This window comes from Caloenas nicobarica, chromosome 1 (assembly GCF_036013445.1).
Source record: "Caloenas nicobarica isolate bCalNic1 chromosome 1, bCalNic1.hap1, whole genome shotgun sequence".
In the NCBI taxonomy this organism is placed as follows: Eukaryota; Metazoa; Chordata; class Aves; order Columbiformes; family Columbidae; genus Caloenas; species Caloenas nicobarica.
Genome location: NC_088245.1, coordinates 40,447,604 through 40,735,961, shown reverse-complemented (window position 1 = coordinate 40,735,961; position 288,358 = coordinate 40,447,604). Strand labels below are relative to the sequence as shown.

The following is a 288,358-nucleotide window of genomic DNA, read 5'->3' as shown; positions in this document are numbered from 1 at the left end:
AGCCTTCAAGTCCACAAATCTCAGCAGCAAGTATTACACAAATCTTTAAAATTGGGCAGTAGCTAGGATCTGCTGCTTTTAACTCTCTTTCAACCTTTGCTGAGCTGCTGTTCTTTAAATGGCTGCTACCGCTCATTTATTGCTCTTCTCAACATGATCACTTATTGTTATTAATTTATTTGTTTCTTCCAGCTTGACTGGTGAAAGAGAATAGCCATGTCATGATGATGCAGCACTAACTCTGGGAAACAGCCCTGGAGATGTCATGGCTGTGTCACAATGGACGGAATGGAACACGGAACAGAGGAGTCACTGGCACAGCAGCCCAGGATGGGTATAAAGAAGGCCATGCCAGGCCAGTCTGGTAGACGAGGAGGAAGAGGTGAGCGTGGGCTGAGAGGGGAGGGCAGAGAAGGAAGGGCAGGGACAGTAGGAGCTACCTGTGGTGGTGGTGGCATGGGGCTGGAGGGAGAGGGTGAATTAACTTTTCTTGCTTCTCCAGACACCATAAAGCATGTGACCAAACCATGGCACGCTGCTGTCCTCTTCCTCCTTGGCCGTTAAGCCGGAGACCTGTCCACATGCTACAGTATAGATAAGATAGCTCCTATGTATACTCTGTTATGGCCTCATGGGGAGCTGAAAGGACCTACAGCCCTGGACAAAGGCAGCTCCACACTCTTTCTACCTGGTTGGCCGAGGGCTGGGCCACACACAAGCTCCTGGCAACATCCTGGGCACTGTAGCAGCCATGTCATAGCAGGCAGAGCACTAGTGGTAACCCAAATCACCGTGGAGTTCATGACATGGTGGGCCAGGGCAGGTATAAGATACCTTCTGGATGTCCAGGGATGGACAGTGGGATGGACAGCCGTGGTGTAAGGCTGGGAGAGCCCTGGGCAGGGAGGCAGGGGTTGCCCATGGTAATGATGGGTGGCTTTCCTTTTGCTGATTCGCCTGTTACAGCCTCAGCCTTGGTCAGGGACACAATGAGATTGTGGTACACTGCTGTCCTTCCGTCCTTGGCCACTAGGCCAGAGAGCTGTCAACGTGCTACAGGACAGATAAGATAGCTCCTACCTACACTCTGTCATGGTCTCACAGAGAGCTCTCTGTGAGCACAGAAGGTCCTCACAGCCCTGGGCAAAGGGACATCTGCACCCTTTCTACCTGGTTGGCTGAGGGCTGGGTCCCACATGAGCTTGTGGCCCAAATCACTGTGGGGCTGGTGACATGATGGGCCCACAACAGGTGTCTCCTGGCTGTCAGGGGGAGACAGGACAGACAGTTTTGCTATGAAGCTGGGAGAGCCCTGGGCAGGGAGACAGGGGCTGCCCATGGCAAGGGCAGGTGGCTTTTGCAGTTGTTGATTCACCTGTCTGTTACAGCCTCAGTCTTGGTCAGGGACACAATGAGAGCATGGTATGCTCCTGTCATCCCCCTCCTCTGCCCTCAAGCTGGAGAGTGACATGACTTCCTACAAGGACATCTACCTAAGGACTACAGAAATACATATAGTCCCTGTCTCTGCCCTTCATTGTCCCACAAGGAGCTGGATGGTGCCTACAGCTATTGAGAAAGGGAGCTTCACACCACCCACCTTCTGTATCTTAAACTTATCCCAAAATAAATTTTCTGATTCATGCACCCATTGTCTGGTTTTTCCTCTCTTTTTAGGGAAATCTTCTGGGGCTTTTCCTTTTGCACAAGGATTGCATAAGGCTCAATTTCTTAGGAAGCTGGGCTAAAAAAAACTTCATAGCATATTAAGAGTCATATCTAAGATTAGTCTGCAAGTGTGGATATGCAAACCAGTTTGCTGCCGTTTTTAAGTAATGTAGCAAATGTGTATAATAAAGGAAAGAGCAGGTCCTTCAGCAACATAAATGAGCCCAACTGCCTCCCTATGAGCTTGTGAGAATCCCTTTCACATCTAGACTTCAAGCCTCTGATGGGCTCTCTAGGATGCAAGAATTAACAAATCTTAGGTTTAGTATCAGAAGAAAGAGACCCTGAGCACAGCAGAAAAGATGAGGGACTCTGATTTATAGACACTGGCAGTAACACCCTATAATAATTAATTTCACTGATAGGGCTGACATCAGTTTCTCCATAACAGAAAAGTGGAAGGAAAAGGTCCAAGTGAAACAGCAGAAAATGCTCTCATTACGAGACTACAATACACAGACTGAAAACTTTTTTGCTACCATCCTGATAGGACTGCTACTGTCACTAGAGCAGCTGAACCACTCTACTCTAGCAAAATAAGCTTTCTTACAACATGTGCAAGTGCAATGTACTATGGAGTTGCATGTGAGAACCTGTGCTTTTAAGGTTAAGAAACATACTGCATGGCAGCCAGCTGACCTACAGTTACAGCTGAAGATGTAAAACTGACCCACAGCTAACCTACAACACAGAAGGAGTGCTAGTCAAATGGACCATGTCTTTTAAAATGATAAACTGAGCAGGAGCAGCAGCATGGGGACAGATTTGTTCTACTTCCATGTATAAGAAGCAAACCAGTTCAATACAGCACAATGAGCCCCTGCTGGCAGGGAAACACAACTCAGAGCAACTCCTGATGCCTCAATACACTGTGCGGTAGGGACTAAAGCAAACTCTTGGTATGTGGAAGCAAACCCAGCTCAGAATTGCTCCCAGCAGTGAGATGGAAATGTGGGCTGTGCTGGACAAACCAGGGGAGTACTGGGGCCCTGATGTGGGCAGTAAGGCTGCGGCAAAGCCAGTGCTGCTGTGCCTTCGGTGCCACCAAACCCATGGTATCAAAGCTCACACAAGCAGCAACACACAGCCGCAAACACAGCTGAGCATGGATAATCATCAAAAAAAGAGGGATAAACAGTGCATCTGTAGGGTTGCTAGGCCATAAAGAGAGGATAGGAAGAGGCAGAAGCAAAACCTTCCCAGGCACAGTGGTGATAATTGTATCAGCATACGGAGAGAATCTCACACATGTGGGACCAGATTTTTAACCCCCACCAAATGAAGTAGCTTTGTTAAGATCAGCACAGTGTGGCTACACACGCCATGAGGATTTCCCTGTTGACATAAATCAGCCTTTAGAAAAACAGGCTCCTGCTTAGTTTGCTGAGTCCTGCACAAAATATACTGACTTTTTTTAAGCAGAGCCTTCCCTGTTCCTCTGCGGATCTGTGTGGTCCTATGACCACTGAAGAGCACACAAGCAATTACTGCTACAGTGGAAAAGATGTAAAAGAGAAACTAAAAGTTACTACAACACAAAAATCCATATCCTAAACCTGTCTATTAAAGACAAACCACAAACTGTTAATTGAACCACCTTGCCTATAGTTAGATTACATCACACCAAATTTTCACCCCTGCAAGCATGAGTGCCAGTTCTATATTTTGGAGTTTTATAAGATAAAAGCAGAGGAAGGAAAATAGCTCTGCGGTGCTCAACAAATATATGCAAATAACCACAGCAGGAAACTATCATTAACGAAGTCCAGTTAGAAAGGTATCTCCCAGATTACTCAGAGTTACTTCTCTTCCCATTTTATTTTTTTAGAAATCTAACCATCTTTTTTCAAAACTTCACACAGACAAGACTTTTGCCTGAGACAGCAGCTCCTCCCTCACTTAAGACCAATATGTCCGGTCTGGTGAGATGAAATGCTGTCAAGGAATATGAAGTCCAAATCTCCATGAGGTAAGTCATTCAGTATAGGAGTAGGTGTCTGAGATTACTGTCAAAATTACATCATCCAGACCAAAGGTTCCCCTGCTTCACTGTTCTCTGTTCAGCAATAGGAAAACGTACATACTGTCTTGGGAAAGACTACAAGAAGCAGGATAAGTTCTGGGTGATCTTTTCCTGCAACAACCTCTAGCTTCAAGTCCTGCAATAGCTTAAAGTAACTGACATAAAGGGTGTGTGTAAAGCATCATGTTCATAGCCACAAATGTATTTATCTGCTGAATTTGTTCAGGTTTTGAACTTCCTTTGGCTCTTGGCCCTCTCAAAATCCTGTGGTGCTGAGTATCACAATTACCTGCTGTGGGGAAAGGTGTTGCTTTCAGTTTGTATTAAAGCTAATTTATTATAGCTTATAAATTCACTGGGTGCCCTTTAGTTCTTGTGTTGCAAGAAATAACAAGTAGTCATTTCCTATTCAACTTTCTCTGCTCCACACATCTTTAATAATCTGCATAATATCTCCTGCTTTTTCTCCAAGCTAATAAAAGCATTTAGTACTTCCTCCTGTATAAAGCACTCTATACCTTAAATCACACTTGCTCTCTGTCTCTGAAATCTTTCTAGTTCTTTGCAACAGTCAAGGTTGAAAAAGCATCAGGAATTTATACAGTTTTACAATGATGCTTCCCATCTTATTCTATTATTTTCTCAGTAACTCTTAACATTCCCTTTGCCTTTTTCATCTCTGTGCAACACTGAGCTGATGTTTTCATAGATCTATACAAGACAATTGTAAGATGTCTTTTGGAAGCACTAATAGCTAATTTAGAATGCATCACGGAATGGCAAAGAACACTGAGAAGATGAAGATACTTAGGGTCTTGAAAGGAGGAGGATTGTGACAATTCTTGCAGTTTCAGCTAGAAGCATTTCTTGTGAGTCACCTTCCTACATAGTCATAGTTGCTGTAATGTGGACATTTCCTGCACTGAGTACCTTGAAAATGCCTCTGCTTTCTTGCTGGAACCTTCATAAGGAAATGGCTTGGGAATCTCTCTTGATCAGGGCCAGCCCTCAAGTTTTTCTCAAATGAATCTAGCTTTCTCATTCACCTTTGTGTTTTGTGTAAATGCTGGCACCCTGGTAACTCTAACTGAAGATGCCCTCCATGCTGAACTGGAATACTAGACCAGAAGAGATGGCTATTTTGCCACATATGCTGAAATAGCATTTGTAGGCTCATAGTTATTTTAGTAGTAGTGGGCATCTTAGAACAGACATGTGTGCTACCTAGATTTAGGGGGAACACAGGTATGTGCAGAAACATGAGCTTTGACTTATGTGTTTTCACACCTGAAGAGGATGAAATAAGCCATAGTAGACAAATAGGAAGGCTTCAGGCAGGGGAATAGAAATAATACAAGGAAAGTTTTGAACAAGAGGGAAGTGTAAACATTGACCAGGCAACTCCAAAAAGAGACTTTCATCAGACACGTACAAGTTTAAGCAAAACTAACTACAGTATTCAACTCCAACTGTTCAATTGCTGCCAAAAGCATCTGTCTAAATGAAGGCAAAGGTAGTTAATGGACTGCAGTGCTCTCTACAGCTCTTGACAAATATTTCCCTCCTTGACAAGATCCTGGAAAGGGGAGCTGACTTGCAGGAAGATGTCCTTCTGAACATGGGAGACAGCATTGCTATTGATCTTCGTTGTTTTCTTTTGTAGCTGGCTTTGCAGGTTTACTTTTGCATACTTAAAAACCTTTAAGAATAATTTTGCTGGCTACTAAGAATTCATCAGTTCAGAAGGAAGTGTCAGAAGTTTTAGATTTAAGATCTAGAGAGTTAAGCAACTACAAACATTCAGCAAAAGAAAAATTTAGACACTGAGCGAAGTATCAATTAAAAATGTATACTGTCCATCACTTTGTTACTACAACAGTTCTTTTGATTGGTATAGCTACAACTGCTCTGCACTAAGACAGATATTAAATACAATGCTATTCAGATCCCAAACATTATTCATCTACTTCCTTTAGCTGTTCATAAAAGTTGCAGTCTCCTTCAGCTGTTTCTCTTCCAGCTGATCTTGGTACAATCAAGGCATGGCTATTGGAACGTCTATCAAGTGGAGCCTGGTTCTCATTTAGAAACAAAAAAGCAAGCCATTGTCTCAACTTGGAATTGAACCTAAACAAATAGTTTGAGGCACTCAAGAATGGTCTGTCAGTTTTTCCAGTCATTTCTCATTTCAAAGTTCTCTATTTTCTTTTCAATGTGAAAAAACCCACACAAATGCTGAAAGGATTTTCCACCCCCCAGTAATTCATGGATGCTTACATGAATTAAACTACCAAGACTTTAAAGTTGTGCCAGCTCTGAGCAGTGTAGAAGGATCTGGAGTTCTGTGATATGTTTGCTCTTTGTTTTGAGAAAAAGGAACAAACATGTATGTGGGCTGGGGTTTTTTCTGCCTGCTTTTCTTATTGTTGTTATAATTGTCTTAAAGAAAGATAAACAAAGACAAGAGAAGTATGAATGTCAGGGTCCTTCCTGAAGAGCTTTGTGTTCAAACTTTCATCCTGTGCATCATCAGGCAACTGCCTTCAACTCCTCCATGTCTGTGTCTGTTAACCCACCCACATTGCAAACCTATAAGATCATGCACATTTATGTCACTCACAGTTACTGCTTCTAGTCATATGTCAATCACGGTTACTTGCTGTCTACCCTGGGTGGCTGTCAATCTGTTATCAGGGCAGAATCACTTCAACCTGCTCTAAGAATGTCTGCCTTTCACCATGACTATAGCACAGAAATATCCTCTGCTAATAACAGGTGTTAGCAGTAGATGCAATTAAACTTGTCCTGACATACTCAAGTGTTATTCAGCATAGTTTTAACTATTTCTTCTCATCATCCCCCTTTAAAAAAGTTACTTTTAATCTAATATAGAAAAAAAAGCCTTAGTTCCCTGTTTTACAGCTTTCAGCAGCACGCTGATAAACCCAACCTATTTAAACAACTGGTGTCTGCTGTAGTTTGTGAGCCTTTTCTGTAAAGGGAGATAAGCATCTCAAATATTACATGCTTGGATACTAGTTTTGTGTGTTATCAGTCAGTATGCAAGCAGAGAAGCCTGTTATCAGTTTCTTATTTCCGCTTAAAAAAAGTCAAACCAACCTCAAAGGGAAATCAACTAGAATTTTACCTTATGAAAATAGACACGAATTGACTGACTTCATTGGGCAAAACCAACTAATTGCACATGAAGACCTGCTCTGCCATTTGGACATAGTGAAGAGATATAAGACCTCTTTCTACATGACCTTGGATATATTTCACTGACCCATGCCCAAGTTTCCATACCTAGGAAGGCATATCAGATATGCATTTCCTAATAAGGGCTATGTCTAAACAGGCTAAATTCCCTCTCTTAGGTACTTGGGATGTTCTGAGTGTGGTTACACAGTGCCTTCTCTCTGTTCCAGATGTGTCTAGCCTTTTTATAGCCCATTACACAATAGTGCCGTGCAGCTCATTTAATTTAATCCTTAAGTGCTTTCACACAAAGGATATGATAAAATACAAAGTATTAGAAGCACTATCAACAGAAGTAAAACTGTCAAATGGATAAAAGACAGCCCTTCTTAAAGCATATTTTTTCAATAACTGCTATGGAAATGCAGTACAAAGACTTTATTTTTCTTTTTTTAGAGCAAAGTTTGGTCTAAGCCTGAAAGTTGCCCTTTAGTAGACCAGGTCTACTAAAGAGATTCTCTGCTTTGTTTTAAAGGTGATCAGAAAAGCCTGTAAGTGCTCATTGAAGGATTCTGTGTTCTTGCTGTAACGACACAAAGGAGGAACAGCTCTAGTTACAGTAGAAGCGCTGGTGATATTACTACCTGCAGCAGGGGAAACATTCTACTGTCCTCTAGCCCCTGTTGCAGAGGAGAGAAACATTCAATTATTTTTGTTGTTAGATATCTGCCTCTAATCACCTGAATTCATCGTGGTTACATATGCAATCATTGGCTGTCTTAAGCATTTAAAAAATATTGTCACTTGGGCCAACAGCTTCATTACACACCGATACCGGTCAAATAGGTTGCAATTTGTAACCACCTGGCCATTTTTCCTCCTCCTCCAGCTTAAAATGAATGAAAAAAATCATCATAATAATGATCAGAGTGGCTCATATATGAACATTCACTCTTACATTTATAATTTCTGTTTTTCTTTTTTATCATGACTTGATAGCGTTCAGTGAAGATGAACAGATCTCCTCCACTACCTCTTTATCATCATCTTGTTTTGCCAGGAGCTCTGCAGATGAATGGCCACCAGTGATTAAGAATGCTGTCAGTGATGCCTGGAGCAAAAGTATGATGTTTAAAGTGTGCGCAGCTTGCACAGGGCATATATCTTGGTTAATACAGGATCTTCAACTTCCTGAAGTATATCAAAATAAGCCTGTTTTGAAAGTTATTGCTTAATGAAGTATTAGTACAGAAAGCAAAACTGGTCGTACGCCATATACTACGATATCTATTTAAAAGTACAGTCCAGTCCACCAGGAAGAAATGGTAGAAACGAATATTTCAGAAGAGGATTAGTTTTATTCAGGCGCCTATTCACAAGTGCAGATGTTAGCTCCTTGTTCTTGAAATTTCTACCCCATGGTGTTAAAGTCCCACATCGTCCCTGTTGCATACGGATTATTAGCCTCTTTACTTGTTCATAGGCATCCTTTATCTCTACATCTTCCAGCTTCTCATGTTCAGAAGCATATCTTTACAAAACAGAGAACAAAACAGTGGAGTACTAAGCTCAGGCCCTGAAGACATTCAGTACAGCAAGACAGGCATTTTCAAAAGATACTGAAGAGTGGTTTAGGAAGGATGCATAGCAGGAGAAGTTTTTTGGAAGCAGACAGGTGTAGGGAGAGACGAAGATAGGGCAGAAAAATAGAGACAAGGATCAGAGCCCATTGACATGAAAAGGGATTTCAGGCCAGGAAGCCTGAAGAGAAAATTCTTAGGTTTATTGAGAAAAAAGTTATTGTTAATATTTTTAAGATCCATTTTGCATACTTCTAGTGTAATAGAAACAGTCACTGAGACTGAATTTTCTGTATATGGATTTCTAACAGCTGACATGAGCTTAAAATATCTTTTTATGTAGGAGCAGTTCAGCTTCCCCCCAATATGTTCTGTACTTTCCTTCCTTCTATTTCACTGGGACTAAAATCAGCTTCTTTGAGGACAGTCCACCTCTTCCTCCTGCTGCCTCTTCTCCTGCCTCTCCAGTGAGATTCCTCTATAACGTCACTGTTGATGTCATGAGCAGAGGTGTAAGACAGTAAATGTAAGGCTTAGGGTGAAAGAAGAATCTATAGTGGGAACATGTCAACTATCAAGAAACCAAGAGACTATTTTAATGGGAATGCTTGTCTCCTTAGAGATGAAAAATGAGGAGGAGTCAGATGAAGGAAATCTCACTAATAAGAAAGTGAATTGGGTTTAAAATTTTGTGTATTCAGTGAGATTTCAGTAATTCTCTGCATTCACAATGAAGACATAAAATTGGAGACATGAAACTGAAAACTTAGTCTAGCTGTAAAATTGGTTTTAGGTGGCATATAGGAAACGTATACAGAAGAAAGAATCCTGTTGAATTTTATTCCTTGTATTTGACTATAAAAACATAGGAGAATGCGTTACTATTAATTGTGCATATAAAGCAGGCCATAAATTTCTTTCTAAAAAGCCTGTGAAAAAAACAGGAGGTGGTGTTAATGTAATGACAATAAGGTTCACTTTTACTCCCGTTAATGCAATAGGTCACCACAAAAGCTGCTGCAATAAAAACCAATTAAAGAGCCAAAAGAATGGAAAAAGCTTGACTCTACATAAGACTGCATTCCCCTTGTATTTGTCCTGAAGAGGGAAATAGTAATTATATTGTACTAGAAAGCCTCAAATAAATTTGAGAGACTTATACTTCTATGAATATAGGGTCTGTCCCACAAACCTTGGAGTAATGGACACATACATTTTAACATGCCCTTAGCAAACATCTATCTTCAAGTGCAGTGAATCTAATGCAGGAAATTACCACTGTTTTCTGTATTGCTGCTTATCTCAGTTATTGTCTATTTGGCTGTACACATTCTTTTTCTTACTACATGTATGAAAAGCATAGAATATAATCTAGCCAGAGGAAGGAATTCAGCAGAAATAATCTAACAAAATAATAAAAAAGCAAAGCAGGAACAGCATCTACATTAATTATACTTCTCCTCATATCTCTCATACATCCCAAATTCTATTTGCTGCAATCACTTGGTATTAACTGAACAACCTATCATCAATCTCATATATTGCCAGTTATATTATCAGAATTTAGAAAGCAAACAGCTCTGTATCTAACTGCTAGATACACATTCACTCCGTAATAATCTCGATTAAAGCTAGACATTATCTTCTAAACAGTTTGTTACCACTTTTTGGAGGAGATTATGACCTGCACATTTGAACCTTGTAAAACAAAACACATGAATACTTTTCATGTGCTTCAATGCAAAGCCAGCTCATTAGCTTAAGTAGATGGTTGTGTTTGGAGGCAACTTAGCTGACTTATGAATATCCACACTTGGAATTGGAAAAGGTATTTCTGTGTTCCTGGCTGTATGGAGATTTATATATATATATATACACACACTTTTTTTTTTAATGTAAAAGCTAACATTGCAGCAGGTTATTGTAAATTAGGCTATTGATCTTGACTTTCTATCTGATTTTCAGCAAACCCTTTTTTCTATAGATTTTGTTCATGATTACCATTACATTAGGAGAGCAAGGACTGTAGGAAAAAGGCCAGTGATGAGGAAATACATTTTTTAAAATAATTACTTGTACTGTGGCAGCACCTAGAGACTCCTATGAGGTCTTAATTTTGCTGTGAGCTGCGATTTAAAAAACAGTCTTTGAAGAGCTTAGTTTTGTTTTGTGAGAAGGCATCAGGCAAATCATGAGTGGGGGAAGGGAGCTAATGACACAATTTTGATTAGCTTAATAAGCAGGAGAATTGTCTGCCTGCCTGAACTGTATTTGTCTAAGTTGCAGCTTACTGGCAAGTACTTAATTTCATTTCTAGGAAAAAGAACACTATAAACTACAAGACTACTTTTTTCAGGCAGATTTTTCCTGCTGACAAAATGGTGGAAGACTAACAGTGGTCTCAGTTAAGGTCATTCTAGCTTTGCAAAAGCAGCCCCCAATGCTAGTCTAATTCACGCAGTCTAGTAAATGCCATGTGTATTTCCTTCTTACAAACTCAATTTCAGAGCTGCTCAGAACCTCAGCTATATCCCTTAAGAACAGAGAAAAGGTATACTTCAATTTTTAATAAGCAGCAGCAACCTGAAATTGGTGCAAGCTTAGCTCTAGATAAAGCTACGGCAGTTAAACCACAGTTAAAACCCCAAAGAGAGAGTGACTGAGAATCAGGAGCACATCCAAAAAACCTGCAGCATTTAATTGACTCTCATGGTGCACTGTAAGCAAGGTATGACTGCAGTCATATGAAACTTAAGAAATCTTCATTTTGTTTTCTCAGTCTTCTTTTTCTTTGAAAACAGAACTAATTTTGTTGTTCATATTTCTCATGTTAAAGGCTTGGCTACCTGCAGTGCATTGCAGTAAAATTCAAAGCTAGACTCCTCAACAAAACAGAAGATGGGTTATAACCAACACTATCATATTTCCCTGTGGTAACTTTTGAAACAGATTTAAGAGCTTACTCTTGCCTTTCTCTGGTGCTTGGTGCAGCTAAAAAGCACTCCAGAATGCAGGTTTCCTGACCTTAATACTAGAACAGCCATAGCAGAGCACTTGAATTTAACTTCCTTTTATACTGCCCTGCAAAAAAATAGACCATGGCCACCAGAGTCAGCCCACAGGCACGGCACGGAGATGGTATTTTTGACTGATTATATCTAAAGAGAAGACTTCTCTGTAATTTTTTTTTTTTTCAGAATCTTCAGTGATTGCTCTGTAAAAATAGCCCTCAGTTTGCCAGAAGGCATTTCTTTGAAGGGAGGATAAAGTTAAAGCATGGGCCTTGGAACAGAGTTGCTATGAGAAGCCATTCTCTCAGCTGCATTTATAGATGCAATTTTTTCGTGTACCAGTACACTGAAGAAGCAATTCTGTGATTGAGTATCGGATTTCTACCCATGGCATGTCAGAGCAAGTTAGACCTGCAGCCTTTCCTGTAATATTCTGCTCAGACTTAGCAGAGATGAATTGCGGTAGTCAGACCACTGGCCTGGTCTTCCACACTTTCTCCAAGAATAGACAAGTTTGATTCTTAAGTGCTGTTCTCTTCAAGGTAGGCAGTAAGATTTTTTCCGAGATGTTTAGAGCAACTTGACTTCTCTCTGGCTTAAATCAGATTTGGCTACGGAAACTTGTAGTCTAAATAAACCTGCTGTCCTACCATTCTCCTTGACCCCATTATGCTCTGGTTTTCTGTCATTTTAAAAGTTGTTAGGGATTTGTTAAAAGTTTTGGCTTTATTGGGACAATCTGTGAGACCCGCTTATGTAATTTTTACTTAATTCATTTTCCCAGCTCATGAGACATTAAGGATGCTGAAGTCTCTTAAAATGGTATCAAGTTCATTGTCTCTTATCTAAGAGGTACCAAAGCTTCTCACAGCTTTAGGAGCAAGAAAAAAGTTTGAGACACTCAGGCCCCAACTAGCACGCTGTACTGCAGTAATGCAGCAATAACAGAACCGCATAAAGCAAAATTATATTACTTTTAGCTTTCCTATGTTCCCTCACTGGCATCCAGCCCATTTTTAAGCTATGTCAGAACAATTTCTATGGGTTACTTTTCCTTGATGTCAGAGGAGCAACTGAGCAATTAATTATTTTTTATTTCATTTTGGAAATGGAAAAAGGCAAGTAACAAACCCTTCAACTACATTGCAGGCAGTTTTTGCAAGTAAAATAGTCAAATCTATTTCTGTTTAGATAAAATAGAATATATTTCTTCTGAGGTACAGCTATGAAAACAGAAAATAAGTGATATTAAACATTAACTGCTTGACAGTGTAAGTGCAGTGAGCTGCTCTGCAACTTGCACTATGAAGCATTTAGAATAATTTCCAGGTACCTTTGAAAGACAGAACTAAGAATGGCTTGTCTAAACAGCCAAATGCTTGCGTCCTCAGTGTCAGGGCCAAAGATGCATTTTCAGATCACATCCACAGCGCTGTGCTCCTCTGAGAAAGTCTCTCCTCAAATAACCCTTTTGGTAACCAGTTTGTCTCTTTTTTTTGTAAAGAAAAAAAAATCTAAAATGACTGTTGGGAAATATTTCGCAGGCAAAGACTGAGCCAAGCCTTCAGTTTTGTGTTAACAGATCTGGTAAATGTACAGATCTGGTCTGCAGAAAGCATTCATTTGGCCTGCTGACTTCCTGGGAGTGCTTGGGTGTCTGCATCAGAACATGATGCAGGGAACCCTGAACTGCTGCCAGGTCAGGGCAAGTTCGCTGAGCCCAATATTGCACCGTGCAGATGAGCTAGTTAGGAGCCCGATGCAGCACCATCACATCCACAGAAAGGTGTCTCGGGGCACTGAGGGAGCTCTGCCTCTTCCAGATCTGAGCTGGCTCATGCGGCATGGGATGCAAGGAAGAAACTAGAACAGTAACTAAAGCCCAAATGCAAGTACCAGTGAGATTTGTCTCTATAGTCTCTGTCCCTGCATTAATGATTTTTTGCTACATAAATGGCAGGCCATCAAAACAGGCCTGGCTCCTAAAATGTATTTGATGCTATAGATCATGCCAAGTCACCACTTCCTAAAGATCTTGAAGTCATAGAGGTTTTAAGTCATTGAACAGGGATAAAATCTGTTCTCCCCTCTTTCCTTGCCCCCCAAAGTAGCTGTGCATTAGAGTTGTGTGATCAATTTTCCTCAGTTGTTTCAGCACGCAGAACAAAAGTTCTTTCCTTTGTCTGATCCAAACCAGGTTTTTTCAATTAAAAAATTATTCAATCCAAACCAAAGTATTTTTAACTTGTCTAAGACATCTTTGACCAAAAATGAAGCAAAGGAAGTAAATGACTATGAACGTTACCAAACACATGTAAAGCGGCAGCTTGCCAAAAAATGTGAATTGCAGTAATTTTTAATCTATTGTCAAATTGTGCCTGTTTTTTTAAGAGAATACTTTAACTATCTGCTTAAAGAAGATTGCGATGTAACTCTTTTATCACTATGAACACTGCTCACTTTGAATTAAATGCTTCAGTGTACAAGACTGCAGCACAGTTATCCCACTTCCCGGCAATTCATCCCCTGTCTTTGGCTCAATTAATATTTCAATTGTCCCATGCAAAGCAGAAAAGCTACAACAGGAAGTTTCCAAAATGTGTTTGTGTGCCAATCTCACAGAGCCTCTCCCCTGCATCCAGGATTTCCTTGTGGGTCTGTTAGGTAGGACGAGTAGGTTTAGATCTTGGGTGAAAAGGGATTTTTCATTTCTTGGATGATCCTGGGTGAAAATGGAAGAAACTAATTCCTTCAAATTCCCTCCCCAGCAAATTCTAAGTTAATTCTCAAATTGTTTTGAAAAGACTAAATTACTGAACAAGAAGTCACGAAACCTTTATCTCTGTACCAAGTAGACAAGAAATGTCACCAAAGAGGAAGAGCATCCAGGAACTAACATTTGTTGTGTAATACTGTTGGTAAGATTAATTTCATTACCTGTGGGAAAAACAGTAATTTATGCCAGCAGACACCCAGCTGTGTGTTCAAATAATATGAGCATCATAAAGAGTAAATTTTATTCCTGGTCACGAATAGGTAGGTTGTGACAGGCTTCTCTTGCCCATCACAATACCAGCCATACTTTGTGGTTGGTTTCAGCTAGGGCTCATCTCTCAGACAAAAAAAATATGACCCTTTCTTACTCCTACAGATCATGGTCAATGACTTCTGTTTTATCTGAACATACAGACATTCTGGGTTTTTTAGCACCTGTGGTATGTACACCATCCATCTCCAATGTTAACCACACTATTACAAAGACTATGTTTCTGTTTGGTTCAAAGAGGTGCAAACAAACTGATTTGTCACTTATTACCTCAGAACTGGAGCCTCTTTATTATGTTTTCTTCCGCCCATTAGATAGCCTTGCACAGTCAGGTCACTGATTCGGGCCTACAATTCAGGCAGAAAGCTACTTAGTTCGGCAGTCTAGAGAGCCTTGTCTTCCCTCCTTTTTATGAGTAAAGACAAACTGACAATGACTTTGACCTTTTAGTTAACACAAAACACGTTGCTAAAGACCTTAAGCTATATTACAGTGCAAGGAGTTTACATTTTTGTTTGTTGACATCAGGGCAGGTGACTCTGGACTCTTCAGGAGTTTCCTCTGCTGAAGCCCCACCAGTGTCGGTACCTGCCACAACCACAAAGGCTGTTTGAGGGTGGCACCTGCCCTCAGGGCCCATGTGGGGAGCAATGCTGAAGCAGTAGGTGATGGCAATATAGCGGTTAGAGGGAAGGAGGCAACACTGGTGAGGTCCTTGCCCAGAGAAGGGAGGGTCCTGCATGGGCAAGATGGCAGACTGCTATTTACAAGCACTTTCACACTCCCTGCTTGCGACAAACCAACAAACCTATGTTTGTCACAAGCTGTGGATGTACTTGAAAATAGCATCTGAGGTTTCACGTGCAGCGGGAGGCCGACAGTGACTGCCCCGAAGCCCGCTGCAAGCACTCAGTGAGTCTCTGATAGCTCCCGTTCTGTTCACACTCCCGTTCGCTGCACAGCTCGCAGAGCAGCAAGTCTACCCAGCTCCTCCTGAAGCCTCCAGCTTAAGGGAAGACCTTTTCTAATGAGAGGAGCAAAAGATGCTTCTGTGGCAGGAGCTCTTGCATCCCTTTGAAACAGCTTCGTGTTATCCCTCAGTTATTTGCTTCTTGTTCCCGCAAGAGAATATTGCTTGCAGGACCATGCCTAAATATCTCTAGATCATTATATTTTTTTTTCCTGATACTACGAAATACACTTCTCTCCAGCTTTGTTGTATACTCCACATTCTTTTAACAAGGGTATGCTCACTGCTACAAACACTTTTTTCTTTTTTTTCTTTCACTGCCTATGGTTATTTTCAAATGCCTCGTTTTGCTGGCTTGCCTGCCTGCCTGTAACTGCAAACAAAGACACTTCAATCTGATAGCCCACTAATCTTCCACTGCAGTGGTGTCCACTGAGTCCCAGAGAGAAAACAGTACTTCTCACATCTTTTGTTTATGCTGAGTACAATTTGCCAAAATTAAACTCCTGCCAAACCGTGGAATTTGTAAGAACCATGGTTGTTCTTCTAAATGCAAGGGATTGTCCTGGCTTATTTTGGGGTTTTTTACAACATAAATAGCTTTGTATGTGGAATTTTTTGTGTGTGGACTCTGCTTTTTACATTCTCTCTGATATCTTTTCTTACAGCATATTGAATTTTCTAGAAAAGGGATGCCCAACGTTTTCTTAACAATGAGACATTAACTTTATGATTGGTTATTGCATATATAAAGAGTGTAACAGAACAGTTTCTGTTCCAGTGCTCCACAGATGTATGTTTAAACCTGTCTAGGTCTCTCTTTCAAACCACATAAAATCCACATCTCAAGTATATTGTCCATAAGCTGTCATATGGACTGCCAAACTTCGGTTTGGCAAATTCTTTTCTTTCTAACCATTACTTTTGGTTCTCTAGTGGCTGTCTTTTTCTTGGCCTTGAAACTGTTACTGCCTGAGTTTTCATGAAGGACATCAGGAGACAGCAAGAAGTAGGTGAAAACATGGTTTGCCTCTTCAAACCATTTGCAACCTACCCTAAGATCTCCCAGACTTTCCATCTTTGTACAAACATAATACCTTTCTAATTTCTGTTACATGGTTTCATAACTGAGTTTTACTGTTTGAGTTAACAGAAAACTATTGAATACACCTAGTGCTTCAAACCCAGCTATTGTCAGAAAATAAAGTCTGTTCTGATTGCCTTCCTTTTTCTGGCATTCATTCCTTGCAGCAACAAAGTTCTGTTTAAATCCTTTCCAACTGCCTTCCATAATTCCATGAAAAAAAATCATCTCAGATGAGGCTTTTAACTGTACTATTTTTCCATTTGAGATATTTTTAAATATCACTTAACTCCTAGTACTATTGTTGCTCAGCAATCATTTAATGTCTAATATAGGTCTGCTTCCTTGAGTCTCTGATTAGAATTGAACACCCTGAGCTGCACAAGAAAAGTGACCTCATTGTTTCAGGTGGCTGAGCCAGAACTTCTTAAATCACTACAAAATCAGGGTCAGAGGACATCAGAAAGAATGGCAGAATGCCATGCCATTCCTCCAGCTATCACCCAGATTTTTAATTACCCAAGTCAAATGCACCTAGTGCTTCCAGCTTTGTGCACTGATTAAAACACACCTTTTGTTCTTTTTGAGAAAATTTGCAGGAAAACAAAGCGAGCAGCAAACTCTTCCAAGTCCAGCCCACCCAAATCCCATCCCTGGGTGCCTAAACCTAGGTGCCCATTTGTACAAAACGAGAAATAAAGCGACACTGATCTTGCGAGAGCGGTCTGCAGCCAGCTGCTCACCCTGGCACAGTGTGCACACCGCGGTCATCTCTGCAGCGCAGGCCTCAAGCTGCATCCCTGTGGCGAGGCTGGTGCAGCTTCTAGTGTCCTGCACAAAATCTGGTTCCTTGATCAGAGCACACCCTGGCTCCCTCCCTGCTGGGCATACAAAGCAGCCGTGCACATTAGTTCCCACCCGAACACACAGCTGGTGCAGGGGCCTGGGCACACATAGCAGGGTTAAAAACTACATCATGGAGCCCACCTGCCCCAGCTTTGACAAAAACACTGAATTCAAGAACTCCTAAAAGCCATGCACTCTGTTGACAATCCATGGAAGAATTTAAGACCCCACCTTTAAAGCATTTAATCTTTTAAAACCTTGATATTTTCACAGCAGGCCTGCCCGCCCTGTGCGTAGAAGGTGACAACCCCCACCTCCTTTGGGGGACAAAGTTCAGGAGGGTCCTGCAATGAAGCTGTAGTCAGCCCTTCATACACAATCTTTTCTTTTCTTTGAGAAGGTTTATAGAGCTGCTGGAATGGCAGAACCTTGGCTGATGGCATATTTGCCTGCTTAACTGTCTCTGGTGTTCTCCAATATCAAAGGAAATGTGCGTTTGTGGGGAGGGAAGAGGAGGAAGATGGAGGGGGAGAGAGGAAGGAGATGAGTTCAGTGAAAGCAGATGATAAACGCAGCATTTCCTGTATCAGATCTTCTGTTGGAGAGTTTTGGGTGGATAGGCCAGCATGTACATTACAGTGATAAAGTACTAGCATGAGAACTAGAGCCCAGTGAAGACTGAAAGCCACTCAAACCACAGGAGAGGAAAAGGATCTGCACCTACGACATTTCCCAGGTGGAGCTCTGCTTTACAGAGGGTATATTCATCAGCTTCACATCAGTTTCCAATGTGAGAAAGACTGAAGGCTTCAGCTAGCGTATACGCATTGTTATCTAACTGGAAGACCTTTGGATGTGTTATCTGCTGCAGCATGAGGGTCCTGAGTAAAAATGTCTACCCAAATATAAGGTGCTTAAAGCTTTTTCAGAATGCATAGATTTGTACAGACATTTTCTGTCTTTCTGTTACTGGATAGATATTATTGCCTCATCTATGTATAGGTGGCGCAAGAAAGGGGAAAAGAGAGAAGAATTAAAAACTCTCAAATGGGGTGTCTGGTAGGACACATGCAGTCATTGTCCAAGGACACAAAGTATCTACCTTTAAATAAGTTCATTAAGCAATTCAAATTCCCCACTGTATCAACTCTTTAGTACTACAAGCAATTACTACACTGGCCCTTCTATAATCTCTCAGCTCTGTTTCTTTCAGCAACGTAATTATTGAAGGCAATATTTTGCACTTGCACATTCTCAAATCAAGAGGTTTTTTTTTTTTTAAATCCTTTGTCACGCTTGCTGACCCTGATTCGTAATTTTTAATGTGATATGGCATATTAGACTACTGGAGAAATTGCTGATAGAGACAATCTCCAAAAAAAAAAAAATCTAGCTTTTCCAAAAAAAGCTCCAGTTAGCAGTGCATGAACAAGAATGCAGTATATTGCCTATAATGAGAAGCTAAAGTACATCATCAGTTGAGAAGGAAACAGTAGTACAGATCTGTCTAAACCACAGGTGCAGGGACTCACATGTCATCAGCTTGTGCAGCCCAGAATTACATTGCAGCTATACGAAGAAACTGTGCTCTGGATCACTTGGAGGAATCTCTCACATACCAAGTAAAACTACCTCCTCATATGGACCTCTTCCACATACTACTAAAGGGGCATTGATTTGAATATAGCTATAAGTCACACGTAAATCTGTGTTTTGTACTTCAGTAGCCAGAGCATCCCATGAACATAACCAACCTGCACCACAGAAGTTGCAGTTTTGCTGTTGCAGTTGTGCATACAATGAAAGGTCATGCCCCAGGCTCAGAGCTGCCAATGGAAGGTCTGAGAAACTCCTTGTATTGGGGTCTTCTACATATCAGTCACGACGAGCAGCATGCATCCGTTAGGATAGCTGTGTTGTCAGAAATCTGCCGTGAAAAACTGATCGATAAAAACTAGTAAGGGAGGGGAGCAACGTTAACAGACTTCTACTACCATTTAAAGAAAAGAAGGAAAAAATATTACCATATGCTATATGGCTCTTGGATTTCTGCAGATGGTACCTTCTGTTGCACAGTTGAGAGAAAAATGAATTTTACTCAGTTTTTACACAGGTTCTACAAAATCTGCGCACATCCCTTGTATGCCAAGTAGGTATGTTTACTCCTCTTTTTAATTTACCACACTTCCTCTGCACACCTACCAGCTGTACGTTGTGTTTTATATTCTACCACAGCGAGACAGCACAATGCTGTGGGGCAGCCTCTGGATGTGTGTACAGCTCTTTAGTCTTTTTATGCAAGCAGCTTTCAGTGACTTATGCTTTGGGAGAGTTTTCCATACAGGCTGAAAATCTCTCTCTACCTTTCCTTCTCCACACTGATCTGAATTTGCTAATGATCACATTTAAGACCATTTGGTGCCAGCAGCTAACTTTTAGGGCTGCTCAGTGAATATGCTGTATCAATGTGGGATGAGTGGGTGGAATGTTTTCTACTGTTTTACTTTTTCTGGGAAAATAGAACTAATCTGGTGGGTTTAACAGTTGTGTTGTCACTGGTATGGCCACAGTGATAAAGAATAAATTGTTCAGTCTTGACAAGATCTTCATCAGCAACAGCAAGATTGCTCATTAGATTTCACAGCATACGCACTTCAACTTCATTCTGTACATCTGTGGTACTGTCAACTGTTTAGGATATTTTATGTACATATATATATACACACACATTTTCTTTGACTTCAAGCTTTGATGCTTGTGCCTTAGTTTATAAACAAACAGGATCCTGAATCTTGGCATTTTACTTCATTGCTAATGCATAATCTTCAGTACTCTAACTGCGACCTAGTGCGTTGATGAGAGTCGCTCCATTAAGAACCACAATATCATTATCGAAACGACTTCTTTGCAAGAGTCGGCGTAAAATCAGTTTTGCTGGTTGATTTTAGCTCATTATTTGCAAAGATGGGCATTTGTTTTCATGCCAAATGTTTCTGTAAATCACCTGTATTAAAGCACTTCTAATTTGATAGTCAGCTTTAAGAGCAGCCAGATAACCAATGAAATGGTTGTCTGTCACTCCACAGTGCACTGTATTAATTAGCCAGAAAATGTATTTTTCATTTTTCAGTGGTAACAGCTCCGTTAAGCCTACAAGAAATTTTTCGTATTAATTCTAGGTGTTCTGCCTCCAGACTTCTCTCAAGTCACATACGTAATAGCAGCTAATATTCAAGGCTAATTGTGTATTGACAAAGAAACATGCCATTTTACAAATGCTTTCGGTGAGGGCCTTGGAATTACCTTCTCTAAGGACAGAACAAACACGAGAGGCATGATATCTTCCTCTCATGTCCTAAGTCAGAACTTAGCATCGAAATATTTTCTCAAAAAAAATTTCAAGGCTATTGTCTAGAGGAGCAGCAGAAAATATTTTCTTCAGGAAATAATTAAAGCATATACCTTGATTCCGTGGGTGCATGCAAATCTTATCATGAATGTTTTCAGGGGGGAAAAAAAAAATCTCAATGACTTTCACCTTCTCCTGGGATTCAATTGACCTACTATCTTTAAGACACTTACCAACACATGACATAAGTGCCTCTAAACTTTAAAACAGAGTTATTTTTCCTAAAGTTTCTGGACAAATTCATTGCTCTCTTTCTCATATATATATCAAAAAAAAAAAAGAAAAAAAAATTGAATCAGCTGTCATCCTCGTTGTCTGACCAAGACTAACTCACTTTTTTTTTTTTCCATAACAACACTGGATGATGAATCATGAAGAGATGTGAAGTCTGTGTTTAGAAGCTTGAGATTAATTTGCAATAATTTGATCACTCCATCTCATTCCTAGAGCATCAATCACAAAATCCCAAATAACTGGCATAATGCAAGTGCTTATTCTGATTTTTTCTCATACTGAGGTCTCTGCTGATTCAGACCTCTTTTGGAAATACATAAGGAAATCCTTTTTTTCAGCAATTCAGGCACTACATTAGAACACCAGAATGGCAGTACCAGTGCAACAGCTAATGAAAAGTAAGACTGTGTGATTCATAAAGGACTTTTATCATATGGATAATAGATTGTCAGCCCTGTGGAAAGCATCTATTGTATTGCTGAATTGGGTCAAAAATTCGTATTTTTTTGTCGGATGTCATTACAAGTAAACTTTTCCATAGTTTTGGTGGTCAGGAACTTTTAGCAACAAACCATCCACTGATTCTTTCAAAAAGATTGTCTGAGACCATCTTAATCCATTGTGAATGGATAAAGAGTTTTCCTTATCTTGACAGTGCCATACTGATATTGGGTTATAAAAATCAACTTCAACAGTTATAAAGCATTTTTTAAAAGCAATCAAAATATAAACCAAACATGTCTTTCAGAAGTGTTCTACCATTCATGTTTTATAGTTGTGTTTGATGTATTTATTACCATTCTTACTGAGCTACTGAGAGTTAAGATTGAATAGCTAAGAGATTCCTATCTACTAAACTATATTTACAATTTTCTCATGACAAAGAGACCCTCATTGTCCTCCTGGACATAAGCTTTGCACAGTGCTGTCCTGCCTCAAATGTAATGAAGCCATCAGGGTCTTCCTGACTGTAACTCAGTTACAAGAAGAAAAGTCTCCATTCTCTGTAAACACAGACCATTTAGCAGTACCATGAGACACTCTAATCAATGAGAATTTAGTTATCTTAAGTACAGCTGGTTTATAATATTTTTTTAATCCAGTAGTAAAAGAAAATCTCAGGGAGTGCTAAGTCATTCTCAGCTTCATCAGAATTCCCTGAAAATAGCCTTTCTGCTGTAGTGCCTTGTTTCAGAATGAACCAAGAGTGCTGGCATGATAAACTGCTCCTATTGCCTTCATGTCACCAGCACTTAATTTTGCCAAATTGATTTATCTTGAGAAACTGTAACAATTACCTGAACTCAATGTTTCCTGTATTGTTATGGATTGCCAAGGCAGGTTGGAAAGTGATGTGTCCCATTGCTGCTTTTTTTTTTTTTACCTAGTTTACTCTTTCATCAATATTACTACTTGTACGTAACTTTTTGGAAACAGGGCTCTTCTTTAGATCATACAGCAGTCTGAATACATTCAAGCCTTCCTAACTTTTCTGAATTGTACCATAAAGGGAAATCATGTAAGTCTTGTCAGTTATTAAGCAAGGAGATGGCCTGCAAGTAATTTATCTAGCCAAGCTAGAAGATTCAGTGTCCTAAATTACTGAACATGTGGACGTTTATTGCAATATCCTGTTCTGATGTCAGAGCGCAATACTCATGTATCTGCTTATTTTTAACAAAATTGCACAAAACTCTCTATTGATAGCACTGGAATTAGAACAAGCCCATAATATATGGGGGGATAATTATTAATTTTTGTCTCATTTAATATATTTTACTTTTTCCCCTTGGGGTCAGTGTCTCTGGCTGGCAGTCTGCCTTGTAGTTTTATTCCAATCACACATTTCACATCACATAAACATCTAAGTGATCTTAACACACATCAGCAGAGCGTGGGTCCACTTGGTGTAAAAAAAAAAAAGTGCTTAACAGACACTGTGTGTGTAGGGGGAAGGGAGTGACATCATTATAATATAATGCAATACCATATGGTTTATCAGCAGGTCAAGCTTTATCCTCTGATCATCCCATTCATGATTCAACAACAATTTTTTTTTTATTACAGCGTAATCATATTAGTGAGGAAATGAGATGCCTCCAAGTTTAAGATCTTAGAATTCAGAGCCCATTCTAAATGTACAGAATAATCATAAAATTAAGATTATAGCCATGTAAACTCTATATTCCTGATCAGTTAAAGTAGCTTAGCAGTTAACATTTCCAGATGACCCTCTCGCTGTTTAAGTACATCAGAAGGACTGTTCTATGAATTCCAGTACCATATCTCATTTTCTTTGGCTGATCCAGCTCCATACTACCAATACTGAAACTTTCATTTTGATTGTTGATGTTCTAGCGATAGAAAATAAACTTAGATTTAGCAACATATTCTTACGTGCAATTTGCTATAGTGATTGCAATTTGACATTCATCACATTTTCCCTTAAATTATTCTGGAGAACTCCTGGATAGCAGTCTGTTCCCCAGTTGTGCCATGGCACAGCTGGAGCAGTCACCCTCTGTAGGAATCTCAACCCTTCCTTCTTTATAAATACAAAGGTATTCAACAAGATCTTCAGCTAAGATTCTTAAAGAAATTAACTTTCTGTGGGATAAAGGTACTCAAATGATCATGTAAGAGGTAAAAGATTTTGTAGTAGAAGGAGGTCACCAATAAGTCCCTTAGGAATCTCCACTGGAACATGTCCCCTTCAACATATTCAGACGTGATCTAGAAAAGGGACATGCCACGTGATGACAAACTTTGCTGAGAAGCTTGAATTCCTCAGATTATTAAAGACAAAGATTGACCACAAGGAGTTGCCAAAACACTGAATAGAAGTTTCATAAAAGGCAGAGGGGGTACAGTGTAGGTAAAGTACCACCCATGGGGAAAACCAGAAACTTTACATTCACTGTGATTACTTTTGAGATGACAATCACCGCTTTGAAGCAAAGTCTGAGCATTGTAAGAGAACTCTGAAAATGTCAGTTCATTGCTCGTCAGTGGCCAAAAAGCAAGGGGAATGGCATGATCAATTAGGAAAGGAATAGAGACCAAAGTGGATCATCACTATGCAAACAGCATACATTTATGGTGTGCCCACATTTTGAATATTGCATCATGTTCTGGTTCCCCTCCCTGCTCCCATCCCCAGAATCATATAACAGAACTGTGAAAGTTAGAGATGAGCATCAGACCCCTAAAACTCACAGGTAAAATAGGGAGCGAGTAGGGAATAACTTGAATACAAAAGCAAAGAAAGAAAGGTGACAGATAAGAAATAAGCAAAATGGTAGCCCTTTAAGTAAGGCATAGTTGAACTGTGGAACTCATTGCCAAAGGATGTTATGAACACCAGAAGTTTACCCAGATGCAACGAGTGACTGAACACATTCATGAGAAATAATCTATTCAGTATCACCATGTCTAAAAACACCGCCTCTAGCTGAGAAAGTCCTTGAGCAGTAATCAGGCTGGCTGGTCTCTCTGGTTTGTCAGTTCAGGTGTTCTTGTGGCCCATACCCATTTGAAGAGTATGTTGAAATGCATGATTGTATTTCTACTGAGCCATTTACACTCCAACCAACAAGATTACAACATCCTCCCTCATCATCTCAGATATATTCCTTTTCTGTGACATTATATTCATTTGCTGCCTTGCAGGTGTTGCTTCCTGCCTTTCAGAAGCACACCAAACTACTTCACAAACAGGGGACTTAAACAGGAAAGGAGATAATGTTGCCTCAAACCCTGCTTCCTGTGTCACCCTGAAACCTCCTTCCAAGAAACAGGTGTGAGCGCTCCAAAAGGCACAAAAACCATCTTGCTTGATCCTTGATTGCCAGTCCCAAAAGATGTCACAAATTGCCATCAAAACTCAAATTCAGATCTTCTTACACCCAGTAGCAATGCTTTTCTGAAGACCATCTACCTTCTACATTCAATGCCTTTCAATCTTGAGGAAACACTATAGCAAACAATACAACTCTGAAGCCAACACCTTCCTCTTGGGATAGCGTGCAGGCAGCAGTATCTCAATCCTTCTCCACAGCCCATGCTATACGCATTCAGATTTCTTAATTCTCTCCACTCGCAGCCTGCTTCCTGGTGCTTGCTGGAGGAGAATTCCCCTATACATCAGCTAAACACTTCAACCCTTCGCAGTTTAGTGTGTGTTATCAGCATCACCTTGTGTGCTGCAGGCAGTTCTTACCATCACCCCAGGTGAGTACAGGACTGAATATGCCAAGCTGCTTCAAGAGAGTTCAGGTTGGCCAAGGTTTATGTAATCATTGTAATTTAAATCATTATTCAACAGTAAGTCTTCTTAATAAAGGCTGAAATCTAATAACGAAAATGAGTAACAATCGTCTTTAACAGAGCATTTAAAGATCAGCAACGCATTTGTGCGAATTCACTGAGACGGTTTTAACTCTGGGCAGAGACTCTGGCTTACCAATCACAAAATCAAAGCTCTCAGTCATACAACATGAGCAGCTTCATCAGGGACACAGCAAGGTTTTCCTTGACCCAGTCCCCTCTGTCAGTCCCTTGATCTTGAGGGAATTCAAACATGACAGTTATTTCTAGACATTAAACAATACTTTTTAACATTTTCTAGGCAGGCCCATAGTCAGATGTCCTTAGATCCACATGAAAACAAAGATGCTTTTTTTTTTGTTGTTATCTGAGCTGAAGAAGCGACTCTTGCTTTTGCCTTGCCACACCACAGCATCATTTACTACTGGGGAATGGCGGTGGCATCCAGAGCACCCATGATGCTGGAGATTTCACTCTACCAGATAAATTTTTGTGTCCTGCACATAGCTGTTCTGTAGCACACAGGGAATAATTTCAGAGCATCCTAGGGAGAGTGACCACTCTGAAGATGGTTGAAGATGCACTTCATTCCAGTAGAGACGTTACTGACAACAAGAAAATACTAAGCATTTCCAGAACAAAAGAGAAGCCACCACTATGGAAGTACAGAGCAGAGAAGATTTTGTCTCAAACAGACTATTAAAAAAAAACAAGCATCCTGCATGGCTACTGGTGCTTGTAAGTATACCGTCAGAAAGCCAATACTGCTCGTTGCAAAAAGCTGATATGCAACAGTTCAAATCCACACACCTCTAAAGTATTTTTGAAATTAAGACATTGTTTTCTATTTAGTTACAATATTAATGTTATTCTCATAAGCATAATATAATTTAAAAACCATATAACGTAACAAAATGATTGCATCTTATCTGCATTCTCATGTGAGTTGGACCTGTGCCGAGTTATGCAATGGTATCTCTCATCAGCATTTTGCCATGTGACAAGTAAATGGCAGATCATTGCCCACAAGGACTCTTCGTCATGTCTTCCAGTGAAAAGGAGCCATAAAACTTTTCTAAAAGAGACATCAGCGCATTCCTACACAGATGGGGAATTACGCCAGTTCCAGACACACTCCTGCATCCCAAAGAAGGAATATACTGCATGGTAATAAATGGCTGCAGGGTTATTTCAAACCATCATAATTAATTAGCTCAGAGGCTGAACACATCCCCAGCTGGCCCTAGGAAGCAGAGGAGGAATATAAAGGTGGCATTCCCACTTGTGTAGTTAGTCCTCAGTGTAATCTTGTCATTGGGTTGCAAGGCAGAGCTCACGGGAACAGTGCAGAAGATAAAACTCACAGGTGGAGAGGGAGGGAAAAGCAAACATGAATCTTGAAACCGGCAGCTGCTCTGCCTGTAAATCTGCACCTAGATATGCTACTATTTAGTATGCTGCGGGCTGGTTAAGTGCTTTCTGGTACATAGATCAGGCCAACATCAAGCTTGGGACTGTGCGGCACTCTGTGTGACATGTAGGACTGCACTGCACTCAGACTTTCTGAGGATGCTTTTGTCTGTAGGTGAATGGCTGTTCTGGGAAACAGAAACCAAATGCTTGTTAAAATCCGTAGGCACTTTTGCTGACAGTATCTCCCATTTAACTTTGAACCTCATTCCCTGCTCCAATGCCCTCAGGCTTCCCTTCTTAAGAGATGGATGTTTCATTGCTCTCCAGTGACAGCCCCTCAATCCCACAGCTGTCACCAGTCAGTGGAGCAGCTCCACCTCTCTCAAACTGCATACTCCACCCTGCAGGTTACATAAATCTGTCTGAAGGAGCCTGTGAAGTGCAGAACTAGTTCAAGCTTCATCCTTCCAGAAGAGGCGTTACATAGCTGGCTGCTATTTACTGCACACTCTCATTTCCCCCCCTTCCTTGGGATGGGGCCTGAAAGGTACAACAGTGGCAACCACTGTTACCAGTTTTTGCAGTATAAAGTGACTGCTTTTGAAGAAAAAGCCAACTCCGTACATTTATTCCTCATGTCGAAACCTCAGCTTTAGTTTAGACAAGTTTCTAGTCAATAATTTAAACACATTTTTCCCTTGGATAGGGGAAAAGAAGCAAAAGCAGCACAGGAAATAAATCAAAGAAATATCTTTTCATATTTGTAAAGCTTCAATTAAAACCTCGATTTTGTTTTTAAATATTCTTGTGAAGCAATGTTTCTCAGTATTTTCTCTTTGAGAACTAAATATTATTTTCCTGCTCTTCCTTTTGACTTCTCATTTGGTCAACTGGGTCTTGCCACAGCTTCCCTCTGTATGCTTTGAGCAAGTCAAACGAGGAAATGTGTGGATTTTTTTCCATCTTGATCTGTAGAATTAAGTGATCCCATAACAATGTTATAGATAAATGAACAGCACTCAGGGGGAAAGCTTATGGCTTTTAAAATATCTTCTTAGTCTAAAATAAATACAGTTATGGTCAATCCCATACTGGCCATAGTACATAACAACCTAATACAACAGCACTACCTGGAGATTTGAAGTTTTGGTACCCACCCCAGCATATAGTTGGATATGATTCCTTGCTCATTTTAAATTAAGCTTTTACAATTACTCTTGCTACAGTATACAAAGACCTCCCAGAAAAGCATCATGCAGCCTCATTATTTCCTTATTTTTATTCCTACAACTCCTGTCCCCACTGTCTTCTATTTAAACTGGTCAAACATTTAAAATTCACTCATTTAAGTAGGAATCAGGTCAACAAGTATTTGCATCAGATACGTGTTAGCATACCCATTAGCAAATACCCGAGGCAAATAACTGCATTCTCATTTCAGAATGACTATTTCTAGCAGAGTTTTTGTTGCTTAAGACATGAACAGTTTCAGATGAAGAGTTGTTTACCTTTACCTTTGTGCCATTTTCCACCACCTCTATTTGTTGGTTCTTATATTAAGCCTGTACAGAAAGGGTTCAGCATACTTTTCAAGCTACCTGGTCTTCTTTCAAATACAGCTGCATTTAAAGTGGGGCCTTGAGGAGTTATTTTAATGTGTCTAATTTATTCTATCCTCACTGCTAATGAGGACTCACAAATTAAACTTTCATTTTATGAAAATGTGGTATAATGTTGATTTCTGTTTCTCCCTTATGTGTGTTTTAGATTCAACCATCCCCATGGCATCAACTTCTTTTTACATCTTTGTCTCATCTCCTGATTCAATAGTTCCAACAGACAAATCATACTTTGTTTCTGCCACAAAAGGTTTTCATGCTTGCTTTCACCTCAGGGGTTCTCCTTTTCCATTTCAAAGAGCTCAAGGACAAGGTCCTAACCTTCAGTTCTTCTTGCCCCATGCTGGAAGAGGAAAACTAAGACTCCATCATCCTGAATCAACTTCCAGATAATTCAGGAGATACTGCTGAAAAAGCAAACAGTTTTGATAGCAGAAATTTCCATCTTTCCAGTGGGAGTTGGAGGAAATTTCCTCTGCAGAACAGTACTTGTGTGCCCTGCTCAGCCTTCTGCTGGAGGCCCATTCTTTATGGATACTACACTGAACACCATGGTCTTGGAGATGAAAAACGCAGTTCTGAGGCTCCAAGGCAAATAGGTATTGTGGTCCAGAAGCTACAAATTATTAAAAGGCAGGTGGCAATCATGGTTAATGTCATTCAGCATCTGATCAGACTCTGGACAATGTCCTCCAAGCATTAAGGATGCCTCTATTCACTTCTAGTTCTCAGGATGACTATGCCAGCCTACTTTCTGACTTTGTGCCATTGTTCTGTCATAATATATCACACAGGCCATCAGATTTCATTTATAGCGTTCAAGTAATTACAATCAGAAGCACAGAGCTGTTCAGTTCTCTTCCTGAAAATAAAGTTCTCACATCTTGTCCTTCACGCTTTGTTGCTACTAAAACTATTAGCATGTCCCCATTGTTCAAGAGTTTAATCCTCAAGAACTCACTGTGTGTACAAGGCAAATATTTGTGCAGTCATATCTGCCTGGGTGTTACTTGGCTATCTGCACATTCGTCTGTATTTTTATCTGTGAGTTGTCCCTGCATTTCCCAATAATCTGATCATCTCATAAACAGAAAAATAAAGATGTCTTACCAGATAAGCATCAGGATAGTAGTGGGGAAATACATTAAGGGATAGCATGAAGGATGCCCATGGGCGGCTACAGGAAATAGCAGGCAAGAGGTGGAAGATTTAGGATCAAAAGCTAAAAAGGACCCAAGTGAAATATCTATGAAAATGTTTATTGCATCAAGAGAGAAACCACTAACATAAACTTGGAAATATTCTATGCGATACAAAACCTGATTTATAACAACTCTAAACAAGTCTCTGCTTTTGTAAGTGATGAACATCTTAACACATTATTTTACAATTTGTTTTTCATACCACAGACTAAATAGACTCTGAAGCCCTGTGTTTTACAATCCACAGCCTCACCATCCTTTTACAGCAATCAGAAATTTTCCTCCTGGCAGTTTGCCAGTATATGTTCTGAATACCTTTATAAAATAACTGGCAGCTTCTTCCCTGGCTACAAAACCAAACCAGAATAGATTAATTTTCCATTATCGTCAGAGTGAACCTGTTGCAAGGGCAAAGGACTGATGCAGGAATGGTTGCTGACCTCTCCTTGGAATTGTACAGTATCCAGTGAACTGTGCAATCAACCCAAACAGATTTTGCTACCCTACCACAGCACTGATAAACTAAACCAACTCAATGATAACTAAAATAGATGGTTTAACTTAATTCTGCCAGCGCAGTTCAGATACAGCCATGAAATCAACAATCCTGTGAACTATAGGAACAGCTCTGCCTTAAAGTTCATGAGATGTTCTCACTCTTAGAATATCTCCCAAGCAGACACTTGTGACATGGTCTCTGTAGAATCTTAGCCAGAACTTAAGACATCTCCTCAGGCAGGTCCCTAAACACACACAAATAACCTGACCTTCAGTGAAGCAGAATGTATCCACTGGCACAACGACGTGCCAAACTGCCTAAAGCCTTCTTTCCATGACAGGGAGTTTGCAGCAGACAAAGGAATTGAGTCCTTCCAGCAAAGGGCGTCACCGATATGATTCATTGAGGTTGGACAGAGCTGAATGGTTGACTCAGAGATCTCTAAAAATACCCATGCACTGAAGAAAACAGAGGTTGTAACTCATACATGACATCCTTCCTTTTAAGCTAATATTTGGCTGATCAACAAGATATAGAGAAAACAAGGGCTTCTGTACACTGTCTAGCAGAGGTGGCACAGGACAGAAATTCTGAACGCTTGATTTTCTTTTTTGTGGTAAGCGTGTCTGTGGAAAAATCTTCACAAGTAAAAAGCCCTCCCTGCATTTTAACCATAACTTCAGTATACTTTACTTAACATAAAAGTCGTCCCTGCAATTCTACTGAAAGTACATTTCATTCCCTGTTGTGAGCTGTCATATAACATTGCTGAGAGACAACTGAATTTAACCTCGAAAATAGCAAAGTTTCAGCTATGGCTAAGGTACAATCTGTATTGCTATTTAAGCACTTTGGGATCTATTAGGAGAAGGGGTATTGATGTGTAACAAAGAACATTACAGAAACGCAGGACCTTTGTAGAGAAGACCCTGCCTCCTACCCTCTCAAAATTTTGTACCGATTTCAATCCCAAAGTGTCCTTTCAGATAAACAACTTTTGTATTACATAAAGGTACCAGCTACACTCAGTACAAAACATAACTTGTCACAATGCTTTATATTATCAGTGGACCAATTAAACATTATTTCACACCAAATGAATGACCTTTCTTGCTAAAGGGTGTTCAATATGCCAAGGCAGCCACAGATTTTGCTATGGCCCTTCCAAAACAGCCAGGGATGCAGAACTGCAGTGTTTCCCTTGCACACGCAGTGCCGTGGCGTCTGCAGACATTTACCCGCAGCAGCTCTGGGACCAAGATGTGCCTCCAGCCTCTTCTGCCTGGACATCTTAACCTGTGTCTGGAGGTATCTGCCCACACAGCACTGCCTGCTGCCTTGGAAGGCAAGACAGAGCCTTGAGGAGAAGGGGAGAGAGAGAGAACAAGGCGTTCATAGATTTACATGCCAAATGAAGACAATCAGCTCATGGTGTCAAGGGCACTGAAGAATACACATGATGATAGCAGAAGTTCATCAGCTGGAGAAGCTGAGAACAGGGAATAGGAGTAGATATGCCAATAATAGACTCAATGTGGCTGATTTCAAGTGGCAGCTTAAACACTGTCTGATAAAGGACTAATGGGAGAATAAGTGACTGGCGAGATTTGTTTGGAAGGCAGCACTCACTGAGAGAGGATGGATGGGCCCCAATTGTCATGCTTCGGTGAAACAGACAACTGCTGTTAATCAGAAGCTGTCTGGCACTGATGAATATATTAAATTCTACCGTGGGCACATTGCCTTCCTCCTTCCTTCCACCCAGAGGAGCAGCTAGAAGGTTTCTGCTGTGGCTGGTGCTAGTGAGTTGCCTAAAGCTTTTTGCATTTATAAGGTATGACCTCTGTGGAAGATTCGTCTGCTGAAAATTTGGCCTAGCCTCCCCCTAACCATAAAGGTGCCAGAAATAAATCTAAGTAACCCGCATCAAAAGGGAAGGACACGGGGATGTGATGATGTATAAAAGATGAAGAGCAAACAAGTGTAGAGAACATTACTCTGCTGCTAGCCCTCTCTCTTCTTTCTCTGTTAAAGTAATGAGCCAGTCATGGTTGTGGGAAAACAAACCAAACCAACAAAAAACCCACACAAAAACACAAACCAGCCAAACAACCCCCCCCTCACACAGACACAAAAAAACCCAAAAAACCCACCCCAGACAGCCTGTTCTTCTGCAGCACAGTTTTCCCTTTCTAATCTTAAACTATGGGCAAATATTTTTGTTCAATACTAATCTCTCTCCATGACCCAATTTCCACCTCCTCCACAATTTAGGATATTTTGGCAGATGCCTGTAATTTTTATGAATTAAAGTAAATGTCACAAGGAAATCTGCTCCTCCCATCACTTTCAAAAAGCTAGAAATAAAACCCTGTGTCTAAGGTTATAAAGCTCAATGCTCCATTTTGGAACATCGCTAGAACAAGTTCACTTAGCAGCTCCACATTAAAAAAGATTTCCAGAAGAGCTTCTGAATTCCTTCAAACCAAATCAAAGGACAATGCAAGCTATATTCCAATATCGTTTTTACGAATGCTTTTCCCATAACAGCTTCAGCCTGCACACTCATTTTAGCACCAGTTCCTGAATGTTTTATACTTTTTCAGATAGATTTGTAACTGTGGAAGTCTTGAAACAGAATTTTTAAAGTCAAGCTGGTTGCCAGCTGAACTAGCTGTACTGCATCAGTCCCAAACCTCAAGACTGAGTAAGGAAAAAATCTATTTGGTTGTTGGAGGTTCAAAACTACAGAAAGAGATGGAACTTTGTACCCATTCTTAGGAGTCTGATGGAGTAGAGATGAACTTTCTCTCACCAGCTCCACTCTTTTCTTCCTCTAGTTTCTCCTCCAAGCCAGTTCCTGCTCTATAAAATGCAAGGAAAACTGCTTTCCCCAGCTGGACTAGAACCTTGTACTTCTTAGCTTCTTGTCCCTTTAAAGGCAGCAGTTTTCTCACTAGAAACACTTTCTGGGATCCATAGCAGCCCTTATCTGATGCCTGCAAATGATTCCCTGACCTTGGGTCCTTTTTGATATGAGGGAGGGGAAAAGACTTCGCAATGGGGAAAAGAGGAAAAGCTAGAAGACCGAAATATTTCCCCAAACAGCGTGACAGGATGAAAGGGCACAGATGCAAGCAAGGATTCTAGCCCTGCAACTTATTTTGGAGGGTTCCCTTCCCTTCTGCCCCTTAGCATAGTAAACTTTATATGCAGCCCTTGATTTGAAGCTCCCAGAGGAACTGACTGCTTCAGGATCCCTCAAGACACTATAATGGGATAAATTGTTACAGCAATGAAATATTATCTTTGCTCTACATATCTGTAGCTTCTATATGCTTTCAAATATCAGAGACCACTTTTTAAAATAAAATATGTATTTTGAAATTCTCCTTTAATAGTGTTGGACTACAACTTCTAAAAAAACCCAGTGAGTCTGCAATACCGAATGAACATTTCTAGTCTCAAGATTAATTGTGTTAATGGTCTAAGCAAAGCTAATCTCCTCTAACTCAGACAAATTAGTGTTTCCATGCGGCTCATTAATCGTTGCCTCTTCATCTGAAGAGGCCATGCTTCATAGGACCAATGTATGCAAAAGAATAGCATGTCAGGAATAGCTCAGATTGGAAGCGCTGAGAACAGTAGAAGTGTTGCCTGATTTTATCTAGACATCTAAGGTAGCGTTTCATGCTCTGTTCACCTTTCGTTTATCCCCCCTGCTTTAGAGAAGCCCAGGGTATACCACTGAACACTATGATCTGCTGCAATCCCATTAAGACTCAACTTTGAAATTTAAGGAACAGCCGTGTATTGAACATTTTGTCAGAGGAAGCTTCTGCCACCTGGACGAATGAGAAAGGAACCAATGCGTCTGCAAATCTAACAACCTTGCCGCTGACATTCATTCATTAATAACAGTTAAGAATCATCTTGCTGACAGACCTTCACATATGGTTTGAGTAAAAGGGGTCAACAGAAAAAACTTCTTCTGAACCGTTTCAGTCTTCCTTCAGAGGCTGGGCTGTCCTGTCCCTGCCAGCTAAACCAGGTGTAACTCCTTGAGAAAGGCGCAGCCCAGCACTGAGCTCAGATTCGCTTCCGAACAACCACTACCTGTGTTTTACTTGCTTACTCTGAGGATGTGCCTTGGTTATAATCCTCAGCTGTCAGTACCAATGCAAGCAATAAGCACAGACCAGTCAAGGTGCTGCTTTGCAGAGTGCAAAATTTACAGCGTAATTAAGTTACACTTGTGATAATTTTCAGTACTTGTCTATGATCACACACAAAACCTGTGACAAATCAACGAATTGACTTGTTCGTTGTATTAGGCTTCAGGATCTAGGCTGGGTATCATCTCCCTTTCCTCATAATCCCTCCTGATTTAAAATGACTTTACTGCTCTCTCAAGGTGTTTGATCTCCAAGGCCTGAAACGCTCAGTGCAGGTGTCACCACTCACAAATCAATTGCTACTGTCACATATGATATTGATTCCTGCAGTGCAGTCCCTAGGAACAACCGACACAAAAATGCCAATTTCAATTACTAAACAAAACAAAAGATTTATTTGCGATTAGATGACAAGAGGAAGTTTACCACCAGCTACATTCTGGGGAAGGAGGAAAAAAAAAAAAAAGAAAAAAAGAAATCAAACATCTTCACTTTGCAAAAGATGCAAAAATCCTTAGAGATACCAGATATATCCAGCCGCATTATTTCTTCTTCCACACTGCTGAAATAATTTACATATAACATATAAATATATATAAACACACATGGTTGTGCCACAGCAATATACCCCTCTGAATGCAATTCAGGCTAATGAGAGAGAGAAATGTGACAGGGTGATTTTCCAGTGCATTCCCTTGCATTCCCCCGTGCTACACAAATTTTGATGAATTTTAACCGGATCCTTTTATGCCCTCAGTCATCGCTGTGTCCAGGCACCTCATTGCCATCATTGAATTTAGCCTGACAAAATGCTCCCATGCGGGAAGTGTATCTCATAGCAAACACAGGAAGATGAGTGGAGCTGAAATAATAGGACCAAGAATTGCAGGGGGGGTGTCCATCAGCAAAGACAAGAACTATGTCTACATCTCCAAGCCCCTGACATCACCCTCCCTTGAAGGGCAACCCACACTAGGACAATCACATCATCTCCTGGCAGAGAACTGAAGAGCAATTTCTCTTCTTTTCCCTGTTTTGGCCACTGCTCTGACACTTTTCCAGTTCTAGCTCCACCAGCAGCAATGACCTTCCCTTCAGACCCCTGTTTCCTGATGCCCTGGCTCAAAGAACTGTGTTGTGCTATGTGTTAGGGTCACTGGTCCAATAAGGGTTCAGTGATCATCTGACTGGTGGTGACAATGCCACCCCAGAGAGGGTGACTGCAGCAACACAGAGAAGGAGAGCAAATTCTGTCTTCATCTGGTCCATCCAACATGATTTTGGTTAACATCGCCATAGGCAGCAACAGCAGACTTCACTGCAGGCGTGACACAGGGCTGTTCACCTTCCTGTTTCTCCAGGTCTGCCTGACCTGCAGCAGATGTGACTGCAGCCCACGCAGGCAGACTTTGGTGGAGGTAACCAAGACATTGGTGCGTGTGGCCAGCTAATGGTGTGAGACCTGTGGAGACGGCTGCACCTCTGCATTCTCATCACAGATAATTCCTTTCTGTGGTTTAATCTACCTAGAGTATGACTGTATGGGCTGCACCTTGGCTTCCTCACACTGTGTAGAGAAATCTCAGTTGTGTTACTGTGAGTGAACTGACACAGCATGAGGTGGCAATGCTAGAGACACCAGTGACTCGCTGGCATCAGTGCACCAACCACTTCCACCAACAGCAATGTGTGGGTGAGAGGCATTAAGAGCTGGCCACCCCAGACACAACCACTGGGGATGTCCTCTTGGTTCTTGACCCAGTGACATCTGAGGTCCCTGACTTCAGATCACATGTCATACCAAAAGCTTTTTCCATGATCTCCTGTTTCTAGGTGAATCAATGAGATGCATGGAGGTTGCAGGGCATTATTCAGGGAAGGAAACCTACTCAATTTCATGTCTTCTCTTCTGCTGGAAGGGCAGGTAGAGAAAGCAAGAGAAAAGCAGGTTAGATGCACTTCAACTCTTACTAAGAGATAGAGTACTCCAGGCAGCTTTCACACAGGTTCTGATTCAGCTCAGAGCATGGCTGCAGGGGGTACAATGCAATGCTGTGTGAAGGGCAACATCTGAGTCACAAGAGATGCAGAACACAATCTCCACATCCTCATACTTTCCCTTCCTCGACACTCTCCAATTCACTCTCTCTCCAGTTTAACCGATATATTTCTGACTAGAAGATGATGCATAAGAGGAAAATAATATTGATTTCCTGCAGTATGGCTTCCTTTCTGAAAATAACATCACTTGTTTGGACTAGCAACACCAACAAGGTACGCCTGTCAATAACATTTAGGAGTAGACAATATTTTCATGCCATCACAGATCCTTGTGCTGACCCTTGAGCTGCATCACAGTTATTTCTGAGACTGTTAAAGCACAAGGAACATTTTCCTGAATCCATTTTACTGGAAAATTATGTGCAGGACATTACTTTGGAGATCTTGAGACCCATACATTTAGACTTCCATTTTTCCTTTTAAGACATCACCAATATTAATTCAGACTGAATCTTATGTGCAAAAGGGATGTGATTTGCAATTGGAATAGGCCAGATAGTGTTCCCAGTGGCACCATCAAAAATACTGCCCCTACACAGCTGTGGTGCAAAGGGCAGAGCAAACCCTGGACTATTTTTTTTTTTTTAGAGTCACTACCCCAGGTCCAGGTAACTGGGTGACAGATCTTCGTTTTGGGTGGGTAATTCCCAACTTTCTGTACCTTGAAGTGACTTCAGTTAGAAAAGCTAAATTGCATTTTGTTACTACATGTCTTGTTGGGGTTTATTCTACTGTATAAGACTGTCATGCTCCCAGGTCAGCTGGTGACATTGCAAAGATACACGGAGCAAGTTAAGAAGGGCTGCACTCTTGCCAGAGGGGTCTCAGATCCACGGTTCATGGAGTGTGGCAGACAAGCCCTCATGGACTTCAGATGGCTTTGACTCAGACCTTCTGTGTTAGGTGTGTCACAGGCCCAAGGTGGTTTCGTCAAGCCCTGAGTCAGTTTTCAGCAACCTAACATCCCTGGTGGGACACCATGTCATCTTTAACACTCTTACTCTGCATGACTTTCAAAGTGAAGCTTGTAACTAGCTTTAATCATCAGAAAGGGCAAGTTGTATTTGCCTTTTTGGAATTACTCATACCTCAGACCACAAAGAACATTTAAAAACACCCTCATTGACTTCAGATCAGAACATCCAAGTCAAGCAAGATAACAGAGAAGGGAGTAGGCTCCTTGATTTTGCAGGAATTTGCAAGAGAAGCCCCAGCCTGAGTGAGTAGTTCTAACCACTGCGAGATGATAGGTGAATCCTGTGAAGTGCATAAAATATGCATCAAAAGTTAAAGAAATTCCACAGCAGAAGATTCTTAAATAAGCACCTCATCTTGCCGGGACTGTTTTGGCGTGCTGCGATCAGCAAGAGCACAGTCTGGGTCAGAAGGCCTTTTACATTTCTTGAATGTAAAATCAAACAGCTTGTCTAAGGGATTTTACAAACGTCACTGGCTTCTTGGGCAGAACCCCCTGTCAAGGGAGAAGGGCTCAGCCAGAGCTCACCAAGTTCACAAGCAGTGCTAGGAGAGCACATAGCCATCTTGGACCCAAGTGGTTCAGCCGCTGGAATTTAACATTAAAAATCTGCAAGAGAGCAGTCCAACTGCCAGCTCTCTTTTAACCCAAGCAGCAAGGCTTCTGCAATTTGGAAACCTCAGTCCCTCTTCCACAGCCCAGAACCACCAACCTATGGTGCACCTTTTGGACAGGATCTTCAAGTGGGCTTTGTGTTGTCCAGGCTTTGGTCTGTAGAAATACAAGCAGGCATGGATCACAGAAGTTAGGTAAGTGCTGGATGCTCTGCAAAATTCTACCTTTACAGTCTGCAGCCAGTGAGCGTTGCAAAAATTCAAAGAGGCCTTGCCAAATCCTTAAAAAACATTTCCTAATTTGATCTGAAGTTACACTTTATGTCAGCACAGCATCAAGGATTCCTGCAGAAACAGTTTCTAGGCCAAGTGTCATGGAGGCATCCCAAATATAAGTTTAGGCGGACTAGCACTCTGATAACATAAGATAAAGGTTCGGATATTAGGTTAGGAAATTATTTGGGGTGCAGCGAAATAAGAATGAGGATCCACAGCATGCATATACGCACTCAGAAGAAAAACAAACCAGAGCCCTCTCTGCCCCGTTTTGCTTATAATAGATAAACACTAGCCTACTGTGGCCAGGAATTTACACTCATCTGCCCCAGACGAGGAAGGTACACTTGCCTACCAGGCAAGGACTTATTAAAGCATATATCCAGTAATTTATCACTCACCCACATGCGGAGGTGAGGCGCTCCCCATCCCAGGAGGTTACCTCAGACGGCTTCTCCGTCTCAGGGGAAGGACTCTGGCAACATGACAGACCCGCAGCTCCGAGGAGACCACACCAAGGGCGGTCGCCGGCAGGAACCCCATTTATAGTCTGCTCAGATCTTGCTGTGGGCATTCCAGAAGCTTCTCGGCTTCTCTACACCCCGCCCCCTCAAGTGTGGGCCTTCGAGAAGCTTCTCGGCTTCTCTGGGCTGTGGGCGCTCTGTGCCCCCCCTCTGCTAACGACCCTGCCCGCCGACTCTGGGTCTCACAAAGAGCCGTTAACTGCCCCATTGAAGGCCCCGGTTCTGAGAGGGGGATGGGCAACTGCCACACCAGTTCTCAGGGCATGTGGGGGAGGAAAGTGCAACTGCCAACACACCAAGTCACTTTTGAGATAGAGCCTGAGAAAGAAGGATTTGCAAAAAGCAAACAGTACAGTTGATACTAGAGTTTCACTCCAACAAAACAGCTTTAAATTGCCAGAAATATGGTTTATTGGCCACACATCACACAAACAAACAATCAAGAGAATGGACTTTGTTACCAAGGGGATTTAGAAGGCTTCAAAATTGGTTGCAAAGCTAGTTAAAATCATTACCACATAGACATTGCCAATTCTCCATGCTGTATGTACATGTACACAAGTTGTGCAGTCACAGGGGCTCACTGATGGGAAGTATAAGAAAATATTCCACTTTTGCAGAAATGTTTACTTCAAAGGCACAATGTTCTCTCAACAAGGAGGGGTTATGCTACACATGATTAAGAGTCTCTCATTATACTAAAATTCAGATATTGCAGCTCTTATAAAAATTGGTCTCTGACAACACCCGAGTTATTTAATAGCACTTGGAATATTAGTAGCACACACGATATTAGCAAGAGTGTGACAGTCATTGCTAAATAATCTGTGTAGCTTTATCAACGAGCAAACATTGCAGATGCACGGTGGCAAAACCTTTTTACAACACGCTTCACATATGTGAGCGTACATAATATTTTCAAATCTTCTTTCTCTGAGCTATGTCATCTCCTTGCAAGATGGACCTGTCTAATATTGGTGGAAAAGCCTTTTGCTAAGGGAAAAGGCTCCTTTTCCAATAAGCTTTATTTTTAACAGGGTGAACAATCCTCATTCGTAACAGTCTGGACTTGTCCCCATTTATACACATTTTAACTGTTAGACAGAAATTAAACAGTATGTTTTAAGGAGCTCCCACTTTCAAGGTCATATGGCTTCAAGCAAAGTCCATTAGGGAGCCACTTGCAAGGCTGAGTGAATCAGGATTCTTGCCTGAAGACCTGCACATTATCCGGCTGACATACATGCATTGGTAGGTTTAAGACATACATGATATAGAGGCAAAGTATTCCATTCTTTGCTTTCTAATGTGACTGGGAAATGCTCCATTTAGCAAGACTTGAATCTATGTCCTTTAGCCTAAGGACAGTCTGAAGCCTGTGCCTGCCCTAGAAGATTAGGATTTATTTTCTGGAACAACACAGCAAATATCCTTAGTTCACAGAGTCTTCCCAGTGATGACCAGACTTGCTGTAGATCATAGCACTTCATAAAGACAAAACTGATGTCTGCATTGGGAGCCTTGAAGAAGCACTAAGCAGCAAATCTACCCACCTGACCTAGAGCTAGCCACAAATTTTAAAAAGGTGAAGGGATGTAAAGAAGGATATCCTTCAGTGAAAGATGCAGCTTTTCAACAAATAGGCTCATTTTCTTAGTAATAACACTTCTTGGGTGAGTATTATGCGCTGGAGTTCAGACTGGACGAATATGATACATTTGGATGTTTTGTTGTTGTTGGGTTGAAGTTTTGGGTTGTTTCTTTTGCTGTGTTTTTAATTTTAAGACATTACAGGAAAGACTCAAAGCATTCTGCCATGGGCTAAGAGATGCCCTAGACTGACTTTTACAACCTGCCAGTTGACTAAGCTACATCCAAAAATGAGTCATGATGTTTTCAAACGGAAGCTCTCAGTGGCTGTTTCATAGCACCAGCCATCTGACAGTGAGCTGCCCTTGGATCATCACAGGAGATATATTGGCCCATTATTGGCTTAGAGAGTGATACACCAGAGGTTTATACCTGATCTGCCTGGGCAAGCCAGTCAATGCCCTTACACAGAAGATCAAAAGCCCTTGGAAATATTGCTTTGCACATTGGAAAACACACTGATCCTATTGTGTGTGGTCAGCTGAGCTCACTCAGGGCTGGAATAAGGCAAGAAAAACTCCACCATGATGACTGTGTGTGTGTCTGAGCCCACTCCTACGAAGCCAGACTGGGAGATTCACCACTGCAATCCCTGGTGCTACCAGTGCGGGAAGCCCTTCCAGCTCAGGTCCCCAAACCATAAGAAGAGGCAGTGCCTGCTCAAGTCCAGAGAGTAAAATAGTTCTGTATTTGTGGGAAGCATTACCCACAGGGGAAATAATCTGCCCAGCAGGTGACAGAGCCTGTGCAGTGTCACTGGAGCAAGGGCAACAGTACATTCTCCTCTGTGTCCACCAGCCAAGCAGCACTGTGGCCCTTGCATTCAGGAGCTCCAGTCCCAGGTGGGTATTGAGTGCTAGACTGCTGACAAGAGTCCTCTAAGTGAAGTGAAAAATTCAGCTTCTCCTTTGCTTTGCCCTGCTGGTCTCCTCACCCCCTCCCTCAGTAGTGTGGCAGGACACTCTGAAAGCCAGGTGCTTCTTGACAACCAGTGACATGATTTACATTTCCATGGCACATTTCACACTAATGGATGCCAAAGGACACTTCAAACTACCTTTTGTAGAGAAAGTCTTATACCTGAGTTATGATAAAACACTGCAGCACATTAATATAGCACAGTAGCCTCACGACAAGTAGCAAAAAATGAGTATCAAAGGTAGCTACGAAGGGAATTTCGGTGGGGTGAATGTGGTTTCTCACATTGGTTCTGGCCAGAACAGCAGAACCAATATCATCCCTGTGCTTACAAAGGCAGCTGTGGAGGTCTTGGTATCTATAAGGTTTTATATCTCAGAAGATAATGTGTCCTGGAGGCAAAATCATTCAGAGAAACTGGAATTAGTAATAAATCAGAAAGAAATGAGTTCCACTTACTGGGTCAGCCTTCACCATGACCTATCATAACCTATGTCTTCTTGTCAGCACTCTCTCATCAGGCTCATAATGACTTATGATGAGATCCCAACCCAGCTCAAGGCAGCGTGACTGGAGGCAGGGGGCTAATCCCTGAAGCTGATGAAGCGGTATCAATTTACAACAGCCGAGGATATGTCACATAAGGCAATCAGACTTTAAAAGAAATGTGATGGCAAGAGTCCTAAACATTTTCAAAACACTGCTGTCAGAACAAATCTCAGAGTACAAAGCCCCTCTTTGAGAAGTCAGAGACCCAGATGGGTTGCTGGTTTATTTTATACTGCCTGGAACACTATGCTCCATCTCTCCTCCTTTCCAGTTATTATTATTCCTGTACCCTAAAACCCTACTGACAGAGGTCTCTGGTATCATGTCAGCCCCAAAGCTTGGCTTAAAATTGGCCAAATATTTTGCTGAGCTTTCTTTCCCCTTCTGCCTTGGTTTCTAAAAATGTAGCTTAAAACATTTATTTTTCATTCTGTCTGTGAAATGGGCAGTTTCAAAAGAGACAGAAAAACAACCTGTAAAAGGCAATTAATAAAATATGTCAGCACTCCCAAAACTGTTCAGAACACTTCATTCAACAAGGCTTTGAGACAGAACAACAGCAAAGTTGCAAAATAGCCTGTGACAAAGCAAAACCCAAGGAAATGCAAAATAATAACCTGCATTTCTTAGCATCTTTTATCCAAAGTCCTTTGCAGACATATATGCATATTATATAGGGATCATTAATCTAAATCTGAAATACAGCTGCCTTCCCATCAGAACTGTTATATAACAGCATCTAATAAACCTATATAGCAGAGTCAGAGAGAAGAAAATGAAGAGTAACCATTCTAGTTGAATTACAGAACAAATGCCAAGTCAGCAGAATACCACTTTTCTCTAGGTGAAATTTAGTGGAACACTGAGGATTGCATTCAGACTCGTGTGGAAGAGGTTACAGCATCACTAACAACTAAGCTTTTGGGTTTACCTCTAAATGAAAACATAATACCCCTGGCAGTAAAATGCCTCTACCATAGTGTTAGAGAGGGCCCAGGTGCTATCCAGTGAGTCATCAACATCCATTTCTGAATCACCTGCATTTCCTGAAAGGTCTCCCAGCTGAGTATCAATCAGTACAGCCGAGTGAGTACAGCCCATTTCTCGTGAGCCAGTATGATCAAAGCCCCAGCACAAAACCACTTCTAACACTTCTGTTAGGTCAGAAGCACTCGGTGTGGTTTCTGAAAGAGGTCACTCAGGCCACAGGATGCACTTGGTTACTTTAAAGACTGTGGTTAAACAACACGATGGAAATGAAACCCCTCATTTACCAGTGTGATTGGATGGAGCAGGGAGGGATGGTATTTCTGCCTGAGGACCACACTAATCTAGTTAAGATGCACAATCCCTCCCAGCTACTGGACCTTAGAGATTTGCACAGAAGTTGCTGGCAGGCCACCACACTCATCCAGGAACTACAATTTTAGTCATTACTATTAGCACAGAAACTCACTGTTGCACCCTGCATCACAGAGCACATGTTACAGACAGGAGCTTTGCGTTAGGTGGCTCTTCATTTTCCTCATTGCCTGCAAGTGCCCAGCTCTCACTTGTTTGCATCATAACAAATTTCACATATTCAAATGACCAGCATTTTGTTTATAAAATGCTGGTGATGGATTCCTGGGGGAGTCAGCTCTGCTCAAAAGCCTTAGTTCTCGTTACTTGCTGTTTCAAGCCTCAAAGAGTGTGAAGTCATAATTGGTTCCTGCTCCAAAGCTTTCCTTTGCAAATAAAGGCTAGAAGCATTAGTATAACACCATCTTTGCGACTGCAGAGCTTAAATCTATTCCACAGACCGAGGGTAATACCCTTGCAACAGGGATTTCCTTTATCTTACAATACACAGCATTTCTCAATGGTCAATTGCAGCACTGGAACCAGAACTTTTCTTGTAGGTAGCACCCCATGCCTCTTCATGCTTCCAGCAGGCTTGGAAGGTGTCAGAAACATAGGACAGTAGAAATGCAGAGTATAATTCACCCTTCCTCCCAACTAGAGGATGGCCAGTCAAACCTGTTTGTGTCCTTTTCCCAGAAAAAGTTGCACAAAAAAATTTTAGAGGCGAGAAGTGAATGGGATACCTGGGCTGGTGTTTTGTCCAAAAAGAAAAAAGGGATCACCACACTCATTGCTGATAAGAAACTGCTGCTGGCTCAGAGCGAGGTGCATCCCCTGCAGAATCAGTATCGCTTTCTGCCACCTTTGTCTCTGTCCTCACTTCCTCCAACCTCGCAGCACAATTACAAGAAGGCTGCAGGCATACTTGCCTCTTTTCTTTACACAGTCTGTTTCTCTTCCTCATTCACACACATACATCAATAGAGTGACTGTTTTCTATGGTTAAAATTATATCCCCAGACATTTTAGACCTGTAGCCCAAGCAGATTTGACTAGTTGGAATTCAGCTTTGAAGAATAAATAGGAACATGGAGAAGTGTTCGAATCAAAGTTATCTCAATCAAAGGCTGGAAATCTCCAGCTATGTCTTGAGAGACTCGATCCGGAGATAAGAGAGCCCTTCCAATTTAAGGAAGAAAAAGAAGAGTATTGAGCAACTACTGTGTGACTCTTTCACCTCCAAGTCCTCCTACAATTTCTCATCTCCATGCGGCTTTTTTGTTTCTAAGAGCCATCTCTTTCCAAGCCCTTTACTGTGGTATACCATCCTGAACACAGAAAATACCTCCCCAAACCAGGGAGCTTACTGAGACAGACCCAAGTCAGTCAGTCAGTCAGCACCAGCTGATAAGGAATAATTCAATACAGCCTATTCTGCGGTCTCTGGCCCTGAGACACTAATCCAGAGGCTAATAAAGCAGTAATCCCTTGCTGATCTGCAGGCTCCATTTCCCCTGCTCAGCCCCACGTCATTACTCCTGGTTATATCTGCTCCCACCACCTTCAATCTCCCTTCTCTCCCTGCTCCCCCACCTCGTGCCATTCTCACTGGTGTGAGATTGTTATAGACATCTTTCAGGACCCACCAAATGGAGACATTCATACTAATTTCAGCTTTGCCTCCTGAATTATTGTTATCCCAAATCACAGGCTATTTCATTTGCTTTTTGAGCTGGTGGGGTCAAGCTTGTCTCAGAAATGCTCCTGGTACCCCAGCATGGGAGCTGCTTCTGACTCCCAGGGGTTGCTGGGAGCTTGTATGGGGAACACCATCACCTCTGAAAATGGTTCACCCTCATCTGCCCCAGGAAGGGAGACGTACCAAGGAGCTGACAGAAGGTCTCAGTTACAACATGACAACCCCCATTTACCCTGCCAGCTGCTCATTCATCTAGGACGGGAAGCCGTAAGTCATGCCATGGATCAGATGACTCTCCAGTCCACTAAATCTCCCTGTAAACATCACTAGCAGCCACAAGGAAGGAGGGAGAAAGGGAAGGAGACATGCAGCTCTCTGGCAAAGTGTGGGACTGCTATCCCAGGCCAAGCCCCCTCCAGTTTGGTCTCCCTGTGGCTGCTACCAGATGCTACAGAGAAGGTAAGTGATGCAGGAGCATTGATCTTCTGTGTTAGTTTGATCATGCTGCTAATAAATAGAAATTAACCGAGGAACTGAAGAATAAGTTTTAGCATATTTTCAGTACTTATTTTTTTCTGAAACCTCTGGGTTTTCTAACCTCTCATGCCCAGCCTGAATGAACCTTACCGAGATTCAGGTTTTTATGCTGGTCTGGGGCAGGGAGTTAGTTTTACAGGGTGCTTTCACCTAGCAGTGATCTGGAGCTTAGTTCCAAGCTTGCCATCTTTTAATTTAATCAGATGTCCTTTGAATAAGGTACTGTATTTTAGGCACCCCTGAGAGGCTGATACAGGGAGAGCTGAAGTGCTCTGTTTCTTTTCCACCTTTGAAGAAGCACCTTTGGCTCACCACTAGCATTCACCCAAAGACACAAGAGCCAAAGAGAAAAGAAAAAAGGAGCCTTAAGAGGATATAGGAAAAGAGAGATCAAATGCTCCCAAAACCTGTCAACTTGTAAGCACAATTTTTTTGCTTTCAGCAGGTGTCTCACGGTGTTAAATACTTTTACTAGCAATGAGTGTAAGTGTTGCAGGGTATGTTACCAGGTAGGCTGTCAAACAGTTGTGAGCTCTCTCCCTTAGTTTAGGGGATAAGAAAGGCTCCTCACCTTCCACATGGATTTAACTTTACTCCGATTTTTAAAAACAAACCAGCACTTAAAGAAATCTGTGTGCTCCAAATCACAAATAGATTCAGGAAACACAATAGAGCCACACTGGTCTCTCTGATTGGTAAAGTGCTATTTAAAGAGAACTAAAATCCTGACTACAGTCCTCACTTTCCATCTGTCCCTCCTGCATCCCTTTCATTCTCCCTACTCTCCAAATGCCAAAGAAAATGGATGCACTATAAAGATCAACAGGTTGGGGTGTTTATGCTACTTCTTCCCTGATGGCTAAGAAAGAATACAAACGCGAAAGCACGTACACAAGCCATAAGCAACGGGACTCTCCTAAAGACGTGCGAGACATCTCTCATGCCACATCCACAGTAGCTATGCATAAAAATGACAGTAACAATAAAACCCCGTGTCTGGAAGGCCTCCAACCCGCAGCGAGGCTTTTCAGAACTGTCCATTAGAGGTCACTAGCATCCAGTCACAGCAGGAGCCCAGCCCCTGCAGATAAGTCCCAGGCACCAGAACCTCCACCCGAGAAAACTTTACCCCTCAATCAAAGACGTGAACCAAACAGAAAACACACACCCTTCTTCATCCTATTGTGCCTGAGAAGAAAACCTTAGTGGGAAAAATGGAGCTTAGGAAAACAGATGTGTGTACCTTTGCCACAGGTTTGAATGAGGGAACCTGGGAAGCCCACCAGCTGCAAGGGCGAGCAAACGCTGCATCGTAGTGATCCAGCACTCTTGGCAGCGAGCTTGGAGAAGTCATGATTTCTTATACAAAGATTTAGGCAGGCAAGCTATGCCCTCGGTATTAAAACTGCCAGGCCATTCAGAGTTTGATTTCAGCTGCCAAGAGAGAAGCTGCAGAAGAGAAAGGAGCTGCCAGCCAGGATATGGGAGCTGGACGCTGCTCCCTTCAGAGAGCCACATCCCTGCTGCACCCATCCACTCGCCCTCCATCCCTCCCCTGCAGGAGGCAGCGCTCCCACCACAGCCTGTGTGTGACACCAGCAGAGAGTAACTGTGCTGTGACACTGCGACACAACTCAGCGGTGTCTGCCCACTGCAGCTCTCAACCAAAGCCTGTCCCCCCACCACCCCAGGAGGGTAAGGACACAACACATCCCTGCTGGCCCAGAGCTGAATCTAGGAGGAAACCTGGTGACCTGGCTCAACCTGGGAGCACAGGTATCTGATGGAAAGAGACATCACCACATCTCACAGCTTTTGAGAAAAATAAAAATGGAAATTTCACCCCATCTGCCTATTTGCTGTGCTCTGTTCTGGTAACCTGCCTACAAACACTGCAGTTACATCGGATCCCAAAGCAGGTGGGCAATTCATCAGCCAGCTGCATCCCTCCCACACACCACCATTTCTTTCTGTCCTGCAATGAGGAGAATTTTCCACCTCTCTCATTTCCCTGCCAAACACACAGGATCCTTGCAACTCCATCCACAGAGCTCTTGGCTACCTGTTGTCTCTCAAGATGACATGCCTGTATTTGATGGCATTCTTGTGGACAGGACACAGGGTCTGCAATGGAGCCGTGCTGCTGCATCAACGTATGAAGATGTAAAAGTCAGGCTGTGGTGCCTTCTGACCCCATCGCCCACTCCTCCCTCTGAGAGACCAAAGCTGGGATGGCAGTCCCTTCACATGGCCACCTTGCATCCATCCAGCTGCTCCTACTCTGGTAGTAGCTCCTGTCCTTAAGCACCTGATTAGCTCATTTGAGATTATGGTCACAGGCACAGCATACATTTGCTGCATCCCTGTCTACATGCTCTTTACGAAGCCCCGGCAGCAGGATGAGGATGCAGCGCACGGAGGCGGCATGGAGCTGGAGAGAGAGGAAGGATATTTGAGTGCTGACTGGGCTGTCCTCCTGATGAAGGACAATGACAAGCCAGGATTCATCGTCCGCAGCTGCTCCCTTTTAACTGCTTATGATGAATATTTACAGAAGGGAAGGGGGGAGAAATCACGAAATTATCTGTTATTTTTTGCAGCAGGTTTTCTTCCAGAGAAGAGGCCAGTCTGACAGCCACCCAGGCTGCCTCCAGCCCTCTCTTTATACCCAGCTGGCAGAGGCACTGTGAGTTTGTATGTACACACACATCTCACCTGCCTCAGTACTGACCTGCAGAAGGGTAAGGGAGGGGATCAGAGAAGTCAAAGGCTGATGAGGACACTGCTCAATGCTGTATTGATTTTTCTGACTTGGCACTAGCAGATCCAAACTGCAGCCCAAAGCTGTTAAACAGACCACTCCTGAATCTCAGCCTGGTATTTATGGCTTGGTGTGCTGCTGACCTGGGCTGGACCCACAGCATAACTAAGCCTGAGATACTTAATGCCTTCCCTCTAAGGATTGCTACCATCCCACACTTCACTACTACCCGGCAACCTGCTGCATTAACCAGACTCAGCTGGGGATCATGCAATAAATCTGCCTTTACTTTGCATTTAACTTAATCCCAGGCATTGGCTGCAAGAGGGACCATAGCTGGCAAACCTCAGATCGTAGATGAGATATGTCACAGCTGAAGCAGGACTCAGCTAGAAGAGACTCTCAGGAGAAAAACCCATTTCTTTTTCCACCTTGCTTCTTTCCCCAACTCGGGAAAGGGAGGCAAAAACCTGAGAGAGTTTGCTCTGCTCCTTCTCTTCTGTCTGAGCGGCACATCCCCTTGTACATCTCTTTATTCTTTCTTGCTTTTTCAGGTTTTGCACACAGAAGCACGTTCTTGATCTTCAGGCTGCATTTTGCCAACATTTTGAAACAGTCCTCAAGGGGAAAGCTGGGCAGCCTGCTCCGCTGAGCCCTGTGCTTTAACAGCTGAGTTTACTCTGTTGAACAGTCCCATGTGGGCAGCGGGGAGCAGGCTGCAGCTTTGTGCTGCCCTCAGCACCTGCCGTGATATTTGGGGTTTGGAAGTAAGACAGACTCCTGCTGGAGGAGCAGGTGAAGCAGCTGCTCTGTTATTTCAGTGCTGTCCAGCTTCTGAGATAAAAAATCCTTAGCCCCAAGGGCTAAGATCTTCTCTCCCATGAGAAGGTGGCAACAATTCTCTAACAGGCTGAAATACAGCTCCTTCAAGATCCCACCCTTACTTTACAATTGACAAGCAACTATCCCTGCTCTCTAGTCACCACTGGGCATCACCCATCAGGTTTTTCCACCTTCTCCCCCAGCTGTGGAACCCTCTGTGAGCACAGGCATTTTGTGCAGCCACAGATGGATGCTAATGTTTTGTGGTGGATACACTCAACCAGCCCCCATGGTTGTGGGTGGGAGGGTGGTGGAACATAAAGATGACCCTTTCTCAGAGGCTCAGTGGCTTGGAAGAATTTTCCTCAAGGGGGGAGAGAGCAGTACAAGCACAGGCTTGTCCCTGTCAGCCAGCTCTTTCATCTTACCCCTGTCCAAGTGGGTGGGAAAGCGCTGTCTGCTTGCATTAAAGCGGTTGCACTGTTGATAAGCTGCAAGCAGGCGAAGAGTTCACTTGGGGAAAAACACAAAGCAGGGCAGGAGAGACTCTTTTAAAGCACTTTTGTCTTTTGATAATCGCAGTAATAAGACCTCTAGTGGAAAATCTATACCTAATGAAAAGTTTAACAAGTCCAAGGAGATATTCAAGGCTACTGAGACCAATTGGTAAGAGCCTGAGACTTACTCACCAGCCTTCAATATGTTAATTCACAATGCACCTGAGAGAAGAACATGACCCAAAGCTCCACAGAGTTACAAAAGCATTACTACTGACAAGATCAGGTGAAAATTTTTGAAGCTGGTGGTGGTAGCAGCTACTGTTCTTTCAGGAGGAAAAGGAGAAAGAAACAGTTCAGTTATTTTGGAATAGGCAATTGCAAAAAAACCCCTGCCCAAGTCAGCCTTGCAATCACCGAGACTGGTTAGCCTGAGTTTTGATGGAAAGCATTTCTACCAGTGGCTTAAAGCAAATGGTGAGGGCAGTTTTGATGGAAGGATGCAGAGAAAGGCAGGGGCAGTGGGACAGAAGCCAGGAAGCACCTCCTGCAAAACATAGGGCAAGCTAGAGGAGAGCTTTAGTGCAGAATACAGGCTAGGAGAGACACTTGGACTTTTGGGCAGCTGTGTTCATGGAAACAGGACCTTGTGTATGTTCCTTTACAATAAAGAGTGCTGCACCAAGGACAAGCTTTGCTCCATTATCACTTATCAATCTGTGCACTCCTGAGCTAGCCACTAAGGTCCAGAGGTGGCACCAGATTCTGGAAGGATTTTGGGAGGTGCTGCCTCTCCTCCTGCAGCGAGCACCATGAAACAAACCCCAGCAAGGGGAAAGGCTGGCAACATAACTCAGGGTACAAGGGAGACAGAGCTGCCTCTCATGCTCAGCATCTCTAGCTCCAACTCTAGGTCTTGCTGAGGCCATTGGCACAGGGGTGCACGCAGGTTCCCCTCCCACCCCACTGAAAGACATTCCCAGCACAGCAACCCCTTGGTCTGGTCACACACACGTACTGCTGTGGAAAACACCTCGCTACCACTGCTTGAACACCCATGCCTGAGCTACTCAGAAAATACCATAGCCAGTGCAATAGTGGTTTTCAGTCCCAATAATGGCAAGAGCCAGACGTAGCATCAGGAAAGGAGTCTGCCAGACCCCCCCCCAACCCCCACCACACAGGCAGATGCATAAACTTACCTTTCACTCCTTCACTAACTGTTTTATCACCATAGCAACTGTAATCCTAGGTCATACAGCTAGGAAAAAAAAAATACAGTGGAAATGAAGATACACACTATCGTCAAACACAGCCTCAGTGGCAGAATCTAATTTTCATTAGACGTAACAGTGGTTTTGCATAATTATACATATATTAATGCCCAACATACCCATCTTCAGTTAAAATTCATGAATTCAGTTCTAAATAAAATGCATTGCTCATTGGAGGTTATTTTTTTTTTTAAAGAGGAGGAAATATTTCTAAAAGCTCAAGTCATACTTGCACAGATTTTTCTTAATCCAAAGATTAACAGAGAGAGAAAAACATAAAGATTAAGTCAGCTCTCAAGTAGAAACATGGTATAAAACATAACAAGAAACTTTGCTACTTCTACAATATGAGGAGTGAGAGTGAGCAATAAAAAAAATTGGCTAGATCCTGGAGCATACCTGGAATTGAGACCTAAAGGGAAGCATCTCACAGCCTTTCCCCTTGGCATTTGTGGTGAAAGCAACTCAGCAGCATTATACTGAGAAGCAACGAACTGCTGCAAGTGACTGACTGCAGGTTTGGCTGGCATCAGAATTTACTACATAGCTTGAGATCAGTGCTTACAAGAGAAGGTTTATTTACTCTGACGGCACAGATATGAGACCACAGCACCAGAGGATAGCCCCAGCCAAGAAAGCCTTATAAAGCAAAGAAACCCATCTTCTCTCTCTTTCCTTCCTTTTTTATTTGCTCCTACCACCTTCATGTTTCTTCTTTACCCACTAAATGCAAATGACCTGAGCCTGGTACCCTATTCCCCTCTTCATTACCAAGTTTTCAGGTGAGCCTTGTCTGAGTGATGGGGAGCTCTTGCTGCTGGTCACACCTTCTCTGGTCCTACATGTGGGGCAATGCCTGGAGGGTGGTTACTGTCACTTCAGGCAGCAGGGACCTGGGTATGTAGGGTCTTTGGGACCTCACAGCGAGCTCTTGGGTTGCAAGTGTGCACGCAGCTTTAAGGATGTTTGCAAAATCCTGACCTGGTGCATGCTGGACTTGATATTAAAATAAATGTGGCTTCCTTAGGATGTGCCTCTTCTTTAATTGTATCAATATCTTAGCCAGGGAGTAAAGGGAAAAACTACTACCTAGGTTTGTCTCCATGGAGTCTTATTTAATTCCTCACTTATGGAGAAGGCAAGGAGGACTGTGACAAAAGGGAGAGGCGGACTGGTCCTGAGGGAAGGATTTGGGGCTGGAGAAGGAGTGGAGGAAGGAAAAAGAGAGAGATGGCAAAATGAATAGAAAGGAAGAAGAAGAGATGGAGAGAGGTCTGTTCTGAACAACAATGGCAATCCCTACTGGCTGTCAATCTCCAGCTCCTCTCCTCTCTGTGCTGTCATTAGTACACAGCAGGACAAAAAGAGGCTGAGCACAGAGCTCAGCCAGTGTGGGGGAAAAAAACTCCATTCGCACCATGTTTCTGGAGGAGGGAGAGGTAACCCACCACCTCTGTGTCTGAACCCCTGGCCAGGGTGTTGCTCATCCTCCCCCTGCAGCAGGGAGCCCTGGCTGACATGGACCTTCAGCAGGTGCACAGGGTCCAAATGTGGCCTCTTCACACCACCCTATGAGCACTCCATGCCCACGTGCCTGAGCCCTGGAAGTCCACTTGTTCATGAGGAAAAGAGAAATAGCAGCTCGCTTCTGGTGCTGATGGCCACAAACAGAATTATATATATATTATTATTTTTTTTTTAAATGATCATAAACCTCTGGCTCACTTTGTTTTCCCTTCTCAAGTGGTGGCCCAGACAGAAAAGTCGCTTTTTAGAGATGCCAGATAGGGCCTGACAGAGGGTTCTACTGGGCAGGAGCTGGGAGGAAAATGGACGAAAAGCAAGCCAGCTCTTCCAGAACTGTGCTGTATAACTGACCTATGTACAGAAAGCAAAGCAGACCTGCCCAGACCATGCACACTGGCGAGGTGCTGGGTGTTGCGGAGCTGAGCTGTAGGTATGCATGAGCTGTTTGCCCAGGATTGCCCACTGCCTGAGAATGCAACCCAGTCTTCTGCCTGAACAGAGAGCAGTGGCATTGCTAAAACCTCCAGAAAAACAGGGAAAGTGTTCGAATGCCTCTGAGATAATATTCACTGATGGTAACAGGACAGGTATTGAGATGTGGTGGCTCCGCATGGGAGGAAAGCCGTTAGTCCTGGTGTTAGCTTCCCTAATCGGTAAAGAAGTTTCAAATCTTCTCTGAACTGGTAGAGAGAACGAAACCAGCTGCTCCTCTGATTTTTTTGTTCTTTGCAGTTACCACCTCTGACTGCCACAAAAAGTGAGTGGGACACAAAAAAGGGGAAATTAGACATACAGGGACTTTAGATGAAGGAATGGAGATGCCACAAGTAAGGCAGATGTGAGATGTGTCCATGTGGTCATCAGCAGTAGAATTGCAGCAGGTGAGTTGAAGCTACCCTGGCACAGACCTGTGTTGGTCCCATGTCTCACATGCACTTTGGGGACCTCATGCTGAAGCCTTCTCCTTCTGTCCCTTCACAAATGAATGCCCGGAGCACCTATGTTGAAGCAAGCTTGAGTTTGTGTCCACAGCCCTCTGAGGTCCACAGCCCTATGGGAGTAGTCAGAAAAGGAGTGGGAGTTTTTCTCCTGCCTTCCGGCACCTGTGATGTGGGATGGGCTGTGAGGACACATGAGGCTCTTCCTGGGGGTGAGATGGGAGTGGGACTCTGAAGTGACTGTGGAGGTTCCTGAAGGGGCATCCATCAGTCCCCCTGGCAGAGCATGTAGCCGAAGTGATGCTGAAAGCTGGGGGTGGGACTGGGGAAACTGGCTCAGCATAGACAGTTCTCTCAGGCAAGGGGTATTAACATGGTGATGGTTTAAAAAAAATGAGTCCTCACTCTGAGGGAGCCAAATGGCTCAGGCTGTGTAAGGACCTGCACAAGCAGCCCCCATGTCAGACAGAAGGGACTTGTGGCTGACCTCCCTCCACCGTGTCCCTCATGGAGGCAAATAAATGCGCTCAGTAGAGAAAGGGGCAGAAGAAGGAGAGGCGTGTGTAGGAAAGTATTAGGATGAACTTGAGGAGCTGAAATTATGACTGACAAAGCTTGTCTCTGCCCCAGAAATGTCATCACCCGCCGCCCCCCCCCCACTTCTCTCCCACTGTCTCCTGCAGTTTTGGTATGGGCTGTCTCCCCCTTGGTGTTTCTTGTCCTGCAGACCCAACTACACACAGACATCCCTCGACAGGAGGCACAAGGCAGGAGGAGCCCTGGGCCCCCTTTCCTTGCTCCATCTCTTGCTGGAGGGAGTCGCCCATGTCACCTACTGCGGCTCCTACAGTGCCGAGGCAGTGGCAGGGAGAGTTGTGGCTCTGCTGGGGACCCCAGCAGGATGGTCCCCTCCCTGCAAACATGGGCATTGAGCTGCACCGAGGGAAAGCAAAGCAGCAAGGATTGAAGTGAAACAGCCCCCGTTCCCTTTTGGAGGGACATTTAAGCCTGCTGGAGAGGCAGAGGGGATCTGTGAGCATATCCAGCAGCACAGGCTTTATGATTTAGGCAAACAGTGTAAATGCTTAAGTACTTACACGCTAATGTCTTTCCTAGCGCTTTCACAAATGGACTCTCCTGCCCACCTGTGCAGAGCAGCCTCAGCTGCAGTCTCATAGCAGGGACCCATGTAATTACTTCCTTCTGCCTACAGGCACGCCTGGAAATTGTATCTGTGTGGTATGGCACCAGGTCCTCTCCCTCTGCCCTGCCTCCCGATCAGAGGGGACAGGCCAGTGATGCTCAGCCTGTTCTTAATGTGCTGGGGAACTCTGTGGTGCATGGCACCTTGGAGGGTGGTATGGAGGGGCAGGAACATGAAGCAGGGAACGGGTGATTTGTTTCAATGTTTTGCTGAAGTTGTACAGCAATTCCTGACCAAGACAGAGAAGCAGAAGATGCAGCAAGCCTGCAGTCCCCACTCCAGTGCTGGGCTGGAGCCGATGCACCAGCATACTGGAGTACGGGCTCTTCTGCCCCGCATGGGCCCAGATTTGCTCTCACATGTTCCCACAGCAACAACGAAGCAATCACATTGCTCCTTCTCTGCTGCGCACGCCGATTAAAATCACGCTCGTCGCAAGCGCCTTAACTTGAGCACCCAGCCCTTTAATTGCTGCGATGAAGGATATGAATGCAGGTGATTCTGAGGCCAGCAAAGCAGAAAATTAGCACTTAGCGTGGAAATGATACCACTGCATCATCACCAGGGCAGAGCAAAAACCACAACCTGCCTGGCTGCTTCTTTCCCTCCCCACCTGCATGCTCAGACCCACTGGGTGCTGCAACAGCTTCCTGCATCCATGGGTCCTGCTCCCGTGGGGCTGCCATCAGGGACCCCTGGCAGGCAGGAGAGCTGTGAGCTGACATCTGCTTTCTGCTTCTGGACTTCTGATGAAGCAGATTTATATGCTCGCTTCTGAGATAATCCTCCTACAAATGTCAAAAGAGCCACATTAGCCGCTGCATTGATTCGTGCAGTATTTACAGAGCAGAAAAATGCAGCAGCAGTGAGCATGAGGCTGGAGGGAAGAAACACACAACCTTGGGGTGTCCCCCTGGGTGAATCATCCACGTCTCAAGTCAGGAGTCAGATCTTCACCTCCTCCAGATCTTTAACTAGCTTTCTCCATTGTTAATGCAAATTCCCTCAGGCCTTTTCACCTCTTTGTTACCTAGGCTGTATTTTTGCCTGGTTGGATGCAAATAAACATTAAAATGCTGTGTCCGCCTGGCTGTTTACCAATCAGGCTGGGATGGAGCCAGCATCCCAAGCCCTAGTGGGTCCCACCAGATCAGGGCACTGGAGTTAGCTGGGATGGAGGCGATGGCTCTGCTCCTGTGTTGGTCACCAAGCAGGAGTACACATGAGCCATAGAGGGATCACTCTGGAGCAGGATCCAGAGCCCCAGGCTTGACTCCAGTCACAGAGCCAGCAGCTGCACAGGCACTCCTGCTTTGTTGTGAGATTTTGGGCCATTCAACAGTGCCCACATCAGAGGTGACCAGGACTGAAAGCAAAATCCAAGTTACAGGTCAGACTTCAAACAGGCTCCAGGATTTTGGGGCATGGGGCAGGGGCTCCCAGTTCCTGCTGGCTGTCAGAACTCTCTCAGTTTCATGTCCAAACCCAGGCAGGAGCAATGTTCAGGTGGATGATAAATAACCCTCCAAAATCCTCAGAAGCACAGGGGTGTGTCTGCCACACTTACCTGCCCCAGCCAGGGCTCTGCATGCTGGTGGATTCTGCCACACAGAGAGCTGATATTTCCCTGGCCTCCCTCGTGTGGGGTCCGTGCCCAAAAGGCAGAGTATTTAAACATTTTTTGGCACGGACTTGTGACCTCTCTGGGTTCCTGATGGAATCACTGATGCTGAGGTGGCCACCCAGCCTGTGCCACAGCTCAAGTCCAGGCCTGCAGGCGGACTAGCGATTCACCAGTGCAAGGAGGGTCCTAGTGGTCCCCCACAGTGCAAGTACATGCACATACACACATGGTGGCTCCAGTGGCCCCATGTCCCTGCAACCCTGACCATGCAGTCTGCCACAGCTCCCCACTAGCCCTGCTGCTCCTGTTTTCCTGCCCCACAGATGCTGTCCCCCCAAGCAGCAGCCGTGGGCATGCCGTGGTGGCTGATGTGGGTTGCAGCTGCGAGCAGAGACCTCTGCAACTCATTGCAGCCAGTGATGGAAGTGCTGCCCAGGCACTGCCTGATCAGTGCTTACAGGGACTACTGGCGAGCATTGTCCTGCGTCGGCAGTTCGGGCTGTTTATAGCTTTAATATACACTTGAAGAACAAAGACCAGTGGGAGATCTGGTTATAAAACAGAGCCACCCTGAAACAACTACATGCCTACGCCCACAGACACACACACACACATGCACACAAAGCAGCAGTGACTACGGAAGCATAGGAATAAATATTGAGCAGACACCAAGGGATTTTCAGAGTAGTCTTTCTGTTTTGTTGGGTTTTTTTTTTAATTATTCAATGCCGTGTTGTTTGTTCTTGCCATTTTTTTTCTTCCTGATTTATTTCCTGTGCCTGGGCTTACTATAACAGCAAAAAGTAATCAGTAGCCAATGATGATTAACAGCCTCTCACATGTTATTAACTCTACATTCAATGAAAGGTCATTTTTAAAGACTGTGGCAAGAAATATAAGCGTATGGGGAGGGGGCGGTTGTATGTACGTAGAGGGAATATACACACAAAAGCAGATCTTCTATCCATGCCACCCCATTCACATTGCACTCAACTCTTTCCTAGAAATATCTATTATTATCTAGAATGCGTGTAGTATTTCTGTGTGTAGATCGTATCTTGAAAAAAACCCTTCATCTGGCTCAGATAAGGAGGTGGGAGAAGAAGTGCGTAAATGGGAACATAAATTAACTGTGTGAAATTGCAATTGAAAGGAAAAATGGGGTCATCTGCTTTCGTTGTTATCATTCCAGCGATTATTAGATGCAGCTAAAGGTGACGGTGGTAGTTTTAGAGGAAAGCCCACTTGGTGCTTCAGGTCCAAAGCTATGATAGTACAAAAGCAAGGCTTATGCCAAGGACTTGCAGGATAATAAAAATGCCTGCCTGTGTGTGGACCACGTACTTTGGATTATTGCATGATGCTTCTCCTCCTGTGTGTGTGTGGGTAGCTCTCTCCTAAAAAGGCACTTTGCAATTTAAGAGCAAAAGCTTGGATTAAAGATGTTTCACTGAAAAAATATTTTCTCTTTGGGTTGCCATCCACGCGGCCTGTGGTATCCGTCATGGTTTGTTTTGAAGCAGCATCTTAGCGCATATGGGTGTTTCTGACCAAAGGCAGGGCAGCCGCCCCCCCTGCTTGTGCTGGGTGGTTGCCAGCCCCCTTTTAGGAGATGCTCTGCCAGGCTCTGTAAAGGGATGCCGCTATTCCCTTAGCAGCAGTCCTAAGAAAGGTAAGAAAATAAAGTGGTGGCAGCAGGGCAATGGCAGTCATCGAATCCCGCCGCACCGTCTTCAACACAAACTGGTAACTTACAGCGCAGAAATTTCAGCCAGGATGAAAAAACTGGAGGAAAGGGAGAGGAAGAGCCGTGGGAGAAGCTGCTGTAGTTTTGCACAGTGCACTGTGTGCACCGATCCTGCCCTGGCAACATGAAACAACGAAAAAACCCAAGCCATAGCTTCTTTCAAAGTTTTCAAAAATAATACAAACAACTAAACCAGCATTAACCAGAGGAACTAAAGTGCTCTTGTCTCCAGGAAAACGTCCTCGGAAAAACAGTGCCTCTCCCACTCCATCATTCTGCTCCATGGACCATGAGACAGAGAGAGCTGTATCTGCTGACTTCGATGACTACAGACAAAACTAAGGAAAAATATTTGTATTCCTCTGTGCCCAGCAGCACTGCGCAGCAAAGGAGGAGTGGGAGCCTGCTGTGGCTTACATGGCAACAGCCCAACTGCTAATGGGAGCGATGTGGTGAGGCGCCGAGTCCTCCCTGCTCCTACTAATGTCACGAACATGAAAGATGCTCAGCAGCTCTGCTGATACGCAAAGTGATGCTGAGGACGTACCCAGCCATAAGGTCCATCTGTGCAATCCCATCGCCGCCATAAAGGGCAGGGCCCTTATTACTGTGATGGCTGTTGGAGCAAAAGCAGAGACGCTGCAAAGCAGAGGCTGGGATGCCAGTTTTGGTGGGGGTGAGAGCTCTCTACTTGTAAATTGAGCACATCTGCTCTGGAAGTGGCCAGAAGGCATAAATATTGAATATCACATTGCCAGCTCTCGCTCAAAGTGTGACAGGATCTTAGCAGAAATCAACAGGGGGCTTGGAAATATGCAGGAGAAGGAAAAAGTGCTAAAGAAGAAACATATATGTCTAAATGAGATGGAAGAAATTAATGATAATTCAAAGACACTGAGATGCTGAGTTCCTACTGGAAACCAGCCTGTAGCAAGGAACAAAAAATGACATGGAAAAAAAATGATAAGGCAGATCTCATAAAATAAAGAATTCGTGACGACCAGGGAAGGGAATATTTGGAAAGTCAGATCACATGCAGATAAACTGAATTAGGTGACATACATCCAGTGGCCTGACTTTGCAAAGTACCAAGCACTTCCTACAAAGTGCACTGTATGTTTTGCACAGCTAGTCAGAAACTCAATAGAGTTTTATTTTCCTCTTCTCTGTGAAATCCTTGTGATGAGAACGAGCAAACTAAAGCCACTTACCTCCATGTCTTCCAGGACAAATTTTGAGTTTTTAGTCACGTTGGCTAAAATCAAATCTCTGCTTCTGAGCTGCTGCTACAATGCGTTTTGCTCTCGTTGCACAACAGCTGTGCAGGGCACATCTCCTGCGCTGCCTTGAGGCCACCTCGCTGCCTGGGGACCCATCTCCAGCGCTCTGGGGGTGGTCAAGGGGCCCGGTGTCTCCAGGAGACAGTCACCAGGTGCCACCCAGGCACAGCAACTCTGTGATGCCCTGTGTGGGCATTTCAGTCACAAGGGAAACATTTTGGCAGGAATCATTTTGTTCTCAGCCAAGAGGAAAAGTAGAAAATTCCTTGAAGACATCTAAGGCTTCTGCTTTAAGTTTCTTTTGTCTGGAAAATTATTTCCTGCTCAATGACACTTTCAATTTCCACCCCCTGCCCCCTAGGCCTGCTCAACTTGTATTAATTTCACAGAAAGCTGGTGGTGGTCAGTCCTTCACAGGACCTGATCTCATAAAAAAAACCAAACAAAAAACCCAGAACCCCAAATGCAAAACACTGCCGACTTACCATGAAAGAAAACAGTGGTCAAGCTGGCAATTGCTTCCCGTATGTCTAATTACATAAGGAAACTTTTGGTAGTAGTAAGGAAAACAGATGAAGATGGAGAAGCCACAAGAAGTAGTAAACCTAGCAGTAGACTTTGTTCATTTGGCAGTGCTGAGTCTCTGGGCTCAGGAGAAATATCAAATATGGGTGTGTTTTTCATGGGTGAGGATTTCGTGTGCAAGAGAAGGTGGAAAGCACTCGGGACAGGCTCTGCAGCTGCAGTAAATCACGCTGGGTGGGCCCAGAGGCCAAGGTGAGAGGCGAATAGGTACAGGGAGGGCTTGAAAAAAAATCAAAACCACGCAACTAAAAAAAAATGTTGAAAAGAGTTGGAGGAACCAGCTGGCAAGCCAAAGTCATCATAGAATCATAGAATAGTTTGGGTTGGAAGGGACCTTCAAAGCTCATCTAGTCCAACCCCCTGCAATGAGCAGGGACATCGTCAACCAGATCAGGTTGCTCAGAGCCCCGTCCATCCTGGCCTGGAATGTCTCCAGGGATGGGGCATCTACCACCTCTCTGGGCAACCTGTGCCAGTGTTTTACCACCCTCATTGTAAAAAATTTCTTCCTCATGTCCAGCCTGAATCTCCCCTCTTTTAATTTAAAACCATTACCCCTTGTCCTATTGCAACAGGCCCTGCTAAAAAGTCCATCCCCATCTTTCTTATAGACCCCTTTTAAGTACTGAAAGGCCACAATAAGGTCCCCAGGCCACAATAATGTCTCCAAGATGAAAAGAGCTCAGTACGCCTAGCTTGGTGGAGCAGCGGCTGGAGCAAGACACGGTAGCAGTGTGTGAGTACATGGAGGATCTCAGCATCGAGCAGGGAGAGGGACCGCTTTCGGTGGGAGACGCGGGGGAGAGCTGGGCACAAGGGTAACATGGCAGCGCAACATAATAGAGCAATCTCGGGTTGATGATGGCAAGGAGCCTCCTGGCAGGAGCTGCCTGCGATATAGTCCCCCGTGGGAAGTGGGGAGTATGGGAGGCTGAAAAGATGCCTGGGCAAATCCTGGCTGCCCTCAGGTGTTGTCTGGGAGGTGGGTGGGTGATGACAGAGGTTTTTCCGGGTGCCAACAGACCAGTGTAGCTGGGAAAGGCAGCTCTTGCCAGGAGAAACCACACAGCCTGGCCCACCACAGAAATCCCCAGCAAAAACATGAGGTGTTTGCTGGGTTTTAGTATTCTGCTTCCTTTTTGGGAAGGATGGATGTTTCCTCCTTCTTCTTTAAACAGTTAGTAAATAATTAAAAGAGAGAGACAAAATATTCTCTAAAGATAACCTACCCTTCTGTTTCCATGGCAACCTCCTTCCTAAGCCAGAAGCCTTTTGCTCGAGTCATACCGTGGAAGGTGAAAGTCCTTTTGCAGGGAGGCAGGAGCGGTGGCATGACCCCGTTGGGAGGAGAAGGGGAGACCTTCTGCAGAGCAAAAGGACTAACATGAACCCCAAACCACAACAGAAACAAAGATTTTCCTTGCAAGTCAGTTCCAGGGACAACCGAGAAGCAGCTGAGACAACACTGAACCTAGGGCTCTCAGTCACCCCATGAGGTCACCACCGCCATCTTTCCCACCATCTTTTGACAATTCTCCCCTCTCAACTGTCCGAAGTGTAGGCCATACTTCTATCATGATGGAATATTGGGGTAGTCTCTAGCACTTGCACCGGTGTCTGACCTTTCTCCCTTTCCTCAGCCAAAATGTTTCACAGCCCACACGACTGCCAGGATGAGAAGACCTTGGAGTCCCACCTCCAAGTCCCCTTATGGCCGCCTTCCAGGAAACACCCTGTGCATCGAGTTGTCTGGGATTTGGATAGGTTTTAATTGTTTAGGGTTTTTTGGTAAGCCCTACCTCTGCCTTCAAAGTAGCTCTGGGTTTGACTCTAAGCCTTGTGCAGCCCAAATTTGTTACTCAGCCTTTTGGGGACTGACTGCCCTCCTTCCCTGAGGATGTGAAACCATGTGTCATGTCTCTCCTCTCTGGCCACGGGAGAGCAGGCAGGGACAACTCACGCAAAGAACAACCAGTGCAAAAAAAAAAAAAAAAAAAGGCATTTAAGGACCCTTATTATTGCTTTAATAAATTTGGATCAACATCCTTTCTGCAAGGACAAGGACCTGGGTTCTCCTGCCCTCTTCCTGCAGGCCTGACCTCCCTGCAGTCAGCATGCATGCCTGCAACACAGCAAACACTCCTTCCAGCAAATAAATCAAGTCCGTGCAGTAATTATCCTTTTCCTGGCTGTTGGTCCCTTTTGACGCGCTTGTTGTTTACAGCCCTGGCTTGTAAGATGCAGCAGCTGCTTAAAAATCACACAGGTCACAATAAAACTGGAACATCTGTTTTGTAATGCCCACTTCACAAGACTTCAAATGCCAGCTGGAAGAACACTGGGAGGGCTGCAGGGACCCTCTTATCTGATGGAAAAATGGAACAGGAATCCCCGAGGGAGCTCAGCTCCTTGTCTGAGCAGTGCATCAGCCTCCAAACTCCTCTGTCTCTGTTGGGCTTCTATCCTCTCTGCACTGCCCTGTGTTCTCTGAGACACCTTGGCAGGGCTTCCCTGGGGCAGCAGGTGACATCCCAAATTCTTTGTGCCCCTGGCTGGCTGGCTTTCCTACCCAGCTGCAAACCTGGGAAGGGTATGAAACCTTGGTGCTGCTGCAGGAGGAGGTCCCAGAAGTGGACACGTGCAGTCACACTGCTGGAAAGGCACCAGGGGATGCAGCCTCCCAGCGCCTTGCTGCAACCATGCTGGAAGAGGATCACATCTGCCAAGTCAAATCCCGTATCCTGAGGCAAGTCGTGGTTTGAGGAGTCGGTCTGCCCTCGCCCGCCCGAGGTGAATGCACACCCCCTGCAAGGCAGGGGCAAGGAGAGCTGCAGTTCTTCTCCCTCTCCCTTGTCCCTCCAGCTGGTAAGCCAGTTAGCCCAGACACAAAGCACATAAACACCCTTACATTTCTGTGCACACAGACGCATGTATTCCCTGCTCTCCATGTTGCAACTGAGCAGGACTCTGGTCCCAGCTACACTGATACAAATCAGGAAAAAGCCAGAGGATGAAGGTGAAGCTGGAGAAGAGGCAGAGGCACCACCAAGCCAAGGATGTTCTTGTAGAGTCTTCCCACCGGGATTTGGAGTAGGGTTAGTCCTCAGCCAGGGGGCCACTGTGTTTTGTGTTGTTGAAGCCCCCTTTGCTTTTATTTGACTTTTAAAAAATTCTAGGTTTTGTCTTCATTTAAGATATATAGCTATAGATACAAAAATAACAGATAGGTTTCTCTACAGATGATTTTTGCACCTTTGGGCTTCTAAAATAAAATATCACAATTACTGCAAATGAAAGAGGGAAAAGTTCAATTTCCTCTCCTGTTTTCACCCCCCCCCCGCCCCTTCCCACCTGCCTCTCCCACTCCAAATTTCCCCATGTCTTGTAATTGTTTTTCCCTTAGCAGTTTTCTCTCTTTGGAAAAAGACAAAGACAACAAAAAACCAAAAATATGCCATGTAGCCTCTATCCCCTCCTCCCATGAGCATGCCCACTGTGTTCACACATTCTTTTCAAGGCAAAGCTTTTCACCTCAAAACGTTTCCCATGCTCCATGGCTATTTGCTTTTCCCTGCTGCTGGGGCCAGATTTTCACCTGCTGTAAATCAGCATGAATCCACCTCAAGCCAGAGCTCCGCTGTTTTACACCAACAGAAGTGCACAATCGCATTTTGCCAATTTATGCTCGACCTGAAGGTCTGGCCCGCAATTTTTAATGTTTGAAATGGAAGCATGAACAATAAGGAAGTTCCCAGAAACAGGCAAGGCAAACCTCAGATGCTCTTCCCTTGCTGCTCACCCCACTTCCCTTCTCTTTGCCCCCACCCTCCTTGTTTGGCGTAGCGTCTCCTTCAGCCCCCATTTGCTTGTTCCGCTTTAGCACTTTCTGAAATTCATAATCTCTTGGTAAAAAAAATAAATAAATCGCTCTCTCTCTATATGTATATGTATATAACTAAACAGCTGCCACGCAGCAGTCACCTGGCCAGAGGGTCCCGTCCCTGCCAGCCCCACGGCCTTTTCTTGTCACTATAGTCTCTGTGGTGACGGTCCAGGTCGTGCCCTCAGGCAGGACTGTTCCTGTATTGCTTGCACTCTCCCATGCCTCTGAGGTACGGTACCAGAGTATTTATTCTATATATATATATTTATGTATATATATATATTTATAAATTTTTGTTTGCCTCGTTCTTTTTCTTGCAAATCCTTTGGAATTGCTGCTGTGGAGAAGCTAGCGAAACACGCTCCCCGTGCCAGTGGCAGAACGCTCCCTCCCTGCACCCTACGGACCCTCATCTGTTCCTCTTGCTGACTCCATCGCCCAGCTCCAGCTTGGACGGGAGCGGGGAGCCGTGGTCCCCTGTTCCCAGTCTGCCGGGGCTGTCCGGTTCCTTTCCTTCCCTGGGTAAGCGGGTGTCCTTGCAGAAGTCCGTCACCCACGAAGGCATGGAGAGGAAGCCCCGCGGATCAACGGTGTAGAAGGGCTTGGCGTGGTGGGCGGTGGGGCGGCGGGGCGAGGGGCTGGTGTGGAGGCTGCTGGTGCTGCTGCACTTCTTCACCAGCGTCAGCCCCGGTGGTGGGGGTGAGAAGAGGGAGGTCAGCGAGAGGCTGCTGAGGGTCTCCGAGGGCTCGCTGTTGTTGCCGCCCCCCCGCAGGCTGCTGCCCACCCCCTCCTCGTCCGAGGGGTCCATGGAGTCGTGGTGGGTGCAGCCGGGGCTGGTGCTCCCGCCGCTGCTGTGGCTGCGCTGGTGCCGACGGATGCTCTGCAGGCTGAAAAGCCCCCGGCCCCGCAGGTTCCGGCAGCGGGAGGCGGGGGAGAGGGGGGCTGCCAGGGGTCTTTGGGTGCCGGCAGCTGGCACGGGGCACAGAGCCACCGGGAGGTCCAGGGTGCACTGGGGAGAGTCGCTGAGGTTGAGGCTGTCCTCCAGCGTGGTCTGCAGGCTGCCTGCCGAGCTGCTGCTCCGGCTGTCCAGCGAGGTATCGCTCTCGGGGGCCTGGGGAGCAGGAGCGTGAAAACACAGTTCTCAGGAAAGAGGCGGGCAGGGAGCAAGAGACTTCGCCCTTTTATTTATTTATTTATTTATTAAAGATTTTATTACTTTGGGGTGTGAAAACAAACCACAATTACAGAAAAAGAGGGAAAACTCCAGTTCCTACCTCACTCTTCTGGGGGGGTGCAGCTATAAACTACCGAGCAATGCTACAAAGCACCAGCCATGAAGCTTGCTCCCTTCTGGGGGAGGAAGAAAGGCTTCAATATTTTGAGCTCTGATTTCATTCTGCTCCACAATGAGTCTTCCCCTCCTACACGACGTGCTCCACCAAAAGGAACGGGTGCTGGTCTGTGAGCTCTGCAGCCCCTGCCGCCAGGCTGTCCCTGCCCACTGGGGTCCAGGAGGCAGCAGAGCTGAGGATCCCTGTGGGTCCCCTCTCTTGGCTTCCTTGTGAACCTGCCACACAGGCTGCAGACACATCAAAACCATCAGCTGGCCAGAAATCAGGGGACTTCTGTACTTAGACCTCAGGCTCTGTACATAGACCTCCTCTAACTAAAAAACCAGCAATGTTTCCAGAGAGAAAAGAGGCCTCATAGTTGTTCTGACCAGGACTCATGGCAATGACAGTATTTAGAGTAGAAAAGTGGAGTCCCCTTCCAGCAGGAAGGGGAAACAGCTTTAATTTCCTTGTATCAAGGCTCATTAATTTAAGCTGCATTTCAGTTGTTCCTAGGAAACTGGTCTGCACTGAGATTATCACTGAGACACAGCCCTGGGAATGATGCATGTAGGACTGGAAGCAGTCTCCTGAACCATAGCTATTCAGTACAAGCTGCATCACATAATCAGAAGTTTACCGATTTCTCCTTTACAACAGTTCTGTACTTTTACCCCAGTGGTATGCCAGCTCCAGAGCTCTTTCTCTTCATGTCTAGGCTTATACCAGAAGTTTCAACACCGCAACAACTCAGCGCCCTGAGCTAGAGGCTAAATTTATCCCTGGTGAATTTATACACATTTGTACCGTGCCAAGAGTGTCTGTCGCATAGAACTAGATAACATGATTTTATTTTTGTTTTTTAGTTTGTCTGGAATAGAGTGTCCCTGTACTCCTCAAACAGGAATTGTTCGTGGAGTATCTTCTAAGAACAACAACAACAAGGATCTCTATTGGACTTTCATCTCTGACTCCTCTGCTCTTCAGAGACACTTGATCTCCCCTCAACACTTTTATTCTTCTCTTTCATTAGTGAGAAACAGCTGCCTTTTCAGAAAGAGACAGCACCTTCCTGGGATGTAAGAGCTAAGTGGGCAGGGGAAAACAGCGAGCTCAGGGACGTGGTGTGTGCATGTGCCAGGAAGGGCTGTGGAGGAGGTGGGTGAGGAGAAGCCTGTTCCAACCAAGCAGGTGCGTGATCCAGAGTCACGGCACTAAGAAGAGCCGAGGTGGCTGTGTGGCTGCTGTCTCCCTGGCTCACACTGTGGCTGCTGTGCATGCAGGTGTCTGCAGGGGACCCAGGCATGAGCTAAAAGGTGATGTGATTTTGTCTTCATGTGGGGCTAGCTGCAGCAGAATAATATTTGATTTCATGGAGCGAGAGTGATACAACACCCCTTTGCTATACAACCCTCTCTCCTCCCCATCCCTCCTGCACTCTGCAGTCCACTGTGCTCCTCCCTGACCACAAGTGGATCTCTCCTTCCTCTGCCCTCCTCCCTGCTCAGCTCCCTCTGGGTGTGATGTGAAGATCAAACTTTCCTCACAGAAGGAAGCGGAGGTCCTCACCTGATGAAGAAGTGAACAGTTCACGCTCGGCGATCTCAGTGATGCCCATGAGCCTTGCAGAGAGATCTTAGGAAGGTTGTGTGGACATGAGACTTTCTCAGGCCCTGTCTGGGTGGCAGAGATGGCTGGGTGGAAAAATTCTGCTGGTACAGGTAACAGAGGGCAAGATGCACCTGGAGAGAAGGGGCTGGGAAGGACTGACAAAGCACCAAAAGAAACGGGGAGGAGAAGACAAACAGAAAAAAAAAAGTTGAAGAGTCCTCCAATTTGATGTGGTGCCTTTGCTGCTGTTACACCAAGGGTCCTGCAAGTCCAGTGTATGGAGGATATTTAGTAACATGCACTCCTGATCAAGAAGACTCAGCCTAGTGTTCACACCATGGGTCTCACTTTCTACGCAAGGACCAAAACCTGCACCAGACTTGGAAGATCTGACACAGCTAAGAGCCATAAAGCAACAGCCCAGCTTGCCTCTCCTGTTGCTGCTCTCACAGAGGAATGCTGAGCCATTCAATTCATGTATCACCACCAGAGGACTTTGATCCCAGATCTTGCAAGGCACGGGGTGAAGGGAGATTAAAAAAATCATGGTTCGGGAAACCTGGGGACCATGGGAGGACAGAGCGTGCTCAAGAGTAGAACTGGAGCACTTCCACCAAGGGCAGACATGTATTACGTGTTCCTTGAACCTGCACCTGAGGAGCTTGGTCAGGGGGCAGCAACGTTTTACCGTGCTGTGTGGTCACAGGTCGCCCAGCTGGCATGGTGGGGGAGTCTGTCCCCACACGTGTCTGACTGTGAGTGGGTGAACTGCTGTGAATGGGAATCAGCTCTTTCACAACACTTCACATAGGCAAGTCTGAAGGAGGATATAAGATCTAGCAGCAAAAGAAGGAACTGCTCCTCATGCCATTCCTGAAGACTGACAAACTGAAAGCTAATTCTTGGGTAGTGTAACCTCACATCACATTAACTCCATTCCTGGCAGGGGGCAGGCAGGAGAAAGGCAGATGAGCTGAACCAACCCGCACTTGCAGCAGACCTGGAGAATGATGAGAGCCGTACTCACCTTTGGTATTTTCATGCTTTAGCCAAGACTGGACTGAGTTGAAAGGAGTTTTCTCCATTTCACACAGGTAACTGTCCGGGTTTCTTGAGCCATCCTCACTGGATATTGGGAGCAGGCACTCCCCAAGATCACCTACTCCATTGGAGTCAGGGCTGTCCTGGTGATCCTGCTGGAAAAAAATAAGTGAGGAAAAAACCTTGTGAGATTTAACAATAGACGACAGAGAAGACTTGTCAAAGCCTCAAGAAGGGCTCATTCTGAAGACACCTTCAGGCTAGCTAAGAGATGCTCAGGTTTCCAGCCAAAATCCCCTAAATTTAGGCCCATTCAGAGGAAGCTGCTGACAATAGCGAAGAGAACTTTCAAAAACATACATCCCTTTCTCCTTCTCAAATCCTTTTCCATGATATGTCTCTACAGAGCAGCTCTTGGAAAGTGACCAGACTTTATATTCCTCAGCAGGGCTGACAAATTCTGGATGAATACAGAGCACTTCAAACGAGCAGGGGCAGAAATACAGTGCACAGTCCAACATGACCATGACCACCTGGGGCTAACCTTGATCTCCTCAGGACTCAGCTGAGAAGTGCTGCGATTGTCTGACTCATCTCCCAGAAGTATGGAAGAGGACTTGTCTGAGTTGAGGGATAATGCTTCCATTTCAGCCAGCTGGACCTGCAGGAAGGGAAAGAAGCTGTCACAGGTCATACCTGGCATCTACATTTCAAGCAGTCACACAGTTTATGGTGGATAAGTAAGAGCCTGTAGACCCAAGATCAATTTTAGGTTATATTCCTTGGATACATCAGGTACTGCCTAACCCAGACCTGGGCTGGACAGGAGAATCCACTTTTAATGAAGGTTGAACATACGATCTACAAGCAGCCCACCATCAGTCCATGCTCCTCTAGTGCCAGAATTTGAGGAAGGAGTCCTGAATCTGTCCCAGCAACACAGCTAGCACAAGCCCCTGCAAGTAAAGCCAAGCGGGGAGAGGGCTCCCTCAGGCCAGTGGCAAGGCAGTCTGCCCTGCTGAGGGATGAGGAGTGGACCCCTTTTTCTGAAGGCCCCATGGACAGCCCTGCTTAAATGTCAAGATGCTTTCATTCCAGGGATAGTCATGCCTCTTGCAGTGCATGCCAGTATCATGCTTTTCATATTCTCTTACCTTCAATCACTGAAACCCTGTTTCCCTTCAGCTTCCCTGTGTCTTCCCCTTCTTCTCACCCCTAACCCACCCAAGACCCCAGCTAACACTATCTCCCATCCTGCTCTCCAGCCCTAAACTCACTCCTCCCACCCACTCATACTTGTGCTCTCCTGCTTTCTGAAACCAAGCCTGTCCACTGCATCTTCCTCATCCTTGAGCCTCAGCTCCACTCCAGCCCCATGCCTGACTTTGCTTCATCTTTTGGTCTGTTTCATTTTTGGCCTCTCTCCCATCCTCTTTCCTCCAAGCTTTCGATTCCCCTCTGCCTGACATCTCTTTCCCACAATGCCTGAAAAACATCCGCTTTTTCTAGTAGCCTAAACAGCTGCTCTGTCCCTCTTGTGCTTGGCTTTCCATCACTGGTCTCTAGAGTTCCACCAGTTCCTGACTCAAGAGCTATATGCTGGGTTGTCTCAGTCAGGACAGCTTGCTTCCTGGCCATTTATTTTGTCCTTCCTTGTGTTTGTGTTTGCAGAAGGCAGGTACAGCTTTTGAGCTATTAATATAAGAGCAGGTGGAACATTTGGAGAGATGACTCCTTCGAGCTGGGAGTTTGGTGGCTTGTCCCAGTGCCAGAGGCTGGAAGAGGTCTCCATCTGAGAGACAATGCACTTCGAACAAACAGGATGGAAAACCAGAGGGCAAAAATGACATCCTTACTTGGGATATTATTCTGACACAGGGACACGGTGCTGTTCAACCATGAAAAGAGCCCAAAACCAACTACTGCTAGTCAGAGCACGGACTGACCAGAGACCCCGCAATTGAGTTCTGTCAAGTACACTACACAGCCACCAGTCAGCAACTACTTGTGTAGAGAAACAGAGTCTTCCTTCGGTCTCACTTAACATGCGTACTCATTTGTTACTCGCCTAAGTGCTTGTTACACCAGAACAGCCTTACAGCTGTGCTTGCAAAGACCTGAGCGTGAAACGTGATAACATCTGCGACTACCTTCTCCATCCATAAAAAAGAGCCTCAACACAAGCCAGAATAGTCTGTTCTTCACTGAACTGCTCACTCACAAATTCTGGCCGCCCTGGGATCTGCACAAAAACCATAAATCAACAAAGTCACAAATAAACGTCATGAGTGGCAACACGGTTCACCGCTGCTCACTGGCAAACTCCTGCCACTGGCTAAACACACTATCAGTCACCAAAATGCAGATGTCTGTCAACCAGCCCAGGAGCGAAAGGAAAGCGATGACAAGAGAAGAGGTTAGCAGTATGAAAAAAATACGGTTTGTTCTTATAGCTTCCCTTACTGCAGAATATTTAAAAATCTTCTGACTAAAGATGAGGAATAAAAAAAAATGGCAGTGAAGGGAGAAGGGGCTGTCCACTAAGAGCACAATCCATGAAAACTGCAGCAACCTGAGACACTGAACCACACACACATAGAATATATCTAGTTGCAGAAGAAACCTATCTTTAAAAACAGCCGTGATTACAAAAATCCTTAATTGTACAAATAATTGGTTTAAAAATAAGAGGCCGGCAGCCTAACTAGGAAAGACACTGAGCACTTCTACTCAATGCAATAAAAAGCTTAATTAATTAATTACTTTGAGCATATGTTTAAGTGTTGTCTCTGTTCACTGTACTCAGCACCTTGACAGATTAAACTACAAATGAAATGGCAACGAACATTATTGGCTAATATGAGATTTTTTTGTCAGACGGGCTGAGTTAAGGGTGATTCACCAGGCAGCAAGCATACTATTTTGTTCGAAAACAGATGTATTGAATAGGACTAGATTTAAAAAAAAATGGTTTGCCTATATAACTTGCTGTCAATTGGTTCTCAGATAGCACAATTCTGTCTGTGTGTACAATGCACATTCAGATATGTTGATGTACAAGAGTACACTCTGATTTAATGACTATGTGCATTGCTGTTGCTAGTGCTGGGACAAGCTGTGACTGCATGTAGTGATTTCCTGTTGGACTTTCCTCAATGTTTTTTATACTATGAAATATGGATATGAATCAACCATGACTTAAAATCCTGACTGTAGTTTTGATTTATATGATCAGAAATAAAATATCTACATTTTACTGCTGAAGTTATTCTTGCAGATATAGATAATTTCTTTTCAATTCCACATTTCAAATGTATTGAAATATCAATTTTGAAAAATAATGTATGGCTCTATAACGGCCATCAGAAAATATGATCTAAGAATAATTCTTTGGCTGTGACTATTCTGTTAAACTCTGCTGTGGCTGTGAGTTGCGATTGAAGATTTTGCTGTCTAGTTACCTTGCTGGGAAGGTAAGAAAATCTGTTGGTTTTGTCTTCATTCCTAGGCAGGATACTGAAGGCTATCTGGAAGGTTTTCAAATGCAGCAAACTAGCTGCAAATGACTTAATTTTGGGGTAATCATTCTGGAATGCCTTAGAAGACCTGATTTTCTGAGAAGGGTGAGCACCAACTGCTGAATATAAGGACTTAAGTAAAGCAGTGGAAGTTGTGGTTAATTGAAAACTAGTTATTTTCTGCATTAATGCAACATCTATTTGTGAAGTGTTGCAACACTGATAAACTACAGCAATGTTTGCATTGTGATACTTTCAAAGGGAAGCTATGGGGACAAGCAGATAACTGAAAGGCTTGAAAAAATTAGAGCATTAGAACTAGGCATCCAAAGCCAAACAAAATATTGTTTTCTTCCAACATGGATAGAGAAACCTGCCAATGAGAGCTCTCTTTCCAAGCTTCATGGTTTCTTTATAAGCAATAGCAACATATCAGGTTAGTTACGGGGAAGATGAAGATTGCCACTGCTGTACTGATTTACTGTCAGATGAGCCATGCTACTTTCACACGTCTGACCATGATCATGGCACTTACATACAATAAAATTATTCCAGAAACAAAATTAATTCTCCTACTCACCTAACTTCTCCCAGACTACTTTGCTCCTGAAGTTTTGCAACCTGAAAAGACTAATTGCTTAGGAAGTAGTTTTCCAAAGCATCTGCTAACTTCAGAAGCACAAGTTTAAGCCATTTGGTGTCCTGCTCTTAGCAACAACCCATTTGTCAGCTAACAGGTTCTACAGCAGAAAAGAGACTCTCAAACTTTCTCAGTGGGCCCATTTTTATTTAGTTTTTGCTCAAACTAATTAACTGTTTTCACCACAAACCAATCCTTGCTCACAGATGGTGACTCTATTCAACAAGGCATTTAAGCATGTGCTTAATTCATCAACCTCAACAGGGAATTAGCAAGCACATGCTTAAAATGAAGACAGAACACATGCTTATATCTCCCACTGAATTGCCCCTGAGTGCTGTCATTGGGGTGAGATCCTTTGAGTCCTCTGTACAACATGAACTTGAACCTCTGCTTTTCTTGCAGAATTGAACACAACAAGAGCTGCTAGGATGCATTCACAGTCATTTCTCTACAGCTCATTCGGTCCCTCCTGACCTATGTCCTGGCACATCTCACCTTTCCACCACCTCAGACATTCCCCCATGGCTAAGGAGGGCAGGCCTGTACTAGAGGCAGCATCAGCAATTCATGACAGATGACAAACACAGGTCAACAAGCTCTCTGTCTACACAATCTACAGCCAGGAGCACACATCGGACGACCTGCGGGCATGTGGGTGTAGGTGTGCGGGTCTTGGGGGGAGAGTCCCCTCACGCATCCTCGTACGCAGGTTACCTCTTGCTTGTCATGGTTACACTTCTCGCACATGGCCGGCGAGGAGTAATGATGGAAGACGGAGCCCGATAGGTTATCGATGATCATTAACTCCCCGTCGAAGGAGTCCTTAATAATTAAAGAGACACTGTCCAGCCATAAGTTCTCCTAGGGGACAAGAAAGGGGGGAGGATGGGAGAGATCATTTTAAGAATGCTGAGTTTTTTGCTTCAAAGTTTCATGTGAATTTGGGGCTGGGTTCTCCACCCTGACTCATCTGGAGCAGCACATTGTTCTGCAGGTACCTGCACAGGGTCACTGGGGGAGCATTTGCTCCTTAGAGTGTGTAAAGGTGCCAGATCTCAATGCAAAAGAAATAAAAAAACAAAACAGGAGGAACTGTCTTTACTCACTGTCAGTGCACCACAGCACTACTCACACCTCCCTTCCAGCTCTGCTGGAGCGCTTCACTCTTGATCTGCCATTTCCCCTGCTCTCTTCTCCTGAGCTCCCTCTCCGATTTGCTCCTAACAAACCTTTAGCTGATCTGCTCCATCTCTCCTCTGCTGGCCCCCAGGTTCCTACACAATGATGACAATGAACAGAACCCACTGCTGCACAGCCTTGTCCCCAAAACGATGCTACCAGCTGAAAAAGTCTACTGCTGAATGTAAACCTCTCACCCTAAGGTGGAGGCATCTATCTGCTACTGCTAAACCCTCAGTCATCTAGGCTCCCCAGCTTCTCCCCACAGCTACTTGCTGCAGTCTGGTTGGTAAGCTCAAAGGTGTACTCACCTGTGCTGGAGAGTAACATCTCATGCATAGGCGTCCTTCAGGATCTGTTCTCCCACCTCCTCCTTCTGTTCCTGTTCCTTTTCCCTGTCTTGAATTTGTGGAGCCTGACTTGCGGGAGCACAGCCCATGTGCAAATTCCAGCTCAATCTCGGCATCCATCTCTGCATCCTCCTGAGCCTCCTTGTTACTGTCATCAAGATGTTTCATGAGCACAGCTACCACCACATTGATGAGGACAAACTGGGCTGTGAGCACAAAGCTGACAAAGTACAGTGGGGAGATGAACTGCAGGTTGCTGAGGCAGCTTCGGTCATCGTGGCTGCAGTCACGCAAGGTATCCTTGAGGCGAGGTTGGGTTTGAGAGGGAACGATGGAAGGAAAGAAGGACTTAAGTAAGAATACAAGCTTGGCTGCTCTTTCTGTCTAAAAACTCTGACGCCAATGGAAAAAACAAGGCAAACATTTCTATCACCCCACACCCTTCGTGATCATAAGGTCCTCAAAGAATCTGGGGTGCTATCTGATCATATGCTCTCTGCTGCAGAGCAAATATGTCCAAAGCTGTACAGAGGAAACTACTTCCAGACCATCATATGTTGCTGCCACTGTAACCCCCCACGTGAGGAAGAACAAAATAAGCAGTCTGGTACTGCCTTCTCCCATCCAGACTCAAAAGCACTCTATGTGTTCAAAGACCTTTCATCTCTCCATGTCCTTTGAAGGAAGAAAGTATTTAGTTTGGATTGCCCTGGTAACTCTGCAGATGGGTGCCATATCCAATGCACCTACATTCAGGTTTGCTAAGAGGTCTTATGACAGTGGATGTTCCCTCTTAGACTGGACAGTCTTCTTGTCCCTCCCAAGGACAATTTGCATTTTTCTCAGATGTCTGCAGGACTAGATGAGCCCAGGGTCTGAGTTACCATGGCAGGGAGGGAGATTCTCACCTGAGCAGGGACCTCATCTAGCAACTCAGTTTCTGTGCCTATTCTGTTTTCTAGCCCAAGCATTGCTAAACAGATCACACATAGAAATTTCTCTTTCCCCACCATAAGGACATCCACACCCCTGAGGCTCAGTTACCTTCATGATCCCATTCCAGTTGTCGCCTGTGGACACCTGGAAGAGTGTGAGGAAGGCCATCCCGAAGTTCTCAAAGGTGGCATGGCGGCTCATGCCCTCACAGGGGTTCTCATCATTGCATACTGAAAGGAAGGGGATCACAGCTATCAGCAGAGGACACATTAATGGTCCTGAGATCAACAGCAGGTACTGGGGAAGGGGACTTCAGGCTTCTCACAGCCTGGAGACCTCAGGTAATGGCATCAGCACCCTGCCCAACAGTTGGCTGTTGCCCAGCAATACAGAAAAAACCACTGATGTCCCAGCCCTGGGATATAAGGCAGTGTAACTCAGTTGCTCAGGGGTATCCTCCCAACCTGCCATTGTGCTGCCTTTCTTCTTCATCAATATTCCATGACAAGAGATGTAAATAAACTTTCCCTGAATTTTTCTTGTAATCTTGAAGGCAATATCAACATAGGCGGTACGGAAAAAGCAAAAGTTTAATAATGAAAGAGAAAGCAGATGCTGCTTTTATTTTGTTAGGCTGTTAGGACAATAACAACTTAGTGGGAAATTCCTCTTACATTAGTTATGCATAAGGGAGAACGAAGGCCATCAAGTACTTCAATCCCTTTATTGAATTAGTACTGATTCTGAGAAACATCAGCTTCCCAGCAGGTCTGTAGCTCACACTGGAGCATGGTCTGCTTGAGACTTACCCAGTTTTCCAAAGAGCTCCACTCCTAGAGCAGCGTAGATGAAAAAAAGTAGCATGAAAAGGAGTCCAAGGTTTCCCACCTGAAAGCAAAGGGCATGGTCAGCAGACCCCAAAGCCTATTTCATCTGTACAGGCAAGTGTTTCTGTCTTTCAAAGCCTGAAGAGAACAGCAGCAAATTCCGAGTGTACAAATGCAACCAATCAATTGCTCAACACTAGGGAAATCACCAGTGGTGGTATCAGTTGCAACTGGACTTGAAGGATGCTCTTTTCCCAGTTGCCTCCGCTCCAGCAAAAGCTCTGGCCAGGACTGACTAAAGTGTGCAGTTTCTGGGCCAGGTGAAGACAAGCACATTGGAGCAGAGGCACACAAGGTGAAGTCAGTTTGACTGAGTGAAGGACAAGCTATAGATTACAGCATACAGACATGTCCTGCAGTGCTACATGCGCCACCAAACTGCCTAAATCCCTTGAAATTTTGCTCATTTGAAGAGTGCAACAGCAGTGCTCCAAAGAGACAGGGACACAGGTACACCAGCTCCTGCCATGAGCCAGACAGAGCATGGTGGGGCAAAGCACCAGCTTCATATGGAGGTTACAACAGGGCTTGAGGAAGGAGTAGGCAGGCAGAAGCAAAGAAGGGTAAAGAGGCACTTTTGAAATGTGTGGAGAGGAGTAGAAGAAGAGAGAAAAAGAGACTATGAAGGTGTCAAGAGAGGAAGCAGAGCTTCCTTTGCATCTCATGAAGAACAAGTCAAAGCCTGATTTCTGGGCCTCCAGCAGCTGCTGTTTGGAAAACCGCCGTTGCAAAGATTGCTACTTTGTGGTGCACAAAGGCAGCAGTGCCACCAGCAATAAAGGCACTGCTCCCAAGTCCTCTCTCTCCCAAATCACTGCTTGCCTCTGAATCTCCTGCCTCCCAGCATGTGGGGCAGCTGGGTTAGATGTGAGGAGCAGGAGGAGGTTTTGGAAGAGGCAGGATGAACAGTAACAGAATTGCCAGTAATAGCTCACTGTTGGTGGAGCAAGGGAAGTGGTATATGGGTGTTTTTGAAAAACCGAACAGTGTCTGGCCTAAATGCATGTGGTCACTGGGCCTTTGCTAGGATCATCCATTTCAGGAGTCTAATTTAGTTATTGCAACTGCTGTGCCATCCAAATTCAGGAGAGAAATAATATGATTCAGTCCACTCACTTCCCTGAGCTGCCAGATCCTGGCTCCCTGCATGCTCAGTGGAAGGAATTATTTCTGATGACTAAATTGGATACCATAGTAAATGCTGCAAACACACACTTCTGGGTCTGTGTCTACAGGGCATGAAGAAAAAGAAGTTAATAAAACTTAGCTAAGGGCAACATTTCCAAAGGACTCTTCAAAATTGAAGCTCTATTCGCTATTAAGAATTGTTGCAGTGTAACAAAGACAGGAAGGGAATTGAAACAGGACAAGTGGAGATGCCTTCTATGCCATTAGCAAGCCAAAATCCCTGACGTGAGTCTGTGCCCTAGGAACAAAAAGAGAAAGTTCAAGAGGAGGAAAAAGTGCAAAGGAAAGGACAGCTTATTTTAAACTGCTTCTTTTCGCAAAGCCAATAAATCTTGAAGAATAATATGAGAGATAATTCAGTTGTCCCCCGAAGACCAGGGTATAAAATATGGAGACTAAATTCAATCTTTTAACTGTTAAACTGGGGGATTTTAGCCCTGCTTTAAGTGCAGATTTTTACACAACTTAACTATGGAGTGATTTTTGATCCCTCTTTTATATAACTTTATTAAGTGAAGCCAACCCGTTACAGAAGGAAGCAAAAGACAGTCAATAGGAAGTGGATTGATCATAGGCTTTGATGCTGGAAGGATTAAGCACTGCTTGTTATCACTTTCCAGGGAATACCTAGAAGACAGACCTTCAAATATCTGCTTGTGAGGGTTTTGTGGCAGATATTAATGATCCCCGAAAGACCCAACCTATCATCTTGGTTAGCAAAGGAGCTGTACAGGAGACAGAAAAGCCAGAATTTATAAAGTATGGAAGAATATATTAATACTTGTGGTTTGTGGCTAGGATCAGAACAGGGCTCAGAGGCTTGAACTGAGATCCCAACTGTGCTTTTTGCCATCCAGAGCAAAACACTTCACTGCCTGATGACTCAGTTTCTCCATCTACGTGACAGAGATATGAACGCTTCCTCCTCTCTTATTAATTCTCTATATTTTTGGGGGGATAGAAGTTGACTCTCACCATTTACATGCAAATATACTACAGAGTCCCCTTCCAAGGGCTTCTGTACACTATTTCAGCCAGCTCTTAAGATCTGTGTGCATTTATCTGGGTTACAGAATAAACACGCCACAGACATGCAGATGCTGGATCTGGAGACCTGCTTCATTCCAGATCCTTGCCTAAGAAAAATCAGCTCTTGTGGCTCCTGGAACAGAAAACAGCAAGGTGCAAAGAAGCTGTACTGAGCCAGCCTGGGCCAGCAGAGACAGAACTAATAAACGTTACTGGCCCAAAGCTGCCTGCTATAGGAACATGTTTCATCTCCTGTTCCTTCCATTGTCCAGCATATCTCAGCCCCCAGCTACCCTGGATAACGATATTATATATTCTATATATGAATTGTATAATGATTATTATTAGACAAAACCACAAATTATTATTGTTTAATAAAAAAAACATGGAGCATCAGGCAGAGCTCAGGATCCATAAAAGATCAGTGTTTCCCCCTTGCTTCTGTGCCATCAGATTTCTCTAATTCAGATTGACATTTATTGTCACCAACATCAGAAGTAAACTCCTTGGGTAACTACTCATGCTGTTTTCAGATTGATTCTCAGCTCTGCATCACTCACCAAGACTGGCACATTAGCTGATAAATCAACTGACAAATGCCCGTGCATTTTGATATCATGCAATACAGCTGCCTGCTTAGGGCCTGTCACAGCAGTGGTTTGATGTATGATCAGTAGAGCCACTTGGTGCCATTATTCCTTGCTTAACAATTCTCTCTCAAGGATCCAAAAGGAAGGGGACCAGTCTCCCTGGCTGCTCATCCATCACAGAGGATCGTCGCAGTGGGCTCGAAGCCTGTGTAAAGCACCGTGTCAGCATCTCATTCGGGAACAGCTGCCACTCACAGCTCATGAAATCCTTCTGTCTAGCTGTCTTGCAGTAGACACTTAACTGCCGGCTGCGTGAGCCACAACAGAGCGCGTCACTGCTTCTCATACACGAGAGGCTCAGAGATACAAAGGGATCCAGGAGGAGATAGGAAGAAAAGAAAGTAGGACGGGGGAGGCGCTAGCTAAGAAAAGAAGCGACAGGAGTGCAAATGAAAGAGAAGGGGGCAAAAAGGGGCACAGGCAGGGAAGGGTGAGAAGGGCAGAGATGCAAAGACCTCCTTTCCTCCTTAAATGGCTGCCAGTTACTCTTCCCATCTGATGGAGAGAGGAGCTGGGGACTAGCTGCAAGCAGTCAAACACTAGCTAGAAGTGATGGGAAGAAGTTTGCCCTCACCCAGAAATCAAGCTGTGTTTCATTCACCCACGGGAGAACAGAGATGAGCTGTACCCCTGTGATTGACAGGATAACCTGGACAACATCTGTCTGAGGATAGCTGTGCCCCCATGAATGACATGAAAACTCAGACACCACCTTCAGGCAGTTGCCTGCCCAACACAGTAGACAGCACTTCCAAGACTCTACAGGAATTAGCCCTTTGGAAAAACGGTGCAGAAAAGACAAGTCATTGGGGAAGCTGGTTTGTTTTACCTGTGGCAGGGCTTGAACAACTGTATCCAGCAGTGCTCGCATTCCTGTGGCCATCTTCAGTAGCTTCAGGACTGCCACAACAAACACAAGAGAAGCGTCACTCAGACTGAGCTCCGAAAGTCCATCCTTTGTGTGATTTGTTAATGGCAGTAGTGCAAGACAGATGTCCTGTCTCTCCTTGCCCTAGAAAAACTGGATTTTCCCCCTCGACCCCCTCCTCCCTTTTCCCACTTCTTTTGACTGTACAACCCCAGTGTTCCTTCTCCTCCAGTCCATCTCTTTCTTACTGAATACTCTGTTTCTGTCATCCATGACTATTGAGCTTCTTCTGCTTCACCCAGACAGTCTGGCCAAGAGCCTCCCTTTCTCCCAGCAATGTGTATCACAATTCTCCCTCTGGTTTGATTTTTCATTCCATCACTTTCTCTTCCTCCAGCCACCACCTGTTAAGGCAGCTTAGAACATCTTGGACACCACCAGGAAGATTCAGTTCCCTCCCTCTGCAAACTTCAACCTGCTTGTTGGCCCCTTCTCTAAACACCACTGCTATACTTGTCCCATAAAAGAATATCTGGGAAAGTTCAGTACTCGCATGATCTGCTTGCCCTCCTGGTCCTTCACCCCCTATTAGAACCACTGTATCTAAAAGCTAAAGAAAGCCAGAAAGCCTTAGCCTCTAGGCTGTCCTTTGTCACATCTCCTGCCTCCCTCATAGGGCCAGAGACAGGGCAATCCCATGACTCTACAGCCTCTGCTCAGTGAGTCGTGGCACCGAGTCTCACTCTACGGCGACCTACAACAACCCTGCTTCTGGCCAGCGTCTCTCTCACCCCGGGCGATACGCAGCACCCTCATGATCCGAATGATAGTGGGGTTAATTGGGAGAGCGGCGTTGATTTCAATCTCTTCCAACGTGATGCCCATGACAGACAGCAGCACAATGGCCAGATCTAGCTGGTTCCACCTTAAGGAGAAAAATTGAAGAGAATAAAGGACGATGGAGTTTTTCCATTTCCCTGAAAAAGAAAGTGAATTGTCTCTACTTCAACCTAAATATTGCTTTATGTATGAGTCCAAGGCCCCATTCTGAGTCAGCCTAGATGGCCTTTTGCAGACAAACAGAGATTCACTTTGCATACACCCTGAGCAGCCAGAGGCAAGCCAGCCTGATCTGAAAGCATGGAGCTGTGTTACTATGGTGCTATGCTTTGACTAATGGGCTCAGCTTTTTACGGCCTGACTACCTAGAATCAGCTTCGTTATACACATTCCGCTTCAGCATGCTCCCGGTTTGCCTCAAGGACAGGAAAAAAATGGCTCTTTCTAACCTCACCTCCTCTGCTTTCTAGCCCAATCAGCAGATACCAAGCAAGAGGCAATTTTTGGACAACTCTTACTATTGCCTATGCATTGTGGCTCACACGGGCTGAGGCTAGGTCCATACTGTGCAGAACTGGGAGGCAGTCAGGGAACTCTGCTACCACCTCACACTCCAGATAGGGATCCATACTCAAAACCTCCACCCGAAACCCAGTCGTCCCACAGCCACAGCTGACATAATCCTCTGTTCACCTGTCTTTGAAGAATCGCCGCAGACCAAATGCCACCAGCTTGAGAACAGCCTCCAACACAAAGACAGTGGTGAACAGGTAGTTGCAATATTTGAGGGCGGTCTCCAGGGACTGCCAGCAGAAAGAGAGGGTAAAGAATTGAGACAAAAGCAACAACAAGCACATAACCTGTGGGGGAACTCTCCTGAATGCCAGGAATTCACTGGGAGGTGGGGAAGCTGCCCCATGCCTCCTACCTACTTGAATGTGGAGGCTGCCTACTAAGGGCAACCACCAGCTGGCCCCTCTGCCCCATGTTGTTCTCAGGATTGGTTATTGCTCCTTTCTGCTGTACTGCTCAGCGTAATGGGGAGCAGGAGGCTATTACAAGGAGAATCTACCTGGTACCATCAGCCTCCTCTTTTGCCAGTAGCCCATGCCACCTGGATGACACCATGTTAATGGCACTGGCATAGCTATCAATCAGGAGGGAGGCACGAAGGTTACTCCAGTTGTGAATACATGTCATCTCTGATGAGAGGAAACCCCTTTGTGCCTTGATCTGGGGCAGGCACATGTCATATCTCTTAGCTGTTGGGCTTCTGGTTCTTTTATGTGTTGCCTCTTCTCCATCACCAAGGGTGAGTGTGAGCAGTAGGCAGCATTTGGTGGCATTTCATACTGGAAGGGTTCAAAGTGCTTTGGCAAGATTCTTTAGCAGAGCCTGATAGCAGGCTAATATGGCTGGACCTGCATTCCAGGGGAAGGAGCTGAGGGGTAAGGAAGAAGAGTAACTTATTCAGGAGCAAAGGCCTGATGTGAGGATGGCAACAGATAAAGGTTAAGAGTTCCTGCAGAGTAAAACTGGGCACCATCAAGGGCAAGATAAAAACTGGGCAGTTGGGCAAGACGGGCAAGAAACGGAGGAACCTGGCAGTGGATTTGAATGAGGACAGACAGGTTCAGTTCCTGATCAAAGCCTGAGCTACCTTGTACAGCATCTGCTCAGACACCAGAGCAGTCACCTAAACCAACGGTCTCCTAAACAGAAAACTGAAATGCCACCAGGCAGATGTCATGATGAATGTTTTGTCTACATACGGAGGCAGAAAGTTCCTTTGATATGTGCAACACACTTTTTTTCCATCAAAGGCACCTAGGACTTTGCCAGGAACACTGAGAGGTAGATGGTCTTCCCCAAAGTATAAATTTATTTGGCCTTCAAGGCCCTTTACTGAGAATCACCCCTTGCAGCTGCGAGAGGCTCTGCTCAGTGCTTTGGCCCTGCAGCTTCTCCATTGGAAAAAAGGTAGCTTGGTAAAGACATTCCATCCCATGACACACAACCAGCCACCCTAGTCCTCTGAGCTCGGGCCATACAGCAGCAGACCTGGACTGACATTTGGAAATATAATGCAAAGCCTGAAGCTCCCAGGACACTGCTGCTTCTACCATTCCTCCTGTTAGGATCCAGGGGAACATACAAAGCAGACCAGGCAGTTAAATTTGGGTGACCCACATATTCACTAACTAATATAAAGGAGACTTAATTGCACCTTGCTTTCTGGAGGCCTGACTCCTGCTTAGGTGCCTTCTCTTTATTAACGGATAACAACTGTCTGAGTAGGGTCTATATTTCTGGATACATATGAATTTTTCACATAATTTTGCCTACTACATTAACTATTGCAACACTTTAACAGTATTTTTTAGAGACACTCAAGTGTCCTGCCTATGCTGGTGGCCAGTGGTCACCAGAGAGCTGTAGCGAAATAACATAATGACTAGAGGCAGGGCTCATCTCCATGATCTCACTCACCACAGGTTGGTTGTAGTGCTCCAAGGACATAGTGACCACGTTGAGGCAGATGATGAAAGTGATGAAGATGTCCAGATAGTGGCTGGTGCAGACCGAATGAATAAGGAGGCGTATGGGGCAGTAGGTAGCATAGTACGGCAAACGCTGCGCCTCTTCAGTGGAAAGAGGGAGATGGGCAGAGTTAGGAAGAAATTGGAAGAAAGAGAGAAATGGGTAAGAAACGCTGGGGAGGGAGCGGGCATAAGAGTGGTGATACATGTTGAAAAAAAAGGGAATGAAGGTGGGGGGAGAAAGAACAGAAAAGGATAGGTAAAAGATAGAGGACGTAGGAAGGACGGGGAAAAGGAAAAAGAGGAAAGTAGAAGTAAGGAAAATAATAAGTAGAAAAAAGGCAAGGAAAGGAATGCTAGAAGGAAAATCCGTTAGTCTATGTTTGTGGGAATGGTGCTAAATCAGCATTTCATGCCTCAACAAATTAAGATCACAAATGATAAAAGGGAGCAGATGGTTCCGGGAGAGGCCCCAGGGTGTCACAGGAGAGAGGGGGGAAACTGGAGCAGAGGAAGGGAAAGCATGCCCACAGGCTGCGAATGGAAGAAAACCATCAGCCTGGGGTAGCAGGGATGATTTCCAGGGGCAAGTATGCTGTTGCAATTTTTGTCTAAAGGTAATACAGAAGAGGACAGAAACACCAGGAAGAGGGTTCACCACAGAGGGTCTGGGACCCCAAGGAGTGACACTGCAACACCGATGGAAGGAGCCAGAAACAGAACATGGGGGTCTTCCTTTTTTTTTTTTTTTTCTTTTTTTCCCCTTCCCTCTTCTTTATATTTGGGTTTAAACACAAAAGATGGTCTGCCCAGGTCTTCCCCCAAACACCAGCTGGGTTGTAGGAAGCCCAGGTGGGATCACCCCAAGCCCAAGAGGTGTACCAATTTGTACACGTCCTGTGTCAACAGTGCACGCCAGCAGGTGCTCAGGGGTGGTTTTGGTACATGTTATCTCCAGAGGGGCAGGGTGCTAAAAACCCCAGCGGCTTCCCCACACTCCCAGCAGACCTCGTCAGCCACCGCTCTCCTCCAAACCGCCCTGGTGAGTTGCGTAGCGACACGGCAGTGGCGCGGGGAGGAAGGCTGAGAGCGCGGCCACAAGCGATGCATTTCAGAGACTGGTCCATTGGGAAAGAAAAAGAAGAGGAGAAGGTTTTTCTCAGAAAACCTTGGCCTACGAACCGACCAAACACTTAGGCTGTGCCTTACTCCTTCGCTTCTTCTCCAGGCGGCGCAGGCGCTTCTCCTCCCGCCGGCGCGCCTCCTCAGCCTCCTGGTGCTGCCGGCACTTGTGGAAGTTCTCCACCACCACCCCCACGAACATGTTGAGCACAAAGAAGCTGACGATGAGGAGGAAGGAGATGAAGTAGAGGAGCATCCAGGGGTTGTTGTTGGTCACCGGCTGGCGGTAGGGGTAGAACAGAAGTGGTTGATCAGTCGGAGGGGCAGCAGTATGGAAATGACGGAGGTGGGACCTGCCATGGTGACTGGCTGCTGGGGAGGTAGAGAGGGCTTATGGAAATCAAGGGAGTGGGCTGGGAAGAGCTGGGGCTACAGACAAGGCAGTTTGTGGTTGGCTGATTGGATTCTGGCATCACCTGGTGATTGACGGAGCAGGTGGGAGTCAAGGTCCAGGGCCCACTTGCACAGAGTCGCCCACAATTCAGGCAGAACCCCAGCATGTGGTAAAATGGGTGGTCCAGGCACCAGGAACACCTTTGGCTCAAGGGCAAGCAGAGACCACATCTACATGCCACCAAAATGGCAATGAGACTGGAATAGAAATGTCATTCAGGCCTGGAGAGAGAGGAGGCCTTAACTTTGACTGGGTCTCCTGACAAAGAGCCAACAAAGCCAACAGTGGTGCACCTTGTGCAGAGGTTCTGATGTAAATGGAGCATCATCCCTGATGTTCAAGTCTGTGGTACAGCAGCCCCTGGCAGGCACCTACACTGGACACTATCAAGGTCATTGCCTTCGTGGTAGAGGAGTAGGGACGCAGTGGGCAGCAGCATGACAGTCCTTGCTTTACAGGGTATTAAAATAACCATCTCTGGGCCACGAGGGAGCAAGCCTGCCCAAAAAGGCACATGGTGCTGTTGCTGCATCATTACAAATAGATAAAGACCTGCTGTGAGATCCAAACTGGGCAGAGGGTGAGAATTATGACAAACTCACTGCATAGCCACAGCTGCACCCCCCTGCATGGACCAGGCATGACTCTTGACTCCTTGCAACTAGGTGAGCAAAGGATTCAGAAGGGCCCTGGAAGGGACTCTTGGTTTGAGGGAGGTGTCTGAAGCAGGACATTAAAACATGCTTCTGCCTTACTAGGCCTGAGGAAAGTGAAAAAGGTCCTTTCACAAGGAATTCTTCATACCTGCTGGTCAACAGCCACAGCATCCAGTCCATTATACATAATATTGACCCAGCCATCCTTGGAAGCCAGAACAAAGAGGGACATCAGAGCCTGCAATATACAAAGCAAAGCAGATGTGGAGCAGGTGCATCTGGCAGGCTGGGAAAAAAAACAAATCGTGGGTTTATGCTCTAAAACACACAACATTGAAATATTCTTCCTGCCTGTGTCTCTACGCACATCAAAACCTGCTCCTTCCCCCGTGGGGGAGAGGGAGGAGGGGCAGGAAGCCATGTGCAGCCAGACCCACCAGAGGAAAGAGGTTGTGAAGAACATCTGCTTCACAGCAGGAGAAAAAAGAAAATCAAGCTCTCTGCTGACGCCACTTTTCTCTCCTGCATCAACCTGTAAGCATCATCCTGATACCAACCCACTAGTGACATATCTTCTGCATGGATACCCATGCCAAATAACCACCCCTCCTAGCCCAGGGACCAGGCTTTCCAGGCACTGCATCTGTGCCCTGGGAGGGCTACGTATAGGAGGAGACAAACCCCATGCTGGGTTCCCATCAGAGACAAGGGCACACTCACTTGTCCCAGGTTATCGAAGTTATACTTGTGGTGCACCCACTTGTAGTTGGCAGCCATGCAGTCAGACCGGTTGGTGATGTTCCTGATGTCAACTCCCAGGCAGTGGTAGAACTTGCCCTTGAAGAGCTGCAGGAGGGGAATGAACCCATCAGCCCCTTTCCCTGCAGGGCTGCCCATGGTCCCTGGGATGTGCAGAAGCTCCCAAGATAGTGGGTGGGCTGCACGGCTGCAAGCCAGGTGGAGCATGACAGGTAGGGAGGACCACCAATGAGATGTAGAGCACAGGCTAAACATTGCTAAAGAGCCAGGGCCACCCTCGTAAACCCACATCTGGCTTTGCAGCCTGCTCCACCGGCCCAGGCCAGCAGTGACTGTAAGCCCTTACCATCTGACAGCCTTTAGGGCCGCCTTTCTGGATGCAATCAGAGCCACCGACCCAAAACGGAAAAAAAAAAGACCTATTCAGTCCCCAAGAGTAATCTCCCCTCCCTGCTTCCCAGTTACTGAGAGAGCTGATGGGAAAAGATCTCATCTGAGGGTAAAGAACCAGAAAAAACATCCCCTGCTTCTCAGATGTTTTTTTTCGCAAAGCTGCACTGCACTGCTTTGGCTCTTCTGCCCAGGGCTCCTCTCCCCATATGGAAGGTACTGGTTTGTGCATTTGTACAGATGCATCAGAGCAGACTAAGTATAGCGCATTCCCTGAGATGGAAGTAACGCCCACGTCCTTGCTCCTCTGCAATGCAACAGCCAAAAATAAAGAGGATTAAATAAAAAAATAAAAGAAGGTTGTGGGTGGATTTAGGGCTCAGAGCAAGGAGGAGAAACAGAGCTGACTGGAGGCAGGGTTCATGTAAGCAGGCGCTGAGCTGCTTGCTCTTGTGGTGTGGCATGGATGTGTCCAGCAAGCCCTGTGCTATGCCAGCCCTTGGCTCTCCCTGTAACACTGACCCAAACCCTGATCCAGCTCCTGCCGGGTGTGTTAACTCCTGTCTTGCACATCCATTAACGCCTGCATTCACTAAGCACCTCGCAGTCTTTGCCAAAGGTTGCACGGACATTACGGTGAGAGACAGCTCATGGAAGAGGGCAGCTGCAGAAGGTTTTCTGGCTTGCCTGTCCCTCCCGCTCTGCTTGGTTCCCTGTGCCTTTACCTGGGGGTACAGATGCCCACAGTAGGGCTTGAGGCATGGGGGCTGTTTGATGGGCAGTAACAACTCTACCTGCACACCCAGGATGCCAAAGATGATGAAGAAAGCACAACAGATGAGGACGATATTTCCTATGGGCTTGAGGGAAGAAATGAGTGTCTCCACCACCAGCTTCAGGCCAGGAGCTCGGCTGATGACTCTGGAAGGGAAAGAAGGGGAGGAGTGACAGAGGAACAGGGCATGGATATTTGCCCTAAGCTAAACTTTTTCAGCAGCAATGGACCTCCACTCCCCCTGTGCAGTGACCCATCAGTGGGGATCACTTCTCTGCAACCAAAACGCTTCTTCTCTTCCATGGGTTGGTTGTCTGATGAGGTACCTCCAGGGCCAGGCTAAAGGGAACCTCCCGGTGGCTCACAGCTTGTCAGACCACATTTTGCCAGGCACAGCATGATCTGACTCTGGGACCCTTCCATGGGGAGGTGGTGGGAAGAGGGAGACGAGCAGGGCTCAGTGGGGCTCTGACCGGAGGGGACGTAAGGTGCGCAGCAGCCGGAGGACCCGCAGCACCCCCAGGATTTTGGCACCACCAGCAGAGGCCACCGAGACCACGATGTCAATAAGAGACACGAAGACCAAGAAGCCATCCAAGATGTTCCAGCTGCTGCGGAGGTAAGCCTGATCCCCGAAATACAGGCCTAGAGAGACCACCTGCAAGAGAGGGGAGAGGAGAAGGGGTTAAATGGCTCCTCTCCATATTGGCTAGTAGAGGGCAGCTGTCGACAGAGGGGGAGGATAGGGGACAGTTGTCAACTCCATGCAACACTGGCATGTCATCTCATCATCTTTTCCTTTTACCTGGAAGTCTATGATGGAAAATGTCTTTGGGGAAAGTGGTGGCACATAACTCCAGAAATAACATGGCCATTGTGTCTTCTCCCCTTTTCTCTGCCTCCCTGAGCAACAGGACACTGTAGGGAACATACAGAAAACCTCTCCCTGCCACACCACAGACCTAGGGCAAGTCTCCCAGTCCAGAGATCACCGGGGAAGTAAATCAGGCACTAAATCCCATACTTTGGCTCCTAAGGGGGTGGTTCTATTCTCAGCAATTCTCAACACCAGCAGGTGCTACAGACATCAGTGGCCTCAGGGAGAGCAAATCATGGCCATAATTTGGGTATGAATTTTAGGGGGTTGAAGTTCAGGCAGCCAGCTCTGAGACCGTCTTCACGCAGTTTTGGAACTCTTTCCCAATCACAAGATTTTCCTATTGCCATAAAGTACTTAGGTATTAAATAACTATCTCGACTAAGAACACATTATTCATATTGCTGTTGTTTCCCCCATTCTTCCTCTAGGAGGAACGAAATGGACATTTGACATTATTACAAAATCCATACCTGGAGGCCAGCTATTCCTGCCAGATGTTAGGATCCCTTTGGATTTAAAGCCTAGGATAAACATCCCCTCCATGCCTGACAAGAGGGGACTCAACCCCAGACAGTATCTGCCTTTACGAAGGTAGGAGGAAGGAGTGGCACAATGAAAAGAGGGAGAGATTTTAGAAAGGTGATAAGCAAACATGAAGCATGCTGTTCCTGAGACTGGAAAAGGCTCTGAGCTGTTCATTTCCACAGTAACTTACCTTCAGTGTCATCTCAGCTACAAAAATTGCTGTGAAAATGTAGTTGGACACAGTGAGAAAGATTCTCTCCTAGAAAAAAAATAGAAAAAGGCCTTAAATGTATATTGACTTCTTGACCTGAAAGCTGGGGAAATAAGAGAAGTGCCTTTGGCAAAGGTCAGTGCTAGGCAGCTTTTAGCTCACACACTTTGGCTCAGCCCTGAGCCACAGCTGGGCCAGGATCCTATGCAACTCTGCAAGAGCACAGTGGATGGGATTTGCAATGCATTCTGCAAACCTGCTTTCAGGGTCCTTTCCACCCTGTTCTGGCCATGTTGCTCAGTCCTGACCTGCTATGTTGACCTGGGACTCCTTCCCAAAAGGTTGCTGAGCACCAAACACTAGATTGTGTGTAAGTGCAATAAAGCCTGGGGGTTAGCTAAGGCAGGCATGCAGATAAAGCCATTTCACTTGCCAGCTTGAGCCATCTCCAAGATAGCTCAAAAGCAACATGCGTGAGTGATGACATGCCATTTCTACAGAATGAAAGTTACTTCTGTCTTTTAGTTCTCAGTCACTGTCCCTTTTGCCCGTCATTTCTTAACTGCAGGTGCCTGAGGGACTCTCTTGCTCTTCAAGAGGGAAGGAATTAGGATCGCTATTATAAAGTAGGTTGCCCCATCATAGGACCCTGCAGGGGAAGCACACTCTGTGTGACTTACTAATACTTGGGCATTTGAATAGACAAGTGGAAGTTTGTGTTTGGTGCTCAAGCTCTTCCGGAGGACATACCAGTGCCAGGAACACTTACGAGCCTCTGTCAGAGGTTGTGCCAAAAAGCAAATGGGAGGAAATGGTGCTCACCGTGCTTCTGTGTTCAATCTGTGGTCTCTCCAGAGCAATGGTGATGCAGTTCAGGAAGATGAAGGCCAGCACAACATAGTCAAAGAGCTTGTGAGCAATGATCGTTTGGCAGAGGAGGCGAAACCTGCAAGAGAGTTCAGTAGGCACCTGTGCCTTGGGCAGAGAAAGGTTAAGAAGCATGAGGACAGAGAATTAAGAGGTCTGGCCAAAACTGAGCCCTGATGTAGCAGCTTTCCCATCACTGATACTGGTGTCCCTTGCCATGGCAGTATCCCAGGGTGGCCCATGGTCATGCAGGAGCCTGGAGCAGAGCAATGTCACAGCAATGAGCCCCAGTGTCAGAGTGGTTTTATAACCACTACAGCTCTGTGCTCCCCTCTTGCCCTGTAGAGGAGACTGAATTTCAGTTTTCCTCTTAAACTCACACTTTGTACCACCCCAGGACAAAGAGGCCACATGCTAAAAGCTAAGAGAGACAGGTAGGTTGGCTGTCATGGTGACCACACTTCTATCAGCTCCGCAAGACACTGTGCCCATTAGCACCGGTGTCACACAGAACAAAGAGCTCTCCCTCATGACCTGCAATGAAAGTCCATCTTTTCAAGCAGCAATGCACATGGGTGAGAATACTGCTGGTTGGGGTACATGGACATTTTCTCCTGATGGGAAGACCCCTCCAGCAAGAAGCATTTATCCCAAATTCATTTTTTTTTTTCAGGCAAGAAGAATCTGAGCTATACCCTAAAAGGTGTGATATGACTGCTGATAAGTTGGTACTGGGACTAAAAATGAAATTGAGAGACTGTTCTCATACCAGGGGAGGAAATATCAGTATTGTGGAGTCATTAATAATACATTCCTTCTCCTTTTTGGGTTAATGTTAGTATTCCCTGCCTTGCTTTGCTATAAATATTTATGATTATACAAAAGAAAAATGGGATGCTCCAAAGGGAGGGAAAATCACAATAACTATTTAGGATTCTTATCCTTCCTTTCATCTCCAGAATCAAGGAAGAGAAGTGTTGTTTGGCTGTAGAAGGGGAGAAGACGACAGAACACATTTCCAGCTGGTAAGTTTAAAGTTGCAACCTAACATGCAGATCAGAGTATGTGGCTAGCACTGCAACAGAACCTGTCCCATCTTCTCAACCCTCCCGTGGCAAAAAACACACAAACCTGTTTTGTGGAGAGAAGAGATATATAGACCAGTCTTCTCGTAACTCACACCAGTCTGGTTTATAAACTTCCATCATCTTCCGGATGCGAAAGCACAGGCTCTGGAGGGATGGAGCAGAAGCAAATGCCACTGGTTACCTTCCCACTTGCCTGAGAGAGACACTCTTCCTGTCACATTTGACCCCAAAACACCACTACCTGAAATTCCTCAGGTGCACTACCTGCCTTTCTTTAAGCCTCTGAAAGAGGAAATGGACTCAAAGAGCAACAAGCCACTGAAAAGGAGGTAGGAGTTGCTTTGCCACAGCCTGTTTGACTCTTGGCATCTTGTTTCCTCCACAGATCATTACAAACAAAACTGCTGGTCACTTTTCTAGAGTAAGATATTGTCCATGATGCCTTCTCAGAGCTGTTGGAGTGGTTTTGTTACATAAGGAAAGAGTTTTCTCACTATCTCAGCTAAACGAGAGGCCAGGACAGGAAGGCCTTCTCTTGGCACTTGGGCTCAGAGGTGATTTAATTTCATACAGCGTGTACGTCAGTTCATATTTCTGCGGACCCTCTGTCCACTTTTTCCACCCTTTGATCTGCTCACAGATTGGGCATTGCAGTCTCCCAGCCTGCACTGCAAAACTCACTTGCCTTGTCTCTCGTGCCTGTGCCTCCTGCTCTGATCTGCTGATGTTCCTCATGCAAAGCTCTCGCTGCTCACACAACCTGACCTTCCCCAGCCTGGAGAAATTGCAGGCTGCATTGCTCCGAAATAACAGCCCCTGAATGACCGTGCACATGCCTCACATCTGCTTTCTGCCCACCATCCACCTGCCTTGCAGGCAGCCTGACAATGTAGTTGGAGCTTGTCTGGGCCTAGAAGGTCCCATCTGTGTTCAATGTTGTCCTTCAGCTGCACTTAAAGCACCTTTGCAAGCTCTCCCATCCATGTGGCAGGGAGACTGAAACTTCAGGATGGATTTGGGGTTTCTCACAGCACTGCAGTATAACCCCATGTTTCTTCCAACAAGTACTCACATAATCTATCTCTTCATCATCTTCTCCCCGTTCCTTGCGGTTGTCCATCTTTGGGAAGATCTCCTTGGCAATACTGGGCATTTTGCCATTGCAGTCTTGATGCTCACTGGCCCCAGACGCTGCTCCCAGCTTACGGGTCACTCTGTGGCCAGACGGGACCGAGGCCAACTCCAGCAGGTCACAGGAGCCTTTGTTGTCCAGGGAGAGCGTCCGGCGGTGATGGAACACCCTTCCCGTCCCATCCGGCTCCCCATCTGCCGTTCCATGCGTTTCCCCAGACAGGAGGGATTCGTGCTCGGCGGAGGGAGGTTTGTGCTTCAGGCTGTGTCCCCGGGCCAGGCTGTTCCAGCTGGAGCGGCGGCTGCCCCAGGGCCCGCTGCGGCCCCAGGCCCCGTAGTGGGAACTGCGGGAGCTGGACTGTAAGAGAGCAGGACAGGGACTCAGGGACTCAGAGCGCAAGGAGGGAGGATGCAATCTGATTTCAGATCACAGGTTTCTCCCTTAGTCAGGAGGTTGCCGTATTTTTCAGCCATTGAGGAAGTTGCACAGTGGGAATTTAGCGGCAATCTCTGTAAATCTGACGATAAATTGATAATGAGTTAGCAGTGGTGTTGGCTGTGATTACTTTATAGCACCATCTGTTTGCAAGGTATTTATGGGGAAGGTAAATAATAAAGCCAAAGGCCAGGTGCCTGATGTTACTTATACCATCACAGAGCAAGAATAAAGCTCTCCAAAAATCTGATTGGCAGCTTTTTACGCTACCCTGGGGTAAAGGATAACACAAGGTACAGGGTGATGGATAACCTGACACACAATCTTTGAGTACAGTCTTAGTAAAAGGAAGAAATGAGAGAAAGAGGCTTGCTGGTTACAGTCTAGTCCAACCACATTAGCAACTTATCATGTAGTACGTGGCTGCCAGCTCTCTCTGTTAAAAATTACAGGGGCATGAACCCTTTGAGCACCAATGCACCCTCCTCCCTCCCCAAAACCGTGTGTGTCAGTGGGTAGAAACCCCAGAAGCTGATGTTACAAGGTGGACAGGTCTGACCTAAGTTGGCTGGAGAGCCAGCAGTGCTTGGAGAACTGCTAAGGGGCAGCAGAACCTGCTGTGGGGAGCTCCAAGTCAAGATTTCTCCATCGTTACAAAAGCTTCCAGAAAACCCATCTGTTATGGAACTTGGTAGCTCTGGCATCAAGCAGATATTCCTATGCTCTTAACTCACTCAGGGCATCATTTTGTGTCCTGTGCTCTAGGAAAACAAGGAAAGGGCAAGGGGACAAAACACATTTCACTCTAAGAGGGAGACTCTGTCTCCTTGGTGTTCCTACTCTCTCACAAGAAGCATATAAAAGAGCTGAATCCCACACTCAATTAACCTGGAAAAAGATGCCAATAATCTGGAAATTTAAATAAATAATGTGAACTGACCTGGCTTCCTAAAGACAGGCAATGCGCTTGTCTTAGAAGCCTACAGCAGCAGTGCAATCCTCCACAGCAATCCCCAGATGACGGCAGAAAGACAACAGAGTGCTTGGACTTCAAAAGAAGGGGACGACACACATGTCTGCTCACTGACTCACTCACCAAGGACCGCTGGTCACAGGTCATTCTCCCCAGGGACATCACACTGCTCTTCCGGGAACCAACAGCAACACGGATCTGGTCAGGCTGCAGGGAGTTGCGCGAAGAGTTTGTGACCCCCCCAGCAGCCACTGGTGGGGTGGAGGAGGGCAAGGATGGGTCCAAGTGTCCATTAGGTGTCACAGGAATTGCGCAGAGCTTGGGATCTGACGGCAAGATACACGAAGAAGAAGAAAGAGAAAAGAAGAAGGTGGGTTCCTCACTATCCAGTGACTGTTTCAATGTCTAAGTTGTTTAGCATGTTAGCAGCAGCTAACAGAATATTAGCTGTTTAGAATCATAGAATCATTTAAGTTGGAAGAGACCCTCAAGATCATTGAGTTCAACCATAACCTAAATCTAGCACTAAACAATGTCCCTAAGAACCTCATATATGTGCCTTTTAAACACCTCCATCACTTCCCTGAGCAGCCTGTTCCACTGCTTCACAACCCTCTCCATGAAGAATTTGCTCCTAACATCCAATCTAAACCTCCCCTGGCGCATCTTGAGGCCATTTCCTCTTGTCCTATCACTTGCTACATGGGAAAAGAGACCAACACTCTCCATGCTACAACCACCCTTCAGGCAGTTGCAGACAGTGATAAGGTCTCCCCTCAGCCTCCTTTTCTCCAGGCTAAACAGCCCCAGTTCCCTCAGCCGCTCCTCATCGGACTTGTGCTCCAGACCCCTCAGCAGCTTCATTGTCCTTCTCTGAACTCCCTCTAGTACCTCAATGTCTTTCCTATAGTGAGGGGCCCAGAACTGAACACAGTATTCGAGGTGCAAATTAGCATCTATTCCTCCTGATTTAGGGTGTTGCGGCAAAAGCAATGCAAACTGGGAAGACTTTGAAGTGTCCTCCTCAGTCCCCAAAAGTGAGGGCAGCTCTCCTTGGGGCCAGACAAATGAGCAGAGCAATGAGCCAAACCCTGGCAGCAAGGGGAGGAGAGTGTGCTTCTGCATGCCAGGAACAGACACCTGCATCTTCAAGTCCGACCAAATACCACCAGCTGTCAGACTGGCTATTTAAAGCAGTTAGCCTGAGACACTGAGGAAGAGACTAAGATGTGGGGAAACCTGCGGCCATCCATGTACTGGAGTCACCTTTAAATTCCTGCAATCATACTCTTCATCCCAGTCTATCCCACTACACTGGGCCTCTTCAAATGAGTGATCATTGACCTTGAAGATCCAGGACACCTTTGAGGGCTATGTTAGATGCTGTGGATGACCATCAGCATTTGTCGAGATGGATGGAGAGGATGGAGTACTGGATTTTAATGCCTGAAATGACTGGAACAATCAGGTTTTTTGACCTATTGCATAATGAAGGTCACATATCCTCTCTTGCACGCAGCCTCACAGCCATGAGTACACCAACAGGCTCCATAACTTCTTCTGCATCTGCCCTCCAAGGGGTCTGGCTGCCTGCATTCAAGGTAAGCTCTGATCTGGTGCAGTCCTGTAACCCAGGATCAGACTGCTTTGAAAGCAGCTGAGTTGCAGGAAAGAGCTGTGACAAGCCAACACTGGAGCCACTGCTCCTTGCCGTGAGAGCTGCATTTAAACTCAGACCTGGGGTCTGTGTCTGGGTTACTCTGTGAATATTCTTGTGCCTGTCTGTGCACCTTGCTGATCCTGATCTTGTCGTGCTGACTGGACTTCTGGGCTTGACCTCAGACCTGCCTCACCGCTGTGGACTTGCCTGGCCATTCTTGAACCATTGGCTGACCCTGGCTCGTGTGAGCAGACCTGTTCTGCTCAGCTTGTGCAAGTGCTGTGCTTTTGTTGGTGTTGTCTCTGCCCTCCTGCCTGGCTGTCCCTTCCCTTCAGCTCTCAGTTCACCATCCATTGTGGAGCAAGCTACTCCTGCTGCTCCCTGCCACCAAGTCCTGTCTGAAGTATAATACCTCTTGTAGAAAGACTTGCAGTCTTCAAGGAAAGACATCAAGGGGTGGAGAGCTTACCCAGCAGTTTGTAGGCAGACTGTTCCAACAGTTAATTATCTTTCCTTAAAAATATGTGGCTTTTTTCAGTCTGAATTTGTCTAGCTTTGGCTTCCAACCTTTACAATCTCATTATGCTTTTTTCTGCTCAATTAAAGAGCCATCTACCATCAGAAATCTCTCCTTATGGTCGGCACTTACAGAGTGTGTGTTCAAGTCACTTCTCTGGTTTCTCTAAGCTTCATTAGCCTCTCACTATCAGGCAAGACTTCCAGATTTGTCCAAACCCTTTTTAATGTGTTGGTATCCTCTATCCAAATGCAGATCCCAGATTTGGACGGGGTGTTCCTGAAATGGAGCCTCTGAAACCGAGCAGAGACAGTCTTACTTCTCACTCCTAGTTGCCATTCTATAGGTCATTCAATAACTGCTCTCCTTAACTACCACATTCTTCAGGATGCTGACACGACTGTTTTTCCACAGATAACACCACAAACTAGCATGAACTTTAAATGAAAACCAGTAAGTTTTTGGAGATAGGAGTGCATTTTCTGCAGAATCTGCTTTTCGATTTCTCACTAAACAGCAATGGGAGATAAGCAAATGAGGTTGTTTGAGCTATTGTACCTGAGCCTTCTTGGATGTCTTGGAACTGATCTAACTCCTCCATGTTTGATGAACTCTGATCTTCATCTGAGTATGACCGATTGGCATCACCCTGGAACACACAAATTTAGAAGTTGGGAACCCATAAAAACACCATTTGTTCTTGTCTTTCATTGCTGGAACAACTGTTAAATCCTCCTTGGCAGCCAGGCATCACTGTGATCACTGGAGTCAGTCTTGTGTCACCTGGGATGGCTGACATACCGAGCTCTTGCTTTCAGAGGGGCAAAGGACTCACCCTATTAGGGTAGGGTCTGTTGCACAGGATGGAAATCAGGAACGCCTTTCCAGAGGACTTGTCTCTTTCCTTGCAAGGATTACCACTGCTGGTTTTTGGTTTGGGTTTTTGTTTTTGGTTTTTTTTTAATGAAGCCCACCCTGAACTTGACAAGGGAAATGACAGACATGTGATACTTTGGGAGTGCTCCATCCTAGTAACCTCAAAAGTCCACTTTTTAGCACCTCTATTCCTCCTCTTGATGAGGCCTCAGTGGCAACTCACCTCAGCCTGGAACCCCTCCACAAGAATGGCCACCAGCAGATTGAAGAGCACATAATTGCCAAACGTCATGAGAGCCACAAAGTAGAGGGATGCCCAAGGCGAGGTGGAGGCCATGCCATTATAGAGCACAACATTCCAGTCCTCCTGGGTTAGGATCTGCAACCAGAAGAAGAGGCCGCATAAACATGAAGGAAAGACATAAAGGTGATTCTCAGAAAAGAACAGCGAAAAGATGCACATTAGGACCACATCAGGCCTCTTAACTGCCCCGTAGCCACACAGCCACTGTCGCTGTCCAGCTGTGGGACCGCCCCGATAATGTTAGCTGAGCAAGAAGAAACAAGAGCAACCATGAGGGCAGTCACGTGCTGAAGTGACGGCGCTAAAGATGGGAGCTGCCACGACGGGAGTGACTTTTGCAAACTGTCTCTTGGGAGGGAAGGAGCGCCCCTCTCTGAGATACACCAGTTGTTTAGTTACAACACATAATTGTTCTTCCTCCAAACATCACATGCCAGAGCCTTTTATCTGGCCTTTTGTGCTGTCAGGAGTGTGTGCAATGCTCTGCCATGAGAAAAAGCATCTCCTGATCCTCTTCACATTGCCCTGGCCCACCCGGAGAGAGCAAAGTCGGCTCACCTGGAAGACGGTGACAATGGCCCACAGCAGGGAGTCAAAATTCTTCCGGTCAGGAACTGTATCTCCTGTGTCTGTCCTGAGGCTGAACTTGCAACCAAAGATGTGCATTCCCAAGATGCTGTTGGGACAAGAAGTGGAGATGGTGTCAAGTATAAATATCTCTGCCACTACAATGAGCTCATCAGTGTCATTCTCTTTTCCTCCCAACAATCCAGTGTAACACCACAGGACTGAGGGGTAGAACAACACAGCCAGACCACTAGGACCTCTCCATGAAGAAGGAGTTGTGTTTTCCACCTCTATAGCTTACCAAAAACCCCTTGCTTTCCATCTGTACTGCCTCAGGGCTGACATATTCCCTCCAACCTGTCCTTCAGATCTACTCTCCCCATCATTCTTGTTTGCTCTCATTTTTCATCGCCCTACCACTGCATCTAGAGGATGCACTTACAAACTTTCTTGGTTGCTTCCTGCCACCCTTCTGCCCAGAGTCCGCCCTCAGACTGAACAGTTCCTGCAGCCAGTCTTGACTACCAAGAGGCTTCACCTATTCTGCAATGGGACATTATGCTCAACATTCGCATCTGGTGGCAGTATTTCTCCACCCTGTCCAGGCCAAATCTTTAGCTGCTTAACCCAGTTAAGGGCAGCAGTAACCTCAGTCCTTATGAAAAAATAAACATTTGTCAGTGCGGCTTGAGCCTAGAGCAACGGGCAAGACAAGTCATGCAGTCATGCTCTGAAGTTGCTGTCCATGTCAGCCATGCAGTGCCCGTGTCAGACAACTAACAGCCTCCTCACCTGAATATAAAGATGAAAAGCATGAGAAGCATGCAGAAGGTGGCTACATTGTCCATCGTCTTCATCAGCACCACGAGCTGGCGGCGCAGCGCAGGCATGAAACGCACCAGCTTCAGCACCCGCAGGAGACGGAAAGTCCTCAGCACAGAGAGGCCCCCGTCCGACTGGCCGATGATCTCCCAGATGCTAAAGCCCAGAGAGGTACAGGGAGTACAAGGGTCAAAATGAAAGACAAGTGAATAAACAGAAGAGAAAGAGGAATAACAATGCTAATCCAAGTTTTCACCTCTGCATTGGCAGCCAGTATAAAGGTGTCAGAGAGAAAATCTGTTTCAGCAGGATATAATTAGAACTATATACTATGGGCTTATACTTATGTGTAGAAAGCTGCATTGCTACCTTAAGAATGTGAACATGGCACTGCATGTTGCAGGAATGAGGAAAGAATTGCAGCATTAAATTCCAGCAGGACAAGTGTTTCTATCACCCAATTAACTTTTGCAGCATCCTTAATTTGTGCAGTTTTAAAATATTTCACAGTTAATATTTGTTGTAGGCTTACAAGGCAATTGCAGTTGCCTCCATTCTGCAGAAGAGAGAACTGAGGGTCAGAAATTCTGTGCAGCTTGCCTAGGGTCACCAAGTGTTGGGAAAAGACATCTTGGTCTCCCAATCCTTGGCCTTATGCATCAGCTCGGCTCCTCACAGTATAGCTGCTAAATCCTTTTTTAAAAGGCACATGAAAACGTGCAAGCTCTGTGGTACTCTTGTCTACGTGTATTTCAGTTGCTCCCCACGGCCCTTGTCACCTGATGATGACGATGATACTGTCAAAGATGTTGTAGGGGTTGCGGAGGTAATCAAAGAGGCCAAAAGCAGCAAGTTTCAGGATCATCTCCAGGGCAAACATGCTTGTAAAGACAACGTTGCTGATCTCCAAGATATTGGTCAATTCCTCTGGCTGGGGAGAAGGCAAATTCAGAGAGTCAGAACTGAAAGATCCCTGAAATTATGGGAAATAAAGTGCCACCATTCATAGAAGACAGGCTTTGTAGGGAGCTGCGAAGCTCCCACGGGTGAGATTAGAGTGGAACTGAATAGAGCCACTTGCATTCCAGTTCCTTTGCACATTTACTGACTTCATCATTGATTATGTCCCAAACAATTTATTTTGCTAGAAGTGGTCAGGAGCCCCACAGTCAAGGCTGACTAAGCGTCTCCTACATCTGCCTCCATGCCCTGGTCCCCTGGTTAAAGGCTGTTTTACTTTGTGCAAAGAATTTGAGTATTTTTTGAAGTAGGGCAAAAGTGTGTGATCTGTAGTCAACCTCCTTCTTCAAGGATTTCTTCCTCTGAGGTTTCCACAGGTAGCTGGCACAATTTTTGCTTTAATTCTGAAAACATTTGAATGATAGGAAAACAGTTCCCCGTCATCCTCTAAAGCTCACTGCACTTCTCTGCCCTATTCCCCTCTATTTTTTCCCTTCCTCATTTTTCTCTCCCCTGCTCCCCACCAAATCCTTGGTATGCATTAGTTTTCTGGTCTTGCTCCAGCAGTCTTTTGTCATGCCTCTATCCTCAGAGTGGTCTCAATAATTACCCAAGAGAATATCAGATTGGATGAACTAGACAACAGCGAGGAGGGGGCACTGTGCTAACACCTATCTGTATAGAAGAGAAAGAGCAAGACGAGGTGAGGAAAAGAGAAAAATGGACAGCAAGAGGACAAAGGCAGATGCACAAGGTGAAAACCTCCAGGGATGACACAAAATTACTGTGTTGAAAGGAAATAAAAATTAAAAAAGGCAACCTGACCTTGCTTCAGGCATTTCTTTTCAGTTAAATCTCTGACACATCTTTCAGCCCCTGTGATATAGCCTTCTCCAGCAGAGACCAATGTGTTTGTGCATATGAGGAAAACTGTTTTAATGATTTCATCAGTGGAACAAGTCTGAGCAAATTAAATTACTCCTCCTTTTGTTTTCTGAATTAATGACTTTTTCTTCAGTGTGTGCAGCCTTGGAGACTTCTCTGACAAGGTCAGGAAAGGGTCTAGACTGTTGCCTCAGGAATGATGAAACGTTGCTTCAGAGGGAGACAGAGGCTGCGTTGATGTCATTCATGAGGGATGCCGGGGTCTTGCCATCCCCTGTGAAATAGAGGCATTCCCTGCACTGAATTTGGGATGGACTCATCTGCTCAAAGGACCTCTCGCCCAGGGACTTGGACTGCACCAGGCCAAACAGCAAGGGCTGAGGTCTTGAACAAGACAGATGCATGAGTGACAACACATGCACAAGCCTGCTCATGTTTGCGCATACTCAGACACACACATACATAGCCCAGGGAGACTACCAGGGCAATGGCAAGGCAAAAAATGTTCCCAAAGTGAGAGAAAAACTTCCTCCCAGTATTATGGGTTGCATCTGGGGCCAGGCTAGACAACCTATGGCCTTCAGACCACGTGAGACTGCTAGGGCAATTTACCTGGCAGTTGCATGCTTCTGGCCATCACCTTCGCAAGCAGCAAGAGGTGGGAACCTTCTCCAGACAAAGGTGTGCCACCTTCCCAAGTGGAGGGACAAGGCATGGCAGCTCCAAAGGACTTGTTCAGGGCTCCTCTGGCCCAAAGTGCCATGTTTACCTTGGGGCAGGTATGTCACACCTTAGACAAGGTTACGTATTTGATGCTTAACCTTTTGCATGACTAAGCCCCAGCTCCAAGCCTTCAAGGTGAGTCTCATCCAGGCTCTGTGGCAGCAGGCTGTACTGCTCTCATTATTTGGATAACCATGGCAAAAAGGTGGCCGAAGACTCCTCTCTTCCTTCACATTAGTCTGACCTATGCCTGGCCACCAGGCCACTCTCTTAAGCATCACATAAAATGGGCGGGAACAAGAAAACCGCAAAAGCTTGTTGTCTGGGGCAAGGGAGGACAAACACTCTTGGCACTGCAGAAACAAAAGTGAGTCCCTGCAGGTCAGCATCAATATTTTTACCATGAACACAGTATTAATGCCCGCTAGAAAGGGGAGGCATGGTCCCTCCCTGAGGACTGCAAAATTGCTGTTTTTCTGAAGGGCAGACTTTGTGCTGGCTGAGCCTGTTACTTTTTCAGCTGGTGGAAGAAGTGAGGGAGGAATGCAGTTCTGGGTCTGACCCTCCCCCTGAAGCTGGGGGCTGCTTTAACCCCTGCTGTGGGACCCCAGGTGCCCAGATCCTCCCAGGTGAGCAAACAGGCCGGAAACTGCTCCTCACATCTGTGGTTTTCCACACTCTTTGCTAATTTCTTGCACTCCTCGTTGCAGCTTTTTATTGAAATACTCCATGTCTTTAAAATCAAAAAAGAGGAGATGGCTCGATTTCCATCCATAGTTACATTTGAATAACAAAACCACCCTGAAAATGAGGGGGAAAGGAGGGGAGATGAGAGCACAGAGAGAGAAAGAACAAACAAATGTATATGGGAAGGGAGAGATGAAGATCACTTCATGGAGAGCCGGGCAGTAATGACACTTGCCAGGAACATGAGGCCCATATGCTAAACAGAGATGCCACTTTCAGCCTGAATCAAATGATTATGTCAGTGAGAATGAGCAATGTAAAAAAGTGACAGGCTATGATGGTGGATTATCCTCCTCTCTGCTGTCCATACGCTCTCTCTTCTGCTGTCGTAGGGAGCAATTGATGTTTGAAAAGCCATGCTTGCATCTCGCTTGTGGAAAAGGTCACCTGTTCCCCCATCTCTCCTTCCCTCCCTGACATCTGTTTCTCTACTCAAGCCTCCACCTGTTAATCCTTTTCTAATGGGCCATCAATCAGTCCCAGCAAAGCATGGTTCCTAGAGAGAAGGGCAGGAAAGACTGAACAGAGAAAGGAAGGAGGGATGGGCAGAGAGAAAGAGGAATCAAAAAGCAAAGCTGAAAAAAACACAGTAAAATCAACTCACTGGCAGCCACAAGAAGTAGAGAAGAGATTTTAAAAAATGCGGTAGAAAAGAAGTAAAGGCTGGGGAAGGAAGAGCAACACAAAAGGACATTACTCAGGGAGAAAAAAAAAAGAAGAGAAAAAAAGAGGAGTCAGCTGGAGAGGCAGACTCACTGGCTAAAGGCAGATCCTGCATTGCAGGCACTTCTAGAGATACAGATAACTCGTCAGAGTGCAAAGAGCCATCAGCTGGGAGCTGGGGCTGCAGGGTGGGGATGCCCAGGGACCCGGGGCAGTGTGGCCATGAGTGACAGTGGACAAGGCCAGTGGCTGAGACGTGGCTGGTGTGGGGGACTCTCTCTGGCCAGAGAAGTGTGAACTTGATGAAGGGGGCAAGTGAACAGGGAAAAAGTGGTTCTCTCCTTTTTTCCCTATTGACACACAGGGTCCCCAACACAACGGATGGGTCACCTCACACTTGTGAGAGCTCCCCAGGCTCCCACAGGCAGCACTCAGGCGTTTATCACCAAAACCATTAGCAAGAATTCCTCCTCCCAGGCCACCCAGGTTAAGTTAAAAACTGTAAATTGAAGTGTCCACAAAGAAAGGCCTGAACTCCAGGCTATTTTAGTCCAAGCAAAACCAGAGAACACCAGAAATCTCCCCACAAGAAGAGTCCGTTCAGATTGCCAAGCCAGGACAGATCCATCGCCACCAGACTTCAACAAAACCATCAGAGCTGAGTATTGGGATGAGGAGGGTGGCTTGAAGAGGAGAGAGATCCCAAAGAGCAGAGTGAGCCCAGAGCCTCTGTTTTAACCAGACTGGTTCACCTGCTCTGGGTATGGATCTCTTTCCAAATCAATGAAACTACCTAATTCAGAGCTTCATAGCAGTAAGTCCTTCATCTCTACCCGTGTAGATCAGATACTGAGAGTGAAGCGTATGATCCAGGTCTACTTCAGGGCTCATGCCCAGCGATCAGAAACTAGACCTGGGGCAACAGAGGCAGCTGTTCAGCTTTTTTCTCCTTTTCAGTGTCTTACTAGCTAACATTGGAATTCTTATCTCAGATTAGACTGAAAACATAATTAGTCCAATATCTGACAGCAGCCAGAAACCCCTGCATTATAAGAAAGGTTAAGAATATGCAGATCACCATGAAGCCCCTGCAGGAGGAGTTACTCCTACCCAGAAGTAAATTAGCAACTGTCTAGAAACTAATTAATGAGATCTATGCAGATCAGCCCTACCAAACCATACCTGCGCATCACTGCCCCTGAGAACATGAAAGAGAAACATTCCACACAGAGGTGTCTCCAGCCTGCCCACTTTTACTCACCATTTCAAAGTCCCTTGACAATAATAAGAAGAGTTACGGAAATCGGCCATATCAACTAGCTTTTACTTACTCTAATCACCACCCCACAACCAATGCAGGATTTCGTGATGTTTTGTTATACCCTAGTTTTGCAAGACTGAAGTAATGTGGTTTCATCTACCACCCCAGGGAGACTGTTCCATCATTTACTAAATGTCAGTCTGATGAGCTGGCTTGGACATTTGCTGAATATTTCTGACAAGCAGCAAATAGCAAAAAGAGAAGCAATAACTGTAAAATATGAACCTGTGGATGCAATAAATGCTGGTATAAATGGAAATCACGCAGGCTAAAATATATGAAGGTACTGATCCACAGGGTGGGTCTAGCTAGGAAACAAGGGATTGTCTCCTGATCCACACAAGACAAACCTCATAAAGGACTGATCTGATGTATGAAGGAATACCATAAGTAGATACTGAAGAAGATAAACCAATTTACTCAGCAATTGTTTCATTGGCTACTAATGGCAAACAAGTTTGAGTTCAACAGGCCATTCACGAAACATGAGAAAGGCAGCCTGGGACATTCAGCTGGGACCAGCCTTTCATCCTCATGCTGAATCAGGGAGAAAAGCAAGCAGCACCACATCCTCTGTGAATATTAAAGTAAGCCTCTTTAAAGGATCCTCCTGGACAGCTACAAGCATCTGATATCTTGATTTTCTAGACTGGATTTTAAAAATAGGCACTTCCAAGCAGATGCAATTCTGAAGGACTGCAAAAACTATTTCAAGCACGACAAAGCTTAAAATGATGGATTTTGGCTTGTGCAATGTCCCAGCAATATCTGAAGGCCTAATACTGAGGATATTACATGGTATAATGCACACTGATGGATTTGAATAAACTTATCTATTTACAAGTGATAACTTGTGATAAGCTTAAGGATTAAAAATGACTCACAGAAGTGCAGTTTGTCCCAGAATGAGTTGATTTCCCTCATAAAAAATGTATAAGGAGATGGGAAGCTGCCTTGGTGACACAAACAGGACAGGACAAGGGACTGGATGGATAAGCCAAACAAAGTCAAATTCCAAGGTGATATGGATCTCAGTAAAGTGGTTTGAGTTGCTGAGGTTAAGTCTCCTGACAGAAAAATACCGTGAATATTAAACTCCTGAACTGTAACAAACAGATAATTTTAATTATTTTTTTTCCGTGTATTGGTCAAAGCTCAGGAATTGAAGACTTGCACATGGATTCTGTCCCCCAGGTTGCCGTGTTACTGAGCCTGAACCTTGTGCGTGGCTCCTGCAGTCTCTCTCATCCCTTAACCTGATGGTTGGTGGGTGCTTTGGTCAGCGGGGCACTTCACCTGTGAACAAGTGGAGCAGCAAGGAGCTGACAGACACGCCATGAGCTGCTCCCAGGACTGCTCAAACCTGTGACACCTTCACACATCCTCTTGTCCAGCCAGATATGTCTTCAGAGTGTGGCTGGGGTTGTCATCTCCCATGCACCAGAAAATAAAAGGTTGAAAGGTCTCTACACACATTAGCTCTTGGTCAGGAGCTAATGATGAAGCAGCTGAAGCAACAGAAGCTACTTCAGTCATACGATGACATCGCCCTGCAAATCACAGATCTCTGTGGGCAGAGGGGGTTTGCTGGATATCATTCTGTGAAAATTTGTGTTTCTGGGATGATGAAGCACCAGTCTGAGATGTACTGATAGCATGGCTTGAGGAAAACTTTACAGGCCACCAGATCAGAGTGAGGATGTTGATGAGGCCTTCTACGGGCAGCTGAGAGCGGCCTCACAGTCACAGGCTCTGGTTGTTATGGGGGATTTTAACTACCCTGATGTTTGCTGGAAGGACTACTCAGCCAGCCAGCCTCAGTCTAGGAGGTTCCTCCAGTGCATTGACGATAACTTTCTGATGCAAATGGTGGAGGAGCCGACTAGCAGAGGTGCGCTGCTGGATCTCGTCCTCGCTAACAAGGAGGGTCTGGTTGAAGCAGTAAAGGTGGGGGGCTGCCTTGGTTGCAGCGACCATGGAATGGTGGAGTTCAGGATCTTGTGTGGCGGGAGCAGAATAGCAAACAGAATTGCAACCCTGGACTTCAGCAGGGCCAACTTTGGCCTTTTCAAACAATTGCTGAGGGAAATCCCATGGGCAAGGCTGCTTGAAGGTAAAGGGGCCCAAGATAGTTGGTTAACATTCAGGGACTGCTTCTACCAAGCTCAAGATCAGTGCATCCCGACACGCAGGAAGTCAAGGAAGGGAGCCAGGAGACCTGCGTGGTTAAACAGGGAACTGCTGGGCAAACTCAAGTGGAAGAGGAGGGTTTACAAATCATGGAAGGAGGGGCTGGCCACTTGGGAAGAATATAAGGCTGTTGTCAGAGGATGTAGGGAGGCAACTAGGAAAGCTAAGGCCTCCTTAGAGTTAAACCTGGCGAGAGGGGTCAAGGACAACAGAAAGAGCTTCTTCAAATACATAGCAGATAAAACTAACACCAGAGGCAATGTAGGCCCACTGATGAATGGGGTGGGTGCCCTGGTGACAGAAGATACAGAGAAGGCAGAATTACTGAATGCCTTCTTCGTCTCTGTCTACTCTGCTGGAGGCTGTCCTGAGGAGCCCCGTACCCCTGAGGCCCCAGAGGAAGGCAGGGCAATGGAGGAGTTTGCCTCAGTTGATGGGGACTGGGTTAGGGACCAGTTAAGCAATCTGGACATCCATAAATCCATGAGTCCAGATGGGATGCACCCGCGGGTGCTGAGGGAGCTGGCTGAAGTCATTGCTGGACCACTCTCCATCATCTTTGCCAAGTCTTGGGAAATGGGAGAGGTGCCTGAGGACTGGAGGAAAGCAAATGTCACTCCGGTCTTCAAAAAGGGCAAGAAGGAGGACCCGGGCAACTATAGACCGGTCGGCCTCACCTCCATCCCTGGGAAAGTGATGGAACACCTTATCCTTGGTGCCATCTTAAGACATATCAAGGATAAGAGGGTCATCAGGGGCAGTCAACATGGCTTCATCAAAGGGAAGTCGTGCTTGACCAACCTCATAGCCATTTATGAAGACATAACAAGGTGGATTGACGATGGCAGAGCAGTGGATGTGGTCTACCTTGACTTCAGTAAAGCATTTGACACTGTCTCCCACAGCATCCTCACGGCTAAACTGAGGAAGTGTGGACTGGATGATCGGGTAGTGAGGTGGACTGCAAACTGGCTGAAGGAGAGAAGCCAGAGAGTCGTGGTCAATGGGGCGGAGTCTGGTTGGAGGCCTGTATCTAGTGGAGTGCCTCAAGGGTCAGTTCTGGGATCAGTACTATTCAATATATTAATCAATGACTTGGATGAGGGAATTGAGTGTACTATCAGCAAGTTTGCTGATGACACCAAGCTGGGAGGAGTGGCTGACACGCCAGAAGGCTGTGCTGCCATCCAGCGAGATCTGGACAGGCTAGAGAGTTGGGCGGGGAAAAATTTAATGAAATATAACAAGTGAAAATGTAGAGTCTTACATCTGGGCAGGAACAAGCCCAGGTTCCAGTATAGGTTGGGGAATGACCTATTAGAGAGCAGTGTAGGGGAAAGGGACCTGGGGGTCCTGGTGGACAGCAGGATGACCATAGGCCAGCACTGTGCCCTTGTGGCCAAGAAGGCCAATGGCATCCTGGGGTGTATTAGAAGAGGGGTGGTCAGTAGGTCAAGAGAGGTTCTCCTTCCCCTCCACTCTGCCCTGGTGAGACCTCATCTGGAATGTTGTGTCCAGTTCTGGGCCCCTCAGTTCAAGAAGGACAGGGAACTGCTGGAGAGAGTTCAGTGTAGGGCAACGAAGATGATTAAGGGAGTGGAGCATCTCCCTTATGAGGAAAGGCTGGGAGAGCTGGGTCTCTTTAGCTTGGAGAAGAGGAGACTGAGGCGTGACCTCATTAATGTTTATAAATATATAAAGGGTGGGTGTCAGGAGGATGGAGTCAGGCTCTTCTCGGTTACAACCAACAGTAAGACAAGGGGTAATGGGTTCAAGCTGGAACACAAGAGGTTCCACTTAAATTTGAGAAGAAACCTCTTCTCAGTGAGGGTGACGGAACACTGGAACAAGTTGCCCAGGGAGGTTGTGGAGTCTTCTTCTCTGGAGATATTCAAAACCCGCCTGGATGCCTCCTGTGTAACCTCATCTGGGTGTTCCTGCTCCGGCAGGGGGATTGGACTAGATGGTCTTTTGAGGTCCCTTCCAATCCCTAACATTCTGTGATTCTGTGATTCTGTGAAAACTGAAAGAGAGCAAATGCCTGTGTGCTTTTGAGTTAACTACTGACTAAAAAGAACCTGGAATTCATGGTATGGTCTGAATATTTTAATCTTCTTGTGCCAGAAAAACAGGATTCAGTATACCCATTTTAAATAAACGGGCTGCACCACATTTTTCAGTTATGATGAATTTGGCTGACATCTCTTTCTAGTAGAAACAGCAGGCAGGGTCATAAGCTTTTCCTAGCTACTTACGGATAAAACGTGATAGCATAACTTTAAGAATGTGTCATTAATAACCTGCTACTAGAAACCCCAAGGCTGTAGGCAGATCCCACTCTGCTGTGGGCTGTACAAACACAGCAGAGGCGGCCTAGAAGGCCTTAAATCTGCACACACAATAGCCAGAACACGAGAGTGAATTCTCTACCCCCAGCTCAAATGTTCTGTTAAACTCTTAATTCATGCTGTCTCCAATAAACCAAAATGAACAATGGCTTTCCCTGCTTGCTGCTCACATCTTTAAAACATCAGTGGGCAGTTTTCATATTGTCCTGGGTTTCAACCCTTAGTCATCTCTGTGCTACGTGATAAATACATCGTTCTCTTTTATCTATTTTCATGAGTCAACCCCTCCAGCCTCTTCTTCATTCTCCTCTCCTCTGAGCTCCTGCCGGTATTTTTCTGGTACTGAAGCACCCAGTGCAGTTTTGCATTCTGGGATCAAATTAAGGTTTCCCATCCTTGTATCGGAAACTAGCTGGGCTTTGAGAAATGGCCTAGTGCTTGGTACGTGGGTGGGATCCAGATATCTGGGGTTTCAAATACTGGCTCTGACTCTCTGTTGCCTCAAACAGGGAATTTAAGATACTCTGGGTCTCAAGATATCTCCATCCTGATACAGCACAGGAGTGCCTTGCTTGAACCAGGCCCACTGCCTGTCTCTGCTGCCTTAGACTGTGTTCGGGACTAGACATCACTATGGCTCCAAAGCTTCCATGCAGTCAGCATCTCAGTAGTGGAATGATATCTTATTTTTGCGATCTGGGCAGACACATGGAGCAGAATCATGGTCACATTCAGACTGGGGGCATAGATCTGAGACACTGGTGTACAGCATGGACTCCTTTAATGCAAAGTGCAGCAGAGCTACCAGCCAGCAGTGCAGATGAAGCTGGCTCTGCACATTACAAAGTAGACACAGCCTCTGTTTCCCAGCTATAAAATGAGAGCACAAAAACCTTCTCCATCTCACAAGCCTGTCGTTAGGATGAAGTACACTGCTGACTCAGAGCTGCCTGCAAACTACTGGCGTGAAAGTGAAACCTGTGCCCACACCTGCTGTCTATGTCTGACCTATCACTTCTTGCTGTCAGGGCAAAGGAAAGGCTCAAGCCATCTGAGCCCCCAAAATGACTGAGGGTGGGAGGTGATGCCTTTCCCAGCCTTCATATATAGACAGACTGTTCTCAGGCATCTCTTAATTAAGCTGGAAAGGCTAGCAAGCTGATGGATTTGAATTGAGATGCTGGTGAAGTGCCTGTGACACCCCTGGAGGGCACATTAAATTAACCAAATAGACTAAGGATTCAGTAAGCTAATGAAGAGAGAAATGAGAGATAGAGATGAGGAAGATGGAAGAGATGAGGGTGAAGGAGAGAGACGCAGACAGAAAGAGAAGAGAGGGTAAAGAAGAAAAACAGAGGAATAAAAGTGAGAAGGGAGGAGAAAAAGAGAGGGATTGAAAGGAGGTGAGAAGAAAATGCATAGAGACAGTGAAAGTGATTAAATGCAGGGATAAGGGAGAAAAGACCCTGCAAGATACTGAGGCTTTCTCCAAAGCTGTGCAGGGATGATTTGTGCTGTGGCCTGGGGTCCAGATTGCTCAGTCTCTGCCTCTAACAAATTGTGTCAGCTGCTTAGCAAGGCTGTAACCCTGAGCAAGACTCACCAGTTCCCATTGTCCACGCTGTGCCCTGAGATGCCTTACCTGCTCATGGTGCTCGATGCCCATGCTGATAGTGTTCACCAGAATTGCGATCATGATCCCACGGTTGAAGTACTTGCTGTCCACAATCCCTCGAAGCTTGACCCTCACTTCTCTCCACATGTCACTGCAGAGCTTCAGCCATCCGTCTTCTTCCACCTCCTCCTCCTCCTTGTCCAGCGCCGAGACACCCTGGTCCTCTCTGCTGCCCTCTCCCTCCTCTTCGCTGGCTCCTCCGTCCTCCTGGTCTGAGTCAGCGCTATCCAGGACAGAGAGCCTTCGGGATGCTTCGCGCTCACCCCTATGGCATCGGGGGCAGTTGGTGGGATCAGAGGTTGCTGTCACAGCAATAGGCTGGACCAAGCCCTGAGAAGGGCAGTCAAGAGAGTTGTGCTGCTGGCAAAGCCCTGGGGAGATAAATAATCACACTTAAAGGAGAAGGCTTTGAAAAAGACATCGAAAATGGGCACCTGTTTGGCTTTTGGTCATTTAGAGATGGTAACTGGGCTTTTTAGCTGTAAAGATGATTAAACACTGGCACATCATCTCAAGGGCAGCAATAAAAGCCATTGCTGTTGGGGGCTTTACACTGACTGTCTGTGTCACCAAAAGGCACGGTACTGTTCAGCTGCCAGTGATTAGGCTCAATGGGGGTTCACGTCCATCAGAGGAAGAACTGTTTTGTCTGATGCAGGAATCACAGCTTGAGACTCAGTAGCTTGTGTTAAGTAGGAACTGAGGGAAAAATGATCATGAAGGCTGCTTTTGGTCTGAACTGCTACAAGTGGGGCCCAAGAACCCACATGCTGAGCTGAACTCTCTAAATTAGGGAAGCTACATTAGCAAAGCATCTCAGGAAGCCAGAAAAGATAGTGCAAGAATACTTCTTCCTGATAGTCCGTGCGCTCTGAATCAGAACAGACCCCCTGACTTCAGCAAGAAAACTAAGTTTATGTTCCTCGATCCTCCAGCTGGGCCTGAAAGATCAAATGGACACTGGGGGAATTAAGCAATTAATTCATTAACACAGTGCATGAAGCCTGCTTTTTTCCCAGCAAGTAAAGAAAATGAAAGACTGCGTATGTAAGACCAGCTGAAGAAAAATCTGCCTTTTTACTTGTTAATGGGAGCATAACTCAGGAAAGGCATGGTCAGGCAGTTAATACTAACTCTATAAAGCCATTTTTACAGTACTTTTCAGGCCACGAATCCAATTTAAATGGTATCTCATGTCTAATTTTACACAACAGCATGTGGCCTCATCAAGAGAAATTGTCTCCATTGCCCTTACATATCAAACTGACTTCTTCAGTATTGTTCCCTTTGTTCTAGAGACATCCTACTGCAATTCTACTCCCTCTGCCTCTCTTGAGGTCCCACAGGAACTCAGTTTTGGAGAAGAGCTCTGAGGGACCTGCTATGTCACCAAGTCAAATCCTTAGCCCCACTCCATCATATCCCTCCGATACTTCCCTCTCCCAAACTCCTATACCAGACCCAGAGCCCCTTATGAACTTCAGCCAGTGCTTTTAATGTTATCCTATTATGGTCTCTGGGTTTCAGACCTGGGTTTCCCATGTTTCCTGCTGGTCACCCCTGTTTCATTCCCCTTCTTGCTGGTCATCCCCACCTGGCTGGCACCATGGGCCCATGCTCAATGGCCAATGTTAATTCTAATTCTGTGCTTTGTCGGCACAGGCCCTTCGGCAAGCTGGCACATGGAGATGCTCCCAGTTAGTCTTACATTTCCACTACTGGCATTTCCGGCTTCACCCACACAATCCTTACTGTAGTGCCTCTGGTTTTTTCTGTTCATGCCTAGCTTGGCATCACTCGGCTCCACGTGGCCCTGGCGTCGGCTCTGTATGCTGTTGTACAGCCCGAGGGTGCGGCGTTTGGCTTTGCGCACGATGTGGCAGATGTACTGGAAGATCTCCTCATAGCAGTCTCCTGGCTCCATGTAGCTGGCAACAGTGCTGGAGGAGAGGTACCGGGCCCTCTGCTCCTGCATCAGCTGGTGCTCCCGCTGCTTGGTCTCAGAGAACTGCGTGGCGATGACTACCAGGCACAGGTTAATCATGAAGAAGGAGCCCACCTAGTAGCAAGGGAGAAGCAGGAACAATCAGCATGACAAAGAATACGTGGGAGGGGGAACAAGAAAGAAGAATCAAAGAATCATAGAATAGTTTAGGTTGGAAGGGACCTTCAAAGACCATATAGTCCAACCCCCCTGCAATGAGCAGGGACATCTTCAACTAGATCAGGTTGCTCAGAGCCCCGTCCAGCCTGGCCTGGAATGTCTCCAGGGATGGGGCATCTACCACCTCTCTGGGCAACCTGGGCCAGTGTTTTACCAGGGAAAGTGATGGGAGGCAGACAGAGGAACGGGAACCAATCTGTGTATGAAGGTGGGATTTTGGAGCAAGCCAGGCCTGGCTCAGCTTTGTTTTGAGAACTCACTCAATGTCATTTCCATGTAGAATTTAGAGCTCTGAACTGAAATTCAGGAAACACAAGCCCTACTTTTAGCTCTTTTGGCAGGCTTTGGAACCTTTAGTATGTCATTTAGAAGCTGCTTGCAAAGCTTTTGATGAAAACCGGACTTTTACTTTCCCTCTCTCTTGTGTTAAGCAGAAGGTGGGAGACAGACAACTAGTTTGGTAGTTTCATTGCTTTCTCCTCTGCTTGCTTTTCTGCACTGTCATTTATGGTCTTCAGCTCTTGAAGGACATGTCAGTATTCTCAGATCATTTTATTTATTTCTACCATTTACACTTAAACTCACCATAGAGGGAGATAGCACGTTGCTTAAATGAATGGGCTTTTGAAATCAAAGCGGAGTTTATAAAAACTAATTACTTTGAGAAGGACACTAAATAGTCTGGCAAAACAGTGCTTTCCTACTCATTTTCAATTCTTCTGATTCTTCTGATACTGGACATATTACCTTAGCTCTTATTGTACTTGTCCTCCAGTTTGGGTAGGATTTCCACTTTGAATAAAAAAATAACCACAACCCACTCCCCAATTTCTTAGAAACAAAACAAAACACCAAAGTTCTTCCTGTTCTCCATACAGAAGCCAAAAAGTCTACCAGGCTTATTTTACACCTTTGTATGTTCCCTTTAAGCCTCCTTTGCCTCAGTTTTCCTATCTGTAAAACAGAGCAAATATTTCTTGGTGCTGAGAGATCTGGAGGTAAAAATCTCACTCTCAGTGTCAAATATTATGAAATTACAGATGAATCTCCACTAGGAGATCTATTCATTATACTTAGAATAATACCTGGGTTTCAATATGATGAGAATTTCTTATGTAAAAGTGCTGGTAACTACATTCAAAATCCTTCTCAAAAGCTACGTTGCCTTGATTGGCGCCTACTCCCCGTAGAGCTGTAAGTGGTGATCCAGCCTTGATAAAACACAGTCTGATCTCTGAAGAAGGACCACACATCTGCTCTGCTCTGCTCTGAAATGGACCCTGCAGGGCAGCCCCAGGGAGCAGAGGAAGCACCAGCTCAAGATTTCTGCTTCTCCTGCACCAGGGAGCATCCCTGCTAAGGGACGTCCTCGCACCATCTTCCTCCTGTACAAAACCACACAGGACCCAGTCTCACTTCCCCCTCTCTTCTTTCCAAGCAAACAGCTCTGCCACAGAGCTGGATCCAGTCCTGCCCTTATCTTCACGCATGCGTCCTCCATATAACCCTTCCAGCAAGCAAAGGTGGCAATAACCTGACCCTAACCCTCGTGTGTAGAAAAGGTGGAGGTTCTTTCAGCAAGTACCCCAGCTTGTTCTACCTACCCGAGCAGCCTTCCCCTCCGTGCACACCCCTTGCCACTCCCCCACCAGCTTGCCCCCTTGGTTGTCCCTTTCTCTTGCACACAGGTGCCCAACAGCTCTGTCTGGAGGCACATTACAGTGGCTCTCAGCACTTCAAAGGAGAGATGTCCCTACTAGCATCTGAATAAGCCTTTGAAACATGAAGCCCTTCCCAAACAGATTCTGCGTAAGGACAATAAACCATCGCAAAATAAAGGGCTTATTTTTTTACTCCTCCTCTCAGCGCCCCTCAAAGCTGTTCTAATTCTGTTTCCCTTCATCACCGAACTCTTCTCTTCCCTCTCCTCCTGCGCATATTTCATTCTATTTTCCCTTTAGATTCTGCATGTGGCCTTGAAAATTAAAACGATACCCTGTATGGATTCCTTCGCCTTCCCCTAAGTTTTTCCATAGTCCCTGATGTCTTGCATGTTTTCACTGATGAAAGTATGACTGGGAATCCAAACTCTTCTCCGATGCACTCTCCTGCACTCCTCCCGCTCAGCACCACACAACACTCACATAATCTTGCCCGTTCTGTTATCTCTGTCAGCTTGCCCTGAGTGAGGCAGGGTTGGGAGCTGGACACCAGCTGTGCACTCATTTTTGGAATGCTAATTGTGACACTGCCCAGTACACTTTGCAACTTCCAACAACTCCACAAACTACAAGCGATTAAGACTTGCAACACCTTCTTTCTAGGCTACATGTGGAGGAGCTGGGGCAAAGAGCTGCCCTCAGCAGGGTCACACTGTAAGCCTGGGGTTGGATCTGGAGCGGGGTTGAGGTTTCACGTCACCAAACCCTGTCCTCACAGGCACCATTTGCTGTGATCTCCCACCAAATGACCCAAAAGGAAAGGAGTGAGAGGACTGGATATGACAATTAATCCCCAATCCTTAAACCTCTTAGCTAGGAACATCAAACACAAAACAAATGAGCTTGTTTAATCCCTAAGATGACAGGCAAGTCCATAAACTCTAAGGCTTTGCCAAGCTTGACAGTGCCTCCCAACTAGCAGGACAGGAAGGGTCCCGGATGGCTTGTAATTGAGCTAGCTGAGCGGGGAGACCAAAAGTGTCTGACGTGGAGTCAAAGCAAGCATCCAGCAGAGGCAGAAGGAGACTATTGATTCAGAGCCCCAACACAGAAGTCCCATTCAGCCCTGAGGCTAAGCTGTACTTTAGTTAAGCAGATACCGGCCTTGTACAGCCCAAGGTTCGATCCCTGTCTCTGCAATATCTAATAAAATCTGACTGGTGCTGGAGATGCTGACTTACTTGCCCATTATTTTTATTGCTTATGCCTGGATATCCAGCTTGTCTTCTGCAGCCCACATGTGTAAGCACAGAGCACTTCAAGGAGGCCACTGAGTGCTGCAAGGTGGATACCAGCCTAGGAGTTCAGAAGAGCTTTCTCTAGTCCAGAAGCCACACCAGTGGCTAAGTAGCTGGAGAGGTGACAAAGAAATGACTGGACTTCAAGCAGGAGGACCTAAATGAAACACCAACCCAAGAGGTGAAAGCAGTCCTTCCTTCACATCACCTCCCTGATCTCTGACAGAGAGGGAAGCTATTTACAATTTGCTGAATATGTAAAATGTTTTTACCAGGTCGTTCTGCAAGGCCACCTTGAGTGTCAGCATCAGAGTGGACTCTTCCCCTCCGGGGAGCACATCTATGCAGGAGTCCTAACCACGCTGGGAATATATCCAGGTGGTGGAGCCTTCTTCCTGCCAGATGAGCAGTAGCAGGTAATGCCTTTATGTAGGTGTTTGAAGACATGTCTGTGAGAGAAGGAGTCATGGATGAAAGCACAGCTCTAAAGAAGAGGCTGCAGAGATCCAGCCTCAGAAGAATAAGTTTGAGCCAAGGCTAGGACGTATGTGGAAAAGCAAAAAGTCAGGACTTGAACCTGACTTTCAGAGCAACCCTGCTTAGAAACGTAGGCATTTCAAGCATGGAGAAGGAGAGAAGAATAAAGGCTTCAAGGACTTTGCTTCATGCGACTTGAAGAGGGATCATTATTTCTATAAGAAGACTCAGAGAAAAAATGAAAACAAGTGAAAGCAAGTTCACACTGTGGTGTTGCTATGTGCTGCAAAAGATGCATTAGACATGCAAAGAAGGTAACAGAAAGGCTAAATGCTTTCTTGGTGTAACTCCACCAAAGGCAAAGGAAATATCCCATCTAGCATATGGCTTCTTTGTTCTGAGCAGTCCCCAGAGTAAGCTGAGGTTCATGTGCTCCTGTGTTTCATGGAAATAAACCTACATGGCACCTGCAAATGAGGAGGGAGTGTCTAGAAATGTCAATGACACTCCACAGTAAAATCTCACATAGAGTGTTTAATTGAGGGTTTTCAGCGCCTGCAAATTCAGAGACAAAGTTTGAATCACTGGGAATCCACATGAGGTGAGCCAGCACTAGAAGGATGCTCCTGCTTAGAAATAAAAAATAAGCTGACAGAATTTATGTAGATTGGAGCAGGGGGTGAGGGGCAATTTTTGGAACTGGCCTGCAGGAGACGGGCATGATCACCCCAGTGGTAAAACATTGTCTCTGCACAGTCCTTCTCAGCTCTGGGAGAGATTATGTCTGAGACAAGGAGTAAATTCTGTGCTGAACTGCACATTGCACAAATCTAAGGATCCTGGCCATGCTGCTCAAAGTGAAAATGCACAGTGGGAGATCCGAACAAACTTTAGGGGAAATAATTGATTTCTGAACTTGAAAAAAAAAGCACTGGATGTTCAGTTTGCCTTTGAGAAGAGAGCTGGGGGAATTCCCCACCCATCCTGTGCAACCACACCTCTGCACTGTCTCTCCTTGGGAATCTCCAGCCTCAAAGTAAAAGCAGCATTCTTTAAGGTGTACTTCACCTCCGCTGTCCTAGCTCATGCTTCAGCCCACAGGGAGTAGGTCATCTTTCTGGTTTTTTCTCCTTGTCTTTCCATTGTGATGGTAGAAGGCCAGAAGGCAGGGAGAAATCAAGGATACGATGAAGCTTTTTCATAAATTCTCCGACCTGAATGGACCAGTAGATTTTTTTTTTGTGCCATTCCCCATACGTACAGGCTGCAGAATTTCTCCCAGAAACTGGATTAAAGTTTGTTTGCTCTCAAGTCACTGCATGTCAATTTGAATTTAAACTAGATCCTGTGCCGGGTGAGTTTGTTAATGTTATTGAGTGACTGTTTCTACAGATCTTATTTCTAGGAGGGCACAGCCACATAGGACAAGTCGTAGGTGAAGAGCAGAGTGTAAGTCACATCCATTCAGGAACCCATTCAAATGCACGGAGGCATTGAAAATACACACTGAGGTCCTCACTGGCAAAGTGACTTAGAACTAAATTGCACCCACCGTGTACAGATTTTATACTTCCCATAATCCATCCTGTGCCTTTCCCTTCCACTCTTGACTTTGGTCCCCATGTAGGAAAACTGCAAGAGTCTTCATAAAAACAAAATCCTTCCTTGTTAGAAACAGAATATTCCCTCCAAGAAAATGCATTTACGTGTGGCAGTAAGTTCTCAAGACAGAGGCACTTCTCTCTTTCCATCCCCACCACCAGTGATCTCACACAGTTTATGTTGGACCACTGATACTTTCAGAGCAGCAGCTCCTTTTTGTTCATGTTGAAGAAGAAATTCAGCATGACAGACCTTGAATCCAACAAAATCTGAACCCAAGACCCTGATTCTGAAAAATCCAGGTGCTTCCAAAAGCCATTAAACGTGGCTCAAGAATGACTCCAGAGCTTAAAACGTACAGAGACCAAGTAGGAGGGCAGATGCAGAAATGGTTCTCTGTGGTTTTGGGCCTACTGCTTTGGGGAATTTACTTTGAGAGATCTGTGGATGAGAACATTATCCTACACTAGGTATATATATCTCTAGGAATCAATCCTGAGCATATTTTTTGAGTGAAAGAAAATAACTTGGCTGACAACTACGTGATCCTGCCACCCGCGGTGAAAATCAACTATCTGGGTTCCTGAGATTCCTAGAAGAAATCCAAGTAAAGTAGTTTGTTTCCCCTATATCTGTGTTGACCTAACATCTGTTTTTTGTAGGATTTTAGCTTGCAATGCTGACAGTCACCAAGTCTTATACTTACAATTATCAGCAAGATAAAGTAGATAAAATTGTAGAAGGAATGGGCATCCATCACATAGTACATGATCTCTACCCACCCTTCCAGTGTGATCACCTGCAAAGACAAACAACAAGAGAAACGAGAGGGCAGTGGGCTTCCAGAGTTCACTCCTCAGTGTATACAGGCAGATACTGGCAGGGCTGTTGAAACCCAAGGAAGGTGAGAAACAACAGTTTATTTCAAGGAAGCCAAATTTCCATTCCAGGAAATCAGCATGGTACTGCTTGGTGACACTGGCATACTGTCAAAGCCTGTGAGATCATACTAGCCCACAGCAGGAATATTTCATTAAAATAGTTCATTTCCCTGGATCGCAGCAGGGGAAAACCCGCAGCAGGTTTCTGTGCTCCTTGGACTGGACACTGCGTACAGCCGGCAGAAAAGAAAAAAGGTATGACTTTAGCTCCCATCTGCAATGCATGCTGGGAATAGAAAAAAAAAAAAAAATTTAAAAGGCTCTTTTGCTATCGTGAAGAGCATAGCTCATTTCAGCAAGGGCCTGGAACAGCTCTACGTCCCTCCCCGCCTTCAGGAACACCCTTCATGGTGGGAACTCTCTCTCTTGCCAGAGTAGTTACAAGGCCCTTTTCTCTCTGCAGCTGCATCACACTCTGCAGAAACCAGCATGGGAGCACAGAAAGATTCAGTCGGAAAAAAAGGAAAACAGCTTAGCCTTGTTAGGAGGCTAACTCAGCCTTACCTGAAATATCACAATCCAGGCATACCCGATATTGTCAAAGTTGATGGCACCCTTGTGCGGGTTGGCGTTGCCCGTACGGCACACGTTGTAGTACTGGTTCCAGTTGACACACATGCCACTGATGTTGAACTCTTGCCGGACTGAGTTGTAGTAATAATAATCGTCCTTGTCCAAACAACATTCGTGGCCCCGCTCCTTCAGTGGGGGTATCTCATGGCAGCCCATAATTCCATTGTCTCCTGACAGCGAGCAGATAAAGGGCATCTCATCATCTTCCTCAGGCTGGTAATAAGGGGGCAGGACAATGTCACCTTGTCTGCAAGGGTAGAAAACCATAGTCATAAAGTTCCTGTAACAGGCAGTTTCCCATCAGCAATGATGGTGGAGCTGGGAGCTCCCATCCTGACATAGGGACTGCACTGGGTAAGGGATTTCCAGGTTTATTGCCTCAGGAGAAGGGAAGACACAGCTCCTGGAAAACAGGAAATTTCCAGGGGGAGTCTCCAGTTTTCAGAGCTTTGCCTGTCATCATATCACCTCAAGCCAAATGACATAATCTGCTTGCATGGAGACAAAGAAAAGACAGAATGCAGAGATTTCCATTCTGATCACTCTCTCCATTAGCATCAAAGCTAAATCAGATGCAGTGATATTAAAGAACTTCATCAGGCTTTACTGTGATGTGCTCATGTATGTAACCATTGATGGACATGTTTTATAACATTTGGCAGTGAACCTTCTGTACTTCTAAGAAAAAAAAAATCCAGTTCATGTATAATTAAGGTTGCACAGCTAAGCCTTAAAATCAGGAAATGCAAAGCTGAAATTGACTTAACCTTAAACTTGACTCCTCCTTGACAGCTGGCATTATGGGTGCGATGTTTCATGACAAGTTCACATGCTTTTTTCCAAATAATGCAAGCACCTTCCAAATTCATAAATAATTAAAATCATCTATGCTCGCCTCACTGGAGATGAGCTAATGATAAGGAAAATGAAAGGTAGAGATTTAAAATTTTCGATCAGACTTTATCTGGTGCATTCATTGCAGCGCTACAATACACAACTTCCACTTTGCATGAATGCAGACTTTTTCACAAAGTGTTATTGGAAGAGAACAGGTGTTGATGAAAAAGAAAAGACAGAAAGTGTCTGATTCTAAACTAAGTGGGACTAAACCACAAAGATCTGTCGTAACACGTTCACATCACTGCTGAACTGGGTGCCTGCAGAATTCATTTCTCTAGTTATGGTCAGCCAAAGGTTTTCTAACATCTGTCCCTTAGTAGGCTGTGGCCCCAATTCACTTCTCAGTTACGTCAACTCTGCGTGGATGTAATTACACTCATTAAAGTAGCACTACTCCTGATTTACATAAAGGACAATCATCCTAAACATTTGTTTTTCCCCAAGGAATACATAAACACAGTAAATGGCTGCTTTAAGCAGCTCCTACTCTCCAGTTCCACTGCTGTTCTGCAGACTATATTTTCACACTTCTTTTTTTTCCAATTTGAGATAACCTAAAGCTTCAGAATTGTTTAATCAGTCTAAATTGATCTACAGCTTTAGATTTTTTAAGCAGTCTGAACTGATAGGATACCTAGGATTAGCATACAGTTTTAAGAAGATGCTTTAAAGCCTGAGATCTGCTAAAGCCAGAAAGTCAACAGGAGGATCTGTGCCCTGGAACTGGTGCTGTGCTCCACAGGAGGATAATCAGAGAATTCATGACAGGCAGGAGCTTTTGCACCCCACTGGCTCCAGGGACGAGAGAGCCGTGGTCTGCAGGCTCCCCTCGACCTGCGTAAAATAAACCTCAGATACCTGTAATAGACCCTTGTGTGGTTCCAGGCTCTCTTTGCCAGAACTGTGCCCACATTTCGCCATGGTTTTTTTGTCCCATTCAAGCAGCCATTCTTTGCTTTCAGGTGCTTTTACTTCTACTAAACCATCTGTGGGATGCCTCTCCCAACAGCTCTCCATCCCCGCCCCACGGCAGCTCCCACACGCAATTCTATTCCTGTTCTGATAATTTCCCAATGTGCCTCCAAAGCCTCTGGAGGTAATGCACTACTGTCCAAACAGTGACCTCAGCTCCACCTCGGAGGTGCTGAAGATGTCCCTGGAATGATCAGGCAGCACTATGGCTTTCTGTGAGACTCCTCTGGTTGTTGTTTTTTGAAGAGGGAGCAAGTTCAGGAGAAAGACAGCATGGACAGTGTTTTGAGAGTCTCAACTCTTTCTGGGAGTAGGAGCAGCATCTTGAATCTCTGGGCACGGCTGGAGGAGGCAGCTATGTTAACCTGTGCCTTGGCCAAATCCAGATGAGCCCAGACATCTGTGGAGTGTGAAGACAGACTAAAACCAAGCTGCCTTTGCCCTCCCCTCCCTTTCCACTGCAAGCCATGGCCAGCACTCTGCACGCTATCACCCTACAGCCATTTGGAGTAAGTGATACGCAGAAAACCAGGCAGCAGAAGACAAGAGAGCAGGGAAAGATAAATGTCCCTGGAAGAAAGGAGGAGACATTGTCTCACAGGCACTCACATTGTGAAGTTCTCCTCCATGAAGCAGCGGTTGCGGAGCAGCCCAGCCCACAGCTGCACCCCGATGATGCCGAAGATGAAGAAGACAAAGAAGCAGAGAAGAAGGACATTCCCCAGCATGGGCAAGGTGTCCAGGAGCAAGTTCACAAGGATGCGCATGCCTGCAGGAGGAGAAGAGAACCAGAAAGAGCAAGTGTGGGATGGAGGGACAGAGAAAGAGAAAGGGAAAAACAGAAGGGAAGGAGAAGGAAAGGAAAATCTAGGAGACACACACATGCACACACACAAAAGTGCCACATAAAGATAAAAGTAGAGTGTCAGAAATTAATTACTGCCTGAACTAGATTTATGATTGTTGGTCTTTCTTGTCCTGACCTCTACTGAAAGGCAGCCAGCAGAGCTGCTGTGATGCCATGATCTCTTAACCCTAGGTCTTCATCTGCAGGAGTGAGAAGAAAAGGGAACGAGACTTTTGGTACCATCAGCTATCTGACTGACAACCCTCCTTCCCCGCAGAAGGGCAACGGAGTGACAACTCTGTCCCAAAGGTGCACAGCAGATCAACAGCCCCATCCTCAGGCAGCTCAGACTGAAGGTCATCCCAGTTCAACAGCTGCATGCTGCAACCTGTAAGAATTGCACTGACAGACCAAGGCCAGCCTGCCTAGTGGGATGAACCTCTCCAGCACACGTAAACTGGCACACATTAGTTTTCTCAATATCAGTATCATCAGGGGACAATCATGGAAGTGACACTCTCCACTCTTGGCTAGTCCTCCCTCCCCAACAGGGCTGGACCACACAAATAGCAGGCACAGCCCAAAATGCTGTTGGCACAGTACCTCTGGACAGTGCAAAAATGTTTTCAAACTCCTTTTAAAAAAATTTTAATTACCTAATGAAATACTTCTGTGGTTTTATTTCTCTGCCAGCTCTTCAGCTCACACAGGCACAAGTAGGGGCAAAGACAGGCTTGTTTCTCTATGGGGATAACGAATTTCCTGTGCTCTCTAGGGATGGTGAAAATCTAGAAACCCTTCTGAGCATCACTGTAGCACTTTTACCCCTCTGCACACCTCTTGCAGTTGTCTCTCCTTGCCTCCACAAAGGTCCTTCCTTGGGGGGCCCAGGGAGTTCCTTCACTGAAGATGTTCCATGTAGGCCAGCAAATAATTAGCTAATTAGGTATTTATAACCAGTTCATTACTTCAGATGGCAGTGGAAGGGGGAAGAGGAGGGGAAGATAAGATTAGGATTCTCTGACAGCCCTTTGAGGCACAAGTTAATCCCCCTTGTGTGCCCAGCGTCAAGTAATTAGCCACACGATGCTGCGCTTTACGCTCTATCTCTATTCCCCGAGCTGCTCACACTGTGGAGAGGGGAGGGAAGTGGTGTCTGGGGGGCATGCAGGTGTGGGGAGAGGGAGAAGGGTGCCTGGTGTGGGACATCGGACTGCTTTAGCTCAGGAGGGAGTGTTTTGGGGAGAGATAGGAGTGGGAGAGAGAGAACTGGTATTTGCAGGTAGATGATGTGTAGGAAGAAGGTGCTTCATGATGGCTACATGGGATAATGAAGGACAAAGAATGATGGCATTGGCTCTAAGGCCAGGCTGTTGAGCAGCAGCTACGCCCTGCTTGCCTGACTCCCCAGCTGTGTCACTAGTTGCCAGTTTTCAGACAGAACATCAGTAACTCAGCAGTGCAGGGGCGCAGTTCCAGCCACTCACTGGGGATCACGGACATGCCATGAGTCACCGATAGCTTCCTGATCTGTCACGGCATCAATCCCAACAGCACAGCCACAGTGCCCTGCTCCTGTCGCTGTGACCTGCCAGGTCCCAGAGCAACGCTCTGCACAACACTCCGGCTTTAAGGCCACGCAGCCTCGCTGCAGGGCAGCGTGTTCCTGGCATTAATGCTGCTTCACAGCACCAGCTCGGCACTTCCCATAAACTGCCCTGGTCAGTACAGCAGGGAGAACTCAGGGACACGGAAAGCTGTGCGAGCAGTGCTGCGAGAGGGGGTGATGTTTTTCAGATCAATTGATCTGCCAAAACATTACCTCCATCTCAGAGCAGAGGTAACAGGAAGAATGAGACTGCCCTTATACTGAAATGCAGAACAGAGAGGCCAGACATTCCCACCAGAATTGTTACAGACAACACACTTGTTGGGTCAGAATTTGCAAAAATTGATTTTGTCCGGATTCCAAGAGAAGACAAGTGATTTGCAAAACTTGCCTGCCTTTTCCTTGGAAACATGCTGCCTGCCTATACGTTCTCCATCCTGGCTCTCAGAGGGGCTATAATGGTACAGGACTGTGCTACCCACAGCTTCAGGATCACAGCAATTGCGCTCATGCTAGGCCCTCTGGGGTATCAGGGCCCATAACCCAAGAACCATCAAGTGGCCCCATGCCAGGCAGGTAGCCACAGCACTTGGTGTCTTTTCCACATCACAAAGAATTTCAGCATTGCTGGGTTCCATTTCTAAGTCCGAATGAATCCCAATTTTTATTTTTTAAAAACCTCTCAGTTGAACAGTCATCTTTCTCTACCCATTGATGCTGATTGTGGATATGGGACTGGCTCTTCCAAAAGCAACAACGCTGAAGCAATACCCATCCAAACATCAATTGCAATTCTCCTACGGGCCAACCATCTCTAAAAGAAAACCATCACTTCACTTTGTGCAAAGCCTCTTCTGCTTCCTGCCCTAAACTGCAAAGCAATTGCTCTAGGAACCCATTTCTCACCAGTTTTCCACCAAATGGACATCCTCTGCTGAGTTCACCCAGTTCGTGGAGATACTTCAACCACTACTTCCACGTGAGTGAAAGGCATAGTTAAATATAAGCTCAGTACTTTTGTTCTCTCCATTATCAGCCTCCCCTGCTGTCTGTGCTGTGCTGCCTGCAATAGTCATGCCAGAGTTCTGAGCCCCGTCCTCCACTATGGCATTTAGGCTGCGCCCATCCTGCACCTCTGCCAGCCCCCAGGGGCACTTTGCGGGGGAAGCCCCTGCAGCCTCCCCGTCCCCTCCTGAGCTGGCAGTTGTGTGGGTCTGCTCGTGACCCAGGAACGGACAGGCTGGTCCAGCAGCCACACTAGGGCACCTGTTGCAGGTCTCCAAGGAAGGACCATCACTGCCAAGTGTCTGAACATTTCCATGGGCAGGAGGGGATGGGCCCTGTTCAGGCAGGACTCACAGAGCAGTGCGTTACAGAGTCCACACTGGGACCAGGTTGCAAATGGTACCTGGTCCTCAAGCACTCACGAGGTTTTGGGGAAGAGGGAGAAAGGCTGAAAAGCCTAAGGATGGAGGGTGATGATTTACTGCAGACCTTGGTGTCTGAGATAACAACATCTCTAAAGCAGCTGCAGGGCAACGGAAATGGGCAGAAGGCATATATGTCAGTGCGGCTTTGGGAGCATCCTGCCCTGGAGAACTGGGACGCCTCTCTTTTCCAAGGGGCTTTTACCAGACAAGCCCCCATCCACAGCAACACTCATGCATCTTACATTATAACTTCTGGAAGGTGCTGGAAAGTCTGTTCACTGGAAAAATCCTGCTGCTGCCTCCTTCCTACCTTCCACTGCCTCTTTCTGCTCCTCTACGCCTTTACTTTTCTTGCTGTGCCTACATCTCCTCTCTGCCTCTCCACTGCTCCACAGTATACGTGCACACGTCTCCCGGTCACCCTCCCCACCACTGCCTTTCCCCACATCCCTGTTTGTCCTTTACCATTGGCAGAGCAGAAACCACGCTGGCTCACAGCAAGGAGGGAATATGAAAAGGACGATGACCTTTTCTGAAGCAGCCTTTGAAAAAAAAAAAAGGAGACATTTCCTGAGAAGAGAAAGGAAGAGGGGCCGGGCAGACTGGAGGAAAAGCAGGGAGAGGGAGCATTGGTGAAACAACATTCAGCAAACAAACAGGCTCCCAGGGCATCAGATATGAAAAGGTTTCGCTCTTCAAGAGAAAGAAAAGCTAGAAACATGAAATATTCATGAGCGCCAGGTGCGGGCTCTGAGACACCTTTTCTCTTCCCTGCTCACCCTCACAAGACCAGGAGAAAGGAGGAAATGAAATGGCACCAACTGTGGGCATCCAAGGAAGGATCCTCACAAAATGATGTTCAGATAATGCTTCCCTGCTGCTCACCCACACCTTTAGGCAAGGGGTGGGGATGAGTGCTCGATTAGACCTTGCTGGCAGGGCTGCTCCTGGTGAGATATCCTGCAGGAGCAAAGCCATGTGCACAACAGAGATGCCTTCACGCCTCCAACAGAGCAGTGGACATCGGGGGTATAGTATGTCACAGGGATGAGAAGCGGTGGGAGGGTTAGAGGAGCGTGGGAGAGTGAGCTGTCAGGGCAGCACAGGGCTGAGCAAAGCCAAAAGACGAAGCAGAGTCACTGAACTCCCTCCTGGGTTCAGGCAGAGCAAATCCTCTGCCTCCCCTGGCAGCATCCAGAGGCCCTTCCTGACAAACTGCAGATGCGACAGTGACCTTGGTTCCCTCCCAGACACTTGCCATCATCCCTGATTAGCCTGGCCATCACAGCTAAGCAGACTTGCCGGAGAAAGCGTGGCGGCGGCGGTGAGCAGCCGGGGCAGGGCTGGGGAGGAGGTGAGCTCCAGGGAGCCAGAACCATCCCGTGGTGCAGGTGTGCCCAGCAGCTTACTACCACCTCCCCCTGCTCGGCATCACTCTGTCGCTTCGCCTTCTCTCCGCCTGCCTTTTTCCAAGAGTGAGGACCAACAGCTGAGCTGATTCACTCCCTAGCACTAATCACCCTGTGACTTGAATGGGGGACTGGCTCAGGAGAGGGGGAGAAACCCTGTTCTTTCTGGTTTCTTCTATCTCACCCACCTCTAGGGCTTTCAAATCCTCCCCAGCTCTACAGTGAGGGACAAAGCTAATATGTGTAGAATCACAAGGAGATACCAGTTTGAGACAATTTTTCCCTTGCTTAGAGTAAACCAGATGACAGAGAACACAATTCTCAGCACCCATCTTATCTGTATCATGGGCCAAGCCACCAGTTGTCATTTTAAATGGAGCAAAAGCAAATCTCTTCCCCATCCGCATTAGTGACTGTAGCTGGCAGGACATTTTGCAGAGTGCAGAGACTCAAGCATCGTTCTGTCCCTCGGCCAGGCCGCTTGTCCAAGCGTGCCTTCTTTCCTTCCTCCCCTGCCCCAGGACACATGGCAGTTCACCCAGATAACGCAGGGTTGGCAGGATTTTCCTGTGCACGTTTCTTCACAGGAATTTTCAGAACTGAGGAACCATTCCAGCAGATAGATGGTATTTGTGCAGAAGGCACATAGGGAGAGCTGCACCTTTTTTTTTGGGGGGGGGGCGGGGAGGCCAAGCCCTGTAGTTAAAATAATCTCAGTCTGCATGCGCAGTGCAAGCTGGTGCCCCAACTTGTGGCCCTCCTCGCTGATCTCTCGCTGATCCGAGGCTTAGCTGTCATTTCACACATTGCATTCATTTGCATTAGCTAAAATGTGGGGCCAAACTAATGCAAAGATAAACCAGTCTGCTGTGTGTGCAACAGTAAGTCCACTGCCAAGTTCATCATTATTATAACCTACAGCTTCCCTCGCCACCCTGATCGTTTTTGCTTTGCTGTATTCCTCCTAACTGAGGCCGCTCCTGCAAACACACATGTAAGCGAGAGGAGCCCGGCCGGAACAGCTGCAAAGCCAGCCTCACATTGCAGACTGTCACCCACTGCTTTGCACCAGTGCAAGAGAGAGCATGTCCAGATGGCTGTCCTGAGCCACAAAAAAACCTAACCCTATGGAAAAACAGGTCCAGTTGACACCATGAGGCAGTGAGAGATCTTAATCCAGCTCCGCTGCTAAGGAAAAGGTGCCCTAGACATAAATGTGAAACACTGGGCTCATTCAGAAGCAGACAAAGTCTTCCCATTCATCTCTCTGTCAGGTTCACAGTGTGTTTGTAGGAAATGTTTAGGGCTGGGGGTGTTGCACTCGCAGGTTGTCAGCATAATCCGTAGTTTAGGAGTGCCATCAAGTTCCTTACCAACACCCCACTCTTGTCTTGCCGACAAGCAAAGCTTTCAAGCGTCTCTGACTGGCTCAGACACCTCATCCCGCTCAGCCTGATGATGACCTAATCTCCAATTATCCAAATCTTTGTCACTCCTCAGCTTGACCACAGAAAATATCAAAGCATGACATTTCCAGCACTCATAAAACTTCAGCCAGTACAAAAAGCTGTTGTTCATTTTCTCAGTAGCATAGGCACATCAAGCCTTGCCTTGGTGCAGTGACTCCCATTAGGATACTGAATCAAGTTCAATCATTAAGTGTCCCCAGTGTAAGTTCAGAGTACTCTTCAGCTTAAACCTAAAGTAGCCAAAAGAGAGACTAAAGCTCCCGGAAAAAAACCTGTTGGTCAGAGCTTCACCCTGCTGGGACAACAGAGCTCTCCAGAGTAGTTTTTAAGAGAAAAAGCTCTCTCAAGCTTGCTCCAAGGCTGTAGGAACAATTTATTCCGGAGCCAGGGACTAGCACAGACCTCACCGCTTTTCACTTTGAGAGCAAGACGTTCACCTTAGATGGATCAGGTCAGAGCAACACGGGCCTTAAAAAAGAAGAAGAGGAAAAAAAATGTACCACATACAACACCCCCAACACACACTGAGTGAAAACAACCAACAAAAAAAGAACCCCAGTGAAACCTGAGACATGCTGTTTTCCTTGGAGGGGATGATGAGAAAATAAACACATGGGCATTGCACAGCCACGATGCTCAGCACGCCAAGCGCACTCAGGTGGCAGGGCCAGGGCTGGTTCTTCATATTCTGAATCCCTCAGAGCTTTTTCTTCCTACCTGCCCAACAAATATCACATGCACATCAAGGAAATAGGCCCCACCTAGTGAGACTTAGCAAACAGAAGTGTTAGCAGCCTTGAAAATCATAATATAGCAACAAGTCCCATGGAGCCCTGGCCTGGCTCACACCACAATAGTTATTGTCACATTTCTTTGCCGAAGACCTGCAGTAAATCCTATGGAGAAACAGGCCCAGCTTCCAGCACAAGGTATTAAAGATCTCTTCATAAAATAATTTTTAAACAGATGTCAAAACAAAACTAAACAAACAAAACCACACACACACACAAACAAAAAATTACAAAAACCAAACAAACAAAACAAAATTTTTAAAAACCCCACAACTTTGGAGAATGCCGTGGCAAATATACACCAAGGTCATGGAAAATTGTGTTCTCACCAGATCGTAATGCCAAAAAAGGAAAAACGTACTGTGGCTTGAAGGGTCAGACTATAGTTGCACCTTCCAAGTCTTTTACAGAAGACAGGTCGTCTGAACAGCAGTTCCAAGCTCTGTTCTCGTATTTCACAACTTTATCCAAGATGCACAAGAACCAGTGCACAAAATAGTTCCTCCTTGCTGAGCTGGAGCCCCACCAGCCCTCCAGAGAAACCAGAGCCATGCCAGGTGGAGCTGCCAGGTGCTTTGAAGAAGCAAGCCCAGAGGTGCAGACTCCTAGTTGTAGACCTGACCCCAGAGCTACAGTGGCCTCAACAAGAAGGGCAAAATCCTAAGCATTTCTCTTGACACCTAAATGCTGACCCCTCTGGAATAAGAGAGGCCTCAGGCCAAGCTTTGCTGTGGTCCAAATAGAAGGAGCCACCTCAGCTCTGCAGCGGGCTGCACCCTATGGGGAGGCTGTGAGCCCACCTAAGGCCCATAGATGATACCAACAGAAAGCCCATCTTCCACAGGCGCTCACATTCAGCGTGTGCCACCGTAGCACAGCTGGCAGCCACCTAATCTGTGACATGCGCAGAAACAGACACATGCAAAGGTCTCAGACGGGAGCCCCTTCTTCACTCTCTCACCACATTAACCCCTTGCGAGCTTTGGGCTCTGAAGTAACCTTGTCTTGGACAGCGATGGCAGGTGTCTGATTATTTCTTAGAGAGGCATCTCTCTGGGAGATTGCTGTTGTTCTGTTCTTTTTTCTAATACTGAACATCTAATAAGCAACACCTACTACCACCTGCTACTGTTGCTCATTCACTGATCACCTCATTTTTTCCCCATTTATCACTGTAATGATGACTGCACTCACTTGCAGTGAAAACTCTATTAAAAACACACAGTGCCTGCTTTTCTTTCAGAATTGCAGGGGTCACCCAACATCAAGGACAAAAGGTAACTCCAGTGCCACGGCTGCAAGCCACTTGCCTCCGTTCTATAAATACCCTTAAGTTCTTTACACATCTCTAGTGCTGTGTAAGTAGGACAGAATAATGCAAAATATTATGTAAAACAGTAATGCAACTTCTGCTTCGGATTTAAGGGAGCTAATTTCCTCTTGCTGTCACTAGTATGAATCATGTTTCTTTCTAGTGCAGGCACTGACACGACATTAGGTGAAATGTATGTGAATAGGAGAATCAGGCCCAAAATACACGATCAAGAAATTTAAGGTTATGGTTGTAAATTGCCCTGCCCACACACACGAAGTATAATTTGCATTAGTGTAATATGACATTATCTTTCACTCCATAATACACTGTCATTATTGCTCACATTTCCATGGTATCCATTGCTTGATAGGTCCCATGGGACAGATTTTGCAAAACAGCTCAGCTCCCATTTAGGCTGCAAAATACATGGCTGAGATTTCGAGAGCGCTGTGTACACTGGAGGCTGAGCTTGTTTGAACAGGCAGCAGAATTGTCACAATGGGAGCTGTGTGGCACTGAGCATTTTTTAAATTCTGGCTGTGCAGGTTCCCCTAGAGGAGAAGGGAGAAAGGTCTCTTTATGACTGTTTATTGGTTTGGGGTGTTTGTTTGCTGTTTGTGTTGTTGCTGTTTGGGGGGAGGGGGGGGGTTTGTTTGGTTTTTTGGGTATTTTTTTCCAGACTTGCTTTACTTCCGATAACACAAACTCCGCAGTGCTGTTGCTAACTCTTGTGATTTTTATCGGGAGTCTTGGGATACATGGCATAAACCTTCAGGCGTCGAATCTTGCTATGAATTGACAATCTCAGATGACAGGAAAAAAAAAAAAAAAAGTTGTTTCTATTCCTCACTACTACAGGCAAAAAATGAGGACTACAAGGTCTGAGTCACAGGTCTAAAGGTCTGAAAGCCACAGGAAAAATAAAAATAATTCGTGTGTTCTTTTCCCTTTTCCAAATCTCATGGTTTTAAACCCATCTGACAACCTACATGCACACAATTTGTGACTTTCGAATACTTGTCTATAATAACAGTGAAGTCAAGCAGACTGGTTCAGAGAGGGAAGGATTACTTTTTCTCATGATGCGTGACAGAAAAAAAAAGAAAGACTAAACGATGTATGGTAAAAAACAAACACTACCAGGTCTACATTTCCCGCACTTCAGTGTTCCCCAGGTCCCTGCCACGACGCTACACTAACACAGGGATATAATTTTAGTTTGGTTTTGCTTTGACTTTTTTCCTCCCAAATTCACTTTAATTACCCATTTAAATATGTGGCAACGTATTGCACACTGTGGAACACACATGAAAAAACAGCACGGAGATCAGCCGACAAGCAAATAAAATTGGAGCCTGTCTTCAGGGACCGACGACTTCCTCCAGTACTACAAGATGTGGGTCTGTTACAGCCCGCTCAGTTTGTTAAAAAGCCCCAGAGAAGCATTAATTTGCAAACCCATTCAGTGTATTTGAGAGTCAGTAGACTTGCTTTGTACCAGTCTTTGCTCTTGTTTCAGTTTGGTTTTCCTCCCCATCCCTCCCTGCCCTCCACCTCCGCTTTCTCCGCATTACCCTACACACAGAGGTGCATCACGCCTTCGCATGCCATACCCTGCAAACCCTGAAGGAGAAAAGCACGTCAGGCAAGCAGCAAACTCTGCTCCTTCTCTGCCCTCATGTCTATTGATCCTCACGCTGCTCTGCTCCCCCTCACCCTGTTTCATAGAATCATAGATTTTGGTTGGAAGAGACCCTCAAGGTCTAACCATTAACCTAACTCTGGCACTAAGCCACGTCCCTAAGAACCTCACCTACACGTCTTTTAAACCCCTCCGAGGATGGTGACTCCACCACTTCCCTGGGCAGCCTGTTCCAATGCCTGACGACCCTTCTGTGAAGAAATTTTTCCTAATATCCAATCTAAACCTTCCCTGGTGCAACTTGAGGCCATTTCCTCTCATCCTCTCTCATGCTATCATTTCGCTGTATCCTGAACACACCTGTCTGATTTAGGGCTCGACTCCCTTAATAAAGAGCTGCACATATAGGAAAGTGCAGCTCCAAGCTACATTTCCATCTCTGATCTGCTCCTCTCTGCAAGGAAAAGAATCCTTTAATGGCCTGCTCAGGCATGAAGTACACTGCTCTCTTCAGGGCTTTGCTCCGCTTGGGTAGGAGATCGGGCTGGGAAGGGAGGGCACAGACTGAACTTGACCCCTTCAGTCAAGTCCGTCCCCTGTCAGCTTTTCTCCATCCTTTCACTGCCCACCTGCCTGCGAGCAGAGCCCACAGAAAGCTGGCAGCTTCATCTTTGAATGCGTTTGGGTCACACATAGCCTGACCAGGGAATGAAAATGCCTTTTTAAACCTCTTAAATTTTGTGTATGGAACATCACTCTTGTTCCTCTACTAACCTGCCCAGGGCTGTGGCTGTGTGTGGATAAACCTGTGTGTGTGTACACATTTGCACGTGGTTGTAAGTATGGTTTGTGTGCCACTGAGGTGTGATAATAAACATTTACAGAGCAGCTTATAAAAAGAACTGCAGATGGGGCAAGTTTAAATATTTGGAAAATACAACCATATCTGCGTTTCAGTTATTGCTTCACAAATAAAGCCACGAGAGGAAAAAAATGTACTTCCAAAAGAGTCCAAGAGAAGAGTACATTTTTGAAAGGGAATCAATGCTGGAAGAGAACAAGCCAGTGACAGTCCTGTTTCAGAAAGACTGAAGCATTAAAAGCAAAGACCCTGTCGGGGGGTCTTAGAGGAGGAATCTCATAATCCCTTTGCATTTCCAACTGCTAGGGCAGGACTGTGTCTGTCAAATGCACTTGCTTTTTGTCTGATCTAGCTGTAAATGAGACTGTTTTACAGCCTAATATATCTCAGTCAGAAGCTAATTTCACACACGCTCATCAGTGAAATTAGTTCTTCAAAAACACATTTAGAGAAGTAAATGTCCATCACTTTTCCCCGGTGCCAAGTGTAGTGTTCATAGCCAGACCTCTCTGTCTTGGGCACTGTTACAGCACCAAACACAGGTAGCCGGGTGTGGAATACAGGTTTAAGGCAGACAAATAAATACAAAATATCTGCTTTTCCCATTCCAGGTTCAGACTGTTTTATTACTGACGGTTGTGTCCAGTGAGCTGAATGCAGGGCTAAGAGTTAGGAGATATCAGTTGTATCCCCAGGTCTGCTGGTGACACTCATTGGGTCTCACTCACCTGGTTTGAAACATGGGTGTTGTGATAGTTACACCATTTAGTAAAAAGAAAAGGAGTACAAGAAGAGAGGAAAGCTTTGTTATATTAGAATGGCAAGGTTGAGGTTTTTTTCTTTTTAAACTTCTTTGTCATGACAAAGTATAGGAAAAAAAAAAAAAGAAAAAGCCAAAAAACCCACCCAAAATTAGGCAGAATAAAACCATATTAAAATGCATGGGAAATATTTATTCTTGTTCTGACTGAGAAAAAAACACATTTAGAAAGAGCAGAACTTCCCACAAATCTGAAATTGTATATCCTGCACAGCTAGTAATAAGAATATAACATTATGTTTCCAGTGCCTATACCTCCACACAAGTATTACTGCATTTACACACCAAGTATTAGCACATGTATACACTTTCTATTCAATAAAGTTGCTATGCAACCCTCTGCAACAGAGTCCTTCACTTCCGTACAGTGTGCTCAGCTGAAGTAATCTGTTTCCAAATGATTAATCAGTTACTAAATTCTAAGTGGAAACTGGAAGACATCAAACACAATGCAAGGACTCTACTTTGCATAAGACCAATGCAACAAGAAAGAGTAAACCGAAGAAACACTTTTTTCTGCAATGTCAGAAAACCCCATAATAACAGAAGCGAAAGAAATTCAAATTATCAGAAATTACTACAGCCTCTCTGCTCAAAATCAGGCGGAAATAAAACAAAACCAGCCTCCCCTCCCAAACCTTGTGCCTTGCTGTAAGAAGAAGGGATGAAAGAGCAAGCAGAAACAGCAACGTTTCACCTAGCAACCTGCCACACAATCACGAAAGGATATTAACAACAAATGGATGTGGAATTTCACCCCAGGCTCAGGACAGAGACATGCCCAGAGCAGAAAGCAGCTACCTCTGACAGAGACCTGGAGGGTATTTTTTTTCCTCTTTACACTTGTTTGGGGCTTATCACATCAGCTCACCACCACAGAATTGAATCGCGCAGTAACAGGACCAGAAGAATCTCTAATTTTTTTGTTTCATGCATTTTAAAAAAAAACCCCTAAAAGGCAGTGTTCCTGGGGCTGTTGTCAGGAATGCAAGAGATAAGCAGGAATACTATGAAGGTGTGGTATTTACCACAAAACTAAGGTGCCTCATGTTGTCTCTAGTACACTTCAAAGATGACACGTGAATAGAGGAATGATCAGACAGGGCACAACCACAGACTTCTTCATCCAGAAGTGAAACCCAAAACTGGTCAGTAGCACATACTGCTGAGAATTGCAAGAAATGCAATCAATTGTAGATAACAAGTGGCTAAAGATCAGCTCTAACCCTGAAGCAAGGAGGTTTGAAATCCAGAAGTGCCTCCATGTGAGCTCTCATCCCTTGGGCAATCCCATTTTATTTACTCTACTTACACAGTGCCTCATACTTGATTTGGGGCTCTAAGGACCTCCCATAGCAGTGAGTTTTACAGCCTAATTACCAGCTAGGTGAAGAACTTCTACCTTAATGGACATTTACCACCTTTTGGTTACAATGGATATCCTTTTCTTCTTCTGTCACAATTCAGGTCGAAGAATCTATGCATCCTTTGCACTATACGTAATGAGCACGGCACACACAAGTAGCATTTCTGAGCTCCTTGCAGAATAGTGTTTCAAAGCCTCACAAGTCTCACTCTAAGGAAGGGCTTTCAGTAACATGTTAAGAATGAACACAAGCAAGCAGAATTTAGACATATCCAATTTGGGTATTTAAACTTCAGCCCTGTCCACCTGCCAAGAATAAGAAATAATTTTATTTAACTTATTTAACAGCTGATACTTTTTCCCTCTACCATGTTGCTACTGTTTCCTTAGAGTCATTCTGAATTTCCCCCCTCCTAATCTTCTGGCATCGCTTCCTTTTTTTTTGCTTCATGTACTATGAAATTTCTCACTTTAGTATGTAGACTTTTCAAGCAGTGGCTGATTGTTGGAGAGTTACTGTTCTTTGGCCATTAAATAATCTAACCAGACAGACCACTTCAGCACTCTTCTCCTCATGTGGTAATCACTCAGGTTCCTAATCACTTTGTCCATTCTCCTGATAATAAACTGCCATTATTCAGTCCCCAAGGCCAGACTCCTCTGTGAAAATCAGTCCCTACCTGGGTGCCCACGTGGAAGCCTTTGAAATGGCCACCAGTGAATGCTGGGCCACATTGTCCCATTGCAGCCTTTTGAACATCATCAAATATCTGCCTTTGGGATTAACCCCCCTGCTCCTTCCCAAATATCTCACAATCCCACCAAGACCTCAGTCTTCCTCTACCGTCTTATTTCCCCTTTCTTTGGTAGCAGCTGCAACACCTCCAGTTTTGTATCGTCAGTACATGTCACTAATAGACTTTCCTCTTGCTTCAGCTCAGTAATGAAGAACTTTAAAAAGACATTAAAAAAAGATTTGTGGCCAAAGGTCCCATTAATTATGTTTGCTGTGCCCCACTAAGCACCTTCTTCCAACGCAGCTCATTCCCATTTATCACAATCCTTTGTTTACAGCCTCTTTGCCAGTTTTCAACTCTCAAGTCAGTGCTTCCTCTCCCGTGGAATCTGCTTTCTTTTTATTATTTTTTTTGATTAATGGCAGGATGTCTTTCTTCCAAAGCGTTCTCTGCATATAACCACAGATTTATGTGATAAAGATACATAAAGGTTTAACCACGGAGTGGAAATTAAAACAGCATCAATTTCACACAGGTAGAGTTTTATACTGATAAAAGGAGCAGACAGACAGCATCACAGCTGGGACAGTCAGGGGAAATTCAAGGGCCTGTGCTCTGCAAAGCTCAGGTGAGATGATCAGAAGTGTCCCCGGTGCCTCTGCATGGACGGAGCAGGTGCCTGGTGGGCCAGTTCTGATGCCACTCACACCGCTCTTCCCAGGACAGCTTCTACTGAGGCGGGGGGGGAACTCCAGCTACTCCAGCCGATAAATAGGAATAAAACAAGGTTTTGACCTTCTGACAGTCAGGCTTTGCTCTTGACTGCCAGTGTACAGCAATTACCATGGCAGACGTCTGCAGGGGGCAACTGGATGTTGTTCAAGATGTTCCCACCTGCCACCAAGGTTAAGTCTATCCTGACGACAGGGATCAGCCCCAAAAGGGTCTTCAAGTACAGACTCCTGGGACTCCTAATGAAGCAGGGAGGAAAGGGGGCTGCATCACAAGAGGATGGTGCTGCCCTCACACAGCTGGTTATTCACCGCCCAGAAAAGGTGAGCCTGCCATGCACGACCTCCAGACCACCCCCTCGCAGAAGAGGTGCCCCCCTCGCTGCTGTGTGTGCCCACAGACAGGACTGTGGGTGGCTCCCAGCCCTCCCCCCCACCCAGAAAAGGAGCAGAGAGAAGGAGGGAGGCTGGGGGAGTTGTTCTGCTGATAGTTGATAGCCAAAAGGTTGTGCTCAGCTCCTATCTTTATCACCCCATGGTGAACCTGTTATACGCCTGGGTGTGTGCTCAGTGCCCAAACCAGCTGCTCCTCCCCTTGGTGCCCTCCTGCCATGTTGAGCACACAGAACTGTGCCTTAGCTCCTCCATCGCACCTTTCAGCACCCTCTGCTCATGGCTATTGCCCAGATACAAAAATGGACCCAGGAAGAGGGAGGGACAAGAGCCCTTTCTAGAAGGGCTTTGCATGGAGCCAGAGACCCTGAAATCCACCTCCACAGCATGTTCAATAAACAGGCAGCTTCAAAAAAGTGACTTTGGCACAAGGCAAAACATGTGATGCAGACTGGGAGGTCAACTGTGCAAACTTCCTCAGATCTGGAAAATAAAAAGGAGCATCTGAGCTCAAGAGAAGGATTAGGAGAGCTCTGGCAAGGTCTTAGCCACTGCAGACAGCCTGATTAGGGAGATTACGGGGAAGAACAAAGAGACTTCCTGCCAGTCTGCAAGACAGAAAAACTTGCAGAAGAAACGCCTGAAGTCTCGCAGGGCTGCACGTGGCAGCTGCTGCCTTTGCACACGGGGGAGCCAGAAATATCAGAGTGACAGAGCAGACCGAGTTAAATGCTTTTGCAACCCCCTGACCCCAACAGCATCCAACCAGCCTGACAGTTTTCTTCCATGCACCCAGATAAAACCACCAGGAATCCTGAGCCACCTCCATCAATGTTTCCTGCAGTTAAATGATGGCAACACCTGCTTACACACTCCAAGGCTGCAGCGGGAACAACACTGACTTGAAAAAAACAGTTTTTTAAAAAGACACAGAGGAAGAGAGGAAGAGGGAAGAAACAGCTCAGCACCAATAAGAGCTGCAAAGCACGGCAAAGAGGCTGGTCTTGTCCCCATCCTTTGGGAAGGAAGGAAATGAGGGCTGTGGAAGAGCCACCAGAACAGAGCATGTGGCGGCAGCGTGTGTGCATGGCACATGTCCCAGGGCTGCAGCCCTCCTCTGGTTTGCACGCAGATCTGAGCTGGGGACGGTGTCTCAGACATGAACGGTGCTTGCGAGCAGCAGTTGGGCTGCTGACACCTCCAGGCTTGTGCGCAGCCCCAGCAGCCCTGTGCCCAGCGGCGTGCAGCCCCGCTCATACAGACACGCCAGCTCGCAGCGGGGATAGTCAGCACAAAAGAGGGAGTACAAAGCACAGGGTGAGAAGGAGAGAAAAAACTAGCTGGTGCCACACGCCCCTGAGCAGTTATGGGCTGAAAAATATTAAGATGAGAGGTTCTGGAAGTGTATGTGAAAGCCTAAGCAAACATATTCTCCCCGCTTCCTCCAGCTTGCCTCTCTCCAGACCACACAGACATCCCTTTTTGAGGTTGCAGATGTTATCAAACCTGTGATGTCCTTCGGTAAGAGCAAGAAAAAAACATTTACTGCACATTGTTCAGCTTCAGAGCCATCAGCATGGCCCTACATGAAGGATGACCAGGGCAGATATGCTGGGAGGCTGTAGTTTTCCTGCCCATCCAACAATACCTTTTGGGCCCATGATGAGGAAAAGCCTGCACACACCATGCAGTAACTTGCACTCAGTTTGCACCTGAACCCAGCCTGGAAAAACCCACCACAAACAACATTACTGACCACGTACTCCCCATGACCCAAATAGAGTGGGTGTGAGAGGGAATCATGACTTACTAGGCACACGGTTGATAGCTTTCAGGGGTCTCAGGACACGGACAGTACGGATTGCAGACAAGTTAATGTTTTGAAGATCCAGGGAGTATTCCACCATCCTGCAGAAAGGGAGGGGAAAGAGAAAAAAAAAAAGGGGGGGGGTTAAAACAATGCAAAATTTTGGCTTGAGTCACAGAGCTGTTGTTTCTCCATTGAAGTATTTCTGGAACACATGAGGACTGAGTCTTTGGGAGCCCTCAGAGCAAAGCTGAAGCCTCCTGAGCCCGGCAGGATCAGAGCCCACAGCTTCTCATGTTGAAAATGTAGCCTGTTCATGGGACAGCAGCAAGGTAGCGAGCGGTGAGAGCATGTGCCATGAGGATGCAGGCCAGGAGCTGCGATAACACCTGCTGTGACCATCAGGACGGGAAGGGGCTGCAAGAAGATGCCCCAACAAGGAGTATGTTCTCCTGGCTGAGGGCACACGCGCAGGGTGGACATTTCCCACGAGGCCAGGAGGAGGGGTGCTGCGTAGCTGGTTTTGCTGAGCGTTACCTGCAGTGCAGCGGGGTGCTCCCCGTGCTCCCCTCATCTCCCAGTGCAGAATGAGGTCCCTGGAGGCAGCTTCAGCTAACTTGTTTTACCTCACGTCGAAGCAAACTCTCTACTTCAAGTGGTAACTGCTTCAGCTAGGTGGGAAGGCTGCTCCCATAGCTGTGAATCACTCCTTTCTGACAACAACCAAAAGGGGAAAAGCCTAATTTTAGGATATATGCTAGACCTTAGCTTTCCTAACCCAACAGCACGCTCCCTAAATAACCTCAAAGTGCAAATCACTACGACTAACACATTGGCTTTGCTACAAGAGCAGCAGGTGTAGGTGAAAAAAAGTGACCTGGCTCCGCATTCGTTAGCCCAGTGCTCTGCTCTTCTCCCAGTATGGCAAAATGTCCAGTAACCTGCCTGCCTCTTGGAAAGCACAACAAGAAACTATTAATAGATTATACTAACCATTTACCCCAGCCAGCAATTTCTACCTGAGGATCTCAAAGTATTCTGCATGTTTTAGTGAACACAGGTGCATAAGGCCTCCAGGAAGACACGGGCTGTTGTCACCAGCTTCCCTGGTGTGACCCTGATGTGCAGAGGAGATCAAGAGGGTGACAAAGTTGGCAGGTAAAACACTAACAGAGTCGGGGGAGGGATCAGGGGACACAGCTTTTTGTTACTGCACTCTTTCTCAAACCCAAAACATTATAATTTATATAGAAAGACCCATAAACCAATAGTCCAGTAACCTAAAGTCCACCCAAATCCCTCTGCCCAGAAACCACCGAGGAGGGAATCAGAGAGCATAAGCGAGACACTGCGAGGGAAATGGGGTACAACCAGTCTGTAAGAAGTATCAGGGAGAAGACTTCAGTAAAACTTGAATGAAACAGACTGATCCTTCTATCGATCACCCTCTTCACTCAAAAGGACCTTGAAGAGCAAATGTCTAGTTATCTGTCTATGCCTTTCACGAAGGAGACTTGTCAGAGTGATAGATTTTCAAACACAATGGGGTAAACCTGTCGAAGTGTTGTGATTATTCTCTTTCATGCTCTCTTTCTCTCCCTCATTCCTTTCACTCTGTTCTCTCATGTACTTTTAGGGTAATTGCATGAAATAATTCTTCCTCTGAAATGGAGTAGCATTCATTTACCTCCCTGGAGCTGTCAGTTCCACATACGCTGAGTGCAGAAGGAGAGAAGAGGAATTTCATGCAGATAATCATAATAGTCACACCCGCGCAAAAAAAAAAAAAAAAAAAAAAAGGCAACCCCAAAAACCCTAACCCCAAACCAAGCAGCAATACTTAGATAGCCTACAGATACAGAAAGCATTAGTGACAGACAGAGGCTTGGGATCCAGTCAGATGAAACTGGGAAGTGGATATGAAAGGAGGAAGAATGCACATGGATATAAACACAGAGACATGACTACAGGGCATCTCACGAAGGACCTGCATGGCACAAATGAATACAGTGCCAGGGACTTTGAGTAAGCACTGATCAACTTTAGTCCAAAAGCATAAAGTAAGATTGTGTCATCAGCGTGTTGTTGCTCCAGAATTAGACAGACCTGCTGAAACTTTGGAACTACGATTATGGGTAAAGCACCATATGGACGTGGCTGCATTGCTCCCAGGATGTGGGCTAACATCGCTTCACAGCCTAAAGACTTGACACGTAGAGGCAGCTTCATAACCAAAGTCGTCCCTGTGCTGCAGCCTGCTATAGGGAGTAGGGAGATGCACAAAAATGTAAAGGTCTCCAAGCTTGGTAAAGTCTCACTGAACTCCCTTTCCTCTTCTAAAAAAACATGACCCCTTGAGCACCAGGTTGAGGTCAGACCTCTGAAGGCAAAAAAAGTATTACAACCTGAAGCACACTCTGTTAGATGCCATACAAGTAAATAACCCAAAAGTATGTTTAATTTCAAAACGTGGTCTTTTCTGAACTGCAAGTGGCCAAATGAGAAGTCCTGAAGAACACTGTGACCCTCACAGAAACTAAGCACACAGGGGAACAGCACAGAGCTAGGGCCAAGAAGAAATCAGTGGGAAGAGGTGACATCTTTTCTTAGATTTAGCCACACAGAACTCATTTAAAAACATAACCTCCATTTACAAATCATCTGGGTTTTGTCCTTTTGCAGCTACAAGCACATTGCTGGTATTACAGTGGGAGTCACCTTAGCGAGGTGCACATTTGCTGCCCTCTCCTAGGTGGAATGAGCTTTCCACCTATATGGCACAGTCCACACGTCACTAGAAAAGTAACAATCAAGTAGAGAGCACGGGTCATTTTGGAGCAAGATGAATGTTACCTTAGCTGGAACTGTGCGGTTCCTAAAGCCGGCAAGCCAGCCTTCTGCTCAGGTGCTGCAGACTCGCTGTGGTTACGTTCCAGTTTAGCTAGGAAAAAACTGCCAAACAGTCAATCGCTCTGCCACTGAAAACAGCGGGCTGTTCTCAAGGATGGGTCAGAGAAGGACAACTGTTAAATTTTTCAGGGAGCAACTTCTAACAAAAACAAGCTCTGCCCTAGCAGGCCCCAGGGCTTCTGCTCGCTTAGCAGATCCCTTCTGCCGATGGTTCCTTCTGAGGCCTCCTGGTCTTGGCTGTAATAACAGAGACAGATCCAGGATGCTTAAATCCCTGTGGATGAGTTATGCCTATTGTAGTCGCATAAATCATACCCAAAACAACTTCAACACAATTCCAGTGCAATTTTGCATTAGAGATGCTCGTTCTCTCTTTTTCATTCCTAGTGATGACTTCAGCATTGGCTTATGTTCGCATTTCTCTTTGCACAAAGGTAGCGTGCCCATACAGTCACGGACAGCAGGTGACTAGGGTGAAACAAAACTCCATTGATTAACAGAAAAAACCATTTTCTTTGTAGGTAAAACCAATGAATCCAAAAGTTGCCTCCTTTCCCTAAAGAAATGAGTTCTCTAAGCAACTCGGCTGAAGTCTCTGGACATCTGCAGCATTTCAGGGATTGCCAGCCCAGCTGGTTTTGCTCTTATCTTTCTCCAGCCAGCCCTGCTCCCCACTGCCTGGAAACCCTACACACATAATCCTCTAAGTTTGGGCTGTATCTGATCTCCTACTGCCACACGTGGAGCTGGTGACAGGTTGACAGAGTCAAAAGGGCATGTCACAAAAAGCAACCAGACTGAAACTGGCAGCAGATTAACGTCAGGAGGTTCACATTTCCCCCATCCTCACCTCAAGATCTTGTGATGGTGGATTAGGCGCACGGTGCTTATTTGGACACTCGGGCAGGCACCTGATCTTCAGTGCTCGGATCCTTATTGCACCAGCAACCTGAGGAACTAGGTGTTTGCTCAGTGCTCATAAACCAAGAGCACGGCAATGTTAAAGCTCGTACAAAACAGTTGCCTCCTTATTAAACTCCAGGAGCTTTCCAGGCTCCTTGTCCTTGCTTTGTGGCAGCTCAGTGCCATGGGCAAAGGTAGCTCCCATCACCTGATCACCCTTCATTTAGTTCTCCCCTCATTCTTGGTAGCTTGAAGCAGGTTTTGTTTGTAAAAGCCTTAGTTTCTTTGAGGTTCAGGGACAGTCAGACAAAGCTCAGAATGCGGGGAAAAAAAAGCCTCTGCTGGTTGTGTGCTGTCCTTTCCCCTTATCGTGATGGGACGTGGGGGAACACATCTCTCCTGAGAGAAATGTCACCTCATTTCTGGCACCACTAAAGTATTTTGCGGCCTCTGGCGTGGGCAGATGAGTGCAGGGGCAGGTGAGGAAGCTAGAACTATGCTAAATCGGAGAGAAACTCCTGATCTGTGATGGAATTTGAGCACTGAGCTGTCAAGATAATTGAATTTATACAGTAATTATTCTGCCTGTGCTAGAGATTTTCTTCTTCAAAACTTTCCACATAAAACTCTTCTGGAAAAAGAAGGGATTGACACATGCACTGTCCCTGCACCATACAGCTCAGGGCTGATGCATGGTGAGAATGCTGACATAGTGGAAAATGGGACAGGGGCACTTGGGTTCATCACCATGGGGCTCATCCTGAAGAAGCAGGGGGGATGCAGACTGACCAGCAGGATGGAGGAATAAAAACTATTTAAAATAGACATAGCAAGAATATGAAAACCTTTAAGAAGTTCAGAAAATTCAGACTTTACCTTGCTGTACCTGTAACCCAAGATAATGTACTTGTGTAGTGCCTGGCTAGCAGCTTCCTTCCAGTTAGATTAGATAAAATCCATGATTAAAACAGTTCAAACATTACCATTTACCTCTTCATATTTACATGTCCTTAGACTTTTATTAAATACCTCTTAACTTTCCTAATCCTAGCTCTTGAACTTCTATTTGCTGAAAATTAGCAGACAAAAATAATATTTAAAATGTATTCTGAAAGCATTCTTGAAAAATACTGACGCAGTATTTTTCTTATGACACAAAGCCAGTATGTTTTTGTCAAATTCAAAAGCTGTCTAATTCACCTTCTCTGATAGGGGTTGCCAATTGAAATCTAGTTAACTGTAGTCTAATCAATTAATATTTCTTTGTCAAATAAATTTGGGGTTTGCGCTGAAGCGAGAAACTTCGTGGCTGTGACTTCCTAGATGTTATTTCAGGCTTGTTGTGAGTGTGAAAAATGAAGGTTTTCCTGCCTGTGGATTTTCATTTGGTCCTTGCATCTATGAGCACCTGGGGTGACTGAGGAAGAAGAGGTTCCTTTCTGCTCCAACTTTCTTCAGCTTCCCAGCTATACCAGAGGTCTAAGCCTGATGTGTACCTATACCATGACTAGATGTGGTTTAACCAATGTCTTCTGTATACAAGAATATGTCCTTCTGTCCTCAGCTCCTCGAGATGGCCATCAAATTCCACAAACTGTTATTTATACTACTTCAAAGATACAGAATACAGGAGTCACTGGGAAAATATGTTCTTCCCGTTTGAGTTTTTAACTCAGATATTGGAAATGCAAGTTGAAGCTGATGTCTCTCCATTTGCCAAGGTGTTCCCTGATACGTGAGCTACGTGGAAGGGAAGGATCCCGCAGCTCAAGTCTCCCACCTGCAGTTTTGTGAGGCGGCAGTGGGACACTGATTTACCCTTAAAGTTTCCCACCTCTGTAGTACACACCAGGACGAAAAGAAAGTCTCACTGCTTCTGCTCTGGCTTCAAAGACTGCAGCTGCAATGCAAAGAAGGAGTAAAGCTGGTCCTCTCACTAGGCAACGTGCTCCAATGATCCCATATCTCCTCTCTTATAATAATGAGCTGTTCTCATGAAAGGAAGTTAAAAAGCCTTTGCATTACTAGGTTCACCCAGTCTGACCCTCTGTGGCCAGAGATGTAGCAGTGAGCAGGGGACATGGAGAACAGGGCTGGCCAGGCTCCCTCCAGAGGCTCTCTTAGCTGAATCTGTGGTGTGCAAAAAAGAAAAGGTAACCAGCAAAATCCATTTATTGGTACCCACAACTGTCTGGAGAGTGGAGATCATCAGTGTTGGAACAACGGCAAAGAGGCAGGAGGAAGAGCACACAGCTGAACAGCTAGAGCATGGGGCATGCATGGCATTCAAGATACCTCCTGTCAGCCCTGGTGAGGCTGGACGTGCCCTAGCTTGTACACAAAGTGAGCTGTAAGCACGCAGGCACCAGCATAGGGAGAATCCATCTCTCACAAGCCCATCTGGAGACATCAGAAGCAGAGCCAGGAGATTCTGACAAGGCCTGCCCAGACACCAGGCAAGAGAGGAGGGCTACCGCTTCCACCCCCAGTCTGCAGCTACAGGACACACACCAGGGGAGAGAAAAAACACGCAGCATATGCAAACAGGCTGCTTGCCAGCTCCAGGACTGCAGGGCTCTCAGGCAGGACCTATTTTTTAAGATTTCTGCACCACACCAGCCTTTTTGCTCTAGGGCTGAAGCCCCTGCCCATTCCCATTGCACTGATAAAAGTTGTTCCTTCTTGCAGCTGTGAGCAAGCCACATACTCATGTACCAACAAAGGTCCCAGGGGCTATAGCAGAAGTTAACAACTCTTTCTAGATGTCCCCTTTTCCCTGCTCAGAGAGTTGTGTTGAGGCTCATGCTCCCATTTGCTCACAGCTGCAAGAAGGAACAACCTTTACCAGTGCAATGGGGATGGGCAGGGGCTTCACCCAGCACAGGGGTTCCCATGGGGTGTGCTGAGCACATGCAGCCCCCCAGCCGCACCAGGGCTACGGTCACCTACAGACTCTTCCTCAAAAGTGGTGTCTTCATGGATGCTCCAGCTCTCAGCTGATGGGTTATTTGGACCTGATCTTGTGCTATAAGGACACAGGTTGCCCCACAGTGCAGGAGGCACAGGGCTGCCAGGCAGCCCCCAGTGGAGAACCTGCTATCAGCTCACTTGATAGACCTTTGAAGAGCAAGACGTACAGGCACTTGCACACATTTTGCAGAGTTTCGTGCCTCCGGGGCCAGGCTTCAAAATGAGCTGAACTCCTTTCAACACCTACCATAGAAAAGATGGAATAACATCATACGGGATGTGGCCAGACGTTACACAGTCAGCCTCTAAATTGCTCTGCAAACCACAGTGTACTCAGCTAAGTAGTCCTGCTTATCTCTTTTAGAGCTCATCGCACTGCAAAAAGACAACTCTCTGCTGACATAAAAGCTGAAAGAGAAATAAAAAAAAAAGAACCCTTACTAGTAAAACAAGGACCACAAAAATTACATCCTTTTTCCCTTTTATTAAAAAAAAAAAAGCTATAATTCTGTTAGTAAAAAATACATTTCTTCAGGGAGTGACACATCAATTACTAATCACACAGTCAGATCCACAGCTACAATGCTTAATATTCTTAAAAAATTACCTGCAACTGTCATGTCCCACTTGCAACCAATGCAGTTTTTTTTTTTTTTTAAATTGCTCTGCAAGCAAAAGCTGCTGAAAGCTTCCAGAGCCTGTGAGACTGGTCTCTTGCTGCCTGGCATGTCATTATTTCACACCCCTGAACACTCAGATTGCTCTCCATACTGTGTACTAAGAGAAAATGCCAGAGTTTCTTAATAGTTTCGGAGACATGATATGAAAAGACATAAGCAGGTTTTCACACTGTGATAAGAAAGCCAGAGGGACTCGCCAGTCTCAGATGAGTGAAGACGAGTGACGGGGCCTCACTTTTGAATCAGGAGTCTGAACACAGCCTCTGAACTCCGTATTTCATCCCTTAAGAGAAAGCGGGGTGGGGGGAGGAGGTGTCTGCATTCTGCATTTTGGTCCTGCAAGTCTGTTGATGTCACCCTTTTTTTTTTTTTTTTTAGTAAAGCTAAAGTTTCACATGGTAGGAAATTAGCTTTTAGGGAGGCAGAAAAATCAGAGGCAATAATTGAGAACTACACAAAACGCATGCAGGGTACCACTGCCTCCTTGTTTTGATTCTTCTCTGGTGTGATTCACTTCGTTTTGATGACTCCTTTCATTTCAATATGTTCCACATCTATGGATAGTTTTACTAGGAGAAAGCAAATTAAATAATTAGTATCATTAAGGAGGAAAAAGTGAGTGTGTGTTCAGAGAGGAGGGCTGTGATTCTGATATTTCTGCCTTTCCTTAAGACACTATTTAGCCTGCTGCTTGCTGGTTTCCATCTTTATCTGATCACTGCTTGAAACACCTAATTGCGGTATTTATTACAATTTTCTTCAACTTGCCATAATTTTATAGAAACTTTCTTTCAGCATCAAAGATTAGCTAACTAGGATTTTCTGAGCATTCTGCTGTTTACACTGCAGATAATAAGTATTTAATGGTCTGAGATTTTAAAGTCATAACTATGCAAATTCTGGCCAGGTCCCTGAAGGACCACAGTTAATTAAAAGCAAAGAGAAAGTGGAAGACTGGAAACACACTTCCCTGTCTTGAGAGATTAAGGTCAACTGGGGTGTTTTAGACTAGAAGGCACCTTCCCAGCGTGGAAGAGCACCGCGTGGAGCCAGTTCTGTTTCCTGGGAACAGGCGAGCATTTGAGGCAGGGGGCTGGTACCTCTCATCCTTCAGAGAGCTGCCAGCCCCATTCCCTGGGCTGGAAGTTCCTGGAGGATAAATTTGGGGTTGTAAGTGTAAACTGGTGGCTTTCCAGTAAGGAGAGAGTCAGCGTTCAGAGGCACATGCACCGATGCACAGACAAGAACAGAGTAAAAAAAGCTTGGATGGATGGATTCACGCAGCAGCATCACCACAAGTTTATGGAAGAAAGTAAGCAATAGCTCAGGAATTAGGGGAAACAGAAATCAAGGACAGTTGATAACTACTAGCGAGACAAGGTACAAATACTACTATTAATAATAATCTCAGTTCACAGAGAGTAACACTTTCCAGGTCTCCAGTGTGGAAGCTGCTTAAAGCACTCCTGAAGCAGCAGCCAGCCAAAAGGCACAAGGAGCAAGAAGAAATGTTCTGCTCAAGCTAAGGGGCTACCAGGTGTGCTCCAGCTGTACGAAGATGCCAGAAAGCTCTCTCCAAAGGCTGCATAACTACTCCAAAAGGAAAGGACACTTTGGAAAAGAAATGAAGATTTTGAGACAGCAACTGGGTTATAGGCAATTTCTGAAGAAGATGGACAAGAAATATTCAGCTGAGCTCCTTGGTGGCCCATCCTGGCCAACAAGCAAAGGAGATGATGGAGGAATCTGGTAAGAAACTGCTGGCTTGGCCAGCCACATAGGGCAGGAGACCTGCAGATCACTGGGCTACCCCTGGAGAAGGAGAAACTTTAACGAGTATTTCATTAGACGAAGAATTAGCTTTTAGTGAACTGATAGACCAGTCAGGAGATTGTTAAATGAAAGACCAAAGGGAAAAAGTGATGAAATTAGGAAAAAAGTTAGTTCTTACAGAGTCTCCATATCAAGAACAAAACTAATCAAGGCACTAAAAGATGTAGAGAAGAAAAATGGTATCATCTATTCACCAGTGCCAGGGGCCTGAGTAATAAAAAGAATAGAAATTGTTCATTTTACAAGCGTGAACAGCCTAAATGGCATTAAGAAAGCCTGGTGGGAAGATCTGCATGAAAGGAATATTAAAATCAATGATTTTAACCTTGCTAGGGAGACTCAAGTGGACAGAAAGGGAGGGGGAGCAGCACATTGGCAAAAATGGCATTTTCTAGTACGGAATCAGTGACAATTTGGAAATGAATAGTTACAGATTAATTTTCTGCCATACAGAGAATTCCTCCTGGCTAGAGGAATGGGCTGACAGCAGTCTCACGAAATTCAACAGACAAATAGAAGGTCCTGCACCTGGGCTGGACAGACCCACTGCCTGAGTACTGGTTGGGTAATGGCTCTGCTGAAAAGGACCTGTGGGTCCTGGGGGACAGCAAGGGACACATGGTCCATGCCAGAAACGCCAATGGCACACCAAGCTGCACGAACAGGAGTGCAGCCCTTAGATGAAGGAAGGGATTAATCCCCTTCAGTTTGAATGGTTAGGCCACTATAACAAATTCAGTTTTGGGCCCCCCAATACAAGACAGACATTGATAAATTGGAGTAAGTTCGGTGTAGAGCCACGAAGATGCTCAGTGGGCTGAAGCGCTTGCCCTGTGAAGAGATGCTGAGGGATGGGGTCTTGTTCAACCTGGAGAGGAGGTGACTTTGGTGAGACCTAACAGCAGCTCCTTGGTACCTACAAAGAGGTCAGTAAGGAGCTGGAGCCAGGTTCTTTACCCCCGGAGAAGGAGAAACTTTAATGAGTATTTCATTAGATGAAGAATTAGCTTTTAGGGAACTGATAGACCAGTCAGGAGATTGTGGTGCAGTGGTGCGAAGCAGAACAAGACACAACAGGCATAAATCCAAGCAGGGAAAGGAGGCTCAGACTCGCTACAGTGAGGCTGGGGTCCAGACAGGTGGTGTAGTCTCCATCTGAGGAGGTTTTCAAGACCTGACTGGACAACGCTGAGGAGCCTGAGTTTGAGTGAAAGGATTAGACTGGAACCCTTGCAAGGTCCCTTCCAATCTGAATTATCCTATGAATGAGGTTAGGTATGTCCACATCATATTGGGAAACAGGACAGCTAGCTCTCTTGGTATTGGTCTGTAATTCACAGCAGAAAAACCTTCACCTTATCCATCTGAAAGAGTTGAATTTGGGCCACATGCATTGAGGACACCTAAATCTTCTTACAGTTTCCCGATGTTTACAACATAAAGCTAGGACTACTTGATTACATGTGTTATATACAAATCAACTAAGGTCTTCAACAGTACTAGACGTACCTGGTGGATTAGAGAGGCCACATTCATGAAGTTGAAAACACACAGAAACAGCCATGCATCGAACTGGTCAGGATGAAGCCTTTAATTCATGAACTGGAGATTACAATCAAGTGGTGCTTAGGAATATTTATCAGGTATCCAAGCAGCTTCAATAGAAACAAGAAAGCTGGACGGGCTAAAAAGACAGTACAACATAAATGAAAGCAAAAGCAGCAATGTAATAGCAAGAGAGGGGTAGTTGATACCAATGAATATAAATGAGGAGATGGAAATTGTAGAAAATCTGTAAGAGAATTGAACTAGCACATAAAATGGTACAAGTTAATCACTGGAACAAAAAACAGAATTGTCACGAACAGCGTAAAAAGGCAGAAAACTTCAATTAAAAAAAGTTCTATGGGGAAGATCAGATGATGTATGTCTACCATAGATGATAATGAGCTAGTTTCAGCTTCAGCTGTGATCAAGTATTTTAGCCTGTGCCTATCAAAATAGGGATATTCTAAGATAAGCAGGCCTGGACAATTTATGTCCAAGAGTTTTAAAAGAGATGGCCAGAAAAGATCTGTACCAGTACTGATGACTTTTTATTAGTCTCAGAAAACTGGGAAAGCATCCAAGGGTCAGAGAAATTCTGATGTTGTGCCAGTGCTTTAGAAACTCTGATCTCAGGAGGCTGACTGGACTGATGCTGATCACAGCACAGTAATGAAATAGCCAATATGTGGCTTTGATAGATTACGGATTAAAAGTGGATAATAAAATTAACCATAATCGACACAGGTTTAAGGAAAAATACACATCTTCAAACTAATGTGATATAATTTCTTATGAGATTACAAGTCTGGCTCACACAAGTAATTATGCTGATATGGCTGGAATGATGTGAAAACATCACGACATACATTAGCTAGAGAAAAACTGGCTAAGTAAGAAATCTCACGTGCAATAGTATGGGGACTCATTTGTGAGCAGATGTACTTCTGTCAAGCACAATTCTTGCCATTCTGTTCTTTATTTATTTATCACAACCTGGGAGAAAAATTAAAAAAATACTGATAGATTTTGGGGACAATGGAAAAAGAAATGAAGAGGACAAGTCAGCGATATAGAACAGTATGAACTGCTTTGGAAATGCAAATAATACGTATTCCAGTATGAGCAAATGTAACAGCATATATTCGGGAACAAAGTTTGTTGTTCCTACTAATAGGAAGAGATTTTGTCTCTTCAGAAGAGGAGACAGAGGAGAGAGAAAAAAATAATAAAACCACCACGCTCGGAGCCAATGGAGAAAGCAGCTGAATGAATTGATAGGGAGATATAGTGATCGATTAGATGGGCTACTGCAACTCTTGGCTGGAGGAACAGAAAAATTTCAGGCTGGAATAGAGAATGTATTACCACTGAAGGCATTAAGGCAACTACGCAGGGTGTGTCTTGTTCTGATGTCCACCACTTTTAAAAGCTGTTAAAAAAACACTGCAAGTGCATCCTAGAATGGCAAAATACAAAAAGTCATGCCATTCCTCTCATCAAAGGCAAGGTTAGGATGGGATTTATCACAGTTTATGATAGCTATACGGCAAGGGCCAGCGTGATGATCAATGAAGGCAAAGACAGGGTGTTCTCTGCAAGATACACCAGCCTCTCCTCAGCCACTAGACTCCAAACTGCAAGTAATTAAGGAAAGGTTTTGGACATCTTCTGGGCACACACTTGTCATCACAATCATCCCCCTGGCCACGTAGTGAAGGCCTCTCCCCCTTAACCTACCCACCCATTTACACAAGTCAATTGCACACCAGAACATGTGGTGGGGGGATGCCACAGAAGAGGGCAGAGACAGACAAAATTCCCACCACAGATTGTTAATTGCAGCACTTGGCTCAAGAGAGGCAGAACAAACACACCCTCAGTGGAATTAACACCCCCAAAGCCAGGCAAGTTGCACGAATTCAGTCCTTGCAGGGGGACCCTCAGGACAGAGTAATGGAAAGGGACACCTCCCTTCCCAGAGGGACAGTGGCATCACCTCCAACCACACATGAACACAACTGCTTCACAGAGCAGAATGAACAGGAGAAATTGCTCACTCTTTTTTTGCTAGAGAACTGGCTGACTTAAAAAGCTGTTGAGCACTAGCCCAGAAATGTGACTTTTCTCCTAAATTCATGCATGTAGAGACACTGGTCTGAGTTTCCAACATGATTAATGTTCACATTATCGCAGCTTTCAAAACTTAGTAGGCTCTCAACTTTAGGAAGCTGCCCTTTGAAGTTTTATCAGCTTGAGCTCTCCAAAGGCACCCATCGCCATGAGAAACAAATGACAACGGACAAAACCTAATCACAAATGCAGGGGAAGAGAGAGACCTGCCAGGACAGCTGGTGATGAGCACAGTCTGCTTGAAACCTCTGGGAACCTGCAACCTCCTGTTGCCATCAAGTAGTTGGGAACTGGAGCACCGGCAATCTGAATCTGCAACATTGGTTGCTTGTGCACACAACGGCATCAGCACTTTTCAACCCAAATTATCTTGCTCGGTTCTAGGAGCTCTGAGGGGAACAACGGAGAGCATTCACTTAGGACTGTTGTTTGGGGTTTTTTTCTAATCCTTTCTGAAAAAAACACATTGAAGATGGTTGGGGGAGGGAGCGTTCAAGAGGGGAGAAAGTTCTGGTGATGTCGGCTCCTATCGCCATGGAAACTGAACATTTTTAGTGACAGTGGAGTCTTCCTCCTTGAGCTGCTGGGTTGCGTGGGGAGCAGGGGCAAGCAGGGCAGGGGCACACAAGGGAATTCAGCTAACTAAAACTATAGCTTCTGGCTTTCCAAGGAAGCAAGGAGAAAACTACAAATGAATGCCTGAATACATGGTTCATGTAACCAAAACACCATCTGGGGCAATATCATAGTCATTACCCTCTTTGAGAAAACATGCTGTCATGCAGCTAGCCAGATGGAGCTATCTCAGTGGCCCAGGAATGCCTGACAGAACGGTCCTTTGCCTGCACTTTGTTTTTCCATGCTATAGTTTACTTCAACCTTCGCTGCCTCGTTGGTGTTTATTTGGGACAGGAGAAGTGAAGAGAAGGGGCTGGGAAGTACAGTCCATATTCTTGAAGCTGAGAGAAGCTGCATGTCCTTCTAGGCAGTGCATTACTTCCCAACATCATGGACTTGTCCTTGAGAGCCAAATTTATGGCCCCCCTTGCAGGCAATTAGAGTCCAGGACCATGAAAAGAAGAAGGCCCTTAGAGAAAACTGATTAGCCTCTGATCAAGATATAACTCACTGGCATGGAAAAAAACATGCAACACCAAATGCAGGTTGTCTTATCTAAGTCAGAAGGCTAAGGCAGCATCTTGACCCATAGTAAGCTGAAGCCAGATGTGGGACCAGTCAGGATAAAACTTGGGGCTTAAATCTGAGGTTAAATAAAAGCCTACAGTCTGTATGTAAGGGCAAGTTTGAGCTTTAGATTTAATTTAAAACAGTGCAGACAATTTTAATGAATTTCAAAGAATAATGAATTAATAACCACAAGCTTTTATAACTCAAAATACATTATATAGTCATTAGTTCTATATAACTAAATGGAAAAACCTTTCTTTAGCAGAAGTCTTTTGAGAGAAGATATTCTAATGAGATTGCTACCATTTCAGCCTGACACCTCACGAGGACAGTTGTATAGAAATCAGGAAACAAATTTATTTCAGTTTTGGACCTGAAATAAAAAATCCTTCACACTGATTATTTTATATCTAAGGAGTTGATTCTAAGACTCCTTGGCATTGAAAGGAGTTCAGGCATGAGCTCTTTTCCTAGTACTGCTATCAATACACAAAAGACTTTCCTTGAATTTCTGCCAGCAATGGCAACAGAGGGAAACACATAAATGGGGTTTACTCATTTCTCTCCTAGGTAGCATGGATTTCACTTGTTTCCTGCAGGGAGTAGGCACTTGAGCTTACCCTCTTTCATTGAGCTTTGCCCCACTGATTTCTTCATTTCATGCACCGCTCGCATATCATGCTTGCAGGAACACCAGGCAGAGCAAGATCCTGCAGTTCCCAAGCCTTTTACCCCATACACCAGCAATCCTGTGCCCACCTGGAGCAGAGCCTTCCTTCCAGCCTACCGCAGCACATCACCTACACAGAGGGGCACCGTGAGCCCCGAGGTCCCCCTTCCAAACACACCTGTTCTTCCCTTTCCTCCTCAAAGGCTTCTGTGGTCTCTTCTTGCTTTACATGCATCCAGTCACCAGCAATTTTGCCACCAGGAGTGCAGGCAAGAACATGCAATGATCTGGCTTGTCTCACCACCATGCGCCAGGTGCTTTAGCTCAGCCTTTCCAGATGAATCCGCAGTCCCTGTGCTAGGCCATTTTAAATCAGATGCTCATCACCGCAGGCTCAGTCACAAGAAAGGTCTTCCCATCTCACACATGGTGCATTAATTCAGAAAAAGGTACAGTTTTCGTCTGCCTGTCCTCCTTTCATGCACAAGCTGGCTGAGAATGAGCCTTCAAACTCCTACACCTGAACTGAGTCTGAAAATTCTCTGCTCCCCTCAAAAGCAAACAATTATATGCCCATCCAGAGGAAATAACTTTCAAGTCTTGCTGTAGAAGAACTGTATCAAAAGCAAATATAAAGACAGTGCCGCTCCATACCACAGGAGAAAACTCTCCAAAGTGAGCTCAAACTCACTGCTGGCTCAGTCCGTAATACCTGCACTTCCAGGTGACAGCAAATGCGGGTAATTCCTTGCTGTGAGGAAGAAGAAAAAGGGGGTTTCTCTCTGAAAAACACGTTCATTCACTTGTTTGCTGTGAGAACAGCAATATTACATATTTATTTCTGATTTTTTTTTTACCATACCACAAGGCAATCTAATTGAAAATGGACAAATTCCAAAAAAGCATATGCCCACTGGTATCAGAGGTGGACATTTTGCTGTGATTCAATAGGCAAATCCTGGTAGGCTTTCCACTTCATACATGCAGAGGAGAAATCAGAGCTTCACCATAGCAACTTTGTTGTAAAACACACTCAAATGTCATCTTGTCCCAATAGTACCGTGGGTAAGGCCAGTGCCATACAGAGACAAAAAGCCCAGGGTAACAAAAATGACATTCCTACCTTTGAAATGCTGCTGCTGGAAACAGAGAAGCTGGCTTGGTTCCGGTAAAGGTTACACCTCTTCCACTTAGACATTTTAAAAACAAAAAAAAGTGTCTGGGCTGGCTCTTCAGCTGGTACAAATTAACACCCTCTACTGAAGTTGTGTGAGATAGATAGCTGCACATCAGCTGGGGAGCTAAGATACCTTGTCTACTGTGGCTGCTAATCCCAGCGTGTCTGATTCCAGTTCAGCAGATGTACTGGAGTAGCACCGGAGTGATAACTTTCACTTCAGTTACACCATCTCTGTTCTATGCAAGACTCTAGCAAACACAGAACAAATAAACCCAGAAAACTATTGACCTACCCAGCCATGACAATGAAGAAATCCAGGCGGTTCCAGGTATCTCCGAGGTAACACTTCTTGCCAAAGATCCCCAGGGCCACCATCTTTAAGACCATTTCCATGGCAAAGAAGACGAAGATGAAATCATCAAATACCTGCCAAACAGAAACCCAAGAGCACATTTGATAAGCATTCTCAGCCTTGGACTTTAAAATACAGAACATGAGATAAATACAAATCTCCATACTCTTGAAAAATAATTAGAGGCAGGGACTGGAAAAGCTTCTTGCATGCAGCCCTGGCATCACAGCTTCCTGATGCTCAAATAAGCAAGGGGTTTCTATAGTTTGTGGTGGGGGTTTTTTTGTTGTTTGTTTTTCCCCATGGGAGAAGTAATGGATGTAGACCCAGAGGCTGCTTACATGGACTTGAAAGGAGATGCTGGCTCAGCACTAGCAGGTCCACACCTTGCCAGGGAAACACCACCCTTCCAAGGTCTCCCAGGAAGGATTCCTCATCACCCCGCTGCAAATGGCTCAGCTGAGGACGTAGTGCAGCTTCACACACAGCTTGGACAGCACATACCAATCACAGATGGAGGCTTCAGATATCTGAAAGCTGCAGCCTCAGCAACACTACAGATGACAACCTTTGCTGGTGCTTTCTCTTTGGGGTAGCAGCAAGTACGGCTTGGGCAATCATAGGCTGGATGCAGCCATGGCCTTTCTTGGCACAGCTTTTGTTTCTTCTCCCTTTGAGCAGCCTGAATGCCAAGGTAGTACCCTTGCTCCTCAGCAGAGTAGTGGATGTATTGGAAGCTGCTATTCTCTCCCACCCGGATGCTCTAATCTTAGTTATTTTTCCGTAGCACACCTCTGAGCTATGTATCTAGTAGCTGTCTATATCAGGAGCCCCCTGCTTCTACATAGGATCATGAAGGTTAGTAACTGTTCTGTATCACATAGTCACACGTGGACTTCATTTATTATCTATTTTTTGCCCCATTCCCCTCCTCAAAGCAAGCTCTTGCCATTTTACAACAGGATTGCTTACTGCCAGGGACATTCTTGCCAACCCACCTGGGAAGGTGTTGCCCACAGGCTGAAGGAAAGCATGCATGAAAATTTGTGACTTGGAGTGAGGCATCATCACAACAGAAAGGAAGTTGTCTTACCTGCAAGATTTTACACCTGTCGGAAAGGCAGTCCATATCCTCACATGGCTGGTACATCCCCAGGGTAACGCAGTTTAACAAAATCACCATCATGCTGACACACTCAAACCAGGTGGAAAAGAGTCAAGGAAAACTTCTGTGAAAGCATCATGGCTGAGATAAGCTTGCTCTAGGCTTACGGTGACAAAACAGGAACATTAAGGGAAATAACAACTGCTGGTACTCTGATTTATTACACTCTTAAGTTTTTCCTCTTCACTTCCTCACTACTCCACTCCTTGATTAAGCCAAAACTCTTTTGAAAGTAGAGGCAGCACAAAGACCTAATGTACTTCTACAAGTCAAATAATTGTTAAACATAGGCTTACTCCTCTCCTTTTGGTTTGCTGAGTCCCATCCCTTGTTGGTTTACTGAACCTTCAAAATACATGGAAGAGACTTTCCATGGTGGCCTGTACTCAGACATAACAGAGATCTCCATGATCTAGGGATCTAAATCAAAATGGACAGCCAGATCTCTGTAGAAGCCTAATGATTACCGTCCTTCTGGGAAGGGTGTACAACACAAGGCTAGAAGTGTCCCTCTTCTCTTCTGAGAGGAACTTGGAGATAAAGAGTTGCCATATTGGAACAGGTCAATGGTCCATCTAATCTGTTATTCTGCTTCCAGCTGTGACCCATGCTGGATAAAACCCTACCATGTGCCTAATTAAGTTATTCAGTAACCATGGGGGGAAATTGCGTTTCTGACCCCAGCTGGTGATCTGTTTATGCCCTAAAGCATGAGGATTGATAGCCCTTATAATTGTTTTCCCAGCTACACTGGTGTCCCTGCAGATGCTTTGCTTATTCATTTAAATCCTATTGTTGATAATCTTACTAAAATATCTGCTTCGATAATAGTTGTCAGCCGTGAGCTACATTGGCTAATTATACTTTATATTAAAAATTGTTTCCTCCTATTTATTTTTAATTTGTTGCCTTTTAATTTCATCAAGCACCACTTCATTTACATGTTACAGAAAAGGATTAAAATGGTGTATTTGTGTGATCTTCTCTGTGCTCTCCACACCCTGTACCTGCCTCCTCTTCATCATCCCTCTCCTCCTGAAGGAGTCTTAAGACCTGATACACATCCAAGAACTCATTTACAGTATTTTAGTTCTAAAAGTGGGCACGTTTCTAGGATATCTTTCCAGTGGTCATTCACATTGCAAAGCAGAGATGTAGATCTAATGAGAGTGGATCTCCAGCCTCTGGCAGAACCATCCTTCCTGGGTATTTTAACATACTTTGCAGACATATCTGCTCAGTTCTCATTTTCAGACATTTTTAAAAAATATTTTCAAATAACAGAGCCCAGAAATTATCCATTTAAAATGCAACCCACTGAGTGCAGCCACTTTCAGTCCTTGCAGAAGTGAATCCAAAACAGTGGCCTGTATCTCTGGTCACTTCTGAAAGACACCCAACATCTACGGCTCATTCTGAGTGACTCTTCCGTGCTCCTTCTCTGACAGTGATTCATGACTAACCCTCACAATCTGATCTAGAAGAATATTAATTCTTTCTCTTCTCCCCCCACCTGGTTTTCAGTGAGCTACCTTCAGTTGCAAAAATCAGACAAGAGCAGGGCACTGGCTCTGCTGTGCCAAACATGCTATGAGCTGATTTCAAGAATGTGTTACCACTACCCCTCACTAAGTTAATCCCAAGTGCTATGCCAAGTAACGCACATGGAGCCCACCCTCAACGTAGGCTTCAAAACCAGAGGCCTTTTCTGAAAGAAATACACCAAAAGGGCACAAATAAAACATTTGCCCTCAGAGGTCTACACAACACAACTTCAAAATTCCACCTTTCACTCTCTTAGACATTTCTTTAATTATCTGATCCAAAGCCTGGGAAAACAATTGGAGAGGTCCTCATTAGCTCACATAGGCTTTTGGGGTAAGACTGCTATTCTCTTCTGGACTTGTCAAGATCTGTTTGGCTAATCTTTCAGAGAGTCACAGAAATGCAGAATGGTTGAGGTTGGAGGCAGCCTCTGGAGGTCATCTTGTCCAAGCCCTCTGCTCAAAGCAGCATCAGTTACAGCTGATTGCTCAGGGTCGCATCCAGTTGGGTTTTGAATATCTCCAAGGATGGAGGCACTAGACCCTATCTGGGCAACCTGTTCCAGCATTTGACTATCTACACAGTGAAAAAGTGTCTTCTTATGTTTAAATGGGATCTCTCTTGTTTCACGCTGTGCCCATTGCCTCTTACCCTGTCACTGGGCATCACTGAGCAGTCTGTCTCCTTTGCCTTTCCCATCAGGTATTTACACACATGGGTAAGATCCCCCTGAGCCTTCTCTTCTCCAGGTTGAGCACTCCCAGCCCTCTCGGCCTCTCCATTTTGCAGCAGGTGCTTTGACAGCTACTGGAAAGGCAGCAGCAGTGAAGCCCTGACAGAGGGACCAGTGCTGAACGACGCTCTTTGAGAAGCCAAAAGAGTTTTGGTGTGGCCTGAGCCAAACGGCTGCAAAAGTCACTGCATAAGGGAGTCAGGAAAGGTATGGACAAAGCCAGTGCTTAGAATAACCCTGGATGAAATTAACATATAAAATTGAAAAACAGAAATTGTTTTAAAAGCCAGGGTTTTTTTCAGAAAAACATGACACCAGAGACCCAGAGGCAGGGAGCACCACTCTTCGACTGTAGCCAAACTCAGGGGCTTGAAGTCAGGGGGTTATTGCATACAGATCTAAGCTTTTGTGCACGTGCTTCAGCAGCAGCAATGCATGGGCCGTCAGGATGCTCCCGTGGCTCCCTTGGCCCCTCTCACTCTCCTTGCAGTGGCCTCCTTGCCCACGCAGACCATGGCAGGGTGCCTTTGGGCAGCCAGTGAGACCCCAAAGCACAAGGCCTGGCCAGCTGTGGCAAGCACTCCCAAAAAACATTACAATTTGGGCCAGATGTGCAAGGCCATGATCTCCTTGCTCAAAAAGCTGTGGTCAGCTGCACTTGGTTTCTCCTCCCGTTCTGTTGGTTTTTTTTGTTTTTTGGGGTTTTTTTGGATATGAGCTCTCTGAAAGTTTGCCAGCTTTGTCCAGGCTTCCCAAGGATGCTGTTGAATCATTGGCTACTCCCGTGCTATTAAAGTGACATTAGGAAAAGCTTTCCTCCTGCTGCCCCACAGTTTTCCTTTCAGAGGAGGCGGCGACCCTGAAAAGGCACATCCAACCCGCAGCGGAGAGGAAGAAAGTGCGAGGAGAAAACTCGAGCATCTCCTACCCCGAGACAGGAGGGGTTGCTGCCTGCTTGGGTCGGTGGAGGGGGTAATTAGAAGTACCTGCTGCCTTCAACGTGTCGCTGCTGTCAACCACGGCAACTGCCTCCCATCACCACGGCAACAGCCTGCAGCCAGGTTTATCATCTTTCTTTCAGTGATGCCTCCCCGCATCCTTCACCCCCTCCTTTTCCCCATGCCTGAGCTTGTAATTAATTTCAGCTGCTAACAAAGCCAGTCTTCACAATCTGCATCCTTCAGTCTGAAGTTTCATTACTAATTAACTTATTTTGAAGTTCAAATCTCCTAATTACAAGCGAGCCCACACACATGCTCTCCTCCCCTGTCCCAGCCCTTCCTCACTGCTGCTCTCCCTTCCCACAGCTCCACTGCCAACACCTTTCCCAGCAAGGTCTGGGGCCTCTGACAGGTTTGGAAAATAAAAGGAGAGCCAGATGTTTCTGACTAGGCTCAGCTCCTCTCTCTTGGCCACCACAAGATGCTTCAGAGGAAGGTACCAGAAAACCCACAGCAATCCACTGTGTAATAACCTGCCCCCAAAGGGAGGTTTCTTGCTAGTGGTGACAGTTCACAGTTGATTCAAGCCCTCAGGGATAAAGGGGTCACAGCACTCTTTCGATAACGGAAAAACAGCAAAGGAGAAATGTTTCCTGACTCCTTTAACCCTGGGCCATTCTCATTATCCACATAACTGTTTCGTCCTTGTAAAAGTCCTGTGAAGCTCTTGGCTTCAGCACTGTCTTGTGGCATCAAGATCCCTATCTAGGTTAATTGTATTTTTCCTGAATTACGTTTCCTTCTACTGGTTCTATAGCTGGTGCCTGCCTCTGGCAGCAATGCTTTGCTTATGAGTCACCCCCTTGTCCCTCCACACCCCAAGCAGGGCCCATCCAGCTGCTGCCTGAAGGCAGCCACCACATATCCATCGACCCCTCACCATGTCTTTGAATGGACAAGGTAATTCTGGGATGGGGAGAGACTCAGGGAGGACATGTGTCACCAGAACACACCAGGAGAAAATCACCATCCACCCCAAACCATATGGGATGGAGCCAGCACTGAAAGCCACAAGTTACAGGACAGTTAAGGAAACGTGCAGGTGATTCTGGGAGCTGGACATGGTGCGGTAGTGCTTGATAACATGACTATGGATAATGCCAGATAATGTTAGAAATCAGTGATGGGACACAGGCAAAGCTTTTGGGCTCAATGCCTTAACGAGAAATCGCAGATGCAAGGTATACTGTATTGGAGCTGTAAATAGCTTGCACCTGGAAAACTGGGTACCACTTAATGTTCTTGGCATCAGTCTCAATCTCTGCTTTTTATCACTGACAAAAATACAACAGAGCAACACAAAACAATACTTTGGGGTTCCCTCTCCTTTTCCTCCTTCATCATCAGCTGAAGAGTAAGAGCACACCAGGCACAAAGAGCTCCCCAGCAGCTGGTGCTCCTAACAGCACAGAAAATAGATAAGCTTTACAAGCATGACAATCCCTCAATCTTTCCTGTTGCTATCTTCTAACTACTTCTAGGGTATGCCTTGTGCCAATTCAGGTCTTGAATATCTCATAGAATCATTTTGGTTGGAAATGACCTTTAAAATCATCGAGTCCAACTGTTAACCTAGTACTGTCAAGTCCACCTCTAAACCATGTCCCTAAATACCTCATTTACACATCTTTTAAACACCTCCAGGTGTGACTCAACCTCTTCCCTGGCCAGCCTGTTCCAGTGCTTGACAACCCTTTCTGTGAAGAATTTTTTCCTAATATCCAACCTAAACCTCCCCTGGCACAATTTGAGGCCATTTCCTCTCGTCCTGTCACTTGCTGCTTGGGAGAAGAGACCAATACCCTCCATACTACAACCTCCTTTCAGGTGGTTGCAGACAGCGATCAGGTCTCCTGTCAGCCTCTTTTTCTCCAGGCTAAACAGCCCCAGGTCTCTCAGCCATTCCTCATAAGATTTTTTTCTCTAGACCCTTCATCATTTTCATTGCCCTTCTCTGAACTCCCTCCAGCACCTCAGTGTCTTTCTTGTAGTGAGGGACCCAAAACTGAACACAGTATTTGAGGTGGGGGCCTCACCAGTGCTGAGTACAAAGAGACAATCACTTCCCTAGTCCTGCTGACCACCGTATTTCTGATACACGCTGGGATGCTGTTGGCCTTTTTTGCCACCTGGGCACACTGCTGGCTCATACATTCAGCCGGCTGTTGATCAAACACTCCCAGGTCTTTTCCTGCTGGGCAGCTTTCCAGCCCCTCTTCCCTGAGACTGTAGTATTGCATGCGGTGGTTGTGTCCCAAGTGCAGGAACCAGCACTTGGCCTTGTTCAACCTCATACAATTGGCCTCAGGCCTGTTTAACCTGCAGTAGAAATGCTTTGGCTACAAAACAGAGCAAGGAGAAAAAGCCAACCCCGTGGTTTGGCTGGTCATGGCAGCATCTGTCCCTGCCCCAAAACAGAGAGAAGAACCCCCTGCAGTAGAGAAGTTCAGTGAGTGAACTGGAAACATGGAGCCCCATGCAAGGCACCCCAAACACCAGCCACCCATGCACACAACTCCTTGTGGCCTCCCACCTCTGAGCCAGTGCCAGGCAGGCACAGCTGTGGGCACCCTGAAAGTGAGACACCACATTTGCACCATCACTCCTCTCCACCTCCCTCGCATCCCACCAGCTAAAGGGCTGCACCCTGCGATTCCAGTTTGCAGTGATTGCATTTTCTTTCCTTCCTTTCAAAATAAGCTAAGGACAGTGCTGTGTTCCTCCCCCACTTTGTGACCCTTCTGCAAGAAGCTGGTAGGATGCTGTAACCGCAATAGGACAGATAATATTTCATTTATAATGGAAGGAGTGATTTGTGTTGCAAAGGTCAGAGAAACAAGTAGCTCCAGGGAAAGAAGTGCTTACTTTCTCTCGCTCATCACTGCTGGCTTTTGCAGAAGCCCTCACAGGTGAGTCTCGTTGTTTTCCCCCTTCACAATTTTTTCTAATCACTCACTTTTTTTTCTCTCCTTTCCCTATGCTGATGCATAGGAGTTCCATGGTCTTTTTCTACAAAATGAGCTGACAGAAGCAACTGGGTTCTACCTCTTCAGCCTCAATCTGCTAAGCTAACCCGCTAGAAGTTGAATGTAATACCTGATGTTCACTCAAAGGAAAATACATCTCAAAAGCTGTTTGTGCTCAAATAGAGCAAAACAATCAAAACATTTCTCAGAACAAAAAGCTTTAAAAATCCCATTTTGGAAAGGCTGAAACATTTCTTTGTCTTTTTTAGTGCAAAGAAAGGTTTCAACACTACAGAAAAAAGGTTGTGGTTTTTTGACCTGATTTAGAACTCTTTTTCCCTCCCCCTGCCCCCAGTTCTGAGTCAATTTGAAATTAAATACCAATAACCAGCATTGCAATTCTGGGATTTCATGGTGGCCAAGCCATAGAGGACAAGTTATGAAGCCTTTTTACAAGCCCTCAAAGTCAACATGTTCTAGGTCTTCCCATGTCATGTAATCTCTTGTACGTGTTTGCTTTCATCACATCATCATTCATACATTCTTCTCACAGAAGTGGAGCACCTGAACTTTAGACACCTGACATCTGCATCACTAAGGTCTTCAAGTCTTCCACAATATCGATGCCAAGGAAAGGGTTGCAATACTGCCAAACGTGGCAGGACGGTTACCTTGATTTGGGAGGCACTAGGGAAGACTTACACAAGTTGTGATGGTGTTAACTGGGAGGCAGGACAACAAACTACAGAAGAGAGAGGCAGTAGAGATTTTTAAATGCTTGGCAATACTTCCATGTTTCTTCCCTTTGGAAGGGACTTTCCATCAAGAACAGACTTATTTTAAAAAGACTCAGTCGTGTCCATTTTAAAATCAGATAAACACCAAAAAAGCACCGTAGGTCAGCCCTTCTGATCAGGACTTCCTGATCTAACTTCCCAGGACTGCTCAGAAAGTGGGTCCTGTACCAGGCCCCACAGGCTCTTAGCTGCATAGCTCAAATTCAGATTTAGCTTAGAGACTAATGAGAACTAAGTTGTACCTCATACACCATATCATATCTCCCAGCAGAAACAAGTGAGAATTGAAGACTGCTTTTGGAAAGCTGGATTTTGGCTTGTTTGGGTTTTTTGTTGTTGTTTTTTGGTTGTGGGGTTGTTTTGGTTTTGTTGTGTTGGGATTTTTTTGTTTGTTTTTATTACACAAACAAAATGAATCAAATATCTCATTTCCTAAAACTCCTTCCATGATGATTTATTCAGACCTGCTAATTGCATCCATTAAAATCACAAGTCCAACAAAACCAAAACTAATAGAAAGAAGTTTAACCTCTGTCAGGAAAAAACATACAATGGAGATTAAGAGTCTGAGAAGGAATCTGAAGAGCAAAGGTATTAATGCAATGAGACAAGTCTTCAGATATTCCAGCAACAGGAGGCCAACAAGAGTGCTCTGACCTAACACAGGGCCTCCACAGGCCATGGAAAGCCCCTAATCAAATGGGAGGTTGCAGAGAGAAAGCAAGGCTTCTTCACAATGTTCTTCACAACAGTGACCGTGGGGGAGAGCCCGTCAGTCCCAAAGCCAACATGAGTTATGCCAAGAATTCTGGCTGGCTGTCACACCACCTGGATGGATATACATTGGTCTTCTCAAGCAACCTGGTGTTTTCTTCAAAAAAAAGATGTGTAGATCCCACTGCTAATTATTTAAATATCTCGCAAATATCATGCATCTTCATCCATGCTGCTAGACAGCCCTACTGCTAATGATTACCTCCTGCCTGTAGCAGCTGGGCCCCAGAGCTGCTCTATTGATAATGACCCACCTCCAAATTGGATCTAGCTTCCAGGGTGCAACACAGCATCTGTTTAACAGCGTGTAACGTTCCTACAAAGCTGTTTACTATAGAAAGCATTAAAAAAAATATATAGCATCTAGAAAAAAAATGAAACAACCAAGAATATTTTTTTAGGTCAGAAGAAAGTAATTACCCGAATTTAAAGTTAAGTAGAGTATTAGAGGTAACGACTGTTCCTGGAAAAAGAGCTTTTTAATATCCTCAGATGGCTGGGACTGTGGCTGAATGTCTTACCTGCCAGCAAAGCAATACTCCACCATGCTGTGGGATTAGTTCAGGACTGACTTGACGAATCGCACCTCCTGCTGACTCCCAAATGGTGCCTCCCACAGCATCCTGGCTCTGCCTTGGAGATCACCATCCAAAACCTGACCTGGCTTCACATTAGGAGCTTCAACAAGGTCACAGCATGAGGTGATGGGACTGCAGCTTGGAGCACTATTATGCTATAACACAGTTGAAAATTTTGCCCCAAAAGCTCCTAGTTGAAGTGGCAGGTTCAGCAGCTGCTTCCTGCTGCAGCTGTAGAGGTAAAAGACATCAGGGAAGCACCACCAGAGGAAATCCCCTGAAAGGCAAAACAGGGATCCAAACCATAAAGCTCTTGCTGCTTATTGAGATTTCACTTTGCAGAGGCAATTTCCTACTGACATCAGTGGCAAAATAGGGATCTTAGACGAGTTAGTCTTTGGTTTTGCATTCAGTTGGACCTCTGCTCTAGAGAAGACATGAACTTGGTGAGCCAAGGCAGGAAGATTTTTGCAGCCCAGGAGTGATTTCAATTAGCAATGTGCTCCGGAGTAACAAAATCTGAATTAGAACTGGGCAGCTGAATGCTCTGATACAGGGCTTCCATCATGCATGACCATAGGAAGCGAGAAGACCAGAGAGGCTGGTGGAATCACCATTCTCAAATCAGAGCATGACACACACTGGGGTTCTTTGTTGGCATTTTATCCGATTTCATCTGGATGTGGTCAAGTTTACTTGGTGGAAATGTCATTCCAAAGTGTAAAAATACAAAGTGCTTTGCAAGAAAAACCAAAATCTCTCCAACTGCTCCCTCCGCTTCCATGCTTCATTGCCCTGCTTTCCAAAAACACCATCCCAAGTTGTCTAAATTTTCCCCAGCACCTTTCTAACTGATGTAATATTCTCACCATCTTTGGCAGTATGCAGTCCCTTCTTTGGCCTTCGTGTCATAATAGGTTTGAATGGGGTCCTTATCTTGGGTGGGTGCACTAGACAACATCCACCAGATAAATGGAACACTATAATAGCAGTGTCTGTGTGACTAAAATTCAAGAAAGGGAGAAGAAAAGAACAAGTGACAATGGATTTGGGAGGACAGGGAAAGTGAAGTGAAAAAATGGAAGGCAATGCTTTTTCCCCTCACTACTGCTCCTAATGTTTTCTGTTTCGCTTTTTTCTTTTGCCTTAATTTCTTTCACTCTTTTGCTTTTCAGAGTCCTTCTTCCCTCACCATAACTGAAGGATTGCTTAAATGTTTGGAATGAAACAGCGTAAAGAGGGGAATAAATGTTTCTTCAGGAATCAGGAACAAAGGGCCAGGTTTAGGAAGTCGTGCAGTCCCCTAAGGATGCACAAGAACATTTTTTTGGGACCTTTTACAGTATATAGGTCCCTGCTTCCCACCAATTTTGGCAAGACCGCATTCTGCCCCTCAAGCCTATCAGATAAGCTCTCTGGTAGCTCACAAAGGCAAACAGGCAAAAGGCAGGCACACGTGAAATGGGGGAAGAGTTGGCTGCAAAGCGCTGCGCAGAGTCTAAAGCAAAGTGTGGTGGCCTTCTCCACTTCCAGCATAAACTTTCACCTTCCCAATAAAGGGATGTTTTCTCATCTTCCTTTCTGATGCTGTGTGGGTTTTGTCCTCTTATTGTGGGCTTTAGGTTCAGTGGGCCTTGGGAAATGGTCTGTGGGGCACAAGTATTTCAATGAACATCCTGAAATGGGCACTGCTCCACAGCCGCCTGTCACTGCTCAGGCTGTCACTACTCAGGCTGGGGGACACCTCCATAGGACTACAGCACAGACATGTGGAAGACAGACAGATGTGGGTCCTGGGTGTTGTTTTTGAGGGTTTACTTCTATAATACTTTACAGCAAATACAAAAGGATGGTGGAAACATCTGCCTTTAAATAAAGCTGTTTCTCTGGAGAGGAAAACAGGTAGAAGAAACCCCACCAGCACGGAAGATCTAAATCACAAACACTCACTGTCTTCCTGTTCCTGCTCCTTTTTCTTGCACTGGTCTCCTGTTCATCACTGTCGTCTTTCTAGTCCATCCTAGATTTCAGATGTTACAGATCTCTTTTTCCACTCTTTGCAACTTCCCACCCATCATTAGCAAAGGTCACACGAGTCCAAGCTGAGCTCACAGGGACACGTGACTCAAATGTGTCTGAAGGGAATTCAGAGCACCTCTGATAAAAGGCCATCTCGCCTTGCGGGAATGTGGAGATGATGATGAAAGGATAAAGGATGGATTTATGGACTTTCTCACAGTTTAAAAGGAGTATGTGTCCTGGGCAGGGGCTCTGCTCTCTGCAGATGCCAGGGCAGTATCCTGTACTCCAGCACATCCCTTGATGAAGGATGTGGAATTGAGCACCTTGCTCTTCCAGACAGCCCGTTTCCAAGGCTAACTGATCTTAGAGGGTACTCTGACTCCAGCAGCAGTCCTGAATTACAGAGGCAGAAAGATGGGATAAAGCTTTGCCTTTCTCCCTTCTCCCAGCTAGGTGATGCTTTCAGTAGATACAACATCACTAAATCTTGTGCCTGGTGCTTAGCTTAGCAGGCTTTTCTGTTGAGTGCTTCAGTACAGAAAAGAAAGTCATGCGGCGACAAAGCTTTGCAGCAAAGTAAATAAAGATTAATTCAGAAGTGTAGAGTGTGCTCGGTAAGGTCACTAAGAAAAAAATTGCATACAGTCTAAGCAAAATGCAGGGCAATAACAAAAAGAGCCGGGTATGAGCTCCTGTTGTTTGTTTCGTTATTGGCTGTAATTAAATAAAACTCATTATTTTCAGAGTTTCAAGATGCCACCAGCCCCTACTTTGAATACACATTTTTCCCCTCCCTGTTTTTTTTTTTTTTTTTTTGAAGGCTTGTAGCTGGATGCATCCCAGGCCCCTTTGCCCAGGTTCCCAGAGGATATGCTGGAAGAACTGGCACCGATGGCCTGCAGGACACGTGCCTGGAGGAAGGACTGATGAGAAATGACTGAGCCAATCTGTCTCAGCAGATAACTGCAGGCTGTGAGCTCCAGCCAGAGCAGGCTCGCAGCAGCTGCTGGAACCTCCTGGAGGACAGAAATTGGCTATGGGTGGCCTCCTGAAAAGAAAGCTCCTGATGTGTACACGTGATAGAGGTACCTGTGAGGGGTAGGAGAGACGCTCATTATTTAAGCTTCTCACCTGAGAAGAAGGGACCCTGTGGTGGATAAGCAGATGTGCCAGTACTCTCCTTGTACATCTGCTCTCTTTCTTTTCCCTCCTCTTACATCTTGCAAAGAGCACTCAGTAAAAATGAGATTATTTAAACCATCTAGTGCTTCCCTCAAAATACTACATAAACTACTAATTTCCACAACTACCTTTAAGAGGTATATAAACACCTTGCCTCTGTTACTGATAAGAAACCAAGCAGGAGAGGAGCAGTTTTTTCCGAAGTGGCCCCTGCTTTGGGTTCTCCAATGCATGACATTGTTCGAGCCTGGTTTTCAATAGCGTATAATATTTGTCATTTCTAATGCGGCAACAAGAATTGTGAAGCTCCAAGCCTGCAGGCAGCTGGCGCCCACCACCTCAAGTCAGATGGCAAAAGACCAGAGTCCCCTTTGAAAAAATGTTACCCAGAGATCACACGGTAAGTCACTGCCATTAAAATTCAGGTGTTCCTGACACCCAGTACATACTCACTAAACCCCTCAGCTCTCTGGCTGGCTGACAGATTACACCACGCCAGGGAAAGGAGCCAACGTGACTCATGCTCAATCACCACGATGCTGACAGTATTGAACACTGTTTTAAGGGGGTTAAATGTTGTGAATGTGTTAAGCATTATCAATATTAAAATATTATTAGTATTATTTATGAGGTAGCTCCACGTGTCCTAGATGACACTAGCCGAGATCAAATTTAAATTACGCAAAATGTTACATAAACATGCGGTAAAACATGCCACCTGCTCCAAAGAGTTTTTAATCTAACTGAACAGGACAGGCTAACCATGCATTACAATCTCTGCTTTGCACACAAGAAGCCAGAGCAGAAAAATGAGTGGATTTACCCAAGGGCAGATAGGAGACATGGGGCACAGCTGGGAATGGAGCAAGAATCTCCCAGTTTGTTCTCTAGCATCTCTGACCCAAGATCATTCTCCATCTGAGCTACAACTGCATTGGATGACAGTGCCCATAGGGAGAATAGCTCTCCCATAAATCTTTCCTGAGAACAACAGAAAAAGAGTCTCCAAGTTCCACTTTATAGAGACAAGTAACATACTGCATATAGATTACTGTAAATGTAGGGCTCCCTGCACCCATTCAGAGAGGTGTCTGGTTGTTCGCACACACAAGCTGGAGCCAGAAGACCTATGCTCCCTACCTCCATCTTCCACTGATACCTTCATTGGGATCTCAAGATAAAATTCAGCCCACTCTTATGACAGAGTAACATTAAGTCCAGTCTAATACCCACACATCTTTCTTTTTTTCCATCTGCCAAAGAATTTGCTATCTTCCAAGGGTGTTACAGGTTCCTTCAATAAAAGCGTGCTGTGTAATCACAAGTTATTGACACATTTGACTGCAGAACGACCAGCTCCAAAAAAAGGTTGTTCCTACACAGCAAGTTACTAATAGCACAGTCTAAAGTCTCCATCATCATCATGACATAGTTCAGCTGCCTCTTTGATGTCTGTCTTTCTGCTGTATTCATCACCTCTCTTCAGATTTAGGACTAGTAGTACATTGCTATTACCACATTTGTATTCCTGTGACCTATTTGCTTTCATATAGATTCAACTTCACACTCTATTTATTCTGGAGTTTTTGACAGCCTCTGGAAATATATGCCTCTTCCTCTTATTTACAGCTTAACTTATTTTTCCCTGTAGAGTTTCCAGTCAGAAACTATGGATGTGCATTAATCTTATTTTATTTTGGACATACCAGTTACCTCCCAGCTCATTGCCCCATCCTTTCCAGCCACGCCAGGTATTTCCCTTTCTCTTTTCAGAATCTTTCTTATGAGCCTATTAGTTTTAATTTTTAATAGCTATCCCAAATTCTGTGTGACTCCACAGGAACTGTTCCTTTATTGGATTACTCTTCGCTGTCTCATGGCCATCCATCTTCCATCATGTTAATTGCTGAGCACCAAAGGATAATTTGCATTTCTGTTGTCCCATGCAGGTTTCATTGCCTTCTCCACTAGTTAGCTACCCTCAGGTTCCTCCCTCCTCTCCACAATACATACGCTGCCCACTTAGCCACCTAATTTCCAGCAGCCTACTTCCCTTCTGCTTATAGCAATAAAGTGACTTTACCATAAAGACAAAATGAAGACAATAGTTTAGCTGAGACATAGCTAGTACAAAGTGTTGGTGAGCAAAGTACAAAACCCAGACATCTTCCCCTGCCCCAGAGAACAGGGCTCCAGTGGGGTCATGGCAGCCTGCAAAGGTCCAGTGCTTCACATGCTGCATCATGATGTAGACATTTGAGCTCTGGAACACCGTGAAAAAAATAGATAACCAAGCCAAAAAGAGACACCAAGTTATTGCTAACCTGCCCAGCTCAGTAAGACGAGACATCAGCAATGGTGGGCACCAGTGACCAAATATATGTGATAAATTCATTCTTCGTGGACAGAACAGCTGCTTCATGCCCAGTGCAGCCCTGCCAAGTGCCCATCAGGAGCAGTAGCTTCATATGCTGCTCTCCAAGATAACATAACAGCTACAGCTAGACCTGCAGTTGACAGACCCAACACCTTCTGCAAATTCTCCTACCCCTTAAATGCAGTGTATCCTTTTCCAAATAGATTTAGCAGTGACTTAAAGCTCACGTTTTCTCTGCGCAATCTTTTCTTTCATCTGAGAATGATTCTTCCTTTCCAGATACAATCAGACATGGAGCCAGCACTGTACTAGAAAAGACTAGCATAGAAGCTTTTGCTTTAGGCTTTCTTGCTAATAATCTACCCTTATACTCCAAGGCTTCTTTCCTACAGATTCTTATATGACTGATAATAAGATATATCATGACCACAAGCTCCTTCACAGCTGTCTGTAATGTGCTCACACACCTTGTGGGATTTGACACCCTTGTACCCGGTAGGAAAATTATCTTATCTGCATGGCAGACAACAGAATTATCTCTTTTCCCCGTAACCTGTTTGCACATCACATCCACTCAGTTTACGCAGCCAATGTAGCGACTATCAAACCCAAACCAGAAGCTGTCTGTGCTTCTGCACAAGATGACATCTCTCAAACACAGAATGCCACCTGGCTGGGAAAGCAACACAGAAGCAGACAGACTACCAAGTGCACCCTTACCATCACCATCAGTAAGGTGCTACTGAGCTTGATAGGAGCTCTGGAGAAGAAAGCTGGGAGTTGGAGGGAAAGAGTCCCTTCCTCTAGTCACACATCCAATACTCTGCTGACCACATACATGTGCTTCTCCAAGCAGAAGTAGACAACAGCTCTTGGCCTATCCCACTTCAGTTTACCTGTGGCAACTCAGCGATGACAAGACTTAACAAGGAATGTGAGAAAAATCCAGAAAATAGTAGTTTTCCTGGAGAGTCACTAGGCAGAGAGAGGCCTGAAGCAATTTCTGTGACCTATGACTCAAACATCTACGCGTTTTGCTGCCAGGACGGGTGTTGCTTCACATACCCATTCCCACAGGACATCGTGCTGTGCAGGAAGGATGTCTATTTTGGCCTGAGTTGGGTAAGGGACCAAAATATTTTCCCTCAGGTAGCTGCACTCACCACTTATCAGGGAGGAAAAGAACAGATGGTCCTGCCATAGCACCTCTTTGGAAAAGGAGAAAACCCCTCTGCACCACCAGTTTTCTGGAAAAGAAGTTGCCACACCTGTTCCTACTGCAGGAGGCTGAAGCAGGAGGCATCTGCACCTCCACGGTGTGTATGTAAAGCACAGCCTCCTCTTCAGCATGCTTTCAGCACCCACTTAGCTTCACCACATTTAAAGAGCTTTCACATTATTTACGACAGCAAGTGGAAGGGAAAGAAAAACTAAAGCTCGGGTCAGGATAGTAAAGACAGACTTGGCGCGCCTGGAGGAGCCAGCCACTGAGGACCGACAGTAAATCTCAGAAAATGAGTGCAAAATTGCTGCCATCGCTTTCCCGGAAAGAACAGCCTGTCCCTAAAGCCAGCTCTGCTCCCAGCCCCTCCCACCGTCAGGAAGGATGACAAATCACCAGCCAACAGCCAGGTGGCCGAGGTCCTGTGGCCTCATGGGGCGAGGGACCCTTGCCAGGCAGCGGCTAGGGGCCAGGTCTGGTGTCAGCCACACGCTCAAACCCCTGCCCGCTGCACTGGGCTGATAAGAACATTTTTTTCTGCTCCTCTCCTTCGCTCTGCACCCTTCCCACCCACCTGCCACTAAGACTGGGGAGAAGGGTGTAGAGGAAAAGCACAAATTTGCACCAATATTTTGTGCACATTGACCCTTATTAGAATTTCTCTTGTTTAAATCCAGCTTCATTTCTCCAGGGTAATTAGTTCTAGTGACCCTTCAAATACACTCTTCAGCCTCGCAGAGCCATAAATTTCCAATTGACAACCATCATGCCAGGCTGCGCTGTCATGTACAAAGCTCTTTGCTCGTCCTGTCTATCTCTCCATGCTTTCAGACCATTTCTGTGAAGCCTACACAGACACATGCCCGATCCTTTCCTCCCCCATTAGCAGTCACACTTCTCTCACACTCCTCCTTTCAGCTTCCTGGATGCTGCCTTACAGGGTTTTGTTTGAAGGTGTACAAAAAAGAAATGATAGACTTACGTTGGCCCTGTTATAGGCTGCTGCATGACAGCTTTTCAAAGCAAGTATGCCTATGCATGGGTAACATATACAAGAATATTGGTCACATACATAGGACAATCATCAGCAGATATAGGTTTTTCATTGGGAAGGCACGTACATTCAGATGTTTTGACGGTTTGTCGAGTGTTCTATTTCTTCACTTGGCATGCTCAGGAATTTTGATGACACATTTGATGCACATGTTATTTTTATTAGAAATGGTCAAAGTCCTCTATTTTAAGCCAGTCATACCTATTTGGAAACTTAAACCTTCTCTTGAGAAGGCCTTTTCTTCACGTTTGAGAATTCCCCTACTTTTTCCAATTAACTCTAATTTAAAAGCAGCAGAGCAAGAAAGAGAGATCATGATTCCCTATTCTCACCGTACTGAAACCCTGTGCTCTGCGGAAGAAACTGCTGTGATCCTTTGGCACGTTCCCCTGTAACTACCACCATCAAGGCCCAAAGCAAACCTACTGAAGTCAACAAACCCCCACAGGCTGCACACACAAGGTCCTGAGTAAAGCAACCACCTTTCAGCCCATAGCACAGAGGAAGTGAACTTGTCCAGAGAAAAACCCTGATAATTTGAGGTGGGGCTCGACAACAACTTCCAACTCCCTTTTCCAGAGCCCACCAAATCTTGGCCACCAAACTTTTAATCTTAATAGCGCATAAATCTGGGGATCAGTGTTTAATTTGTTGTATAATACATAAAGAGGGAGCATTGTGGACGTAGATACATATGCTTGTCTCAGGGAAGGGTGGAACTCAATTATTCCCTTTTCACCCAGTCACTGTGACCACTCTGGGTCAGTTTCTTTGCTTCTTGTTTCTCATTCCAGAACACTTTCCGCAGAGACAGTTCCACCAGCAGGATCCTGACACACAGCACGAGACTGGGATAAAGCAATCGGGGCAGAGGAGAGCAGGAACACACGAAACACATGCCATCCCCGGGGACCACAGCCAGTTTTGCATGCAATCCGAGGAGAGAACCACCTTTCCATAGGAAGGAGCCTCCCGCTTTCCAGCAGTACTTCTGCTTCCCTTCTAGTTGTGAAATGGCTCGAAACAGTGAAGTAAAAAAAGCAGTTAAGCATTGGAGAAGCTATCATGGGTCATCTTTTAGAAACAGAAGTGGTTCTTTCTTTCCAGCCCCAGTAGAGTGAGACTGATGGCACATTATGCACCCGACCCTGGCAAGGACAGAAAAATAGCTGCAAGAAAACAAATCTGAATTCCCCGAGCCCTTCATAATGCAGCTGCTTTTAATGTGCTTTGGAGCATGTGGTGGTGTGATGGAAAGGCTTTATTAACACAGAACCTGCATAACTCAATTGTAAGTTTCAATCCATTCCAAATCATGTAAATAAAGCCTGTCTACCTAACCCCCATTCTACAGCTGGAATAGCAGCGGATGGTGGCTCAGCCTGAGGAAATGTAAACTGGGACAACTCCAGTGCTTACCACCCAATGGCTTTCCAGAAGGGTCCTGTATTTGTACCTGGGCAGGAACACCCCACAACTCCATCAGTGGAATTCTCCACCAATTTACGTATCTCCATGGACAGTCCTGTAAACCACTGCAGCACAGGGCAGACACACATCCCGCTCAGCCCTGTGTGCTTGGGGGGAACCTCCAGCAGATGCATAAGCTGGAGAACAAAAGATGGCACCTGCTTCAGACCTCATAGCAGGTCTGGGATAAAAATCTCACACCCACGTAAACAGGGCATCTTAGGAATGTTTAAATGGAAGTAGAGAAACACCCACCGCAGACTATCTAGTAGGGAAGCCAGTTGGCAAGCCTGAAAGACTTTTCTGAACTAACACAGAAAATAGCGAGGCACAGGAATTTTATCAGTTGCCACAGAAAAAAACCTGGATGGATTTGGTCCTTGTGACAGCATGATGAAGTGAGAAGCTAAAAATCCAGGACGGGGCTTGCAAGACCAAATTCAATCACTCAGCTCTGTCACTTCTGATTTCAGATGAAAACTTCCACCTCTTCTATAGCAGCACCTCCAGACTGCCCAGCCCTATGCACAGGCTGGTGTAACACTTAGTTGCAGTTATAGGTTTCAAGCCTTGGAAAAAGCTCTCTGTGCTGTCAGGCTCTGTTTGCTGGTGTCCTGTGGGTGGGATCTCTGCTCAAACATTTCTGCTCTCTTTCTTCGCCATGAGCTTACTCTGTTTCTAGACCACACAATTATATTATGAAGAGTCATTTATGAAGGTTCTCAGCAGCTGTATCATTTATTTAATGATCAAATCTAGATTTAAAAAAAAATGCAGATTACTATCATGTTGCTGGACCTGTAGGGAAGGAAGAATTATTTGTTTTTCACTGACCCTTTGAAACAAATGTTTTCCTGTCTGGATTAGAAAACATTCCACGTGTGAGTAAAATTTAACCTAAATCTCCATTCTGTTTTCTGTTGCTCTTCAAACAGGGAATTTCAGAGATTGCTTCACTGATGAGAAAAAAATGGATTTGGTTTATTTCAGGAGCAGAGGCTGTGCCTTGATTCTCTCTGATATATGAAACATCCCTTGATTGTGCAAATGCATCCTGATGGTGTCTTTGTGTTCCTGTCACTCCTGATTTATGGGGGCCTTTTCTCCACTCAGAATAAGAATTTGCGTTTCAATTTCCATTACTTGTACCTCCCCCCACAGTGCTCCAGCCCTGGGAAGGGAGCTCATGCTGTGCTCCCCCTCAGCTGCCCCATATTGCACCAGCATCAGGGAGGACATGGGAGAAGGGGTGGCACAGGCACAGCTCTACAGGAACAAGGAACAACTACTGGAGATGCCGCTGCGATCTCCAGTGAGATACGTTTGTTTATGCCCAACAAGGACCCTTGACATGTTTGGTCCTATTTCTCATCCCTTCCCTCCATGCTGCGATGGGGAAGGCAGCAGGCTTGTGTCCTGCCTGGTTCCAAACACCAGGTCTCACTTGGTCACCTGTTCTCCAAGAAACAGCAGCCAACAAAAGAAGAACTTGGATATGCTCAGGCTTGTCTCTACAGGTGACTCACCCCCTTCTCCATTCTTGCAGGGGTGGCAGGAGAACGAGCAGCAAGCCCTCCCTGGAGGACTCATCCCTGCCTTGTTTCCTGCAGGGTTGTCCCCATTCTGACAACACAAGCTTGCAAGCAGACTCCTATCCAAAAATCACCTGAGAACATAGCTGCTGTTCTGAGCTGAGACCATAGCTGTGTGAGAACACACACCAACATGCCTTGGTGATGGGTTGAACAGGGCTCCAAAAGTTGCTCTCCCTCCTAGGCTTCATCCTTACCTCTCCTGCAAACCCCAGTGGCCACAATAAGTTCCCGTGTCAGCCCAGGCTCTGTGTTCCCAGCCACACGCTGCCTCTTCTCGTTCGTGCAGTCTGGATGGGCTGTCGCAGGCAGTACGAACCCTCCGAGCCTGCACGAGGGGTGGGCCTGGAGCCAGCAACATGTGGGAAACCACAGGGGCTGAACTGTAGACCCCACTGTCCACCTCACAGCTAAACTCGTGCTTTGATGGATCTAGTTCGTGTTTACCTATGAGACATTACAAGCTTTGGAAGAAAAAAAAAAAATAGAAAAAGATAGCTTCAGAAATGGAGGTGGAGTTGCCAGGACACATCAAGCTTTAAAAATGTGAGTCGCAAAAACACATTAAGGCTCCTTCTTCAGAGCTGTCAGCCCTGCAGCCATTATCAAAACTAAACTCTGGTTTACAAAAAAAAAAAAAAAAGAGAAACAAACTGAACTTTATAGATTTTGTTTGGACATTAAGGCCATGGATTCCTAACAGACTGCTGGAAGTCAAATATCGTGTCATGTGCCATGAGCCTGCATGCTCTTAATTTGCAATGGCCTGAAATAATATATTCAAAAATACATTTTGCTTTGACTTGTTTGAAGTACATTCTTTGACCTAAGGGTTTTGACTATTACCCATTACCATATTGACTTTTACGTTATCATACAAAACCAAAAGGAAACACTGAGCTGATTAAAACATGCACATCATTTCCAGGAGGTAGAGGGGTGACAATAAATTTATGCTGATTTGACTGAATCAGCAATTCCCAACTGAAACCAATTCCAAGGCAAAGTTCTCCAGAAGCACCAGCAGGACCTTGCATGCTGTCCCCAGAGTGCACCTGAAACACAACACATGTAGTGACACATTTAAACACCCAACTTTGGCCCCTTTTTCTCCACTGAGTTCCATTTTTTTGGCTTTCAGGTGTCCGTACAGAGTGTTGAAAGCCATTGCGTTAGGCAGAATCTGCCCTATTTATCCACTTCCCAGCTGGCTGCAGAGGAGTTTTCATCAGTGGGTCTGAACTCACAAATGCTGACACAAACTATCTGCCCCACGAAGAATGGTTTAACCAGATTAATCTGTAGGAGATCCCATCACCCTCTTCCCTGCAGAACCCTGCAGCAAAGGACCAGCAAAATCTCACAGCCCACAACATGTGCCACCCCCTCCTTACTGAAGGTCCTTTCTCACCTGTCTGACCCCAACTTGCTTGATTTCATTACAGCAAATAAAAACATAAACCAGTTAGCTGGCACATCTAAGCCCAAAAATCGTATTCCCTCAGCAACTCACAGTTTCAGAGCAGGAAAGATCGATCAAGTCACATCTTACACAGACTCTTAAATAAGGGAGGAAGGTTCAACATTAGCATTTTTACTACTGGCTCTTTTTTTCTTTTACTCCCCCCTCCTCACTCCTTCAAGCCTGGCTTTAAACATCTCAAAATGGGCTGATTTTAGGGTGGACTACAAACCCTGGCAATGGATGATGACTAATACACTATGAATGACAGAAACTTGGTGGAGCACTAAAAAGCAAATGGGATATTATAATACCTTGTTGCAAGTTATATAGAAAAGTGAGTCCAAGCCAAAAGGCTGGAGGAATAATGCAGTCTTTTAAATACCTCTGTGGAGTTAACTCTGAGACCTTAAAACTCTTGAGTGGCAAAACTCTAAGTGTAGAAGATCATACCATCAACTCTGCATGAATTCACAACCCCAGGAGTTGTAATACATTTAAAAGATCATGCTGAACATTTATCCTTAGGGATCTAGATAAAGACAACTGGGTATGCGGTTTTGAAAGAAACTGTAGCACAATTTAAATAAAATGAACAAGGGGAAATTCACCTGTAAGGTGGCACAAAGAACACACCACCTCCTGAGTGCTTGCAAGCAATTGCTTCTTGGAACAGCCAATTCAAGCATCCAAAAGCAAAAGCAGCTATTCCCAACTTCATTTTCAGTAACACACAGGAACTAATTCAAGAATTGACAATATCCGAGCCCTTAAGTAATAGGGTTCACGATGTAATTAAGTACAATATCCTAGGAGAAGACAGTGAATGAAGAGATACACAAGTGACACTAGATTTTAGGGAAGTGTTTAGAGCACGAGTCATTCAGAAGGACATTAGTTCAGAGTAAAGGAAGCAAGTGCTATACAAATGGTTTGAATAATACATAAGGGATGTGGGAAGAGAGCTCTTGGTGGGGTCACAGAGGATACAGGTTATTTTGGGTAGGTTCAAAACAGCCTCTCAAGACCAGAGAGGACTCTTGGGTACTAGAGTGAGACTTAACCAAGCGAGGCAGATGGTCAACACAATGATAAGTGTGTCAATTAAAATAGAGTGATTATCATAGGAAACCAGCATTAAACATGCACCAGGTCATCTTGCAGGATTTCAAGCCGCAACAGCCAGCGCAAGAGAGCTGGGGTCCCCGCACCCAGCTCAGCACTCCTTGGCCAAGCACACCACCATCAGCCAAGGTGTCCAGCTACAGAAGGACTGGGAGGAGGAAGGACACAGATATGAAGCATGCCTGGTCACCTCAGGTTGCAATGGATTTTGGCAGAACCTGAGGAGGTTTAGAGAAAGGCAACAGAAGTGATGTACAGCCTGGAAACAGCATCCTCTGCAAGGAGAGGGGAAACTTTGGGCCGATTTCTGGTCCTTTTTACCAAGGAAATCCTCTTCCTCACTACAAGTACCAATTACATTAACAATACCCTTGATTCCTCTCAGGACTGTCACCAAAGTATATTATTTTTTGAGATTTCTGATCTGCTATTGCATAAGGTCCTACATCAGCTGTAGAGGGCACAGAAATATTTCACAACCTCTGACATGTGAGAGTACATTTTTGGCAGCTCATTCTGGACTTAACAGCACAGTGGCTCATGATTGCAGGGTGCTGGATAAGGCAACACTAGCCTTTTGGTCCTGAGCTCCTCTAAACAGCAAAAACGATAGAAGTGTATAAAATAACAAAAACAATAAGTGGGGAACTTCTGAGGCATTAGAAGATGGCAAATCCAAACCTTGCAGATTGGAGGTACTGCTCCTCCCCCCTACTTAAATGTATGATTAAACAGCACTAACTCACTGCCATGGGAAGGTAGCAAGACCAGGATTCCCACATCATTCACTAGAGGACCAAGCAACCCATAGAAAAATAAAATCATACCCAGAGTTATCATCACTAGAGAGACTCAAAGCACCGGCACTTACACCAGTCTCTAACCCATACGCACAAGGTTTAATCTACACCTGCCTGCAACAAGGTCCGGACACCTTCTTGTGAGATGGTCCCTGCTGTGGTTAATCACTGGCAATTATATACTGGACCAGCCCCAGCTCAGCCATTCCTCTTTTATCTGAGCTGGGTGACATTTATAATCAAGGCAATCACATTTACCGCTTGATTTTTTGAAGTGCTTAAGCATACAGAGGTCATAGCCAGACAACCAACAAGTCTCCAGAGCAAGTAAGGGCAGCTGTGAGTCACAGCAGACAAAGCAGGCATCAGCATTAACTTCTCTGATGCTCAGTTGGGTTTTTTCCCCTTCCAGGATCAGTTTTCTCTCATTTTGAGTCAGACCTTTACAGATCAAGCCAAGCAAACACTACTTAAGCAAACGCTACTTAACACCCCGTTTTCAATTTATAAAAATAATTGTTTGTATTAGCGCAGCTGCTATGATTCATGCTGGTTAATACCACAGAAGGTAGAGACACCTTTCAGACAGCTGTTACCTTCCACACCACTCACTGTCATAGAGAGAGGCCAGACCAAAATTCAGACTTAGCCCAGCACTAGAAGTGCCCAACATCCTTATCCTCACATCAGCTTCTGTAAGATAGGGAGAGGAACGTTTGCTTAACTCAGTGTCCAGGGAAAATGCAGCTACAAGATTGTCTTGCAGTGGGATGCTGCAGTGACACAAACCAGTTTCGAGAGAAGTAGAATGCTTTGCCAGCCTTTTTTTTTTTCTTCAATGTTTTATCTAGCTCAGCCTGACTGCCAAATGCCCAAGCCTTCTCTGAGCTCCAAGCTCCTTTTCAGTCACAGCACTTGACCATCTTTTCTTTATGGATTGCCAGCCAATCTGAACACTGCTCCCAATTCCTAATTAATTTGCTACTCATTTCCTTATCATTGAAAAAGCGTATGCATGCAGGATCGCAGATTACACACGTGTATTGTGAGTGGCTAGAGCACATGTCACTTCCTTTCAATGTAAGATTGGTCTAAATCTCAATAATGTCACTCCTTGCCTGCTACTGCTTTTCACTGCTCCCAGGATACCATTTATGCCTTCTCACATCCCCCAGGGTATCCCTCATCTCTCATTCCTTTTGCACCACTTCCCACTCCTTCTACTCCCCTCCCAGCTCCCTTGCTCCACTGTCGCAGTTCTGAATTTCTCCTCTGTTACTCTCCTGCCACCTTGCTAGATGTCACTACTTATACCCCCTGCACATTCCCACCTTTGTCCTGACATAATCTCACTTTGCAGCCCTCCCTCTTCTCAGGGAAGCGGGGAGGGGGGAAATTGGCACCTCTCATTTTTATATGCAGCATAAACCCAGCCTGATTTTAGATCAGGCTCTGGCAGAGCCAAGCACTGGAGCTGCCTGGGATAGCTAATGATCTCATCTTCTGCAAACCATGAGCTTTCCTCTTGGCTCCTTCTCTTTGACCTTAGCACAGCCTTAAATATTGAGCTGCTGCATCCTCCTGGAATTCAGCGTTGACATCTCTTGCTCCTGCCTGGCTTCTCCTCATTTGCAATGCAGCTGCTCTCCCTCTTTCTGCAGGTAGCTCCTTTTCTGTAGTGCTCTTACCTGCTGTGGCCTTCTGATCCCCCTTTATAAAACAAAACCATAAGTGGTCCCTCCTGGACTGCAGCAATACCTGGAAACTGCTGCCATCGTGGACAGGCGTGCTCCCAGCCTTTCTCTTTCCTGACAGTGGTACCCAGTAAAGTCTAAGACACTTCTAAGACTTGTAGGTTTTGGCTGCCCTATCCAAGGTAGTGATAGGGCTTCCATTCTGGCTGACTGGTAATAATCATATCCCTTCTTAATTTTGTGCTTGAGCTGATGCTTCTCTTCCCAGAAATATGCGAGTCAGCAGCAAGAGAGGCACACGCAGCAGCCAGGTCTTTTCTTTAGGCTCTGACTAGAAAGATCCTAGCAACACAGTTTCTAGTGCGTTTGAGCAGAGTCGCAAGTCTCACAAGCCATGGGGCATTCTTCAGCTTAGCAACTTCACAGGCACAAAGCTCTTTTGAATATTCAAAATATTTTGTCCATTTCCTCCTCCATAAACCTCCAGCACTTGTACAGTCTTAAAACAAATCCTCTCCAACCCTGGGACAGAAATTTTTCCTACTGTCGTAAATTCCTTCCAGGCTCCCCCTTGACTTGTTGCCAATTCAAACAACCCATAATTGGCACTTTTAATCTTCCCTATTGAAAAAAACCTCAATCCTTCCAGATCCTTCAGCATTTCTCTTGTTTTCACTTTCACTGCTTTTCTCGTTTCACTCTTCCCAGAAACCCCTCAAAGCTCAGAGTACTCAATGTGTAACAACCCCAATCCCATAGGAAAACAGAGTACTACATGCCAGGTCTACAGTATGATGTCTTGCTGTACACCTTAACAAGACACTCTTTAAAGCAGGGACCATCCTCTCCCCCTTTATTTACAGAGGGTCTACCACAACCAGTTCCTTATCCTCCTACATAATAGCAAGAGAAAGATGCCCTGAATTGCAGAATTTATGAAGCTTTTATGATTTGTGTATTATCCCTCCAAAAGTCACCTTTTCAGGAGCAGGTCTCTGCCCCAGTGCACCTGAGGGTCCCCCATCCCACTTCAGGGAGAAAGGGTTGCAGGGGCTGTCACACAAACATGAGACATCATTAGTTCTGCTGCTCACAAAACTACTCTCTTCAACCTTTCTGGGTTTTCCCATCTTCCTTACACCTTGCAGCACATCTCAGGTCAACTTCTCCTGCAACTCTATGCACTCTGCATTAGACCACAACATTTTAATTCCTCCTTATGTTCCCAAAATCTTCAGTGGTTTACCACCTCCCCAGCATGAGTCCATTCCTCGTTCTCACCAGGGCGCACTACTCAGCACAGCACACCCCACCAACACAGCATCAGCAGTGTTGGCCATCTGGCGTGGCAGACTGACTGGCCAGGCGGCCACTGCCTTTCAGTGGCTGGTGGACAACGCAGAATACTCGAGGACTCTGCTCTGCCCATCCTCCCTTTAGTAAGGGCATGAGTAGGACCCACTCTCCTCCACCTACCCACCTCAGGTTATGACACTGAAATGGGCCAACAGGTTCTTACAAGGGGACAATCACCTTCATTTCCTTAGGAAACAGAGCTAAAAATAACAGCACGGTAACAGCATTAACAGTGCAGCCCAAGACTGCACTGAACTTTTCTTCTGATACATTGATTTGTAACTTCATATCTAATTTACTTACCTTTATTGCCTGTAGGACTCTAAATGTGTGCTGCACATCTGAGCAGCTTTCAGAGATGCACAGATGGGAAGTGTTATTTAGTAGATGAGCCTTATTAATCATCCTTAGAGTTTCCCTCAGTCTCCCACCAAAACCTTCATCCACACTTTCATTTCCTCTTATCCTGACCCATTTCCCTATTTTGCCTCAAGTCCCACTTCACTCAAATACGTCCCAAATATCACTCCCTTACTGTTCACATTGCATGAGAAAAAGCTATCATCTTTCTTGGGCTTGAATAGCCTCATTAATCTCCAATTCATTTAAAATAAACTAGTTTAACATTTTCCCTTTTTAAAATTTCTGCTCTGCTCTCTTTTCCATCCTTTCTGCACTACAGCTGAAGACTGAGGGGCCAGGAGTAGAAGCAGGTCAGAAACAAACCAATATGCTAAGAGACAAGCTGCTGCTACTCCCAAACATTAATTACACCAATGACTCTAAATGACTTGCAATATGAGGCAGCTCCATCACTTAAAAATTCAGTAACATCAACCAAATTGGGGAGTTAACAGGCCATACATTGTATTTGGAAAGCATCTCAGGAGCCAAGCCAGAGACTTCTAGACAAGAGTTTAAGTTAAGCCCAAGCAAATGGGCTGAAATAATGTTTAAAAGCAGAGTATATAAACATCTGGAAGAACATGCTGTGACAAACTCCGTGGTGTCATTTTGGTTTGGTTGGGGTTTTTTTTTGGTTTTGTTTGTTTGCTTCTTGGTTTGTGAGTTTTGGGGTTTTGTGGGGTTTTTTTGTTTGGTTTTGGGGTGTTTTTTGTTGTTTTGTTGGGGTTTTTTGGTTGGGTTTTGTTTGTTCATATGTTTTTGGTTTATACACACTGAAGAAAACCATGTATTATCACCCCCCAAATATTTTAAACACGACAAGCTAGTGAATGAAGTTGGTCAATGTTTATCTCTCAGCAGGATTAAAATTCTTACTATTCTGTGTGGATAGAGATTCATTTCTAGGCTGTGTCACATGTTGCTTAAACACACTCGTTATCTGTAAATGAGAACAGCCAGTGAGTGACAAAATTGCAGACAACACCAAGTTATTTGAGGTAGCTAAGTCCAGAAAAAAAAGAGAACCACCTATGTGAGACCTAAGCAAATAGACAATGTGATAAGTTACATTCAATGTCAGTAAATGCAAATACCACCTCTAAAAGAGGGAAAACCCATACATTATTCACACATCTTTTAGATTTATGAAATAACTGTCTTATCAAAGAAAGGAACCGAGATGGCAATAGGAACAGCTGAATGCTGAGCTCGGCTTACTGTGCAGCTGTGGCAAAAAATCAAACACAATGTCAGAATGCAGGAGGAGCAGGATGAAGCGACACAAAGACTGTGCTGAGCCCTCTATAATTCAGGGCTGGGGTCACACACAGATTATTATATGCAGTGCTGGTCACCATCTCAAAGGAAAAGAAAACAGAGATGGGGATGGTGGGTAAAACAGCCATGACCACACTACAGATTTTAGGAGGAAATATACTTAGAGCCTTTGTAGATGGAATGCTGTTCTGGCCTAAGGCCATTCTCCATGTCCCTACCTTCTCCACTGTATTCCAGGCAAAACAGCCACCTGGATTTCCCCACATATCACTCCTTACCAAGGTGTTTCAGTTGTTTCAGGACCTGCCCACAAGAATCGGTCTTGCATTGAATTTAACTCCTATGAATATTAAAGCTCATAGCTGGAAACATCTCTCATTTTTTTCAGTGGCTGATTTCCCCCTTCACTGTTGCTATTATTGAATTCCCTACTTCTGTTATGTAAAGTAATTTATGCTATTGTGTTCGGAGAATACAGCTAGCACAGTAGATAGCACACAAAATAAGATGATATTGTATCACTTATCTGAAAATCTGTGCTTACAGCAGAGGAGAAAGAAGGAGAGAGGGCACCTGCAGACACAGCAGTTGTGGAGTCTGCAAAGGTACCCGGACCAGGGCAGCGAGGTGGGCACTGCCTCCTGGCATGGCATATGCCACTCAACAGCAAGCAGCCCAGGGGAGATGCCATGTGTGTATCATAGATCCTTGATCCCCACGATCCCAGGAGATGCTTGCCAAGGAGCAGAGCAGACACATGCAGCAAAAGGTGTCCTCCATCCCTCTCTTCCTACACTGGGGAAAGAGCTTGCAGCAGCGCAGGCTTCTGGCAGCTCTCGGGGTTGCCAGCTACCGGATCCTGCTTTGTGTTTCTGAAAGAGAAGCTGCAGCAGAAATGATAAAACTCTCCTCCATTTGGATGAAGAAAAGAATTTTGTAGCACATGGGTTTGCTTTGCCTAATTAAAAGCGTGAGGCCATGCAAGGAAAGCAGTGCTTTAATCACTGAAAATAGCTGGAATTAAAATTAATCACGAGCATTTAGCATGCCACAGATAAAGATGTTTGAAAGTGTTTCTGCCAGGGGCCCGTGGGCTGCCTTTACGCAGCTACAGGAAAAAAAGGTACAGAGTCTCTCGCTGATGCGGCATCACATAAATCCGTTTGCCCGTACTCTCTGCCACCCTCCTTGGGGGCTTAAGAGCCCTGCCAGGAGGGGACACAGAGTACCAGGCTCCACTCCTCGAGCAGCAAAGCCCAGCTCCCACCTTGACACAAAGTCACCTCGCTCCTGGGTCAATGGAGTCTCTCCAGACTGTGCATCAAAAGGCCAAAGAGCAGGAAATCCTCAAAGGCAGAGGGAACCGCAGCACCCGTCCCCTTCTCTCGGTCTCCTGCTGCAGCTCATTACTCCCTGCAGTCATGGCTCTGCCTCCAAGATCATCTTCTCTTTACACTCAATGGTGGTGCACTGGGGCTCTCTGGTCTGGAAGGTGCTGCCAAAATAGCTCCAATAACAGTAACCCAACCACCAGCTCAGCCAACCTTAAGACCGTAGAGCAAAGTTCATTCATATCCCTGAAGTATTTGTTGGGTCTTTGCTTTGCAGCATGAGGATGGACAAACTCCAAGCTCCTAAGCCAACCAACCGCATCAGGCAGCTGCCACAGCCAGGAGCCACCATGTCCCTCATGTTGCTGAGGGAAGGTGGCCAGTTCACCCTGATATACCTTCTACCCCAGCCTGAAGCACCAACTTACCCAGCAGCTCTCCCATCTACCACGCCCTGCTCTGACAGACTTAAAATAGGAAATCACTTGAAGGACATGCACACTCATACAGTTCATGGCCCACCAGTGGGCCAAGCTAATTCATTAGTGGGGCCTTTCCTTTTAATCTGTCACAACATTAAAGTCTTTGGCTCCACTGGAGATTCCCTCCGAATGTGGACAGAAGTAAGTCCCATCTCCAAGCTCTGAAGTAAGGTTTTTATTCATTTCAGGTTATATCAGGACAGTATACTCTTTCCAGCTTCCTAGGAATTTCCTACATTTCTATTTTCTGGTATCTTCCTACATACCCTAATCATGAATGATTTATAACCAAATTCAAAAGAAGGGGGACACAGCTTGCAATTCTGAATGGCTTCTCGCTACAAATTGTCTGTTACTGCTCTTGCTGACTTTCTACTGTATTTCTGAATATTCAATCTGCTTAGTAAATGTCCTGTAATTCTTTAGTATCATATTTCAGCCACTTACATACAGCAAAGATATACAAGTGAATAATTCTAGCCCATAATCACACAGTCATATAAAGCCAACACTGGAAGTAAAACAGCTTTTGAACATCTACCAAAGGTTATGTTTTCATGAACCCACAGCTCAGCAGTCATGCCAGGCCATGCAGGTGAGGACATCTGCTTGGACAAGGACAAGCTTCCATTGTGTGAACGGCAAAGGTCTGTCATGCTGCACTGGGATACAGAACTGAAAGTCTGCAGGAGAGTGCAATTCGATTGCTTCAGCAGCACTTTTGCAGGCACATTTTTTTGCCCTTAAACACCCTCAGAGAGGCCTAAGACTGCTGGAGGTCTGCAACTATTTAAGCTGACCTCCTGCATGACCGACAGACAACATGACAGTTACCTTGCAGACCTAAATGAGATTCCAGTATTTTAGTGGTATCTGGTGGCACATGTTCAGTCACATGAGTATCTGGCCTCAGAAACTCAAAGTGCTTGTTTCCAATGGGTCTGATTTAATGCTGCTAAATAATAGATGCCAAAACTTCACTATTTCCAACTGAATCATTATGAGAAGTTATTTCTGTTGGCTTTTCCCTAAAAGAGGCAAGCTTGTCCTCACCCAAGCAGCAGATCCCTTTGCAATAGCTTCCATTCACTATCAAATCCTCTCCTTTTGCAGATGACAAGGTCAGCAGCTCTACCTTACCTTCAGAGCCCTTACCACCCCAAAGGAGACTGCCTCTCCCACATGCCAAATTCACAGCAGAGACACTGAGCTATGTCCCTTCCATTTAGGACCAAAATGGGCAACAATCAACTGTCAATCAGGGTGATCCCCACTCAGATGACACAACTGGCCAAATCAGACAGCATGTTTTAAATCAAAGAAAGGTTCAGGAATCCACACTCTGCCCCAGCAGCACAGGCAGCTAAGAGCAAATAGGGCTGTATTCACAGGACTGTAACTAATAGGTTAAGGAAAGTGATTATTTCCCTTCATACAGTATTTGCTAGACCACATATGAATACTTGCCTCAGCTTTAGATCTTTCACTACAAGAAAGACGTTGACAAACTGGATCAGGTTCAGTGAAGGGTCACAAAGATGCTCAGGGGCTGAAACACCTGCCCTTCAAGGAGAGGCTGAGGGGCCAGGGCTTGTTTAGCCTGGAGAGAAGATTTGAGAAACCTAATAGCCCCCCATCACATACATGAAAGGAGATGGAACCAGGCTCTTTACTGCAGTACATGGCAGGAGGGCAAGAAACAATAGTCTTTAAACAAAACAGGGGAGCAAAAGAGTTCTCCCTATGCAGATAGTGAAGCTATGGCAGACATTACCCAGAGGGGTGGTGCAGACTCCATCCTTTGAGGTTTTCAAAACCCAACTAGACAAAGCCGTCAGCAGCCTGGCCCAAGTTCAATGCTAACCTTGCTTTGAGCAGGAGGCTGGACTTCTGAGGGACCTTCCTGAGGTCCCTTCCAGTCTGAAGAATTGAATGATTTTTTTTTTCCCCCTCAAAACTACAGCACCCATTTTCTCAGCATCAAATCCCATTCAGGCATTCAAGCACAGTGGACAACTCAGTAACTGAATAAAATGGGATGGCTTTGAAAAACTGAACCTGTTCCTTAATCACACACACACAAAAATCAATACAGATATCTGAGGGAATCTTCCCTCCCTTCATCCTTCACGCAGGCAATGTCCCTCTGCCCTCCACACAGAACATCCTTTCCTAAGGACAGATGCTCCATTTGCTCTTTCCCTCTCTGTTATTAGGTTACAGCTCTACCACTACCCTTACTCTAGGTTTTGGTAGCCTTGTTCTCTTGCCAGAGTAGGAAGAAGTTTCTCTGCTGTGACATGAAGAGATATCACTTTTGTATTCCTGTCGTTTTCCCCAGATGCACATCACTCTCCCAGTCTCCAAGGGAATGTGCATATTCACACAAAGTTGGAAGTGAATATGCCTGGATCAGCCCCCAGACCGGGCATGCATACACAGCCTTGTGCTAACACACCCACCCACTCAAAGATTAACTAAATTTTGACCTGATTGCATCCAATTAACCTGAATTTCTCACTTTCTTGCAAAGCAGTTTCATTCGCAAGCCCGTTGGCCTTTACCTTGTGGCTATATTATAAGTATGATGCCCTAGAAAAATGGAACAGGAGAGGAAAGCAATGGTATGGAAGAAGAACAGCAGTATAAGACAACAATATGAGAAAAAGACAAGGGAGCAGGAAATCATCAAGGGTACTATTTTCTTACCCAATATAATTTTGCTAAAACCACCATTTAGTTGTTTCGTGCCTCCCCTCTATCTGCCTGTAAATTCAGCGATGGGACCAGTATTTCACCTTTTGACACATCAGGAAAGCACCTCCTGTTCTGCAGACACCTGCTGGAACAAGGCACTTGGGCACAGGCTTCAGGCTATTCCACATGCCAGGGCAGACCCCGCAATCCCAGAGATGAGAGCAATGCAATAAGAGGAATATAAAGCAACAGAGAGCATTAATGGGAGGAAAGAGATAGAAGCAGCAGGAAGATGTGCAAACAGAACAAAATGGGGGTAGGGGGTAGAAAACAAAGAAGAGAAGTTAGAGCTCAGACATGGAAGCAAAAAAAGAGTGTAGGTAAAGCTGGTGAAAGGAGTGAGGGGTGGATGGAAGAAAAGTTGTATTGAAAAATGTTTGGACCAAGAGTAAAAGACTTCAGTCCAGAGGTTAAAAAAACCCACAGCACTAATTAGAAGACATACAGGTACAATGAACACAGACTGAGTTCCTGCAGCCCACCGCTCCCCAGACAGAGCCACTGGTCTCCTTCACTGCAGGGGCAACTCTGGCACAGCAGATCCAGCCTCAGCTGGGACAGCATGGCCCAGTCTACTTCCATTACATAGTTATGGTGACATTGCAGAGAGAATGGGGGCAGACAGAGATGGAAAGAGAGAAAACCAGATACGGGATTAAATGAGACCAGGCGCATTTGTCAAACAAAGCATGAGAAAGAAACGGGGACTTATTTTTGGATAGTGCTTCTGAAGTGAGTAACCCTGCCCCCTCCTGCCTTGTCCTGTAGCCCACCTCCCTCCCTCGGTTCACTGCTCTATTTTGGTTTTAATTATACACCGTGCACAGGGACTGCAACACACCAAGATCTTCCCTGGTGCAGAATTTAAACTCTTCTGTTTTGCTTTTTCCCCTTTTCATTTCACACATAGACTTATTAAAAAGAAAATCATTCTTTTGTTTCGCAGATAAACAGGAACACCATTTGTTTTTCACCCCTTCAATCAGACTCATTCTCTGCACCCTGGTGCCGAGGCAGCTCTGTCAATTACGAGCAAAGGTTTTACAGGGCCACTTTTTCCTCCTTTCAAAAGAAGGAGATAGCCTGAAAGGGGAAAAATGCCAACAGCCGCAAAGTAAAATAAGGGGTGCAGAAAGAGAGGAAGGGGGAGAAGACACATTTTTTTCTCTAAGAAAGAAAAGGACCTCATCCAGATACAGGAAACTATTTCCACTCTTCTGTCCCCTTTGAGCAGGTGCCCCCTAAATAGCCCTGTATGCCACCTGGCAAGACCAGGTAGTCACAGTTGGTGCAATGGCAAGGTGTGCCAGGTCTGGGGCACATCCTTGGCCACTGAGCTGGGAGGTGACAGCAGGGAGAGACCTGCAGCCAGTAACAGACCAGCTGTAAGGACTGGGCAGAGGTTGTGTAGGGCAGGAGGAGCCCCTGCCCCACAGGAGACCATCTGGTTACCAATATCCTCTCTGTAGCCCTGGGCTGCCACCCTGCTCTCAAGGGAGCTCCTGCAACAGGTACAGCCCCTGTTTGAGGACACCCTGACCCAAGGCAGGCAGACCACCAGTTCTGGGGACAACACGCAATAAAGACTATGTACAGCCTAAAACAAAACAGCTCCTCCTAGGCTACAGGTGATAAGTGCCAGGAGCCCATGCATGGTTTAAAAGGAAGCTGCCACCACCATAAAAAGCTGGGCTGGTGGTACCCAGGATAGACTGGCTGTTTCCAGACATTTCACTTCACAAAGCAAAGCCTCCCTCTGCCCAGCCACACAGCTCTGAAGGGTTCCTCTGCTGCCTGAGAGCATGCAATTAGCACTACTAATTGCTTGCACAATTGCAGTGCTTACACGCCCTGGCCTGGTCAAGACCCATATGCCAGGTGCTGCACAGAGAAAGCAAAATGAGACAGCAAGACAATTTCTTCCTCCACCACAGACCACCAAGGGAACCACAGCAGCCATATGAAATTAGGGTAGAGGGGGGTGTCTCTTCTGTAGCCTCTAAGGGCAGTCAAAGCGATTCCTCCTCGTAGCAGTGTCCCAGCATAGCAGGCATGCAGAGCTTATAGATAAAGGGGAGGATGACAGAAGACAAGCAACAAGCCTCTTCCGTGCAGATTTACTGGTGTGGGACCTACCTTCTTTATTCTTCATCAATGGAAAGATGAATCAGTAGATGCATATGACAGATTTAGAGCTCAAATATGTCAGACTGAGGAAGTATGGTTCTTTAGTAAAAAGATTAGGCTCATACATGGAATACAAAAGAACCAAGCAAGTCACAGACTCATGTGGGAAGCTGATTTAACCTTAACCCAAGCCAGAGAGATTTTTTTTTAAAATTCTGTGAAATGCAAATTTAGGCTTGAGACAGCAAAAGCAGCTATTCCTGGTGAAATCATTAAAAAAAAAAAATCCCAGACCTGAAAGATGCAGAAAACTAAAGCAACACACACACAGATCTTCAGACCAGAAGTACAAAGGGTCGACTCCCCACCCTGCCACAGCCAAGAAAGATCCACTGGTGTCTCCACTGCAGCTGTACCAAGCCTTACACAAACAGGAAAATAACAGCCAGAAAACACTCATCATTTGGTCAATTATGTCATCAGCACTTACACACAATAAGTGCTTTTTCAAAGTTATATTGCAGATATAGCCAAAAGACTCTTGCATGCTTGGGCAGCACTGGGGCAATGATCCATGTCTTTTGGTAACTGCAGTGACCACAGAACAAACTGCTTCAGGTTTGCAGCTATGGCTGAATAGAGATAGAGCTCTATCTTTTTATACCAGGCGCTGGTGCTCTAGGCAGTGTTAATCCTAGAAAACAAATAGCATCGCTAAGGAAAACGCACAGAAATCTAAGGCAAGGCTTGTTGCTTATTTGGGACTTGAAGTACAAGGGCAAATAACTATTATGAGCTTGCTCTCCCCCCCCAAAAAAACCAACACACACACACCCCCCAGCAGCTTAGTGACAACTTTCCCTACTGTACATGCAAATTAACGTATCGTAGCTAAGAGCCTGCCTCACTCTAATGCCAAGCACGAAGAGATCGGTTGCGTCTTCTGGTACAGCACGGCTGTCTCCAAGGCCCTGCAGAGAAACACAGGACTCCTCTGTTGAGTCTCCCTCCCATCATAAGCTGCATTAAGATGGAGAGTAATCACTGCTGAGTCATTGGGATGGGACAGGAAAACAACCCCCAAGCAGGAGGAAGAGGAGGCAGCAGCAACCTTCAGGCTGGAGGTCAGCTACCAGAAGCATTTCAGAAGGCAGAGCACCAGGGAAAAAAAGAGTTTTTTCAAAATATATTTTCTAAAAATTTCATCTCCATTGTGGTGAAAGATTGCTCTTCCAAGCTGCATGGGCTGCCAAAGGGTGAGAATTTCCCTCCACTGGCAGGACTTAACATCAATGCAGACAAGTGGCAGACTGCTGAGGCATAGGCAGGAGCTCTGCGAGGAGCAGGGTCTCCTCTACATGCATGTGTCCCAAGGCTGAAGAGCCACGTGGAGTCCCTGATGTCTGATAAGGAGGAGTGCACACAGCAAGATCTCTGCTGCATAGGCCTTTGTACATTATTTTGAGTCTATGTGGCTGCCTCCTTGCAACAGCTTTGCTTTGAGACCTGTCAAAAGCAATTGAAGTAGGGACCAAGGGGTTCAAGAGATGAATGGTCCAGACACCCACAGTCTTTCGTTCAGAAAACAGAGCTAAAAATTCATTTATCCAAATGCAGAAACCATAACAGTATAGAAAGTTCGGAGAGTTGTAGAAAAAGGAAAGCTTGCTATAAAGTCAGTCTGACTGTTCTTGAAAGGCCATGTTAAGTATGGCCATACAGTGGTTCACGGGATTTACATAAAGCCATATAAACACTGTCTGAGAAAACACACTGCTGAAGAGAAATCCAAGTTCCCAAAAGACACGGGAGATTATACATGCACATACACACAAGCATTTTGGCCAAAAAAAAAAAAAAGTTAAGCTTAAATTGGTGACAGTGTGCACATTGTTCAGATGTCATCTAAGAGCTCTGTACCAGGTTTTAAATCTTCTCTTCAGGTCTTGTAAAGAGTAACCACTGAGATCATTACAGATTTACAAAATAGTGCATTTTAATTTTTAAATAATGCATGTCTAATTAAGGTAAGACATTAAAGGAACAATTAGAGAACAGGCCCTAATTCTCCTGTGCTATTCCGCTTTCGCAAGGTTCTGCCACGAATAACATAAGTGGTGAAGAGCACCCTACAGACAAGGTTTGCTGCGAATATACACGCATTAGCTAGTTAATGTATTAAAAGCATGATTATAGTAGACAAAAGCATCTGTCCTCCACAGTTGAGATTCCCGAGGTGAAGTAGCTTCCAGCAAACCAAGAACGCAACTCAGAACCATAACACAGGTTTCCCAAGACAAGTTTCCTGCTGGTTTTTAAGATCACTCAACTCTACCGTTTGAGATAAGAATCACAGACTTTAAAGTATTCTGCCACAGTAAGAACTCATCAGCTTTGGCTTATCATCCTTCACTTATCCATTTATCTTCAAGCTCCATGGTGGCAAAATTCTCCGGTACCAAGAGATGCTGGACCTCCAGTTGCAGGCAGCAGGATTTTTGGGAAAAACTGGATCAACATTCACGTGTCACATTAAATGCAGAGAACATCAGCATGCTTCAGTGTGTGCTTCTGTGCTGTAATATTCACATACTGACATTTAAGCCTTGCACTGTGTTCAACTCAAGTAACCCACATATAAATCCACAAGCTATGGGTTGATCACGACTGTGCTCCTCCATGCAAAAACAAAGCAAAGAAATGCATCTTCCGCATGACGAATTTGCGTACCACATATGCACGTATACACGAAAGCAATCATATTTCGTGGTCGCATGTGCACAGAAAACTGATATGAATTGACATATTTATATGCAAAGCTTTACAGCATATATCTCATATCTGCCAGAGAGTAAAGATCCAGCAGTACCTTGATCCAGAAAACAATATGGATGTTTGTTAGTATTCTGCTCTGTGGGGCTAACAGTTCACCTCCGCAGAGAAATCACAACTCACCTTCATTTCAGGAGCCCAGCTAAGGGGCTGGACTGATGAAATTCAGGCAGATACCACAGAGGTGGATTCCGCACCCGTGTCCACCCAGGAGCCAAGCAACAGCTGAGATCTGGGGCATCCCTCTTATACGGGAAATGTGACTTGCAGCGAATGAAGGTGGCTTAAACAAAAATGAAAAAATAAAACCTATGGAGGAAATAGCCTAAGAACCTAAGTGGATTTACAAGGATTTGTGTGAAAAAGCTGGAACAAAAAACATTGCAAATCTACTATTAAGTAGTAAAACCACTTCAGGAAAGTGCTGGAACATGGCTTGCTTCCAGTAGCTGGTTTGAGGGGTCTAGAAAGGTATTGAAACAGTTAAACACACTGATCAAAAAGCCAACTTCATACTGTAATTCAAATAAGTCAGCTGCAATGTCAGCAATTTCACCCCCCAAAATACAGAATGCAATTTGTCCCTCAAGAGCAGCAGCCAGCTGCATTTGGATTACAAGCTCCACACAGACCTAACAGAAACCACATCCAGGTGGTTTACTATCTTGGTTTCAAACAGTTATTATATACAAGAGAGAGATATTTAACTGGCTGAAAACCTTTTAAAAGGTTATATGCCCTTTAGCTTGGTTTATTTTATGCCTACCTTTTAATACAGAATGATAAATACCCTGATATAAAATTACAGTCTCATAAATATCAAACAGATGGCTGCAGGCTCCTCTTAAGAGTGTGCTTTGGAGCAGCACCTAGACTACAATATACAATGCTAAAGCTGAAAAGATAATGGAGCTTGTTTCACCTGCAGTTCAATAAATCCACTTTGCACTTCTAAAAATGACTATGTTGCAGTGCAAAGGGGGTAGCAAATACTGCCCTTTATTTCCAGGTGGAATACAAACTGAGAAAAGAACTGAGCACACCTATAGCTGCATCAGCATTGCTTCAGAGCAACGTCCCTGAACACACAGGTCATGCAGGACCAACTTCTCCCACGGGCAGAGGGAGAACGCAGGGGTTACTCTGGGCAGCTTCTCCCCACTTCCACAGCGATACTTGGGCTTGCAGTTCTCATGCAAGTGTTCCAACCAGTGATCTCAGCCTTCATCAGAAAACTTGCTACCTGAAAGCAAGTTTCCTCTCCATGCAATTTCAGTGAAAACTCTTGAAAACCAGCACCCTTGCAGAAAACAAACAAGAATTGCACTTGCATTCTCCCAAGCACAAGGTGGTTTTTAAGGCAGTGTCCCCTGCATGCAGCAACATGAGTGCATTAAACTTCTTTTCAGAATGGTCACCACTTGCGTTAGCATGTTTTCACTGCTTTGAGAACCTGCCCTGGCCTTGTTCTCACTCAGCTCTAAGAAGTTCCACACAAAAGCAATGTCTGCACAGCCTCTGGCAAACAATGCACACACATTTGTGCTCAGAACCAGCAGAGAGCTGAGACCACGTCAGCACAGCACTGAGTCCAGCACAACACACTGTGTCCTCAACACAATTTATTGCTTTATTTCAGTGCCAGAAGTAACGGCACGGCTTTGATTTTGCTCATACCAGGCCAGTTACGAGTGCAGGTGTGCAGGGTTTGTGTCTACCTCCGAACGATGGCACAGTCACAGCCTTAGCAAAGCAGCTGTCTCCTCACACCCAAATGTGCAGCATTTCAAGTTGAACGACAAAGAGACACCTCATTTCGCATAAGCTGCAATTAGCAGTTTCACAAAGATGGCTTGCAGCAGAAGCAAACTGGGATGGCATTGGCCATTGAGGGAATAAGTTGGTGAGGAGAATGTTCTGTTAAATGGAGCAAGACAGATTGCTCTAGCAACACCTAGAAAGAAAATACACTTGCTCAAATGCACAGCAGTCAGTCTTGTCTTAGAAAAGTGCAGGAAACAAAGTGATTTAATTCTGCAATGGGGAGAAGAGCCCAAACAGCAGACTGGATATTTGCTGCAAACAGAAACACAGGAGTCCAATTCTCAGCTAGGAGATTTTAGAACTTCACTAAAACACACTCATTTTTACCTCCTCATCAAGATGCACACAGAGAACCAGACGTCCCGTTGGACAGCAAAGATGTTTGTCTAAAAAGAAACTAAAATTGACAATAAAGAGCTACATCTCTGTTGGATCCTAGAAAAACACCAGTGGAAGGATTAGATTTCCTATCACACATGCCAACAAGTAGACAAACAAGGACTTTTTTCCCCACAAGACATCAGTTATCCAAATCCAAGCAAACACCAGACCTGCAAATACAGCTGGGAGAGAGCCAAAATAAACCAAAATTTTACCGTGACATATAAAACCATCATTTAGACAATCAACCAGTATGGCTGACATCAAACAATGACAGCTGGAAGTCAAAAAGTAAAGCTACTAGCCCTGCAACAGCAATGCAATTACGCACTGCAGAGTGTACCAGGTCAGAAAAATGTTTCCTCACCTCCCCAGAGAGAAATCTGTACTTTTTGGCATCAAATCAAAGTATTTATTACAGCAAAACCAGTGAACTGTTTGGATTGCAAAATGCTGTTCTGTGGGGCTGTTCGCCACTTGCTCAGCCTTCAAACGTCTCTCTCTGCATTGGGCTCCCTGTTCATACCCCTTTTGTAAAGCAGGGCAGCAATTCTAGCAACCAGGAGCAGCAAATCCCAGCAGCCAGGCAGCTATAATACATCGTAAGAAAACGTGTCCAGCTAATGTCATACCCTGCAGCTGACCTACTCTGCTATAATGAGCCAGAACATAATCCAGAACCTGGATACTTGGGGCTTAGAGCGAGCATCACAGGCCCTGCGGCATTATGCTTTTTTGCCCCAAATAATCCTTTTCTGTGAAAATGAGACATTTTTCCGTGGCAAAGCTTCCATGAAATTGAAAAAACAACTTTCTATTGAAAGACTGATGTGATGAGAAGCTCTCTGGAGGAGATCAAAATACAAAGGTACAAAAGAGTAAATAACTAATATTTACCTGAAATACCCAAGAGAAAGCAGAAAGTAGTTCAAACAAGAAGACGGACCAAAATGGAGTTCCCTCAGAGGAACTATATTTCCCATACAGGAATATTCTCCCATTTCCCAAATATTTCCTATATTGGAAAAGCAGGGCCCATGTTTCCCTGCTTCCAAAACTGGCAAAGATTTCACACAAGTGTTTAGTTCCAAAACAAATAATTGATGGATGCTCCCAACAGGTGCCAAGGGAAGACCCCACTGATCAGCTGTCCCTGAGGAGGCTGCAGCTCCCAGCCCCATTCACCAAGAGCTACACAGCCAAAGGTCTCACTCCACTGCAAGCTGAGGGAACACCCGCCATGCATCACCTGGAACAAAACATCAGCACAATCCCAATGGGGTGTGAAGCATGAGGACCTGTGTTCCAATCCCCACACCACCCTCAGTTCTTGCTCCCCTAGGATATGCTTTTACTACCATGAGAAGGGCATCTTGGGAAGACCTTCCAACTTGGACTGTAGGGTAAGCCATCTACTCCAGAAGCCTGAACCAAAGGTATCTGGATTTCCCTACTCTATAATTTCAGTGGTAAAATAAACCCAACTAGGAAGTTTCCCATATGGTCACACTCCTGTGCCAGCAGAACTAGCCCACCCAGCACATCCTATTTTCTCCTGAGAACATGGTACAATTGCACCATCTGGCAACCCATTGCAATGGTGGCCCTCAAGGACTTTCTTCCAGGCGCTGCTGCTGTCACCACAGGGTCAGAAGAGAGCTGAGCACAGAAAGCATGTCCCGAGGTTCTGATCTCTGGGCAAAATAACTCCCTTTCAACAGGTCATCATCAATTCTGCTGTTTTCTTACGCACTACAGACCAGAAATCCGAAGTCCAGCTTGAGGGATGACACCTCTTTTCTACATCTGAAGGCTCCACACTTTGAACATAGGAAGTGCCACACTCCGCAGGCTCTGAAAAATACTGGTCACAGGTACCTCTAATTAGGTTTCCAAAACTGCTGGATGCTTCTGATTTCAATCTGTGCCCACTGCCATCCCCTCTGTATAAGCAGGGAGCCAAGAGCAGCCCTTTCCTCCCAGGGGTGTTGTAAAGATAAATTAATGTTTGTGAAGCACTTGGGTTCTATAATGATGAGCACTCAGATACTACCGTGATAAAAAAAGACTATGAGGAAATCAATAATCCCGTCTTCAGAGCAGGACTTAAACAGCGTGTTGTCAATAAGGCCTAGAGCTATGCGTTGAACAAACACGGGAACACAAAGTGTAATCTGACTGCTCATTAAGTGAGCACCATCCTTCAAGCACCTGACAGAGGTAGGAGACTGATAGGAAAAGATATAGTCTGAGAACACATAAGAAAAGGCACTGGCCAACTGAATTCTGCACTTTTGGATGGAGGAGCACTTGGTTTTGCAACAGCTCCTGTTTCCATCCTCCCCTTTGTCCCAGCTTCTTCGATTACACAAGGAGGCCTTAATTAGCCATCACAATAAGTGGTGGAGTGCCATTATCCTTATTTTCAGATGAGCAAGAAGTACAGAAGAGTCCAGTGACATGCTTTACGAAATAAGGGGAAAACTTTAAACTTTCACCACAGGACAGCTCATCCACCGGCCAGGTCCTTGACTGAAAGACCACGCTTGTGTGTAGAAAAGCTGTAATGATGATGCTTTCTGCATCTTGATTTAGGGAAAAAGGGAAAAATGCTGAAACATTAATACTGACATATTCTAAAAATATTCATATGAGGGTGAACAGCTGAGCACTGACAATTGTTTTCTTGTTGTGGAAAACCATCCTCACAGCATTTTAAGTGACATTTCCAGACAAAACTGAGTCCATAGGTCCAATGCCTAATTCCAGTGGACCCATAACTTAGCACCGCGACTCTTGCCTGAGCTGAAAGGGCAAACCTGGAAAGGCTTGCTCCCCAGGAAGAAGAGTCCAGGTCTTGCTTGGCTGCTATTGCTTCAGGGTTATTTTTTATATCATGAATAAAATTAGGAGGGGAAAAAAAAAAAGAAATTAAAAAAGGAAAAACGTGAAAGGATGCTTCCCTTGACCCCAGGGTTAAGGAGCAAGTGCTATCAATAGTGCTAAAGTTGACCGAGGCTGTATGTGCCATGAGATAGCTCTCACCAAGGAGAACAGTAAATTAGAAGGAAAGTGCCAAGAACAGACACCATGCCTTGGATTAATGACAAGAAACAACATCTTTATGTAATAAGACCCAGTGCATCTAGCACCATAAACTGCAAGGAAAAATTGAAACATGTACAAAAAGCTGAAACATTTCCAATTTTGCTCGCATTTTTTTCAAGCCTTGAGCACACCGGGACACCTCTTGCTGCCAAGTCAAAGAATAGAGAGGATCTGGGGAGCGAAGGCAGAGAAAAGGCAGTGGCAGGAATTGCTCAGGAGTCAGACAGAGCTCCTCATGTCCCTGTGCCTGAGGAGCAGACGCATGTTCACACGCACACGTTGCTCCACTGACAGGCCCATCACCTACTGGGAACTAGATCCAGGGAACAAGTACCCAGCTGCTGGCACTCAAAGTGCCATTCTCATCCCCGATGAGAGCACCATACGAGGACAAGGTGCCATTACCAACGTGCACAGAGAGCTGGTGCAATACGGCTATTAGCAATCCATAAGAGCAGAGCTGCCTGCTGTGAAGCAGGAGGAGGACAGCCAAACGAGACACACTCAGCACCGGTAATGGCAGATACCTCACACACACACAACTTGATTCAGATTCCCCTCGTGTCCCTTTAGCCAGAAGGCAGGGAGGCCATGGAAAGGTAAAGATAAGCTTAAGTGTAACCAGGCCCCCTTTCTAGTCCATTGATAGGAGACAGGAACCTACAGAGGCCATCCAGCCCACCTGCCTTGGACATCAGCAACTAGGTGGCTCACTTAGATAAGAGACTTGCCTTTTAGACAGCTCGTCTCCACATCTCAGCCCCCAATGACAGGCCTGTCTGAATTTGAGAAATCAACTCTCAGCCAAATAAACCCACTCCTGGGGAGCAGGCTCTCCCTGAAGTGACTTGAGTCTATCAGCACAGCGCTCACCTGAGCTCAAGAGCCACTGTGATGCCGAGGTGCTGAGGACACCCACACTATCGAGGCTACAGGTGCTCCACAATGAGGTTGCAGCTGAGCACACCACCTTTCCTATACAAGCAGGTCTTAGAATCATAGAACTGTAGAACAGTTTGGGTTGGAAGAGACTTTCAAAGGTCATCTAGTCCAACCCCCCTGCAATGAGCAGGGACATGTTCAACTAGATCAGGTTGCTCAGAGCCCCGTCCAGCCTGGCCTGGCATGTCTCCTGGGATGGGGCATCTACCACCTCCCTGGGCAACCTGTGCCAATATTTTACCACCCCCATTGTAAAAAATGTCTTCCTCGTGTCCAGCCTGAATCGCCTTTCTTTTATTTTAAAACCATTACCTCTTGTTCTATCATAACAGGACCTGCTAAAAGGTCTGCTTCATCTTTCTTACAGGCCCCTTTTAAGTACTGAAAGGCCACAATAAGGTATGCTTGGAGCCTCCTCTTCTCCAGGCTGAACAACCCCAACTCTCTCAGCCTTTCCTCACAGGAGAGATGTTCCAGCCCTCTGATCATCTTGGTGGCCCCCTCTGACCCCTCTCGAACAGGTCCATGTCTTTCCTGTACTGAGGGCTCCAGAGCTGGATGAAGGACGCCAGGTGGGGTCTCACCAGAGTGGAGTAGAGCAGCAGAATCACCTCCCTCGAGCTGCTGGCCACGCTCCTTTTGATTCAGCCTAAGATACAATTTGCTTTCTGGGCTGCGAGTGAGCATTGTCAGCTCATGTCCAGTCTTTCATCCACTAGTACCCCCAAGTCAGTATCTGCAGAGCTGTTCTCATCTTGTTAGCAGTTGTCCTGGTGGTGCCCATGCAGAGGGAGTCTTGCAGCTCTCCCCGGGCTGTAGGCATCTGAGGCTCTCTGCCTCTCAGGTGAGGCTGGCTGCTCAGACAGGCCAATGCTGCTGCAGGTGGATGGAGAAAACATTCTGCAGAGCAGCACCATCAGCTGCCCTCCTGCCAGCTTCACATTCTTCTAGCCAGTTCCCTGTCACTCCACTTTGGAAATATGGATCTGTCTCCAGGCCCTGGCCAGCTTTAATCCCTGCTTATTCCAGGCTGCCTTAATTCCTGCTGTCATCATCAAGCCCTCTTTCCATTTGGCACTCTGTTTCCCTGTCCCTTAGCTGCCACTCAAACTGCTCTTGTGCACCAAGACCTGGAGGAGAGGAGATGCCTGAGGAGAGCCAGTGCAGGAGTGAGAATCTCCCCACTGCAACATCTCTAAGGCATCACATGTCACATTATGGGCAGCTGCTGACCCACATAAACTCCCTCCTTGCATTAATGTAGAGCAGAGGCTTTCATGGCTGGTTTGTCTATGCCAAAGGTCAGAGCTGACTTGAGTTACACAGAGAGCTTGAAGGGGTCAGTTCCCAACCCAGGAGATACCAGATCTCCAGCTCCCCAGGGCACTGCAGCTGCACTCTGTATACACCGCATCCCTTTACTGTATCCACCACACAGTGTTTTCTCACCACTGCTCCAGGGAAAAGCAGAAATGCCAACTGAGGTTGTAATGTAGCAGTGAGGAGTGGGAGGAAAAAAAACCAAAACACACACACATACACAACACACTGCAACAGACAAAACAGGTAAAGGAGTCACTGAGAACAGTTAGACAAAGGAGAGAGCACCCTGGGGAGGTGATGTGAAGAGATCAGAGAGATAGGAGCCGAACTACTTAATAAGGTAAGAGCTATCAAGGTAATAAAAGATTAGATAGGGACCAAGGTGCCTACAACATAAAAGAGATTAAGAGAGTGACTTGAGGAGAGGGCAAATACACGTATATACTACCACAAGACAGACGCTTCCAGGCAACTTTGCATGTACACACCTGAGCACTCTGCCTACAAGCCCCGCTCTGAGGAACACAGTATTCATCCTTGCTCCTCTTCTAATCAGGGCGCTCTCACACTATCTCACTTTGCCTTCTGCCCAGACAGGGATAACCCACCAAGGAAAGCTAAAAATTCAACAATGCCCCTGCCCCACTGCCCACCAGGCTGTACCACCCACTGACAAGCAAACCATCTCCCAAACTCCCTCTGGGTTCATATCATCCTCTGCCCTACTGAACAGTTAGTTTCACCCTCTGAAACAAGAGAGAGAATAATTTTTGCAAGTTATAATTTCTTTAAGCAACCTTTTAGTCAAATTGGACGCTTTATCAATTTGAATAAATCTTTCCCTTCAATATCTGTCCTGCCCCCACCATAAATTTCCTCCAAAGACTGTTAACATCAGCTGTATCCATACGTGTTTTCATTTTCCTTTTCCACCTATTTAGGCACACAGGCTGCTTCTATTAAGAAGGTGGAGTAAGTTCATTGATGATCCACTCCTCCAAAGCCTTGGTCATCTTTGTCTCCATTAGCATTAGGCTGTGTTACTGTCATTGTGACACCCTTGAGCAAGCACCAGCTCCCAGGAGTTGAAAGCAGACTTCACCCAGGCAAACAAACAGCATGTTCCCATCCCTTTCATTAAGAAGTTATTAAGTAACCACTCCTGCATGACCCTCTGTCCTTTACAAGGTTATTTCTTGGATGCTCATCAAAGCCTGTGTTCATTCACCCCTACCCCTCCCTCTAGGTCAGCATCCTTCAGAGCACTTCATTCTTGCACCATCTCATTACACGTAGTCCCAGAAATAAAGCATGGGTCTAGAAAATTGATTAGCAGATCTTAAAACCACAAACTGTGCTGAGTCTAATGAACAGGCACAAGAACAGCACCCAAAGTTAATCCCATGGTAAAAGAGAGAGCTTGGGTTGACAGGGTAGGAGGAACAGTTTGTAGAAAACAACAGTTAACTAATTCTGGGTACGACTTGACAAGAAAAGGCAGAACTATAAAGTGTTTCTATCACACAGATGTCCAGCAAACCACGGAAACAACAGCTCCCTTTGAAACACCTGCATTGCTGGCTGACAGATACTGGCGTTATTACTAAATTGGAACTTCTCAGCCTGGGGGAGCTTGAGCTGTTGTGAGAGCTCAGAAAACACCGCAGATCTGGTGTAAAGGCACAAGAGGGGCATACAAGAGTAATGCAACAGGCTGGGGCCTTTGTGCTATGCAAGAAAAAACTCTTGCCCAGCACCAGCGCTTTCCTACAGCAGCCCCATGCTGTTGAATCGCCTGTGCACTTGGTTGCTGTGCTACAGGTTTGTCCTCAAATGAACTTCAAGACACTGTTAAGCCTCCAGCTAGTCAGTAAGTTGGTCAAGATCATTCTTTGTAACCAGGAACTGTATTGCAGCCTAGAAGGAAAAGGTCACTGTAATCAAATTTTTAGACTAGAGGCTCATATACGTTCAAAGAGGGAAGATGAACAAAAAGTAAGCCATGAAGTAGAATCCAGTGCAGCCAGATTAGTCAGAGACAGGCTGAAACGTCCAACCAAGACAGGTAATCTCCCCTTTGCAAGCAGCTCATCTCCATGTTGCATCTGTTTACTCAGCGAAGTCAGAGCCCATATTTACCTCTCTCCTCTGGGTCGGGGTGGTGGCAGCTCTTGGATCTCCTGGATCTGTTTTCAGCAGGAGGGATGGAGGATAGGACTCCACAGAGCCTGGGCAGGGACACTTACCCTGCGTGTTCGTACTCCCTCCACTTGACACGCTTCTTCAGTGCTTTAGTCAGCAGGAAAAGATGAGGTGGGCACCACCAGGTGCTAAGATGGGAGTCTCCAACCCCACCCTACAGCAACTCATCACAAGCAAGAAATCCCCACCAAGAGGTGCTGAGTAGCCTGGAGCAGCTCATGTTCCCTTCAGAGCTCAGGTCTGGTGTCCCCCTGACTGGGAACACACATCAAAAGGGCAAGTAGCTTGAACACAAAGGAGTGGAAAAACGGTAATAAGAATTAAGCAGGAAGGATGTTTACTGAAGCAAGTGACCTGAAGTGTTTACAAACTCTCAGAAAGCCTACACAAGTCAGGGAGCAGTCAGAGGAATATAACAAAAAACAAATAAATGAGCATCTCAAGTTGGACCAAATGTCTGTCCAGCCTGGGCTGCAACACAGCTGCCCAGGGAAGTGTGTAAAAACAGTATGAGGAGACACAACACTTCCCTTAGGCACTCTTCCAGCTGCCAACTGCTCTCAGCTCACAGGCTTCCTGAGCCAAATCAGGTTTTCTTTATTTTTCGCCCCCTCTTTGTGGATTCCTCCTAATGAGGGAGGAATGGGAACAGCCAAGGAAAACAACAACACTTAAGCAAAGCTAAGGTAATACTTGATATCAATCTTGATATAGGATAACAGAGAGACAACATCAACGTATAGGTTTCCCATACATAATCTACTCAGATGTGAACTGCCATACTGCTCTCTCAAATGCTGATGCACGTCTCATATCTTTGGAAGAAACGCTGCTGACTTGTACTGCAGATGTTTTATCAATAGCCTTCACCAGACATTTGAGTACCTGGGATCTTATTACGAAAATGACGGGGGGAAAACCCCTAAAGATTTTCTGAACGTTTTCTGGCTGTGATTACCAGAGGGTGGAAAAAAAACAGCTCAGGCTTATTGGAAGCCATCAATCCTAGGGAAGGATGCTAGTTCATTATGAAAGCCTGTTATTTTGTCATCTGAGATAACATTTACTTTTTGTTCACTCCTTCACTTTTATTAACTCATGCTGGTATAGTCCTGTAGCACATTTTGCCTTAAATACAGTAATATTTGTCTACTGAACTGCGTCTTGTGATGTTTACAGATGCCAGACAGAGCAATCGAGAAAAGCTATAGACCAACAACCCAGGCTCACTTGCTTTGTGAACCACATCGAATGCACTTCATATTCTTCCTTCCTAACCCCACCTCCAGAAAAAAAACAAACAAATCAACCAACCCACACCACCATGTACTTGCCAACCTGTCACCTGCAGACCTCAGTTGAATCAGGAGGAAGAACAGACAATTTTACCCTCTTAGAAAAGATCAAGTACAGTTCGTGGGTGGGAGAAGGCAGTGAACAGCAACCAGGACACGCCATGCACGGGAAGATCACAAAAGCAAGATGCAGTACCCGTCACCATTAAATGAGGTCTCCAGAGCTGAAAGATTCAGAATCAAGTCTGGGGTTTTTTTCCACATTTAAAAACAGTGACTGCTACACGCATTGAGGGTTTGTTTTGTGGTTTATGGTTTTTGTTTGGTTTTTTTGTTTGTTCGGTTGGTTTTGGTTTGTGTGTTAGTGTTTGTGGGGTTTTTTTTAACCTAACCAAAGCCTGATCTAAATTACTAAGTGAACTTAACACTGGATTTTTGGGGGTGGGAGGAACATAGTCATTCATTGTATTTGTTAACTTAATGGGCATGATTCCCCCCTACCCTTTCTAGATTTAGCTCTCAAACTAGGTCATGGTGATTACACATATCCAGTTTGAATGCAACACCTCTCTGCTGCTCACATGGAGGGAAGGTAAGAGGGAGAAGCGAAGAGTGATGGTATTGCACATGACTGCAGTACACATAGGTCCAAAAATCTCATGAGTAATAGAAGTTCAACTTCCTGGTCTCTCCTGGGCTCTGCCATTACCTGGAACCCCAGGCACTCAGTGACATCCATTACATCAAGAGCTTTACCTCTGCCAGCCAAGGTGAAATAAAGTCAGAAAAATCCATGTGGGTACTTTTACAAGCAGATTCTGCTCCTGCATCACCTCAACTGAGCTCAAGGCTTCACTGTTCTGGGCATGGTTCAAGTCATCGCACTCACTCCCAAAAGCAGATAGTCAAAGCAACCAGGCACCAGGTGGGGAAGAAGGAAAGTGCTTGAGGAGGCGACTCCCCACCTGGTGTCCCCCAGCTACAGCAAAGAGGGACTGTAGGAGAAGACACACTTGTGCCCAAAGGGGACAGAGCTATACCCAACCCCAGCCATAGGAAAAGGGGAGTGAGTCTGAAGTTTGTACTGTCTGATGGATGCTGTCAGTTTGGGGAATGGGGGAAACAGGAAGAAGGTAAGAAAGAGTAAAACAAAAGCAAACTAAAGCCTCCAAGGATGAAGAAACCTATCCCTGTGTCCAGCATAATTAAACATCATGTCACCTTACAGAAGAGAAAGTAAGAGATAAGAGGTTTAAAGAAGAGAGCTGCATGTTGTCAGAATACATTTCTTTTAGGCGTCTCATTATCAGCCAAATTTTTCTTGTCTTCCCCCTGCCCAGCATCTCACCACCACTGAAAGGCTAGTTCAATGGAGCATCTTAAATATTTCATGCAGCCTTCAGACTCGCAATCCTTCTCTCCCCATCTGCTTCAGCCTGGTCCTGCCGAAATCTCAGCAGGCGTATGGCCCTTGGCAGACTGCCTAGGCAAGGGCTCCTTTAACCCTCCTTCCTCTCAATCCACCTATCTTCTTCTTTCCTGCCCTATCAAACCTCACATTTTTCCTTCTCTTCACTCTGTCTCCAGAGAAATCAAGTCCCAAACTGATTTCTTCTTCCCTGTTTCCACACTTCTTCCTCTCAATTCCCTTTTCTTCAGCCTTCAGCCTCTTCATTTCCTCTTCTATTCATTTTCTGGTTTATTTTTATTCTTAATAAGACATTGCCTCAGGTCAGGATTAATAAACCACACTTCAGACACCCGTTAATCCATCAGTAATCAAGCATGGGCACAAGGAGCCTGGCACCCTGCTGTGCAGAAGGGAGACCCCTCAGCAAAGCTGCACAGGGGCCTGGGGACCCTATAGAGCTGAGGGGATAGCGATGATCAAAGGGGAGGGCAGCCTGGGGCAAGAGGGTGGCAGGGCTCTCTGAGGAGGGCTCCACTGGGGCAAGTCACCTGCAGAAAGACGTGAGCCCTGTTTTTCCCCAAATGAAGAGTATTTGCACCAAGCCCTGCAAGCACAAAAGGGAAAGGTTTATTCTTACTGAAAGCACCTCTGGCTAAAACAGGAGTATTTCTGGCCATCATGGAAAGGGGACGTGACATGGGACAGGGAACCCCTCCATGGAGAAGCAACAGCTGCCTAAAGCAATGAAAGACTCAGCATGCTGCACTCTTGAGAAACAGGGTCTTTGCTTCTCCACATTGGAGCTGCTCCCTCCTGGAGCAGGAGTTCGGCTCACGCAGGAGCCCTTGTGGCAGCTCCATTCCACTGAAGGGATCCCGCATCACCTGAACTGTTCATGAACCACAGGATGGTCACCTCCATGTAGACAAACAGAAGCAGCTTCTCCCTCTCACTTTATCTTCACTGGCCCCTTCACTCCTTCCTCAGAGATTATTCCCTATTAGATACTGAGGGAATAGTGGCTCGACTGTCACCCCATCAAACAAGGGGAGCCAACAGAGGAAGTGACTTTGCAAATGGAGATGGAGGACAATTGTAGGCACAGATGAGTAAGGGGCTTTCTGGCTGCATATGGACTCCTGTATCACAGCAGCTCTTAGAGACAAAAAGACCACAGCAGGTAGTGGGGAGAGACATCAGGCCACAACCAGAGGATGGAGGTGAGCAAGATGTTGAGGGATAAGAGGTGATAAGACCAGTGGGATCTGATGGGGCTGGTCCCCAGCACCCTGCAACAGGGGAAAGCACAGCTTACCCAGCTGAGGGGCTGAATCAGGGCCAGCAGAAGCACCAGCAGGTAGGAGGTCCAGAGATGGATGGGTCACAAGGCAGCAGGAGGCAGACAATGACAAGCTTATAGAGAGCCACAGAACTACACAAGATAAACAGGGTTAAAGTTTCATCTTGTGTCCTTTCCTTGCTCCTAATCTCTCTAGGTCATGTTCCCTATATCTTGTAGTCAAGGACCTTTTGAAATCTTTATTACAGAACCCACTATCTTCCTCTTCAGTCATTACTGAGTAACAGTAAGTAACACCAGGCCTCCACCAACCCAGTTCTCCTCCTGTTCACCTTGGTAGGAGTATTGCCATTAGTTCTGCTGCCTCCAGTCCTGCACCCACACTCCTGGCTTCCCAGAAAGGTTCCTTCTCCCTCTCTTTGTTGTTTGTGCAGAACCTGTGGCAGGTGCTCTCCCAGGCTCCCACAGCACAGGAAAGCAACACATTTGCCCAGGGTGGTAGGCCCTGAGGAGGCTGTTTTAGCCAGCCTGTGGGAGGGAGCAAGTCAGAGACACCCAGACAGGGGAGGGTGCAGGGGCCAAGGAGAGCATGCTACAGCAGGAAAGAGAGTGCCTTCGCTCTGCATCGTTTTTAATCTTCTCACTATTCTTCTTTGTCTGAATGGAATTAGAGAAGTGACAAGGGAGCTTCACTGCCAGGCACACTCCATGGCAACACATCAAGTTTAAAGACATGCCAGCTCCTAGGAGCACTAACACACTGCCTCATCTTATTCCCCAGGTCCTCTTTTCTGCACTTTCTCCATGTTCCAGCCCACCAGGTCCTGCCTAGTGGTTGTCCCTCAGATGGACAGATACACAGAGGACCAGTGAAGTACCCAAACTTGGAAGCTCTGCAACACTTGGGCTTGCTGTTGCCTTTTCTCTTGGACCTTCCCCCTCTTCCCCTCCAGCAACACTCACGACATGAGCATCCCCAGAGCGACATCCCACCAATTCACAGGCAGCAGCTGAGCACAGGCTCCTCTGCGAGCTCAGCCCCCTGCCTGCAGAGGAGAAGGCAGAAGATGTTCTGCTTTGTCTCCTCTTCCCACTGGGCTTTTGTGAAAGCAGAGAAATGACAACTCAACAGCTGCCTCCCTGTCTTGAGGATGGGGTGGGAGGTACAAGCATTTGGGGAAAAGAGGAGCTAATCTGCACAAAGCACAAACCAAGTGAAGCTGAAACTCAAACCCAATTTGCCAACTCAGATTTCATGTTGTTTCAGTAAACGCCTGGTTCAAACAGAAGCATGAAAACAGCACAGACACAGGGGCTGCCCTTTATGGCATATTCAGCCTGACCAAAACAAGAAAGGTGACCAAAGTCTTCCAAGAGCTTGTTCCCTCTTGTAAGATTTATACCCCAGTTTGAGAAACCCAAGAGGCCCTGAACTGAGGTTAACAAGCAGAGCTCTCTGGAAGTCGAACAGTGCCAATTCATTAGCCACAGCAGATATGGCACATAAATGCCTGTGTTGAGCCCAACATCTCTGGAGGCTCAGCCCACCTCACCTGCAGCCAGTAGCAGCCCCATGCCCACCTCTGCCAAAACAGGGTCTTCCCATCACCAGCCCACAGACCATTTCCCAGGCATAAATTCCAGTCCTTGTAGCACATCTCACTTTTCAACCAAACCACCACTCACATCCCTCACCAGCTGCCTGGATATGCCTGGGTGGTGCCCAGGAAGGGCTGCGAAGGCTCCATTCCCACCATCAACACACAGTTCCTTGCACTGGTGGTTTACACTGGGATCCCAACACACCTGAGCCACACTTGGGAGCCCATCCATTTTAACTGTCTGATGAACTTCAGTCACTACCCTACCCATCAGTGGCCTCCAGCTGGCCCAAAATCAGCCCAAAATGTAGCAGCCCACTAAATCTCCTCCACCACAACCTATTCTCTCCTCATAGCTCCACAGTCTTCCTACACCTTGAACAGTAACACCAAGTTTAAATCCTCACACTCCGGTCAAAAGCTTTTAGGTACCCTCAGGATTTTAAACACCAGTGGAAGGGCCTCCCTTTTCCCTGTATCCCTCTGGTATCACTGAGCCAGATGCACGGAGGAAGTTACAGCAAGTCTCTCCTAGGGATAATTGCAGAGGAACTTGCCGGTAGGTCAAATATTTACCTAAGCCTCATCAATGCAAATGTCTTCTAATCCCTCTGTATCTTCCAGGGATGGCAAGAGAATGGTGAGTACGCCCCTGATTTATACAGATGCATATAAATTAGGGTAATAAATAACTAATTTAGATGATTTATTATGTAGTTATTGTATCACTATTAGTCAAATATTTATTGTGTATCATCAAAATAGAGATTTAATAATATAAAAGCAATATATCATTGCAGCAACAGTTCCTATACTTTCTTCTGTCTAGTTCTCAGTGCATTTTGATGTTTTGACTGCTGCTGGTACACGATTTTGCTGGGAGCCACACTGGCTCCCTGAGTTATCTCCCAGCCTGCATCTCAATGTGCGCAAGTTGAAGCAGGGCAGGTGGGAGGAAAATTGAGACATAACAATCTCGTGACAGTGTATTTGAGGCCTTCGTGCAGTTTCCAAACACAAGCATGCAACCAAGTGCCTGAGGGCACCAAGCATAAGCAGCACAGTTGGTGGTGAAGGGGTGCAGAGATAAGCCTATAAATACAAATCTTCACTGCTGGGGGGTGGGGAAGCAGCAGGCTCTCAGATGAGGTCATTCAGTGGAATGAAATAATCCCAGGTGTAACTATTAAGTCCAGAAAGTAAAGACTTTGCATCAGATTCTCTATTGGGAACTTCTCTTTGTGTTGCTGAAAAGCTGCCCGAGACCCAAGAAAATGTTAATCATCAGAAAGGAGTAATCCTGCGTCCAGCAGGGAGAGGTGTCACAGCAATGGATGAGGAAATCCTTCATGCGTGCAAACAAGAATGGGAAATGCCATAGGTACAAGACAAAGTCTCAAGTGCATGACACTAATCTGCTTAATTACACTCAAGCAGTACCCAGAGAAGTCAAGTGGCTGGGGAAGGAAATAATCACTTTTGTGCTCTCCTGCTAGAGCTGTCTAACCTGACTCCTTTGTTTCTGCTGATGGGACCATAGATACTCTATGTCTTGTGGGGAACGTCCCAGGTCATTCAGCCACCCATCCCCTGACCTCTGCACAGTGGCTCACATCTCTGTTTCAAGTGACACCCAGCACCTTCTTTCCCCGCTGCAATGCCCTCAGTGACAGCTTCCCCCGGGCTATGCTCGTCTGTCCTTTGGAAACTCTGCCCAGAAACACCTCAATGGCACCATGCCTGTGCCCACACACACCAGCAGTGAGAATGCAGTGGCTGCTACCACAGCCAAATAAGCTTTGGGCACTTGTATTGCCCAGAAACTTAGGAACGTATCTGCCAGGTTGAGCGCAAGAAGAGGGGTGGGCCAAGTGCCACAGGCAATCTTTTGAAATGTAAAGCTGGAAGAAAGACTCAGCCATCCCAACATGACAAAACAGGGACTGTCAGTGCATTTAACTACTCTTCCAGAGACACCTGGTATTTATCTCCACTACGTTTGTCTCAGCAAACGAGAGATGTTGGCACAGGCACTAGATTCAGGGGCCTGCAGCGGTTCTTCTCCACCTCCTTCCCCTGCCTCTCCCTCTGATGTTGCAGGGGGAAGGACAAGCTTGCCCCATGCACAGGGTTCAGCCTGTCTCCCTGTCTATGGGGAACAAGAAAATAAAGGGACATGATTCACCATAGCACAAGGACAAGGGAACACAGGCCACATTCAAATGGAGCAGAGAGGAAGAGGAGTCAAAACAGAAGCACAGATCCGGCCCATGCAAACACAAGTATCATTGGCCAATACAGCAATGACAGATTCCCTTCTGTCCCTAAACCACAGCAATGCAATCATGGCCTGACACATCCAAAATGACCGCAGCCCTGGAACATATGACTCCTCCTAAGAGTCAAATTAGACAACACCCAACTCTGAAGTCCTAGCTCAGTTCCCACCTCAGGAACCCGGGTGACAAGAGTCAGGAGTTTCCCTGATGGTCTGAGTAGCCTCAAAGCTGCCACCTTCCTCCTCTTCATAGAAGAAGGTCCAAGTACACACTTAATGCTACTTCTGTATCTCCAGAGCATGCTGAAAAGTCCCATGGAGCAGGATATCACAGAGCAGACCTCCCCAGCCTGTCCTCCCCTCCTTGCAGCCCCAAAGGATGTTCTTCCACGGGAAGTTTCCCTTCACGCAGGGAAGGAAGCACATTTTGCCTTCTGCAGTCTACCTATGATCTGGATTCATGTCTCACACCCAGCTAGAGAATCCCTGATGTGACAGCTCAGGGAAATCAAATGAAGTGCCAATTCTATTTCATTCTTCAGTCAAATAACCCCCATATGGGAGAAAACACAGTTTCCCCAGACATCTGCCACACATTCCAGAAAAATGCACTACAGGCATGCCACTAAGTGTGAAATAGATTTTTAAAAGTTAAAAAGCTATTGGATATTTAAAGGCTGTGTGACATATCACAATATGCTGTAAATGCATTTTAAAGAAATAACAGCACCTCAAAGATACTGTGGAGGGATGCAATTAATTCCGTGCTTTGAAAAAAAAAATCCTGGGTTATGGAGGAAGGGGTTTTTTAAAGTACCTACTTTAATAGTTAATTATTGCATTGTAGAGGAAACTTAAAGCTTCGGTGAGAGCTGAACTACATGGTAAAAGGCTGTATGCAGCTACACTGATAACACTAATTTTAATTAATCCTAACCCAAGCTCTTTTCCCTTCCAACACCCAATCTCATTTGCTTAGAGCTTCATTTGACTGGCAGCTTGAGCTGAAACTTCCATAGCAGGTATGACTAATTTTTTTTTTTTTTGGGTGGAGAACTAGGTTGAATTTCAACAGTTGGGGAAAAAAAAAGGTTGTTTTGTCTGTGCAGAAGCATTCAAGAGGTTTTTTGACTAGAACTTGTTGCTGGACACTCCAAAACAGTACTTTCTCCCTGGGAAGTGGGGTAGCCTGAAAACTCTTTTGCTCATCCTGTAACAACCCATCCAAACAGACATAAATTAGCAGCTGCCATGGGGAGAGGAAGGGGGGAAGAAAAATCGTGCTTTGACTATGCTCAAGAAAAACTGTCTTGATATGACTCAATTCAAGAAATTAAGACAGAATTAAGGATGACTGTGGAACCTCAGTTTCTCCCTCTCCACACTGCCTTTACAGCACAATCTTTCACTGCATGCTTACTTGTTTTTCCGCAGAATTCCCACATCCATGGGATGAGGTGGCATTCTGTGAAGACAGTGATGCGACACCTATTTAGCCAATGGGTCTTACGGAAGGTTGCTGACAGCAGGGAAACAGAAATAAGCAGAACTGCAGCAGGCAGGCTCTGCAGCAAGGAGATCACTTCGCCCCATCAACCCCACATGTGATGCTCCCATCCCACCCCTTCTCACTGTGGCATGAGCCCTTCAGCCCTGCCAACACACACTTGGGCTCGCTGGCCCAGCCTTGGCCATCATCTTCCCATCCAGATCCTCGCCTCCCCACCATTAGCCTTGCCCAGCCCATCCAGCCCCCTCTCCAGGTTGCTCACTCAATGTCATCACTCCCCAGTCCCTCCCCTCTGGCGGGCGGATACCTGGTGGATGAGCTTTCCACCTCAGCTCCCTGCTGCCTGCCTGGCCCTCTGGACTTACTTTCACAGAACCATGGAATAGCTTGGGTTGGAAGGCACCTCCAAAGATCACCTAGTCCAAAAGCCCATTTTAGAATCATAGGATCATTTTGGTTGGAAGAGACCCTCAGGATCACCGAGTCCAAACATAACCTAACCCTGGCACTAAATTGTGTCCCTAAGAACCTCATCTATACATCTTCTAAACACTTCCAGGGATGTGACTCGAGAGATCCCAAGCAGCAAGTGATGAAGGGAAAATATTACTTAGCACCCAGCAAGGAAGAAACCGTGTATTATCAGGAGGTCGCCCATGTAGGGAAAGACAACGGGGTCAACCTATGAGAAATAGAAACTAGGAGGCTGCAGCATGGGATGAACTAAATGTTACAAGGAAACAGTGAGAAGACTGCTGCCTCCAAAGGCTTTTCATGTATAAAACAAGTGGGCTACCATCCAGGGCCCCTTCCCATCACTCAAGTCACATTTCCAAAGAGGGGTCCAGATAGGAAGACGAGCAGTTGCCAACACAGAGGCTGCTAAACAGGGGGTCAACAAGCACGGAGAAAAGAGGAGCAAACTCCAAAGCAGGGAAGGATCCGACTTCATCAAGGAAACAGATCAGGAAGGAGCCATAGGGAAAGAAAAAAGCAAGCCAAAATATTGCCTTGAGGAAGAAAAATAACATCCTTCATCAAGAAATATCACAGTTGGCCAGGAGCACAGAACATCAGGCGGCACCACAAAAGCAATATATTATTACTGTTGCGCTTCTATGAATGTGTCTTTTTTAATATATTTCACTTATGACACAAACAGTTTCAAGGCCTGGCCTGAATCTCACACACAGACAAAGCAGAACCTGTCAGATTCAACCATAAAACTAAGAGACTTACTCAAAGGAAAAATTACATCATGAGCTGATAAATATGTGAACAAAAACAGTGACATTAAAACTGTAATACATGGCAAAGCATACTTTTCTCAAATATGTTTTAGCTTAATTATTTATAACAATTCTTGTTAGCAATGCCCGTTAGCTGGCTGGTAAATGATCTGTAGTATATTTTGTAGAAAATAAGGACACTGTATTCATAGGGGGACTCATTGCAGCACTAGAGTGATGAGGTTTTGGCTGAGAAGCAAGATGCAGGATACAGGTAAATGTAGGAAGCATCCTTTTGGGGTGTGTGAATGATGGGGCAAGGCAGACTTGCCAAGTACATCTTCGTGCTATTTCAGTGTGCTCCCAAATAATAAGCAGGGCTGGAAGGCAAGCAGAGATTTTAGATCACTGGTTCGAGAGACTATCAACCTCTGCATGGAAGAAAATATTTCTCTGCCCTCAAATACTGAGCTCCTGCCTCTTCCATGCCACTAAACAGAACAACTGCTGTTTGCTACGAACTGCCTGTTTCAACAGGGAGGTTAATATTTTACCATGTGTTTTCTTTCTATTCCTTCCCTTCTTCTTGCCTGTTGAGGCAAATCTCATGATAGCATTAACAAGCACTGGATTCAGCAGCTTTCTCCTGGATGAATTTGTACCGATGTTAGCCCTTTTCATCCGTGACTCTTTAAGAATTGAAATCCCACAAGAGGCACATTTGGTTCATTCCACCTCTCAAGACATCCAGTTACTTCAAGCTACAAGCAACCTGAAAGCCCTTGTGGTATTCCAGCATTTATGTTACTCTGGGGAGGCAGCAATAAACAAAACCAAGTTATTAAAGTAAAGATGAAACAGCTCTCACAGAGGCTTGGGGGTCAGGAACAAGGCTGAGAAAGCAAGGTTGGTTCAACTTTCATAAGCAAATCCTTGGGCGCTTTGCTCAGCTTCCAAGCTAGGACACAGGATCAGGAGACCAAGGCTACACATCTCCCAGCCAGCACGCTGAGCTAACATCCATCTGTATCTGCCTACAAAAGCCATCCCTGGTGAGCAGGGATCAGCAGGGAGCTGACTATCTCCCAGACGGGACCAGGATTAGCTGCTCCAGCAGCAAATCTCACCTGAGCTGGTCCAGGGGATGCCCAACTGCTAGCACCCCACCCCACAGAGCAGGGCCCTTTCCCCTCTCCCAGGGTGGCTGCACCCCTTGTACCCCGCCATCCATCACAGTCCTACTGCAAACAGAGCAGCACTCCTGCACACTGACAGCTCGGGATGGGGGTGTCAGAGATGTCACTTGCACGTCAGAGGGCACAGGGGAACAGGTGCTGACTTGGGTGGGGAATAATGCTCTCGATGGGGACAGAAGCATCCTGTGAGGGTGAGGAAGGTGAAGAGTCAACAATCCCATCTCACAACGGCACAGCCACCAAGCTTGGGTCATCACTTCAGATATCACTACAACTCCATTTATCCAACCTTGCCTCTCACCAAGATCACCTAACATCCCATCACCCTCACTCCTCACCTCGATTCTTCACTGTCCCCTTTCCCATAGCTCTGTACTGTCCCTCCACTGGGGGTACACACAGAGACGGGAAGCTCAATCTTTTCACAAGTTCTACACATCTCTGCAGAGCCCTGGCTTTTTGCCTTCTAATTAAGCCAATGAGCTATGCCCCCTGCTTAAACCCTACCCTCAGACCTTCCCTTTAGCTCCTGACCATTCCACCCCAGGAAGCCTGTTGTCCACAATAGTGGCCAAGAAGGACACTCTACAGAAAGAGCCAATTCAAGGGCAGCAGCAATCAATGGAGACAGGCTGCTAGCAGCAAAACCCAGGAATGACAGCAAGGGAAGAAAAAAAAGGAGAGGGAAAAATGACAGACTGCCACAGATGGAGAAAGGAGAGGGGAGAGACAGGGTGACTAGTCACAGGAGGGGCTGCTGGAGGAGTTGCGGGGACTCGGCAGCTCCGAGTCACACTCAGGGAGGGGGAACAACGGCAGCTTTTATAGACTCAAGCACAGTAGGCGATGATGAGGGGAAGCCAGGGGAGAGAAAACTAAAGAAAGAAAGGATAAGCAGAGTGTGGTTTTGCATCATTAGCAGGGACAGATTTCCCCTTCCTCCTGGATGAGTTACTGTGTGCAAGTGTAAATGGTGCTGTTGTCCCAGGGGACAGATGGTCACCACATCACAGCTCTCTTCATCCCACATCCTATTCCAGGGAGCTGCTCCCCTCCCCTGATCTACACTGATGCAACAGGCAGGGAGAAAGCTGGAGAAAAGGGAGGCAGGGACAGGCATCCCTCGTGCAGGAAGGTCAGGCTAAGCTCTCCATCTCCATCCTCACCAGCTGACCTTGCAGTCAAGGCTGGGCCAGTAAAACCTGTTACAACTACAGCACTGCACTCAGATTCCAGCCCCTAGACCAGCCAACCCATCCAAACACCTACACAGGCCTTCCAGCAGGAAGGTTACACCACCTCCTTACTCACTTCACTGACCTTTGATGGCAGTCAATAAAGATCAAGCACTCATGCTGATTCTTTCAGACCTATTGGCCGCATTTGATACCATTGATTACAAGGATTTGTTGAGATGCCTGCCAAGCTCAGCAGGGATTTGCAGCGTGGAGCCAGAGTAGCTGTTCCCAACCTAGATAACCTCCACTTATCACTCTCCATCAGCTTCTGTCTTACATCTTCATAATGACACTTCATATCCTCTTTTACAAGTTGACCTGCACTCTTATCTGCCTTCCTTGCTCATCTCAGCCTCCTTCCCTAGCTGCTGGTCACAACTCTGCCGTCCTCTCCAGCCAGAATAAAAACCATCCCCCTTGTCTAGCCTGCCCCCTCCCCCAAAGCTTTTCCTGAAGTGACCCTTGCCCCTTTCAGCAGGGGAGCCCAGAGCACCCCTCCAGGGAGGGGAGGCAGGTAGGGCAGCAGAGTCCGCAGCATCCCCTCCCTGTGGAGCAGCGTGCTGGACATGAGGCAGCACAGTGCAAACCCATGGCCCAAGGAGCAGCAGCAACCAAGAGCAGGGCAAGCCCAGCCCACCAACCAGACTCATCCCTTTTAACAGCCTGGTGGCACTTCCCACCACTGCTCAGCCCTCCTCCCGCTGTCCCTACCAGCAAGAGGCTGCAAACCCCATTCTGTGATTCTATGATTTCAGAGCAGCACACTTCAGACAGGACCTCCTTCGCCCTGCCCCGTGGCAGGCAGTGAAGGACAGGAGAGGTGGTGGCACGCGGATGCGAGGGACTCAGGAAAGGGGCTGGCCAAGGTCTGCTGGGCCAACCAGAACCAGTGGGCAAAGCAAGCGCAGGACAGAAGTAGGTGCAAGCTTGTGCCTGGTCCATCTTACAACAGGCTACAGCCTTCCTGCACCTCCATTTTCCAAATACAGCATCTCTCTAGGACTCTAAAGACCTTCCCAGATGAGAGGCTGACAGCTTGGCAAACTCTTTGCTCCTGTTCTCTCCATAGGTCTGAAATGGGCCAAGTTTTTCCACATGGTCTTTCGTCTGAACCATCCTGGGACCAGCTGCAGGCCATTTGCTGCAGAAGAGCTGCAACTCTGTTAACCATTCCTCACCTGAAGCAGCTCCTGTCAAGTATTGTGCTCAGGACACAGCAAATTCAGCTGGCTGTAGGATCTTCCCCATTGTCTGGAGTGGGAATAGTGTCAAGTCCTCAAATAGGCAGCTGGTCAATTTGTTAGTGGTTAATTGCATTATTTAATTCACATTGTTATGACAAAACATGCAATTAGAGGTCTGGTCAGAGTATTTTATAGGTCTTAAACTCAAATGAATATTTTTATTGCCCTTTATATTTCTCCAAGAGCCCCCTCCAGCTCCCTCACATGCCCTGCTCCAGCATTCACAAAAGCTGAAAAAGGCAAACTGACCATTTTTCAGAGATTAAATGTTTCTCATCTTCGAGGCAAAAATACATTCCAGTGAATAAACACAATATGCTCCAGAAGGGTTTTTCAGTGCTTGTTTCAGTTCAGCAACGCATTTTGCAGAGGGATGGAGAGGTCTCACAAAGCAGGCGCTGGGCAGAGCCCACCATCCCTCTCCTCTGGCCTTGACACTAGCAGGTACACCCCAGGCTGGCACAAGCCACGCTGTCCACACTGGGTAACACTGTACTATATGACAAGACCAGACCAAGCTTCCCAACATAGCCTGAAGAGCAACAGCTGGTGCAAGTAGGTCTGTTTCCACTACGTATTAGCAGAACAACACTGATTTACAACAGACAAGGATGCTACTTTCATCATCTACTTTCTCCCACCTGCTGCTCCACACCTTCCATATTCATTGACTAGAAATCCAGGGAACATATTGAGATACCTCATGAAAAGCTGTTGCAGTGTCCTAGCCCCACTTTCCTGAAGCACCAGGGCATGGAGCATTAGCAGGTCGTTTATTGCTTTTGGCACATATTGGGGAAAGAGGAAAGCACAACATACAAACATTAAAAAAAAAAAAATTACCCCTCTCCTAAACCACAGTTCCCTCTCAATATTTTGCAGTTAGCCCTTCCTCCAACAGTAGGAATCTATTCTTCAGTAACAGGGAAAATGCTCAGACTTTTGCATGAAGACAGCAGCGATCCACTAAGAATATCTTTTGCCTCATTTCTGATTTTGTTAGACCCTATGGACATTACAGCTTCAGACAGTCAGAGCTTTGATTTTGTTTGTGCTGTTGTCCTGTTTCATTTCCAAAAGTGTGGTCTTTGACTTCTCACTATTTAAAAAAAAAAAACACAAACAAAAAAACCCACAAACAAACCTACAGAGAATAAACTAGAGGGATAGGAGGCAGCGAAATATCCTGTCTCAGCATTTGTGCTTAGATATACAGGGCCAGCTTGCAAGCCAGCCAAATTTAGACCTCGTCCCTTTACATCTGCCCACTTGCCTGGAATTGCGTACATCACGCACACACAGCTCAGCCAGTTTCTTACAGATCACAAGCATGCAAATCCCCTTCAAGCATATCCATCCCTTGTGTGCTACTAATGACAATGCGCGAGTTGAAATTCCATTTACACCACGTCTGACTGTGCAAATGATCCCTCTAAACTTCTCATCGTAAGCTTGCACATCCAATGACCCACACTAATGATGTTCCCTTGTCACTAGTTTTGCAGAGGCAGGATCCTTCCCAGCTACTTGTGCAGGTCCTGAGCACTATTATGCTCCCCCTGCCACCTGCTTCTGCCTCCCAGCCACTACCAGAAAACAGGGTTTTTATCCCAGGAAAGAAGCTAGAATTTACAGAACTACTTCTTCCCAATCCATAGCCCAGGCACACAGTGTGCCTTTCCCTCCACCCACAAAACTATAAGTGCCCTATATTTCATTATGGAAGCACTAAAATGTTCAAACTGCACTATTTCCAAACCCAAACCTACTCCCTCCATTCCCCTTTGCCTCCATCCGTAGCACCTGGGGAACCAAACAGCACAGCTATCCCAAAGGCAGCCCAGGATGCTACAAAGAAAACACCACAGCCCATTATTCACAAACTCCCCCTTTAGTAAAGGAGAAAAAGTAGGCACCTCTAGAGAGCGGCTTTGCCCTCTGAAGGAGGGCATTAAGTTAAGCACACCAAATTCCCTGCTACAGACAAGAGTCTGTCAAATATCTATGGAGATAGCCTGGATATCTAGTTTTCAGACAGACAGAGTTAGATGAGGTGAAGTCCAGCCATCTTCCCATCAAAGAATTAACAGGGAAATGAAGGGTCAGCTCACAAACATAGGAAAAAACAGCCTTTAAAGCTCATATTGTTAACACAGAAGGGGAGGAGAGTAGTTGAGTATAGATTGGTCCTGAGGAGATATCCACGTTGGCCCAGTGTATGCATTGCCTTCAAATATTAATCAAGTTTATGGACAATTGCCTTATTAAAAGTCACCCTTACTTGCTAATAGCAAATTTCATTCCACAAGTAGGTATCTTGGCAGAGTGGCAGAAAACCCAGCAGGATCTAAAGCAGGCTTGCCCCTTTTTAAAGCTTGAAAAGCATTTGGCACATGCCCAGGGGAACACCAATTCCCCCAACACCACATGTCTGCTGGAGACCTCTGGATCTGCTCACTTTCCCATACAACAGGAGCAACTGTAAAGTTGATTTAGCACAGTGGTTAGATAACCTCTTACAAAAAAATAATTGTGTACTTGTTGGATCTTGGGTATACAGATATATCCTGTTGGCTGGAAGGAGGTCTACAGAGTGGTGTAATCAACAGAAATCAATTGATTCCTAAGGGCACAGTGGCAACATCTGCCTGATTACCTAGAATGAAAGCTATCACAAGTCCTCAAATAAGTACCAGGCTCTTCACCTGTCTTCCAAGCTAGATTCACAAAGACAGACAGGAGAGATCTGTCTTTAAAATGGAGAAGCAGGAATAACATACACATTTTAGTGTTTTCCAGGTATGCACATAAAAGCTGATACTGCTGACCCCACGAATGGAAAGTCATGATCCCTAGGTCCTGAAGAATGATGAATGCTGCTTAAAATTCATAAGCCACTGAATTTTTGATGTATTATTATACCTTCTGGTCAGATTTCCAAGCTTTTCTCTACCTCCTGGGGAGGCGTGAACCTTTTTTATATACACACACAAACAAATGTAAACACAAACACATGTAAAAAGAAAAGTAAACCTTATCAGAGGATTACAGGAGCTCAGCCCTTAAGACAGACATCAACTACTAAAAGACTAGGAATAAATTTGCAGCTGGTATGTGCTTATTAATTAACTACATCCAGTTGTTATGAAGGCTTCATCCAGGGTTTAACAGTACACAAGGCAGAAGCTTAATGCAGAAGCTTAATGCAGACACAAGTACAACGTACTACAGAATCTGCACATAAAATTTCACTCACACAAAACCAAATTGCCCAAACTGGTATTTTGACCAGAGTGTAACATATAACACACCTATTCACCCAAAGCTTATTAACAAGCAAAAGATTTTCCGGCCCTTTGGCCACGTGTGTCATTTGAAAAGCAGTGGTTTTGGCAGCACAGAGTCCCCATGCACCATGGCATCACCTGCTCAGTGTCACCAAGAGAAGGACCTATCGCCAATCCACACGCACATCATTTTCTTTGCTCCTCCACTCTGCTCCCAGGGGGCAGTGCCAGCATAAAACACTACTATTGCCATCAACAACCATCCTATACTCAGTTGTCTGGTACATAAATGAAATCTGTGGCAGTGGGCAGGAAGGAAGGTGTGGAATAAATCTGTAGGTTTTCTCAGTTGCCCATCAATACGTCCAAGGCCGGTGCTGTTTCCTTGGCCACTAAGCACACAGCCCAAGCTGACACAGCTGCCAGCACAAGTTACAGGAAAGGTACCCCCAGAAGTGTGATAGGGCTTTCAGGGACAGGTATGATGACAAAGCCCCTACTCGGAGGATCCTTAAAGCTAATGAGCTACAAGGCAGCTCCTCAGGACACATGAGCAGTCATACCAGCTTCAAGAAGTCACCCTGCTCGATATGCTATAATTTTTAGTACTGGGAGCTGTGTTTTAAGTGTGGATAAGCTTCTGCACAACTGGGACCTGACCCACTGCTCCTATACCACTGAAATCAAGTGGAAACACAAAGATTTACTGCCTGAGAGCAAAACAAAAGCCCAAATAGCCAACACACTTCACAAACGAGGGAAGGGGGCTCGTATATAACAAAAAGCAAGAAAATGACAGAGTGGTGAACTCCAGAGCCTCTCTCGTTACTGCTACAGTTTTAGCATTGATTTTTTTTAATGGCACAGTTCACTCTTGCTCTCACTGTCACGTCAATATTATAGATATGACAGCAAAGGGAGGTCTGGGCCTCCTGGAAAGAGCTTCTTTTAAAGAAACCCTCAAAGGACAAACCAAATCTATTGCATTTGACCCAAGGGATGGATGAAGTGTAAAGTCTTGGCAGAATCTCAAGGAGTCAGCAATGCAGACATACAGGCATCTCTCTCATAATCTTCTCATGATTTGCAAAGTGCATCAGGATCCATTTGCAAGGTGCCATGTGGCATGCCCTTTATTTAGACCCAAACACTTTATAAATTCATAAGATGAATGCTACACAGTTGTTTTGGGAACATGTTTTCACACTTTTCACCCTATTTCCCCTCTGAGCTTGATGTGAAACCCTATTTGACATAGAGTTTCTGTTTCATAAAAGGAGAAAACAAAACAAAAACCAAATCTTACAGCCTCTCTCATAACCATCTCTCAAATACTGACTGTGTCAACATCATAGCTGCAACAGCCCCGCGGTCTGCAGCTCAGAGCAGCCAGCCTTCTGCCTGTTCATCACAGCAGAAAGCAACCCAAACAAACCGTTTGTCGGGTTGTTCACATCCTGCATCGCTCCGGACTCCTTTCTGACCAGCGCAGTTACCAGGAGCCACGCCAGGCACCAGGTGTGCACTGCATTGCGCACCCAGCTGGTTACACAGCTGTTACCTTTACCTAACAAGGTTAATCAGGATTTGAAAAAAAAAAAATCTGCTCACCAATAAGCTAGGTCAATTCAAGCATTCATTCGCACTGTATGTAAAGCCACCCCAGAAACATGTAATTACTTCAATGCATCAGGCTGCTTTTCACCATACAGCACAATGGCAAAAAGCAAAGTAAATACTCCCTTGGGGGACAAACACCTGAAGTTTCACATGGAACACAGTCCCAACCTTAAAAGGGAGGTGGGGTCTACAATTTTTGCAACAACAGCATTACACATTTATTCACTAATATGCATCCTGAAGTGATTTTAAAGCAGGGATATATGCGCCTCTTACTGCACTGCAGCAAAGGAATATGGCAGCTGTTTAATAGCACATAACAAAATTGCAGGACTGCTCATGGAAGGAGAAATAATCTTCAGGGGAGGGGGATTTAAGTAGGTAGAATGCAATTACCTAAATTGAAATTTGGTGGTTAATGACCTCATGCTTACCAAAATTGCTACATAGTCCTTAACGATCAGAACTTCCATTTTAAGTCTCATTGACAGTACTTCCATAAAAATGATCATGGAGCTCTGGCCTAGTAGAAAGTCAATGAGAAGATTAACAGGCCTTTAATTAATGCCCCATCTTTTCTGCTGAATCTTCAGAAAAGGTCAGGTATTGCCCTGTGACAGTGACTCAACCTCGCTTTGCTTAGCACAGCACACTGGAGCCCCAATAGCCCACTGTAATAGGGATTAAAAACTTCAGACAGGGAAAAAGCAGGCAAGCATGTAAATTCCTAGAAGACACAATGTGACTTTCATGGAAGCATCCCTTACAAAGGGGCTCATTCCCAGCCAGTGATGAGACCACAGTGAGTGATCTGCCAGGCCATGGAACTGTACCATTTCTACAGTGCTATCAAAAAAAACCAACCAAACAAAAAAACCAACAACAACAGTTATGCCAAGTACCTGCAAGAAACCTTTAGGGTGCAGAAACAATCCCTCATTTGAAAAAAAATTATGGGGACAACTCCGTGATCCATTCAAAATGAGAACCACAGGGGTGGGGGGAATCAAAGGAGGAAATTAACTCTCTCCACTCAGTCTCTGCTACTCAACAAGTCTCCTAACTTCACACAGCTGAGCTGAAATCACAGGACAGAAACAACCCTTTCAAAAGGTTTGCAGCAGCTCCGCCATTACCCTTTGCCCCATGTCACACGGAGCCAGGTATAATGTCATCAGCAGGTGACAGCATGAGGCTTTTTCCTTCCTTCTATAGTTTCTACTATGAAAAAGTCATTTTCAGAGTCAAATACCAGGCACATCTGACAGTTAAAACAAACATAATGTTTATACATTAGGATGGGCATATAGTACCAAACTCTTACATCATTCAACACAGTTCAAACACCTTAAAACAAACTCCTCGCCATGTACTGAACTGGAAGGACTGTTTTGACTGACTTTTTAGCCAGAAATAGGAACAAGCACTTCTCTTCTTCCCCATTCAAGAGCAAATCTTAATCCCAAAACCAGGCTATTACTCTTCTCTCATTTTCTGAATCCAGCCTTTGCATTGAGACACTCATCTTTCATGCTTTACTTTGAGGCCACCACATGCTAGGACAAGATTCCCAGGACATAATAACTGGTGCAGACACAGAGTGATTGAGAAGCTATGCATAATTCAATAAGGAGTTTTAAAATTTTAAGGAGCAGCTAAACCTCCAACAAATTCTCACTCATAGCCTGTTCTTTAACATTTTAAGAGTTTCTGGACAAGAGCTCAGAGATGAAACCCAAACCTTTTCCTACACTTGAAATTGAAGCAAATCTCCAAATCCATCAGCCATCTAAGGCCATCTGTTATTGATAACAGCACCTCAAGACTTTACCTAGGGTTTGACTCCTGAAGCTGAAAAGGCTCTTAGGAACATTTTGCGAGTCTCTCCTGTGTGCCCAGACACTCAGATTTAATCTAGAAGCCTATGCATCAAAACCATTATAAGCATCCTTACAGATAATACCCACCAAACCAGGAACTAAGAAACTTCCAGGAAAAAAGTGCCACCACTTGAGATTTCTGGCCAGAAAAAGGTTCAAGTAAAACTTCAGACCAACCTCTCTGATGATTCATTATCTTCTCCACTTCCTCTCCATCTGAAGGGTCCCACAGTACAAAGAGTAACAAGTGGGCTCCACCTGTTTTTCATATTGCATCAGGCTCAACACCCACAGAGGCTGTTGCTTCCCAGCAGCCTCAGTGCTCACGAGTTGTGCAGGTGGTTGTCATTTGCACTGGTGGGTTGCAGGGGCCTCCTTGCAATCAAGGCAACAACTGTGAACAGTGACACACATGGGTGATTGTTGACCTCCTGTGCAAAGAAAGAATGTGCTCACATCTTGGAGGTCTCCCCCAGGGTGTATGAGGCTCAGCATCAAACCCTGAACAGATTTTCCCATCTGTTCCTGCCCAGGCATCATGGCAAGGCATTGGCAGGACAGTGACACGTGCCTCTTGGAAAGGCAAGGGGTCACATAGGTATCCCCTGCATTCAAGGTCCAGGAGTGGTGGTTCCCTCACCAAGGGCAAGATGAGCTCTAACTGAAGCCTGTACGCTCAGAGAGAGGAGACACCTCTGCCATTTGTGGCAGCCTCACAACAAGCTCCGGGGCTGGCAACTCGTGCTCTGTCCCAGGGAAGAGGCAAAAAGGGAGCCAGGAATGGGAAGAACAGGACTTTGTAAAATACCTCTCCTTGTTCCTCTCCTCTGCCTCACCCAGACCCCTGTGACTGGGGCTGTCAGCAGCTCTCTGAAGTCCCCCCTTTCATAATCAGCTCCTTTTGATCACACACTAAAGCAGCTGAGGTTCTGTTTAAACATAAGCGAGGAACAAAGCACTTTGTTAAATATGTAAGAAACTTCATTTCTTACCTGCCAGGTGCCCCGGGAGGGCAGGGAGAGGGGATGTATGGGGTCGAAGGGAGCAAGAGGTGGGAATGGGCAGCTTGGAAAGGATATGGGTTGCACACCATTTTGATGCACCAGCTCCGCGGGCTGGTGGTTTGCTTCAAGCAGAAGAAGACAACCGGGGCCAAGTCAGGGTAGGGGACATCAGGGTCCGGTGGGGAGGTGACTTCCTCATCCTCACCCAGCTCAGGGGAGGACGGCGGCTGCTCCGGCGGTGTTTGCTGCTCTGAGACCCCCAGATCCATGGGCTCCAGTGGGCAGACGGCAGAAGTGTGAGGGGGCTGTGGGCCCGCGGGCCAGGTGGAAGGAGGCTGGGGGACGTATTCTGCCATGCCAGCCACAAGCGAGAACCCCTGGAGAGGACGAGAGAAAGAGAAATGAAACCCACGTGAGGAATGAGCAGCAAGAGCACAGCACGCCCATGCTCTCCCAGTGAGTTCAGAGCAGGGCCAAGCCACAGGACCGATGGTTCTGACAATGCTAAACCTTGGTCACACTTTGTGCTGAAGCAATTTTACGCAAAACTCTCTGGTTTAGCCCCAGAGGTGCAGCATGGCTGTCTCTCTGTGCCAGTAGTGGGAGCAGGACAGCTTCTGCCAATATTTATCTTTTCTGCCAGTCCCTTTCTTCACCAAGACTCTTCTGGCTAGTCATCTCCATCTCTATTTAAATTATGGCTATAGCTCCTGAGACACCCTGGTGTGGTGCTGCATCTCTGGTGATGGTTCCAGCTCTTCTAGAGCCAGCCTGAGCACCTTAACAAAGCCCTGTGGTTTGAAGAAGTATGGACACATCCTGACAAAACTCAGTCACCCTGTCCTTTCAGTCCCTCACACGGTCCTGCCAACCCCTGGTTCAGCTTTGCTGCCCTCTCCCACCCAGGCACATGCTGGGCTGGCCTTGTATCACACCACCTGTTGGGCAGGCTCCTTCACACCAACACTGTCAAACCCAGACAGAACAGTAACTCATTCAAACAGGGAGCTGTAATGAAAACTAGAAGTGGGATTAAATAGTAAGCACCCTTTACTGGAGCTTGTGGAGCTCTCCTTTGCCATGGCAGAGGAAGCACCATGAAGACAGGTTGCAAAAGTTATTCAACTAAGCAGAGTGGTCCAGGTGGACGTAGGAAGAGCAGAACAGGTCTTACGCTTGGTGGCACCCAAGTACTGCAGAGCACCATGCTTTTGCTAAAGAACATCTCGTTGCTGGCTGGGTGCACTTAACGGCAGCCTTGTTCTGGGAAAACACAAAGCCAAACATTGTCCATTAAATAGCACAGTGGAAGTGCCTTGTTAAAGTGAGCGGAATGAAATAAATCCCAAAGCCTGGCTTTGGAGGGGTGTTACAGTGACACTCTTAGGAAAGAGGGCTTGCCCAAGGACTGCCTCATGGTGGCATGACGGGCACTTTCTTCCTTTCACCATGTTGGCAAGTTTGGAGTGTCCGTGCTACCAGTACGAAAGTAACACGAGATCTCAGACACACCACAATACAAAAAGGGCCAATCAGCAGCAGGAAAGGATGTGTCTGCCTCAAGATCCATGGCACAGACCTCATCTCCTCACGTCCTGGCCATTGGTTATCCACCCAGGCACTCAGCTCAACCCCTTCACTTTGGGAGCATGCACCCACGTGCATCTCTGCTGACGCTGCTCTACCTTGGCATGCTCTACCCTCGACATTTCAGCCTGAGAGCACTTTGATGCCCACACTGCTGGATCCATGATCTCCAGTGCTCCCCTCTGCACTCATCTCCCAGGTCTGGACAACCTTAGCACCTTGGGCTGCAGCCCCCCTGTTATCCCCAGTTAAGACCCTGCAAACTCTGCCTATCCACCTTGTTCTCTCAGCCCACTGCTTCCAACACACACTTTGATCCAAAACTTTGCTTGTTCTTTGAGGCTTGGTATTTGTCAGAACAAAGAGCAGCAAGCGCAGAGGTTTAGAAAGCAGACATAGCGTCCCTTAGGGGATAGCACGGAGACTCTGCGAATTCATTACCCCAAAGTCCTGCAGCTATTGGAAAGAAACAGGTATTGTGTCTCCAGACTGGCTTTGGTACAGTGTTCATAATTATTTAACCCCTGTGACAAAAGTGGCAGGACATCCTTCTCACCATCCAGCACCTCAGTTTTCACTTTCACCAGGTTTTTAATCCTACACTCCCATGCAACTTCTTGTACCACCTTTTCCATCCTCCATTCCCACCAGGTCCCCACTGCCTGCTCTGAGCTGGCTCCCTTGCAGGCTATTAGCAGGCAGTGACTGAGCCCAGTTTCTTTCCCATTAACAACATGGAGGAGAAAGGTTAGCAGGGCCAGCCAGAAGGAATGACTTATTTCAGTGCTCAGAGCATCCACACAGATGACAATTCCAAACTGCGATGTAGAAAGCTTCATAATTAACAATACAACTGAGCAAAGGAATGGGCAGAACAACCTCAACAGCATTTCGCTGCTTTCCCTCCAAGAAAACATTCAGAGCCTCCTCTGCATCGCACCACTGATAGATGCAGGTGGGACTTTGGGATGCAGCTCTGCCCATGTCAAACACACATGCACAAATCAGATAGTGGCAGCATCACAGGCAGTTTATTGCTCTGCTTTGTGCAGCCCAGAGTGACTCATTAAAGGTCCTATGGACACAGAACCAGGTGAATCCCTTTGGGAGTACTGAAGTCAGTCCTTGATTGATAGCTGCCCCACTGGAGATGTGACTAATACCGCTTCCTGAGATGAAATCCTGCTCTGCCACCCAAACCAGCCCCAAGGCTGTCATCACAGCGTATTTCCTACATTAAGCAGGATTAATATGCTGTGTAAACAGAGGGAGAGGGGAAACCCAAGCAGTGGGGCACTTATGAGCTCTTCACGCAGAGTCAGTCCTCCTGTCTCAACTTCAAAGGGGAAGGGAATGGTTTTCCTGAGAGAGACAGATCCAAGGTCCTCACCACTACCAGCTCAGATGTGGAGGCTGGAATCAGATATTTCTACTATTTTGGCCAAGCTGCAACTCATGCAATGCTGACATTTTCTATGGGATTGCAATTCCCACAGTGTAGCATTGCTGTGTAACTTGGCTGGAGTGAGCCTGCTACAGTATTTCAACCCAGGAAAGTCCCTGTTTAAATGAACATAACCAAGAGGAATGAGTTTGGCACATGCACACAGCTGCATACATAGAAAAATGTGCATCAACAGAGAGGGTTCCTACCCAGATAAAAGACAATAATGGTAAGACCAGGCAGGTTTATAAGGTTGCAGAATTTGCCTTTGGGATGCTTCTAACCTCTCCTTTGTGCAAGCACTGCTTACTGTGAGGAAGGCAATACAAGAGGACAGTTAAATGGTTATGGGGCAGCCAGATACATGTTCTTTCCACTCAACTTTTTGCTCAGGCCAGCCTATCCCCAGCTGGCAGTGCCAGGCCAGACCCACCAGCAAAAATCAAATCCTCCCCATCCTGAATTCTTTTCTGGCCAAATGCCCCCCAAATGCACAAAACCAGGCCCCTGCAGAAGGAGGAGCGATGCTACATTCGCTCTCTTCCCTCCCAGGAGAAGGGAAGGTATTTGTGGGCTGGCAGCTCCTCCTGCTTCTCTCCCTGCACAGCCTGCACCAAAGCCTTCTCTGGAGCCAGGTCTCAAGTCTGCACTCCTCCTCCGACGTCTGTCCCCAAGGGCCATTTAAGATGACCGCCATCCTGAGATGAGCCCCTGCTGGTCCTGCATCTGGCACACACACCTGCCCTGGGCACGTGTGCTGGCAGGGAGCTCACGGACTTGGCAGGCACAGGAGAAGCCGCCAGCCTCTGCCTCAGCCCTTCCCAGCTCCAGAGAAAGCACCTGGTCCTGCCGGACTCTGCTGGGGAAGAAGGGAGAAGGATGCTCTGAAATAGCAAAGGAAGCAGCGGACTTACTGAGCAGGGGAGATTATCTGGGAGAAAAAAGAGATGTCAGGATTCAAGGGAAATGCTTCAGATATGGGTTGTCTGTCCCCAAAGGCCAATGTCACCTCCTGGCATAAGCTTTTCAGAGAGGTCTCTGCTGAGACCAGGGCTGCAAGTGGCATCCCGGGGCTGTTAATGCCATGACCTGCCAGGCAGCCACAGATGACCAAAGTCCCATGAGTGAGCCAGCCCGAGGTGTCCTGCAGGCATCACACCCCAGCTAAGCAGTCTCCTGGCTCCTCACCACCCCTCGTCACCAGAGGTTTGGGCAGAGAGGGGCTGTCAGGGACTGTGGGTGAGGGAGGGCTGACAGGACCTTTGCAATGCTCATGCCAGCCTTTCCTGAAAACCTCTAGGGTGTAGACAGGATAGGGGAGACTGTTGCATCTTGCCACTGAAAGAGCCTTTTGCAGCCAGACAGGAGAGGTTAATATCAGAGAGAGGTTACCTGAGCACCATCCCACACCACAGCATAAAAAGGATGCAAAGCTACTGGAGAGTGTCCAGAGAAGGGCCACAAAGTCAGTGAAGGGTTTGGAGGAGAAGGGTTTGTTCAGCCTGGAGAAGAGGAGACTGAGGGGAGACCTCATCGTGGTCTACAGCTTCTTCACAAGGGGAGGAGGAGGGGCAGGAGCTGATCTCTTCTCTCTAGTGACCGGTGACAGAACCCAAGGGAATGTCAGGAAGATGTGCCAGGGGAGGTTTAGGTTGGACATTAGGAAAAGGTTCTTCCCCAGAGGGTGGTGGAGCACTGGAACAGGCTCCCCAGGGAGGTGTCACAGCCCCAAGCCTGACAGTGTTCAAGAAGAGACTGGACAAGCCCTCAGACACATGGTGTGAATTTTGGGGTTGTCCTGTGCAGGGACAGGAGTTGGACTCGATGATCCTTGTGTGTCCCTTCCAACTCAGGACACTCTGTGGTTCTATGATCCCAGTGCTGGAGGCAATCCACCCAGAGCCCAGAGGGATGTCTGCCCTCCTGCGCAGGAGCATCCACAGTGTTGACCTTCCCCACCACCAACCTTAACCCTGTATGCCTCACCAGCCCACGCTACCCCAGGGCCATCCCTCCCTGCACACTGCTCACACAGACAACACCAAGGCCCTCAGCTGAGATGAAAGCGCAGATTACATTTCCTTTAACAGCAGCCTTACTTCCATACAGCACCTCCCATCCTGAGGGGACTCACCACCGTCACTCACTTGTTACAAGTGCCAGGAAGCACAGCCGCTGCTCTGTCCTGCTAACACCCCATGGCAACCTTGCAGACAAGGAACAAAAATGACAACCTCCAGCTGGCATTGCAGGGGAGGGCAAGACAGCCCCGTCAATCGGAGCAGTACCTGCAGCCCACGTATTTATCATCTTTTCAGTACTTATCAGTACTTGCTTTTCAGTATTTATCATCCTTTCAGTACTTAAAAGGGGCCTATAAGAAGGATGGGGACAGACTTTTTAGCAGGGCCTGTTACAATAGGATAAGGGGTAATGGTTTTAAAGTAAAGAAGGGGAGATTCAGGCTGGACACGAAGAATAAATTTTTTACAATGGGGGTGGTGAAACACTGGCCCAGGTTGCCCAGAGAGGTGGTGGATGCCCCATCCCTGGAGACATTCAAGGCCAGGCTGGACGGGGCTCTGAGCAACCTGATCTAGTTGAAGATGTCCCTGCTCATTGCAGTGGGGCTGGACTACATGACCTTTGAAGGTCCCTTCCAATCCAAACTATTCTATGATTCTATGATCTTCAAATGTCCACCTGAACATTGATGAGCCTCTTGGACGACAGCTCTTGCAGTCGGTTTCACACAAACCTGGACTTATTTAAGGACATCTCTGAATGCATGTGGGTGACCCTGTTTGGTAGCTGCCTCCCAGGGTGGTCTGTTGTACACGGTTGTGAGCCCGCATTTGTTTGTTGCTATAAATGGCAAGTGCCGGTTATGTGTTATCTTTGATGCATGCGTCTGGCTGTGGGGATGTGTTAGTCATACAGGTTTCACATTTTGAGCATTTGCAGTGGTACAACATAATTAGTGGTACACGGCTCCCTCTGTGTTTATGTTTATCTACCATTGCCGTGTCTCTCTGCCTGTTCATGTGAGGCAGCGCCTGTTCTCGTCTGCCTGTATGTGCGAGGACGTGTACGAGCATCGGTAAGGAACAGGGTCACTTCTATTAGCAGCTAATTTGAAAGAGAAGCTTTTACATCTGCATCACCTCAGCACCTCCTAATGCGATGGGACATGGCAGAACCCAGCAGAAAGCATTTCAAATGGCACCCAAATCCATCACTCACATGTGTCAATGTGCCAATGTGCTCCTGAAACACACCATCCGTGGCCTGCACCAGAGCCAGGGTCACCTGGCTGCCCTGCCTGGTCAAATGCCCACAACTTGTTGCCTTTCAGCTGCACACTGAGCGATTGCTGTGCCTTATGTCTGCACATGTTATTAACCTCTGGCAGATTTGCTCAGGACCTTGACAGCCTTCCCCTTTCCACTCTGGTGATTTTGGATCCCTCCTCCTGCTTGGGACAGGGAGCAGAAGAAACTCCCCCATCCCACTGAGCAGGGGAAGGGGAAGCGTGGTCAGCACAGGACAAAATAAAGATAAGCAAACTGTCTGTGTGAATCTTCAGCAATAACCTGCCTTCAACCCATAGTGCAGGCGGCACTCCGCAGCTGTAGGAAGAGCAAGCCCAGATCTCCTGGACTCTCCCACCCCTATCATCACAGCCAATGTCCACCATATAGCTTACCCCTCGCACAACTGGGACAGCCCCATCCTGGCAATCGCTCTGCTCCCCAGCCCTGGCACAGCAAAGTAGGGATCTGCTTATGCTGCTAAGAAGCCTTTGGCCAAGCCTGAAGGAGATGTTGTGGAGACCAGTAAAGATGTTGCTGGAGAGATGAGGAAAACGTAAACGATGAGAGAAGAAAAGGCACAGGAACAACACAGTCGCTTTGGATTGAGGAGGTACAGAGGCAAAGGAAGTTTCCTGGTGGAAAATCATTACCTGGCCTTAAATATGTGGGGCGTTTGAGACCCAGAGGTTAGTGCTGCTGAAGACCTCAGCCTCATCTCATTGCTTCCCAGAGAATACGCATGCTTGCTTTCAATGAAACATTTTCATTTTTCATGTCCCAAATAAACAAGAACCCAAAAATCTCCTTTTTGGCATAACTCCCCACTCTAACAGATCCATCTATGGAGAGGTTCTGCCCCAGAGACAGTCTTTTCCCTTCCCAACCTGCCTCCCTTACTCCCTGTGACCCCCTTTGGTCCACACTCCTCACCGTGATGCCTCCTGCTCGGGTACACAGGCACCTTTCATGTGAGAGGATTCCTGTCATGTCCTCTCACTTAAACCACCACTTGGCTAAGCTACACATCTTTAGCACTTAATCCTTGCTCGTAAATTAATCTCCCTCACACCATGGTCGTTCCGTGCAGATTGGTGCTGAACGCTTTGCCCATAATGATGTACCAAGTGCTGCCTTCCCTCCTGGGCCGGCTGCAGAGCTGGGCTCCCATCCTGGTGTCTCTGTTGTTGGCCCCGTCACGCTGCTAGCCCATGTCTGATATGCCATCTACCGTCACACCTCGGTCTCATGGCATTTGCTGTCCCCTCCCCGTCCCTCACCAGGTCTTCAGATCACCTGTTTCAGATTACATTGCCCCTAGATACATTAGCTGGCATTTTTCCTAAGATGAATCTCATTATATTATTTTCTGCCCATCTTTTTGACCTCAATAGTTCCCTTTGTGTTATTTTTCTGCATCCCCACTGGCAGGCAAAAACCTGTTTCATCATCATCCCGGAAAGTCAGTAACATGCTGTTTACTCCCTCCTCCAGACCGGCAATGAAGACGTCAGCTAAGATGGGTCTGAGGAGGATGATGAAGAGGAAGATAGCAGTCTCGTAGGCTTGCAGCAACAGTGGCTTTGGGGCTGTCCTCACACTCTCAGCCCTTGAGCCAGAATATGCAGTGCTTGCAGGAGACACAAAATGTGCAAGTATCTCAATTGTGCCTCCTGAAGAAGCCCACACTGGGGGAAGGGAGCTGCAGCTCCTGCCCACCACAAGGGCAGATGGCACCCAGTGCTGCAGCTTTGAGTGTTGCACCTGTGCTGAGAGTGGATGCAAAAGGGCAGCCTGGGGCTGTGGCCAGGCTGGTCACTCCCACCGGGTAAGCCAGCAGCAAGAAGCTCTGCCTTTTAACACCATCCTTCCTGGACCAACCTATCTGCCCCTTTTGTCCCAGTCCCAGCACCCAACCTGACCCAGTGTCCCTTCAGGACCTGACGCAGTGAGCAGGTGTAGGAAAACAGCAGCATACAAGGAGCAGGGAGACCCTGGGAGACCCCCTGCTCCCCATCACAGCACAGCACTGGATGCAACCTCCCACCCCTGCACAAGCGTCCTCACCCCACCTCCAGACTTTGGCGCAACCCACATCACCATTCACACCTGGAGAGGAGATTTCCCAGGGTGGAAAGGGAGGTGGGGAGAAGCAACAAAGGAAGGGGCTCATCTAAAGGAAACACAATGCTAAGGGTTTGGGGTGTATCAAGAGTTACATCTTACACCTCTCCCCTCCCTGTAAATTACTACCCACTCCCCTCCTGTCACCTGCCTCCGAAGGAGATAATCTGCATAAACCCAGATGCACATTTGGAGCAAACAAACTCTGGCAAAAACAAAAACAGGAAGGGAGCTGAAGCTATGTGGAGTGTGATGATGCCCCAGGCTCTGCCTCTAGAAAGGAAAGGGGATATGGGAGAGAAATGTAGCTATGAAGAGGGGAATCATCTAGAAGCAGAGAGAAGACAACACTGGTAGCTCTTCTGCAATGGCCTATGGGCTGTTAATCTCAGGTCAGTAGATAGACCAGGACCTTGTGATGGCTCCTGCATCCCACATGATTTGACTACTGATACTGCTACTCATTTATATAAGGCTGAAAAGTCCTCTTCTCCGCCTGCTGCCACCAGGGGAAAAGAAAAAAAAAATCAAAGCTTCGATGGTTGCTTGAATAGAAATCACTGAAAAGCAGCAAAGACACCAATGCAAGCATATCTGACCACAGACCTGAATGGACCCCTGTAGTCCAAGTCCAGTCCCTCCCCATAGCACACAACCTTGCAAGGAAACTCAGTCCAAAACAGTCCATAAACATTCACTCCACTCCCCATCTTCCACCACCCCCCTGGCAAACTTAGAGTAGCTCTGAAGGCCAAATAGGAAAAAAAAAATTGCACAAGGAAGACAAGCAATTGAGGGCATCACCACTGCTGAAAGTCCCCGCTCTGGGAGGAGATGCAAGGTGATGATGGGCACACACACCCACTGCACACACGCACTGCACACACACACTGCACACACACACACCCACTGCACACACACTGCGCACACACTGCGCACACACTGCGCGCACACTGCGCGCACACAAGCACTGCAGCTGCAGAAACAGGCTCCCATCCAACCTTGCCAGTCTGACCTGTGGGAACACCCATTCCTCACCTCTGTTCTGCAAAGTGATTTAATCGAGCCTGCCATCAAGACACACTAACCCAACACCCGAGAAATGTTCAATACCACTAACCTCACCTCTGCTCTCTGTACAGCGCTGTTTTTCCAGCCACGGCTAATCTCTGACACTTCAGAGAAAGGAAATAAAAATCTTCCCCTGCTGCCCCCAATGATGACACCACACAAATACTTTCAGCATCCACATCACAGCAGCAAAATCCCCAGCACTTGCCGCTTCACCAGCTACCAACAGCGCAGGTCAGCAGCTCCTCTCCATCCTGTTCAACCACACAGCCATAACCCCAAGCTCCAGTGGTTTCACATGGAAATGCCCCTTGCCAGCCCTCCCCAGGACACCCCCATCAAGCTTTACATCAAGGCACGATGAAGCAAGATGTGGTGCCTGCACTGCAGATGATAGTGATGTCAGAAGCAGAGACCAGCTGCCTTTTTTTTTTCAATATACGCACACACTTGATAAGAGGGGAACAAACTTTCCTTTCAGAGGCACCCCTCTGATCCTGCCTTGGTCACATGGATATGGGGCTGCTGTACTGCACTCTGTGAAACACAAGCTACTGCAGAAAACACCAACAAGCAGCTTTTCACACCAAGAGCCCTCGGCACATCCACTCACCCACTGTAAAGACTGGCATTGACCTGCAAAGGCCCTGATGACTGAGCCTGGCTTAGCCAAGAGATCACATCCCTCCTGTGCCACCACAGCAGCACACACCTCCTGTCCAAGGCAAGCGACAAGGCATTTTCTGAGATCTCCTCATTGCAATTAGTCCCTGATACACCAGGCTGATTGCTCTTCAGGGCACACCGCAGTGCTTCAAACACGGTGGCCTGACAAGTACCAGCAAAGCAAGGAGTTTATTACCAAGTTAGTGGGTTGATTTATGCAGTCTGAGTTATGATTAGAGTGCTTAAATAAATTTTGTATCAGTATAAGACATTTTTCAAAGCGCTATGCAATTTCTAAGAGCTTCAAGGTATGCATTTCAGACACAGATGAATAAACTAAATAAGGTGACTATATTAGGTCATTATAAACAACTATGCAACTCTGCATAACTGGGAAGAAACCTTTACTTTCCAATAACAAGTTGGGGGTTTGTAGATCTTGAACACTCTTAAAAGCAGCCCTACATTATCCCACCTTCTAGATTTAAAAAATTACAGCTAAGAAATGGTGCTACCTGATCTTGCAGATCCACCTGCGGTGCTTGATTTCTGAGCCCATCCATGGACCCAGTAGTTTTAGCACAGCTCTGCAAGTGCAGCTGTTCACATGCTTGCTTGAATTTGCAGGATTAGGACTTTGATTTAATAAAAGATCAAATTTATTGTAAATCAGTGGCCAGCTCCTTTAAAGATTCCTAACACTATGTGTGCATTTCACGAGTTTCCAGCTGTAGATACTTGTTCTCTTTGAGGAAAATGAATAAAAATTTGCTTCAACATTTTTTTCCTCCAGGAAAAAAAGCTGACCAAGCATACGGCTTCTTTGCAGCAGTGCCTGGAATTGCAGGCTTTTCCCAAAATTAAAGGTGGCGAGGGTTTAGCCTAAGCCACCCTGGTCTGGAATATCTTCCTGGTGTACCTTGCTGTGGATGGGACAGGGCTGGGCTGTAACACTAGTAGGGCTGTAGGATGGAACAACATCACAATGGGCAAGGAGGTATAGGTTCTCCAAAATCAGATCAGGTAGCAGCAATGTACCCAGGCGTGAAGCGGGTTGGTGGAAGGAAGGAAGGAAGGAAGGAAGGAAGGAAGGAAGGAAGGAAGGAAGGAAGGAAGGAAGGAAGGAAGGAAGGAAGGAAGGAAGGGAAGGACAGGGGGAAGGAATGAGGGAGGGAATCAAGGACTAGAGGAGACACCAGAGCTGCAGCCTGGGGCACAGGTGCATCACCAACACTTTGAGAATGCCCAAGGCTGGACCAGCGGGGAAGGTGGTGCTTTTGGTGGGGACAAGGGTGGGGACACAGGAAAGCTCACCCAGCATCACAGGCGCACTCTGATAAACCCTAAGCAGACCAACCAGTCTCCTTATACCCCAACCGAGGCCACTGTGCCTACCCACGAACACCCACAGGTGAGCAGTGAGCTCCTCATCAATCAGCATCCCTCTCCCGTGACGCTTCCCCTCACTTCCTTGGTGACTGTGGCTGTGCTGGCCCTGCTCCAGCCAGGTCCACTGCCTGAAAATGCTCCTGAGGCAGCAAGGGGAGATTTTGTGTGAGAAAACATGAGACAGTTTGGCATAATCCCCCTTTATGATAGCCACTGTCAGATTGATCCAGGCTTTGTAAGGCAAACCCTTCAGATGTGGCAGATCAAAGCTCCTTCCTTGTCCCCCTGACTCCCCTCTGAGATATTCACCACCAGATCTCCTGGCAAGGCACGTGTGCATCTATTGGTGCATCGAGGTGGCCGGTGCTCACACACAAGCTTTCCAGTGAGATCTGCGTGTAAACTGCTTTTCCCCACGTTCCTGCCACAGTCAGGGCCAAGGCTTCCCCGGGTGGTGCTGCACCCTGGCGCAGCCAGCCCGGTGCAAACACCCTGCCCGTGGGCAGGGAATCAGCACGACACCCCAGTGCCATCCCTGCCTGGCTCCAGCTCCCCTTGCACCACTGCCGTTCTGAGAAAGCTCCCATTCAATGCCAACGCCATGGAACTATTACGTTATTTAATGGAGAGAGAAATAAATGCTCTCAGTCCAGCAGCATAAGCCCTTGCAGTAAGCCTGAGGATGCACCCCTGCCCAGACCCGAGGGATGGGGCAGAGCTGGCTGGGGGAGAGATGCTTGGAAAGTGTCCTTAAAATATAGAGGGAGAGGGGGGCAGAAACAGGGCTCTTGAATTCCCTTCCCAGTGGTTTGAATTAAAAGTTTCCTTGCAAGTAGGGCGTTGAGAAGATAATGAGCTTGCGGATTTCCTTCCATCGATTGAGAAGTTTACGGATTGGAATGAAAACATCGAAGGGAGAGAGGGGCAGGGGGCCAGCAGACCCCTTCCTTCTTCTAAGATAATAAATCCTCAATCGCCAGCCCAAATTTAAGGCCAAGAGCTCCGCAATAGCACAGAGAAACAACTGACAATTAACACAGCAGTCTTCCAAGCGACAGAGATACAGAACCACTAGCAACCCCCAGATCAATGACAAAAACGCTTCCTATTAGCAGAGAGAAAATACAGAGCAAGTTCTGCTTTTTGATGTTTACCATTCTTCTTCGTAATAATTTGCAGGGAAATGATGCATGTTGGCTTTTTCTTTCTGGGTTTTTTTTTTTTTTCAAGCCCTTGGTACTTTTCACACAGCTGCTGTTACCAAGAAGCAAAAGGTATCCATCAAGAGTGTTATGAAAACCAGTATTGGCAGAAAATATGCCAGATAATTGCCAGTCAACAATTTCTAACGTTATTTCTGGTTCTCTTCTTTTTTTAAATTCTTCTATTTCTCTCCCCCCAACTCCAGCCAACAGCTTCCAGTGATGTACAGAAGATGATGCATTTGCTATATTAAAGTACATCCTATTCCCTGTCCCTTTTCAAACACTTTAGATGTTGCACACGCAATTGAAATGCAATAATAATCATAAACAAGACAATTTATGAAACCTAAATCCAAGACCCAACTCCTGCTTTGCAAAGGAGAAAAAAAAAAAGCCAAACCCAAGAAGCCCCTAAACAGTGAGATGGTTTTAAGAAAAGTTATATATATACAAGTCTCAGACAGTTACCTCTCCAGGGAGGAGATTTTGTAACCCTTCCTCTTTCCCACCACCCTTCCCCATCATAACGGTACAAACTAACCAGCACTAAATTTGAAAATCCTGGGATTATTCACACTCCTTCTATCATTTATAGTCATGTATAAAGAGCTGCTGAATATGTGTGAGAAATACGTTCCCTGCTGCAATCGCTCATGGATGTGAACTGCTGGACACACAGTCGTCCCCTTTCCACCACCACCCCTGACCAAAACACACACCAAAATCAATTATTGCTACTTGTTGGGTGAACAGAGGCAGTGTCACATATATGGGCACCGCACACAGACATACGCGTACAGCTGGACATGCACAGAGAAATAACTTTCCTCTCTGGAAAGACAGAATTATTAACGTTACAGACATGTCTGCCCTCAGCCTTTACTTCTGCCAGAGAGGAAACAGGTCCGAAACAAAACAGGAATGATGCAGGTACACGGGTGGGCACAAGTTTTCTATTAAAAGGACAGCAAAAACAAGCGAAATGAGACAGACATAAGGCTAGCCAGGTGTGCATGCGTCTCACCTACCTTTGCATGGAAAAGAAATCTCCAAGGTAGAAGTGTCCAAGTCAGAGAGGCAAAATAAAATAATAATGAAGACTCTTTGAAAAAATTCACCCACCAAGAAAAAATTGTTTAAAAAGCCCCCCCCACCCCACCCCTCGCACACAGGCACTCTCACACGCAGACACACACACCTCAGCACCCGGGGGTGGGGGGGAAAATAGGAGAAAAAAAGATGAGGATCAGCTGAGTGACGGGGAGCAAAGAACCTGCAGGCGAGAAGCGGGGAGTTGTGTTAGATCCGTGACTGCAAGGACTGAGCGTGTGCAGGAGGGAGATGGTTTGAAAGGAGAATACATGGTAAGAAATTGTGGCTGCTCAGGCTGGAGTCTGAAGCTCTGGAGTCAAGAGCAAAAGAAAAGAGGTGGGGGGGGAAAGGACCTCTTCCTTCGCAGGAGAGTCTGGGGGGCTTTGTCTGTCTGTGTGTGTGTTTTTTCCAGGCGGTTGGTGTTAAGAAGTGACAGGAGCTTCCTTCCAAAAAGACCAGAAGGTCAAAATAATTGCAGGGAGGTGACGGAAGTGTGGGTGGGGGCAAGTTTAGCTATTCCATGGTGGGAAAGCGAGGAGGAAGGGCTGGTGTGTGGCTTCTGTCTGTCTGTCCCTTTCTATCTGTGTCTTATGGTATGTTCACCAACGGCTTATGGAGCGAACGGCACAGCGAGAGAGAGAATAACTGTACAGGCAGAGAGAGAGAGAGAAACGCCGTCCTTACAGTGACACCAAATGTCTTTAGGGGAAACCTGCAATTAGAGGTGCATAAGACAGGAATTTTAGCAACACGAGAGGAAAGGAAGAAATCACCTCACACACCATTGCACACCCACATCCACAGTGGGGTCTCAGGACAGATGATTTTCCCCTCCCTTTTCTGATGGACACTGGCTTTGGCATGCTTGCTTGCCCTGAACTTGTGAGCATGTGTCCCTCCATGGGCTGAAGGTTAGAGAATTACCCCTCTGGGAAGAGGAAAAAAAACAACCTAACAAGCCCCCTGAAAAGTACCTCCCTCAAAACCAGTCCCTCCTCTCCCCCCATCCTACTCCCAATCTGTTAGGAGAACTCAGGGCGTGGGAACAACTCACTGCAAATTAGTTTCCTACTGCGTTCCATGAAGCCGTGAGGAAATGAGAAGGATGGCTAACGCATGGGGATCCCACCATCTGGGGTCTAGAGCAGAGAACAGCCACCCAAGCCCTCCCCAACGGAGGGCCAGCCCAGCTGTCTCCTCCACTGGTCCCATACCATGGCCAAGCAGCCTGGCCACACACTGGCAGAGGTCCCCTCATCCTTGGAGCATCAACCTTCAATTTTCTAGCTGAGGATCCCTGAGCTGACTATGGGAAAGAGACACTATGAGAAGCCATTACAGCCACGAAGGTTCTTCATGGGTTTTGCCTGTTCAGACAAATAAAACCCTGTATGTTAGGAGAGATGGTGATATTCTTGCCTCTGCCACGGGCATATACTGTAAATAAGCAGCTAAAAAAACACCCACTTCCCAGGTGGAGAGTGGTACAACGTGCCCTACAGCCCAGAAACTCCTCCACTACCTCACAGGGTTACACAAAGCCTTCTCCAGCCCTTCCCCACCAAGACGATGTCTGCACCAGCTGTCGCAGACTTTGCATTCAGGGCTAGAATAGGGGGGTCAGGGTAATTAACTCATCTGACCTAAAAATGGCTGGGAAGCCAAGCACTTTAATTGTATTGCAAAACAGGCCCTCGGTTGTTAACTCTCCATGGGAAGGCAATGGGATAAGCCTACCTTCCAGTAAAGCCGGTGCACCTTTGGTTTGACCTCAAGGTTGCTCAGGTGTGTTCACCATCTAGAGTGAAAAACACCTGGTACGCATCCTTTCCTTGGCTCCTCATCTCCATGTGGCTTTGGGCACAAGCCAGGGAGCCTCCAGCCTTTTCCATCATTGTAAGCCAAGCTGCCCAGAGCCCAAGCGAGGTGGTTGGCACTGCCACAGTCTCTTGTGAGGCCCTTGAAAGTCTTTGGAGCAAAGATGACTGCCACTGTCCGCTTTTAGCGTAATACTGTTGTGGTTTATAAAATGTCTAATCTTGTTTCCTCTCCTGAAAGACAAACTCAGCCCTCTGAGGACCCTCAGGGTACACCAGGAGTGCTTAGGAAAAAAAAAAAAAAAAAAGAGGAGCAGAGTTATATTATAGATGACAGGAATGTTGTAAGCATCAAAAGTTACTCGATTAACAACCCTTGTGAAAAACAGCCCTCCTGGGACAAGTCCAGCCTTTATTTTTTCATAGCTTCTGACCAGGGCTGCAGTCACTTGGTAAACCCATGCATCTTCCACAAGCTGAAAAGATATTTTATCCTAGGAAAAATATTTGTGCTGGCTGGACCTCTCCCTGTCAGTGGTCAGAGCCTGTTTGTACTGAAGGACACTACCTCCAGCAACCTACCAAAGATGGCTGTGGTTACCCTGAGGTTCCCCCATCCCGCATGGGCTGGAGGAGAAGGGAGACAGTAAGTGCCCATCCACACGAGGAAGCTCCCAGAAGTGCAGCAGGATGGACATGACTTTGTGACACACCAACCCCAACTTCTTAGTGCAATGGGGATGTGGCGCTGGGCATGTCTCCAGACTCACAGCAGAGTTTGGTGTGAAACCAGAGCCGCGTAATCATCCTGAAAGTCAGCTGAGGAAGATGCTTGGGCGGATCTCTAGACAATCACTCTGAATTCTCTGGTGCCAGGCTGCTAGCAACCCGCCAAGACAGCTTCTACCTCAACCAGTTCTTGGCAGCCCCATAAGAGACGTTTCTCTTCTGAATTGCCACATGTGCTGGAGTCATAAACGGACGTCACAGCCACTAATGAGCTAACAAAATATCTCCTTCTCTCCCCCAGAGAAGGGAGGGAGCTGAAGGGCAAAGAAAGGAAAGAGCCCTCTTCTGCCAGGTGCTGGGCACCCACCGGTGAGCGGGAGTCCTGGGGAAGAGGGATCTTCTGACGGAGTTCAGTCAGACCCTTCCTAGTCCTCTTCCTGAACCATCCCTCCTTCCCTAAACACACAAGCACCACACAGCAAATATGCAAGCAACCATAGACGCTGGCACTCCCATATACATGCACCTATGCATGCCTTCCCCATTCCTGTATACACCGGAGGGGCTGGTTGACCTTCTAGTCCCCTCATGCCAGCAAGTCCATCCTGTGCTGCCAAGGTTAATCCCCTTGAATTCCTCTTCATCAGCCATGAGACACTCACCACCCCCTCTCCTCATAAAACGCATCTGCTATTCCTTCCTGAGAAGAAGGGCTTCATTTCTGTCCCCGAAATGATGAATCTGAGCATTATATGATTTCAGATGCCTGCAATTCACCAACAAGCCCCTTCAGGGGGAACAGGGAAAAAATGCAATTGAATTTATTCATGCATGAATATCAAATGAGAAAAAGAGAATGAGGAGGAGGGCAGGAGAGAGAGGGAGAGGGTGAGACAGGAGGGAGAAACAGGGCAGCAAGGAGAGGTGGAAGAAATGAAATGGTAAAGAAGATGAAAAGTGCACACAGAGGGGCACAGGACAGATGCACATAAACACCCAGCATAATCTGTGGGTCATCACTGATGTCCACATCCCAGGATCATGTCTGTTTGCCTTCCAGCATACCAACCCCCCATGGGGATTACATGACATTTGAATTCTCACTCAGACAAACCCTCCAAATTAATAAAAGCATGCAACAGGCTTGGAAGGAGAGGAGAGGGAAAGGGGCCAGGTGGGGAAATGGAGCCATACCGTTCATTCCTTCGCAGATTTGGAGCTGGTGAAAAGAGCGAGCCCAGGGCAGCTCACGCTTCAGAGCGGAGCTCTGTTGTCCCCACAGCCCTCCCCAGACCACACACACGGGGGAGGCTTTCCATGGGCTTGCTGGTACGTACACCGCAGGCATGCCCCAGAGCGGCAATCCCAGCACTGTCACTAAGGCTTGGGTTGGGAAGCCACTGCCCTCCCTGAGCAGACCCTCCTCTCCACCGGCCCCAAGGGAAGGGTCTGAAGACAAACAGCTCTTCATCTTGCAGCTCAGTGTAGCCACAGGGTTCCGTCTTCAACCCCCACAGCTCTTTCAAAGAGTTTTGTCATCTGCCCTAAGTGATACGTGTGGGTTCTCTTGGAAGCAACCTGGGGATGGGTCACACCAGAGGTGAGCATGGCACAAGCTGGTTCTACAGATGCATCCAGAGCATTTCCAAGTGCTCCTCCCTGTCCTGCGATTTTTGAGAGGAACAGGAAAGTCTGCGTTGTCCCTGTCACCACCTGAGCCAGCAGCACTATGGGGACAGTATGTTATTCACTGCAACTGCTTCAGAGAGGGGACCTGGCAAGAGGGAACCGGTGGGAAAGGGTGAGCCGTATCAAAGCAGAGAGGCTGCAGGGACAGCTCCAGGAGATGCAGCCCTCTCCTCTGCAGGCTTGCAGGTGGCTGCAAGCTGAGCTCACTAGGCAGCAGCTTTAATCCAGAATTAAATCCAGAACTGGATTTAAAGACATCCTCTAGCCAAGTCTCACGGGCATCATCCCCTCTCCTGCCAGGCTGACCCAGCCCTGATGGCTGATCCTGCTCTCCTGCGCAGCCCACGGGAGCCAAACACTGTCACTGCGAATCCTGCTGCTGTTGCCTCCAGGAACAGCTGTGCAGCCCAGCCCACCTCTGGCTTGACTGCACAGCACACAGACCCCTCAGAGCTGGGTCCACGGTGTGCGCAGATCAGCCACGGCCACATGTCAGCTGAGCTCGTCCCCAGGCAGGCAGCAAAGGAGAGGAGTAGTCAGACACAAAGCAGGCTTTGTCATAGTGCTCCCAGGCAGGGCATCAGGTCCAGCATCTGTTGCCATTGCGGGTTTATGTTTGGTGCTTCCAGGAGACGGTGCTCAGCTTTTCCCACACCCTTCAAAATAGAAAGAGAAAAATAAAATGAGAGAGAGAGAGAGAGAGAGAGTAAGCTCTGACGTGAACCTAACTTTAGATCCAAGGGCTGATGACTCACTCCACTGGGGGAGAAGTGGCTGAGCTGGCTGTAGCTTTCTGTTTATATACCTCGCTGAGCTAAATATATAGACTGAGAAGTTCTTCTGTTCTAGCCCAACAACTTCAATCCACATTTTATTCCTCTCAATCTTAATGTTCCCTTCCCTTCTAAGTCTCTCCCTCTTTTCCCCCAGCATTGCCTTCCTAATCCCCTTTACACTTGCTTTGTTGTAGGAAATTGAAGAAAAACGTCTTCCCACCTTCCACTCTCTCCAGTGTTGATGGTTCGACTGACAGGGGATTTCTGGGAAATGATTCAGTGTTGTGGCTCTTCAGTACAGCTCCTCACATGGATCTGCCGATGCATTTCAGAGCCGGCCCAGCATTCCCCACCACGGTGCTAGCAATCAGATACACAGCACCCTTGGTCACACAGCTTTTGGGAGGGACATCGGTTCTGTCCCAGGCAGCCCTTGTCCCGTTGCTCCAGCTCCGAGCTCTCCTCTGGTGCCCACCCTCACACCCCGGGACTGGCGGATCACATCCCTGCCTTCTCCAGCCCAGCATCCCCGGGGCACGATGCCACTTTGCCAACATGCCTCTCGCCCCAGCTGTGGAACCTGGGCATCAGGGCCCTCCTGAGGAAGAGCTGCTGGCCACCAGCAGCTATTCTCCACTTCTGTGACCAGAAAAAGGACTTTTGTCATTGGCAAAAGGCACCTGGATGAGACCACCACAAATCTTTTCACCTGTGATGTGCTGGAGCAGTGGGCTTACATGGCTGGCACCCCAGAGCACCCCCCTCACACCTGCACCCGTACCTTGTACGTTTATAGCATGATGGTGCCATGGTCGATCTCCCATGACCATCACCTATAAGACATGGGCTGCAACCTGCCCATCAGCTGCAGAGGGGGTCGAGGGACCCACAGAGAGAGGTCCCACACATCTCCTTCTCCCCTCTGCTGGGTGCTGCCAGCCCTTCCCACCAACTGATCAATATAGCATCGTCTTACATGTTGGAAAATAAGCCCCTCAAGGTGTAACATCAGAGAAGAGCTGAGACAGGGAGTGCAGCAGCACATGATGCTGCAGGGAAGCAACATCCACATGCGCGAACCTGCCTGGGCTTCTCTTTTACATGGCCGGAGTGATGTAGCAGAGCTGAAACAGATGGTTGAGCACACAAGAACCACTTCGGGTTGCATTGAATGCCACTGTGAATCTGTAGCATCTGCAAGCTGTGATAGCCCCTCACAACAACCCTCCTCAACCAGAGCAGGTTGAGACAAGTGGAGAAGGGGATGGTAAAAGAGAACTCAGAACGAGGCAAGAGGGAAAATATAAATTTATCCCTCCAGCAGAGGAGAGAAACGAAGAGAGTTCAAGAGGAAAAGTAATCTCTGCCTCAAAAGGGCAGCTCCAAGCTGTGGGAGACAAAGACCATTTATGAAAAGGTGGTGTGTTATGAAAAACAACAGTGGAGAAGAAAAGTGTAATGAGAGGGTGTGAGTTTGAGGGAGCCGGTCTCCAAGGGATAGAATTCAATTTAACCCAACAGCTCAGTTTAGGAAAGGAAGATCAGCATTGCAGTTTGCTGAGCAGTTGCTAGGAAGAGGAGCATTGTCTCCAAAAGCCCTGGATGAATCTTCTCTAGATGTGGGTCTGTAGGATCCAACAGTGAAACCTGGCTCTGAGCTTCCCCAAGGCATCCCTTGGGTTGGGACACAGGCTGTCTCTAAGGGACTGTCTCATAGAGTTAAGAGGGTGGTACCTATTTGTCACCTTGCTCATAACCTTCTCATATCCGCTCCTGCCTACTCTCCCTCAAAGTATCAGAGAGCTGGTTTCCTGGCTGGTGGGCAAACACTGAAGACAAGCCATCCTAACCTGTTTCACCCCACTCATCATCCAAAGGACAACCACGGAGAGCCTGGGTACAGCAGCCTGATCATCCTCTGTGCAAGAAGGACTAGTGCTTCATTTGGAGAGAGCATAATCAGGCTAACCTCAAGTCTGTAAGTGTTCGCAAAATGCCTTTTACAGAAGGACAGGCTCTGTCTAGGCTGAGGTCAACAGCTCCCAGGAGATCCATCACCCTCTCAGCACAGCTGTGCTCCCTGGCTCTGCCAGGCAGCCCCTGCCAGAGGGAAGTCAGAGCAGAGGCAGAGCAGGCAAGATGCATCCTCCGATCAGCAGTAACTCCAGGGAGCAGAGAAGAGGGCAACAAAGGCTAAAGAGCACCCAAGGGCTGGTCTGGGGTCTCCTCTCAGGCACAGGCCCTGCACTTGGGTGACAACAACCCCGGGCAGTGCTACAGGCTCAGGGAAGAGTGGCCGGAAAGTCTCCTTGCGTAAGAGGATCTGTGGGTGCTGACTGATAGCCAGCTGAATATGAGCCAGCAGTGTGCCCAGGTGGCCAAAAAGGCCAACAGCAGCCTGGCTTGTGTCAGGAACAGTGTGGCCAGCAGGACTAGGGAAGTGATTGTGCCACTGTAGTTGGCACTGATGAGGCCCCACCTTGAAAACTGTGTTCAGTTTTGGGCCCCTCATATTAAGAAGGACATTGAAATACTAGAGAGAGTGCAGAGGAGGGCAACGAAGCTGGTGAGGGGTCTGGAGCACAAGTCTGATGAGGAGCAGCTGAGGGAACTGGGGCTGTTTAGCCTGGAGAAAAGGAGGCTGAGGGGAGACCCCATCGCTGTCTACAACTACCTGAAAAGAGCTTGTAGCATGGAGGGTGTTGGTCTCTTCCCTCAAGCAACAAGTGATAAGACAAGAGGAAATGGCCTCAAGTTGCGTCAGGGAAGGTTTAGGTTGGATATTAGGAAAAAATTCTTCACAGAAAGGGTTGTCAGGCATTGGAACAGGCTGCCCAGCAAAGTGGTGGAGTTACCATCCCTGGAAGTGTTTAAAAAGCATTTAGATGAGGTTCTTAGGGACATGGTTTAGTGCTAGAGCTAGGTTATGGTTGGACTCGATCCTGAGGGTCTCTTCCAACCAAAATGATTCTATGATTCTATGTTCACGGCCCCTTAAAAAAGACAAGAGAGCAAAGCTTCACCTCAAACAACAGCCAGTCCTTCTCGTCACCCAGCCATCACTTTGGCCTTAACTCTTTGAGGCTCTGTGCCATGTTCTGCACAGCTGGTTTATCCCAGTTGGCCCTGACGCGTGGTCTGGCCTGGCTTTGGACCCAGGGGAGCCTCCAAGGAGAACCAGACAAGCACCTGCAGCCAGCTGAGTGGCAGAGAGCAGCAATGGGCCAAAAAGCAAGAGGATGGCTGGGGCTAGTAAGAAAAATGGCGAGAGAGTGTTAAAAACAAAATAACAACAAAGGCAATCTTGTGGTGCCACCTCGTGATGCGTTTGTACAATGTAGCCTGGGCCAAGAAGTCCTGGGTCCAAGGGTGGCTGCCTTCCAGAGAGCAAGAGTAGAAGTGGAAAAGGACTGGGATGGGAGTCCACATGCAGTAAGAGCTACAAAAAATGAGACACATGCACATTTGCTACGCCTCAGGAAAGACACGACTTATGCTTAGACACTGCTTTTGCTGAGAGCAGCACAAGCCCAGGGAAGGCAGTAGATAACTCCCAGCACAAAAGACAGACGACACCTAAAATGCTGAGGGATCCAACCCTTTCCCATCACAGTGTGCCCTAAGTCAAAGAAACTCATGGAGTAAAGGCACAAAACAACATAGGAATAAAAAGAGGATGTGCTTTTTATTCTGGGACTTAGCACTGCAAGAAGGGTAGATGAGACAATGCCTTCTCCTGAATTAAAAGCAAAACTGGCACAACACGAAAGGTTTTATTTCATCCAATGACCCTAATTATAGGCTCCAGAGCAAGATGAACAACATAAAATCCCCAGGACATAAGCTGAGAGGGACCTGCTCCATTGTGGTGATTATCTCCCCAACATTATCTTTTTTCAGCTCTATCTGAAGCATACTACATACTGATTTTCCCCTCATCAGGGTCAATATGCCCTTCCATGTACTTGATGCTACCAGCGAGGAATTTTCTAGGTCTAGAGGCAGCTGATATATTTTCTCTTCGGTTGTTGAGGTACAAAACGTGGCATCTCCTCCAGCATCATTCAGCTGTAAAGATGTTATATAAGCACCTGATGAAGGGAACAGATCTAATTAGCTCTCATCTTAAAGGCGAGGAAACGGAGGCCCAGAGAAAGAAGGTGATCCAGCCAAGATCCCCCTGCAGATGGGGTGGGAAGCCAGGTCTGCCCAGCCCCAGCTCAACACCCACACCCTGGGTCATCCTGTACCAGCACCCAGCTGGGGATCCCCTGGATATCAGATCTCATCAAATAGAACCCAATTCTGACACATCAAGGTGTGCACTGCCATGGGGAGGGTGAGGGAGGTGTTTCTCACCAAACCTCCCATCACACAGCTCTATTTTTCACTGGGATGGATGGTTTAATTTTCTGCAGAGGTGGAGTATGGGCAGAAAGGAAGATCTTGGATTAGATCGACTGATCCAATGTGGCATCCTCTGTGCTTCTAACTCTTTCCAAGTCCCACAGTCCTCCTGGGTATATTTTCTAAATAAGAAAGAAAACAGAAGAGACAGAGATATAAATTTGGAGACTAAATTTCAGCTACAGCAGTGCCTGAGGGAGAATTAAAGAAAAAAATAAACAAAGCAAACCAAAAAAAAAATGCAGAGAACAGTTTATCGGATGCAAGGTTAGGAAGGGACAGGTGTTAGGGTTAATAATAAGCCAGTTTGCTGTTCTGCTCCCAGGCTACAGACCAGTCTCCCTCTCTCCTCCCCCAGCTCCTCGATCGCTCCCATCCTGCCTCCCGTCCCCCCGTCGCTCACTCTTTCTGCTCCGTCACTTCGTGTCAGGCTGGGAATTTGATGCACGGCGCTTGCCTCTTCCCACGGCTCCACACCACGGACCCAGTGGTGTCAGCACAGGCACACCTGCACCCCAGGAGCACTCGTTCCTGCCAGACCCCCTGCTGCAGGGTGGGAAGGGGGTGCTTGGAGCACGCCAAACCTGCAGGGGAAAGAGCTGCCATGGTACAGCCAGAGCTGAAGGGGACACATGGAGCCACCATGCTCGGCCACACCAGTTTGTCCTGCTGATAGAGCTATGTTGCTGGTGGTACCCAGAGAGTATCTGCAGGGTGCTGGAGGGTGCCTTATGCATCCCCAAGGGCTGCTCAGGAGGCCTGGGCAAGGAGAGCAGGGGTTATCCCCAGCCTGCAGCACAAGCAGGCTCCGTGTCACCCCATCCCAGCCCCTCTGTCGTACAGGCTTTGAGAGGAAAAGCCATCTCCTTTTCCTACCCTGTCTGCAGTCCGCTGGGACACGTGGGGCCAGACCCAGCAATGTGCAGTGCAGGCAGGTGCTGGTAGGTTGGATAGCGAGGAAATAACTCCAGCTTTTACAACCTGGAGATGAAGAGGAGGAAGAGACTGATGTGCAACCTGTCGGAGAGGGTCCAGAGGAGGCTGCCAAGATGATCTGAGGGATGGAACACCTCTTCCATGAGGACAGGCTGAGAGAGTTGGGGTTGTTCAGCCTGGAGAAGAGAAGGCTCTGGGGAGACCTTATTGCGGCCTTTCAGTAGTTAAAAGGGGCCTATGAGAAAGATGGGGACAGACTTTTTATCAGGGCCTGTTATGACAGGACAAGGGGTCAAGGTTTTAAACTAAAGGAGGGGAAATTCAGGCTGGACATGAGGAAGAATTTTTTTACAGTCAGGGTGGTGAAACACTGGCGCAGGTTGCCCAGAGAGGTGGTAGATGTCCCAACCCTAGAAACTTTCAAGGCCAGGCTGGACGGGGCTCTGAGCAACCTGATCTAGTTGAAGATGTCCCTGCTCATTGCAGGGGGCTTGGACTAGATGACCTTTGAAGGTGCCTTCCACCCCAAACTATTCTATGATTCTATAAACAGCTCCCCACAACAACACACCAAGAAGAAACCTACCCATAGGAATCCTGCCCATAGGAGGGCAGAAAAGACACATGGCTTCTTGTCACCATCAGTACTCCAAAGCCACCATTTCAAAGAGGAGCTGCCTTGAGGTCAGCTGGGGAGCAGGGCTCAGGCAACTGCCCCAGCTTGGCCATGAGCATTTCAGGAGTTCTCCCTCGCATCTGCAAGTCAGGCCAGCGTGATGCCACCCTTCCTGGGAAAAAGGCTGCCACACAAAGCTCCTGGGACAAGGTTGCTTGTCTAAGGTGCGTGGCTACTAAGTGGGCTGCCTGCCAAGCAAATCAGGGGTGCTCCAAGTCGAACACAGATCAGTCAGAGGTTGGCACTGAGATAGGACAGAGCCACCATTTGCTGGGGAGATGCTGCAGCACAGCAGGCACAGCCTCCATCTCCTGTCCCTTCCAGCCGCCCTGCTGGCACCAGCCCCAATAACTCCCCACATCCTCCCTACCGGTCTCTGCGGGAGTGCGAAAAGTAGCCAGGCAGAAAGCCCAGCTGCTGTGAAAGCCATCAGGGCCAGGAGGCCCGTGTGTGTGTCTGCAAATGCCCTCCAGCGCTTGCACATATGCCTGCTCACGTGTTAACACCCAAAACAAGGACAGCCTGTGCCCACACATCCGCATCTTCACAGCGATGGGCCACGCGTGTACATCTCTGGTGGTGGCATGTCTCTCAGGCAAACACACCCAGAGACAGGCAGGACTGTCTGCTTGAGGAGAAGCATCAGGCAGGGATGAAGCTGCCTGTATTTTCCCCTCGGTTCAGGCACAGGCAGTCTGGGCAGCCCTGTGTGAGTCACCTCCTCACTCCGCACAGAAAGGGTAACATCTCCGTCTTTTTGCTGAAGTGTGTTGGAGCCCAAGGCTAAAGAGCAGCCTGTAGGAGCCAAGTGCTTAATATTTCTGAAGCACACGCTCAGTGTTTCTGCGTGCATCATTGCATATGAGTTGAAATTTCAGCAGAGAGGGGAACAAGAAGGCAGGGGAGAGAAGACAGGTGCCATTTCAGCAGGAGAGGTGAAGAGGTGCAGGAAGGTGGCTCCCAAAACACGGGTGGCAGCGAGGGCTCTCGCAGCCGCTGCAGTGAGGTCGCAAGGAAGCAAAGCAGCAGGAGGAAAAGCAAGCAGGGAAGGAAACATTTTTAAAGGAGAGAGAGTGAATGGGAGCTACAGCAGCCAGGAGGAGAGGAGACCAAGTCTGAGGAGACTTGAGCCAAGGTGGAGCTGAGGCAGGGATACATCAAGGCAACGTCTCAGCTGTTGCAGAAGGCAGATAGGCAGAGCCTGCTGCCCCAAGTACTGGAGTCCTCTGTTCAGCCCTGGGGGCCACAGCATTTGGAAGACAAAGACCTGCTGGAGTGAGTCCAGAGGAGGCCACAAAGATAATCAGGGGGCTGGAGCAGTTTCCCTATGCAGACAGACTGGAAGAGTTGGGGTTGTTTAGCCTAGCGATGAGGAGGCTCCGGGCAGACCTTATAGTAGTCTTCCAGTACCTAAAGGGGACCTACAAAAAAGATGGGGAGGGATTCTTTATCAGGGAGGGCAGTAATAGGATCAGGGGGACTGGTTTTAAATTGAAAGAGCGCAGATTTAGATTAGGTATTAAGAAGAAATTATTAACTGTGAGGGTGGTGAGACACTGGAACAGGTTACCCAGAGAAGTTGTGGATGCTCCATCCCTGGAAGTGTTCAAGGCCAGGCTGGATGAGGCTTTGAGCAACCTTGTCTAGTAGAAAGTGTCCTTGCCCATGGCAGAAGAGTTGGAGTAGATGACCTTTAAGGTCCCTTCTAACCCAAACCATTCTATGATTCTGTAAGTGGGCAGAAAGAGGATCCGAAGGTTACAGGTGAAGACAGGTCACAGGTACTGGAAGCAAATGAGAAATCAAGGAAGAATGAGTTTCTGCTAACTCATATGACAGGCAGGCTTCCCGATCTTCTAGCTGCAGGGGATAAAAACTGGGGAAGGGCAAGAATGGGAGAACCTGGGTAAATCATTTTCAGGCACTGTTTTGCACCCTAGGATGGAGGAAAAAAAATCACAACCCCTCAGGTGTGGTGGCTGAGGGGACCTGAAGGCTGGTTTCAAAGGCAGCCACCCAGGGAAAGCTCATCTGCTTGCTGACAGCAAAACTCCCCAAGCAGCAGAGCTGGTTTCCACTCCTGAGATGGTTTTCCAAGCAGCATGGGTGCTATGCGGAACAAATTGAAAGATTCTCCGCCCCTCAGATCAACACTACAGAGACTTTCCAAAGGAGACACACACACACAAAATCAGTTTCCCTTTAGACACTTTTTTGGCTCACATCTAAGCCAAGATTCAGCTAGAATTAATTGCCTTAGCGAACAGCAATGCACTCCAATCCAGTTCTTGTGAGGAAAATCTGATGAATGACTTCAGTTGTCTAGAAAAATGACATGTAGTCAAAGCCATATTTGAGGAGTGAAGGATAGTGTGCATCTCCGTACGGATGTATGGCTCCAGAGGTGATGGAGAGGTTTTCTTCCATCAGTCTGAGCATGACTGGGGAGGAGAGCACAGCACTCCTCCAAATAGTCAGGAGAATCATGCCACCATGATCAGAGATGCAGAAAGCATGACCTACCAGGAAGGTACTGGGCAAAATGAAGCTGTTTAGGCTACAGAAGACTGAGAAGGGGCACGGCAACAGTCTTCAATACATACAAGTTTGCTACAAAAGGAGGAGAGTTCTCGGCTCTTAGCGCCTACAGTGGACAGAAGCAGCAACAACAGGACATTTAGTGGTAAGGAGAGCAAGGTGTACAATGCACAGACTGCTCAACGGTGCGGGGGAATGTCCTGTACTTCAGGCCTCCAAAATCAGGTCAGCCAAAACCTCTTGGGAATGATGCATGTATTGATCATCCTGAGATGGATATGAAGTCAGTGACATCCCGAGGACCCTGCGAGGCCTGTCTTCTGTGGTTGTCTAATCTCAAATGCCTGTGGCCACCACCGCAATCAAGTGTTGCTATTGTGGTGCTTTTGGGGGAGAAACAGCAGCTGTCTCTCCCCTGGCCTTTCCTTCCCCAGCAATGCCCATTTATTTTGTCTTCCTGAGAGTCTCACAGGGCCCAGCGTGTGTTTGCAACACGTTGTGAATAATAACACTCTTATATCTCCAGCAAAATAAAAAACTGGGTCAGCTAAGGCACATGTCTGTGTACATCAGGGGCAGCCAATGCATCTGCCAATGAAGCCTACGGTGCCACAAAATCCAACCCACCAGGCACACAGGGGTTCTAAGGCAAGGTATCTCCATGGGGGGAAGCGGGGAGAGTTCAGATATAACTGGCAAAACACAAACATTTTGGTGACATTTCATAGGTGAAAGCATGAATAAAACAGGACCTGAGAGAGGGTTCTAACAAATCGCTCACACTAATGTCCTGGCCGCTGGGAGAGAGGGAGTGAACGCGCTCCACAAGCTGCCTCCAGGGCCTCCAACATGCCTGCATGCATATCAGAAAGGGTTGGATGCAAATAAAGCAAGAGATGCATACTTACCTGCCATAGTCTGCAGAAGGGTGGCTGAGAAGGGACATTCAGGAGGAAAAAGTGAGCCAAGAGCTCTGGCAAAGAGCAGAGACAAGATGGAAGCACAGCATGTTGCAAAACAGAGACTCTTTTAACTGGGAGGAATTTAGAAAGAAAGGAGAGCGCTGTCTCACAAGCCAGAGCAGGTTCCACAGCTGGTAGGAAGGTCTCAGGCCACCGAACCCACAGGCTCTCAAATGGCTGTAGCACATGTATACGGATGCCACAGCAACCACACTGCATTTAAGAAAAGCCAAGCTTGGGATGCTGGCCAAGAGACCAAGATGAGGCACGTTGATCTGTCTCTCCCCAGCGAGCAGGACCTGGAGCCACCACACGTGCACTTGTGTGCGTGTCCACATCCCCCTCTGCTGGGCCAAAATCCAGACTGAAATCAGACCCTCTGTCACAGACAAAGCTGTTTGCCGCAGCAAGGCAGCCAAAAGGGAGAGAGAAAAAAAGCCTCAGCAGTGGGACACACAGGCAGGAGATGCCCAGTTGTTTCATCTGGCCATTTCTCTTGCCATATTTCACAAAGGCCCAGTGAACAGCAGCGGGTTCCCTGAAAATGTTGTCCTGTGTTATCTCAGTATGGACCCATGTCCTGCCTATTAAGGTACAGCCCCTAGAAGACAGAGACCTGTCTGATGTTACCCATCACCCCTCAATCATCCCCGACCACCTCAGTGTAACGGGCCAGTCCCCCCTGAGGAGTGGATGGGAGACAGGAGAGAGCAGTTGCCAATTTTACTGTGCCCAGCGATAATCAGGCTGGCAAGGATGCACAGAGCACAAAATCAGGCAGCAGAAGTACACAGGCAGGGAGCTGGAAATAATTACCATGATACTGTAACCAGAAAACACGAGGCCAAGCTATTTACCATACTAATTACTGTTTATCCCTGTTTATGGCTCCACATGGCAGTGGGACTGGTGGCCTGATTTGAGGCATAACTGCTTAAAGGAACAAGCTCTGGGTATTAGAACTATATGCCAGGTGGAGGCAAAACCTCTGCTGAGCTGAGGACAGGGATGGATGAGCCACACGTCCCTCTTTTCCTCTGCTGGAGAGCTGGAGTTGGTGAAGGGAAGATCCAGCTGGCTCTCCTGGAGCACAGTTATGGGGAAGTGCCCAGAGCCTGCTACATGCCATTTATCTGCTAATGCATCTCCATGTCTTCATCTCCCTCAGGTCTTTTTCTCCTACGCTATTTCTCTTGGATGCCATGACCAGATTAAAGATTTCCCCCCAGTGTTCCTTAATGTTCCTCCTTAAAAACTGCATCTGTTCCAACAAAATAAGATTTTTTGCTATATTAAAGCAGAGTTACTTTTCCAAGGCCATTTTCCCACATCCTTCCTCCCTCAACACCTTTTTCTTTTGGTTTTTATTTCCATAAAGATTCAGAGTGGAGACATGGGAAAAAGGGAGGGATCTGCCACAGACTGCCCAGTTGCCACCAGCAAAGGTGAGCATTAGGATGAAGATTCAGGAGCTCATAGCAGGAGTCCCTGCTCCAAACCCTGGCCCACCAGCTCCCTTCTGCGCAATTTCCTGCTGGGGTGTTCTGGCCAGCAGAGGCCAGGCAGCCTCTGCTGCCTCTCCATACCACTGCCTGCCACAAAGCTGCCTTGACAACAGTCAGATGTATCTGAAATTCTTCCCTAACCTTTTTTTTTTTTTTTTAATACTGTAGGCTATGCCCTGGGTGCCATCCCACCCTTGCTAGTGGAAGGAAAACAGGAGCAGTAACCATGGATAGGAACTTATTATGTCATGGGGAAATAAGTCTCTGGAGGTGCTGGTGAATCAGAGCATCCAGACACAGGGCACTGTTGATCCCTCCAAAGCCTGGGTCCATCACCCCTTTGTGCAGGGCTGATTCACTCCTCCCTCGCACTGCTCGTCATCCTCCATTCTCCCCTCCAGAAGCCATGCAGCTGGTGGACCTTGTCTCTGCTCTTTGCACCTTATTCTTCACCCCAGGAATTAAAACAGCATCTACTTCTCACGAAGCTCTCTCCCAAAACAAAATCAGAAAGCTCTGTTGGCCCCAGTCTGTCCCTGTACCCTCCCTCCATGCTACATTACCAGATGCTCTCGTGGAGCTGGGCATGTCCTATTTGCTTCCATCACGGATGTGATATCTGAAAACCCCTGGGAGACAATGGCTTTCCAGTCTGGAGGATTTGCCTCCCCCACTGCATCAGATGTGTCAGAGCAGCATTTCATTTACCTTTTCCAGTGATTTTTATCTGTCTGGTTATTAATGAGGAAGTTTAACCCACTCCTGGTCAAATCCCTGAAAGTCAAACAGGTCACAGCGAGGGGGAACCAGTCTGTAAGGGAAACAATCATAAAATGAGACAGACTCCAAGCAGGGTCCGACCCTTCAGCAGATGAAGAATGACTCCCCCTCGACTGCTCCTGCCCCTGCAAAGGCCCGTGGGCACCCTGCCTGCCACCGGCACAGGGAGCTGAGCACCAGCCACGCCGCTCTCCCCAGCTCTCCCAGTATCAAGCACCCTGCACCACTGAAATAAGAAGCCAAACCAGCTACGGCCACCACAACGCAGTTTCTAAACACATCCATGACTAAGTCATCATTGCCTATCTGGGAAAGACATTTAACAACCTTCAGATACAAATGTACTTATAAAATTCATTTGAGTCTGTTCCTCTGATAACCTGCTCCTCTCCTCAGTCCTCCTCCCCCAGGGTGACACCTGTGTTTGCCCAGCACCCAGACTTTCACCTCTCTCATGTATTGCCCCCACCATCACCATCGCACAGAAAGATGCCACCACACACCCTTCATAACCCAGACACCTGGGAAAGTACCATCATGAAAGTAAAATAATCTTCTTGAGGGGAAAAAAGCCACCATACCAAGACCTGACTCTCACCCTTGTCGCCCTTCAAAGGAAGCTGCTCTAAGCTGTCCAAATTTCAGTGTTTCTAAACCTCCCATTCTCCATGCCCTCGTCACTGTGACAGACACAGCCCTCACTCTCTACAACTACCTGAAAGGAGCTTGTAGCATGGAGGTGTTGGTCTCTTCTCCCATGTAGCAAGTGATAGGATGATAGGAAATGGCCTCAAGTTGCACTGGGGAGGTTTAGATTGGATATTAGGAAAAATTTCTTCATGGAAAGGGTTGTCAGGCATTGGAACAGGCTGCCCAGGGAAGTGGTAGAGTCACCATCCCTGGACGTGCTTAAAAAAAAAAACATGTAAATGAGGTTTTTAGGGACATGGTTTAATGACGGTGTTAGGTTAATGGTTGGACTCAATGATCTTGAGAGTCTCTTCCAAGCAAAATGATTCTATGATTCTACTATATACCCATAGTGCTTCCTCTGCACCACTGCTCTCAGCCCTTCTAACCACTGCTGCCACACTGCCAGACAATACCACAAGCGCATCTGCATTTACATTTTGGCTACAGGTGGGTGGCACCCAGAGCTGCTCACACAGTTTTTATGCTGGGGCTGGACTTACCCTGCTCTCATACAACTGCATGTTGTACAACTCTGTTCCCACCAGTCTGTACGTAACTTATGCTGACATGGTGTGGTTGTTTGCCCCATGGACCATATAGGAAACTCGCGTGCCGCTATGTTGACAGGTCAAGCAGTACAGACTCACACCTTGGCTTGCAGGATGCAATGGACAAGGAGATTCGCACCGCCTCGTTGCTGCAATAGAGGCAAGCGCTCAAAAAATGTCATTTGTTCCTAACGCCTGTGCACATCTTGCAGCCTCAGCACAGTTGGCTTAATAGTCAATCTCAGCTGGGAGGCAGTTTAGGGAGGATAGGGAGAGAGAAAGAGAGGAGTGAAGGGGAAGGCAAGCAAAAGGAAAAGAAAGTAAGGTGAATAGGAACCCACAGAATAGAAAATAACACTGCCAGGCAGAGCGGCAGCTGAATTGGCTGTGACAGGCAGACCCTCTCTGCACCTGGGATTCAAACACAAGCTTATTTTCCTGGTTTCTTCGAGAGACAATGAGTCCTGACTACCTGTCAGCGTGCGCCCAGGAGATGTCACCCACAGAAAAGGGGCCCCAGGTGCTCCCGGCCTGCACAGCTGACACAGGTATGATGGCTGAGGTCACAGGTTGCATTTCCCAGAGACGAGCAGTGAGGAACAGAAGGGGAAAGAAAAACTGAGCAACAGCAGAAACCAGAGACCTGAGCCGACGCTCTTGCCAGGACTCCTGGAGTTTCCAGGGGATGCAGGACGGCTTTGCTGCCTGTGCAGCTCCTGTCCTGCTCTTATGAGGGTCAGGGGAGAAGCCAAACTGTGTGTGCCTTCAGGCAGACACACTTCTCCTCCAAGTCCCAGCAGACATACAAGTGAAGACATTCACTGTCCTTCCTCAGCTTGCTGAGGGGCTGTGAAGGTCATACTCCCAGAGAGGTTAAGGTCAGGCAGTGCCAGGTCTCCTAACAAGCAAGCTACACTCTCAACAGCCCATCAGAACAAGGGTATCAAAACCAGCTGGCCATGTTCAACCATGAGGGACCCACAGGCCATCGCTTGAAGATCCCTTTCACCCTTTAGCACAGCCCCCCTCCCCAGGACTGACAGCTGGTAGGCAACACCAAAGTTGAGGGTCCATCAGTTGGTATTTTTAGCTTCCCTTCTTGGGAAGGAGCAGAGCAGGTCACCCCACATCTCCCAGAGAGGCATCCAGCCAGGAACCCACCCCTGTGTCCTTCTGCATGTCCACACAAAGGTGTCACCTGTGACTCGCGACCTTCCCCTGCCTCCTCCTCAAACCACCTGCACAACTCTCCCTGCTGCAACAGGCCAAGTAGCTGCTGCCAATTAAAAGCTGCTGTTTTCACTGACTTTTAATAAGAAAAAAGTAATTGAAATTTAATTTAGTCAATGACCGAGCGACAGGGGAGGGTGTGTGAAAATGAGCCAGCGCTGGCTCAGGTTCCAGCAGGGAAGGGCTTGAATGGAGAGCTGTGTGAGGGCACCAGGAAGATGCCTGGGGCAGCTGAGGGGGACCTGGACAGGAGGTTTCAAATCAGGGGCTCTCAAACCACCAGACCTCTCAAACAGATTTCTCCCCACCCCAGCCCCAGCATTACATGTAAAGCCTCCAGGCATCCTCCTTCAATTATCCAGATACTCCAGTGAAAACCCTCCTTCCCACCCCGTCCCTGTAGCCTGCAAGGAGCAGGGCACCCCTCTCCTGCCCTCTTCCCCTCTGCCGCTGCCCACTAGAACTGCTGCAATCTCAGCCCCGTCAGATTTGGCATCAACCAGCTCATCAGCACAAGCTGCTGGCAGAGAAAAAGAGAGAGAAGCAGAGGAGTCCCGGGGGCCTACGAACAAGACGGGGCTCGTGAGTCATCCCCTCGGCAAGCACGATCCCACAGCCCCCGCTGGCTACCGCCGTGCTCTGGGAAGATGCTGAATAATCGATGAAAGGGTTGGATTTTGATTTTTTTTCAGATCTGCTGAAAATGGCAAGGGAAACTCCACTGACAGTTTTAAAAAAAAAAAATAAGAGAAAGATCACAATCTCATCAGCACAGCCGGTCTTACGTCTTTCCCGAGGATGTGTCAGAACAGCCAAGGGTGTGAGAGGAAAGCAGCCTGGGGGGATCTGTTTCTGGCAGGCTGGGGGGAGGACATGGGAACAGCCATGGGAGGGAGCATGTGTTGCCAACCCCACCAGCCCAAAGGGGTGCGGGTGCCCAGGCAGCCTGGGTTTGCAGGTGAAGGGATAGAGCGAATGACATGCTGGGGGAAAGCATCACCTGGGTCTGACACCTCTGCAAGAGAATTCAGCATCTCTGCTGTGATTGCTGCTGGAAGACCTCATTTGGGAAAGGCGAGCCCTGATATGAGATTTTGCGATGCCAACCTGTGGGGCAAGGACAAGGCTCACTGGCTGTTTTCACACAGTGTCAAGTGAATCGATGCAGAAGTATGAGGTGACAAGAGACTGTGTGGGGTCAGCTAGTCTGTCTGCTCTTCCCCCATTCAATAAGACAGATGCCACCTTTTGCTGATGTTAGCAAAGCAGGACTTTACTCCTTAGCTTGGAAAGCCCCTTCATGACAGCAGACACAGGGTTAAATCTTAACAGTCAGTAAAACCTCAGCCCAGTAAGAGAGGAAACTCTGTTGCACACCAGTGTGCTGCACAGAAGGAGATGTGGCACAAGCTCTCTGTCCCAAAGCAGAGGGCTGGGCTGTAGAGGTGGAGGGAAGGGCAGGAGCCAGCAATTGCAGGCAGGGATGTGGGGCACAGGCTCTGAACCACTCTCATTATTATTTTATTTCTTTATATAGAGTTGGAGTTTCCCTTGCTCCAACTTGTCTCTGCTGCCTGTTGTCCTTGGTGCACACCTCTTAGAAGAGTCCAGCTCCATTTTCTCTACAACGACACCCCCCCATTACTTAGTGGAAAACAGTAGACAGTTCCCCATTAAATTTCTCCCCTCCGGGCTAGACAAAGCCAGTGCCATCAGCATCTGCTCACACGTTATGTGCTCCAACTCCCTGATCATCTTCATGGCCCTCCACTAAACTCACTCCAGTTTGTCACTGCCTGTCTTGTACTGTGGGGACACAATGACTGACTCTACCTCTCCTTGCTTGGGACCTCCCTAAGCTGAACTAAAGCCTGATCTGAATGGTTCCTCTTTTCCTTATTTCACTATTAAACTCATGGTAAACAGCCTCCAGGCTACTTAAGTCAATGATATTCAACAGAAACCACAGTTTGGACTACCAGGTTCAGAAGGCTGTATCTAGATTTTACTATCAGCAAATCATATTCCTGGTCCAGAGGAAAAAACAAGCCCCTGGCAGCACCGGGATGACGAATCAGATGGTTTTGTGAACTTCTTAATATGGGCGGGGAACCAGAAAACAGACTCAGTCCTGTCTTCCCTGACCAGCTATCAGTGTGGTTTGGGAATTGACTCATCACACTTTATCATCAAAATTTTCAGTTGACAGCCAAAAGAGAGGGGCACATTCTTCCCCTGTAAACTGTACTCAGCCATACTGCCAATCTCTTTCAGTATTTGTTTACACCCAGCATACTAAAAGCCCTCCATTTGATTCTTAATCAGGAGAGACACAAGCTTCAGGAATCCCAGCTGTACTTCGTAAAGGGAGGAGGAAGACACAGAGTCACATCATCTTGCCATGCAAAACAGACAAAGAAAGGAACAGAATCCCAAGGTGGTATGGGGAAAACACTACCCATTCTGTGCCAAGGATGACTGACCAGGGGAACTCACTGCTGCAGGACATCGCCAACACAAACAGCTTGACTGGGTGTTTACCTGGAGGTGAGGGGTTTTAAAAGCACTGATGGCACTTAGATCTTCCAGTAAGTGTGGCAGCATTTAAGGGCTTCCAGGTAAAAGTCTGTGAAGTCATTAGGGACCTGTCCTTCCTCCCTGCCAACCAGCCACCTCACAAGAGGCATGACATGGGGGCTAAAATGGGAATGATTCAACTCCTTCTGAAAGACCTGTGCACTCGCTCTTCCACTTTGCTGAGAGGCACCCAGTGACCTCCACACATGGCGGTTCGCCCTTCTGGAACAGCTCCGAGGAGAACTTCAGTGATGACCCAAATTCAGTTCACTAGTGGGAAAGTGCCACAATTCCCAGGGAAGGGCACTGCGATTTCGGTTACCTGGAGGTATTTGAGAGGGATTCAGAGAGAGATGCACGGTCCCACCTAGTCCAACTCCCCACCCTCAAGCTCCAGTTGCCATGGCAATGGTACTGACAATTTCGATGCATAAACCCAAATTTGCATTTTAATGGAACATAATTAGAATGCTGAGATAAACGATTCTTCCTCGCTAAAAGGTAACATGAATGCCACATCTCACAAATATGCTCTTCCAGCAAGTACTGCTCATACACGCACACACACAGAGCCTATACATCGCTGGGCTGTGGGAGCTGGGAACTTGCTTTCAGTTGCTTCATGCCTAACTGGGAAGTTTTATGTCCACAGCACAAAACCACAATTTCCAGATTAAAACAACAGATTTACCAGATGTCTGCTGCAAACTGACCACATCACCTCCTGGCCGCCATTCTGCCACGCAATCCTTCCCCTCCCAGGTCCAAGCAGGGCCAGGCCCCAACCCTGGAGACATTCACGGCCAGGCTGGACGGGGCTCTGAGCAACCTGATCTAGTTGAAGATGTCCCTGCTCATTGCAGGGGGTTGGACTAGATGACCTTTGAAGGTCCCTTCCAACCCAAACTATTCTATGATTCTACTGTTCTATATCTGCTGTCCCAACATTGAACCCAGAAGTGCTCTGTATGCTGGCAGCTCTCAGGGGCTTAGCAGCAGGGATGATTTCCCAAAGACAAAGAAAAACCTGTTCCTCTGCAAATGTCCTAATATTTATTTTCCATTTTTGTGTGTGTGTGGCTAGATCTGTAGCAAGATGTGCTCTCGCTTGGTTATCTGCAATATGCCCAAGAGTTTATTCTCCAGCTCTTGGATCAGGAAAGGAATACTGTGTTAGCACCTGTCCCACACTTTCAGCAGAGGGGCCAAGTAGTTACAAGAGGGCAGAAGGAGATTTTAAAGAGGAAACATTTCCAAGATTTCTCTCTTAACTTCAGCAACAGGCAGGTAGGGGGAATGGAGCGGGGAGAACCCATTCTGCAGCAAATAGGAAAGCAGAAAATTAATTTCTCCTGCCCTTGATACAAACTAAATTCAAAGCAGGCAGCTGGCATGAGTGAACAGAGACAGAAGAGAGAGAGGGGAAAAAAATAAATTAAAAAATAAAAAAGGAGATAAAGGGAGAAAAGGAAACAAGTGAATCATAAAAGCTGCAAACTGCCTGGAAATTTCATTTGGTTTTTCTCAATTGGCAAGAGACATGATGACTACTTGGGAGGGGGCAACGGCATCTGGGAGAGGCTGAAAGCAGCCGCAGCCCAGACCAGTTTCCTCTGGCCATGCTGAACCCTGCCGGACTTGCCAGCCCTCTGGGGACTGCGGGCAGCTCTGTGAAGAAGAGGAGAGCAAGGGATCCACTTCAACCCATCTGCCTCATCCCACCTGCCTGGGATGAGGAAGCAAAGCCACTGGTTCTGCTGAGCAGCACTGACAGGGCACCACCGACACTATCTACTATCCACCAGTGCATCAATTAAACAACATAGACATTGCTCCCCAGGACCTCTGTGGCCTGGATTTGCACCTTTATTCCTGCAGAGAGCTTTCCAAGGGGTCCCCTTCAAGTGCTGCAGCTTCCTGTCATCTCTGGCTAAAACCAGCTATGCCCACTCTGTTAGATCTGGGCAATTAGGCACCAGAGGGTTCAGGGAACCTCCTGCTCCTCCTCCACCATCACACTCAGCTGTAAGCCCAGAGGTCAGCGGAAATCCAGTGGTGAGAAGGTCCACATCCCACCACTCGAGACACCTGGTCTCAGCACAGCTTTGTGTCCAACAGGCGCTGGGGCAGACCCCTTACAGCTACTGCTTGTGGAGGGGAGACTCTGATTCCTCCTCCAGGAAAGTCCTTAAGTCCCACTGCTCTGGGCTGCACAAAAAAGAACAAGCCTCCCCCTCGCCGCTCCCACCGTCCCAGCTGGCAACCCCATTTAATCTCTCTGCCCTCCTTCATTTGCCAGAATCAAATATTAATTGGGCTGCACTGTGATGGAGTGAATGTTAATACGCCTTGGCATGCGATCAAATGGAGCTGGATCCAGCCTCCTTGCCCAGCGTGTGGCTGGAAGACCGCGGCAAGGCGAGCCTGGTGGAGGAGTCTCTGGGGCTCCCCACTGCTTCAGCCACCCCCCAAGGCTGCACATCCTGGGGGTTCACATCTGATCTCTTTCACATCCTCTTTAGCGTTGATGCACATGTGCGTGTAAATGCACATACCCAGGTCGCACACAAACACAAAGCTGGTGAGCGGTCTGGAGCACAAGTCCTATGAGGAGCGCCTGAGGGAACTGGGGCTGTTTAGCTTGGAGAAGAGAAGGCTGAGGGGAGACCTTATCACTGTCTACAGCTACCAGAAAGGAGGTTGTAGCATGGAGGGTGTTGGTCTCTTCTCCCAAGTAGCAAGTGATAGGACAAGAAGAAATGGCCTCAAGTTGTGCCGGCGAGGTTTAGAATGGGTATTAGGAAAAATTTCTTCATGGAAAGGGTTGTCAGGCATCGGAACAGGCTGCCCAGGGAAGTGGTTGAGTCACCATCTCTGGAGGTGTTTAAAAAAACATGTAAATGAGGTTCTTAGGGACATGGCTTAGAGCTGGGCTTGACAGTACTAGGTTAATGGTTGGACTCGATGATCTTAAAGGTATTTTCCAACCAAAACAATTATATGATTCTATGATCTGTCTAGATCCATTCAAACCCCATTGTTGGGGGAACAGGCTCTACAAAATTGCACAAATGCATGTTGAGGAGCTCACACATGGTGCATTCCCTGGCACTGTTTCCATACATGTGAATACAGCCATGTAGAAAGTCATATGGATGCTAACACATATACAGGGTGTGCTTTTATACCTACGTAAATCATGGCGTATCCAGTAAGACAGGAGACCAAATCAAAACACTTTCCAGAAGTTCGTGGCTTTCCACATAACCCTTGTTCCCATTTTAACTTAAAAATAAAATCACATAATTCTCCTAAAGCCCACCTATGCCACAGATATGGTGGTTCACAGAGCATTTATTACCTAGTTCCTCTCCCTTAGGATACAGCTTACAGGTTCTGCACAGTAGGGACCTCTGGGAGGATGGAGACACAATCCCAAAGTCCACTTCACAATATAAAGTTTTAGGAACAAAGAGCAGAGTAAAAGAGGAAGATAAGAAAGAAGAAAAGAGCTGGCCTTATAATTTAGAGAGACTCAAGTGCCAGGAGTCAAGATCAAGAGAAAAAAGTTCAGGCTGAACGGTTATCCTCCCAGAAACTGGTGATCCTGGTTGGAGAAGCACAGGCCAGAAGCAGAAAGTGAGGACAAGGAGAGTGGGAAATAGGCAATGAAAATCAAAAGACAGCTATCAAAAGAGAGGGATTGAAGAAAGGGAAGAAAAAGTGAGAGAAGGAAAGCCCAAAAAAATGAAGCAAGTAAAAGAAATGATAAAAGTATCTGTCATCATGTTGAGAAGCGCGTACGCTGACTGTGGGACAGAAGGTCTCCTAACTCCCTGCACAGGGAGGCCTCATGTGAGCCAGTCTCCCCATGGGCCTTGGCTCTATCGGCTCCCACCCTGCAGCCCTGCCCCACGTCTTTGGTACCAGGGACCTCACAGCTGGCTTATCATTTGGCTTCGTTGGGGAGAGAATAGGCCAGCCTCTGGCAAGCAGCTCCCCAGCTCCCACCTCGGCTTTGGGGGCTACCACAGTGCCTCCCCAAGGGTCCTCTCCACTGTAGCCCTGCCAGGGAGGCAGCGACGCAGCGACTTACTGCACAGAGGTGTGCTGTGGCCAGGGCAGGGAGGTGGTGCAAGGCACATATGGATGGGTGATGGCAGATGGGGACAGTGAACAGTGATCCAGGGCTGAGCATTCACAAGGGACTTATTGCCAAACCAACACCATGACGGGCAGATGAGCACTACTGAGGTGCAAGTCATGGTGGCCAACTCACACTAAAGCCCTGATGAGCACCAGATACAGGTTGGGGTGTTCAAAGGAGGTGGTACAGAGTTGCACCCCAACACCCTCCTGCAACTCGCTGGTTCTGTGTCCAAAATTTGCCAGGGTTGGGTAAGACCTACAGCAACCCAACACTTGTCCTGCAAACCTCTTCCACACCTGCCCCCTGCTCCTGGCACGGCCTTCCTAAAGCTCAGCACCCATCTCCCCTGCCTGCTGGGCTTGTGGCGGGTGAAACCCAGCCTCACAGTGACATCTAGTGAGAAGAACCCTTGTGGCACCACACACCCGCACCAGAAATGGCAGCCTGGCCTCCTCTGACTTCGGAAGAGAGAGGCAGAGCAGGAGATGTGGACCAGGAGGAGAATGCAGCCTGGCCCAGGGGGACTCATGTGGGGAGCAGATGGGTGCCTGGTATCCAGTGCCTGCAGGGCTGCCCCCAAATCCTGAGGAAGCAGAGGTCCCCCAAGCACATGCCAGTGGATTTTCAATGTTTTCTAAAATAGTGTTTTCTACACTCTGCTGAGGAGAGCTGGACAGAAAGGGAGAGAAAGGAAGGTAAGAGAAGAGAGAGCTATATAATTTAGAAAGACTCAACTGCTGGGAGCCAAGAACAAATGGTAAAAGGTCAGGTTGAACTGTCACTCTCCCACAGCCTCAGAAATTGTGGATCCTGGTTGCAGAAACAAGGGCTACAAAAGAGACAGCAGACAAGGAAACAGGGAATAAGACAAGGAAAGACAAAACACTGCTATTAGAGAGAGCAAAATAAGGACAGAAAAAAAAAAATGGAAGGGAAAGAATGACAAAAGCAGAGTGAAGGGAGAGAAGTCTGGCACCACGCTGACAAATGCAGCATGCCGGCCACAGGACAGAGCATCTCCTGAATCTGGGCAAGCTTCACGTGCTATTCCATGTGGTTCTGAGCAACCGTGAAACAAAATTCCACAAATTAGGAAACCACAAGGTGTGCATTCTGGCAATAAGCATCCAGTCCTCCTGTTGCTTGCAGCAAAATTTGCAATGCTGCCTTGCTCTCAATTCCCACACCAGAAACAAGTGGGGAGGGGATCAGCTGAGCTGACCTGCTCCTTTCCGACGTGTGCTGGTGGCCCAGCTGTGCCCTCTCCTGCAACACCTTCATGACCCCATCCTTCCTCTGCTCTCCCGTTTGCCCTACTGTCTCCAAATTGCTCCCTCCTAAGTCTGCAGGGACTGGGGGCGGGAACAGGAGGGGACGTGAAACACCTTTAGCCACCAAACCAAAGGACATGACAAACCTTTAGCTATGGGAAGATCAGACCAGTGTGTTGTGGTTTAACCCCAGCCAGCAACTAAGCACTCACACACTCCCTCCCAGTGGGATGGAAGATAGAACCAGAAGAGTAAAAGTGAGAGAACTTGTTGAGATAAAGGCAGTTTAATAGGTAAAGCAAAAGCCACACATACAAGCAAAGCAACACAAGGAATTCATTCACCACTTCCCATGGCCAGGCAGGTGTTCAGCCATCTCCAGGAATACAGGGCACTGACACGCATGGTGGTGACTTGGGAAGACAAAATGCCGTAACTCCAAATGTCCTCCCCTCCTTTTTCTTCCCCCAGCTTCATATGCTGAGCATGATCCATGGTATGGAACATCCCTTTGGTCAGTTGGGGTCAGCTGTTCCAGCTGTGTCCCTTTCCAGCTTCTTGTGCACCCCCAGCCTACTTACTGGTGGGGTGGTGTGAGAAGCAGCAAAGGCCTTGACTTGCTCAGCAGTCACTAAAACATCCCTGTGTTACCAGCACTGTTTCCAGCATAAATCCAAAACACAGCCCCATATAAGCTACAGCAAAGGAAATTAACTCTCTCCCAGCCAACACCAGCACACAGTGTCAGCACAGGATGGCACCGGCAGGAGCTGCAGCAGCAGACAAAGCTGCCCCAGCTCCACCGGCTCCACTCTGCACCAAGCAGCAGAGACATCCACTAACAACCCTGCCCCAGGCAGCAAAAGCCCATGACAGTCTCAGCCCATCTCCTGTCTGTCTCCTAGCCCTTAATGCTTGGTGACAAGCATAACTAGCTAAACTTTGCTGCATCCAGAGCCAGCTCTGGGGCTTGTAAACATCTTAAGGCCCTGGAGCAGAGAGGCTGGGAACAAAACAGAGCCTTCCACCTCTTTGTCACTGCTCTGAAAGCAGCCACATTCAACGACTGACATTCCCCAATTTCAAATCAGCACAGCATGAGGATACTTAATCGCTCAGCTCTAATACAGCTTCTTCTCTGTATACTTCTAAGCTCTTTACATGAGAAATCATTATTTCCATTGTAATCAGGATAAAATACAACCTTCCTGGGAGAAATGAAACTTTTTTTCATCAAAGGCCACAATATTTCCAGCACTGAGAAACACTACTGCCTTTTTACAAATCCCTCTAGTTAAAGAGTGTTAGAATCTTGTCTCAAAATCCCTGTTTCAATTTTGTCCATTTTCTGTCCATTCAGCAGAGGAATATTTTTAGGGGTGAATTTCTGAGATTCTGGCATGGAATATCTATAGTTCTGACCAAAACACAAAAGAAAGCTAAGAAGAACCAATCAAACAATGTAAGGAAGGAATAAAGTGTAAGTTGAAAGCCAAAGATGAAACAAAAGAAAGCGGCCAAGCGCCAAGCCAGGGAGGTCAACCTGCAGTTGAAAAGGAAAAGACCAAGTCTAGCAAAGGAAAAAGAAAACAACAAAAGGAAAAAGAAAAGATGGGCTGAAATCCAGGGAGAAGAAAAGAAAAAAAAATAAACTGAAGTCAACAGGTAACAGTCCAGCTGCTTGAAGGTGATTTGAAAAGAAAACAAAGCTCCTGGTAGGCTTGGAGGCTCAGATGCTGGTAACTGAGGTGTTAAGTCTCATCAAGCCCAGCACTAACTTCCAAAGTAACAAGGGAAGATGTCCTGGAGGATTCTTTAAGTGTTTCCACCAAACAGCTTGTAACTCCTGGAAGTTGTGCTGATCCAGCACTGCCAGTGACACAAAACCACAAAAATTAACAAGAAGCAAGATATTGGCCCAAAGCTCTTAAATTTTTCAGTAATCCCCAGTGTGTACATACAGCAGTAGGTGTTGCCCATGCTTTACTCACCTTCCTACAATACATTTCATTCAGCCTGACGATATATAAAGCAAACTTGTACTCACTCCAGTCCCTCTATCAGTCTTGCCTTTCCCTTCTTCCTGTGTCCACCATCTGTTACACCCGTTCTCCAGCACTTAGCAGCTCGTGGTCCACAGCTCCCCTAACACCTTGTTCACTCAGGCTCATCTCTGCTCCATCAAAGGATCTTTATCCTCTTTTTAGGTTTTTAGGGAAAAGGAAAAGCAACTACAGCAGGATATCTTTTGGCCTTCTAGAGTGGAGGAAACAGTGGCAGTCAGTTCTGCCACTTTCTCCCAGAGCTGATGCTGCAGGAATGACATAGGTAGTGAAGACCCAGGAACCATCTCCATGGCCCAGGGAAAAGTCAGTCACTGGGATCCTTCTACTATTAATACTTCATGCCTCTCCTGACATTGAAGGATAGTGGTGGGAAAGAGAGAGGGAAATCACTCCCCTCCAACCACAGACCTGTTTGCCTGCTCCTCTCTAGGAGGCATCCACAAGCCGCAGACGCCCTTCTGAAGAGATTTGTCCCTTCAGGCCAAGATAGAAAGTATGAGGGCACTGGAAGTTCAGGCATTTTTCTGAGTCTGGATACAAAACTCCATTATTTCTGACCACAAAAGACCTGTGACACCAACTCTGTTTTATATGCAAAGTATTCTTGTGAAGTGCTTTCTTCTGGTATTCTAAGCCCTGAAGAAGGACTCATTTGGGGGGGTTTTCCAAATATAACAATTACGTTCTTAAAAATATTACCTCTCTCTAAAAAGTGGGCTCTTACAGTTTCAGCAAAGCTACTGATGCTCACTCTCCTCCCATTTGGAGCCATAAAACAGCAGGCGGAGAACAAGGGGATACGTTTTGGGCTCAGCCTCCACATTGTCAGTCAGAAGATTTAGCTTGAGCATTCATCCTGTCTCAGCTATTTTGTGAGTTGCTTAATCTTTGTGCCTCCTTATCTCATCTGTATGGGAGGACAATAACTTGTCTTGTTCAGGGGCAGAGTTCATTTCTTACTACGGCATCTAGTGTGGTGGGAAGCCAATTTAATCTTAACCTGTGCCAACATTATCTGTGGAAGTGGTGCAAGGCAGAGCCAGCTTCTTGGTGACCTGGAACAGGCTGAAAAGTACACAGATGAGGTAGGTACCTGCACTGGATTTAAAAAATAAACCAGAATAAAAGACTTTCTGTCAGTCTAAAGTAACTAGACACTTATCCATGCAAGTGTATGCATCAAAGCATTGTTCAGCCCTTGTTTGAATTCAGTAGGCCAGAAAGACAAATTGCTTTTCAGAGGCAGGTCACACAGTTAAGGGACAAAGGTTCCTATGTACTTGAGGTACAGGGCAGGCAGTGATCCATGGCTCTTTGTAGGAACAGTGACCGCAACACAAATTGTTTCAAGTTGGCAAACACAGCTAAATATTAATGTCAGCAGCTTTGAATACTGTTGTTCAAGAGAAAATACAGAATACGGGATGTGGTGAAACTGGACAGCTGTCTAAAGAAAAGCACATTCCATAATCCACATGTGAAGAAACATGCAGAGGTGAAAATCTGCTATAAATCATCTTGAAAATTGGGCTGATTCATTTTGGAAGAGAAAATACAGATATATATGTGTCAGTGTGCACAATACCGAGTGTTCAAACAACAGGATCCCATCTCCCAAAATCGTAAGACTGTTTTTTAAAAAGCCCTAAACTAAATGAATGCTGCTGATTGTTACATTTTAATTCTGATCCTGCCCTCAGCTTCTGTTTTCTTACATTCTTCACATTATTCCTTCAGACTGAGACTCCCACGCAACCCCCTGATCGAGAAGCTGGAATATACATGAAGAGCAAACAAACTGCTATAATGAACTGCGACAGACAGTGATATGATTAACCATGAATATCATTAATGTCTTTGTTAGCATGTACTACAGAATAATAAGGTGGAACAGGCCAAATGTATGATAATCTCAGACATCTCCCAAAGTCTGGAATAATAGGGAGAACAGTCACTCCAAGACGAACCAGAAACTTTATCAACATATTCAAACAGGGAAAATTTCCATTTTTCAATGCCATAAGAAATAAAGCAGAAAGTGAACTGATAATATTCACATATGGAAGTTACTTAAACTGATCTGTATGCCGAGTTATTTGTAATCGAAAAGCCAGCTAGCTCATGGGTACCCACTGAGGCATGAGATTTAAAGAAAGCTATAAAACATGAACGTTAGTGGCAGAAAGCTTTCAAAGATATATTAACTCTCAGAAACAAAGACATTCTCCATCTGAAATGCAGCGCCTGTGGTTTTTGCCATCCAAAGTTAGATTATTCAGGCTCTAAGACAGCAATTTATTTGGATGTTATACATTTAAATGAACACCACTTGACATTCATTCTGTCCCCAAAGTGCTTCAAAGAGCTAACTGCACTGATTTTTGAGGGATTACAAAGTGATGAGTTTTCTTGGATGAAATTTTAATTTGAGCAGAGGCCTTAAAACAATACAATGAGATACTGATTTTTTTTTTTACTGACATAGACAAAAAGTCTCCTAACAGTAAAATTTTAATAGCGCATACTAGTCTGGAAAAAGCTATTTATAGGATCTGCTCAACTGCTTTCAACAGTGATTCAGGTAAAAGAAAGCAGTAGTTAAATGTGTATATCATGACAAAATAAGGAACATCCTCACTGTGAGAGTAATAAAGCCACAGAAGCTCCTGCAAAGAGAAATACAGGATTTTATATGCTGTGCTCAACATAAAGCAGGTTTATCAAAGACAGGTTAGTCAACATACTTTAAGGTCAACAGAGGATATTTTATGGTTTATGACATGTAAAAGAGGAGATTATGTGATCCAAATGCCTAAATTCTAGATATATACAGGTTTAAAGGAACATATAATACATAGGCACAATGCAGTTCTTATTATGAGATGATCACGCGTTCCTAATACGTTAATAAACCAATCTTGTTTAGCACTGCAGGGAAAATACGTAAGCATAGTTCACTACTAAAGTCAAAGAACAAGGGAAAACTCTGCACCTGGGTCTGCAGGAGGGTGATAGGTATTAGTCGTAGCACAGCCACCCAGACAGAGAGACAACAGACACTAATATCACCATGTCTGCCAAGAGCAAGCACAGCTGGAGCCAGAATGCCACTAGGAGAAACATTAATGACCAGTAAGCCTTAACTTACTGAATTATTGGGTATACTGCTTCTTATAGAACTTGTTTAGAAACTGCTAATATAGAATTCGCTTAGCATAAGTAAGTTTGCATAGTGTAACTTCTGCAAGCTGTGAACCTTTGAAACTTTCTGCTTCGTAAAGTGAAGAAAGGCCTGAGAATCTTCAAGCTAGAAGATCAGGGGTGCAGCGTCCCCGGAGATAAGGAACAGAACAGAACTACACCTAACAGAAGACAAAAGAAAAGGCTGTTTTCACTATTACCAAGAATGTATTTTCTTCAGCTGCAGGTGCAAAACAGCAACTGAAGGTCAGAGCTTTAATTGACAGCCTGCCTGATGAAAATCAAGAGATCTAATGAAAAACAAGGAGACCCCAGACTCTAATTCTGCAACTGGCGTGGAGTGATGCATGGGGGGTGGGGCCTTGCATTGTCCAAATTCTTTTCTGCTGAGGGTCCCTCTCCAGGAGGCACCAGCTCAAGCTGCTCTACACTGTACCTTGCAAATAAATTATTTATTTTAGAAGAATTTCTGGAATCCATGCACGAGTCTCTGCTATGGGAAACCTGGGGAAAAGGAACATCTCTAACAATGCTTTGAGAAAGGCTGCCAGATCCTCTTAAAAAGAGCTGAAGAAATCTAATGTATTAATAATAGCTACGTGATTTCCCGAAGCATTAAAAAACCCATGGCCCATGCTGGACCCTGATCTTTGACAACAGATCCAAACCTGAGGACCGCATCCCACCACGAAGTGCACATCCACTTAACTTCTTGGTGCACTAACAAGCTCCAAGAGCCTGAGCAGACTCTGCAGCAGGAGACTGTGAATGCGCTTAAAGAAAGAGCCTTGCCTTCCCTCCTCAGCACGGTGACCCCTGTGCGCTCATTAAATTTTATTCTGCAGGTAATTGCTGACTAAAATCACAGCAAGTCTGCACTCAGCCTTGCTGGTCAAAGGAGGCATTGCCTGTGTTATGGTTTCTTGCTACTGAAGGTGTTTAATAAGAAGGGAGTCAGATTTTCTGAGAGACCTACATAATTGAGAGCTTCATTAATTGGCGCAGCAGAAATCGAAATAGAATAGTATCAGTAGTGGTCTGCTTTTGAGGTAGAAAGGGCATTTATTTTCCATCAACAGGACAATGAATCAGTGCTGCCTGTACCAAGCTAATTTGTTAAACATGGTTTATAGTGTTGGTAACAAAGATGTTTTTGCATCAGGTGCCTTCACAAGGCACTTATGAGGTTGCACCATTTTGACAGCAAGCATGTGTAACACTTTATTAGGTGTTCCTAATAAAGTTAAATGACACAAATACAGTGTTTAACCAGTAGAATAAGCTGTCTTCAATACACTATGCAATATGTAACCATGAGCAGCTTACAAAGAACCTGTAAATTGTATTTTAGGAGCTAAAAGAGAGCACTTGACTGATGAAGTATTTTTGGAAACACTTCCCCCATGGTAAGATCATTGGCAGCTACCATTTATCTCACTCTGACCAAGATAAAGATAATCTAAGTATACAAGTAATAACAAATCTTCTGCTGACTAGAATGCTCTCTAGTGCTCTCTTCAATTTCAGCAACAGGCTATTAACTCATTGCTTGTTCAGTTTCTGCTTTGCAAAACTACAATAACCTCATTGTAACTTTGTCAGCTTTCACACAAATGGGGGACAAACCTGGCAGGGAACTAAGAGCTGAGCGAGCTCTGTCTTCCACTAGATACTAACAGAAAACAAGAAAATTGAGAAGTGCTCTGCATTACACACCTGGTGGCTGTCCCTCCGAGTCAAGCAAAAAAATGGTTCAGATTACTGTAAAAGGAAAATTGAGAAGCGAGAAACTTAACAAGCAGTAAATGGTTAACACTCCCCAGCCCTGAAGCCAGGAACGAGCACTGAGTAGGTCCTGTCCAGACAAATGTATTAGCACCATCACACCAGCAGATACAGGCAGGGATTCGGAAGTGAATGAACAATAAGACAGGCATGGAGGTGACATCTGCAGAGGCTGCAGAACAACTTCCAGAGAATGAATGCCTTTTAATGAACCGAGGTTTAACTGTTATCAGACCCCATTAGAGATCACTACTACGAGAAACAATGAGAGCCGCCTGTTATCACTTTCTCGCTGCAGGACATGTCTGAGGGACTATAAACCTCTCTCCATCTTCTCCAGTATCACTTGCTACTGCCAGCACTGGCTATAATTGAATAAGCTCTATTCAGACGATAGCTAAATTTAGCAGATATTAGCACCATCTCTAGAGGGACAAAAACAGGGGAAGAGAGCTTTAAATAAATGGACTAAAGTAACACTGAATAATAGATGTGATTCATGGCAGAGTGAACCTCTGTGCCTGAGGAGTCTAGCACACCGTTAAACCTGGATTTTGGGGCCTTACCGAGACAAAACATGACACGGCTGCTGCTGTCCCCTTTCCTGCTGGCCTGTCACTATCCCTGTGAAGGCCCCTGGGGAGCCTGGGCCCAACTGCAGTGGCTCTGTGAAGGTGGAACACAGCGAGCCTGCCGGGACTCACACTGCCGAGGCAGGAGAGAGGGGCGATAAGTAAGGGCCACCAGCGACAGGCCGGCGCACCCGCTGTGGGCGATGCGAGCTCAGGACGAGCCTCGGGCGGCCTCCACGCAACACGGCGCCACAGCATGGCGCACCGGCCTTCGGGCCCAGGCGCCGCCGCAGCGCCAGCCCGCGCACGGCGCCGGAAGTGTGGCGCTGCGGAGACGGAAGCGGCTTCACGCCCGGGCGGAAGTGTGGCGAGGTGGCGGAAGTTGGCTGCCGGTGGGTTGTGCGCGGACATGTCGGCCTCCCTGCTGCGGCGGGGCCTGGAGCTGCTGGAGGCGCCGGGTGGGTCCGCGGGGACCGGGAGGCGTGGGGAGGGTGATTCCCGGCGTGCGGCTCGAGTAACCCCGTCCCTCTTCGCGCTGCAGGCCGGGGAAAGGCCCCGCCTGGACTGCGGCAGGAGCGGGCCGGCCCCAGAGCGGCGGGCGCTGCGAGGCGGAGGAAGGCGGCGGCGGCGGCGGAGCCCCGGAGGAACAAGGCCACGGTCAAGGGCAGAGTCGTGAAGTCGGCGATAGGTGAGTCGTGGCTGGGTTCCGGGGCGGGGCGGGAAGCAGCTTTGCCGCCCTGCGCAGCCCTCGGACCCTGTTCCCTTGTGCTGTCCCGCAGCCGCCCGCCCCGGTCGCTTCTAGCCGCCCCTCCCCGTGTGGTCCTCCTGGGTGCCTGCTCGGTGTCCCCTGCTTAAAAACGGCCTGGTCTGTGGAAGCACCCCTATCGCTGAGCTCTAGCAGTGTCTCTTTCTCCCGGGGCCTTCCTGATCAATCCTTGTGCGCTGCTGATGTTTTGTCCCACTCTGCTCTGACCTAGAGGAGTATCATAAGAAGAAAGCTGTGAACCACCTGAGCGAAAACCTACAGTATATGCTGAAGAGACGACTTGTTGCAAACAAAGCCATCACAGAGCAAGTGAGATGGTCACTTCTTTCTCTGGGGGTCTGCCTCCGCTGAGGAACACGGGTGAATGGGAATCAGCCCCAGATGTTCCAGCTGAGGCCATATCTGAAGGAGTCAGGTTAAGTTTCTTTCTGCCCTGGCAAAACAACTTATTAAGCTTTAAACTCTTTTGAATTGTTGTCCTCTATTATGTTCTTTGATACTAGTTAAAATGTGCTGACAGCTATTGGCTTTTCTTAATTACCAAAGATATTTCATAGCTTCAGCTGGTGAAGAAGCCCTGGTTCAGACCTCCCCACTGTCAATCAAATTGGCTTTCTCTGTAGCTGGAGGCTGTTCAGCAAAGAGCTAAATTTGCTGCCAGCTCACGTAATAGGAAGTTCGTAGCATCCTGAGTGATGTTTCTCATAACCTGAGAATTTAACCAGTGGTCTTCTCCAAAAGGTGGATGGTGCGTGCTAGGATTTGAAGGGAATAGCTGACACTGCTAGAATATTGGACTATTTTTATGAGATACAGGCTGGTAACTTACATAAACAAACCAAGTGGTTTAGGCCAGTGTTGCTCAGGCTGGATGTTGTGAAAGGAGGTAATGGTATATTAGAAAATGCTGAGGAAACTCCACCAACTTGTTGGTTTTTCAGGCTCTCTCATGGAGAGACGAGATAAAAGAAGGTCACAGTTTCAGAAAGATCTGAATTGAACTCAATGTTTCTGTCTGCGTGACAGTTACCAGAGGGTAGTTTTCATATTTGATTCCATATACTAAGTTGGTATTTGCTGTTGTCCCAGTCACCCGCTTTGGTTAAAGTCAGTGATTGCCTCTCACTTTTCTTTGGAGGTATTCCAGGATATCACAGGGTACTAGTAGAACAGCAGGGATGCTGCAGGTGAGCTTGGAAATCATCATTTTGTGGTTTGGTCTGGATAACAATGACTGTTGTTTTTTCCTTTTTTATTGTCTGAAGGTTCTTGTGCAGAACAGAGGCAGGAAGTCCAAAGATCAGCCTCCAAAGAAGGTGGCAAAGAAGAAGCCTCAGGGCACTGTCTTTACTGAGGAAGATTTCCGTAAATTTGAGAGAGAATACTTTGGGAGACCGTAAATAACGTGACAGGGATTCTCACAGCTCCAGCCTTTCTGCAGCTGAGTGCTGAACACACAGGACTGACCATTTCTTCAGCATGTTTGAGACAGGACACAGGACACTTGTTTCTGTCAGCAAGAGCTTTAATGTCACGCTTGCAGAGCAGCTCTGTATCTATGCAGAACTTGTTACTGGCCAGCTCGTGCCATGGAGGTTCTCTTGGCTCTGAGATGCATTGTCTTTATAATTATCTCCCTTCAGCCAGCACGCCTTGCATTCTTAATGCAGAAGGGTGAACCAAGCCAAATATAAATCTTGTTCCCTTTCCTCAGGATGTAAGGCTTCTGCTACCTGTGTAATTTGGCAGGGAGCTTTAAAGTACTGTATCTGAATGGAGAAGCGTTTTGGACCGCCAGTGATAGATCATCAGAAGGGAAGAATGCTTTGAAAGACTGTTAAACCGGAGTAGCCCTGCAGTTTTTATTCTTGTTACAGCCTCTGTCAGGGTTTCAGTCATTTTGTATATGTCATTTGATTAAATAATTGTTGCAAGCACTACCTGTCTTTGCCTTTGTAATAGTCATTATGATGACAGGCTACAACTGATGAAGACAAACGGTATCACTGTTCTGATCCAAGCATTCCTCTCTTTAGGATGACTCAGTTGTGTGATTCACCTCTCTGATTCACGTTGACACGTATTTAATCTTCTCTCTGACATGCTCAGGCCTTCAAAGAGTGCAGACTGGAACAGAGATGACTCTTGTCTTGCCTGCTCACGGTCTCTCCAAGGAAGAACTCTTGCATGGATAAAGTTGTCCTTTGGATTCTTAAACCTAAGCCTCTCACCGCCATTCAGGAGGGCACCGCTGCTGGGTGCTGCCAGCTCCTGGAGCCAGGAGGGGTTGTGACCAGGTGTCAGTCTCCGCATGAAGTTTAAATCTTCTGAGCCAGAGGTTGTGGTGCTGGGTTGAAGAGAAGTTTTTCTACCAGTAGCTCAGTTCTCTGCTGCAACAAATAGAAGGCCCAGCAGGTGGGAGTGTTGTTACAGACACTCTTCCTTGCTAAGCCACTGTAAATATGCCCCTGGAGAGCTCCTGCCACTGCCCTTTCCCGCCCCTTGCCGAAGAAGATGGGAAGTGTGCTCCCTTTGGAAAAGAAGAGGTAAGGAGAGGGGCTAATGCCAAGCTTTGCTTAGACTCAGGAGCTGATTACAAGTGGCTTGGCTAACCTGAGTGGCAGCTCAGTTAGATGTCAGCACTGAAGGGAATTTGGTAACCTTTCCGTGCCTTTTGATTGTAATTGTGGCATCCTCATTAGGCTGTTCCTCCTCTGCTGTGTTCTTTCCCTCTTGTCTGCATGAGAGGGAAGGTCACCCAGATGTACAAGGTCCAGACGGGGGAAGTAGCGAATATGTGTGTTCTGGAAATTGTGTAATAGCATGTGGGAGGGGATTTCTTGTAACAGGATCAAGTTCAACTATCTGCAGCCAAAAGTGGTAAATATATAACAGTTCAAAGACCAGTTCCCTTCTTTTTCAGCTTGTTCGTTGCTACTAAAGTTAAAAAAGATGTTTAAAAAAGAGAATGACTGCTTCTTAAAAGAATGGAAACACTATTATTTGAAAAAGTAGTTGAGCCAAATGTGTGTGCAGCACGTGTCTTCTTTAAGACATCTGCACCCTGCGTCTGCCGCAGTGTGTATGAGCTGGTCGAGCACACACAGCTCTCTGTGGAGATGTCACGAAGACTATCTATAGCGTGAAAAAGCTGGCAGTGCCACAGCTTGACTTGAAAGCAGGAAATTGCTGGGGTGTTACTTTGTGTCAAGCCCTCAGTATTTGGTAGTTCCTTTGACCTTACAGAGGTCCTTCGTGTCACCTCATATGCCTCCTCTACCAGTTCCTCCTACGCCACCGTTTGCAGGAGGAGAGCGAAACCATCCTTTGTTGCTCCGGAAAGGAGCACTCAGGTGATGTGGTTCCCTCTTTCTGTACAAAACCCAGCTTGTTCGCTTGCAAATGTAAGCAAACAGAAAAGCTGTTCTTACAAAGTTAATGAGGAAATTAAAAGTGAGGCCTAGAGAAATTTTCTCCAAGGATAACACCCCCTTCCCCCTGATCTGTGGAGTTCTCAAGTTGGACGGCAGTTCTAAAGATTACTGGCTGGAAGACTATTAGTACCAACACAATCAGCATACTTCTTGTGGCTACATTGTTGTATTGTTAAAGAGGGTAAAGGTACCTGACTGACTGGATTTTGCCATATGAAATAAAACTTTGTTGTACAGCCAACAGTATCCTTAAGTACATTAAGCTTTAGCTTATGGGAGAAAAACAAGCAGAAATGAATGGGTGGCTCTAGATAAACCACCTTCTGCTGGGGCAAAGATCTGACATGTTCTAGCCTTGATTTTCCACCTCTCTAGCAGAGCTGGAGCTCCCAGAAAGAAGAGCAGTGCTACCTGCATACTGGGGAGATAAGGACAGGAGTTGGTTGGCCTCTGAGGTTAATGTATTCATGCTAGAGGGGAGAATGGATACCAGCCTGTTGCATGTGCCTGATGATAAGCTAGAGCTAAGCACCTTCTCATGTTACGGTCTAGTTGTGCCTAGAGCACACCAGCTCCTCAAGCTGTGCTGGGACCCCAAGAGGTGCCTGTCTTGGAGCAACCTGTGTCATCTCTCTGTTCCTCACAGCCAGACTTTGCCGCCACACAAAGGAGAGAAGCGGGGCTCAGGGAAGGAGCAGCTGCCGTAGCTGCTTTTCCCATTTGACCTCTGGTTCCCACGCCAAACACTGCCGCCCGCAGCCCTCGGACCTGCCGGGTGGAATTTCTGTCCCGTGCAGCTGTGAGCGGTGGTGCGGGGAGGCATCTCGATGGCTGCATGCTGTCCGAGCTCATTGGGCTGCTGGCGCTCTGCCCAGCTCTGCGACACCGGCTGAGTGTCCTGCAGCAGAGAACAGAGGTGGCGGAGCTGGGGAAGGAGGAGGGGGTGCCATCTTACAGTGCATCCACGCCCCCAGGCAGCAGCTAGTGGGAATGGGAGGTGGCAGCAGCAGCTTTAATATAAATGCAAATAAAAGATCTGGAGTGTTATTTATGCAGTGGAACCTTTCCAGGGACATGGTTTAGAGGAGGAAGAGCAACCCCTAGACCCTCAGTGTTGAGTTAGCTTTTTGTGAATAAGATTCATCAAGCCAGTTAATGCCCTATTGATTCCTCTGTTATGTGAATGGAAAGCAAACAGGAATATTTGTTTGGACAGGTAGAAGCTAATGCAAACCGATGCAGCCTCTGCTGTGTCAGCAAGTCTTCTTTAGTGTAGAAAGCAACACCAGCCAATATCAGTGTTATATGGGGGGGAGGACTGTAAATGTAAACCAAGAAAATGCAGTTGCTCAGGACACTAACCAGCTTTTTACCTCTGAAATGCAATAGCTGTAACAAACCTGGCTGCAAAGGAACAAAGACAGACTGTAGAACTTGCTCAGGCAAATATGACTTAATATGCTGAAAAAGCTGCGGGGCAATACTGGGGAGAGGGTCCTAAAAACCTTTGGGAATCTCAGCTTCTCGTTTCTTTTTCAGGACTGACTCCCATTTCAGTCTTGCTGATGATCAGCACAGCATCAGCACTGACAACCCTGATGGGCTCCCAAATGCTTCAGGTAAGGGACTGGTTATTGTAGAAAGGATGCACAGCAGCAGTGCCCTGAATAACTCACAAATGAAAAGTTACAGCAAAAGGAAGTTTCTCATTTTGAGACAAGGAGACCCATCAATTCAATTAAAAATGAGGAGCATAAAAGAAGACAGGCTGCCTAATGCCTGCTCAAAATGTGGAACTCCAGCCAAGCCAGGCGGAAGGGTTAGTAGGTTTGAGACAGATTAAAGGTTTGCATGTCTATCCATAGTTACATTAAATAGGATTAACAGTGCCAACCACTAACTGGTGGGGGCAGGAGACATAAAAAGCATGAAGGTTGCGCTGCAGCTGTCTACAGGCTTACAGGCACCTTTTTCTGAACAGATCAGTTGTTGGCAGGGCTAACCAGTAATCCAGCCAAGCTGGTCTGTCCTGAGCTGCACCATTTGTGTGCCAGCAAGTCCATTTATCTCCTTTAACGGGAGGCAAAGACCATGTCTCTTTCTTTGACTGTCCATGTGCTGCAATGGAGATGCAGAGGAGTGCCAGAACAAGGAGATTCTCTGCCCTATATAAATTAAGCTGACATGTCTGATGCACTTGGAACTCACTCCTTGCCATTTTTTTGAAGGGTGTGTATGTGTAAAAAGGAGGAAAAGAGCAGCTGAAGGAGAAATGAGAGGCAGCTAGCCATTAATTGGAGAACATGCACCTAGGTAATAGCGAAATTGGAGCTTGTGGGTAGAGCCGGCTTCATTCGGTGGCTTGTGACACTGCATGAGCACACTGAAAATAATGCAGGGACAGCATACCTGGGACACCTGAGGAGACAAAATAGTATTGCCTAGGTTGGGGGACCAGGCTCCTCTGTTAATTCACAAGCCCCAGCTAAACAACCTGAAGCGTTTCAATGGGAAAATCAGCAGAAATGAGCTTTTCTGGCCCAGCAAGGGTTACTCATGGTAAGACCCCAAGACTGTCTTTGCACTGGGAATGAAGCGTAACAGGAGCATATGTGCTGGAATGCACGGCAAGGCTGTGAATACATCGGGAGGACAGAGGAAGGGAAGTTGTCTCCAGAAGCTACTCTGACTGTATTAAGAAAAAAATAGTATACACAATATAGAAATTATGCATACAGGAAGGACAACATAGATCCTGTTGTTTTTGAAGGCCTAAGCCTATGGAAAAATAAAGAAAACGTGTGATTCTAAACAAAAATGTGTAATTTCCCACACCAAAAAAAAGGCTTTCTGAATTAGAAACAGGTTTAATAAGTGGAGAAGAAGGGGGGCTACACAGCAGTGAGGGCTGAGAAAGCAAGGGACATCTCAAAACAGAGGAAGTATATGGATATGCCAAGAACAAAAGCTGAACCATACCTTTAAAAAAAAGGTGAGGCAATACTTAATGAGGTTGTAGGAAGTGCAGGCAAGACAAGGAGTATATTTTTTTCAAGGGGCACATGACTCCTCTCTGGAGAAAATATGGCTTTGGGGCTGGGGGAGAGGGGGCTGTGACCAGACTGCCACTGTGTGAAATTGTTTCGATCAGAATAATCCACATTTTTATTCTACCAGTCCAGCTCAGCAGCGCCGAGGGAGCATTCATCTCCCAAAGGACAGCCTGTCCTTGCAGCTATTTCTGGGCTTTCTGCCAGGGCAAAAGCTATTTGGAAGATTTTATCGTCATTCTTCCTTCATTCTCCAAAGCTGCAGCTGGGGATTTATTTTTGTAAGCGCGCTGCAAAGGTGCATCTGGTTCTCTGCGCAGGCATGCGAAGAAGTGGTCAGCGGGGGTGGTTTCCTCTTCTCGTTTGTAAAGAGAAGTGCAAGCACCTGGGCCTCTCTAGAGGCAGGGCGAAGAGGAAGGTGGTTATAAATATCTTGATAACAGCAGAAACAAGCTCGTGAGAAGAGGCCGTATGTTGGCAGAGCAGCTTTGTGAGCAGTGAACCGCCAGGGGTTGTTTGGTTATGTATGGAAATATCAGACTCATGTTTACCATGTAGCACAAAGTCAGCTCAGGAACCAGCAGCCTGAGGGTCATCCACACTGTGCGTGTGAAGTCCACTTCACTGCCCCTAATTCAAAGGAAAAATAACTGAGACAGAAATCCCTTCAGCCGTGCCAACTTCAGATTGAAACAGCATTTATATAACGTATATTGGGGGAATTCTGCTGTTTCCAAGTATATAGAACAACTGAGCTGCTCCCGGGGTATGTAAAGCCTGTATTTCATGCACTACAATCTATTTCTGGACATGGTATCACACTGTATGCAAGCTGCAAGGATTCGATTGAAGCACATTTATTCTGAGAGGCTGTGAGAAAAAGAAGACAGCTTCTGCAGTTTGCAAAATGTAAAATCAGTCACCAGGCAGGAGGCTCTCAGACCTTTTTTTCTCCTGTGGGCTGGGGTTTGTAACGTGACCGTGTCCTTGGTGTTCTTGCAGCAGGCTGGACAAGCTGCTGGGCTGCAGAGCCAAGTGGTGTGACACCAGCTGTGCCTAACACAAGCCGGGAGGAAAAGGCTAAATGACAAACGCAGCGGAAGAGTCAGCCCTCATCTCTAGCCAGTGTAAAATCTTAACGAAGTTACTAAGTATGGAAACGCAGCGTCATTTCAGCAGGCGTTGCATAAGGTTGCCATATTGGCTGCCTCTGCAAAGCTGCAAGCTCAGAGCCTCAGCAAACAGTAACGATGCCAGCTGCTCCCTCAGAGCAAGTGTCTGGTTCTCCTGCAAGGAGTCCTATAAAACACACACCTGGACAAGGGGCAGAGAGTGAAGCAGGATGGGTGCGTCATGCATCCCTTGTCTCCTCTCCCAGCTCTGATCTTCCTTTCCTGGAGTGAGTGTAATTTGGTTAACTGGAGCTACGTATTCTCCAGAGGGCTGTAGAAACTAGAACCCTGTATCTACTGGCCAGCACAGATGCTGCCTCATCTGCCTGCAGAGCACGAACTCAAAAGAAAAAAAAATATTTTAGTCAGGGGAGGCTCGCAGAGAGCCCTGCCATGGGGTGGTGGACAAAGGTACTGACATCTTTCCAGGCTTTGGGTGAGCTGAGCAGGGGCTGCAAAAATATAACCACTACCCTCACAACACAGGCTGCTGGCAGGCTTAAGCAGAAGTTGCAATGGCTCTAAGGGAAGTAGAAGTGGTTGCCCCATGGCTGGAAAGGGGGATTAGCCTGGGGAGGAGAGGAGAGGCTTGCCCTGCTCAGAGAAGCCACTTGCTCGTACACTCATACAGGTCACCCTGTTTTCTGTGGCTCAGCTGAGATCAAGCACATCAACAGTCACCTCAGGTGTAGATTTGACCCATCAAGGGCAAGATTGTCCTGCTCATTGGGCTTTCCTGCCTCTAGTTACCCCTGTCCCCAGCTTTGCAGGTCCAGCTGATCTGAAAGAAACCTATTAGGTTGCTTTACCTCACAAAACAGAACAGTTCCCCATCCCTGCATGCGGTGACCGATAAGCTTTGGAGAGCAAAGCAGCACTTGAAGCAGGACTGTGATGTGCTGCCAGCCTGCAGTGCTCCCCACTTACACAGTACATGTCAGAGCACTTGTCTGCGAGATGAGAGGTGTAGCAGATGCTCCCATGAAGGTGAGTCATCCAGGCCAAGGCTACTGAAACAACAAGGAACTCACTGCCTCATGAAACCCAAGGTGATGGTCCTAGTTACCCATTTTCAATGTGGCATGAGCCCTAGCTCCTGAGAGGGAGTCTTTTTGCTGTAAGTGAAGTAGCATCCGTGTCACCCAGGCCTCAGCTGTAAGCACCGGCAGGTCACGTCACCACCAAGGGCCTGACCTGCTCAGCCTTCCCTGCTGGCAACTGGCTGCCAGCTGCCAGCAGCCACCTCCTTCATCTGCTGCTGGAGGAGCCCCCAGGCAGCAGGTCCCAGAGCGCATGGCTGTTGTCCCATGTCACACACCAGCTAATGGCTTGGGCAACGAATAGGGCTGGAGGACTGCGCCCCTAGCTTGAGGACACAAGGAGCTTAAGTGTCAGAAACACAGGCCTCCCGCCCCCCGCCCCCCAAGGCTGCAATCAAACAAACTACTTTCTGTTTTAAATACCATTAGGGGCCTTTTTGCTCCCTGCTCTGGTGCTGGCTGGAGCCCAGCTCTGGCCAAGGCCAGTCCTGAAGCCACCACACTGCGTGTGAGCGCCAGCCAGACGGGGACGTGCAGGTGCCTGAGCTGGGCAGCTTACTGGGTCATGTCAGTGCAAGTGAGAAGGAATCTTAACTCCTCAGGGAAAAATGTGCACGTCCACATGCCAAAGCCAGCTCCAGCAGGCCAAGCAGGGATTAGGCGCTGCTAAATCTGAGTATCAGTGGCCAAAAAAAAAAAAAAAAAATCAATGTCCCAAATCCTGAAGCTTCTATTAGCAGAGTATGGCAATGCTGGATGTGGAACTTCACTGACATTCAGAACCTCACAGAACTAGAACCAGTCTAAAAAAATTTAGTTGCATTGAGTGCTTAGACTATAAACTTACTCCCTAATAGCAGGGCACTAATTAATATCTACAGGCAGAAACCACCCTGCTACACAGGCTCCTGCCTGTAGTCTTTGCATCCAAGTCCTCTTCAGTGTGTAATAGAGGCCATCACAGTAGGGTTGTGTTTTATTTTTTCCCCATTGCATCTTTTCTGTTGCCACACTGGCACCAGCGTTAACCTGCCTACCATGGCCCCACTGAGCAATGCAAACCCCAGGAGCCAGGCTGCAGCTCGCTGTCAACAACCCCCACCTGTGTCCCCAGCACACACACGCTGCTCCAGCTCTCTCACCAGCCCCCGGGCTGCCTCAGCAGTAGAGCTGGTCTAGCTTTATAGACCAACTCATCTGTTTGTTCCCTTGGCAGATTTAAATTTATGTTTACACCTTCCAATTGGACACTACTCTGTGGCTGTCAGAAGAAGCCTCCAAGTCTTTCACACTTTGGAACATGAATGTCTTCTGACTTTAAGAGCACTAAGGGTAACCCAACCCATCTGGCCCAGCTGACTTAACCACAGTGTGAGAGCTGCCCCTACTCCCACCCCACCAGCTTGGGTCAGGAAACACACCTCCTGACCATGTTTTGGACATATTTGGGGAGCCATGTGGAGATGAGAAACCAGAGGAACCAGTTCAACACTGCCATGACTCACTCTGGAGTATTTCCAAGTGAGCTACTCATTTCTTCCTATTTATGTTCACAACCATTTTTTCATGTTTTGTACCCATTTCTCTCCTTCAGAAATTATGACCCTCCCACCAGAGCCTTTAGCTTATCTTGTACAAAGACCTTGCACAGACCCTCCAAGTTATTTAAATTGAATGCTTTTGCTACTGGAGAACTGGGTGCACATCACTTTGACACCCCCCACACCAGTTTATGTATCTGATGTAGAACTGCTGAAACACGTAAACTGCAGGTGACAAGCCATTGGAGTCACTGCATCATTTGTACAGACTGACCGCACTCTGTGCACTCGCCCAGCAGAACAGCACATTCTCTGAAGACATCAGTACACCCTACAGCTTGGTGTTTGTATTTACACCTACATGTGGTGCAAGTTGTGCTTGTTTTCTGGGTACCCAGATCTCACACAAGAACTGCACGTTTACTGTAAAATAATTTATTAGACAGCAATACACAGCTTTAGCAGCAAGCTTATATACATGCACATAAACACTACTTATTACCCTACTCAGGGACTCTAGCTCTTTTGCCCTTGGCCTGGCGGACCTCTTCAATCAGATCTTTTAGGTACTGGATTTCCTTGCTAAGGGAATCTGCTTTCTCCTTCAGGGCCTGATTCTTCTGCTCTAGCTCTCTGCACTCCCCAGACAGTGCCTCCTGTTCCGCCCGCTTCTTCTGCCGGTATCGTGTGGCAGCTGTCTTATTCTGCTCCATCTTTTTCAGTTTCTTATCCATTTTCTTTTCTCCTTTCATCTTTGCTGGCACTACCTTCTCTGCAGGGTAATCATATGGCTTGGACCGCACGGAGCCACAGGTGGCATCTGTGGGCAACTGGTGGTCATGGGGGGACCCAAGCGAATGGGTAGGGCTGTGCTGGGGTGTTCCCAGGTAGGAGTCTGGGCTCATGCATATTCCACTGTCATCTGAATGGTTCTCCTCCTCTTTCTCGGACTTGGTGATCACTACCACATAGGTGGGGCCCTCCTGTTTTCTTTCTCCTTCCAGAACATCCACTTCACTACCTAGATCTAAACTAAATGAATGGTCTGGAGTGGAAGTCAGAGACCCTGGGGAGAGGGGAAAGGACCAAAGGGAAGCAAATGGGGCCATTGGATCTGTTCCCATGGGAGATTCGGGGAGATGGGTGATTAGGTCAGTTATCAGTGGAGGCTCTTTGTTGTGAAATTCCTGGATGGTAGGGTTAAATAGGAGATCACACGTGTCTTCCAACGTGGCCATCAGCTCGTCTGGTGAGGTGGCTTCCAGATGTTCCATACCTAACAGAGCATCAAAATCAAATTCCTTCAGATCCATCTTCTCCACCATCCACTCCATGCCAGAAAAGGCATCCTCTGTACAATAAAGAAATGACCATTTCAGTAGAACAGCAACCAATGCAATTTAAGCACCTGAAAATCTAGAAATTAATCTTTTAACATTGTCTCTTATATTGGTATGAAAAAATCCTCTGCCATTTAGCTACGTAACACTGCATGGTACCATGGAAGCCATCAGCTGTTCTGACATTCCTTCCCCCTTACTCCAAGACCAGAAGAATTCAGGGCTATTTGAAACATACAGCCATGCTTGCTTCTTGTGACCTCTGCCAGGGAACAGCACCACAGGAGCTGGTATGTTATTAAAAGGGCAACAGAAGTGTCATTTTACCATACACCAGTCCAGTAACCAGCAATTCTGTATTGTGCAAGCAGTGTGGTACACATGGCTTCCAAGCAGAGGTATGCACATGGGGTTGTCTTAATATTTATGAAAACCTACCAATTTCAACTTTTTAAATTGGAATGTTACTCAATATATTATGTGCCACTGTGATTGATGCACTTTATGCAAATAAATGACTTACCCTGGCTGCTACCTATGGTGTTGCCTAAACTGTCCACAGCAAGCCAATTGGAGGAGACTGCCTTAGCCTTGTCGCTGGAGAACCCATGCGAACCGAGGGGCTCGGCCACCTCCAGGTAGTCATCTAGGAGTCCCAAACTTTCCTCAGCCACCGAACACGGCTGGCTGAAGGGGGATAATGAATCCCCCAACAGCATCTCGTTGTTCAAGAGGCTCATCTTCTTCAGTTTTTAACGCTTTGATGTCAAAGGAAGTAGACAAGGAGAAGGTCTTTTCGTCGGCTACAGCAATGCTGCTGTGTGGTGCTTTGAAAAACCTGCAAACAAAACTTTAATTCATCAGTACTTGTTTGACCAGCATAGCAGCTTTTCAAAAGCAAGGCAACTTTAGAGGTGTGGCAGCACTCTAGAGGCTTGTCTAACTCCTCCATTTGCGGGGCTGTTTGCTTGCGACATGACATCTTTAGGCTTTTAATTCCCCACTAAAGGCTCCCCAGAGCCGGGCTCCAAGTGCGAGTCTCCCCCGGGCTCCACGCTGCCCGAAGGCGGGCAGGGCCCCGCCCCGCCGCCCTGCCTCCCGCCCCGCCGGCAGCGCAGCCATTTCGCGGCCCCGCCGCGTCCCGCTCCGCCCGCCCCGCCGCCGCCATTTTGTGTCGTGCCACGTTTCCAGCGCCGGCTCCCCGGGGCCCGGCACCCCGGACAAGGACAACGGGCCCGTCCTGAAACCAACCCGCTCACGGCGCAGGGCTTTTGTGTGAGAAACCGAATCGAGTGACAACCCCCCCACTCTTCACCCCCCCCTTATTTTTTTCCACTCGAGCTTCCAGAGGGTTACGAAGCCTGTCCAGATCACCAAGGCAGAATGAACGCTGCAGCACTAAAGGATTACAGCTCCGCTGCCCATCCGTACCGACAGCCCCTGGGTATCTCGGGACGATACACCCAGTGGTCCTCACACCCAGAACTCCAGTTCCCCGTCTCCCCCAGCAATGTGCTGCTCTTACTCCCACGGCAACCCCATGAAATGGAAAAAAAAAAAAAAACCACGCTTTCGGGAAATGAGTTTTCTCGAACGATAAAAGACACGGGAATTCCCTGTAATTTCGTCTGAAGTGGCATTTCCTGCCATTTCTGACACCCGCCGCTGCCGGGGAAGTGGAGCCCACACAAAGATGCCTCCTCCTCCCGTCCTATTACCCAGATACTTCCCCTCCCTCCCCCCCCGGGAGATACCATTCCTTACCCTATGGGTGATACACCTAGCCTGAAAAGGCCACTTAAAAGGGGAGACGAATACGACTAGCAGCACACAGGTGACGGAATTCCCGTCCCTCACACACGATACTCACGCCATGGTTGCAGATGCCGGGGGTGTGCTGAGGCCGCCGCCGCTGCTGCTGCCCCTGCTGCACTGGCCGATGCCGCCGCTGGCCCTGCCGCCCTTAAAGAGCCATGGCGGCCAGGGGAGGGGAGACTGCTCCGGTCCGCGCCGCGCGGGAGGCTGCTGCGCGCACAGACTCTCACACAACCTCCACTTCCCGTCACCGAGACACAATGAGGTGGCACCGCCCGCGCGCCGCCTTTATATAGCAGCGGGATTCAGCGAAACAAGATCCGGCTGTGAGGTGTCCTTCCGCCAAGCGTCACCGGGCTCTCGCCAGCGCCCGGCGGCCTGTAGCCTGTCTTTCTGGACTTCCCACCTGCCTTTCTGCTATGGGTTAAACGACACGGCGACAAGAGCCACCGCCGCACGACGGGGCAGGGACGGAGGGACTATATCGCGCGCAGCCGCCCCGCTCGTCCCCGCGTCACGTGACCGGAGCAGCTGAGTTCGTTCTCCCCCTCCCGCGCGGCGTGGGGGCGGTGATGTTCAACCGCCAACAAAGACGGGGCGCTGGCATGGGAAGCATCACGCAATTCGCCACGTGGGAAAGGGGGCGCTCATTGGCTGGAGGGGCTTGCTCGCGGTCGCTGTGAGCTGCCATTGGCCAGGGCCCGACAGAGGCCAGATGCTGCGGGGTGGGGGGTAGGCGGGCGAGCGGCCCCAGCGGGGCAGGCACATGGCGGTGGGAGCGGGAGCAGCGTCTGTCACCGCACCCTTGTTCCTGCGCTGATCTGCCCCTCTCGAAGCGGCATGTGTCCCCCCCCACCGCGCCTTTAACAGGCAGCGTCCCGTTTTGTTCTCCACACGAAGTCCCGCTGAGGTCAGGCGGGAGCTGGTGGCTGGCACGGCTCCTCTGAGGCGATGCCGCCGTGGCCTCCTGCTCCCTCAGATAACGCTCAGCGCGGGGCAGCGTCGCCTTCCCTGCCTGCGGCCGCACGCATGCAGAGCTCAGATTATGGCTGCTTGGCGACACGGGTGTGTTTGCGTGCCTGATGGCGCCTGCGTCGCTGACCCGAGCCCGCCGGCCTCGCAGCGGCCATGGCGCGGTACCGACCTGGAGCGGCTCGCGTGGAGCTCGGCTGGAGAGCCGTGCTGCTGAGCAGCCGGGAGCACAAGCCTAATTAGTGCCTTTCTGCAGGGGCTGGGAATGAAGCTGGTTATTCCCCAGCTGAGGAATGAGAACAACTTCTCCTGCTGTGCAGCTTCACGCTGCCGGTTGCTTCTCTTTGCAGACATTACTCAGGCTGATGTGAGCATTAATGGAGCACCTGCGTCGCCTCACAGCTGTAAAGGACAGTGTCACCTTGGAAAGCATTTAAAATGCAGTTTCACCCGATGTTTTATCTGATCTAAATCAATTTGCTGCTAGGAAAGAAAGCAGCCCTTTTCCCTCACCCTGCTCCTGGTGATACAGTCCCGCCAGCCCAGCTGGCCCTCACGGAGCCAGCGCAGCCAGCAAACCCAGTGGAAACACACAGGGCTCAACAGTTTTCTCCTAGTTTCAGTCCCTTCATCGTTTCACTGGCGTCAGACAAGCACCAGTGGGCTGGGAGGATGGGTACCTGTGTGCTTCCTCACCATGCCAGAGCTATCTGGCTTCAAACGGTTGCTTTTCCACACTGTCAACCTCGCAGCGTGCCATCAGCTCTGAGAGCCGCGGTGGGTCCTCGCTTGTTCAAACTTCATCGTCCTGCAGGTCAAATTGCTCTTGGCTACTTCTGCAGAAGGCTCCACTGTTTTCCAGTTAGTATTTGTGTAAAGCTGTGGCCTTCACTGAGTTTGCTCAGGTGTAACTGCCTGGAACTTATTAAATAGCTTGACTGGCAGTTTGTGAGGGCAGCCATGACCTAATTTCTACTTTCAGCAGTCTGATGTTACCATCATCACTACACACCAAAATATGTCACTCTGCATCTGTGAACTGAATGCTAGCTGCTTAATGAAAAATGTAGTTTTTCCTCTGTGTTGGTTTGTTTGTTTTGTTTTGTTTTGTTTTTTGTCTAGAAGCAAGCACAGATTTTGGAATGACTCATTAAAATGGAGGAGGCAGAGAAAAACACGCTCCAACACCAGAAAACACCACAATAGCAGTTGAACGCTCTAAGATGACTGTTCTGATAAATACACCACGGAGCAGGCGGATCTTGCTTCAAAGCAAAATTTGAGACTGCGGCGGCTTTTGAGGGAGCCCGGGGGGTGATTGGCTGGGTGGATGGGTGGGCAGCATCTCCGTGTCCTCAGTGGCTAAGGGAGAGCTCTCACGGCCCCTGTCGTGCCTGCTTGCCCCTCCTTTAAGTGAAAAGAAAAGGGCGATTGTACACCCATAATCATAGCTAAATAAACA

General features: G+C 46.4%; 3 protein-coding genes across 3 annotated transcripts; 1 reads left to right on the top strand and 2 right to left on the bottom strand.

Moving 5' to 3' along the window:
• Window positions 1-64,062: 64,062 nt before the first annotated feature.
• CACNA1I (calcium voltage-gated channel subunit alpha1 I) lies at window positions 64,063-223,340 on the bottom strand. The gene is made up of 36 exons (XM_065626922.1): window positions 223,045-223,340; window positions 154,063-154,174; window positions 152,910-153,043; window positions 136,609-136,706; window positions 119,987-120,146; window positions 117,437-117,752; window positions 116,698-116,790; window positions 110,542-110,848; window positions 108,757-109,160; window positions 98,057-98,208; window positions 97,248-97,433; window positions 96,447-96,564; window positions 95,808-95,963; window positions 95,267-95,357; window positions 92,655-92,857; window positions 91,064-91,480; window positions 90,035-90,135; window positions 88,859-88,982; window positions 88,016-88,084; window positions 86,894-87,078; window positions 86,440-86,566; window positions 85,217-85,342; window positions 84,645-84,734; window positions 83,474-83,666; window positions 82,215-82,366; window positions 80,418-80,527; window positions 79,676-79,809; window positions 78,846-78,916; window positions 75,072-75,150; window positions 74,371-74,492; window positions 73,288-73,626; window positions 72,512-72,658; window positions 68,181-68,297; window positions 67,623-67,791; window positions 66,554-66,750; window positions 64,063-64,764 (listed from the first exon to the last, which is right to left on the bottom strand). Exons 1-36 carry the CDS (start codon window positions 223,323-223,325, stop codon window positions 64,063-64,065), a joined length of 6,582 nt encoding a protein of 2,193 aa, XP_065482994.1. The 5' UTR covers window positions 223,326-223,340.
• Window positions 223,341-272,128: 48,788 nt separating this feature from the next.
• On the top strand, window positions 272,129-276,163 carry RPS19BP1 (ribosomal protein S19 binding protein 1). The gene is made up of 4 exons (XM_065645696.1): window positions 272,129-272,224; window positions 272,308-272,454; window positions 272,744-272,841; window positions 273,798-276,163. The coding sequence occupies exons 1-4, from the start codon at window positions 272,176-272,178 to the stop codon at window positions 273,930-273,932; spliced, it is 429 nt and encodes a 142-aa protein (XP_065501768.1). The 5' UTR covers window positions 272,129-272,175; the 3' UTR covers window positions 273,933-276,163.
• Window positions 276,164-283,188: 7,025 nt separating this feature from the next.
• On the bottom strand, window positions 283,189-286,208 carry ATF4 (activating transcription factor 4). Its single transcript, XM_065626749.1, has 3 exons — window positions 285,980-286,208; window positions 284,633-284,947; window positions 283,189-284,120 (listed from the first exon to the last, which is right to left on the bottom strand). Exons 2-3 carry the CDS (start codon window positions 284,847-284,849, stop codon window positions 283,273-283,275), a joined length of 1,065 nt encoding a protein of 354 aa, XP_065482821.1. The 5' UTR covers window positions 284,850-284,947; window positions 285,980-286,208; the 3' UTR covers window positions 283,189-283,272.
• Between the last annotated feature and the right edge of the window lie 2,150 nt (window positions 286,209-288,358).

Excerpts from the sequence above, each read along its gene's own strand:
- CACNA1I (XM_065626922.1), bottom strand. The coding sequence starts at position 223,325 with ATGGCAGAATACGTCCCCCAGCCTCCTTCCACCTGGCCCGCGGGCCCA. Across the intron at positions 117,753-119,986 it reads ATGGAGGAGAACTTCACAAT|ACAAGGTGACATTGTCCTGC; the intron begins GTGAGTGCCTGT and ends CTACCCTTGCAG. Across the intron at positions 87,079-88,015 it reads TAGCTGAGATGACACTGAAG|GTGGTCTCTCTAGGCCTGTA; the intron begins GTAAGTTACTGT and ends CCTCTCTTGCAG.
- RPS19BP1 (XM_065645696.1), top strand. The coding sequence starts at position 272,176 with ATGTCGGCCTCCCTGCTGCGGCGGGGCCTGGAGCTGCTGGAGGCGCCG. Across the intron at positions 272,225-272,307 it reads GGAGCTGCTGGAGGCGCCGG|GCCGGGGAAAGGCCCCGCCT; the intron begins GTGGGTCCGCGG and ends TTCGCGCTGCAG. Across the intron at positions 272,842-273,797 it reads ACAAAGCCATCACAGAGCAA|GTTCTTGTGCAGAACAGAGG; the intron begins GTGAGATGGTCA and ends TATTGTCTGAAG.
- ATF4 (XM_065626749.1), bottom strand. The coding sequence starts at position 284,849 with ATGAGCCTCTTGAACAACGAGATGCTGTTGGGGGATTCATTATCCCCC. Across the intron at positions 284,121-284,632 it reads CACCATAGGTAGCAGCCAGG|AGGATGCCTTTTCTGGCATG; the intron begins GTAAGTCATTTA and ends TTTATTGTACAG.